At 37.8% G+C, this 288,358-nt stretch overlaps 2 protein-coding genes and 1 long non-coding RNA gene across 9 annotated transcripts; 2 read left to right on the forward strand and 1 right to left on the reverse strand.

Annotated features, from left to right (window-relative positions):
* Positions 1–8,233: 8,233 nt before the first annotated feature.
* On the forward strand, positions 8,234–21,752 carry LOC108634620 (ATP-dependent RNA helicase DDX3X-like). The gene is made up of 17 exons (XM_018044671.1): positions 8,234–8,450; positions 11,264–11,324; positions 13,143–13,190; positions 13,760–13,889; positions 14,675–14,833; positions 14,908–15,007; positions 15,378–15,513; positions 16,490–16,575; positions 16,814–16,912; positions 16,997–17,157; positions 17,415–17,559; positions 17,667–17,811; positions 18,040–18,221; positions 18,319–18,436; positions 18,604–18,757; positions 19,018–19,151; positions 19,353–21,752. Exons 1-17 carry the CDS (start codon positions 8,406–8,408, stop codon positions 19,430–19,432), a joined length of 1,983 nt encoding a protein of 660 aa, XP_017900160.1. The 5' UTR covers positions 8,234–8,405; the 3' UTR covers positions 19,433–21,752.
* A 27,316-nt stretch (positions 21,753–49,068) lies between these two features.
* LOC108634619 (lysine-specific demethylase 6A-like) lies at positions 49,069–231,456 on the forward strand. Of its 7 annotated transcripts, none has more exons than XM_018044664.1 (29): positions 49,069–49,567; positions 49,761–49,824; positions 83,182–83,290; positions 102,236–102,285; positions 129,922–129,980; positions 136,953–137,073; positions 145,973–146,027; positions 148,553–148,587; positions 162,752–162,845; positions 164,614–164,740; positions 168,560–168,658; positions 168,783–169,002; positions 169,501–169,635; positions 170,089–170,244; positions 171,809–171,904; positions 172,519–172,902; positions 181,676–182,436; positions 186,096–186,225; positions 187,545–187,650; positions 188,186–188,391; positions 196,409–196,473; positions 196,549–196,623; positions 197,369–197,517; positions 201,839–201,953; positions 203,344–203,531; positions 211,686–211,827; positions 220,936–221,062; positions 229,095–229,282; positions 230,258–231,456. In XM_018044664.1, exons 1-29 carry the CDS (start codon positions 49,416–49,418, stop codon positions 230,298–230,300), a joined length of 4,251 nt encoding a protein of 1,416 aa, XP_017900153.1. In that variant the 5' UTR covers positions 49,069–49,415; the 3' UTR covers positions 230,301–231,456. The 7 variants fall into 7 exon arrangements, with proteins under 7 accessions (XP_017900153.1, XP_017900154.1, XP_017900156.1 ...); XM_018044665.1 differs by having other exon boundaries at positions 49,070–49,567; positions 229,095–229,265; XM_018044667.1 differs by having other exon boundaries at positions 49,070–49,567; positions 172,813–172,902.
* A 42,279-nt stretch (positions 231,457–273,735) lies between these two features.
* Positions 273,736–275,357, reverse strand: LOC108634622. Its single transcript, XR_001917662.1, has 3 exons — positions 275,340–275,357; positions 274,384–274,609; positions 273,736–273,866 (listed from the first exon to the last, which is right to left on the reverse strand). It is a non-coding gene; the product is annotated as an uncharacterized LOC108634622 (long non-coding RNA).
* Positions 275,358–288,358: the final 13,001 nt, after the last annotated feature.

A 288,358-nucleotide genomic window follows, 5' to 3' on the forward strand; every position in this document is an offset into this window, starting at 1 on the left:
TAGATAACAGGTGATTTAGGATGCCTTTGAGGCTTCAGTTAAGTTCAGTCGCACAGTCGTATCCTACTCTGCAAACACATAGACTGAAGCAAGCCAAGCTTTCTTGGTCATCATCTTGTCCTGTAGCTTGCTCAAACACATGTCCATCAAGTTGGGGATGCCATCCAACCATCTCACCCTCTGTCAGCCCCTTCTCCTCCTGCCTTCAATCTTTCTCAGAATCAGTCTTTTCCAATGAGTCATTTGTTACCATCAGGTGGCCAAAGTATTGGAGCTTTAGCTTTAGCAGCAGTCCTTCCAATGAATATTCAGGACTGATTTCATTTAGGATTGACTGATTTGACCTCCCTGCAGTCCAAGGGACTCTGAAGAATCTTCTCCAACACTACAGTTCAAAAGCCTCAATTCTTCAGTGCTCAGCTTTCTTTATGGTCTGGCTCTCACATCCATACATGACTACTGGAAAAACCCTAGCCTTGACAGACCTTTGTCAGCAGAGTGTCTCTGCCATTTAACATGCTGTCTGGTTGGTCATAGCTTTTATTCCAAGGAGCTTTTCTTCCTTTGATTTCATGGCTTCAGTCACCATCTACAGTGATTTGGGATCCCCAGAAAATAAAGTATGTCACTGTTTCCATTGTTCCCCCATCTATCTCCCATGAAGTGATGGGACCTGAGGCCATAATCTTAGTTTTTGAATATTGAGTTTTAAGCCAGCTTTTCCAGCTTTCCCTTTCATCAAGAGGCTTTTTAGTTTTTCCCTTTCTTCCGTAAGGGTAGTGTTATCGTTGAGATTATATTTGTTATATAGTGTCATAGATTTGTCATATAGTGTCAATAGATTATATTTGTCATAATAGTGTCTTATTTGAGATTATTGATATTTGTCCTAGCAACCTTGATTTCAGCTTGTGCTTCATCCAGCCCAGACTTTTTAATGATGTATTCTGCACTCCAGGATGTCTGGCTCTAGGTGAGTGATCATACCATAGTGGTTATCTGGGTCATAAAGATGTTTTTTGTATAGTTCTTCTGTGTAGTCTTGCCACCTCTTCTTAGTATCTTCCACTTCTTTTAGGTCCATACGTTTTCTATCCTTTATTGTGCCCATTTTTGCATGAAGTATTCCCTTGGTATCTCTAATTTTTTGAATCGATCTCCAGACTTTGTTATTTCTACTTGTTCTGTTTTACAAAAATTTTGTGTATTTTATTAAAAAGTGTGTGACTGAGCCTGATAAAATGATAATATGTTGTTCCAAATAAGATCAATAGTGTAACTGTAGAGATGAGAAGAAACAATAGAACAGAATATTTTTCTGGACCATAAGAGGCTAGTGAGGCAAGTGGTCCAGAGCCTTTAGGCACTATTAAAGAGGCAATAGCCTACCAGTGAAATCTTCCCCAGACCTGGGAATAAGCATTTTTAGCACTGTTGGACAAAATGGACATGAAGTGCCCCCAAAGCATGGTCAAAGGTATTGCTGTGAAGGGGCCCTGTCATCTGGAAATTGGCACTTGCCATCTACCTCTACAAAGATTAAATTATGGGCACTGCAGCAGCTGACCTTTATTATCTGCTGGGAGGTGTTCGAGGTGGAGATCAGGAATGAGGCAATCTGTACCCTAGAAAAAAATGGCAGAACAAGCCTTCAGAGAGTTAGATATTTTCAGGAGAAGATTTGAAGAATGAGTCCAATTCTTACATCTTCTCATACCTAGAGAAACACTAACATCATTAATGGTGACATCTGCTTTGGCTATTAAAGAGAAAATTACAATTAAATGTCAAAACGCGGTAACTATAGTTCAAATGTTTAAGGAAACACATAGGTGACACTATGTGCTTGACTTCAAACAAGTCCTGTATCGCTATGAACCTAAGTTTTCTGAGCTGTGTCAGACTTGGATGGCACTGGACATTCTCAAAACGATGTCTGATGGCAGCCTTTTAAAATGGCTCCTCTTATAACTATTGTCATGGCAGTTTTAGCACAGGTTGGAGAAAAGTTTCCAGACACAGAGCATTTCAGAAGGGAGTGAGTTTGTTAATAACAAAGTTCAGAGATACTGTGGCTCTGCAAGCGCACTGGGTCAACCTCCTGACAGACCAGGGAGAGCCAACAGGACACTGTTAGACTAGCAGGCTGCCTCATGGGAGCCAACATATTTCATGGGTTAGTAGCCAATTTTTATAGCCTTAAGACAAAGAAAATGCCTGTTAGAAAGGTGGCATTAGCTGATTAGTTAGAGCAGTATAGGGTGAGTTCCAGAATGGGCATTTTTACCTAATATGAGGCCAAGGAGCTGACTAGTACTGATCAGGGAGACTCCTGGCAACAGTTACTATAGGTCTGACAGTTCTAGAGAGATCTTAGATCTGGGCTTTGTTCTGTGGCCTCAGTACAAAACCTTGCACCTGTGACCTTTATGGCACTCCACAATTAGTACATTTTTAGATGGAATTGCATTAGATCATACTTTAACAAAAAGAAGAGACATCTATGATTACCAATAGCACCTGCTGTCCATATGTTAATACTACATTAAATGTGAAAAACTACTTAGGTAAAATTAGACTACTGGATACCTGGCTACAGATTTCCCCAAAGTGCAAGATCTAGACTCGGTTTCCAGCTTATTCTTCTGAAAATAAGTGATTTGTCTATTGAAAGTCTAGTTGTCCCTCATCTGACTACTCCTAACTGGGTCTGTTACACCAAAATGGCAGAACAAGCGATTGAGGTTTTAATCATACAACTCAGTTCCAGGACTTGGAACTCAAATACTGCCAATTCAGTGTCTATTATGCAAATTGAGGCAGCAGTCTGTCTCATTTTGACTGGAAGTGGCCAGAGTTGTCCATTTCCCTAAATTAAACTGAGCAAGAAACTTCAGGGTCTTGAGGTCTTTCTGTGTCCCCTAGTTCTCCTTTGTAGGATACAGGGTTCATTCAGGCTCCTTGACTGTCCTTAATTCTAAATGTCAGAGTAAAAGAATTGTTAATCAGGGAACGGAGGGGATACAGAAACAGAGGAGGAGCAGTCAAGTGGTGGTATAGATTTGGAGTAAGGTCCTGGTTCCTACTCTGTTCAATTCAGTTCAGTCGCTCAGTCATGGCTGACTCTTTGTGACCCCATGAACTGCAGCACGCCAGGCCTCCCTGTCCGTCACCAGCTCCTGGAGTCTGCCCAAACCCATGTTCATCAAGTTGGTGATGCCATTTAACCGTCTCATCCTCTGTCGTCCCCTTCTCCTGCTGCCTTCAACTTTCCCAGCATCAGGGTTTTTTCCAATGAGTCACATCTTTGCATCAGGTGGCCAAAAGTACTGGAGCTTCAGCTTCAACATCAGTCCTTCCAGTGAGCACCCAGGACTGATCTCCTTTAGGATGGACTGGTTGGATCTCCTTGCAGTCCAAGACTCTCAAGAATCTTCTCCAGCACTACAGTTCAAAAGCATAAATTCTTTCGATCCTCAGGTTTCTTTATAGTCGAACTCTCACATCCATACCCATGACCACTGTAAGAACTATAGCCTTGACTAGACGGACCTTTTTGGGCAAAGTAATGTCTCTGCTTTTTAATATGCTGTCTAGGTTGGTCATAACTTTCCTTCCAAGGAGTCTTTTAATTTCATGGCTGCAGTCACCATCTGCAGTGACTTTGGTACCAGAAAAATAAAGTCACCCATCTATTTCCCATGAAGTGATGGGACCAGATACCATGATCTTAGTTTTCTGAATGTTGAGCTTTTAAGCCAACTTTTTCACTCTTTCACTTTCATCAAGAGGCTCTTTAGTTCTTCACTTTCTCTCGTAAGGGTGGTGTCATCTGCATATCTGAGGTTATTGATATTTCTCCTGTCAATCTTGATTCCAGCTTGTGCTTCTTCCAGCCCAGCGTTTCTCATGATGTCCTCTGCATGCAAGTTAAATAAGCAGGGTGACAATAGACAGCCTTGACGTACTCCTTTTCCTATTTGGAACCAGTCTGTTGTTCCATGTCCAGTTCTAACTGTTGCTTCCTGACCTGCAGATAGGTTTCTCAAGAGGCAGGTCAGGTGGTCTGGTATTTCCATCTCTTTCAGAATTTTCCACAGTTTATTGTGATCCACACAGTCAAAGGCTTTGGGGTAGTCAATGAAGCAGAAATAGATGTTTTTCTGGAACTCTCTGCTTTTTTCATGATCCAGTGGATGTTGGCAATTTGATCTCTGGTTCCTCTGCCTTTTCTAAAACCAGCTTGAACACCTGGAACTAACACCCAAAAAAGATGTCCTTTTCATCTGGGGACTGGAATGCAAAAGTAGGAAGTCAAGAAATACCTGGAGTAACAGGTAAATTTGGCCTTGGAGTACAGAATGAATCAGGGCAAAGGCTAATAGAATTCTGCCAAGCGAATGCACTGGTCATACCAAACACCTTTTTCCAACAACACAAGAGAAGCCTCTACACATAGACATTGTCAGATGGTTGACACCGAAATCAGATTGACTATATTCTTTGCAGCCAAAGATGGAGAAGCTCTATGCAGTCAGCATAAACAAGATTGGAAGCTGACTGTGGCTCAGATCATGAACTCCTTATTGCCAAATTCAGACTGAAATTGAAAAAAGTAGAGGAAACCACTAGACCATTCAGTTATGACCGAAATCAAACCCCTTATGACTATACAGTGAAAGTGAGAAATAGATTTAAGGGACTAGATCTGTGCCTGATGAACTATGGACGGAGGTCTGTGACATTGTATAGGAAACAGGAAGCAAGACCATCCCCAAGAAAAAGAAATGCAAGAAAGCAAAATGGCTGTCTGTGGAGGCCTTACAAATAGCTGTTAAAGGAAGGGAAGTGAAAAGCAAAGGGGAAAAGAAAAGATATACCCATTCGAATGCAGAGTTCCAACGAACAGCAAGGAGTGATAAGAAATCCTTCGTCAGCGATCAATGCAAAAAAAAAATAGAGGAAAACAATAGAATGGGAAAAACCAGAGATTTCTTCAAGAAAATTAGAGATACCAAGGGAACATTTTATGCAAAGATGGGCTCAATAAAGGACAGAAATAGTAGGGACCTAACAGAAGCAGAAGATATTAAGAAGAGGTGGCAAGAATACACAAAAGAACTGTACAAAAAAAGATTTTCAGGACCCAGATAACCACAATGGTGTGGTCACTCACCTAGAGGTAATCATCCTGTAATATGAAGTCATATGGGCATTAACAAGCATCACTATGAACAAAGCTAGTGGAGGTGACAGAATTCCAGTTGAGCTATTTCAAATCCTGAAAGATGACGCTGTGAAAGTGCTGCACTCAATATGCCAGCAAATTTGGAAAACTCAGAAGTGGCCACAGGACTGGAAAAGGTCAGTTTTCATGCCAATCCCAAAGAAAGTCAATGCCAAATAATGCTCAAACTACCACACAATTGCACTCATCTCACGCTAGTAAAGTTATACGTAAACTTCTCCAAGCCAGGTTCCTACTCAAGGAATATGCATATCAATATCTTTGTGTTCTGCAAAATTGGGGTTCTCATCCAGGTGAAAGATAATAACTTCAGGCAGAGCAGAAGATTTCTGGAGCAGCACACTGTCATCTCAACCTCACCACCAGCCAATCAGAAGAAAGTCATAAATCCTACCTACTTCATCACAAATTTCCCTTCCTTTTCTGGACCTGGTGAACACCATCTTGTTTGGCTTCCTTTTTGGTCCCTGTCCATTTTGTTTGTGACAGGGTCCAACAGTTTCAGGCCAAAATCCTTGTTATAGGTTTCAGGTTTCAGATTTGCTGGTTTCAAGCACAGAGTAACTTGACTGATGTCAGGTAGAGGGAGATTTCTGTTCAGTTAGCCAGGACTATGCCTACACTCAACAGGAAGAGACCTCTGTCCCAGTTCCCAAGAAGTATCTTGAGTATGAAGTCCTTCAGGGTTTAGCTGTCAGGGGTGACACACTAAAACTGCCCACCCTGGCCAGGCACCATTGTATCCATTTGCATGAGTTATTTTAAAATAGGAGGTCCTTGTAAGGACCATGGAACTAATAAGCCACCACCAAGTAGAAGAATTCAGGAAAGGTCAAGAGGAGATACCATGTGTCCTGCCACCTCCTGGAATCCTTCTCACTATGCTCCATCTTGATGGATGACGCACATACCAGTAGGAAGGCCCTGAAGTCTCAATGATTGGCCAGAGAAAACCCAGAAACTAACCCATCACCATAAAACCCAAGATTGTATGCCACTCATTAGAGCAGTTCTCCTGGATTCCCTTACCTTGCTAACTCATTACTGGGGTGCCTCTTATCACTTAAGCATGTTGCCTTGTCAAGACATGTGTCTCCTCAAACAACTCATAATGAAGTGTTACACAAGAACCCAGGCTTGAGTCCTGAAAGGGATCCCCCTTCTTGCAACACTGTCACAAAATACTTGCTATAAAGAAGGCTGATTTAGCTTATACCTACAAATTGAAAAAGTGATAAAGCAAATTATTTCAACAACCTTGAATATTTCCATTTTGAAACAGAAAATCCAGAAAAGTGTTTTGTGTGACAAATATTTTTTCTACCTAGTGTTTTGAACACTACTAGTAGCAGACCTACCAAACGTTTAACTTTTTGTCACACAGAGGAATGGAAAATTGTTTTTAGGAAGGAGGTGAGTTGGACTGTAAGAAGGCTGAGCGCGGAAGAATTGATGCTTTTGAACTGTGGTGTTGGAGAAGACTCTTGAGAGTCCCTTGGACTGCAAGGAGATCCAACCAGTCCATTTTAAAGGAGATCAGCCCTGGGATTTCTTTGGAAGGAATGATGCTAAAGCTGAAACTCTGGTACTTTGGCCACCTCATGCGAAGAATTTCATTGGAAAAGACTCTGATGCTGGGAGGGATTAGGGGCAGGAGAAGAAGGGGACGACAGAGGATGAGATGGCTGGATGGCATCACTGACTCGATGGCCTGAATCTGAGTGAACTCTGGGAGTTGGTGATGGACAGGGAGGCCTGGCATGCTGCGATTCAGGGGGTCGCAGAGTCGGACACGACTGAGCGACTGAATTTAACTGAACTGAACTGAAAGGTATCGTGAACTCATTCAAGATGTTTTCTTCCATATAAAGGCCCTATAGCCCTGCAACTTCTAGGGAACTGGAAGAGGGCCACAAGAAGCGTTTCCTTCCATGGCAGGAACACATTTCTTTACGTTTCACACCCATTGCAGAAGCCTGACGTCACAGCGAGCCTAGATCCAACCACTTAGCTGTTCAGCAGGCTGATTTGGTGCCTCAAACAGACTAAGTCGATTGGGTCTCCACAGTATAGATATCAACGCCCCCAGGGCACTGTGGTTTTGGAGTAGTGCACTACTAGTTGGCACCAGGCCTACATCCAGTGAAACCTAGACCAGTAAAATAAAATACTTAAAATCAGAATCTGCGCGGTGAGGCAGGGGGTAAACCAGCAACCCGCAAAGGTGCGTTATCAACAGGTCATTCAACGTATAAGTGTTCAATTGTTACGTCACTGCATGACGCGTGAACATTAGAAACTTGAAGGGCACAGTCGTTGCCAGTAAACTGGACGGGCCTTGGGTTTCTGGCCAAGTCCCCGCAGCCTGGCAGTCTGGACCCCAACACGTGCTGCGGTCTCCCTATCCGTTTCCCTCCTCTCCCCACCCCTGCTTTCCCCCACTATCTATCCAGCCTCCTTTGAGGCCATCTGCCCGCCTCCTATTTTTCCCGCCTATTCGTTATCGTTGACCAGTGTACGAAATGACCAACACGCTGGACACCTGCGGTCAAGTGTTCCTCAACCTTCTTGGATTCAGGGATTTTTGATTGTTTCGACATTGTGAAGCTTCCTAAAGGTGGGCGAGGGTATTTGAAACAGAGACATTTTACAGAAATTCAGATTCGTTGAACTAAAAGAGAAGGGCATCGCAGACCTTTAGAAGCAGCTGGGAAACTACGAGGGCGGGGCGAGGGTAAGCAGGATTGAGGTGTACTCGTGTTATGTTAACATCCACCCCCAAGTGGCTGAAAGAGGGAGACTGTTTGGCAAAATTCCAACACCCCAGGAGGCGGGGCGGAACAGAAGCTCTCGCGAGTTTTGAGGGCGTTTGACGGACGGGATTGACTAAAAGATCCCGCGAGATTATGACTTGGCTAACGCGACTTGGCCAGAAAGAAATAACGGTCGATTTAAAGGAATGGGGGCGGGGGCGGCGGTGGGGGTGGGGTTCCTCCGATCGGAGAGGCAGACGCACGGTTACGTATTGGCGTAAAGCCGTTCAAGAGAGTTTATTTCCGGCAGGCGAAGCTGTGAGCCGGTTCCCGCGGGAGTCGTTTCAAATACGGATACGCTAGACAGGCCGTTTGAGACTGAGAGTTCGCGCTTTTCTTCAGGCATGAGTCATGAGGCGGTGAAAAACGTGCAGGAGGTGGATCAGCAGGTGAGTCAGAATGTTCCTATCTCGGCCTTTCTCCGTGGGCATTTTTCTCAGGATTAATTTGACTTGTGGAGCAGTGTTGACTTGCCACCTTCCTCTTCCCTTTGCTGGCCTTTATCTGGCTGTGGTTGGACAGTGAGCAAACCATGGGAAAAACCGACTTAAGGCATTGGTAGGGGGCGGGTGAGGCGGCGTGGAGAAAGAAACTAGTTGGTAGCGTTCTGACTTCGTTTACGTAGTGTATCATGGCCACACACAATGGCGGATTTTGTTTGTGTTTGCGCGATCTGGGAGCGGCGTGTTTGTGCTAGTACCGACTGATAGGTGATGACGGAGGTACGCGGTAGTGGCCCACTTATTTTCTGTTGAGATTTTTGGCTTTGGCTGTACGGCACTAATATCAGGCACAGAGGTGTCGTTGGTATACAGGCGTACGGAACTAAGTGGGAAGGGGGTTGGGCCCTGGACCTTATTCCGGAGCAATGGCGGCGGCCTTTGTTGTTTTACAGCGCTGCGCTCCGCTCACTGAAGCCTTACGCTTGCATGGTTTGTGGTTGTGGGACCCTGGGGGACGATTTTATTTTTAGAAAATAAAACGGCAGTTTTGTTCTTATTTCCCTCCCGGATTTCTTTCCGCTGTACTTTGACTGAGTAACCCAGGTGATGAGGTCCTGTTTCCGGAATAGAAAGCTTTGTGACGCAGCGGACGCGGAAGGGGAGTACTGGGAAGGGGAGGAGGAAACGGTCGCCGCTTGCTTACGTTCACTGGTGGATCGGGAAGCTGGTGGGAGGTTAGAGATTTACGGTATTCCCTTTACTTAAAAAGCTACTGAATGGCCGTTAACCAGAGGGTGTTAACTTTTGAGTCGTCGTACTGTGTTGAACGTATCCTAAGGTTAAGCGTTTGTCTTTGAGTTTCATCTGTGAGAAAATAACTAGAAAAGAGGCGATTAGCAAGAAAACTACATATTATTGCTTTTCTGTTGCTAACGTGGAAAACATTCAAATATGTCAGTCAAGACGTGTTCTCAGTCTGTTGCTTTACTTTGAGATGTTCGGAATTCGGAAGAGAATAGGTATCTAAGAAGAGTGATTTTACAGACTTGTTTTGCATTTCTGAGAAATCTATTTCATCCTCGCTTTGTTGCCTGCAGAAAAACTCCAGGGTTTTTAACTCTTTAAGTGTGCAGCTTGTCTGTACTTTTGTTTTGCTCGTTTAGTGATGGATAGGACATAAATCTTTCAAAAGATATCTGTCTTGTAAGTCGTTAAACAGAGCCTCGTGACACTACTTGCTCCCAAATTTTATTTCTAAGTAGTATATAATTGGTGGGATTTGATTGGTGCTTCTTTGAGAGTATTTTCTCTCTAATGTTACGATTGTATCCACTCATGCAGTATGCTGAGCTATAATTTAATGGGTTAAAGAGATTGCAGAGGTTGAAAATCTGATACACAAACATTTGTAGCGTTTCCTGTGTACATGGGAAACTTTTACATTTAACTTTAACTTTTAAAATAAACCGTTTAACTGTTCATAAACATCCCTTGGGTTATTATAATTTAGTAGTAACGAGATTCGGTGTGGAGAAGTAATGTCTTTGTTGATGATTCGTGTTTGTTGGTAATATTATTCTTAAACTTTTAATGTGTGTGTATAAACATTATATAGCCCATTTCCTTTAGCAGATAGGTGTCAGTATTGCTCCTTGATCGTTTGTGCTTTTTAAATTTTATCTGACATGTATGATTTTCCATTATTTTTACTTCTTGGTTAGTTTTTATGAAACTCAGTAAAGTGAAACTTCTACAGTATTGAAATCCATCAGTATAAAGGGACAGGTAATGAGATCCAACCAGTCCATTCTGAAGGAGATCAGCTCTGGGTGTTATTTGGAAGGAATGATGCTAAAGCTGAAACTCCAGTGCTTTGGCCACCTCATGAGAAAAGTTGACTCACTGGAAAAAGACTCTGATGCTGGGAGGGATTGGGGGCAGGAGGAGAAGGGGGTGACAGAGGATGAAATGGCTGGATGGCATCACAGACTCGATGAACGTGAGTCTGAGTGAACTCCAGGAAATGGTGATGGACAGGGAGGCCTGGTGTGCTGCAATTCATGGGGTTGCAAAGAGTCACACAACTGAGTGACTGAACTGAACTGAACTGAATGAAGTGAAATTAAAGGTGCCTCTCTTGTATAAACTTTTAATGTTATTTAGCCAGTCTCTTTGCATTTATTATAAAATGACAGATAATAAATACTGCAATAAATGTCACATTGAGCACCAGGTGGTGCTGCTGCTACTTATGAATTTATTTGAACTAAAAAGTTGCACACTGCTGCAATATAAACTTTAATAAAACATTTTTTAAGGTGCTGTTGCTGATTACAAATTTCTTTGAATTGAAAACTTATACACCACACTCCAATATAAATTTTTCTTTAATTGTTTTTAAGTGATATAGTATTTAGGGAATAAAGAAGTTAAGGAATCTTCAGCTTGCCCAGAAAACAAGTGACTTTGAGACTATAACTTTTAGTGACTGAGGAGATTTTACTATGCAGAATTACTTGGGAAAACGTGTTTTGGATAAATGTATTTGAACTATCTGTACTTGTGTATTCTTGGCATGCAAGTCCTACCTTTTGTCTTTGGCATAATATGTAGACTTCTACACGGTGTTAAAAATAAGAGCTTGAATGATACTGGGTATGACTGGAATTTAGGACTTCTAATTTGTCTTTTATAGTGCTGGCTGTGCTTGATTTTTCCTTTTTTCAGCATGTGAACTATTAATATCTCTGTTCTCCTAGTTGGCTGATCTAAACCTGAACTCTGATAATAATCAGAGTGGAGGAGGAAGTACAGCTAGCAGTAAGTAAAATTTTTGTTTGTTTAGTATCTGTTGATATCTCATTATACTTACTAATTTTAAATTTAAAAACCATTCTGTGACCATAAAAGTTTATAAAGTAATTTGGCATGTTTGGATAATAAAAGACTAATTGGTTCTTTTCCAGTGTAAACTCTTAGTCATTCCAAAGAAAGTTAACATACACACTTTTAGAAAACCTCTTATACCCAGTATGAATCCTTATCAGACATGGAGGTGAGGATATGTTGATCTCTCTTTTGAACTGACCTGAACTTGAACTATGTTAAACCTAATAGTGGGAACCTGTACAATTGTGTGTTATGGCTGTTGCTCATTTCCCGTGAAGAAACTGAGCCTTTCCGATGGAACCTGGCTTTGCTAATTCTTAGGTGGTAATTCGGAGAAGGTAATGGCAACCCACTCCAGTACTCTCGCCTGGAAAACCCCATGGATGGAGGAGCCTGGTAGGCTGCAGTCTGTGGGGTCCTGAAGAGTTGGACACAACTGAGTGACTTCACTTTCACTTTTCACTTTCATGCATTGGGCAAGGAAATGGCAACCCACTCCAGTGCTCTTGCCTCGAGAATTCCAGTGACAGCGGAACCTGGTGGGCTGCCATCTATGCAGTCACAGAGTCAGACATGACTGAAGTGACTTAGCAGCAGCAGGTGGTAATTAGAACTTGAAATATTAACCGTGTTATTAAAAGTTTATTTGAAAAGTTAAATCTTGGGAAAAGAGTAGTGTTTCTGCTATGTTTTTATTTGCTACTGGTTAAGTTAAGTTAATGTCACTGCTAAGCGAATAGGGACAGGAATAAGTGGATAGGGACAGAAAGTTTGTGACAGCATATCTCAGCTTGTACCTTGATTTCCAAGAGAGCAGTTGGTGCACTCTGAAAAGCCTATTCAAGTCTGGTTAGTTGATATGTTGTTTGTCACTATGTGAATTTTAAGAAGATTTAATTACATCACCAGTTTTGAAGTACTTAATCTCAATTAAAGTTAGAGGTTTAGTTTTAATTTGGGTTTCCTATCAGTTCCTCCTTAAAATCATCTTTTCTTTCCATCTCATTGTTTAAATTGTTTAGTGTTTGTTTTGCCAAAACAGAAACAGCTGAGTTGAAATTGGTTAACAGACTTAGGGCATATAAACCATCTTTCCTAGTAGCCTGTTTTATTGTATATAGTAATGGTTATATTTGTTAAAGCTTACATTTCATGGGACAATATTCTGAAAGACCAGTGTCTTTCAAAATAATTATGTACTAGTAGCTGTTAAGGAGAAGGCAATGGCACCCCACTCCAGTACTCTTGCCTGGAAAATCCCATGGATAGAGGAGCCTGGTGGGCTACAATCCATGGGGTCGCTAAGACTGAGCGACATCACTTTCCCTTTTCACTCTCATGCATTGGAGAAGAAATGGCAACCCACTCCAGTGTTCTTGCCTTGAGAATCCCAGGGACAGAGGAGACTGGTGGGCTGCAGTCTATTGGGTCGCACAGAGTTGGACACGACTGAAGTGACTTAGCAAGTAGCTGGTAAAATATGTTTAGTTTTAGGAGGTTTTTCCTTAATTAAATTCCAAGAATAGCTGTTTTAAAAGTGTTTTCTAGGATGAGTTGTTTTTTGTTTTGTTTTTTGTTTGATTTGGGATGCCACAAGGCATGTGAGATCTTGGTTTCCTGACCAGGAAGCTAACCTATGTACGATCTACAGTGGGAACACAGAATCTTTCTTGATCAACAGGAAAATCCCTAGGACCAGCTATATCTAGGGGATCTGATCAGTTTTTAATTTTACATTTTCTCTTATAGAAGGGCGCTATATACCTCCTCACTTAAGAAATAGGGAAGCATCTAAAGGTACGTGGTTATTCAACTTTTTCTGCTTTGAAAATTAAAGCTGCAAGAATGAGGTCACTTTGGGAATGTGTACACATTTTTTTTTTTTAAGTTTTTTATTTTTTAAATTTTAAAATCTTAAATTCTTACATGCGTTCCCAAACATGAACCCCCCGTGCTTTCTGTTTTCAAAAATAAGTACTTCTTAACTTCAGAAACATTCATGTAATTTTATATCATGTGAATTTCTTATTCCTATTAACCAGCTTTGAGCCCAAACTTTCACTGGCATACTTTCACAGCTATTATCTTCTCAGAGGTGGTATTCATTCAGTGATTGTTGTTATTCTGTGAGGTTTTTTTTTTTTTGCTTATTACGGTAGTTTTTTAATGGAAAAGAGGATTTAAGATAGGAAAATTCTGTTTGCTAGTGAAAACACTTCTCAACCTTGATTTTCTTTTTCAGTGTTTTGATAGTAATTTCATTGCCCTTTGGTGTAAGTCACAAGGATAAGACAAAGAAAAACTCTGTCTTTTAAAAGACAGGAAACTTGTAAGTCACCTTTTCTAACTCTTACCTTTTTTGGAAGGATTTTATGGTAAAGACAGTTCAGGGTGGAGCTGTAGTAAAGAAAAGGATGCCTACAGCAGTTTTGGATCTCGAGATTCAAGAGGAAGACCCAGTTACTTCAGTGATCGAGGAAGTGGATCAAGGGGAAGGTAAATTATTGTCATCTTGTACGTGTGTATAACATAGCATTTCAGGAATCAACTCTTAATTTGATGTGTTCTCATTCTTTGTACTTTCCATGACATTTAATTATGTTGTTTTTCATTAGCAGACTATTCTTACATTATAGATTAGTAGGTTTCCCTCGCCTCTGTGCTTTGCCATGCTGCATATTGAGATCTTATCAGGGATCAAACGCATGTCCCCTGCAATGGAAACAGAATATTAATCTCTGAACCACCAGGGAGGTCATCCTATAGATTAGATTTTAAGCAAAATATTGGTTATTCATTTTTAACTCTAAAAGGTCTTTACTAAAAGGTTTTAGTCTGTTTAACAGGAATTAAAATTAGTAAGAGTATGCTGTTTGATGTATATATGTCCAAATATTTCTTGACATTCATGTTATGCCTTTGTTTTTCAATTAAATATGTATAAATTAGATAAGCACAGCTAAATTAGCTCTCATTTCACAAATGAGTCATCCAGTATTGAGTTACTGGCATCTTTGAAGGTTACTTGGAGAAGGAAATGGCAACCCACTCCAATACTTTTGCCTGGAGAATCCCACGGAGGGAGGAGCCTGGTAGGTTGCAGTCCATGGGGTCGCAAAGAGTCGGACACAACTGAGCGACTTCACTTTCACTTTCACTCACTTGAAGGTTACTTGTGATGAATAATTGAATTACTAATATATAGCTATGTTTTTGGAGAGGTGATAATATGGTATGGGTTAAATGACATACTCTGTAATCTGTTTGCTTGTGCTGTTTAGGTTTGATGATCGTGGGCGGAATGACTGTGAAGGTATTGGCAGTCGTGGTGACAGAACTGGCTTTGGCAGATATGAGCGTAGTGGACACAGTCGTTGGTGTGACAAGTCAGATGATGATGATTGGTCAAAACCACTTCCACCAAGTGAACGCTTGGAGCAGTAAGTTTTTGATATTTATGTTGATAGGAAACTTGCCATCTAGTGTCGTACATATAACAATCATTTCATTTCAGGGAGCTCTTTTCTGGAGGAAACACTGGGATTAACTTTGAGAAATATGATGATATACCAGTAGAGGTAACTGGCAATAACTGTCCTCCACACATTGAAAGTGTAAGTATTTTATTTGACTTTTTAACTGTTGTTTACAATTACTGCTGAAAATTTCATTGGGTTTTGAGAAAGGAGAGACTGGTGACTAATGTCACCATTTTGAGGAATGCTAAAATAGGAAACATGTCAAATATACAGAAAAGCTCAGAACTTCTTTGTTGTAGATTAGACTTTCAGAAGTCTATTTTCTTACAAATAACTGGATACTTCCACCTAAAATCCAAAGCAGCTGTACATTTAATCACAAACAGACATTTAGCTAGTTATTTCCATTCTAACATTAATATAAAACAAATTGCAGCAGAACATTAAGGCATTTCTATCTAGTTTGTATATTTATTTGATCAATCTGGTTAAATTTTATTAACAGTTCAGCGATGTTGCAATGGGAGAAATTATTATGGGAAACATTGAGCTTACTCGTTACACACGTCCTACTCCAGTGCAAAAACATGCCATTCCCATTATTAAAGAAAAAAGAGACCTGATGGCTTGTGCCCAAACAGGTAAGTTCATTAATGAAGATTAGCTGAACTAGCTTTGTAAAAACAGTACATTAGATAGAGAGGCCTGTGTCCTATATTTAAGTTGATTTTATAGTTAGGTAAATATTAGCTGAGCATAACTCTTAAGTCTTTCAATACTTTGATAAAACTAGTGTTTATCAGGGCAAGAGAAGGCTATAGCAATATTGTCAGCTAGTTGATAATGCTGACTTTCCACTGAGTATACAGCAGGGGAAAATTATGGAGTCGCTGGAGGGAAAGTTAGCAATATAATTGGGATAGGAAATGTATAGTCAGGGAAGAGCCTGTGATCTTGAGAAAGGAAAAGGTGCTTGTCATCCTTTAGTGTTTTACGAGTTGGGGACTGAGAGGGCTGTAGTACTGTTTTGTCCTGTATTAGAATTTGGCTTAGGTAAAAAAGTGCAAATCTTAACTTTGGTTATGTACTGAACTTTTTGTATGGGTATGTGTATGTAAATATTATAAATTTAAATCATTTGTCATTTTTTATACTTTTCTTTAAAGTAGTAGATCACTTCTTTTATATGTAACTGGGCTTTGGGACAAGACCAACACTTGTTTTTTAAAATAATGCTTTCTTGCAGCAGTTAGTACCCATGGCTTTTATTTTGCAAAGTGAGAGAATGATCTACATCGTCCTTTGCTAGTAGTGTCTACATCTTCAGAAAGTTTGCTGACATTCTACCAATTACGGAATAACAAAAAAATTTTGAAGTAGAAGTTGATGCCAGTTTAAAAGAAAAAATAGTTGTGTTCTTCTATATATTATTGCAAAGAAGTATATGTTGATTTGTTAAAAATGGATCACAAATTATCCAGCATAATTCACTTAGTTGTATAAATACATTTGTCACATAATTAGGCATTAAGTAAGAAAAAATTTTTCTCACTAAATGGGCATTTAGAACACTTTTTTTTATTATGCAAACTTAATAAGCCATTATTTTTTTAACAGGGTCTGGGAAAACTGCAGCATTCCTTTTGCCCATCTTGAGTCAGATTTATACAGATGGTCCAGGCGAGGCTTTGAAAGCTGTGAAGGTAGAGATTCACTTATAAAACAAAAAGCTTTTGCTTAGAACAATTTTTGTAATCATCTGTTGGAACTTTTCTTTCAAGTAAATATACTTACTTTCTTTAGTCTGTTAACTCAATAAAAGTTCATTTTCAAAGGTAGTTCTTAAATTATAGAGGGGATTTTATTGTCACAGACTCTAGAATTGAATAGAAAAAGATTTTAATCTTTGAGCTTAATTTATAAATTGTACTTAATTCTTAGGAAAATGGAAGGCATGGACGCCGTAAACAGTATCCAATCTCCTTGGTTTTAGCCCCAACAAGAGAGCTGGCTGTACAGATCTATGAGGAAGCCAGGAAAGTAAGTATGCAATTTGCTGATAATTGACTTTTTAATAGATTCTAGTGTAATTTTTATGATCATCTAATAAATTATTGCTTGTAGTTTTCATACCGGTCTCGAGTTCTTCCTTGTGTGGTATACGGTGGTGCTGATATTGGGCAACAGATTCGAGAGTTAGAACGTGGATGTCACTTGTTAGTTGCTACTCCAGGACGCCTGGTGGATATGATGGAAAGAGGAAAGATTGGGTTAGATTTCTGCAAGTAAGTTGATTTTTATATATGAGGTGTGATTACTTTGTATATTAGCAGTCATCAGTTTTGTAGTATTTTGTTAAGTATAGCTAATTTGCTTGGTTCATTTTAACAAATAACAGCTAATTTGGCTGTGTGATCTGTATGTGGTTTACATAGTGAAATTTGAAACTCAAATATTATGATGAATATATTAGCATAATTCAATATAGACACAACAGTAATTAAGTTTCTCATCAAATTCTAAACTGTCTTTTTAATAACAGATACTTGGTGTTGGATGAAGCTGATAGGATGCTGGATATGGGATTTGAACCTCAAATTCGTCGTATAGTTGAACAAGACACTATGCCACCAAAGGGTGTTCGCCATACCATGATGTTTAGTGCTACTTTTCCTAAGGAAATTCAGGTAGTTTCTTTTTTTTTTTTTTTTTTAAAGAACATTTGTATAGATGTTATCTTCAGTTAATGTTAGTTAAAAGTAGGAAAAAAAATAGACTTTCTTCCCTCTTTCAGATGCTTGCTCGTGACTTCTTGGATGAATATATCTTCCTGGCCGTAGGTAGAGTTGGTTCTACCTCTGAGAACATCACACAAAAAGTAGTTTGGGTGGAAGAGGCAGACAAACGGTCATTTCTGCTTGATCTCTTAAATGCAACAGGTAAAATTTTGAGTAATTACATTGCTAGGAATAAAGAGTCTATTAAAATACTTTCAGCCTGTACCCTGTGTTCACTCACCCTTCTGACCATGAAGTAATACAGGTGCTTTTTTCATTAACTTCATGTGCATTCTTTTTGAGTGCAAAGAGAATTAAGAAACTAATATTTAGATCAAGCAATGATGCAGTTACTATTAATAAAAAAAAACCTCATCAATAATTTTTCAGGGACGGATTCTCTGACTTTAGTTTTTGTGGAGACCAAAAAAGGGGCTGATTCTTTGGAGGATTTCTTATACCATGAAGGATATGCTTGTACAAGTATCCATGGAGACCGATCACAGAGAGATAGAGAGGAAGCTCTTCATCAGTTCCGCTCAGGAAAAAGCCCAATTCTAGTGGCTACTGCTGTGTGTATATTTTCTGCTTTTTTTTGTTTTTTGTTTTTCATTTTTCAATTACACGTCTTTGAATATTGCCTTAATTTAACAAAAATTGCTGTTTTAGGTGGCAGCAAGAGGACTAGACATTTCGAATGTGAAACATGTCATCAATTTTGATTTGCCAAGTGATATTGAGGAATATGTACATCGGATTGGCCGTACAGGACGTGTAGGAAACCTTGGTAAAGTGGCTTAAAGTGATGGTTTGACACAGAATTTAAAATCCTAGAACCTATTTTCAAGGGAAAGTTGACATCGGATGTCAGACAGTTTAATATTGCATATTGTTTATGTTTTTGTTTTCTGATTAATGTTCTAGACCTCATTTACTGTTTTTGAATTCTTGTAGGACTTGCCACCTCATTTTTCAATGAAAGAAATATAAATATCGCAAAAGATTTGTTGGATCTTCTTGTTGAAGCCAAACAAGAAGTGCCATCTTGGTTGGAAAACATGGCCTATGAACACCACTATAAGAGTAGCAGTCGTGGCCGTTCTAAGAGGTACGGATTGTTTTAAACCTTTGTTGTTAATATCATTTGGGAAAGGAATTTTGTCCAGGGTAACTAAAAACACTGCTATTACTGTACAAGTGACATTTTCAGAAAGGCTAATGTGGAGTAAATGTTAAAGGATAATGTGGAGGAAGAAGCCACATGAAAATGAGTTGAAGTTGAGGATTGGGAAGTTTACACATGGAAATTGTTGTCTTATTTCAATTATGTTCTTAAAAAACCGTCATAACGTTTTCCTTGTACTATAGATTCAGTGGAGGCTTTGGTGCCCGTGATTATCGACAAAGTAGCAGTTCTGGCAGCTCCAGCTATAGTAGTGGTCGTGCAAGCAGCAGCCGCAGTGGTGGAGGTGGTCATGGCAGCAGCAGAGGATTTGGTGGAGGTAGTATAATTTTCCCCCTTTTATATTTTTGCAAGGGCATCCCCCCTTTTTCAAAGCATAATTTGAGAAATTTTATTTGTGAAGAACACAACCTAATATAATGTTTCTTATTAGGCTTATATATTAGGCTTTATGCTAGAAAAACCAGAAAAAGAAAATAAGGCTGACCTAACTTTTTTTTTTTCTAACATTTCTTGATAGGTGGCTATGGAGGCTTCTACAGTAGTGAAGGATATGGAGGAAATTACAGCTCTCAGGGGGTTGACTGGTGGGGCAACTGAATCTGCTTTGCAGCCAAGTCACTTAAAAAAAAGCTACAATGGAAACCACATGTAACTTTGCCAGATTGTTTTTTGTATAAAGGTCTTGTAGTGCATTACCCACAGTGATTCTGAAAATTCAGGGGAGCTTAAAGCCAAAAGAAGGAAAAAGAACAATCAACAACTCCATTGGTTTGAAAACTTAATTGTTGTAGTTTGGATTAACTCCTCTTCTGCTTGTTTCCACCCCAAACTGCATTTATAATTTTGTGATTGAGGACCATTTGTTTGTTAATGTACTATGACTTTAAGTTTATAGACAGCTTATTATTTTGATGTCCTGTTGGCTCAGTAATGCTCAAGTTTTCAATTGTGTTCATGGAATAAATTCAGTAAATTTGGGCTAAGATCACACCTTGGCACACAGGTGTAATAACTTCTTTAATAAGAATTGTTAATTCATAAGTATTAAAAAGTAAGAAAACTTGAGCAGTAACTTGGATTGGACTTAATGTTTGGAGATTGGGGAGAAAAATATCTTACAGCCGAATTACCTCTGATGTGGCAAGCTGTACTAATTTAAATTTGTACTTGCTCATTCTATCTGGATAGGCATTTATAGTCTATAAATAAGCCATTCCGGTCATGATAAGATTGCATGTATGAATACATCCATATATTTTCAAAGCACTCTTGAAGGTTAATGCAAGTAAATATAACAGTTCCTCTTAATTCTAAGCTAGGCAAGTCTTGGGTATATGTTACTACAGGAAAAGTTTGATTTTTAAAAAATGTTTAGTGGAAGTTTCATCTAATTAGATATTTTCATGCCTGCCATAAGTAAAATTGAAACAGAAGGATGGCTGACCATGCCAGTAACCAGTCCTTTTATGAATCTGCTTGGATTTTGGTCTTAAATTCAAGCTAGTGTTGACGTTTTTTGGTCAAGAGGATACGAGCAGGAGGGATTATGCAGCAGGCTTTTATTTTATTGCAGATTTTCTGTACTCTCTTTACGCTGGATTGAAATGTTAAAATGGCTTACATTTGTGGACTTTGTCAATTGGAATAACAACAAGCAGAAATCCTTGAGATTGCACCGGTTAGAAATATGTATTAAGTTGCTCATAGTGATTTTTCTGTATAATGCAGTTATATTTTAGTTACATAGGTTTCCATTGTACTTTACAGTTGTTTTCTGCTAAATTTGGCCAAAGATGATTATTCACCAACTGAAATTGTCTCCTCCACGTGGAATTGGTACTGATTCTCTGGTTGGAAAATGGTGATCTTCATAATCTTAACAATAGCATAAAAAGGCAAAAATTTCTTAGAAGTGCAATAATAGATTTTCAGGTGTATTGTGCCTTGTTCTAAAACTATTAAGTAGGTGCACTTGACAGTATTGAGGTCATTTGTTATGGTGCTATTTCAATTAGTATAGGTTTAGACTCTTGTACCTTTTGCTCATAAATTTTTTACAAAGTACTTATTTTATTTAACATTAAGATAATTTTATATATATATATATATGTCTTGTGCGCATGTTCTTAAACTTCAAATCTTATTTTGTCTCTTGGAGATTGTTGAACACATTTTTTTAGAAGTATATTCTAAAATTCTATTTGGGACCATAGGATGATAGTTGGGAAGAAAACTGTTTGCACATGACAGATTTTATATACTTTGCTGCTACTGCTTGTCTGCATAGTATTTATTGAAACATTTTGACAAATATTTATTTTTGTAAGCCTTAAAGTTATTCTTTGAAAGTTTAAAGAAACTTGACCAAAAGACAGTACAAACACACTGGCACTTGAATGTTGAATGTCATCGTATATTACATAATAAATTTCAGGTTAGTGTGAGCTTTTATGTTGTCTTACTACACTTTTAGTCAAGCTAAGCAAACCCAGCATTGACATTGTAGGTAGCTTTGACTTTCTAACAAAATGTAAGACAAAATTCGTAACTTGAAACTATAACATGCCAAGGTTTTGATATGTTATCTTAAAACACTTCTAAACACTTATGAAGTGTCCACATTTTCAGAAATTCTATAGCGTACTATTTAGTTACATATGTTGTTTGTTTTTCAGTGTCTGGCCTATTTCTCAAACATGTGGTTATCTTTGTATATTGCCAAAATCAGTGACTTACCTTAAGTTTTGTCAGCCAGCAATATTTTCAGTAAATAAGAATGGATTTTAATTTGCCAAATTTAGACATTGAATCTCAAGTCACTTTAAGTTTGGTAATTGCTTCAAGTATTAGTTTTAGATTCTAGCACTGCATGTGCTGTATTTATTCTGATTTTACTAAAATAAAGAGTTGAACACAATCTTTGCTGTCACTTCTGATTTAATGAGAGGTAGAAATGAATTTGTGCTTTCCCCATGAAGAGTTTGAAAGTGAGATTTCTTGGTTATCTGCAGAACTAATTTGTGAAAGACCTCTTTTAGTTTTGAGTATTTGAATAAATGACAAAGATGGTGTAAGGTAGGTATATGGAGAAACAGAATTTTTATTTTAAATCACAGAAATCTAAATGACCTATATAGCATATATTTGCTTTTATCTATTTAAGAATCAAGAATTGGAATAGGTAACCTATGGCAGAAGTGCCCAGTTTCCAACTTGGTCCTTTCTGATGTCTGATAAATCAGTATTATCTCTCTTATCACACACTGATGCTAGCAGCTGCACCAAATAATGCATTTTGTTAAAAGAACCAAATCAGTTTAACTTGTTAACATTACAATAGTTCTTTGACACATGGTTGTGGTTTTATCTTTAGAGTCAATTTCAGTGTCTTTGTGTCCCCTTGTTAGAATTAACCTCCCTTGTTTCCTAACTTATTTTACCGTAGATTGGCATTCATCTGTAGATCAGTTTGTGTCATGTACAGTGTCTTACAGTCAGCATTCTGTGAGATAAAATATCATCTGTAGTTTCAGTCTAACTGCTGTGTTGAATTCTGTCATATGTATGCTGAACTTGCCTGAGTTGTTTCCAGGTTGTGGTTATATTATTTATGACATCTATTAAAGAGAAGGAAGAAAATGACTTTATTCAAGATGGTCTATATGGGCTCTTGCAGTATGGGAGAAAGACTAGATTCAGCTGCTCTGAATGCATCATGGGCAAATTGAAATGTACAGCCAAGGAGCAAGGTGGAAAGTGGGTGTGAGTGGTTAGAAAAATAGAGGAGAAAACCAAGGTTGGGGGTGGGGGGTGTATTTTGCTTAACCAATATAACCAGTCTCTTTGCTGAAGGTAGATTAGGGTAATAGGTAGCACCTGGTGGGTGTTGGGGAGCTAAGAACTCTGTTGCCATTGAGAATACTAAAATATTGAATGTAGCCTAACTGACCTAGGATTCTTATTAAAATTAGTACAAACAGTAGATGTCAAAAATTTGAGTCCTAGTTGGAAAATACTCAGAGGAGCACAAGTTTGCTCTAGGATAGAACCTCAGCTTTCCTGAGAGACATGTTCATATCTAGTGGATACATTCTAAAGTAGAATTGGATTACATATTCTATATCTTTCCATTAGATACTCCCTGTTTTTTAAAGCATTTATTTAATGTTTTACATTTCTTTCCACAATTTACCCTCACCATTTTTGACTTATTTTAAATTTTCAGATATTAAAGTACGTGTATATTGAAAATTATTTTAATTAGTGTTTTGCTCTTGACTAGTGATTTACATTTGAGCCATTTTGTTGAGGTTAATATAGGAAAAAGTAACATGACCATACCGGTTTAAGAACATACTAACAGGAAAAATAAAATCTGGAATATGTTTTTTCCCACGAAAAGATAAGTGAAGTTGGATTAGCAAGATATTGATAATCGTTAAGATTGGGTAATTGGGAACATAGGTGTTCAATTATACGTTTGTGTTTTGATGTAAAGAAAGATTCTTTTTCATGTTAAAAATTAGTAAATAATAAACTATGGGGAGATGGGTAAAATACATAAGTAGTCTCTGTTTTTCATGTTAAAAATTAGTAATAAGTTGTAGAGAGATGGGTAAAATACATACATGGTCCTAACCCTAACCATCACATGAACGCATATTGCAGGCCAAGGAATAAAAAAACTCCGGGGAGGAAGCAAGAAAGCCCAACATGTTAAGAACTATAATGATTCTTGTGTATCAATAGCTAAGTCTCAATTTTTCACATAGATCCAGCCCAAAAAGCAAAAATTGAAATTATTGTACACTGACACCTTTCCTAGATTTTGTCTTATCAGGATGTGTATGTTCAGGGTGGCCCTGCTTCCTCACTGAAGGGGATTTAGTAACAAGGCCAGAAAAAGGAAAAGCTGTATGTCTGACCCACCTTGCAAGTAATCCAAAGGGGTAAATGGCCATACCATAAAAATTGTGTAGGTTGGTATACACAAAGCTGAAGGAAATAGGATACAATACTGATCAGAAAAAACAGAATCAAAAACACTTTTTAAAAAAAAAATTTAATTGGCGGCTAATTACTTTACAATATTGTACTGTTTTTTGCCATACATTGACATGAATCAGTCATGGGTGTACATGTGTTCCCCATCCTGAACCCCCTTCCCACCTCCCTCCCCATCTTATCGCTCAGGGTTATCCCATTGCACCAACCTTGAGCACCCTGTCTTGTGCATTGAACCTGTACTGGCAATGTGTTTCACATATGATAATATACATGTTTAAATGCTGTTCTTTCAGATCGTCCCACCCTCACCTTTTCCCACAGAGTCCAATAGGTGGCTGTTTACATGTGTCTCTTTTGCTGTCTCACATAGAAGGTTATTGTTACCATCTTTCTAAATTACATATATATGTGTTAGCATACTGTATTGGTGTTTTTCTTTTTGGCTTATTTCACTCTGTTATAATACACTCCAGTTTTATCCAGCTTGTTGTAACTGATTCAAATATATTCTGTTTAATGGCTGAGTAGTATTCTGTTGTGTACGTGTACCACAGCTTCCTTATCCATTCATCTGCTGATGGACATCTAGGTTGCTTGCATGTCCTGGGTATTATAAACAGTGCTGTGATGAACACTGGGGTACACGTGTCTCTTTCACTTCTGGTTTCCTTGGTGTGCATGCCCAGCAGTGGGATTGCTGGGTCATATGGCAGTTCTCTTTCCAGTTTTATAAGGGATCTCCACACTGTTCTCCGTAGTGGCTGTCCTAGGTTGCATTCCCGCCAACAGTGTAAGAAGGTTCCCTTTTCTCCACACCCTTTCCAGTATGCATTGTTTGTAGAATTCTGGATAGCAGCCATTCTGACCAACATGAGATGGTACCTCATTGTGGTTTTGGTTAGCATTTCTCTGATAATGAGTGATGTTGAGCATCTTTTCATGTGTGTGTGAGCCATCTGTATGTCGTCTTTGCAGAAATGTCTGTTTAGTTCTTTGGCCCATTTTTTGACTGGGTTGTTTATTTTTCCAGAATTGAGCTGCAGGAGTTGCTTGTATATTTCTGAAATTAACTCTTTGTCAGTTGCTTCATTTGCTATTCTCTCTCTGCTGCTAAATCACTTCAGCTGTGTCCGACTCTGCGACCCCATAGATGGCAGCCCACTAGGCTCCCCCGTCCCTGGGGTTCTCCAGACAAGAACACTGGAGTGGGTTGCCATTTCCTTCTGCAATGCAAGAAAGTGAAAAGTGAAAGTGAAGTCACTCAGTTGTGTCCAACACCCAGCAACCCCATGGACTGCAGCCTTCCAGGCTCCTCCGTCCATGGGATTTTCCAGGCAAGAGTACTGGAGTGGGGTGCCATTGCCTTCTCCATTTCCTCCCATTCTGAAGACTGTCTTTTCACAGGCTTATAGTTTCCTTCATTGTGCAAAAGCTTTTAAGTTTAATTAGGTCCCATTTGTTCATTTTTGCTTTTATTTCCATGATTCTGGGAGGTGGGTCATAGAGGATCCTGCTGTGATTTACATCGGAGAGTGTTTTGCCCGTTTTCCTCTAGGAGTTTTATAGGTTCTGGTCTTAGTTTAGATCTTTAATCTATTTTGTGTTTATTTTTGTGTATGGTCTTAGAATGTGTTCTAGTTTCATTCTTTCACAAGTGGTTGACCAGTTTTCCCAGCACCACTTTTAAAGAGATTGTCTTTCTCCATTGTATATTCTTGTCTCCTTTGTCAAAGATAAAGGTGTCCATAGGTGCATGGATTTACCTCTGGGCTTTCTGTTTTGTTCCATTGATATTTATTTCCGTCTTTGTGCCAGTACCATACTGTCTTGATGACTAGCTTTGTAGAATAGCCTTTAAGTCAGGCAGGTTGATTCCTCCAGTTCCAATCTTCTTTCTCAAGATCGCTTTGGCTATTCAAGGTTTTTTGTATTTCCGTACAAATTGTGAAATTATTTGTTCTAGTCTTGTGAAAAATACTGTTGGTAGCTTGATAGGGACTGCATTGAATCTATAGATTGCTTTGGGTAGTATACTCATTTTCACTATATGAACATGATATATTTCTCCATCTATGTGTATTCTCTTTGATTTCTTTCCTCAGTGTTTTATAATTTTCTAAATATAGGTCTTTTGTTTGTTTAGGTAGATTTATGACTTTTATTCTTTTTGTTAGCAATGGTGAATGGGATTTTTTCCTTAATTTCTCTTAATTTTCTCATTGTTAGTGTATAGGAATGCAAGCAATTTCTGCGTGTTAATTTTATATCCTGCAACTTTACTGTATTCACTGATTACCTCTAGTAATTTTCTGGTGGAGTCTTAAGGGTTTTCTATGTAGAGGATCATGTCATCTACAAACAGTGAGAGTTTTCCTTTTCCAAACTGGATTGCTTTTATTTGTTTTTCTGCTCTGATTACTGTGGCCAAAACTTAAAAAACTATGCTTAATAGTAGTGGTTACAGTGGGTACCCTTGTTCCCATTCACCATTGGAAATGCTTTCAGTTTTTTACCATTGAGGATAATGCTTGCTGTGGGTTTGTCATAAATGGTTTTTATTATCTTGAGATATCTTCCTTCTATTCCTGCTTTCTGAAGGGTTTTTATCATAAATGGATGTTAAATTTTATCAAAGGCTTTCTTTGCATCTATTGAGATAATCATATGGTTTAACCTTTAATTTGTTAATGTGGTGTATTATATTGATTTGCGGATATTGAATCTTTGCATTCCTGGGATAAAGCCCACTCGGTCATGATGTATGATCTGTTAATATGTTGTTGGATACTGTTTGTTAGAATTTTGTTAAGGATTTCTGCATTTATGTTAATCAGTGATACTCACTTCAGTTCATTCGCTCAGTCGTGTCCTACTCTTTGCAACCCCATGAATTGCAGCACCCAGGCCTCCTTGTCCATCACCAACTCCCGGAGTTCACTCAAACTCAAGTCCGTGTAGTCGGTGATGCCATCCACCATCTCATTCTCTGTCGTCCCCTTCTCCTGCCTCCAATCCCTCCCAGCATCAGAGTCAACTCTTCGCATGCGGTGGCCAAAGTACTGGAATTTCAGCTTTAGCATCATTCCTTCCAAAGAACACCCAGGACTGATCTCCTCTAGAATGGACTGTTTGGCTCTCCTTGCAGTCCAGGGGACTCTCAAGAGTCTTCTCCAACACCACAGTTCAAAAGCATCAGTTCTTCGGCGCATAGCTTTCTTCACAGTCCCAACTCTCACATCCGTACATGGCTACTGGAAAAACATATCCTTGACTAGACAGACCTTTTTTGGCAAAGTAATGTCTCTGCTTTTGAATATGCTATCTATGTTGGTCATAACTTTCCTTCCAAGGAGTAAAAGTGTCTTTTAATTTCATGGCTGCAATCACCATGTGAAGTGATTTTGGAGCCCAGAAAAATAAACTGACACTTCGTCCACTGTATCCCCATCTATTTCCCATGAAGTGATGGGACCAGATGCCATGATATTCTTTTTCTGAATGTTGAAAGCCAACCTTTTCACTCTCCTCTTTGGCTTTCATCAAGAGGCTTTTTAGTTCCTCTTCACTTCTGCCATAAGGGTAGTGTCATCTGCACATCTGAGGTTACTGATATTTCTCCTGGCAGTCTTTATTCCAGCTTGTGTGTTTTCCAGTCCAGCATTTCTCATGATGTACTCTGCATATAAGTTAAATATGCAGGGTGACAATATACATCCTTGACATACTTCTTTTCCTATTTAGAACCAGTCTGTTGTTCCATGTCCAGTTCTAACTGTTGCTTCCTGACCTGCAGATAGGTTTCTCAAGAGGCAGGTCAGGTGGTCTGATACTCCTATCTCTTGCAGAATTTTCCAGTTTATTGTGATCCACACAGTCAAAAGCTTTGGCATAGTCAAAAGCAGAAATAGATGTTTTTCTAGAACTCTCTTGCTTTTTTGATGATCCAGTGGATGTTGGCAATTTGAGCTCTGGTTTCTCTGCCTTTTCTAAAACCAGCTTGAACATCTGGAAATTCATGGTTCACGTATTGCTGAATCCTGGCTTGGAGAATTTTGAGCATTACTTTACCAGCGTGTGAGATGAGTGCAATTGTGCAGTAGTTTGAGCATTCTTTGGCATTGCCTTCCTTTAGGATTGGAATGAAAACTTTTCCAGTCCTGTGGCCAGTGCTGAGTTTTCCAAATTTGCTGGCATCTTGAGTGCAGCACTTTCACAGCATCATCTTTCAGGATTTGAAATAGCAACTGGAATTCCACTCCACTAGCTTTGTTTGTAGTGATGCTTTCTAAGGCCCACTTGACTTCACATTCCAGGATGTCCGGCTCTAGATGAGGGATCACACCATCGTTTTGTACTTTTTCTTTTTTGTACAGTTCTGTGTTTTCTTGCCACCTCTTAATATCTTCTGCTTCTGTTAGGTCCATACCATTTCTGTCCTTTATCAAGCCCATCTTTGCATGAAATGTTCCCTTGGTATCTCTAATTTTCTTGAAGAGATCTCTAGTCTTTCCCATTTTATCGGTTTTCCTCTATTTCTTTGCATTGATCCCTGAAGAAGGCTTTCTTATCTCTTCTTGCTATTCTCTGGAACTCTGCATTCAGATGCTTATATCTTTCCTTTTCTCCTTTGCTTGTCGCTTCTCTTCTTTTCACAGCTATTTGTAAGGCCTCCTCAGACAGCCATTTTGCTTTTTTGCATTTCTTTGTCTTGGGGACGGTTGATCCCTCTCTCCTGTACAATGTCATCAACCTCTGCCCATAGTTCATCAGATCTAGTCCCTTAAATCTACTTCTCACTTCCACTGTATAATCAGAAGGGATTTGATTTAGGTCATACCTGAATGGTCTAGTGGTCTTCCTTACTTTCTTGAGCTTAAGTCTGAATTAGGCAATAAGGATTTCATGATCTGAGCCACAGTCAGTTCCCGGTCTTGTTTTTGCTAACTGTATAGAACTTCTCCAACTTTGGCTGCAAAGAATATAATCAATCTGATTTCAGTGTTGACCATCTGGTGATGTCCATGTGTAGAGTCTTCTCTTGTATTGTTGGAAGAGGATGTTTGCTATGATCAGTGCGTTCTCCTGGCAAAGCTCTATTACCGTTTGCCCTTCTTTATTCTGTATTCCAAGGCTAAATTTGCCTGTTACTCCAGGTGTTTCTTGACTTCCTACTTTTGCATTCCAGTCCCCTGTAATGAAAAGAACATCTTTTTTCGGTGTTAGTTCTAAAAGGTCTTATAGGTCTTTATAGAACCATTCAACTTCAGCTTCTTCAGTGTTACTGGTTGTGGCATAGACTCAGATTACTGTGATATTGAATGGGTTGCCTTGGAAACGAACAAAGATAATTGTGTCGTTTTTGAGATTGCATCCAAGTACTGCATTTCGGACTCTTGTTGACCATGATGGCTACTCCATTTCTTCTGAGGGATTCCTGCCCGCAGTAGTAGATATAACGGTCATCTGAGTTAAACTCACCCATTCCAGTCCATTTTCGTTTGCTGATTCTTACAATGTCTACATTCACTCTTTCCATCTCCTGTTTGACCACTTGCAATTTGCCTTGATTCATGGACGTAACATTCCAGGTTCGTATGCAATATTGCTCTTTACAACATCAGACCTTGCTTCTATCACCAGTTGCATCCACAATTGGGTATTGTTTTAGCTTTGGATCCATCCCTTCATTCTTTCTGGACCACTGATCTCTAGTAGCATATCGGGCACCTAATGACCTGGGGAGTTCCTCTTTTGATATCCTATCATTTTGCCTTTTCATGCTGTTCATTGGGTTCTCAAGGCAAGAATACTAAAGTGGTTTACCATTCCCTTCTCCAGTGGACCACATTCTGTCAGACCTCTCCACCATGACCCGCCCGTTATAGGTGGCCCCAGACAGCATGGCTTAGTTTCATAGAGTTGGACAAGGTTGTGGTCCTTGTGATTAGACTGACTAGTTTTCTGTGATTATAGTTTCAGTGTGTCTGCCCTCAGATGTCCTCTTGCAACACCTACCGTCTTACTTGGGTTTCTCTATATTGGCCTGTAGTTTTCTTTTTTTGTGGTATCTTTGTCTGGTTTTGGTATTACGGTGATGGTGGCCTTGTAGAAGTTTGGAAGTTTACTTTCCTTTGCAATTTTCTGGAAGAGTTTTAGTAAGGTTTAGTAAGAGTTTAAGTTAGTGCTTCTCTAAATTTTGTAGAATTCAGCTGTGAAGGCATCTGGTCCTGGGTTTTGTTTGCTGAAAGCCTTCTGATTACAGTTTCAATTTACGTGCTTGTGATGGGTCTGTTAAGACTTGTATTTCTTCCTTGTTCAGTTTTGGAAAGTTATACTTTTCTAAGAATTTGTCCATTTCTTCCAAGTTGTCCATTTTATTGGCATACGGTTACTGATAGTAGTCTCTTATGATCCTTTGTATTTCTGTGTTGTCTGTTGTGATCTCCATTTTCATTTCTAATTTTGTTGATTTGATTCTTCACCGTTTGTTTCTTGATGAGTCTGGTTAATGGTTTGTCAATTTTACCTTCTCAAAGAACCAGCTTTGGGCTTTGTTGATTTTTGCTATGGTCTCTCATTTGTTTTACATTTATTTCTGCCCTAATTTTTAAGATTTCCTTCCTTCTACTAACCCTTGGGTGATTCATTTCTTTTTCTAGTTGCTTTAGGTGAAGAGTTAGGTTGGTTGTTTGACTCTTTTCTTGTTTCTTGAGGGAAGCCTGTATTGCTATGAACCTTTCCCTTAGCCCTGCTTTTACAGTGTTCCATAGGTTTTGGGTTGTTGTGTTTTCATTTTCATTCATTTCTATACATATTTTGATTTCTTGTTTTATTTCTTCTGTGACTTGGTTATTCAGAAGCGTGTTGTTCAGCCTCCATATGTTGGAATTTTTATTAGTTTTTTTTCCTGTAATTGACATCTAATCTTATTGCACTGTGGTCAGAAAAGATGCTTGGAATGATTTCAGTTTTTTTGAATTTACCAAGGCTAGATTTATGGCCCAGGATGTGATCTATCCTGGGGAATGTTCCATGTGCGCTTGAGAAAAAGGTGAAATTCATTGTTTTGGGTGGAATGTCCATATCAGTTAAGCCGTTTTAACTGATCTGTTATATAATTTAAACTTTGTGTTTCCTTGCTAATTTTCTGCTTAGTTGACCTGTCCATAGGTGTCAATAGGTTATTAAAATCTCCCACTATTATTGTGTTATTGTTAATCTCCCCTTTCATACTTGTTAGTATTTGTCTTACATATTGCGGTGCTCTTATGTTGGGTGCATATATATTTATAATTGTTATACCTTCTTGAATTGCTCCTTTGGTCATTATGTAGTGTCCTTTTTTGTCTCTTTACACAGCCTTTATTTTAAAATCTATTTTATCTGATATGAATATTGCTATTTCTGCTTGCTTTTGATCTTTAGTTGCGTGGAATATCTTTTTCCAGTCTGTATGTGGATTATCTTCACTTTCAGTCTGTAGGTGTCCCTTGTTTCGAGGTAGGTCTCTTACAGACAGCATATATAGGGGACTTGTTTTTGTATCCATTCAGCCAGTCATTGTCTTTTGGTTGGGGCATTCACCCCATTACATTTAAGCTAATTATTGTTAAGTATGATCCCGTTGCCATTTACTCTGTTGTTTTGGGTTTGAGTTTATACAGCCTTTCTGTGTTTTCTGTCTAAAGAAGATCCTTTAGAATTTGTTGGAGAGCTGGTTTGGTGGTGCTGAATTCTCTCAGCTTTTGCTTGTCTGTAAAGCTTTTGAATTCTCCTTCATAATTTGAATGAGATCCTTGCTGGGTACAGTAATCTGGGCTGTAGGTTTTTCTCTTTCATCACTTTAAGTATGTTCTGCCATTCCCTCCTGGCCTGAAGAGTTTCTGTTGAAAGATCAGCTGTTATCATTACGGGAATCCCCTTGTGTATTATTTGTTGTTTTTCCCTTGTTGCTTTTAATATTTGTTCTTTGTGCTTGATCTTTGTTAATTTGATTAATATGTGTCTTGGGGTGTTTTTTAAAGAGAGCTCTAGTCTTTCCCATTCTGTTGTCTTCCTCTATTTCTTTGCATCGATCGCTGAAGAAGGCTTGCTTATCTCTTTTTGCTATTCCTTGGAACTCTGCATTCAGATGCTTATATCTTTCCTTTTCTCCTTTGCTTTTCGCCTCTCTTCTTGTCACAGCTATTTGTAAGGCCTCTCCAGACAGCCATTTTGCTTTTTAGCATTTCTTTTCCATGGGAATGGTCTTGATCCCTGTCTCCCGTAAGAAAATTAGAGATACCAAGGGAATATTTCATGCAAAGGTGGGCTCGATAAAGGACAGAAATGGTCTGAACCTAACAGAAGCAGAAGATATTAAGAAGAGGTGGCAAGAATACACAGAAGAACTGTACAAAAGATCTTCATGACCCAGATAATCACGATGGTGTGATCATTCACCTAGAGCCAGACATCCTGGAATGTGAAGTCAAGTGGGCCTTAGGAAGCATCAAAGCTAGTGGAGGTGATGAAATTCCAGTTGAGCTGTTTCAAATCCTGAAAGATGATGCTTGGAAAGTGCTGCACTCAACATGCCAGCAAGTTTGGAAAACTCAGCAGTGGCCACAGGACTGGAAAAGGTCAGTTTTCATTCCAATTCCAAAGAAAGACAATGCCAAAGAATGCTCAAACTACCACACAATTGCACTCATCTCACACGCTAGTAAAGTAATACTCAAAATTCTCCAAGCCAGGCTTCAGCAATACGTGAACCGTGAACTCCCAGATGTTCAAGCTGGTTTTAGAGAAGGCAGAGAAACCAGAAATCAAATTGCCAACATTGGCTGTATCATAGAAATGATTTTGCATTGCCTTTCTTTGGATTTGTAATGAAAGCTGACCTTTACCAGTCCTGTGGCCACTGCTGAGTTTTCCAAACTTGCTGGCATATTGAGTGCAGCACTTTCACAGCATCATCTTTCAGGATTTGAAACAGCTCAACTGGAATTCAATCACCTCCACTAGCTTTGTTTGTAGTGATGCTTTCTAAGGCCCACTTGACTTCACATTCCAAGATGTCTGGCTCTAGGTTAGTGATCACATCATCGTGATTATCTGGGTCATGAAGATCTTTTTTGTACAGTTCTGTGTATTCTTGCCACCTCTTCTTAATGTCTTCTGCTTCTGTTAAGTCCATACCATTTCTGTCCTTTATTGAGCCCATCTTTGCATGAAATGTTCCCTTGCTATCCCTAATTTTCTTGAAGAGATCTCTAGTCTTTCCCATTCTGTTGTTTTCCTCTATTTCTTTGCATTGATTGCTGAAGAAGGCTGAGTTCAAGGTGGGGTAAATTAGCAGGCTTTTTTGGAAGGTCTGAAAATATAAAGCCGTGAGTAAAGGCTAGACCCAGGGTGCATCTCCCTATCCAACCAGGGGGAAGCCATGCCCATTGGTAAGAACCACATATCCAGTAAGTCCCGTTTGGAGCCAGTCAGCTGACTGAGATATCCAGTTCCAGTTAGTGCCTGGCCACACAAAGGGAGGACCTGAACTGGGGTTGGAAAACACGGGAATGATTACGTTGCATATTTCCTGAGGCAAAAATCCAAAGTGTTTCCAATCATTGTAATTAAGCTGTTGGCTAACTTTTGGGGATGGTTCTGTTTGTTCCCAGCATATAGGGGCAGTATATATTAAATGTCCTTTTTTAGGAGTTAGCCATATAACTTCATCCCATATTTGGTAAACATCAGGTAAAAAACCATTAGATCTAGACCTGTTTGTCTTATGTGTAACAAAATAGTCTTTAAAACAAGTTAAAATTAAAAGTCACACTATGTCTATAGTTAAAGTGCAACGCATTGTACCAGTCTATTTTAGGGTTGTCATCAGATGAAGAAGAGTCATCATATGATTGTTGTTGAAGCTATTTGCAGACTTGGAGAAAGTCTTTTCCTTGAACTGGAGATGTCCATTACAGGAAGCCTTCCACTGATGAAGAGGGGAGTATTCCACAGACCCAGCAGTTAGACCGATTTTGGAATGTAGCATAGGAGTGAGCCCAGGACAGGAAGTCATTGTCTTGAGGATCAAATGGCAGACTCAGAATATTTGGAGTCAGCAGAAGTAAGCTCACATAGGTTATCAGGCCCGCCTGAAAAGTACAAAGTCAGAGCGTAGAAAGTAAAGACATAAAATGATGTCACTTAGTTTTGGTCGGGTGTCACCTCTTAACTCAAGTGTGATGTGCCCACGAATCAATTTCTGGCACTTTGATAGATGTGGGAGAAGAAAGAAGAACCTGGTAAGGGCCTTCCCAGAGGGGCTCGAGGGATGGGCCCCCAGATCTCAATGTTTTTATGAGGACTTGGTTTCTGGCTCAAATAGAGGCTTGTTTGGCTCAGAGGTGGGGTCAGGAGTTGTCTCCCAGAGTTCTGTTAATGTCTGTTGAAAAGCTGAGAGCTGATTACATAACTAATCAATTTTAAGGATTCAGGGTCTATAACAGTGTCTATGCGTAAGAAAGGCCTTCCATAAATACATTCAAAGGGGGACAGTTCGAGCCACTTTAAAGCTATCGGTAGGACTTTAATTGTCCTGAGTCTCGAGTTAATTTGCGCAGATGTCTTTTAATAATGTCATTAGCTTTTTTAACCTTTCCTGAGGATTGGGGTTTCCAGGAACAGTGTAAGTGAGCTTTAGACATCCCCTGAGTTACAGCAGCTTTACATGTGGAGCCATTGTCACTCTGAAGTCTCTGTGGCAGTCCAAACCGGGTGATGATTTAATGGATTAAAATCTTTATAACCTTTTTAGCCTGTTCACTATGACAGGGGTAAGCCTCAATCTGTCTAGTAAAAGTATCTACCCAAACTTGTAAGCAAGAACATCCATTAGCTTTTGGCATATGCTAAGTCACTTCAGTTGTGCCCGACTCTGTGTGACCCCATAGACGGCAGCCCACCAGGCTCCCCCATCCCTGGGATTCTCCAGGCAAGAACACTGGAGTGGGTTGCCATTCCCTTCTCCAATGCATGAAAATGAAAAGTGAAAGGGAAGTTGCTCAGTGGTGTCCGACCCTCATCAACCGCCTGGACTGCAGCCTTCCAGGTTCCTCCATCCATGGGATTTTCCAGACAAGAGTGCTGGAGTGAGGTGCCATTGCTTTCTCCTTTGGCATTTGAGTAAAATCAATTTCCCAGTCCTCTCCAGGATACTTCCCACTTCGTTGTAATCCAGATTTTGTTAGCTTTTCAGTCTTTGGGTTATTTTTCTGACAAACTTCACACCTTTTGATAATATTTTTTAAAGTTTTTATTAGATTTTTATCTTTAAACAAATGAGAAGCCATTTGGTAAGTACTCTCTGTTCCCAAGTGAAATCTCTGATCTAAAGCCTTAAGAATTTTTCATTGAGCATTTTCAGGAATTATTAATTGTCCATTTTTGGACTATAACCATCTTTTATCAGTAATCTTTGTTCCTCGATTTTTATATCTTTTAAATTTTTTCTCAGTATCTTGTGGTTTTTCCTGTTTCACTGGACCTGTGTAGATCAAAGGCGTCTGTAGTGAAGGGGTTTTGTAAAGTGCCACTTTTTTGGCTTGACAGTCTGCCAACTGATTACCTTTGGCTACTTTACTCCCATCTCTCTTGTGCCCTTTGCAATGCATAACAGCTACTTCTTTAGGACAATATATAGCAGTTAAAAGTCTCTGGATCTCTCTGAAATGTTTAATAGGTTCTCCTGTTGCTGTTTTAAACTGTCTGTCTTTCCATATTGCAGCATGAGCATGTAAAGTCAAATAAGCATACTTAGAATCAGTGTATATATTTACCCGCTGCCCTTTGTTTAACTCTAGAGCTCGGGTCAGAGCCACAAGTTCTACTAACTGAGCACTGGTTCCCTGGGGGAGAGATTTTGTTTCTAAAACCTGTTCGGCAGTCACCACGGCATAACCTGCTTTACGCTTTCCATCCCAAACAAAAGAACTGCCATCTGTAAATATTTCCATGTCAGGACTGTCTAATGGAGTATCTATTAGATCTTCCGGAGCTGCATAGTTTAAAGTTAGGAATTGGGAACAATCGTGATCAGGTGTTTTATTTTCCTTCTCAGGAAGGAAAGTGGCAGGATTTAAATTTCCACAAACTTTAAACTTAGTTACAGGTCTTTTTAACAACAATGACTGATATTTAAGAAGCCTACTGTCTGTCATCTAAATATTAACCTTAGAATTTAAGATTCTGCTCACATCATGAGAAGTCAGTAAGGTTTTGTCCATTAATTATTTTTAAAGCTTCAGGTGTTAATAAAGCCATTGTCCCAATTACTCTTAGGCACTGGGGCCACCCATGTGAAATTATGCCTTTTTTTCTTTTTCTCGTATTCCCTATCATAATAGACTGTTTGAGCCAGTTGTAACAGAGTATCTAAAGACTGATTTGGTCCATATGCCCATTTTAATAGCTTACAGCAGATATCTGGAGCTGACTGAGTGAGAAATACATCTTTTAAGATCACTTTTCCCTTGTTCCTTACAGAACCGGTCTAATTGTAAAATAGTATTATACTTAAGAGGCCCTCCAACTGGCCACTGTTTGCCATCCTCCAGTGGATACCGTGGCCATGTAGTATCACATAGGAAGACCAGGTGTGTCTTCTTTAAGCCCTGGGGATCAAATCTGTCTCAGGTTTTCAGGATAAAGTTCAAAGGAGTGAGGCTGGAATTTTTAGCTCCCATCTATAAGAGAGAAAAAAAGCAATCAGCACCATTTTTCTCCTGGAGGCGTCTCTCTCTGCTCTAGATGGGGGTGTACACAGACTTTACACCAAAAGCTTTTCCTTCCTGGTCGGACTTAGTCTGTCCCTCACCAACACAGGTGCCGTACTCATCCCTCCCGGTTCTACCACCGAGACAGGGTGGGGATGTACCAAGGATAGACTTGATAGCATCCCTACTTGATGTCCAGCTCTTTACCATTAACCTTGTTTGCCTCTGATGCCACCCAGGGTGCAGAGTAACCTTCTGGAATGCCTCCCAAGCTAAGACTGCTAGGGGAAACATTCTTCACCCGACTGCCTGTGCAAGACCCTGAGTATATTCCTGACCACAGTAAGACCGATACGAACATAAAATTGAGATGTTCCTTCCAAGCATCACCACACCAGTATAAGAGCCTCCTCTGGTCCACTAAGAGCCAGCGTTACCAAACGAAAAAACCCATCGTGGTCCCAATCTGAGTAACCTTTAACTTCAGAGATGTACTTGGAGCTAGAGCTCCACGTAGCTTCCAAATTTTTGATTCCTGGCGAGGCTAGGTGCTTTCTTGACTACCAATCCAAGTTTGGGACCTAAGGCACAGTACACAGTAACAGTATAGATCACAACTCCCTTGAAAGTCTATGATCCAATAAATTAGGTTAGTACTTATAATTCCCAAGGAGTTATGAAATGGTCAAAGAGACCGAAAAGTCTGACCAAGAAAGGAGAGTTCGGTCCACATGCTTTGCCCATTTCTGGTCGGTTCCCGAAGGAGACATTGGATGCCTCTTGGCACTGGCAGGTTGGTATAAACCCCCGACAGGTTTACGCCATAAGCCATATGAGGTCAACGTAGAACTGCAGAGCAGGGCTCCTCACTTGCTTTGCACAGGGCCTGTCATTCTTTCACACAGGCACCATAGAGTTAGTAAAGCATAGCAGAAAACGTTTTCACTAAGAGAACAAAGAACTAGATGCTCCAAGCATCCTTACCTTGTACTGAAGGATCCCAGACAAGCCCCCAAGATGAAAGGTTGTTGTTGAATCACGCAAAAACGCCGGGACTCTTGGCCCCCAGAGGAGATTAATTCAATCCAGGGCCAGAGATGAGGCTTGAGTGCTCAGAGCTTTTGTGTAATAAAGTTTTATTAAAGTGTAAGTGAGATAGAGAAAGCTTCTGACATAGTCATCAGAAGGGGGCACCTTCAGGGGGTATCCCCTTTCTAGTCTTTAGCTGGATGTTATAAAGTCACCAGCAGTCTTAATGAAAGAAAGGAATGTCTTAAAGCTCAGAATGGCACCAGGCCCCTCACCCATAAGATGCATTTTGGGATAATCTTGGCACCAAATTGTTCATTCTGGGCCATAAAATGATTAACTTGAATCTTGAAAAGGGCAGATCAGCATACAAATAGTTTCATTTACATAGATTAGGGGAACAATATCTGAATATAACATACTGGTTTGTCAAGTAGGTCCTGAGCCAAGAGGCGGAACCAACTTGAAGACAGAGTTTGGGGTAAGTACATAATACATTAGTTCCCTGGTGGCTCAGACAGTAAAGCATCTGCCTGCAGTGCGGGAGACTTTGATTCCTAGGGTCAGGAAGATCCCCTGGAGGAGGAAATGGCAATCCACTCCAGCACTCTTCCCTGGAAAATCCCATGGACAGAGGAGCCTGATAGGCTACAGTCCATGGGGTCGCAAAGAGTCAAGCACGACTGAGCGACTTCACTTTCACTTTTCACTTTCACATAGTATATTAGCATACCTTAAGATAAACATTTCCATAAGAGAAATGCATTGGTTATCTCTAGGTTTGACAATAGTTAACTTCAGGTGAAACCAGGTGTCATTATGGCAACACAGTATTTCAAGAGAAAACTTTTAAATTTGTATAGAGAAGGAAAAAATACGGCTAGTTTGTTATGGCTACTTTGTTTCCTCCTGCTGCTTAAGAGAGATAAAAATGTCTGACACCTGCAGGCTATTTCCTCTGTTTGGAGACTCCCTGGCCTTCCTGCTTGTTACCATCTCAGGGACATGGGATGTTCTAAATTCATCATTTGTATCAGGTTAATCAGGAGCCTTCCTTCTGGTCCCTTGAAGGAAGACGAACCAGGGCACTCACTCACACATATTCAGAGTTTTATCACAGTCCCTCCCCTTTCTGTGAAGGTTCCTAATTGGTGGTCTTCAGTCCACAGGAGGTGATCAAGCTGCTCTTAATTCAGGCTATGGGACCTGACTGGTTCTGTGTCCCGAGGCCTTACCTAATACTGGCTGTTACTGGTGAGTTGATCCATCCAGAGTTACTGGTTGAATGACTGGTGAGCTTGGTTGTGCAGAGAGTCAGAAAGCCAGTCCAAAAGAGTACCCAGAAAACCATCAGGTGGCATGCCTCCTTGTTAGTCTCAGAGTTCCTCCACTCCAGCCTGGCAAAGCCATCCATCTGGTGGCTCAAAGGGCCTGTGTGGTTGGAATCTCTTCTGGGGCCTCCAGAAATGTTGCAGAAAAACCAAGCACCATGCTCTAGAGAGCTAGAGAATTCAGTTTTATTACACTGGTGGGCCCAGAAGAGTTAACATTTCCAGCTTTGATCCTTGAACAAGGATTACATACTTTTCATAGGTAGTGCATGATCTCAGACTATAATGGGCAGTGCTGACTGTTAATAGGCTAGTTGAAACTAGGGGACTGGTTAGTACACAGCACGGGGGATGCCTGACCTGCACTCAAACAAACTTGGTTAAACATGATTACAGTGGTTGAGTATTGCAAAAGTAGGACAAGGGTGAGTGAGGTAAATTTCAACTCAGCATTAAATTTCCATTTTCCTGAAACTATGTAACTTATGTTACTTTGCCAGGATCAATTTGAGTTGCAAGGAGCAAGCTGAGTTTGGAAAGCAGAACCAGCATGAAGTTATTTCTAGCTGGGTGTAACTTTTAATTTTTCTCTTCAGCACTAATAGCTTAAGGTGAACAGTGCTGCTGGATTCCTAGTCTCTGAAGGAAAAGATTTAACTTTGGGACCAAAGACAATCTCAGTCACTCAGAGTTTTGTGCACATTTTTATTTAAAGTAAAGTGATAGAAAAAGCTTCTGACATAGACATCAGAAGGGGATAGGGGAGTATCTATCTCACTAGTGTAAGTAGGGCCTTATATACTTCTCAACCTGTTGTTGAGAATAGATAAAAAGAATGCCTCTCTTTTGTAAAGTTTCCAGTAGAACTTTCCCGAGGCATACATTCTGAGATAACTTTGGCATAAATTTAGCCAGGGAGACTGGGTTTCAGGCAAGCTTTCTGGGCAAGATATACTATTGCTATGTAATTAGGGGTACAAGTCTTGAGAAGCAGGTTCCCAGGCAAGGCTTGTTACAATTACAAATCATTAACATAGAGCCTAAGAAAAGCATATTCATAAGTAAGACATTGTGCTGTGTTGTCCTTAGTTCAGGTACTAAAGAAAAGCCAGTTCTCAGACAAGATACATTGTTGCATAAGGTTTAAGGAAAGCTAGAGCAGAGAGTGTTCACCAGTTCTTTAACTGCCTGCTAAAACTTTAACTCTTTTAGTATGCATAGGTTTTGTTTGTGCCAGCTAAGTCTCTACCCAGTCCTATTGGATTCTGTAAATATATCCTGCTGCTGCTGCTGCTGCTAATTCCCTTATGTCCAACTCTGTGTGACCTCATGGAGAGTAGCCCACCAGGCTCCCCTGCCTCTCAGATTCTCCAGGCAAGAACACTGGAGTGGGTTGCCATTTCCTTCTCCAGTGCATGAAAGTGAAAAGTGAAAGTGAAGTCACTTACTCGTGTCCAACCCCTAGCAACCCCATGGACTACAGCTTTCCAGACTCCTCGGTCCTATGTTGTTCAGATTCTCTGGGGTTTCTCAGTACCTTTGCTGGACCCCCAGGTTGGGAAATCTGTTGTGGGGCCTAGAACTTTTGCCACAGTGTGATAACCTCTTTGCTATAATTGTTCTCTGGTTGTGGGTCATCTGCTTGATGGCTCTCTGATGGTGCTATTGACAGCCTCTTTCAGGAGGACCACACACCATGCTTCCCAGGATTGCTGCTGCAGAACCCTTATCCCCATGGCCACTGCTGACCCATGAGTTTGCAGGAAACACTCAAACACTCAAAGGCAGGTCTGACTCAGTTTCTTGTGGAGGTCGCTGCTCCCTTCCCTGGGTCCTAATGCACACAAGGTTTTGTTTGTACCCTCTGAGCATGTTTGGTGTGTATGAGATTTCATTTTAAAATATGATTGCTCCTCTCTTCCTACAGTCTTGTGGTGGCTTCACCTTTGCCCTTGGACATGGGGTATCTTTTTTTTTTTGGTGGGTTCCAATATTCTCCTATTGATGGTTGCTCTAGGTGGTTGTCTGAGGAGGCCTTAACACTGAGAAAAGAAGAGAAGTGAAAGGCAAAGAAGAAATGGAAAGATACACCCATCTGATTGGCCTTCCAAAGAATAGCAGGAAGAGGAAAGAAAGGCTTTTAAGTGAACAATGCAAAAATATAGAGGAAAACAATAGAATGGGAAAGACTAAAGACGTCTTCAAGAAAATTAGAGCTATCAAGGGAATGTTTCATGCAAAGATGGGCACAATAAAGGCCAGAAATTGTTTGGACCTAACAGAAGAAGAATAAAAAGAGGTGGCAAGAATACACAGAAGCACTACACAAAAAAGACCATAATGACCCAGATAACTGTGATTGTGTGATCACTAACCTACAGCCAGACAATCTGGAGTATGAAGTCAAGTGGGCCTTAGAAAGCATCACTATGAACAAAGCTAGTGGAGGTGATGGAATTCCAGTTAAGCTATTTCAAATCCTATAAGATGGTGTTATAGTGCTGTACTCAATATGCCAGCAAATTTGGAAAACTCAGCAGAGGCCACAGGACTGGAAAAGGTCAGTTTTCCTTCCAATCCCAAAGAAGTGCAGTGCTGAAGACTGTTCAAATTATCACACCATTGCAGTCATTTCATATGCTAGCAAGGTAATGTCCAAAATCCTTCATACTAGGCTTCAACAGTGCATGAACCAGGAACTTCCAGGTGTACAAGATGGATTTAGAAAAGGTAAAGGAACATTTTTTATAGAAAAAGCAAGAGAGTTCCAGAAAAACATCTATATCTGCTTCATTGACTATGCTAAAGTCTTTGACCGTGTGGATCAACAAACTATGGAGAATTCTTAAAGAGATGGGAATACCAGACCACCTTACCTGCCTCCTGCAAAACCTGTATGCCGGTCAAGAAGCACCAGTTAGAACTGGACATGAAACAATGGACTTCTTTAAAACTGAGAAAGGAGTAGGTCAAGGCTGTGTATTTTCATCCTGCTTATTCAACTTACATGCAATGCTGGGCTGGATGTGGCACAAGCTGGAATCAAGATTGCTGGGAGATATATTAACAATCTGAGATACATAGATGACATGACCATAATAGCAGAAAGTGAAGAGGAACTAAAGATCCTCTTTGTATAAATAAAAGAGAAGAGTGAAAAAATCCGGTTTAAAAGTCAACATTCAAAAAACTAAGATCATGGCATCCAGCCCCATCGTTTCATGGGAATCAGATGGGCAAACAACAGAAACAGTACCTGACTTTATTTTCTTGGGCTCCAAAATCATCAGATGGTAACTGTGGCCATTAAATTAAAAGATGCTTGCTCCTTGGAAGAAAAGCTATGACAAACCTAAATAGGGTATTAAAAAGCTCAGACATTACTTTGCTGACATAGGTCAGTATAGTCAAGCTATGGTTTTCCTAGTAGTCATCTATGATATGGGTCATAAAGAGGGTTGGGTCATAAAGAAGGCTGAATGTCAATTTTGATGCTTTCCAATTGTAGTGTTGAAGACTTGAGAGTCCCTTGGACTACAAGGAGATCCAACCAATCATAAAGGAAATCAGTCCTGAATATTCATTGGAGGAACTGATGCTGAAGCTGAAGCTCCAGTACTTTGGCTGCCTCTTTGGAAGTTCTGACTTACTGGAAAAGACTCTGGTCCTGGGAAAGATTGAGGGCAGGAGGAGAAGGGGATGACAGAGGATGAGATGGTTGGAGCCATCACTGAGTTGATTGACATGGGTTTGAACAAACTCTGAGAGATGTTGAAGGACAGGGAAGCCTGGCATGCTGCAGTCCATGTGGTTTGTAAAGAGTTGGATATGACTGAGTGACTGAATAACGACTGCCTGCAATACATACCCACTCCCACATCTATTGCCTCTCCATTTCTGCCTTTGCCAAAGCCTTCCCAGGTTCTTTTAGGCACCTAGGAAAGGTGCCACAGAGACCTCTTCTGCAAGCTCTGTAGAAGTTTCAGCATATTCCGCAGCAGTCATCACTCTGTACTATAGAATTTTGGGGGACAGAGTGGTCTTTCAGTAAATGTTAATTATATCATGGAATTTAACAGTAAAATTTTTGTAAACCACCTTTTAATTTATTATCTATTTATCCTTAACATTTCCTCTTTTACTGCTTCTGTATGTGGTGTGTATGTGTGTGGGTGTGTGTGCATGCGTGCATGAGAGCATGTTGTGCCCAACTCTTTGCAACTCCATGGACTGTAGCTCATCAGACTCCTCTGTCCATGGGATTCTCTAGGCAAGAACACTGGAGTGTCCATAAACCCACACCTCAGAAGATTCTAGCTTAGGAGAAAAAGCAAATTGTTTTTACAACTGAAGATTTCAAACTGAAAATCTGCTCACTCTGGTTTCTTATCAATTGTCAATGACAAATCAGTATTCAGTTCCCTCATCAATGTTTATTGATGCCAGTTGTACAATGTTCATGACACCAGTAAGAACGGATTAAAATTAGGTTGGCTGGTAAGAGGTTTTGGTGCTAATATAAGGAACAACCTTAAGATCTACTTATACAAATAGATAAATCATGTTTTGCTATATAATTTTAAATATCTGTATAAATTATGACCTATAAATTCCTTGATACCTATATTTCTGCTTATGGATGTGTATACAAATATCAAAAATATCTCTGTCTTAAAGATCATCTTTTTAATTTACTTTATGTTTATAAAGTAATATATATATACTTAGTTTACTATAGGTGTTTTATGTTTATTGCTATAGGTATTTTAGTTTATAAAATAATATATATATTTAATTTATTCTAGGTATTTATTTGCACCTGCTAGTAAGGGAATGGCACCCCACTCCAGTACTCCTGCCTGGAAAATCCCGTGGATGGAGGAGCCTGGAAGGCTGCAGTCCATGGAGTCGCTGAGGGTCGGACACAACTGAGCGACTTCACTTTCACTTTTCACTTTAATGCACTGGAGAAGGAAATGGCAACCCACTCCTGATATTGCCTGGAGAATCCCAGGGACGCGGGAGCCTGGTGGGCTGCAGTCTATGGGGTCACACAGAGTCGGACATGACTGAAGTAACTTAGCAGCAGCTAGTAAAGTCAGACACGACTGAAGCGACTTAGCAGCAGCAGCAACAGTAAGGTTATACTCAAAATTGTTCAACATAGGCTTCAGCAGTATGTCAACCAAGATTTTCCAGAGGTACACATTAGGGTTAGAGAAGGCAGAGAAACCAGGAATCAAATTTCCAACATCACTGGGTCATAGAGAAAGCAAGGGGATTCCAGAAAAACATCTACTTGTGCTTCATTTACTATGCTAAAGCCTTTGACTATTGTGAATCACAACCAACAGTAGAAAATTCTTAAAACAGATGGGAATACCAGACCAATTTACCTGTCTCCTGAGAAATCTCTAAGGAGGTCAAGAAGCAAAGCTAGAAGCTTACATGGAACAAATGACTGGTTCAGTATTGGGAAAGGAGTATGTCAAGGCTGTATATTGTCACACTGCTTATTTAACTTATATGCAGGGTTCAGTTCAGTTGCTCAGTCCTGTCTGACTCTTCGTGACACCATGAACCACAGCACACCAAGCCTCCCTATCCATCACCAACGGCCAGAGTCTACCCAAACCCATGTCCATTGATTCAGTGATGCCATCCAAACATCTCATCCTCTGTTGTCCCCTTCTCTTCCTGCCCTCAATCTTTCCCAGCATTAGGGTCTTTCCAAATGAGTCAGCTCTTCCCTTCAGGTGGCCAAAGTATTGGAGTTACAGCTTCAATATCAGTCCAAGCAATGAACACCCAGGACTGATCTCCTTTAAAATGGACTGGTTGGATCTCTTTGCAGTCCAAGGGACTCTCAAGAGTCTTCTCCAACACCACGGTTCAAAAGCATTAATTCTTTGGTGCTCAGCTTTCTTCACAATCCAACACTCATATCCATACGTGACTACTGGAAAAACCATAGCCTTGACTAGATGGACCTTTGTTGACGAAGTAATGTCTCTGCTTTTTAATATGCTGTTTAGGTTAGTCATAACTTTCCTTCCAAGGAGTAAGCATCTTGTAATTTCATGCTGCAGTCACTATCTGCAGTGATTTTGGAGCCCAGAAAATTAAAGTCAGCCACTGTTTCCATTGTTTTCCCATCTCTACTTCTCATGAAGTGATGGGACTGGATGCCATGATCTTAGTTTTCTGAAAGTTGAGCTTTAAGCCAAATTTTTCACTGTCCTCTTTCACTTTCATCAAGAGGTTCTTTAGTTCTTCACTTTCCGTCATAAGGGTGGTGTCATCTACATATCTGAGGTTATTGACATTTCTCCCAGCAATCTTGATTCTAGCTTATGCTTCCTCCAGCCCAGCATTTCTCATGATGTACTCTGCATATAAGTTAAATAAGCAGGGTGACAATATATAGCCTTGATGTACTCCTTATCTTTTTTGGAACCAGTCTGTTTTTCCATGTCCAGTTCTAACTGTTGTTTCCTGACCTGCATATAGGTTTCTCAAGAGGCAGGTCAGGTGGTCTGGTATTCCACTTCTCTTTCAGAATTTTCCACAGTTTATTGTGATCTACACAGTCAAAGGCTTTGGCATAGTCCATGAAGCAGAAATAGATGTTTTTCTAGAACTCTCTTGCTTTTTATGACCCAGCAGATGTTGGCAAGTTGATATCTTGTTCCTGTGCCTTTTCTAAATCCAGCTTGAGCATCTGGAAGTTCTCGGTTCACATATTGCTGAAGCCTACATCATGTGAAATACCCAGCTGGATGACTCAACAAGTGGATTCAAGATTGCTGGCGAAAATATCAACAATCTCAGATATGCAAATGGTCCCATTCTACTGACAGAAATGAAGAGAAATATACAGTCTCTTAGCTGAAAGAGGAAAGTGAAAAAATTGGCTTATTAAGTCACTAATCAAAAAATGAAGATCATGGTGTGCAGTAGCACCAGTTCATGTCAAGGAGAGGGGAAGAAATGGAAGCAATGACAGATTTTGTTTTCTTAGGCTCAAAAATCACTGAAGGTGGTAACTGCAGCCACAAAATTAAGACAGGTGCTCCTTTGAAGGAAAGCTATGATAAACCTATATAGGGTGTTATAAAGCAACTTTCCCAAAACAGATCCATGTAGTCAAGGTTTTGTTCTTTCGAGTAGTTTTTTACGAATATAAGTTGGACGCTGAATGCTGAAGAACTGATGCTTTTGAATTGTGGTAGTGGAGAAGAACCTTGAGAGTCCTGTGGGGTCCAAGGAAATCAAACAAGTCCTAAAGGAAATCAACCCTGAATATTTACTGGAAGGACTGATGGTGAAGCTGAAACTCCAGTTCTTTGGCAACCTGGTGGGAAGAACTGATTCATTGGAAGACCCTGATATTGAGAAAGAATGAAGGCAAAGGGAGAAGGGGGTGGCAGAGGATGACATAGATAACATCACTGACTCAATGAACATGAATCTGAACAAACTCTGGGAGACCATGAAGGACAGGGAACCTGGTGCGCTGCACCCCATGGCATTGCAAAGAATCAGACATGACTTAGCAACTGAAGAACAAAACCAACAATGATAAAGGTATTAAAAATTCTGAGGAATATATAATCATTCAAGTAAAGCAGAGTAAGGGAAATTCAGTAGAAATATATCAGAGAAAGTAACTAAACACCTACTGTAAACTATAGAGTTAGTATAGTCAGTACTTGTCAAATAATAATGAGTATGCAGGCATATGTGCAAAACTGATGTTTTTGAATTGTGGTAGTGGAGAAGAATCGAGAGTCCTGTGGGGTCCAAGGAAATCAAACAAGTCCTAAAGGAAATCAACCCTGAATATTTACTGGAAGGACTGATGGTGAAGCTGAAACTCCAGTTCTTTGGCGACCTGATGGGAAGAACTGATTCATTGGAAGACCCTTGAGAAAGAATGAAGGCAAAGGGAGAAGGGTTTCCAGAGTTCCTCACTAAATGTATTATAATGTATTGATTGGGCTACCTGGAACTTGTCCTAAAATGCTAAGCAAAAAATTAAATATATGTTGTCTCAGTTCAGTTCAGTCGCTTGCCATGTCAGACTCCCAGAGACCCCATGAACTACAGCACGCTAAGACTCCCTGTCCATTACCAGCTGCTGGAGTCTACCCAAACCCATGTCCATTCCATTGAATCGGTGATGCTATCCAACCATCTCATCCTCTGTCGCCCCCTACTTCTACTCTCAATCTTTCCCAGCATCAGGGTCTTTCCAAATGAGTCAGCTCTTCACATCAGGTGGCCAAAGTATCAGAGTTTCAGCTTCAAAATCAGTCCTTCCAAAGAACACCCAAGACTGATCTCCTTTAGGATGGACTAGTTGGATCTCCTTGCAGTCCAAGGGACTCTCAAGAGTCTTCTCCAACACCACAGTTCAAAAGCATCAATTCTTTGGTGCTTAGCCTTCTTCACAGTCCAACTCTCACATCCATACATGACCACTGGAAAAACCATAGCCTTGACTAGACAGACCTTTGTTGGCAAAGTAATGTCTCTGCTTTTCAGTATGCTGTCTACTTTATGATTTTTAAAAATTATTTAATTTTGGTTGTGCTGTGTCTTCATTGCTGCATCATGCTTTGTTTAGTCACACTACTACTCTTCCTTGTGGTACATGTACTTCTCATTGGGTAGCTCTCTTGTTGCTGACTACAGGCTCTAGGTGCATAGGCTTCAGTAGTTGTGGCATGCCAGGTCAGTAGCAGCGCCTCATGGGCTCAAAAGCATTTAGGCTCAATAGTTGTGACACACTGGCTTTAGTTGCTCAGAGGTCTGTGGAATCATCCCCAGCCAAGGATGGAACCATTTCCCCAGCACTGGCAGGCAGACTCATATCTTCCAGTGTGCCACAAGAGAAGTTGTAGCTTATCTATTTTAGACCAAGAGGTATTTATTACCTTAAACAAAACCAGGTTTCTTAAATGAGTGAAGTCGCTCAGACGTGTCCAACTCTTTGCGACCCCATGGACTGTAGCCTGCCAGGCTCCTTCGGCCGTGGGATATTCCAGGCAAAAGTACCGGAGTGGGTTGCCCTTTCCTTTTCCAGGGGATCTTTCCAACCCAGGGATTGAACCCAGATCTCCTGCCTTACAGGGAGACTCTTTCCCATCTGAGCCCCAATGGAAGCCCCGGGTTTCTTAAGATGCTTGTTAAAAATCAGCATTTTCGTACCATTCATGAGTGGATTCATTCATGAGTGTACAGCTGTAAAAAAAATGTCACATGAAACACTATGAAACTAGGCTTAAGAGTAGTTTTAGAAGTAGTTTTTCTTATAATTTCTCACTGATTTACTCACAACGAAGAGAAAATAAGAATAAAATTCTGTTATATTTTGTTTTTAAAGGCTGACATCTTGAAACTATAAAGACCATAACCATTCTTTTGCATAAGGCTGGTCATAAGCAGCTCTTATTACTGCTCCACTTGGAGATTCTTGCAGCACACTAAGTAATGTGTGTGGAGTTTCACCTGGTCAGTGAAGCAGACCGCAGGTAAGACTATTCACTCAGTCTGAGTTTAAGTCTTAGGGTCCTTATTTCTTTCTCTTAGCACGCGGCTGAGAGGCAATAGGGTAGGGAGAGTTCAGGGCGCAGCGTCATGATTTTCCAGAAATCCTAAAAGTCGTAAGTTCAGTGCCCTGTAGTTGTTACAGATAATATCCACCAGCGAGTTCCGAGAACACAAAACCTCGCGTTTCGGAGCAGGTAAAGGAGTTGTATATACCCTTTAGGCGTACCAACGTCGTCCGCAGTATTTTCCTGATCTTATCTTTCCCCCCATTGCCTCCTTTGGTTATTATGTGTGCTCCCAAAGTAATGAGACCGCACCTTCCTTTTGCTATAAGGGTGTATGCAATTCGCACAACCAAACTTTTTTGCTGTATCTGGTGTCTTCCCTTTCCCCGACTGACGCGTCCATTAACCAATTACTGGCGGGATTTTCCGCTCTTTCCTGTCCCGGCTTGGGGTCGGCCTCGGGTATCCAGCAAGTTCAGTAGAGCCGCGACTGACGTAAGTCAACAAAGGTCACGTGAGAAGAATACTTCGCTTCAATTGGCGGCTCCCAGCTGAGAGGGTGCGGGCGTCACGGCGACTTGGGGTTCGCCCTGTGACACGATTACAACAACTTTGTGCTGGTGGCTGGTGAAGTTTGTGATTCTACGAAATTCTTCCATTACAGCGAAGTTCCGCTTTATCTGTTGGTTTCCGCCAACCCGGTGATGTGATTCTGGTAGCCGAACTCCATACCCGCATGTCCTCTGCTTTTGCTAACCTTGGGGTTTTTCGTCGCTTTGGAGAAGGCAGCGGCGATAAAGTTGGTTTGCCAGTTTCTCGCCGCTAGTGCGTCTTTTCCAGCTCTGGACTGCGAGTTGGTAGGTTTCAGTTTTGGGAGTTTTGCGTTGGTTGTATTTACATGAAATCCTGCGGAGTGTCGCTCGCAGCAGCAGCCCCTGCTTTCAGTGATGAGGAAAAGAAAATGGCGGCGGGAAAACCGAGAGGCAAGACTAAGGAAGGGACCTTAAGCTTGACAGCCGAGGAGAGGGAGGAGCTCAGCGGATTGGACAGGTAAGGACCGTCGTCATTCTCCTAACTGCCTCGGCACGGAGTGGAGCCGGCCCTTGAGGACAGCCGACCTCAGGGTGCCTGCGGTGGCGGCCCCCTGGAAGCGGTGGCTACTACGGAAGCCTCGGGATCTGGAAGGGACGGACCGGGTAGATTTACCCCAGCGTTAACAAATGTCCTGTATTTCTTCCCATAGCCTCCTCTTTGGGTTCCTAAACCTTCACGAAAATGGCGCCAAGACTGAGACCCTGTTGCTCAAGGTAAGGCAATCATGAGTGAACTTGACCGTCACTAGATCGTTAATATGTACAGTTTTTAACTTCTCAGACATATATCACTTGGACTTTTTTTTTTTTTGGCAGTTATTTCTCTGGCGTCTAATTTTAACTTCGTTTTAAGCTTTCTTATATCCTGTTCTCGGAAAGTGATACTTGCAGTACCTGACAGCAGTGAAGAGTTGAAACTAGGTATTTCATTGGTATATAGATCTTTATGTGTTTGATAAGTGATGTGTGTACTTCTTTGGGTCTAGCCATTAAGAAATATTACCGTAAATGCAATTTTACTATCGTGTTGTTTCTGGAGCCTCTTTTCTTGTGTGAAGGAGACCAGGGAGCTTTGGCTGTTGGGGTGAAAAGTTGTTGGCACTGTCATTTAGTTAATGGCTGCCCCTGTCGGCCAAGATGGCGGGAAATGGTGCAGAAATGACTTTGCGAGCTTCGAGAGAGGCTGTATATATAAACAGGGAAATACTAGCAAGGAGTATGCCTTTGTCTCAGCTCCTGTAGCTTGATAGTACTGAACAAAAATTAAACATTATTATCTAAAAGTATAGTTATTTTATTGTTACCAAGCTTCACAGCAGCACTCATAAACACTGAATATACTTATCAACCTTAAGCACATTAAATGAACCTTATTCATCTAATTTTGTGATTGTACAAAGGCCCTGTAGTTTTTAAGCCTGTTGTTTTCTGTCTCCTGAGCAAAATCTGGTTAAAAAATATTCTCCTGTCTGAAAGCTGGACATTTTGGACAAATTTTGCCTCCACTAGTGTTTTTTTTTTTTTAGATGAGATTGGTCATTGTGAATTTCTCTGTAATGCAGTTGGGAAGGAAATGTTATGTGATTTTTATTTTTAAAGTGTTTTTCCTGATATGATTCTCATCTTTAGTTTGAAGTTTGTGTAGTTGAGTTTCTTTTCCCCATAATCTCCCTTTTATCATTGTCTCCTCGGCAAAGAGTGACTACCAACTGAACTATAATAATTTTTTCATTAAATCCAGTTGATTTGCTAGAACTTTAACTTTTATCATGTACGTGAAAATTGCTGCATTAAAATTATCACTGGCAAAATAGTGACTAGATCTAATAAGATATGTGACCAAGATTGTTGTTCTTAGTTTAAAGAAATTGAATACTTTTAAACTTACCCCAATAAACTGAAAAAATTTTACTTTAAGGGGATGTTATATTGTAGAGTTGATCTTTTAACTTGGGTCAGTGAGATTGAGGATGTGCTATGCTGTGCTGAAGTTGAGCATACTTATGGTAATTTGAAAAAGAATGTTATTCCAGTTATGATTATTAAAAAGATACTGTGACTTTTGATTTCTTATTTGTTTACTTTAAATATCCAAATACATGAATTCAGATAAATTATCAGTTGATAGTATTCTGTGTTGGGGATTTGATATTAACTGTTTGCAATCTGACAGTATTGGGTTTAAATTTTAAGGAAATCTCTTCAATTGGGACTTCCTTGGTGACTCAGACAGTAAAAGTGTCTGCCTACAATGCAGGAGACCCAGTTCCTTTCCTGAATTGGGAAGATCCTCTGGAGAAGGAAATGGCAGCCCACTCCAGTACTATTGCCTGGAAAATCCCATGGACAGAGGCGCCTGGAAGGCTACAGTCCATGGGGTCACAAAGAGCCAGACAGGACTGAGTAACTTCACTTTCACTTCCTTCAATTATTAATTATGAAGGTGAGCTTGTCTCTCTAATTACAGTAATTTTCTAATAATGAGAAGGCTTGAATTGTAAAACATGGAATGATGTTATTTTATTAACAGTTATAAATGTTTTCAGTGGAATGGAAATAAATAAACTCGATTAACATTTAGCTTTGAGACTTCTGAATTCCTCTCTCCTAGGTCAAGACTCATTAACCTTAATATTAGTCACTTAAGTGCAGTGAAATGTTCTGGGTTGTGTCAGCAATCTCATGGATTCACCTCTCCCTACTTTTCTAAGCTGTATTGAATTATATTTGGCATAAAGTAAAACTGCTAGGATTTAATGTGCACAAATTGGACATCATATTTCCTTCAAGCCTGTGTTTGAAGTCTCTTCTCATCAGGGGTGCTTTCTCTCAATGGTTAGTTTCTCTGTCTCTGAAAAAAAAATTTTCAAGTATAATGTTGCTTATGTTCCATTAGAATTGTTATAATCATAGACTCAAAGCTAATAAAAGAACTTTTGAAGGATTGCCATATAATATGCAGTGTTGGAAATTTTAGATTTAAAGTGAAGTGAAGTGGCTCAGTCTTGTCTAATTCTGCAACTCTATGGCCTGTAGACTGCCAGCTCCTCTGTCCATGGAATTCTCCAGGCAAGAAAACTTGGAATGGAATGCCATTTCTTTCTCCAGAGGATCTTTCTGGCCCAGGGATCAAACTGGGGTCTAGAGCATTAAAGTCAGACTTTGTACCATCTGAGTTAGATTAAAAATTAGCTGTAAACAGCTAGATGTTGCCAAATCAAAGTTTTTGAACTGTCACATGACCTTAACTAGGTTACAGGTTTAAAAAAAATAATTAATTCATTAGGCTTCTCAGGGTCTTAGTTGCAGTATGTGGGATCTAGTTTCCTGACAAGGGAGGGAACCCTGGCCCAGTGCCTTGTTGAGTTCTGAGTCTTAACCACTGAACCACCGGGGAAGTCCCTCAACTTTTTAAAAATTAGAGTGTATTTAACTGATTAAAGAGGCCTTTTAACAGAAATTATCAGTGGTGATTTTCCTTGCAGTTTAGAAAATGTTTTGGATTGATGTTTTTGTTAGGTAAGAATAGAACTAAAATAGAATTGTTCGCTGAAATAAAAAAAGCAGAACATAAGATCTGTGAGTTTCAGGTTTGTTTGGGGAGTTACTGAGGGACTGCAGCCTGGGAGACAGCCTCTCAGATTGTTCTGAGGAACTCCTCTGCCTAGGTCAGAGGCAAGTCAGTATATAAACTTGGTAGAAGATTTACTGCTCTTCACCAGCATTCTGGATTGTTTCAGTCCTATCTGACTCTTTGCCACCCTATGGACTGTAGCCCACCAGACTCCTCTGTCCATGAGATTCTCCAGACAGGAGTACTGGAATGAGTTGCCATTCTGTTTTCTAGGGAATGGTTATCTTAATGATTTTAGTGCTTTTTAAAGTATGGGAATGTGCAGGAACTTGCATCTTTATAAAAATTTTCTCCCAAAGGTATAACTGTCTGAAAAAGTGATCAGTCAGTTATTCCCAAGCAGAGTACCTCCCTCTTTTTCTCCACCCTGAGCTTCTTTCAGTATGTGTTAAAGTCGGTAGCTGCCATGCCTAGTGACTCAGTCTTTGTAGAGCCAGATGACAAGTGATATTTTTAGTTTATAGACTACTACTAATGTGGTACTCCTTTAAAGTAATGCTGGAGGTCTGGGAATGTATTGCTACTGTTTATTTAGAGGTATCCTTATAACTATTTAGTCATATGTAAAATATTATCAAAATTTTGGGTCTGGGTTTTTTTGGGGGTCAAGAAGATCCCCTGGAGAAGGAAATGGCAACCCACTCCATTATTCTGGCTGTGAAATCCCAGCAAGAGAGAGGAGCCTGGTAGGCTATAGTCCATAGGGTCGCAAAGAGCTGGACCCGACTTAGCAGCTAAACAACAACATTAATCATTAAAGAGGTTAGGGAAGTTGTAGTTTGTCTACTGTTCAATGATGTGTACTTTTTTGCCTTGAGGGATATTTTTAGAATAGTTGTTATTTAAATGTTTCTGAGAAATGGAAATAATTTAGAATTGATTAAAACATACATTTTTCTAGATTTGATCTGCTTACATGTAGTTGATGATGGACAGGGAAGCCTGGCACATTGCAGTCCATGGGGTCACAAAGAGTTGGGACTCGATTGAATGACTGAACTGAACTGATATGGAGAAAAATTTATTAATATGTTTTCAGTAATGGTGTTTTTGTACTGTAATCTTTCAGTGATTTTCGGTGATATTTAGAGTATCCTTATATATATTTTCTATTTGCTGACATTTAAGCAAAGCCTTTGATTGTGTGGATCACAATAAACTGTGGAAAATTCTGAAAGAGATGGGAATACCAGACCACCTGACCTGCCTCTTGAGAAACCTATATGCAGGTCAGGAAGCAACAGTTAGAACTGGACATGGAACAGCAGACTGGTTCCAGATAGGAAAAGGAGTACGTCAAGCCTGAATATTGTCACCCTGCTTATTTAACTTATATGCAGAGTACATCATGAGAAACACTGGGCTGGAAGAAGCACAAGCTGGAATCAAGACTGCCAGGAGAAACATCAATAACCTCAGATATGCAGATGACACCACCCTTATGGCAGAAAGTAAAGAGGAACTAAAAAGCCTCCTGATGAAAGTGAAAGAGGACAGTGAAAAAGTTGGCTTAAAGCTCAACATTCAGAAAACGACAATCATGGCACTGGTCCCATCACTTCATGGGAAATAGATGGGGAAACAGTGGCTGACTTTATTTTTGGGGAGCTCCAAAATCACTGCAGGTGGTGATTGCAGCTATGAAATTAAAAGACACTTATTCCCTGGAAAAAAAGTTATGAGCAACCTAGATAGCATATTAAAAAGCAGAGACGTTACTTTGCCAACAAAGGTCTGTCTGGTGAAGGCTATGGTTTTTCCAGTTGTCATGTATGGATGTGAGAGTTGGACTGTGAAGAAGGCTGAGCGCTGAGGAATTGATGCTTTTGAATTGTGGTGTTGGAGGAGACTCTTGAGAGTCCCTTAAATTGCAAGGAGATCCAACCAGTCCATTCTAAAGGAGATTAGTCCTGGGTGTTCTTTGGAAGGAATGATGCTAAAGCTGAAACTCCATTACTTTGCCACCTCACAAGAAGAGCTGACTCACTGGAAAAGCCTCTGATGCTGAGAGGGATTGGGGAAAGGAGGAAAAGTGGATGACAGAAGAAGAGATGGCTAGGTGGCATCACCGACTCGATGGACATGAGTTTGAGTGAACTCTGGGAGTTGGTGATGGACAGGCAGGCCTGGCATGCTGCAGTTCATGGGGTCACAAAGAGTTGAACATGACTGAGCTACTGAACTGAACTGAACTGAATTGAAATGGAAACTTTCTTAGATTTAAAAGACATCCTTTTTAAAAAGTGAAATAGATATTTTAAAAATCTAACTAAGTGGGAAACATTTGATAATCATTATTAAGGTATGAATAAAACTTGTTTGATACGAATTGTGACTTGGGTGATAAAACTTAGGAGGCATCAGTCAGTAAGTCAGAATGAGGTTTTAGCAGTTGGCCAATTATGGAGTCTTTTCCTATTTGGAACCAGTCTGTTGTTCTATGTCCAGTTCTAACTGTCATGAAATTAAAAAACACTTCCTCATGGGAAAGAAAGTTATGACCAAACTAGACAGCATATTAAAAAGTAGAGACATTACTTTGCCAACAAAGGTCCATCTAGTCAAGGCTGTTTTTTCCAGTAATAATGTGTGGATGTGAGAGTTGGAGTGTAAATAAAGCTGAGCACTGAAGAATTGATGCTTTTGAACCATGGTGTTGTAGAAGACTCTTGAGAAACCCTTGAACTGCACGGGGATACAACCAGTCTGTTGTAAAGGAGATCAGCCCTGAGTGTTCATTGAAAGGACTGATGTTGAAGCTGAAACTCCAGTACTTTGATCACCTGATGCAAAGAGCTGAGTCATTTAAAAAGACCCTAATGCTGGGAAAGCTTGAGGGCAGGAAGAGAAGGGGACAACAGAGGATGAGATTGTTGGATGGCATTACCAAATCAATGGACATGGGTTTGGATAGACTCCAGCAGTTGGTGATGGACAGGGAGGCCTGGCGTGCTGTGGTGGTTCATGGTGTCGCAAAGAGTCAGACACGACTGAGTGACTGAACTGAACTGAATTGTGGAATCAATGTACACTTTTTTATATCTGTTAGACATAATTTTATTATTTTTTTAAATTTATTTTTGGCTGCACTTGGTCTTTGTTGTTGCTTAAAAGCTTTCTTTAGTTCAGAAAGCAGAGGCTACTCTCTAGTTGTGGTACTCAGGCCTCTCATTGCAGTGGCTTCGTGTTATGAAGCCTACACTCTAGGCTTATGGGCTTTAGTAGTTGTAGCATACAGGCTGAGTAGTTGTGGTATAGGAGTTTAGTTGCTTGGCAGCATGTGGAATCTAATGGACCAGCAATCAGACCCATGTTTCCTGCACTGGCAGGGTGGATTCTTCTTCACAATACCACTGGGAAGTCCCTGTTACATGATCTTTTAGTTTTTTAATTGCAGCTCATGATGCTTTGAGCTGTCTGAACTCATGCTAAAATGATCCTAATATTTTTGAAATCAGATAACCAGAAGCTAATTTATCTTAAGAAAACCATTAACATTGAGTTGAAATTAACACCTATCTGCCCAAGTTTTTAGATGGTGTTTCTGTTTGTTTTTTTTGAAAATTCTCTGGGCTTTCAGGATCTCAGTTTCCCCAAACAGGGATTGAACTCAGGCCAAGGTAGTTCTAACCACTGGACCACCACGAAATTCTCTGTAGATTGTTGTTAAGGTAGGCTAATGATTGCTGTTTGAATGTGCACTGAATTTTCAAAGGATTGGCTTATAAATTGAGATAATAAATCAGAGCGATAAAAATTAACTGTGATAAGTGCAAGATTTTTTTTAATGTGTAGAAATAGCACAGGTTTCTGCCTGCTATATACGAGGAAAAATTCATTGCTGCTCTCCCCTTCTAGTTTCTTGGCTGAAACCCCTCTGTAGTAAAGTAAATTTGCAGGAGAGAAATAGAATTTAATAACATGTATATCTGTTGTCTCTGATCTTAGAGGGGCAACAGTGCGTGGTGGTAAGATCTTAATCCTCTGCCCAGGAATTGAACCTGGGTAGCTTGGATAATTGTGCGGTAGTTGTGCGGTAGCTTGAGCATTCTTTGGCATTGCCTTTCTTTGGGATTGGAATGGAAACTGACCTTTTCCAGTCCTGTGGCCACTGCTGAGTTTCCCAGATTTGCTGGCATATTGAGTGCAGCACTTTCACAGCATCATCTTTCAGGATTTGAAATAGCTCAACTGGAATTCCGTCACCTCCACTAGCCTTGTTCGTAGTGATGCTTTCTAAGGCCCACTTGATTTCACATTCCAGGATGTCTGGGTCTAGATGAGTGATCACACCATTGTGATTGTCTTGGTCGTGAAGATCTTTTTTGTACAGTGCTTCTGTGTATTCATTATTTTGGGGGGCTCCAAAATCACTACAGATGGTGACTGCAGCCATGAAATTGAAAGACGCTTACTCCTTGGAAGAAAAGTTATGACCAACCTAGATAGTATATTCAAAAGCAGAGATATTACTTTGCCGACTAAGGTCCGTCTAGTCAAGGCTGTGGTTTTTCCTGTGGTCATGTATGGATGTGAGAGTTGGACTGTGAAGAAGGCTGAGCACTGAAAAATTGATGCTTTTGAACTGTGGTGTTGGAGAAGACTCTTGAGAGTCCCTTGGACTGCAAGGAGATCCAACCAGTCCATTCTGAAGGAGATCAGTCCTGGGATTTCTTTGGAAGGACTGATGCTAAAGCTGAAACTCCAGTACTTTGGCCACCTCATGCGAAGAGCTGACTCATTGGAAAAGACTCAGATGCTGGGAGGGATTGGGGGCAGGAGGAGAAGGGGACGACCGAGGATGAGATGGCTGGATGGCATCATGGACTCGATGGACGAGAGTCTGAGTGAACTCCGGGAGATGGTGATGGACAGGGAGGCCTGGTGTGCTGTGATGCATGGGGTCACGAAGGGTCAGACACGACTGAACGACTGATCTGAACTGAGCTTGGATAAAATCTAGGAATCCTAGTCACCAAGGGGCTAGAGGCCAGAAGCTAATTTTCCCTGTTCTTTGCCCCCAGTGAAAAGTGCATTTATCATGGAGGCGGAAACTGTAAAGGTAGGTACAAAGTTTATTATTAGAGATAGCACAGCAACAAGTGGGAGATCATGTAGAGAAATTGTTTAGTTGAGAGCAAGGCTGAGATGTACAACCTAAGGGAAAGGATGTGGGCGTCCCCCTTGGTGACGGGATGCACACTGAAGGGACATTAAGTTATTTATATAAGGCAGTTCTGCTGGGTCTTTGTCTGCCTTCAAGCCAGTTACCTGGTTTCTTTTTCCACATCTGACTTACCATGGAACCCTCCCCTGGGGTGTGCCTGCATCCTTGAACCAAGATGGGATTTCCCAAGATGGAATCACCCAAGATGGGAAGAGCAAGACCCTTTGTGGCCTGGAGTTATTCCTTGACTTTTCTGCACATGTGTAATGTCTCCCTTATCTTGTACTTTGAAGGGCCTTTGCTTCTCTTTGTGGTTGCCATACTTATTCTCTTGAAGTGTTAAAAAAAGAGAAAGACTTGCTGTCTATCCTGTTTGTTCTGTTATTGCTATTTCCAAGAGCAAATATGGATCTGGTTGTAAATTCCTCAGTTACAACCTACCTGTCTCTTATCTCAGGAAATGCAAAGAGGGGCTGGCTGATTTTGAATGTCCAATCTGGAGTCTCTCCATCTCCTGACTATAGCCATGAGACATAGCTTGGAAAGTTGAATTCAGTTCAGTTCAGTCGCTCAGTCGTGTCTGACTCTTTGCGACCCCATGAATCGCAGCATACCAGGCCTCCCTGTCCATCACCATCTCCCGGAGTTCACTCAAACTCATGTCCATCGAGTCGGTGGTGCCATCCTGTCATCTCGTCCTCTGTCGTCCCTTTTTCCTCCTGCCCCGAATCTGTCCCAGCATCAGAGTCTTTTCCAATGAGTCAACTCTTCACTTCAGTCAATTCTCACTTCAGTATTGGAGTTTCAGCTTTACCACCAGTCCTTCCAAAGAACACCCAGGACTAATCTCCTATAAAATGGGCTGGTTGGATCTCCGTTCAGTTCAGGGGACTCTCAAGAGTCTCCTCCAACACCACAGTTCAAAAGCATCAATTCTTCAGCACTCAGCTTTCTTCATAGTCCAACTCTCACATCCGTACGTGACCACTGGAAAACCCATAGCCTTGACTAGACAGACCTTTGTTGGCAAAGTAATGTCTCTGCTTTTCAATATGCTATCTAGGTTGCTCATAACTTGCCTTCCAAGTATTATGCTCTGAGCCCGTATCTCCGAACCGACCGAGAGAGAGAGCAAGTCCACCACGGTAATGCAAGGGCAAGAAGGGAGTTTATCTCTAGCGCGCTAGGGCCCAAGTCTCATCCCACACAAGGGAATCCGACAAGAGCCCCGAACAAAGGAGTATGGCTGCTTATATACAGGCAGTTCTTTGTCTCAGTTACAGGAGTAGCTGGCGTTACATGATTGGCCAGGCAGGATGAGCTCATATCCTGTCTCTTTCTGGTAAACATGACTCAGGTCCTAGAGCCCATCGTTTGGTCCCTAACACCAAGGAGTAAGCATCTTTTAATTTCATGGCTGTAATCACCATCTGCAGTGATTTTGGAGCCCCCCCAAATAAAGTCAGCCACTGTTTCCACTGTTTCCCCATCTATTTCCCCTGAAGTGATGGGACCAGATGCCATCTTGGATTTCTGAATGTTGAGCTTTAAGCCAACTTTTTCACTCTCCTCCTTGACTTTCATCAAGAGTTCCTTTTCAAAATGCTGCTGCTGCTAAGTCGCTTTAGTTGAGTCCGACTCTCTGTGACCCCATGGACAACAGCCCACCAAGCTCCCCCGTCCCTGGGATTCTCCAGGCAAGAACACTGGAGTGGGTTGCCATTTCCTTCTCCAATGCATGAAAGTGAAAAGGGAAGGTGAAGTCGCTCAGTCGTATCTGACTCTTAGCGACCCCATGGACTGCAGCCTTCCAGACTCCTCCGTCCATGGTATTTTCCAGGCAAGAGTACTAGAGTGGGGTGTCTTTGCCTTCTCCGTCTTCAAAATGGGCCAAGCATTTGGCCCATTTACTATTTAAGGCATGTGAGATGTTGGGGGTGGGAGGCAAATTAAACAGTTAAAAGGGGTAACTGAGGTTAAGGTTGTTATGCATATTTAATTCTGGGTTTCTTTCCATTTTGTGATTGAGAGTCCTCTATTTTTTCTAATACCAAAAGGGTGATCTTCTAAGAATGCTGTTTTCCTGTATAAGTATCCCTTACATTTACAACTGACAAGTTATATCCCATTTTCAGAAATACTCCTATCTATGACTTGTCTAGAGTTTCATTTCAGAATAATCCTGTCTATGCCAAAGTGCCATTTTCTGCTACCTTGGAGAAGGTAATGGCAACTCACTTCAGTATTCTTGCCAGGACAATCCTGTGGATGGAAGAGCCGGGTGGGTTGCAGTCTGTGGGGGAGCGCAAAGAGTTGGGCATGACTGAGCGACTGAGTGCGCATGTTCTGCTCCGTTTCATTAATTTGAGCTTGTCCCCAGAATGTCAGTGAAGAAGGAAACTAAAGTGCTTTTAAAGTTTACAGTAAAGTTCAGCTTAACAAATTAAAAGTTTGGGTAGTTTTTTCTTAGTAAGATAGTGTTTCTTGGGGATTGTTTTCTTGATTTAGAGCATCTTGATGCAGTGTTTAATACTAATTTAGAAAGCATGATTTAAAATTAAGATATAAGCTCTTAGAAACATAAAAGATACTTTATTCTAGACTCTGTTCCTCTTTGATCTTATTTGGTAGTAATATTTACCATACTTTCTTACCTTGCACTTTTTAAATGTGTACTCATTGGTCAGTTTAAGAAATTCTCTGACAAGAGTTTTGGAAAAGACACTTAGGAATATTTATTAATGGTCATCTTGGACTTATACGAAAAACTATGGGCTGTTTTATGATCCTGTATCTGTACCCCATTTTATTCTTAACAAGGGCATATATAACTTTAAAAATGCACCTTAAATACTGTGTTGGTGGGTGTGCAGGAATACAGATTTTATACGTAAAAATGGCTCTTCTGAGTTTAAATCTTGAGGAATTATTTCCCATCTCCTTCCCACCCTTACCCCTTTTAAGACTGTTAAAAAAAAAAAGTCAGCTTTGGTCCAGTTTAATTCTTTAAGATATCCTTAACAAGTTTTGGTATATTCTGTCGGTGAAATTGAAATTTTGGGAATTTTTACTGTTTCTTATTTAAAATTTTCCCTTGAGTTCTTTTAGCTTTGACATCACATATTTTAGGACTTGTGTATGCGTTCAGAACAGTTAGATTTTTGTGAGTATTGATCAGTTTATTGTGAAAGCTACCTCTTTGTCTTTAAATTTATTTATTTTGCCTGTAATTAATATAGTCACTTGACTCTTATATAGTTTCTGTTTGCATAGCTTTGCCCTTCCCAACCATTTGCTTGGATTCAATGTGTGTCTTTTAAAAGACAGCCTATAGTTGGCCTTTTAGCAAATCCAGCCTAGCATCTGTGACATTTATTTGGAATATATGTACTGTTCGCATTTACTCCCAACTTAAGAATGCCTACTCCTTTATTTGCTGTCTGTGTTTCATTTTTAATATGTCTTCTTTGACTCTCTCTTACTATAAAGTTCCTGTATGCTTACTTACTGTATGCTGTTTAATTCCTGTTTTTTTTTTTTAAGCTATATCTAAAAAATTATTGAGGTAAAATTCACATACTATAAAATTTGCTGCTTTAATATTTTAAAACTGTATGGTTCAGTGCTATTTGTACATTCAAAATATGTGATTATACTATTATCTGATTTTGGGCATTTTCATCATCTCTAACCTAAAAAAACCCCAAGAATTAACTAACCAGGACCATTCTCTGTCTGTTGCTTAAAAAACATTAAACAGGTCTTTTGTATCTGATTTCTTTCAGTTATTATAAGGTTTTCAAAGTTAATTCATGTTGTATCAAATGTCTGTATTTTATTCCTATCTATGGCTGAGTCATTATTCGACCTCCTGTGAAAAGCCAGGGTATACCCACATTTGGTATATTTTGGTTATTCATTCATTCTTCGATGGATATTCAGTTATTTCCAAGTTTTTGCCTGTTACAAATCGTTGGTCTCTCTTATCCTTGGTTTTGCTTCTCTGGTCCCAGTTATCCCCCTCTCCCTATCAGTTAAGTCATGTGCTATTTTAAGTAGCATGATCAAATCTCTCACCCTTCTGCTACCGCCTGCCCAGAATGTGAACACCCTTGTCCATTGTGTCCATGCTGTATATTTCTACCTGTGCCTTAGTCCTTAGTGATGTTCTCAGCAGATTGACTGTCTCAGTAATTTTGTTCCAGTTTCCCTTGTTTTACTAAATAATGGCCAAAAAGTAGAAGAGTAGTGATGTCATCAGTTTATAAGTCAGGCATATTAAGAAAATATCTAAACTGAAGGGAATGTTTTGTACGTGTTGAAAAAAGGTGAAACAGCTAGATAAAGCGAAAGATCATCATACAGTCCTGTTTTTAAACATGATTGCTTGCCGGGGTCCAGCCCCCGCAGGATCCAGGGAAACCCAAAGGAGGAATGGCGTCTGCGATTGCGATTGATTTAGAGAGAGAGATAGATAAGGAAAGAATGTTGTATATAAGAAAATAGAGGAGAGAAGAAAAGAGGCTGATGTTTCCTTGGTTTATACAGAAAATCAATAGTCTCAAGACAAGAGACTTGCACCATCTACGTAAGGCCACAGGTGCCCTCACGGTCTCCTGAGGGAGTGAAGACGCAGGGCGTCTTCCCATTCAGGTCTTACAAACCCAGCCAAATAAGTAGACACAGCGGACCTTGGTACTCCAGATGGGAACTAGCCTGGCAGAGAGAGTAAGAGGAGGAAAATGATTGACATGAGGAGACCAAGCTGCTTCAATGAGCGGGATCCATAGCTTCATTTTCAAAAGGTACTTATATACCTTTTTTGTACATAGAGGGAAATGAAAGATGCAAGGTCATACAGAGTCAGCCCAACATTCCAGCAGTTTTACCCTAATCAAAACCAGGATTTTTCTGCATACCTTTTCCACAAATGATGTTGTATACAGTATCTTCTGGCCTTGGAGGCCTGTGAACATTTTATGACCCTCTTTTGATAAAGGCTGCTCAACCAGAAAACTTATTTTCCCTCAAAGTTTTTTTTCATTATATTTCTAATCTATGTCAGCCTCAGAAAATGCCAAACAGAGTTACATTTCACAGAGTAAAGGTGCAGTGAGTTACAAGAAAGAACCAATTAGCTTAAAAGTCTGATGCGGTTAATTTGAAGGCTACACTTGTTTTTCGTACATTCTCACTATGTTAACTAATGCATTCCCAGGTGCACAGTGGATAAGAGATATGGGAACTTAGCAACAAGCATTGGCCCAATAATGAAATCTTACACCAGCACTACTCTAATAACTTTTAACTCTTTCAAAGGCTCTATGTTTTAGGTTTTCCTTGCCTCTCACAGTTGGGAGGCTGTAAATAATCACATGCGTAGCTATAAGAGTCTGGATATACCTGCCAAGCAAGCTAGAATGCTAACAGAGAGGGCTTGATTTGAAATATTCCTCTCATGTCTGGGAGATTTATTAGCTATAGCCCTAAGTTGATTTTCTCCAGAGAAAGGTGGTTAGGGTTAGCCCCCTGTTAATGTCAGAGGAGTTGGTGAAAGTCATGAAATAGTAAAACAGACAGATTCTGGTTTTGGTGTAGATGCTCAAGAAAGCCTAGGGAGCCCCTTGAGTTCTGAAGCCTTGCTTAACAGTTCTCTTCCACATGACCTTGTCATGGGTGGGATCTCCTGTAGCGGCTCCCAGCAATTGCTCATTAGAAACACATTTGGAGCTTTGGATGAAAAACACATCTGGAGCTTTTGGATGGAAAAAAAGCAATGCCTGGACATTTGCATTTTTGAAATATTCTAAAATAATTCTGATAGGCATCTGGATTTTGAAAAGGCATTAGAGGCTTTTGATTACATGGACTCCTGTAAATAGAATGTTAGCACATTTAATGTTGTCCCAGAGGTCTCTGAGACTAATTCTTACCATTAATTTTTCTTTATTCTGCCCCTTGGCAGTTATTTCTGTCCTTCTGTCTTATCCATTCTTCTACCTCAGTTTTTCTGCTATTGATTTTTTCCTAGAGTATTTTTAATTTTAATGACTGTTTATTGATTATTTCTTCACATCTTGTTAAATGTATTAGATGTTTCTTATATTTTTCCATTCTATTTTTGACCTATTGAAACTTCTTTATTACCATTATTCTAAATTCTTTTTCAAATACATTGCCTATTTCCTCTTCATTTATTTGGTCTTGTAGTTTTTTGTCTTGCTCTTTCATTTGTAACTTTATTTTTTCAGATGGGTGGTACTGTGTTCCTGTCTCACTAGTTGTTTGGCCTGAGGTTTCCAGCAGTGAAGTTTGTGGACCACTGGTTAGAGTTGGGTCAAATGTGTAGCTGTGGAAGATGTCACTGTGATTAATATTCTTGGGGGCTGAGGTTCTGTTATCCCAACATTTCAGACTCAACGCTCGTGACTCAGAGGCTCAGATCTGGTCTCTGGTCTGTGAAGCTGGATTCTACAAAGCTGTAGGATGCAGAAAATGAAAAAAAAAAAAAAAAAGAGAGAGAGATAGAAAAAATAAACAGGAAAAAGAAAAAGCAGAATAACTTCCAAAGAATAAAAGATAACTCCTGAAGGGTAAAGCCAGACTCAATAGCAAGAGAGAGAAGGGCGGGGGCGGGGAATATATATATATATATACATATATATATATATATATATGAGGGAGCAGAATAATATTGAGGATGAAAAAATAATAGAATAATTCTAGAAAATTAACAAATTGTAGAAAAAAATAAGAATGCATGAAACAACTACTGGAAGGTAAAATTGAACTCCACTAGTAGTAAATAGTAAAAACACTGAAAAAAACCCCAAACACCAAAAGGCAAACAAAACTTAGGCTGTGAAGAGAGGCTTGGGTGAGGAACAGCTTAGATGGTGCCAGTGTTCAGTTGGGAGTGGGGTTCTGACCCAGTACCCAAGCCTTCAGAGAGGACCCTGTTTGGGGTAGGGGCTCAGGCCCCACGCACCAAGAGGGCCTGTACAGTGCCTCCAGCTTTGGGGTATGAGAATAAGGCCAGGCCCCCAGGAGGCTCCCCAGGTCCTGGATGGGGGAACACCAGTAGGATTCTTCTCTCCTTCACACGTGGAGGAACCGCTCCCTGGGCAGCCTTGCTCTGTCTCCACTCCCTTCTGCACCTGCAGGACCTCTGTGGGCTGAAGATGCCTTCAGAAGTGACTCTGGGGGACAGAGTAAGGTGCGGAGGTTGCTGAAGGGTGAAGGGGATCCCTGGAAGGAGGAAAAGTAGAGGGGGCTCCTGAGTAGCAGAGAGCCAAGTCCAGAGATCAGACAGAGCCCATGGATGTGGGCACATGTAGACCAGGGTCTCTGGAGGGAAGAGGAAATGAGAGAGTGGAGGGGGACCCTGGAGGGTAGAAGGGGGCTCCAGGATGGCAGAGGCCTCAACAAGGAGAGAGGAGTGCTGGAGGACCCCTGGAGAGGGTCCTGGAAGGGGGCGTTAGAGGGTGGAGGGGGCCCCAAAGGTGGAAGTGATCCTGAAGGTGAAGGACAGAGGGCTTAGCCTGAGTACTTTACGAGATTCCCCAGGGCTGAGTGAGGATAGGAAGGGGACAGTAGGCAGTGCTTTGTTCTCAGAAGCCTGCAGGTGCCTCCCAAAGCCCAGCCATCCTTTTCCTTTTCCATCAGGAGCCTTCCTTCTCTCTCTCATTCACAGGATCTACTCAGATGGTGGGATTACTGAAGAGTGTAGGGTGCCCCAGAGGGAAGAGGGCTCCATCAGAGGGAGGAGAGGCCCTAGAAGGCAGAGATCTAGGCCCTTGGGGCCCAGAATGCTCCCCAGGATCAAGTGAAGGCAGAACCCCAGGTTCCCCCCTGGATCTTTCTATCTCCTCAGAGATCCCTACCCTTCCTGATGGAGCAAGGACTGCTACTCCCAGCACAAAGACTCTCCTCCTCTAGCAGACCCTCAGTTGATGGTCCCCAGGCCTTGAGCTTTCTCCACAACCCTCTGTCTGTTACCTGGTTTCCTCTGGGGCTCCTCCCATTAGCCTGTCCTCAGGAGGTCCCTGACCAGCAACTGGAAGGCATCCTAGACATGGGGAGACATGGACTCTTTGTTTTCCTTTGCTGTGGCTATGCTCTCCAACAGTAATCTTTTGATGTTCAGACTACCTTCATCTTGCTGCAGACTTCTGTGTAAACTGTTTCCTCCTCCTGCTTCTTGGTAACAGTACCCTCAGGGTTACTTGAGATGCTTTTTAAAAATTCCTACCAAATATAACTCAACTTTTAGTTTGTGGCTGTTTTCTTTAGGTTGACAGTTTTGGCAGCCATCATGAAGGGACCCAGAGCAGATTTCTATCCTCTGTGTGAACTCTATGAAAAACTAGAGTCTTGGTACCAGTATATCCCCCTTGTGCCCATCTACCTCCTCAGGGAGTCTAGATGGATTTGAGTGAGTCTTTCCTGGTTCTCAGATCTCCCGTATTGGTAGAAAATCCTAAGTTTTATTTGGTGGAGCAAAAATGTTACCTTGAAACGTGTTTCAAGAAGACATACCTAGGTTGCTCACTTTTAATACTCAGTGGATTAATCTCTGTCAAAGGACGGGCAACGCAGAACGTTCTGCTTCAGTCCCCTCAGTGTAAAGGCACTGGGATGTCTGAGTTTGGATACTAAGTGGTTAGCTTCATAGAGACAGGGAAGACTTTGCTTACTACAATACTGAGTAAAATGGTACTGAATTGTTAACCCTAACCTACTGTTTTCCCTTGAATTGGCTGCCTTACTCAGTCCAGTTCAGTGCAGTTCAGTTCAGTTGCTCAGTCGTGTCCGACTCTTTGTGACCCCATGAGTCGCAGCACGCCAGGCCTCCCTGTCCATCCCAACTCCTGGAGTTCACTCAAACTCACGTCCGTTGAGTCAGCGATGCCATCCAGCCATCTCGTCCTCTGTCGTCCCCTTTTCCTCCTACCCCCAATCCCTCCCAGCATCAGAGTCTTTTCCAGTGAGTCAGCTCTTCTCATGAGATGGCCAAAGTACTGGAGTTTCAGCTTTAGCATCAGTCCTTCCAAAGAACACCCAGGACTAGAATGGACTGGTTGGATCTCCTTGCAGTCCAAGGGACTCTCAAGAGTCTTTTCCAACACCACAGTTAACAAGCATCAATTCCTCGCCGCTCAGCTTTCTTCACAGTCCAACTCTCACATCCATACATGACCACTGGAAAAACCATAGCCTTGACTAGATGGACCTTTGTTGGCAAAGTAATGTCTCTGTTTTTCAGTATGCTATCTAGGTTGCTCATAACTTTTCTTCCAAGGAGTAAGCGTCTTTTAATTTCATGGCTGCAGTCACCACCTGCAGTGATTTTGGAGCCCCTCAAAATAAAGTCTGACACTGTTTCCCCATCTATTTCCTATGAAGTGATGGGACCAGATGCCATGATTGTCGTTTTCTGAATGTTGAGCTTTAAGCCAACTTTTTCACTCTCCTCTTTGACTTTGATCAAGAGGCTTTTTAGTTCCTCTTTACTTTCTGCCATAAGGGTGGTGTCATCTGCCTATCTGTGGTTATTGATATTTCTCCCGGCAATCTTGATTCCAGCTTGTGCTTCATCCAGCCCAGCATTTCTCATGATGTACTCTACATGTAAGTGAAATAAGCAGGGTGACAATATACAGCCTTGACATACTCCTTTTCCTATTTGGAACCAGTCTGTTGTTCCATGTCCAGTTCAAAACTGTTGCATCCTAACCTGCATATAGGTTTCTCAAGAGGCGGGTCAGGTGGTCTGGTATTCCCATCTCTTTCAGAATTTTCCACAGTTTATTGTGATCCGTACAGAGGCTTTGGCATTCAGTTGCTCAGTTGTGTGTGACTCTTTGCGACCCCATGGACCACAGCACACCAGGCCTCCCTGTCCATCACCAACTCCCAGAGTTAACCCAAACTCATGTCCATTGAGTCAGTGATGCTGTTCAACCATCTCATCCTCTGTTGTCCCCTTCTCTTCTCGCCTTCAGTCTTTCCCAGCATCAGGGTCCTTTCAGAAGAGACATTCTTTGCATCAGGTGGCCAAAGGACTGGAGTTGCAGCTTCAGCATTGGTCCTTCATCTTCATCATCAGTTAGTAAGCCTTAGTTATTTCAGCAATCAACTTTAATGTATTCCAGCTGTTTGTAAACTAAGTTTATTTTGCAATACCTGGTTCATATCTAATTTTTCAGTAAAGCCATGGGATCTTTAGTTTGCCTGGGTATGTCTGAGTGCACTTTATACATCTGAGGTAACTCTAAAAGAAGGGGTTGGCTACACACTCCAGTATTCTTGGACTTCCTGATAGCTCAGTTGGTAAAGAATCCACCTGCAGTGCAGGAGATCTGGGTTTGATCCCAAGTTTGGGAACATTGCCTAGAGAAGGGAAGGGCTACCCACTTCAGTATTCTGGCCTTTAGAATTCAGAGTTGGACATGACTGAGTAACTTTCAATTTCGCTTTCTGCTTCTTTAAGAAGTACTGTCTAAATTTATAAGAAGTTCTATTTAATGTTACTAAAAATTACTTAACATTTAAAATAGACCTTTCAAGATGACTTTCAGGCTCATATGAACTGGGAAAGTCAATATTAAGTTGATTCCTGATATTAATCAGAAATTAATTTTCTTTAAGTTTTTTTAACTCTGTTGATGTAATTAATATAATATTTTAAGTTTAATGTTGCTGCTGCTGCTATGTCGCTTCAGTTGTGTCCGACCCTGTGTGACCCAGAGATGGCAGCCCACCAGGTTCCACCGTCCCTGGGATTCTCCAGGCAAGAACACTGGAGAGGGTTGCCATTTCCTTCTCCAATGCATGAAAGTGAAAAGTGAAAGAAGTCACTTAGTCGTGTCTGACTCTTTGCAGCCCCATGGACTGCAGCCTACCAGGCTCCTCCGTCCGTGGGATTTTCTAGGCAAGAGTACTGGAGTAGGGTGCCATTGCCTTCTCCAAGTTTAATGTACCTACATTTAATTAATAGGACCTTCTAAGTATCTTGCAAGAAAGATAACTCAACATGATGAAACTTTAGATGCAAATGAAATAAGAACTTTGAGATAAAATCTTTAGTTATATTTTAGAAATGTCTGCTTAAAATGGTATTTCCAGATATTTGGTAACTTAAAGTTCTAGAGCTGTATTACTGTAAGTGATGGAAAGTTTGTTAATTAGATGAAAGAGACTGAGACATATTAATCCAAAAAAACCTAGAAGTGTTTATTGTTATGCTCTGAGCCCGTATCTACGAACCAACCAAGAGAGAGAGCAAGTCCACTACGGTAATGCAAAAGTAAGAAGGGAGTTTTATTTCTAGCGCGCTAGGGCCCAAGTCTCATCCGGCACAGCAGAATCCGACAAGAGCCCTGAACAAAGGAGTATGGCGGCTTATATACAGGCAGTTCTTTGTCTCAGTTACAGGAGTAGCTGGCGTTACATGATTGGCCAGGCAGGATGAGCGCATATCCTGTCTCTTTTTGGTAAACATGACTCAGGTCCTAGAGACCGTCGTTTGGTCCCTAACATTCCCCCTGTCCTTAGATCATATAGAGGAATCTTCCTCTCGGTCCTGAGACACAGTTTGATATTGTTGCTGAAGCACAAACAGCTGCACTGTATTTATGTGTTTCTTTACAAGGCTGTAAGTCTATTGATAATACATGGGCCAAAGGTAAGCATCAGTAGAAGTATTAGCAGGGGTCCCAGCAAGGTGGAGATTAGGGTGGTCAACCAAGAGGATTGTTGAAACCAAGACTCAAACCATCCTTGTTGAGCCTCACGTTCTCATTTACGTTGGGCTAGTCCCTCTCTTACTTTGGCCATAGATTTTTTTAACTATTTTTGTGTGACCAGCATAAAAACAACACTCTTTTTTTAGGGCAGCACAGAGTCCCCCCTGTATCTCCCCACAGATCTTTTAGTTATGCCTGGGTGCACCTGGACATGCCCAGAATGCATGATTTGGGAGCTTGCCCCTCTTCCAGGGTACATTTACCACCGGCTTAAGGTCAAAATATAAGTCTGGCCACCAAGTATTTAGTGGGTGTATTGCGGTGGTGGAGTTAAGCATCTCACGTGTTAGTCCATTTTGCAGCTTCCAGGTGATTTTGACAGGTCGGTGCGGGTTCACGCTGGCAGCTTCGGAGCAGAGTAACGTGGTCATCCATAAGATAGTCCAGACGAGTTGCCTTGGTCCTGTCGACGACGCCAGAGCTTCAGCCTCATGGGGTTGGACGGATGCAGAGACGCTTCCCATTCTTTTTTAGCGTCTTCCTGCTCTGCTGAAGTAGCTGGGCGTACGTGGTTGCAATGCACCCAAGGCCCGATACCGTCGACCTTTAGGGCAGTTGGGGTGGTAAGAAGAACAACATAAGGACCCTTCCATTTGGGTTCTAGTGCCTTGGTTTGGTGCCTTTTGACCCATATCCAATCTCCTGGGGCAATGTCATGGGAGGGAATAGTTCCCTTATTTTGACCCTCATGTATTTCCCGGAGCAGTTTCCAGACATGAGAGTGCACCTTGCTTAAGGCCATCAAGGCCCCTTGGAATTGTCCCAACGTGGGAGGCGGTAGTTTTTTTCCTTTAAATATTGGACATACAGGGGGAGGTCTCCCATACAGAATTTCAAATGGGGTCAGATTAAGTTGATAAGGAGTATTACGCGCATGGAAGAGGGCGAAGGGAAGGAGAGTCACCCAGTCCCCGCCAGTCTCTATAGCCAATTTAGTTAAGTTAGTTAAGTTTTAGTTAGTTTAGTTAAGTTAGTTAAGTTTTTTTAGGGTCTGATTAATTTTTTTTTACTTGCCCTGAGCTCTGTGAGCTGTATTTACAATGTAACTTTCATTTAGTCCCCAAGGCTAGAGCAAGGCTCTTAACTATTTGACTCACAAAAGCAGGTCCATTATCAGAGCCGATGGTCACCAGCAGGCCAAACCTGGGAACTATTTTTTCTAAAATCTTTTTCTCCACTATCATCGCGGTTTCTCCCTTTGTAGGAAAAGCTTCTACCCACCCTGAGAAGGTATCCACCAACACTAACAAGTACCAGTAACCATACTTGCCTGGCCTTACCTCAGTGAAATCTATTTTCCAGTGTTGCCCTGGTCCTTTTCCCCGATACCTCAGTCCTGCATGTTGTCTTTTTTCTGGCCTCATCTGTTGACACGCCTTTCAAGCATGTACTATGTTCTTTACAGTTGTCTGGTGCCGGGGAAATCACAGGAGCGCAGTTGGAAAGAGCATCAGAGTCTTTTTTTTCCAGATGAGTAGACAAGTGTAAATGCTCACATAGTTGCCGTCCCAACTGAGCAGGGAGTATCAAGTAGCTGTCTGAGTCTCGGTACCATCCATCTTTACCTTTTTGAAGGTTGGTGTGTTCTTGGATCCAAGCAAGGTCTGTGGATGAATACTCAGGGGTTGGGGGCAGAGTTCCCATACCTGGAGGTGGAAGTCAGATTGCCAACACAGGGGTGATGAAATCTTTATCAGCTACTTTTCGAGCTGCCAGGTCTGCGGCACGATTCCCTCATGCCGTGGGGCTGTCACCCTTCTGATGTCCAGGTACGTGTACTATTGACACAGCCCGAGGCATCTGTACAGCCTCTAAAAGTCTACGGATTTCAGGGAAATTTTTAATTTCTTTTTCTTCAGCTGTCAAAAACCCCCGTTCCCGATATATCGGGCCCTGGATGTGTACCGTGCCAAAAGCATAGCAACTGTCAGTGAAAATAGTTTGGTTTTTTTTTTTTTTTTTTTTTTGGTCTCTTTCTAATGCTTGAATCAGGGCAATTAACTCTGCCTTTTGTGCTGAGGTATTCGGGAGAAGGGCCTCTGCCCATATCGTCTGTCCAGAGTCATCTACTACTGCGGCTCCCGCCTGTCTCTGTCCATTTTTTATATAACTGCTGCCATCTGTGAACCATTTTAGCTCACTGTTATCCAGTGGAGTATCGGTTAAGTCCTTTCGTATTGCTGTTACCCCGGCCAGTATCTTATCACAATCATGGAGAGGGCTATTTTTATCCGGATTGGGCAAAAGAGTGGCCGGATTTAGAGTGCAGGGCGTTTGGAAATGAATCCGTGGGGTGTCAAGTAGCAAGGCCTGGTAGTGCGTCAAGCGGGCATTAGAAATCCATTTACCTGGGGGTTGCTTTAAAACTCTCTCTATGGCATGAGGAGTGTAGACCAAGAGTCTCTGTCCATAAGTCAGTTTATCAGCATCGTGGACTAACAGCGCGGTGGCCGCGATGATACAGAGGCAAGGTGGCCATCCGGCTGCCACTGGGTCCAGTCTCTTGGAAAGGTAAGCTACAGGTCGCTTCCATGGTCCCCATCTCTGTGTTAGTACCCCTTTTCCTATCCCTTGCCTTTCATCTACAAATAATTGGAAAGGCTTAGATGGATTAGGGAGGGCAGTGGCAGGAGCTTTTAGCAAGGCTCGCCTGAGCTCTTGGAAGGCCTCTTTTATTGGCTCAGTCCATTTCCAGTCCTTGTTTTTTTTTTTTTTTGGTCCCTTTATATAGGGGCGTGGCCTTTTCTGCAAACCCCAAGATCCATAACCGGCAATATCCCACACTTCCAGAAATTTTGTCACTTGTCTAGGGTTAGCTGGCTCAGGGATCTGGAGGATGGTTTCTTTCATAGCCTGTGTTAGCCACCTCTGGCCCTGTTTTATCTTATAACCGAGTTATGTAACCTCTTGCTTGGCAATCTGGGCCTTTTTGGCACTGGCCCTGTAACCTAAAGTCCCCAAGGTTTGGAGAAGGTCACCTGTTGCCTCTTGGCACTTTCTGTGTAGCCGCTGCCAGCATAAGGTCATCAACATATTGTACTAAAACAACGGTAGGGTGCTCAACCCGATACTCACGGAGGTCTTCGTCCAGGGCCTCATTAAATAACGTGGGCGAGTTTTTGAAACCCTGTGGTAAGTGAGTCCATGTCAGCTGCACAGGAGTCTGACCACCGTCTTCCTGCCATTCAAAGGCAAAGATCTCTTGGCTTGCGGGGGCAAGAGGCAAACTGAAAAAGGCATCTTTTAAATCTAAAACAGTATACCAAATGTAGTTTGGAGGCAAGTTGCTTAGCAAGGTATAAGGGTTAGGAACCGTAGGATGAATATCACTCATCCGTTTGTTGACTTCTCGTAGATCTTGAACCGGTCTAAAATCAGTTTCCTCAGGCTTTTTTACAGGCAACAGGGGAGTGTTCCATGGGGACCGGCACCTTTTCAGGACCCCAGCTTCCAAGAGGCGTTGTATATGAGGAGTAATTCCTTGTCGAGCCTCTTGACTCATGGGATACTGTCGTACCCTCATCGGGGAAGCACTGGCTTTCAGTTCCACAATGATAGGGGGCCTCTGTTTGGCCAGTCCCATTTCTGCTGTTTCAGCCCAGGCCTGAGGGTATCTTTGAACCCATGGTTGTACTTCAGGGCTGGGGCCTCTGGCAAGTAGAGTCTGTATTCATCTTAATGCCAGAGACAAGACCTGAAGAGGATGCCCGTTCCCATCTAAAACCAACACTTGTCCATGGTCGAAATGAATTTGGGCATTTACTTTAGACAGTAAATCTCTTTCCCACAAGGGCGCTGGACACTCAGGTATCACCAGAAAAGAATGGGTCACCTGGTGGGCCCCCAAGTTCACATGCTGTTTTGTAGTCCATCCATATCGTTTAGTCCCGGTTGCTCCCTGTACCCAGCTACTTTTCTTAGACATGGGTCCATCTTTTTGGTTTAAGACTGAGTATTGGGTTCCCGTGTCCACCATGAAGCCAACCAGTTTTCCCTCCACATTTATAGTTACCCAGGACTCGGGGAATGGCTTTGAGCCCTGACCCCCCCCCCAGCTGCTATCTTCACCCACGTAGAGGATATGACTGTCTGGAGAGGGAGTCTCGTTCTTGGGGTTCTTGGGCCCCTCTTTTAGATTTTTCTTGGGGCATTTATCTTTTCACTGTCCAAACTCTTTACAAAACGCACATTGGTTTTTCTCAAGGTTACGCCTTGTCGTTTTTTCTTCAGTTTTTGAGTCCAGTTTTTTCCCTTTCTGGAACCTGGTTTTGTTTTCAACCCCAGCAAAAAATATCTGGGACAGCTCTTTTTGAATTTTACGGTTTTTTTTTTAGCTCTAAATTTTCTTTTTTTTCTTCTAATGCGGTCCTCTCTTCTGGGGTCTCTCTATGATTAAAAACTCTCTCGGCTGCCCTCACTAGATCTTGCAAGGATTGTTCATTTAACCTCTCTATCTTGTGTAACTTTTTCCTAATAGCGGGGGCTGCTTGATTTACAAATGCTAACGTAACTGCCGCTCATGACTCATCTGCCTGTGGGTCCATAGGGGTATACTGTCTAAAAGCTTCCATTATCTTTTCAAGGAAGGCTGCTGGGCTCTCATTTGGTTCCTGCCTCACTGAATTTATTTTGGCCAAATTAGTTGGCTTCCTGGCGGCCACTCTAACGCCGGCCATGAGAGTCCGGCGGTACACTCCAAGAGGCCCCCACCGGAAAGAGACCCCGGCGCCCTTGCCCGTTGCGGGGCGGGGGGAAGCGCTGGGAGCGGGGAGAGTGCGGTGATGAGGGCTGGCTCCCTCAGCCCGGAGTCAGCGAGCACTGCTGCCAGGAGGCTGTAACACTCAGGGAGGGTGGACCCGCCGCCGCCCGCCCCCCCCCCCCCTCCGCCCGCCCCCCCCCCCCTCCGCCCCCAAGCCACCTTTTTTGCCAGGCCTTTTCAGCCGTCCCAGAGCCGGTGCATACCGCTGCGGTGGAAATGCGCCCGGTGGTGCCCGGTCGCTGGCCAGGGGGCAGTCCCCTGTCGACCCCACCCTTGGCCCCGCCCACCTACCCCCGCGATCTCCCCCTCGTTTTTCTTCCCTCCTTGCCCCGAGGCGGAGGGAAGAGTGGCAAGGGGTCGGGAGGAAGGGGGAGCACAAAAGATCCGCCGGGCCGCCAGGACAGCCGGCACGCCGCAGGTTTAAATCCTCTAGGCGGACTGCGCTGACCGCACCCGTTTACCTCTTAATGGTTTTACACCCTCTTGAACTCTCTCTTTAACTGCCTGGATAATTTGGGGATTGAAGGTTCCCTGTTGTGGCCATCTGACGTCAAAGGTAGGCCACTCGGCGGAACAGAAAGTCACCAGTTTGCTCTTCTTCACCAGTAATGGAAGATTCTGAGCTCTAGACTTGAAATCAGAGAAGTGGTTAATCATAAGACATAAAGGAGTAGAAGTTGTTTGTCCCATGATCACAGAAAAGTACACTGGGAGCCAACAGAGCACACAAAGAGCACCTCAGACACCACAAATAGACAAACAGATAACAAACACAAGGTGGCCGCCGACAATGCACTCAATCTTACCTGCAGGATGTTCACAGAGCCAGCTGTCTCCCCAGCACGAAACCCGGCCCCGGCCTTACGCTGGACTTAATCCAGTAACCAGAGCCAGCCGCCTCCCCAGCACGAAACCGGGCCGCGGCCTTACGCTGGACTTGCTTCTGCACTTTACACCCAGATGCCTCCCCAGTACGATACTGGGCCCTGGACTTAATCTGGGCTTCTGCAACGTTAGCACCGGTGCTCAGAGCTCTTATCTCCTAACGAGGTTACTCCTTTCTACCAGGAGAGTTGTCCTCCCCGGCGGGACGGAGATCCCGAACGAGCCCCCAAATATTATGCTCCGAGCCCGTATCTCCGAACCAACTGAGAGAGAGAGCAAGTCCACCACAGTAATGCAAAGGCAAGAAGGGAGTTTTACTTATAGCGCGCTAGGGCCCAAGTCTCATCCCACACAAGGGAATCTGACAAGAGCCCCGAACAAAGGAGTATGGCGGCTTATATACAGGCAGTTCTTTGTCTCAGTTACAAGAGTAGCTGGCGTTACATGATTGGCCAGGCAGGATGAGCGCATATCCTGTCTCTTTCTGGTAAACATGACTCAGATCCTAGAGCCTGTCGTTTGGTCCCTAACATTTATGACTGTTAGTGAAAATGTTTGATGTTGTCCTGAGCTGTTTTCTATAAGAAATCAAATGATTTTAGAGATTATCACTGGTGTTTATTTTTACCAGTCTATAGAATGCCATTGTAAAGATAGTTCATAATTGCTTACTTCTTAGCTTTGCTAAAAATTAAGGTTTTAAGAGTTGAGGATTCTAATTTAAAGATTTAATTAAAGCTGTTGGGAATAGTACAGTAATGTTGCAGTACACAGTAAGAAATAGAATGTGTGTTTTCAGTAAAGAAGGTATGAGAAATGGAATTACATTTTATTGGGGAAGAAAGAAAAAAAAATGAGCTGGTTGATTTTATTTGGAAGGAAAATGAGAGGCAGGATGGATACAGAAAGTGATAAGAAATTGTGGAAAGAAATCCTGAGGAAAAGGTTTTTTGCATAGTCAGGATTAACTAAATTTACATTCAGGTTAACTAAATTGATTTTGTAATGTGAGCTACTGCAGGACTGAAATTTGATTTTTCTCATTAGAAGTGCTCCTATTTCATAATGAATTGTGTGTTTTGGGCCATTAAATGATGTATATTTGTTTTCTTTTTTTTTTTCTGACTTTGGTTAATAAGTGTTTCAGTTGCCTGTGATCCTGTTATGTTTTAAACTCTTTTGCTATTTCTAACAGACTTCTCCAAAACCAGAATCTAACCAAAGCTAAGAACAATACTGCATAGGAACCTGAAATGTTGGGTCCATGATACAGGGTAAATTGGAAATGGTCAAACAGATGGCAAAAGTGAATAGCGACATTTTAGTTATCAGTGAACTAAAATGGGCTGGAATGGGCAAATTTAATTCTGATGACCACCTGTATCTACTTCTGTGGGCAAGAATCCCTTAGAAGAAATGGAGTAGCCCTCATAGTCAACAGAAGAGTCCAAAATGCAGTTCTTGGGTGCACTTTCAAAAACAGCAGAATGATCTCTGTTTATTTCCAAGGCAAATCGTTCAGTATCAAAGTAATACAAGTCTGTGCCCCAACCACTGATGCTGAAGAAACATTGAAAAGTTCTATAAAGACCTGCAAGCCCTTCCAGAACTAACACCAAAACGGATGTCCTTTTCATCATAAGGGACTGGAATGCAAAAGTAGGAACTCGGGAGATACCAGGAGTAACAGGGAAGTTTGGCCATGGGGTACAAAATGAAGCAGGGAAGAGGGTACTAGAGTTTTGCCAAAAGAACTCTCTGGTAATAGCAAATACCCTGTACAACGCAAGAAGTGACTCTGCACATGGACATTACCAGTTGGTCAATACTGAATCAGATTGATTATGTTCTTTACAGCTGAAGATGGAGAAACTGTATATAGTCAGGAGAAACAAAACCAGGAGCATACCATGGTTCAGATCATGAACTTCTTATTGCTAAACTCAGATTTAAATTGAAAAAAGTATGGAAAACCACTAGATCATTCAGGTATGACATAAATCAAATCCCTAATGATTATACAGTGGAAGTGACAAATAGATTTAAGGGATTAGGTATGATAGACAGATGCCTGAAGAACTATGGACCAAAGTTCGTGACGCTGTACAGGAGGCAGTGATCAAGACCATCCTCAAGAAAAAGAAATGCAAAAAGGCAAAATGGTTGTCCTAGGAGGACTTACAAATAGCTGAGCAAAGAGAAACTAAAGGCAAAGGAGAGAAAGAAAGATATACCCACTTGAATACAGAGTTCCAAAGAATAGCAAGGAGAGATAAGAAAGGCTTCCTCAGTGTTCAAGGCAAAGAAATAGAGGAAAACAATAGAATAAGAAAGGCTAGAGAAAGTTTAAAGAAAATCAGAGATAGCAAGGGAACATTTCATGCAAAGTTAGGCACAATGAAGGACAGAAACGGTATGGACCTAACAGAAGCAGAAGATATTAAGAAGAGGTGGCAAGAGTACACAGAATACGAAAAAGATTTTCATACCTAGATAATCACGATGGTGTGATCATTCACCTAGACCCAGACATCCTGGAATGCAAAGTCAAATGGGCCTTAGGAAGCATCACTGTGAACAGAAGTTAGTGGAGGTGATGGAATTCCAGTTGAACTATTTCAAATCCTGAAAAATGATACTGTGAAAGTGCTGCACTCAAATGCCAGCAAATATGGATAACTCAGCAGTGCCCACAGGACTGGAAAAGGTCAGTTTTCATCCACTCTCTAAGAAAGATAATGCCAAAGAATGCTCCAACTATTGCACAATTGCACTCATCTCACATGCTAGCAAAGAAATGCTCGAAATTCTCCAAGCTGGTCTTCAACAGTTCTCAACGAAACTCCAAGCCAGTTCTTCAGGTGAGAATTTCCAGCTTTTCAAGCTGGATTTAGAAAAGGCACAGGAAACAGGGATCAAATTGCCCATCTCCATTAGATCAAAAAAGTAAGAGAGTTCCAGGAAAAATCTAATTCTGATTTATTGACTATGCCAAAGCCTTTGACTTTGTGGATCACAACAAACTGGAAAATTCTTCAAGAAATGGGGATACCAGACCACCTGTCCTGCCTCCTGAGAAATCTATATGCAGATCGAGAAGCAACAGTAAGAACCAGACATGGAACTGGTTCAAAATTGGGAAAGGAGTATGTTAAGGATGTATATTGATACCCTGTTTATTTAACTTATGCAAGGTACATCATGTGAAATTCTGACCTGGATGAAGCACAGGCTAGAATCAAGATTGCCAGGAGAAATATCAATAACCTCAGATGTGCAGATGACACCACCCTTATGGCAGAAGGCAAAGAAGACCTAAAGAGCCTTTTGATGAAGGTGAAAGAGGAGAGAGTGAAAAAGTTGGCTTAAACTAAGCATTCAGAAAACTAAGATCATGGTATCCGGTCCCATCACTTCATGGCAAACCAATGGGGAAACAAGGGAGACAGTGACAGCCTTTATCTTTTGGACTCCGAAATCACTGTATGTGGTGACTGCAGCAATGAAATTAAAACCACTTGCTCCTTGGGAGAAATGTTATAACGAACCTAGACAGCAGTGTCCATCTAGTCAAAGCTATGGTTTTTCCAGTAGTCATGTATGGGTGTGAGATTTGGACTATAAAGAAAGCTGAGTGCCAAAGAATTGATACTTTCAAACTATGGTGTTGGAGAAGATTGTTGACAGTTTCTTGGACTGCAAGGAGATCCAGCCAGTCAGTTCTAAAGGAAATCAGTCCTGAATATTTATTGGAAGCACTAATGCTGAACCTGAAACCTCGATACTTTGGCCGCCAGATGGAAACACCTGACTCCTTGGAAAAGATCCTGATGCTGAGAAAGATTGAAGGGAGGAGGTGAAGGGGATGTTAGAGAATGAGATGGTTTGATGGCATCACTGATTGGATGGACATGAGTTTGAGCAAACTATGGGGATTGGTGGTTTCCATGAGAAACTGAAATGAAATCTGGTATGGATGCTTCAAAGAAACATTTGTGAGACATCTGAGATACATTAAGCTATGTTTTTGGTGTTTTAAATTTGCAACATTGTCAGGATTAGAGAGGTAAACTTTAGATTGTTTATGGATATGTATCATTAATATGTATTCAGTTCAGTTCAGTCGCTCAATCGTGTCCGACTCTTTGCGATCCCATGAATTGCAGCACGCCAGGCCTCCCTGTCCATCACCATCTCTTGGAGTTCACTCAGACTCACGTCCATCGAGTCCATGATGTCATCCAGCCATCTCATCCTGGGTCGTCCCCTTCTTCTCCTGCCCCCAATCTCTCCCAGCATCAGAGTCTTTTCCAATGAGTCAGCTCTTCACATGAGGTGGCCAAAGTACTGGAGCTTCAGCTTTAGCATCATTCCTTCCAAAGAAATCCCAGGGTTGATCTCCTTCAGAATGGACTGGTTGGATCTCCTTGCAGTCCACGGGACTCTCAAGAGTCTTCTCCAACACCACAGTTCAAAAGCATCAATTTTTCAGTGCTCAGCCTTCTTCACAGTCCGACTCTCACACCCATACATGACCACAGGAAAAACCATAGCCTTGGCTAGATGGACCTTAGTTGGCAATTAATGTGTATGGACAAGCATTAATGTATTAATGATAACCCAAAATTTTACATGAAATCCATAATATATGATATCTCATGAAATAATCTTATAAAGTTATCAGTCATAACTTTATCAATCATCTGATAAAGTTATCATAATTCAAGTTATCATGTTGAAATTTTATGTTATAGAAACAGTTTCCTAATTGCATTGTCCTCAAATCTTTAGCCTATAATTTTAAATTTTGTCCTTTATAGATTATCATAAATTTACATTGCCTTTACAAAATTATTTTCAAAAAGACTATTAAAAGAATTTTCAAATGTGTTTCTGATAGCCTTTAGGTAATACCACTGAATTCAGTAACAGTGACTATCTGTTAATGAAAAGTCCTGATTACTTCATCTGGGTCAACAGGAATCCGTTACATGGGACTGAATGAACTGATAAATATGACATAACTTTTGACTTTTGAAAACCAACAGTTAAAGCTACTTTTCAGTTAAGTTTTTTTCTGTTATGCTGTGACCTATAATAAGTTGATAAAGTCTACCTCTGTAAACAAAGATGAAACATTGCCCTATTTTTCTGCCTGATCCTGCCAAAATTTGACTTATCCAGCTAACTTTGCTTTGGACTTGATGGTTTACTAGACTTGGATTCCAACTAGTTATACTAATTTTAATTTGTTTTCCTAGTTTTCTTTGTATACCAGTTTATTTATAATCTAGTTTTAGTTTGTTCTCTTTTTCAAATTGTTTTTGTCTTTTTCTCTCTGATGCTTTATAAGTTTGTCAGTGTTATAAGCTAATTCATCTTATAAGATTGTGTCTCTTGTCTCTTAAGATTGTTGGAGGTGTCACCCTGCCTCCAGCAAATGTGTTGGTGACCAGGCAACTTAAAGTTATTTATCAAAGATATGGTTCTGTATACAATTGATAATTATATAGTTGATTCCATGTATGGGAAGAAGCAAAATAGAAAATATCTCCTGGATCTTAATAGATTAGAAGGTGTAGGATACAGAGAATCTTTGAATACTTACCAATGGGCCTAATCCAGAAGTTAACACCTGGAGTGACATAGCAATAGAACTTCTTATTTGTCTGATCTGGGAAAAACCTCCCAGCACCATGGAACAAAAAATGGTCATGAAATGTCTCCCAAATTGGCTGAAGTTTTTATCACAGGGAGGGACTATGGTAAGGAGTATTTCCTTCCAAATCAGTACACATGGATATCACAACTATTAGGGATTCCACCCTCCAAATGTTAATTTCTAAGCCCAGAAAGAACAATGCGTGCTATTCAGCAGCCAGCCGTGGGCTGCCATTACTCCCTGCATGAAAAAGGAACTAATAATCAAATCAAAGGATGCTAGTCAGTGATTGATTTCTATAAGCCCAGGTTCTTGGGTTTTCCCATACATAGAAAAGGGCTAAATTCCTTAACTTGAGACAGCTGATTTTCCTTAGTTGAGAATAATCTTTTGATGTTCAGACTACCTGCCCCTTGTTGCAAACTTCTGTTTAATCTGACTCCTCTCCCTAAAACGGAACTCTCATATTCTAGGTTTTGACAATTTTTTAAGTTGACAGAGGCTTGAAATTTTTTATTTTCAGTTTCTAGTGATTTCTGGAACCTAAGAAAAGATTCAGATTTTTAATTGTTTTCAGTGATTTGAGGTCCTGAAAGCCAAGTGGTATGGCCAAAAAGAAAAAGGAAAAAAAGATGGTGGGTAGCCATTCTGGTTTATACATAGTTTGGCCTAAACTTTATGTAAATAGGGTATCTTGTCTTGCAAGTGTTACCGTGAACACTGGAGGAAGGGAGTTATTTATTTCTATCTTTAAATAAAGCAGATGTGGTATGTGTGTTTGGTAGTCATAGGTCAGACTATTTAATTCCCAACTAGGGATTGACCCTGAGTAATGGCAGTGAAAGTGTGGAAACCTAACCTCTGGATCATTATGCAACTGCCACCCCATCCCCCATATCTTAATGTATGAATAAATTTTCCCACAATTTGTGACAACTCTGCAGAACATTGTTCTTTATGCAGATACTCCAGAATACTGTTCTTTCTGATATTTTAATAAAATCTTAATTTCTTCTATCTGCAGACTTCTGACAGTTTTTTTTTTTAAGAGATTCTATAAGTATTATCTTTTTCTCTAATAAAAGCATGAAAGATGTCTGTGGTAGGGGTGAGATAATATTTGAGTTAGTATGTTTGAAATATGTGAGAAGCATTAGTAAGGAAATATATGATGTATTTGCCTGAAAAACTACACTACGTCATGTATGGTACTCTAAAATGTAACATTTCTTTGCAGAGATACCTGAGATAGTAGCTATTGTTGAGCAGCTTTATCCAATAGAAATGTAGTAAAGCACAGAATTTTAATTCCTCATATGATTTTTAAATTTGGTAACTGTATTAACTAGTAAAGAGGAACATGAAATTGAATAATATATTTAACTTAATGGTCAACATAAAATTGTTAGTAAATGTATCAGTCTTTTGTATGCTGTCTTTGTAATTTGTTGTGCAATTCACAGTTACAGCACATCTCAATTTGGACTTGCCACATTTCAATGTAGTTAATGGCTCCTGAAATTTTAGTAAAGTTCTTTCTGCTTGTGTTCATTTGAGTGTAGTTCAGTTACGTGCATAAGGATTGAAGTTATAATTTAGATTGGAAACTAACAGTCATTAAAGGAACTTCTTAATTATTTGGCAGGTCTTATTCTCCCTTTTTTCATATGGGACAGCTTTGAATCATAATAAAAACTTGAATCATAAGTGATGACTCTGCTAAGTAATTAGAAAGCTAGTTCTTCTAATTTCTTTTTCTACAATATTTATTTATTATTTATTTATTTGGCTGCATTGAGTCTTAGTTGTGGCATGAAGAAGCTTTTGTTGAGAAGCGCGTGCTTCTCTCTAGTTGTGGCACACAGACTCAGTAGTTGCAGAGCTTGGTGTTAGTTGCTGCGCAGCATGTGGAATCTTCGTTTTCCTACTAGGGATTGAATCCTATATCTGAGAATTTGCAGGTGGATTTTTAACCACTGGGACCATCAGGGAAGTCCCACTTTCTTCTAATTTCTGAAATATTTGAATTCTCATTCTTGGTGGAAATAGCACTGTTTGATTTCTTGAGTACTCCCACAAAGTATCTATCTGTTCTCTCAGAAGGCATGCAGTTAGGATTTTGCTTTTTTCTTAATATTTATAATTTCTTTTTTCTAGGCTGTTTGCTGCTACGAATCTCTAATCTTAAAAGCTGAAGGAAAAGTGGAGTCTGAATTCTTTTGTCAGTTAGGTCACTTCAACCTCTTATTGGAAGATTATCCAAAAGGTAATCTTTTTCATTTTTACAATTTCTGCTTCATTTGCAACATAGAAAAATGGAATTGCTTTTACTTTTTATCAATGTACTTAAAACTGTACTGTAGTTTCTTCTAAGCTCATTAAGGGGCTTCCCAGGTGGTGCTATTGGTAAACAACCTGCTTGCCAATGCACATCTCCTGGATGTGAGAGAGAGATGCAAGTGTGATCCCTGGGTAGGGAATCTAACCTTGACCCTCTAGAGAAGGAAATGGCAATCTACTCCTGTATTTTTGCCTGGATAGTCCCGTGGACAGAGGAGCTTGGTAGACTGTAGTCCATAGGGTTGCAAGGAGTCAGATAAGACTAAAGTGACTTAGCTTGCACACATGCAAGCTCTTAAACAAAACAAACACTGAGAAAAAAAAGTAGAGTGGATAGAAATGTCAAGATTTTATGTAATTTCATGTAAACATTAAATGAATTTGATCACTCTGCAAAACCTGTAACATACATGTGCATTGCTGCTTTCCTTGCCCTTGTGAAAATGTGATGTTTAAAACCTCATCACATTAGAAAAAGATGCTGTTTGGTATTTTCGTCTATACATGCAAATGGGAAACTTTATGAAAGAGTTACCCTGAAGTGCTTTCAAACACCATCAAATAGTTTTCCAGTTCTCAGTATTGTTCTATAAATTTTACTCAAATTTTAACACTGTTTACTTAGAAATAGCTTAGATCCCACAAGGAAAAAGATTTAGTTCCCCAAGACTGCTCTTCTCAGAAGTGAGTTGTATTTAGGTTGTCATGTATCTTCCTGATCATCCAGCTATAAGACAGTTTCCCAAACCCCCTTCTTGAGTTTGGGTAATTTTTAGAATGACTCACAAGCTCAGGGAAACATTAATTAATTTACTATAAGGAATGTTGTAAAGGATGCAAATGAAAAGGAAAATGAAGGGGTACAGAGATGAGATCTGAAAGTTTTCTAAGCTTAGGACCTTCTATCCCTAAGGAATTGGGTTGAAATAATCAAATCTCACTTTTCAGGAATTTATTGTAGCACTTATTCTGCATCCTTTCTCCTCCCTACCTAGCATCATACTGAGAATTGCTAAGGTTTCCTTATAAGTCCTCTCTTTAGCATTAAGTGAACCTAAGGGAGCACTTAAGAAAAATAAAAACACTTCATTCAGGGCTTTCCAAATATTTTCGGAGCTCTCTTTCACAAACAGAGCTTACGTGAAATATATTTGTTATTTTACAAACAAAAATAGCATTTCTCATTTTTGCTCTTGATTTGTAAAGTTTTCTACTTAAGTTAGAAAATATTTGAAAATCTGACATTATCCATGACATTGTATGGTAATAATAGATCCCTTATCCCTGGATAAGGGATAAAACCCTCTCCAGTTTTCTTGGGCTTCCCTTGTGTCTTAGCTGGTAAATAATTGCCTGCAGTGCAGGAGAATGATAATCTCTTAAGTTCTGACTGGGACCGAAAAAAATATACAACCTGAAAATGTAGAGTTGTGTTTTATTTGGTGAACAAAACTGAGGACTTGGGCTCAGGACACAGCACCGCAGATAATTCTGAGGGATTGTTCCACAGAGATAAGACAGGGCCTGGTTATATAGAAATTTTTACAACAAAGACCAGATGTTCAGAGTATCAAAAAAAAAGACCAGGTGTTCAGAGTATCAAAAAAAAAAGACCAGGTGTTCAGAGTATCAAAAGATTAATGGTATGAAATTAGTTTCTCTTTCTGATTTATTTTGTTCAGTATGGTAGTCTGTTGGTCCATGCATATTGCTACGAATGGCATTTCATTCTTTTTTATGGCTAGATAATATTCCATTCTGCATATATATGTATATACACACCACATCTTTATTTATCTGTCAGTGGATAGTTAGGGTACTTCCACATCCTGGGTATTGTAAATAGTGTTGCATTGAACATTGTGTTACATGTGTCTTTTTGGCCTGTAGTTTTTGTCTTCTGAATATATATGCCTAGGATTGGTATTGCTGGATCATATGATGACTCTGGTTTACTAGGGAAACACCATACTGTTTTGTATAGTGGCTGCACCATCTTACATTCCCACTAACAGTGTAGAAGGGTTCCCTTTTCTTTACATCCTCTCCATCATTTATTGTTTGTAAACTTTTGATGATGGCCACTGTGACTGATGTGAGGTTATATCTCACTGTAGTTTTGATTTTATGTCTATGAAACGCTCATCAGTGATGATCATCTTTTTATGTGTTTTTTGACCAAAATGATTACTGTTAGTTAAAGAAATCCAAAAATCTCAAAGAATTCAGCATTCTTCTGTTTGGAAAGATGCAAAGTCTGGGCTCATTGAAATCATATGCACTTTTCATATGCCCTTGCACTATCGAGAGCCAATTACAGTGCTTGTCATCATTGGTCCCTTCAGTGTGCCCTGTGGGGAGAGGAGTGGCCATAGTAGTTGACTAGTTAATACCATCTGTTGACTGGTTAAACCCTGCCTTATCAAAAGTTCTCTCAGGGCTCAGCATCAAGGCAGCTTTATTGTGATGACTTGACGACAGCAACATCCTTTGTTTACTGCTTTGGTAAGTTGCATTTTTAGCTTGCAGCACCTTAAGTAAAACAGGATTTTCACTGATTTGTAATATTTTTCTTCTCAGAAATAGGTGAAGATAAATAACCTGAGGGAATGTTTTATATTTAAGATGAGTGCCATCTTCTAAGATGTGTGCATACTTCTCTGTTGCTCAAAACAGTTATTTACTTAGTAAGTTAAAAGCACCTTGAAAAATGCTTTGCCCTTCCTAAAAGCAACAACAGCAGATGCCTGTACCAAATAAGAACTGTCTTAAGCAAGGATATGTTAACCTTTTGATAGTCATAAACACCTTGATATATAGAGAAGATAGACATTTTTTGATTGTCAGCAGATGTGTTTAGTGGAAATAATAATTGGCTAAAGTAAGTTGTTAGTGCTATGAGGCATCAATGCTTTCAGTTCAGTTCAGTTCAGATGGTCAGTCATGTCCAACTGTGCGACCCCACAGACTGCTCCATGGCAGGCTTCCCTGTCCATCACCATCTTCTGGAGCTTGCTCAAACACATGTCCATCAAGTTGGTGGTGCCATCCAACCATCTCATCCTCTGTTGTCCCCTTCTCCTCCTGCCTTCAATCTTTCCCAGCATCAAGGTCTGTTCCAGTGAGTTAGTTCTTCCCATCATGTAGCCAGAGTATTGGAGTTTCACCTTTAGTATCAGTCCTTCCAGTGATTATTTAGGACTGATCTCCTTTAGGCTGGACTGGTTGGATCTTCTTACAGTCTAAGGGAATCTCAATAGTCCTTTCCAACACCACAGTTCAAAAGCGTCAGTTCTTTGGCACTCAGCTTTCTTTATAATAAAGTCCAGCTCTCACATTCATACATGGCTACTGGAAAAACCATAGCTTTGACTAGATAGACCTTTGTTGGCAACATAATGTCTCTGCTTTTTAATATGCTGTCTATGTTTTTTAAGCTTTTCTTCTAAGGAACAAGTGGTTTTTTAATTTCATTGCTGCAATCACCATCTGCAGTGATTTTGGAACCCAAGAAAATAAAGCCTGTCACTGTTTCCATTGTTACCCCATCTATTTGCCATGAAGTGATGGAACTGGATGCCATCATCATAGTTATTTGAATGTTGAGTTTAAGCCAGCTTTTTCACTCTGCTCTTTCACATTCATTAGAGACCCTTTAGTTCTTCGCTTTCTGCCATAAGGAGGGTGTCATCTGTGTATTGACATTTCTCCCAGCAGTCTTGATTCCAGCTTCTGCTTCATCTAGCTGTGAATTTTGCGTGATGTACTCTGCATAAAAGTTAAGTAAGCAGGGTGACAATATACATTCTTGACCTACTCCTTTCCTAGTTTTCAACCAGTCCATTGTTCCATGCCTGGTTCTAATTGTTGCTTCCTGACCTGCATACAGATTTCTCAGGAAGCATGTCAGGTGGTCTACAGTTTATTGTGATCCACACAGTCAAAGGCTTTGGCAGAGTCAATAAAACAGAAGTAGATGTTTTTCTGGAACTCTCTTGCTTTTTCAATGATCCAGTGGAGATTGGCAATTTGATCCCTGGTTCCTTTGCCTTTTCTAAATCCAGCTTGAAAAGCTGGAATTTCCCAGTTGAAGAACTGGCTTGGAGTTCTATTGAGAACTGTTGAAGCCTGGCTTGGAGAATTTCGAGCATTTCTTTGGTAGTGTGTGAGGTGAGTGGAATTGTGTGGTAGTTTGAGCATTCTTTGGCATTGCCTTTCTTTGGGATTGGAGTGGAAACTGACCTTTTCCAGTCTTGTGGCCACTGCTAAATTTTTCAAATTCGCTGGCATATTGAGTGCAGCACTTTCACAGCATCATCTTTCAGGATTTGAAATAGCTCATCTGGAATTCCATCATCTCCACTAGCTTTGTTCATAGTGAAGCTTCCTAAGGCCCACTTGACTTCGCATTCCAGGATATCGGGGTCTAGGTGAATGATCACACCATTGTGGTTATCTGGGTATGAAAATCTTTTTGGTATAGCTCTTCTGTGTATTCTTGCCACCTTTTCTTAATATCCTCTGCTTCTTTTAGGTCCATACCATTTCTGTTCTTCCTTTTGCCTATCTTTACATGAAATGTTCCCTTAGTTTCTCTGATTTTCTTAAAGAGATCTCTAGTCTTTCCCATTCTATTGATTTCCTCTATACTGTATAAGGCTTTCTTATCTCTCCTTCCTGTTCTTTGAAACTCTGCATTCAGATGGGTATATCTTTCTTTTTCTCCTTTGCCTTTAGTTTCTCTTCTTTTCTCAGCTATTTGTAAGGCCTCCCCAGACAGCCATTTTGCTTTTTTGCATTTCTTTTCCATGGGGATGGTCTTGATCCCTGTCTCCTGTACAATGTCACGAACCTCCATCCATAGTTCTTCAGGTACTCTTATCATATCTAATTCCTTAAATCTATTTGTCACTTCTACTGTATAATCATAAGGTATTTGATTTATGTCATACCTGAATGGCATAGTGGTTATCCCTACTTTCTTCAATTTAAGTCTGAGTTTGGCAATAAGGAGTTCATAATCTTAGCCCCAGTCAGCTCCCGATCTTGTTTTTGCTGACTGTGTAGAGATTCTCCATGTTTGGCTGCAAAGAATATAATCAGTCTGATTTCAGTGTTGATCATCTGGTGATGTCCATGTGTAGAGTCTTCTCTGTGTTGCTGGAAGAAGGTGTTTGCTATGACCAGTGCGTTCTTTGGCAAAACTCTGTTAGCCTCTGCTCTGCTTCATTTTTAACTCCATGGCCAAACTTGGCCTGTTACTCCAGGTATCTCTTGTTTTCTACGTATGCATTCCAGTCCCATGTAGTGAAAAGGGCATCTTTTTTGGTGTTACTTCTAGAAGGTCTTGTAGCATAAAATTAATTTGTTTAATCAGTGATTTAGCCACAAATTTTAATTGTGTGCTATGGTTTTTGTCATATGTAGGGAGGAAAAATATTTTCCCTTCTATCTGTCTGAGTTCCTGCTTCTGATCTTTCAGTAAAAGACAGAATAAGAGCAGAAGAATAAACAGAAGTTTTAAAACATGTGTTTTGCATGTTACATCAAAGAAACTGAGCAAACTGAATAACTCTCAGATATAGACTACATCATGAGTGATGCTAGTATAAGAAATCTACCTGCCAGAGTAGGAGACAGAAGAAATGCAAGTTTGAACCCTAGGTCAGAAAGATTCCCTGGAGGAGAAGTGACAGCCCACTCCAGTATTCTTCCAATGGAATGAGAAGCCTGGCAGGCCAGACTCCTCAAGTTCACAGTCGAACACTTAGTCACTAAACAAGGAGGACGCTCCAGCTGCAGGGTCTCATACTTGTTGAACTGAGCTGTGAGAGTCAAGTTAGGAATCCTCAAGGATTCATCTTTTCAGACCATTTGGCCCATCATCTTCCTTGAATCTTTGTTGTGAGATTGCATAAAAGTGACACAAATGGAATTTGACATACAGGATATGATTTCTATATGTTTTAAAATTTTGGTTTCTTGTGAACATGTGCTTACCATCTTTTTTTCTCTAGGACCCTTTATAATTTCTTCCCTAAAAATTCCCTGCATTTTCCCTTCTCCCCTCACTTCTCTATGGGATTTTCTAGGTAAGAAAACTGGAACTGGTTGCCATTTCTTCTTCCAGGGGAACTTCCTAACCCAGGGATCAAACCCACATCTTTTATGTTTCCTGTATTGGCAGGAGGGTTCTTTACCATTGTCACCAACTGGGAAGCCCCAAAATTAAGCCTCTACTTCACTAAAAGGTCAGTTTTCATTCTGGTCCCAAAGAAAGGCAGTGCCAAAGAATTTCAAACTACCATACATGTGTATGTGCTGAGTCGCTTCAGTCATGTTGAACTCTTTGCAACCCTGTGGGCTGTAGCCCACTAGGCTCCTCTGTCCATGGAATTCTCCAGGCAGGAATACTGTAGTGGGTTGCCATGCCCTTCTCCAACAAATTACAGAACAGTTGTCCTCATTTCACATGCTAGCCAGGTAATGCTCAAAATCCTTCAAGCTAGGCCCAGCAGTATGTGAACCAAAACATCCAAATATACATGCTGGGTTTAGAAAAGGTAGAGAAAGCAAAGATCAAATTGAAGGTTTCCTTGGATCAAAGAGAAACTAAGGGAGTTCCAGAGGAACATCTACTTCTGCTTCACTGACTACGCTAAATCCTTTAACTCTGTGAATCACAAGAAACTGTGGGAAATTCTTAGATGGGATACTAGATCACCTTACCTGTATCCTGATAAACTTGTATGGAAGACAAGAAGCAACAGAACTGGATGTGTAGCAAAAGACTGGTTGGAATATTGGAAAAGAAATATTTCAAGTCTATATATTGTCACTCTCAACTGCTATGCACAGTAGAAGAATTGATGCTTTTGAACTGTGGTGTTGGAAAAGGCTCTTGAGAGTCCCTTGGACTATAAGGAGCTCAAACCAGTCAGTCCTAAAGGAGATCAGTCCTCAATATTTATCAGAAGGATTGATGCTGAAGCTGAAGCTCTAATACTTTGACTACCTGATGTGAAGAGATGTCTCATTAGGAAAGACTCTGATGCTGGGAGGGATTCAGGGCAGGAGGAGAAGGAGACGACAGAGGATGAGATGGCTGGATGGCATCACTGGCTCAACAGACATGAGTTTGAGCAAGCTGTTAGCAGTGGTAGAGGACAAAGGAGCTTGATGTGCTATAGCCCGTGGGGTTGCTAAGAGTTGGACACAACTTGGCCAACTTGAACAGCAAATCTATATGTGAGTTTTCATGATTGCCTTCTTTCACTCAACTGTATGTTTGCAAGGATAATTCATGTTGCCCCAGAACTGGTACTTTATTATTTCTAAGTTAATAATATCCCATTGTAGGCATGTAGCTGTTTTGATTTACATATTCAGGTGGGTGGATAATTGATTTGTTTCTACTTTTTGTTACTGTGAGTATATTGTGAACACTGGTGTACAGATGTCTGTTTGAATTCCTGATTTTAATCCTGTTTGATTTATACCTTGGAGTAGAATTGCTAGGTCATCTATTGATTGTGTTTTATTTATTTGCGATGCCACCAAATTGTTTTTTACAGTGGTTGCAACATTGTCCTGTCTCACCAACAGTAGGTAAAGGTTAAAGTTTTTGCATGCCTTCGCCAATACTCTCTCTCCACCCTGTTCTTGTAGCTGTCGTACTAAATGCGAAGTGTTGTCTCATGGTTTTAATTTTGGATTTCTTTGGTGACTGAATGTAAACATCTTCTCATGGATATAGTCCTTTTCTTTATATTTACTGAAATATCTTTTTAAGTCCTTTGTACGTTTTTTTCTTTTGTACTTCATATTTTGTATTGGAGTATAGCCAGATAACAATATTGTGATAGTTTCAGGTGGGCAGCAAAGGGACTCACCCATACATATACATGTGTCCATTTGCCCCCCAAACTCCACCCCCACCTCATCCAGGCTGCCACATTTTTTTTGTTTGTTTCAGCTGTATTTCCATTCCTTTCAGGTTGTAGAACACAAATTTTATATTCTTGTTACTTCCTGTAAGTCCTTAAGGGTTTTTTACATTTTTATGTTTTTTTTTTTCCTCTTGTTTTGATTCAGTAATTTCTCATGTTCTGTGCATTAGTTGAGTGATTCTTAATTATACTAGTATTATACCTTTGAAGACATCAGCTGAGTTCTTTACTTTGGTAATTGTGTATATCAGTTTTAGACTTTACAATTTGTTGTGCTGTTGCTAAGTATTGTCCACTGACTCTTTGTAATCCCATGTACTGCAGCACACCAGGCTTCCCTGTCCTTCAGTATCTCCTGGAGTTTGTTCAAATTCATGACTATTAATGGTTAGATAGGTGATGCTATCTAACCATCTCATCTTCTGTGACCCCCTTTTCCTGCCCTCAGTCTTTGCCAGCGTCAGAATTTTTCCCAACAAGTCAGTTCTGCACATCAGGTAGAGAAAGTATATTGGTGCTTCAGTTTGAGCATCAGTCCTTACAGTGAATATTCAGGGTTGATTTCCTTTAGGATGGAGTAGTTTGATCTGTTTGCTCTGCAAAGGACTCTACAGAGTCTCTGCCAGCACCACGGTTCAAAGACATCAGTTTTTCAGCGCTCAGTCTTCTTTGTGGTCCAGTTGTCACATCTGTACATGACTAGTCGAAAAACCGTAGCTTTGACTACAGTTTGGCTAGACGCACTGCTATTGGCAGGGTGATGTCTCTGCTGTTTAATATGCTGTCTAGATTTGTCATAGCTGTTATTCCAAGGAGCAAGCATTTTTTAATTTCATGGCTGCTATCACTATCGTCTGTGATTTTCTAGCCCAAGAAAATATAATCTATCCTGCTTACTTTTCCCCCTGTACTTGTCATGAAGTAATGGGACTGTGATCTTAGTGTTTTTAATGTTGAGTTTCAGGCCAGCTTTTTCACACTTATTCTTTCACCCTCATTAGGAGGCTGGCTGTTTTGCTTTTCTTTGCTTTCTGCCATTAGACTAATATTGTCTGCATAGGTGAGGTTACTGATATTTCTCCCTGCAGTCTTGATTCCAACTTAGGATTCATCCATCCTGTTTTAGGAAGTCTGTACTTTGCCTTCACTGTTTCTGTAAGGGTTATTTAAGGCAACACTTTTTCTTTGGAGTTTCATTGCAGTTCAGCAGTTTTTATGTAAACGTTTCTGTCTTGCTTTTTCCTTTTTATGTTAGTCCTTTATTTAGGGGAGAATGTCTTTTGGGAGTGCATCAAGTGGTGCAAGTGGTAAAGAATACACCTGCAATGCAGGAGACCCGAGTTCAGTCCCTGCATTGGCAAGATCCCCTGGAGGAGGAAACAGCAACCTGCTGCAGTATTCTTTCCTGGGAAATCCCATGGACAGAGGAGCATGGAAGCCTAACAGTCCATGGACTGTTTAAGTCCACAAAGGGTTGAACATGACTGAGCTACTTCATTAGTGGGTGTGTGTGTCTGTGTGTGTGTTCCTCCCTGCCTGTTGGCCTTTCCATGTTGCTGCCTTCTTCTGCTCTAAATCTGGGCTATATGAAGTAAAGAGAATACACTAAACACATTGCAGTATTATTCCTCAGGGTTTTATGCTTTTGTCTGTTCTGTTCTTCTTATATTGTATGTATATGCATTCTACTGCTGCTAAGTCACTTTAGTCATGTCTGACTTTTTGCTACCCATGGAATGTATCCCATCCAGCTCCTCTGTCCATGGAATTCTCCAGGCAAGAATACTAGAATGGATTGACATTTCCTTCTCCAGAGGATCTTTCCAATGCAGAGATTGAGCTCACGTCTGTTAACTCTCCTGCATTGGCAGGCAGATTCTTTACTACTTGCACCACTTGCTAAGCCCCTGAATCCACAAAGCTATCTACAAAAGCAGACTCCTGCCCAGGACACTCATAACTGCAGAACCAGACGATGTCCAGGCATGCCAGCTCTGCATACATATCCAAGGCCATACGTGTGCCGGTGCATGATCCTGGTTCTGTGGGCGACTGGCTTGACCAGCCCTCATGGGCAGACCTGGAGAACATTTCAGGAGGGGTTTCTCCTAGGGAGAACGTGTAGATCTAAGCTCCCAGAGCTGCCTCCCCAAAGCTGGGGGTCACTTTGAGTACCCATCTGGTACGTCCATCTGCTCCCTCAGCAGACACAGGAGCTGTGTCTCCAGTAAGTCTTGATATAAACAGCCAGTTGGGATGATGAGATGGGAACCCTCCTGCAGTTGGTCATGCATATTTGTGTACTTAATAGTATGCCGCATTTCTTTTATGCTCTACTTATTTTTCTTTTTTCTTCATCATTTTGATGACATCATTTCTTATAATGCCTTTTTTACTTTTGTCAGTTCAGATTTACTGTTGCAGTGTGTTTCTGCCTCCCTCATGTTGTTCTTTGATACTAAAATTTTCTTTTTTCAAAATTTTTCCCTCGCAAAATGAATGATCAGACATTGTTTTCTTAATTTTTTCCCCTTTGAAATGATGATTTCCTTCTTATTTTGGATATTATCTGTTTTGAAGTCCTTCATTTGTCACTCCAGTGTCTTTCCATGATAGTTCTCATTTTTTGGTTTTGGATTTTCACTTTATTTTGTCTTCCGTTTTATGGGAGACAGTTTCCCATGGAAATCTCTACATGTTAGGTATATTTTATACCAACTACAATGTATTGCCTTTCTATAAGTTTCCCTAACCATACCACCCTCCCCATACAGCTTTTTGTTTGCTTGTTTTTATTTATTAATGGAATTTTCAGTACTGTGAGATATTTCTTGTTGTGCGCAATCTCATTGTTTCTCAGAGGGTGCATTCTTTGCTAATGAAGTCTTCTGGTTTTAACAGTGTTCCCTTAGTGTTTGATTTACTAATGTTTTTATTACATTTATAGAATGTCTGCCTGTATTTCTTGGCATTCAAATATTAACATTGACTTTGTTGGCTTACGGTTGTATGTTTTGTTTTTTAACTTTGTCTTTAATTGTTCTTGTCTGACTAGATTAATTCTTATTTTATTCCCACACTGTGCTCTTTGGACATGCCATTTTGTTTTTGTGTGTGGGGGGGTTTTGTTTTTTTTTGGTGATCTTGCAGGATTGTTCACGCTTTTGGATGTTCTTTCATGTGTGTATCTTTTCCTAGCTCTCTGAATTAAATTTATGGTCAGTTTATAGGTTACATATTTGCTTTCTGAGAACTATCAACCTCCATCTTAATTACCTAATTATTATAGTCTCCATTGTTTTCAGCGATAGTATCAATTTTCAACTTCTAATGTCTTTTACATATAAAATCATTTACTTAGGGACTATAACTGAGAACCTCTGCATCAGTTTTCCAGGGCTGGAGTGTGGGATAGTGACCTTCTTCTCTTGGAGTGATCTCTGATTTACTAGCAGGTGTTAGGTATCTCATCTCTTCTGACATGGTCTCATTCTGAATATGATGTAGGTAAGAGCAATTGGAGGCCAGCGTTTTTCTCTTCTGTTTGTTCTCCCATATGCCATGAATGTGAGCTGGTAGAGCACATTAACCTGAGCTGTCATTTGCACTTGATTGGAATAAAGCTTCGCAACATGCTGTTAACTTGGGAAAAGAAAGATTGTCAGCCTTTTCTCTCCTGAAGAGAGAGATCTAAAATTTAAAATCAGAACTTAGGCTGGTTTTTAAGGCAACATGAAGTTTTTAACCCCCTTGCGTAAAAAGTATGATTGTTGGATCATATGATAAGAGTATGTGTAAGGTATGTAAGAAACTAGTGAACTGTTTTCTTTGGTTTTACCTTGTTACATTCTCTAGGAATGAGTGACAATCCTGTTCTACATCCTCATTAGTATATGGTATTGTCAGTGGTTTTGATTTTGATTTTTCTAAATAAGTGTATAGTTTTAGTTTGTCTTTCCCTGATGACGTGTTATGTGATCCATCTTTTCATATGATTTATTTATCATCAGTATATTTTCTTTGGTGAAGTGTTAAACTCTGTGGTCCATTTTTAGTCAGATGTTCTTACCATGGCTGGGTTTTAAGAGTTCTTTGTATAGTTTTAAAAGAAGATACATTTATTATTTTTCTGATGAAGGTGCATTGATTTTTTAAATCTTCTTAAGCAGCTATGAAAAAAATATTCAAGGAAATAAAATAAATATGGCAAATTAAACTGTTAGGTTTCTCTTATATTGTTGTTGTTTAGTTCCCAAGTTGTATCCAACTCTTTGCAACCCTGTGAACTGCAGCACACCAGAATTTCCTGTTCTACACTATCTTCCTAAGTGTGCTCAAACTTATGTCTGCTGAGTCACTGATGTCATGCAACCGTCTCATCCTCTGTTGTCCCATTTTCCTCCTTCCCTCAGTCTTTCCCAGCATCAGGGTCTTTTCCAGTGAGTCAACTCTTGGCATCATGTGGCCAGAGTATTAGAGCTTCAGCTTCAGCATTAGTCCTTTCAATAAATAGTCACAGTTGATTTCCTTTAGGATGGACTGGTTGGATCTCCTTGTTGTCCACAGGACTCTCAAGAGTCTTTTCCAGCACCACAATTTCAAAAGCATCAATTCTTTGGCAGTCAGCATTCTTTATGGTCCAACTCTCACTTCTGCTTTGTATTAAACCTATGCTTAGTATAGAATATAAACAAACAGAAAAACTGAAGTATTACTAATAATGCTAACTGAAAAATTTTACCATAAATCTGAATACAGGCATTTCAAAGTTTCACTGCTAGGAATTTTGTTAAGATCAGTTTAATCACTGATAAAAACTGATCATTGATTATATATTCATAGTCTATGAGCCATTGACTATGTATTTGGTTGAACAAAGGTTTGGTGTTTTCCGTAGGATGGGATCTATCTGCACTTACTGTCTTTAACTTTATTTGAAACCATTTTATTGAATTGGACTGGACAGCTGTCATATCAGCGTGCACTGAAAAAAAATACACAAAAATTGGTAAGTTTTTGTGTAGCCATTCTATTGAAGATGGAAGGAAAAAAGTAACACTTTCAGCACATTAGACTTTATAATTTTAGGAAAGAAGAAAGTGCACTGAAACACAAGGTTCATGCAACATGTGGGGAAGGTGCTATTAATAATCAAACTTCTGCAAAGTGGTTTTTGATGTTTCTTACTGGAGATTTCTCATTGGACCGTTCTCCACATTTGGGTAGGCCAGTTGAAATTGCTAGTGGTCAAATCCAAGACATTAATTGAGGATAGTCAGCAATATATCCCACAGGAGATAGCCAGCATACTCAGTGTATCATAATCAGCTGTCGAAAATCATTGGCACAGGCTTGCTTATGTGAATTGCTTTGATGTTTGGGTTCCACATAAGTTAAGTGAAAAAACCCTCTTGACTGTATTTCCACCTGCAATTTTGTACTGAAATGTCACAAAAACATGAACCATGATCAATCACACCAAATGTTGGTCTTCAGGTAAAGAAGATGATGTTGTGTATATGATGAAATTGGAAGGGAGTCCTTTATTATGAACCTATTTTGGAAGATCAAATGATTAATTCCAACAAGTGGTGTTCCCAGTCAGATCATCTGAAAGCAGCACTTGATGAAAAGCATCCAGAATTAGTCAACAGATTGCATTAGCTTCCATCAGGATAGCAGGAAGACTGCATGCTTGTTGGATGACCAGACAGAAACATAGCTTGCCTGGAAAGTTCTGATTCATCCACCATGTTCATCAGACATTGTACCTTCAGATTTCCACTTATTAATGTTTTTACAAGTTTCTCTTAATGAAGAAAATTAGAATTCCCTTTTGTATGTAAAAAGCCCCTGAAACAGTCCCTTGATCAGAAGATGGAACTATGAAGTTGCCTGAAAGACTGAAGATAGTGGAACGAAACAGTGAATACATTCTTCTATAAAGTTCTTTGTGAACATGAGAAATGGATTTTTTATTTTTACTTAATCAGAGAAACTTTTTTGGCCAACCCCATGTAATCTGATATAATCTGGAAAATACTGGGTAATCAACTTTTAAATAAATTTGTGTCAGGATAAGGGTGAGAGTTCTGCCAGGCTGTGAACGCCAGAGCTCCCATACTAATTCCTAGAAGCAAAGACAACTGTGTCACACCACTTCGTGGTAAAACACATGCTAAGTTTTCATACTTTTCTGTAAGAAATGGTCAGTTATAAATACTGAAACAGCTGTAGAAATTCGTGTTTACCAAATCAGTGTAGGAACTGACTACACAAAAAGTTCCTGTGTAATTTTCCCACAAATTCACAAACTTATAGGAGAACAGATATAAGGAATTCCTAATCCAAACATTTTGTAGATACTAAAGGGATATACACACATACTAAAAAGTTTTGCTTACAGAATGTATGTAGTATAAAAGGGATATTCTTTTTGAATAAAAGCAAGAAGTGCCTAGTACCTTCTTTGTTTTATGAACACCATAACTAACATGAAGTTAGACTAAAATTCACTGTCTACTTCTGTGACATCCACCCCCCTGCAAAAAAAAGATTAAAAATTTGATTTGTCTTATTACATACTTGAAAGAAAGGAAATGTAAAAGTGTTAGTCTTTCAGTCATCACCAACTCTTTATGACCCCATGATACTGGAGAGGGATGCCATGTCCTCCTTTAGGGGATCTTCCCAACTTAGGGACTGAACCTGCATCTCCTACATGGCAGGTGGGTTCTTGTTTTTTTTTTTTTTTTTTTTTTTAATTAATATTAGAGGCTGATTAATTTACAGTATTGTGGTGGTTTTGGCATACATCAACATGAATCTGCCATGGGTGCACATGGGTCACCCCATCCTGAACCCTCTCTCCTACCTCCCTCCCCACCCCATTCCTCTGGGTTGTCCCAGAGCACCAGCTTTGAGTGCCCTGCTTCATGCATCAAACTTGCACTCGTCAACTATTTCACATATGGTAGTAGACGTGTTTCAGTGCTATTCTCTCCAACCATCCCACCTTCACCTTCTCCCACTGAGTCCAAAAGTCTGTTTTTACATCTGTGTCTCTTTTGGGCAGGTGGGTTCTTTACCATTTGAGACACTAGGAAAGCAAGGCTGACCTGGACCTCACTCAATATTTGTCAGCTATCCGTTGAGATGTAATCATGAAAGATTAAGATTGCCTTAAAAGGGGTTGTGATATCAGTTATCAGAGCACTATGATTTCAAGGATCCTTTCAGTATTAGAGTTAGCTTTTTCTGTCATAAATCTTTCTAATATCATCAAAAACCTCATCAACAGTTTCTAAAGCATCTTGTTTTCTTGGCTTTCCCTTTTCTTTATGTGTTTCAGTAATTGTCTTTGGTGACTGAAGATAAGTTTGATTACCTTTTCCTGAGTGTTTCTGTTGTCATCATTCCTGTTGCTACTCTTTCCTCTCTCAAGACATCAGTCAATACAGTTACTGTTATTACAGTAAAAGATCAGAACAAAAGATACATCAGCCTTCTTATCCATGTTTTATTTAATCTTAAAGCTTTCATTTTCTGCAGTTTGAAAATAATATACCTCAGTGTAGTTTGTTGCTGTGGACATTTTACATGCTTGATATTCATCATGCTTCCTGGATATATGGCTTATTGCCTTATATTAATTTTGGGGAAATTCTCATTCATTGTTCCAAATAATTCCTGTGCTCTCTTTATCATTTGATAGTATCATATTTATTTATCTTTTGTTAGTAACACAGTTATACCTTTTTAAATTGTCCCACAACCCTGTGTATTTTTTTCTTTTTTTCTCCCTAGTGTTCCCTGTTTCTTGTTTTTTGATAAGTCCTCTATGTCAGATATTGTTTCTTCAGCAGTATACAACCACGTACTAATCTCATATCTTTTTTAAAAGTGTTTCTGATCTTTAACATTTCTCCTTGAAAGTGTTGTCCTTCCTGTTCTCTACTTACATTGTTTCAGCATTCTAGTATACTGTCCACTTTATATATTGTTTAAATATTCTTCGCATATTAGTTGTAGTCACTTTAAATTCCCTGATCTGGTCATTTCAGCATCATTGTTACATCTTGTTCTGATGTTTGCTGTGCCTCTTTCTGCTCCTCCTCCCTCTCCTTCCTTCTATTCCTCTTTCATGTGGGTTGTGTGTGATTTGTAATATTTTCTTGATATCTGACCTTGGTATTCCAGGTATAAAGAAGCTCTGTAAATAGGCCTTCACTAATGGTATATAGGATGTTGGCATAGAGGAAAGTGTCCTCAGTCTTAGTCTTTTTAGTTAGTCTACGCCTTTGGAAAGTGAACTGCATAAAAATTTCTTGGTTGTTTTCCTCTCTCTAGAATAGATAGGATAATTGGAGTGGGCTGGAGTTGAATATCTACTTTAAATTTCCCGGTTGTTAAGAAGAACAGAATGCTCTTGGCTATTCAAAAATTGTTTGTTTTCATAATCAGCAAAGACCTATGATATAGCACAGAGAATTAACTCTGCACAGTGAACTCTGCTCAATACTCTAATAACCTTATCGTTACCAGGGGGAAGGATTGGGGAAGGGATAGTTAGGGAGTCTGGGATGGACATTGACACACTGCTGCATTTAACACGGAGAAGCAGCAAGGACCTGCTGGACAGCACAGGGAACTCTGCTCAATACTCTGTAATAACCTTATGGTTCCCAGGGGGAAGGATGGGGAAAGGGATAGTTAGGGAGTTTGGGATGGACATGGACACACTGCTGTATTTAACATGGAGAACCAACAAGGACCTGCTGTACAGCACAGGGAACTCTGCTCAATACTCTCTAATATCCTTATGGTTCCCAGGAGGAAGGAATAGTCAGGGAGTTTGGGATGGACATGGACACAGGGTTGTATTTAACAAGGAGAACCAACAAGGACCTGCTGGGCAGCACAGGGAACTCTGCTCAATACTCTGTAATAACCTTGTGGTTCCCCCAGGGAAAGGATGGGGGAAGGGATAGTCAGGGAGTTTGGGATGGACACGGACACACTACGATGTTTAGAATGGTGAACCAGCAAGGACCTGCTGTACAGAACAGGGACATCTGCTAAATATCATATGCAGCCTGAATGGAAGGAGAGACTGGGGGTGAATGGAAACCTGTGTATGATGGTGAGTCCCTTCACTGTTCACCTGAAAGGAACACATCATTTTGTAAATCAGGTATACCCCAATACAAAGGAAAGAGTTTTTAAAAATTGTTCTTTTTACCATTATTTTCTCAGAAGCTTGTGGAGATTTTTCTCAGACAGACATTATGGGCCCCTATAAGTCTCACAGTGTTTTGCGGCACAATGTTGTGGGGCTACTCCTCTGTCTGGGAGCCCAGGGATGTTTTCAGATTTCAAGCATACTACAGTGAACTTTTGTAGCGTGACCCTTGTTTCTAGGGTAATTTTTCTCAGTTAATGACTGCTCTCGTACCCTGTGTTAGCTTTAGCCTTTTAAATTCTTGTTGTAAAAACAAATATTATAAGTCATTTTGTTCTTAGACTTAAAATGGGAATGTGGTGTATGAGATCATTGTCATAAATATTATTGTCTTTTAAACGTACATTTGGTTGTTTTGAAATTCCAATTATTGTAACTTTATGATAGTATTTGAAAAAGCAAGTTTCCCTTATTAAACTTTTTCCCCCTTAACTCTGTGTAGTTATTTTCATGAAAGGATACTCAATAATGTTTATGAGACTGGAAGGAAGATATCTGAAATTCATAAAAATGTTTGTCCAAAATATGGAAGTTCTCAATGGTACCAAACCCATATAAAATCTGTTCTTCCCTTTGTTACTTCAGTATGTTCATTTTACTTTGATTTTAAGGCAGTTTTCATTCCTAAATGTTCTCCCTTTGGAACTTTAACAAATGAATTAAAGACATTTTTATTTCCCTGGAGTGATATGGAGTTTCCTATTTTTAGTTTTTAAAAATTGTCCCCCCTAACTCCAGTACACTTATGTGACTTCATATTGACCTTTTTACCTTATATAAGCCCTTTTTTAGGCAGACAAGAGCCTTTTTATGTCATTTTAGCCTTTTAATGCCTTCAGATGATTTAGAGAGCATGGGAATGGCCATCTTGGAATGAAATTGAAGCTAGTAGCTCAAGATAATGTTGATTCTTTGAAGGGAAGCACCAGAAACAAGCGTTTGTTAGAGCTGTGGTTTTATTTTTCTGGAAATTGATGCATTTTGAGAAAATTCATTATATATGTAATAACAGTTTTAGAAACATTCTATGAGACTTGATTGAGGAAGGAAATCAAGTGAATTAAATTGTCAAAATTTTATATTTGTTTGGGCTTCCTTGGTGACTCAGTGATAAAGAATACCCTGCCAATGCAAGGCACACAGGTTCAGTAGCTAATCTGGACAGATCTCACATGCCTTGGGGCAGTTAAGGCCCTGTGCTACGTCTGTTGAGCCTGTTCAGTGCAGCCTGGGAACTGCATCTAATGAAGCCCATGAGCTGTATAGCCTGTACTCCACAGTAAGAGAAGCCACTGGAACAGCAACTAGAGAGTAGCCCCTGCCTTTGAAACTAGAGAAAAGCCTATGCAAAAATGAAGAGCCAGCACAGCAATAAATAAATGAATATGTAAATAATTTTTTTTTAAGAGGTGGAGCTTCAAAAAGGAGATTTTTACATGTAAGTGCAAGGATCTGGTTTGATGATTGTTTATATACCTGATCTCCTGTAGATAATTTTTTCTATCATAATTTATTTCTGTAGATGAGTAAGTTGGTAGGGCATAAACTTTAAAGATTTACTGTATTTAATAGTCCCTGTTTTGCTGAGAGGCAGGACTGATGGGCAGTTTATATTAAAATATTAATATCTGTGTTATGAATTTTTGAATAGGATATAATTTGACTATTTTTCCTTTTTCAGCATTATCTGCATATCAGAGATACTACAGTTTGCAATCTGACTACTGGAAGGTTCGTACACATTTGAATGCCAATGTTGTTTTCTTATTTTGGGGCAAATCATTAACTATACTAATTTTAAGTAGGAAATGTGGTAAAAGAGAAAGGTATTATTTTGTGCCACCTGTTTTGTGTGAAGGTAATGTTCTTAGTAAGTACATTTCTGACATTAAAAAGACATTCTACCTGATATTTTAATAAAATTCGAAGTATCAAGCTTAAAAAAACCTTTTTAAGTTTGTAACTGGAAATAATTGAAGGGTTGATGGTGGTGATTCTGAAGATTGCTGGATTAGGCTGTGAAAGCTAAGAATGATTTGTTTGTACAGTTTGTCTATGATTAGATCTCTGAGCAAAATTAAAGCCATCCATTTTAGAAAGTCTAAGTGAGAATTATGTGTAAGAATGAAATATCTACTATGTTATCTTAAACAGTAAAGTCGAACTAGTTAGCAGATTAATCTTTGAATGCATGTACTTTCCAGTGTGACACTGATAGCTGATAGGTTGCTTTTCAGCAATATGTGTCATTATTCTGAGTCACAAAGCAAATGTATCTTGTAATGGGATATAACCTATAATATCATATAATTACTATAGGGATTAGTTATAAACAGTGTTTTGTTGCCTGGAAGGGAAATTTTAGATTACCCAAAGACTTTGAAAACTCATATGTTGATCCTAATTGTAAGTAAAAGTGTTGCTGCCTTTTAGGAAGTACTTGGAGTAGAAGGAAACAGTTAAATATGAAGGTTTATTTAATCTGAAAATATTTGCATAAGTTTATTTAGATTCTTAGAGTAGCAGAATCTATTACTATTAGTATACTATTAGTATATATTCATGGAGAAGGAAATGGCAACCCACTCCAGTGTTCTTGCCTCGAGAATCCCAGGAATGGTGGAGCCTGATGGCCTGCCATCTATGGGGTTGCACAAGAGTTGACACAACTGAAGCGACTTAGCAGCAGCAGCAGCAGCAGCAGCAGTAGCAGCAGTAGTATATATTCACAGTTTGTGTATTCTTTACCACAGTGAATTTTAGGATGTTTAATATATTTTTAGCATACAAAAATGAGACCACTTATTCTGTCTCCCAAACCCCACTATCGCTGACCAAAGAAATTGTCCATTTGTTTTGTATTATATATGTTTGTCTAGTCTGGAATGACTTTTAAAAAAAGATGTTTTCAAGGTTTATCTCCGTGGTTGCACATGTTGTTACTATTTCATTCTTTTTTAGGACTGTAACTTACAGTTTATCGATGATCATTTTGTTTATTCCATTATCTGTTGATGGCTATCTGCTATCTTTCCTCCTAGGTTATAAAGAATCACACTGCTGTGACCATTCATATCCATTTCTTTGTTTGAAGACATATTTTCATTCTTTTCAGAAATATACCTCAGAATTGAATTAGCTGTGCTTTTAACTTTTTGATGATATGTTGACTTAGAGTGATTATACTGTATTCCATTCCCATGTATTATTTTTCTTCATTTGTTTCTCCAACATGCTTAATACCATGCAAGTCACAAAGATTTGTCTTCATTTTTTCTTTCAAAGCTAAATCCATAAAGATTTTCTCTCCTACTTTTAGCTTCTTGATCATTTTTAATTAATTTATTTTTGTATAATATGAAGTAAGGTTTCAACTTAATTAATTGCTGGTTGTGCTAACAGCAGTGTTTTTTAGAAAGAAAATGGTTTCCTTAACGGTGGTCTTGATACCATTATCAAGTTTCTTGCCTGCAAATGTTTGGTTTATTTCTAGACTTTCACTTCTGTTTAAGACTGTTCCTGTGTTGGCACCATACTTTACTCCAGTATTCTTGGGCTTCCTTGCTGGCTCAGACAGTAAAGAATCTGCTTTCTGTACAGGAGATCTAGGTTTGATCCCTGAGTTGGGAAGATACCCTGGAAGAGGGCATTCTTGCCTGGGAAATCCCATGAACAGAAGAGCCTGATATGATATGCTACTGTCCATGGGGTTGCAAAAAGAGCCTGATATGATATGCTACTGTCCATGGGGTTGCAAAGAGTTGGATAGGACTGAGTGACTAAGTATACACCATACTTTACATACTATTTCTTTTAATCATAGTTTGATTTCTTAATTATTTAGGAATATATTGTTTGACTTCTACATTTTCTCTTAATATTTAAAAAACATCAAAGATGTGTTTTATATTATTTCAACTCTTTTACTTGGATTTTGTTTGCAGCATACTATTTATTCTATCTTGGGGAATGTTTAATGTGCATGAGAGGAATATGTATATCTTTTTTCATTTGAAGTAGTCTTTAAATATTTGTTAAGTTTGGTGGGTTATAAGTTTTGAGTTATCTATTTTATCTTCTTTCTCATTGTACTGTCTGTATTGAATGAGATTGAAGACTCCAGGTATTGATGATTTGCTTATTTTGGGGTCATTTTTATAGGTTTTGTGTCATATTTTGTTCAGCACAAGTGTCTTTAGAGTTGCTGTATGTTTGGAGATATAACTGATGTAAAATTTTTTGAGATAAAATTGACAAAATTTTTGAGCTGTGAAGTACATGTAATGCTGTTTGTCTAAGATATATGGTGCGTTAGTGTGATGCCTTTGTAGCAAAGCATTTAACACTGTAGCATTAACCAGCATCTCCATCATGTAACATGATTACCATTTCTTTTTGTCTTGAGAATGTAAGATTTACCATCTTAACAACTTTTGGATTAAAATACAGAGATTAATTCTTTTATGTCCTCCTTTATTTCTATTAACATTTTTTTCATTTTGAAGAATTTTGTTTAATACTAGTATAGCCATTCCGTAACTTTTATAATTATTGTTTTCATGGTGTTTTGTTTTTCATCTTTTCTGTTTATAGAGTCTATATTTTTGAATCTAAAGAATGCCTCCTAAAGAGAGTATATGGTTGGATCTTTTAATCTTATAAAGTCTGATAATTTGTGTGTTCTGACTATTTAGTCCAGTTTTGTTTCATGTTCCTATTTTATACATCTGCCACTGTACTTTAAAAAAACTAATTTTTAAAGTAATTTACTATTACTTTAAAATTTTTTTAAAATAATTTAAAAATTTATTTTGACTGTGCTGAGTATTTTTTTTTTTATAGGTTTTCCCTAGCTGCAGCAAGCAGGAGCTGCTCTTTTCTGTGGTACATAGGCTTCTTATTGTGGTGGCTTTTCTTGCTGTGAAGTACAGGCTCTAGGGCTCATGTACTTAGTAGCTGCAGCTCCAGGGCTCTAGAGCACAGGCTCAGTAGTTGTGATGCATACTTAATCACTTATGGGATCTTTCCGGATCAGTGATTAAACCTGCATGTCCTGCACTGGCTGGTGGATTCTTTATCATTGAGCCATGAACCATTGTCTTTTTCTTCTATTTTTACTTTACTGCATAAAGCAGATTTTTTAAATATAGCCTAATTTATTTTTATTTTTCATTAGTGTGTTACTTTCTCAGTGTTTGCCCTGTTACTTGAAGTGTGCTCATTAATGAATTTATTTGAATTTATATTACTGTAGTTCCTGTGAGATAAAGAAACAGTAATCTTATAGAGCTTTATGTACCCTGTTCTTTTATTTGTTGCAGCTTCAACAATTATTTGTGTTGTGAGAAAGTTATGTAATAGTATATCAGTTCAGTTCAGTTGCTCAGCAGGAGTATGGCCAGGTACCCCGTGCACACAGCATGGTACCCAGGGGAGGTAGCATGTCCCAACCAGAACCCTCAGTTCATAGTCTTGTCCGACTCTGTGACCACATGAATTGTAGCATGCCAGGCCTCCGTGTCCATCACCAACTCCCGGAATTCACCCAAACTCATGTCCATCAAGTCGGTGATACCATCCAACCATCTCATCCTCTGTCGTCCCCTTCTCCTCCTGCCTTCAGTCTTTCCCAGCATCAGAGTCTTTTCCAATGAGTCAGCTCTTCGCATCAAGTGGCCTAAGTATTGGAGTTTCAGCTTCAACATCAGTCCTTCCAGTGAACACCCAGGACTGATCTCCTTTAGGATGGACTGGTTGGATCTCCTTGCAGTCCAAATACATAGTTATAATATTAATTTATGTAATTTGTTGAGCTGTAAAAATGTGTGTTCAGCTTTTGTATTTTAGCCTTTTAAGTTCTCATTTTTGTTTCTTGATTTTTTTCTTGCATATTTGACTTATCATCTGGAGTCTTATCTGTAGTCCACTTAATTGATTTGTTCTGTCATTAAGAATAATTTGTTACTATATCTTTTTGACTTAATACAGTTATATGGAGAATGCTTAAACAGTTTTTAAATCAGGAGGACATAATGAAGGGGGAAAAAATGCAATCTTCATGTACCATGCCTGTATAATTATAGGTAATTACATCCTTTTTTGTCTTTGAAAAACTGATAAGTATACTTTGTTGTTTAGTCGCTCAGTTGTGTCAGACTCTTTCCAGCTCCGTGGACTACAGCACACCAAGCTCCCTTTCCTTCACAGCTTCTTGGAGCTTGCTCAAACTAATGTCCATTGAACCGTGATGCCATCCAACCACCTTGTCCTCTTCTGACTTCAATCTTCCCCAGCATCAGGGTCTTTTCTAATGAGTTGGCTCTTCCTATTAGGTGGCCAGAGTGTTGGGGCTTTAGCATCAGTCCTTGCAGTGAATATTCAGAGTTGATTTTCTTTAGGATTGACTGGTTTGATCTCCTTGCTGTTCAAGGGACTCTGTAGTGGTTTCTCCAGCACCACAGTTTAGAAGCATCCTTTCTTCCAGAAATAAGACATTTCTGGTCCAACTCTCACATCTGTACGTGAGCACTGAAAGAACCATAGCTTTGACTAGCTGGAACTTTGTCGGCAAAGTAATGTCTCTGCTTTTTAATATACTTCTAGTAGTGACATAACTTTTCTTCTAAGGAGCAAGCATCTTTTAATTTCATAGCTGCAGCCATTGGTCACCATCTGCACCATTTTGGAGCTCAAGACAATAGAGTCTATCACTCTTTACATTGTTTCCCTATCTGTTTGCTGTGAAGTGACGGGACCAGATGCCATGATCTTTGTTTCACTGTTCAGTTTTAAGCCAGCCTTGTCACTCTCCTCTTTCACTTTCATCAAGAGGCTATTTAGTTCCTTTTTCACTTTCTGCCATAAGGGTGATGTCATCTGCATATCTGAGATTATTGATAATCTTGATTCCAGCTTGTGCTTCACCCAGCTTGGCATTTTGTATGGTGTACACTGCATAGAATTTAAATGAGCAGGCTGACAGTATACAACCTTGACATACTAGTTTCCCAATTTCAAACCAGTCCATTGTTCCATGTCTGGTTCTTCACTTGCATACAGGTTTTGCAGGAGGCAAGTAAGGTGGCCTGTTAGTCCCATTTCTTTAAGAATTTTCCACAGTTTGTTGTAATTGACACAGTCAAAGGTTTTAACATAGTTGCTTACTGTAAGCCTAAAAAATTTCTGTAGAACCATTTGTAATATTTGTTGTAAGATGAGTGTGTTTACAGTGAATTCTTTCTCTCTCTTATATTTATTTAGTCTGCATAGTTACAAGCTCTGTAAGGATTCCCTAATGGTTCAGATGTTAAAGGATCTACCTTCAGTGCAGGAGACTAAGCTTTGTTCCCTGGGTTGGAAAGATCTCCTGAAGAAGGAAATGGCAGTTGCTCTAATATTCTTGCCTGGGGAATCCCATGAACATAGGGGCCTGGTGGGCTACAGGCCCTAGGGTCACAAAGAGTAGGACACAACTAGGTGACTAACAGTAATCAAGCCTTCATAGTTAAAAGCTCTGCTGAGGTGGAAGATTCTTGATTGACATCTTGTATTCTTTGAGCATTGCCTTTGTCCATCATGGTATGTGAGGACAAACCAATTTTTAATCTAACAATTAGGTTTTTGTTTTATTTTGTAGGATTTTTTTTTTCTTACTGCTTTTAGAATTTCCTCCTTGTCCTTGACTTCAGCATTTTCTATTACAATCTGTCTTTGAATCTCTCTTCCTTTATTCTGATTAGTTTTAGTTGAACTTACGGACTCACTGGTTAAAGTTTTGTGTGAAATTTCAGAAGTTTTTAGCTGTTAGTTATTGAATTTTTTTTTTTTTTTTTGTCTTTTCTCTCTTTTGGCATTCTCTACTATACATCCATTGGTATTCTTAATGAAAAGGGTGTTAGCAGAGACTCTTCCCTACCACATCCGTCATTGTTCAACAGGGCTCATGAGAGATTTATTAGAGGCAGAGACAAAGTTCTGCATGGGATTAGCACCATGGGCTTTCATCCATGAATTCCCAGTGCCTAGTGTACCAGGTATGGTACCATTCTGTGACATATTCATGCAGCTACTCAGTGCCAGATTTATTACAGTGGACTGCTTCCATTATCAAAGTGTCAGCATTTTGTCCACATTAAGATAGAAATGTACCAGGATATTGGTTTGCACTGGGGAGTCTAAAGTGACATCTGTGGAGTTACAGAATGCCTTTAATTTCATGGTAATCTACCTAGTGTTGTGTTAAAGTGAGGAATTTCACTGGAAAAGAAGTAGAGCAAGGGACCCCAGAGGTTGTAAATTTCAGTGACAAGCTCTTCATGATCCTGACAGAACAGTGAAAATGCCTTTTGCATGCTCAATTCCTTGAGAAAAGATTTTTTTCTCTCTTTTTCTCACAGTTCAGTGGTTGGCCACTCCAAAGACCTTCTCCTGTCAATACAGTAACAATTTACAGTGATCTCCGAGCACCACCATTTCCTTCACCAGGAGATTTATAATGCTCTGAATTGGTGGTGGTTTTTATGATAGGTATGTTGGTCCAGCAGGCAAAGTGGAAATGGCAGTGGCACCACTGACTGTTAGTGTAGTGACCCAGTTGCAACATTTTTCTTTTTTGTACCCACAACTTCATTCTGGAATGTGTTAGAGGTAGTTTTTCTAGAGGAGGAATTCTTCCATAGGAGATAAAAAATAATGATTCCTTTGAAGGGGACATCAGAATGATCAAATCGCCTTTTTCATTTTCATGCTTGTGTATCATCGATCAAGGAAGGGAATTACTTTGCTGTCTGTTTTTGTTGTTTTTTGACAAAGGAGGATAGGAATTAAAGAGGGAATACTATTAAATGCTACTGCTATTGGGGAAAAGCTACTCAATGAAAAATTAAGCTCAATTCTAATTACAGCTGAAAAAGTAACAATTTATAGCCAAGGAGCCCTGTGAAGATCAGCATATGAAAAACTACTTAAGGAAATAATAAGTCTCTTTAGGCTAAGCCATCCTTATTAAAGATTGATTAGGTTATCACCTGGTAAATAGTGGAAGATGAGAAACCTCAATTAGGTATTATAGGCATTCACATACACAGGATGAGGCACTTTTGCTATACCCAGTTAGCGTTTTTGTTAAGGATGTTAGAAGGAATTAGGCAGATGTTCCTAGGAACAGTTTGAGGAATTTGAGTAAACTTTGTTTCCACTGTTGTTTAATGGTCTGAAGAGACATCTTTCTTAGAAAAATAGGTAATTTCATTTCTTGTTCTATAGTCTTTTGTACATTTAGGACAAGCTGAATCATCTGTTGAGTCAGATGGTAGAAACAACATTGTATAGTGCGAGGCAGTAAGCATTTAAGGAGGGGTACTTTATGTGAGCATAACATAAACACAAAGAGTAAGTGTTAAAAATCTAGATGCTAATGCCAGAGGACAGTTAATCAAGATTTACAGATGCTAGACTCAAAGATTGAGTATTGACAACAGGAAAATTACATAGAACTACTAGTTGGAGTTGTGATGATACAGTTTATGACAGAGTCCGCAGTAAGCACAAAGCTATTTCATTTATAATGTTATGGTAGTTTCTTTGAAATTTAGTTAATGTTACCTAGCTCTCAGAGATCTGGGTAAAACGCAGTTTTAGTTCTGCATTATTCCACATCAGAATGGAGAAAATTTGGAAACATTTAGGCATTGGTCCTATCACTTCATGGCAAATAGATGGCAAAAAAGTAGAAGCAGTGGCTGATTTTATTTTCTTGGGTTCTATAATCACTGTGGATGGTGACTGGAGTCAGTAAATTAAAAAGATACTTACTCCTTGGAAGAAAATCTGTGACAAATTTAGTGTATTACAAAGCAGAGAATCACCTTGCTGACAAAAGTTCATATAGTGAAAGCTGTGGTTTTTCCAGTAGTCATGTATGGATGTGAGAGTTGGACCATAAAGAAAGCTGAGTGCCAAATAATTGATGCTTTCAAACTATGGTGTTGGAGAAGACCGTAGAGTCTCTTTAACAGCAAGGAGATCAAACCAGTCAATCTTAAAAGAAATCAACCCTGAATACTCATTGAAAGGACTGATGGTAAAGCTGAAGTTTCAGTGTATTTGGCCACCTGATGTGAAGAGCCAGCTCACAAGAAAAGAACCTAATACTCGGAAAGATTGGAAGCAAAAGGAGAAAGGGTAACAGAGAAGGAAGTGCTTGGATAACATCACCAATTCTATGAACATGAGTTTGTTGCAAATGCTTGGAGATAGTGGAGGACAGAGGAGCCTAGTGTGTTGTAGTCTGTGGGGTTACAAAAAGTCAAACGTGACTTAGAGACAGAATAGAAACAGTGTGCCAGTTATTGGAGGAATTCGTTATATGTCATGGAGTAGCAAACATGCAAGGCTGAATCCAAAATGATAGCTTTATAGTTTTCCATTGTAAACGTTTTTTTCCGCCATCTACTTTATGAGGAATCAAAGTCAGTACACTTTGTTTATAAAATCAGTAGTTTCATTGAATATTGCTTGATACATAGGGGTGGTACAAGTAGTTTATTGGTCACAAATATGTTTTGAATTTGTTTCCTGGAACTTTTCATAAGAAATCTCAGATTAGAGAATGGCATTGAAACATGTATAATATCATATAAGAAATGAATTGCCAGTCTAGGTTCGATACAAGATACAGGATGCTTGGGCCTGGTGTACTGGGATGACCGAGAGGGATGGTATGGGGAGGGAGATGGGGGGGGGCGGTTCAGGATTGGGAATATGTGTACACCCGTGGCGGATTCATGTTGATATATGGCAAAACCAATACAATATTGAGAAGTTAAAAAAAAAAAGAAATCTCAGATTAGATTTTTAAAAGTCTGTCATATTCAAGGAAATCAAGCTAGAAACGCAACGCAGCATTTTGCCTGCAGTGTAGAGATTTGATTGAATTCTTTTTTCTAGTGTTCTCAAAATATCCTAAGGTTTCTGAGCTCTCCAGTAAGTGACCTACGCTGGTAAGCTCCGCAACCTGATTAGCCAGGGTTCAGGCCATTTTTTCACAGGGAAGCAGTGGCTTCATAGTTCCAGTCTCTTGGATTATGTAATTTCAGTGCACATGTCATTCACAAACGTTCAAGTCAAAAGTTTGGTATTATAATCGTTGTTTTCAATAGTATCACTTTCAAGGAAGAGAGGGTTTTTTTGTTTGTTTTGTTTTTTAGTTTTTATTGAATTTGTTACATTTTGCTTCTGTTTTAAGTTTTGGTTTTTTGGCTATGATCTTAGCTCCCTGATCAGGGATCAGACCCACACCCTCTGCTGCTGCTGCTGCTAAGTCACCAGTCATGTCAGACTGTGAGACCCCATAGATGGCAGCCCACTAGGCTCCTCTGTCCCTGGGATTCTCCAGGCAAGAATACTGGAGTGAGTTGCCATTTCCTTCTCTAATGCGTGAAAGTGAAAAGTGAACACCCTCTGCATTTGAAGGTAAAGTTTCAACCAGTAGACTGCCCCACACCACTAGACTGGAGTTTGGGAAGTCCCAAACAGATTCTTTTTAAAACTATGCAAGTAATTCACTTCAGTTCAATTTAGTTCAGTTGCTCAGTCATGTCCGACTCTTTGTGAACCCATGCAAGTAATTAAGTTCTCATTAAAAATAAGAATACTGGGACTGTGATGCCACCACAAAGCATTCCTGCCTTTAGCTGACTTCCAGAGAAGAATCAAAGTGTAACAGTAACTGTTATTTAAAAAGATCATGGCTAAAATTCTGTTTAGACTTTATTTGAAAAGGAAAGTTATTTGCATATATCTTGATATAGTAACTGGACAATGATGGCATAGACCTCTGTGAAGGTTTTGTTATTCATGGAATACTTCTATAATAATCCTTCCAGTGTAGCTGACTGTGCACTTTCCTTGGAAGGAGTAACAGTCAGTTGTATAATTATATACTGATTCGTTATGTGTCCAGTAGTTTTGATTAGATGGTCAGGGACATGGAAGGAATGAGACTGAAAATTGGTCAGATTGGGGGAAGAGAAGACATATTTTAACTTCTCTGAATGAAGGAAAAAAACATGGTATCTATATTTCATGTAAAGTACTCACCAAAGGTTCACCTCAACTGAGAATCATTTCAATAATGGATATAATGACTGACGATATAAATAGCAGTCAGGCTCTTGTCCTGGTCAACTGTGTCATCACCCATTGGGCTAATGAGTAATTTGCCCAAGGGCAGGGTTTGCACAGTGGCAAGGTTATAGGCTATATACTGGTCTCAGCAACATGGATTTCATTCATCAAAACTGTTCTGCCTATGGCCACTGAATGTCCAGCTTGTGAACAGCAGGAATCAAGAGTGAATTCCCCACGTGGCACCATTTTCCAAGACATCAGCAAGTTATCTGATGATAAATTGATGACATTGAACAGTCTCCACCATGGAAGGAGAGCACTTTGTTATTAATAGAAGAGATGCATAACATTGTATAAAATGTATGGTGTACATCATAATGACTGAATTGCATATATATACAAATATGTGCATATGTATTTATTTGTACAGTATAATGATAACCAAAATAAATTTGGCTAACATCCATCACCTCATATAGCTAAAATTTTTTCCTGTGAGAATATTAAAAATACAGTTTCTTGGTGATACTCAAGTATATGGCACAGTATTGATTACAGGCGTTACATCCCCATGATTTATTTATTACTAGAATTTTTAACTTTTTGTTTACCTTCATTCAGTTACTTTCACTCTTCTGTTGCAAACACCAATTTGTTCTGTGAGTTTGTTTTTTTAAGAATTCCACATGTAAGTGAGATAACATATTATGTGTTTATTTCTGAATGGTTTTGCTTACCATAATACCCTCAAGATCATTCATGTTGTAGCAAATTGGAGAGTTTTCTTCTTTTCTGTAGCCAAGTAGTATTCTGTTTATCTGTGTGTATGTATCACATTTTCTTCATCCATCCATGGACACTTAAGTTGTTTCTATATCTTGGCTATTATAAATAATGGTATGTAATGAAACCTTGTGAGGTAGATATTTTCTCAGCTAATAACTAAGGTTTTTATTTAACTATTTACCCCAAATGAAATGCTATTCATGTAGTAATTGTATTTTTAATTTTTTGAGGATCCTCCATGCTATTTACCATAATGATTATACAAATTTATATTCTCAGTAGCAGTGTATAGTTCAGTTCAGTCATTCAGTCATGTCTGACTCTCTGTGATCCCATGGACGGCCACATGCCAGGCCTCCCTGTCCATCACCAACTTCCAGAGCTTACTCAAACTCATGTCCATTGAATCAATGATGCCATCCAACCACAAAGTCCTCTGTCATCCCCTTCTGCCAGCCTTAATATTTCCCAGCATCAGGCTCTTTTCCCATGAGTCAACTCTTCACATCAGGTGACCAGAGTATTGGAGCTTCAGCTTCATCAGTCCTTCCAATGAATTTCAGGACTGATTTCCTTTAGGATGGACTGATTGGATCTGCTTTCAGTCCAGGGTACTCTCAAGAATCTTCTCCAACACTATAGTTCAAAAGCATAAATTCTTTGGTGCTCAGCTTCCTTCATAGTCCAAGACTCACATCCATACATGACTCTTGGAAAAACTGTAGCTTTGACTGGATGGACTTTTGTTGGCAAAGGAAAGTCTCTACTTTTTAATATGCCGTCTAGGTTGGTCATAGCTTTTCTTCCAAGGAGCAGGTGTCTTTTAATTTCATGACTGCAGACACCATCTGCAGTGCTTTTGGAGCCCCCCAAAATAAAGTCTCTCACTGCTTCCATTGTTTCCCCATCTGTTTACCATGAAATGATGGGACTGGATGCCATGATCTTAGTTTTCTGAATGTTGAGCTTTAAGCCAAGTTTTTCACTCTCCTCTTTCACTTTCGTCAGGAGGCTCTTTAGTTTTTCTTCGCTTTCTTTCATAAGGGTGGTGTTATTTCACCCAGCAATCTTGATTACAGTTTGTGCTTCATCCAGCTGGGAATTTCACATGATATACTCTGCACAAAAGTTAAGTAAACAAGGTAACAATATACAGGCTTGATGTACTCCTTTCCAGCTTCAGAACCAGTCTGTCCTTCCATGTTCAGTTTTCACTGTTGCTTCTTAACCTGCTACAGATTTCTCAGGAGGCAGGTCAGGTGATATGGTATTCCCATCTGAAGAATTTTCCACAGTTTGTTGTGATCCATACAGTCCAAGGTTTTGGCATAGTCAATAAAAAAGAAGTACATGTTTTTCTGGAACTCTTTTGCTTTTTCTATGATCCAGTGGAAGCTGGCAGTTTGATCTCTGGTTCCTCTGCCTTTTCTAAATCCAGCTTGAACATCTGGAAGTTCATGGTTCATGTGTTGTTGAAGCCTGGCTAGGAGAATTTTGAGCGTTACTTGGTTATTGTGTGCGATAAGTGCAGTTGTGTGGTGGTTTGAACATTCTTTGGCTTTGACTTTCTTTGGGATTGGAATGAAAACTGACCTTTTCCAGTCTTCTGGCCACTGCTGAGTTTTCTAAGCTGGCATATTGAGTGCAGCACTTTCACAGCATCATCTTTCAGGATTTGAAATAGTTCAGCTGGAATTCCATCACCTCCACTAACTTTTTTCACAGTGATGCTTCCTAAAGCCCACCTGCACTTATTGCAGATGAGAAGTGTTATCTCAAGTCCTCTCAATTGGAAGATGGATTCTTTAACTGCTGGACCAACAGGGGAGTTCTTGGGAGTAGTATTTCTGGTTTTTTTCAGTGTTCTGTTTGTATTATCCCATTCTTTTCTTATCTGCCAAGGTTTTGATGGTACATCTGCTTATAGTCTTGTGTAAGATAACATCACTTTTCTCATGGTGCTTTAGAAATTCTTCTTATCTTTAACAGTTATAACATGTGTTGGTGTGATTCCCTTGAGGTAACCTACTTAAAGTACTTTATCCCTGTCTCAGTTCTGTCTGTCTCTTTGTGACCACGGAATTCTCCAGGCAAGAATACGGGGGTAGGTAGCCATTGCTTTCTCTAGGATATCTTCTTAAACCAGGTCTCCTGTATTGCAGGTGGTTTCTTTATCATCTAAACCTCCAGGGAAGCCTTTTAGGACTTAGCAATTTGATATTCATTTTTCTCCCAAGATATGGAAGGTTTTTTCTTTTACAGGTACTTTTCTCTCCCTTTGTCTTCCATTTCTGGGATTCATAAAAATGTGTATATAGTTTCCTTTGATGATGGGTGTTAAATCCTATTGGTTTTTTTTAATTTACCTTTTGTTTTTGCTCCTCCAGCCTAATAATTTCAAATTCCTCTCTTCTGGTTGCTGATTCTCTCTTCTGCTTGGTTGTATTTGATCTTGAAATTCTCTATTTAACTCTTCAGTTCATTTATTGACTTCTTCACTAAAAGACCCTTAAAATAATTCATATGTTTTTTGAAGAATTATACATGTATTGTACAAATTGTGAACAGCATTTATGTCATATCTGAAACTAATCAAAATGGATTATTAAAGGAAAAGAGTCATTTAACAATATGTTAATTACACTCTTTTTTGAATTTTCAGATTACCTGTGAAAGCTTGAAATTAATTCTTTCTGTGCTTGTATGATCCTTTATTATTATTTTCAAAAATTTATATTTTCAAGTAGAGTATAATTGCTTTACAATATTGTGTTGGTTTCTGCCATTGCTCAACATGAATCAGCCATAAGTATACATACATCTGTTTCTTTGTTGAGTTTTTCATTTTGTTCTTTTTTGTTTTTTGTGTTTCATTTTGTGGTCTTACTATGTGTTATTCCAGTTTAATAAAAATTTCTTCTATAAGAAACTTCTGATCTTTGTCATACAGTTGACAGTCTGTTTTTCTGTGGTCAATTATTGAAGTTTAAGTAGTCTTTGGTGATGTGAGTTTTATCTGATTCTTCATAATTGCTATACCTTGCTAGTGGTATTTGCATATTTAAATTGTGATCTCCTCTTTTGTACTTCTCAGGTTTTCTTGGGCAGAGACAGCCCTTCACGTATTACCTCAACTTGAGTTTAATTCAGTTCAGTTTATAGTCTTCTTAGGCAAGTGAGGCTTGCAATGAGGCAGTGAGGGTTGATTTTTTTTTTTTCTTGTTCAGCTATTATGTACTTCTGAGATCAGGAGGTCAGTCCCTGTCTGAATAGGAATTGGTTAGGAGTGTGCTCACTTTGTTTTCTGTATATGATTGGCTTTAGAATTGCCACCTTAGTTGCATTGATTCTCTTGCAGGCTTACTGATAGCATGGGACATGTTCCTATACTCAGTTTTTGGATGACTGTGCAGTTTGCTTCCTTGCCTGATCAGGGTTGTGGAATGGTTTCCTTGGCTGTTAGATCTTGATACTTGGGCTCTCTTAACATGACAGGGTTGCTCACCAGCTTCTTGGCCAGATATGACTGCTGTGTAGGTTACCTTGATGGACTTTGCTGGGGGCTGTGTGCTCAGGTGCCATTGTAAGTGGGCCTGTAGGACCCTAGATATTGTGTTTAGACTTTGTGATTAGATGACACTAGAGCTGTACAGAACAGTACCTGGCACTTATGAGTCTGCTTCTTAGCTCAGACTGGGCTTATATGCCTCATATAACTGATAGTACTTGGCACTAGATTCCCTGGTCGGTTGGGGCCAACAGCTACTCTTTCTAGTATTGCTCAATCTTTGCTCAGATGCTGTTGTAAGTACTGTTGTTGGATGGACTGTGCAGCTTCCCAGATTCTGTGATTGGGTTTGCTGATTGGTTTGTGCTTCAGGATGGAGAAGCCATTCAGTGAACTAACCATGGGTTGCCAGTGTAGAAAATAAAAAGGCTTCAAAGCTGGTAATGCTAATTGTTTGGGGTCCAGTATCAGGCAGAATTGTGCACTGAGTTAACTCTTCAGATGTGCCTTTGCAGTGGCTCTGTAGAATCATAGAGTCACTGTCTGGGCTCTCTACTTGTCATTTCTGCAAGGAAAACTTGGTCTCCCATGATAGGAGTGCTAGTAGATCTCACTTACATTATAATCCCAAGTGGTTAAGCAGTGCATCTTCTTCCTGCAGTCCCCATAAAACTTCACTGGGTTGTTCTGAGTGTCATTCACAAGGCTGGAGAAGCTGAATATCCATCTTGGATTCTCCTTTGCTCACTGTAGAAACTGTAGACCTAGTAGAGCCTTCTTGGTATGTTGGTGTGCTCACTTGGGAGACAGACAGTATCAGTTCAGTTCAGTTCAGTCACTCAGTTGTGTCCAACTCTGACCCTATGAATTGCAGCACACAGGCCTTCCTGTCCATCACCAACTCCCGGGATTCATTCAGACTCACGTCCATCAAGTCGGTGATGCCATCCAGCCATCTCATCCTCTGTCGTCCCCTTCTCCTCCTACCCCCTGTCCCTCCCAGTATCAGAGTCTTTTCCAGTGAGTCAATTCTTCCCATCAGGTGGCCAAAGTACTGGAGTTTCAGCATTAGCATCAGTCCTTCCAAGGACTCATCTCCTTTAGAATGGACTGGTTGGATCTCCTTGCAGTCCAAGGGACTCTCAAGAGTCTTCTCCAACACCATAGTTCAAAAGCATCAATTCTATGGCACTCAGCTTTCTTCACAGTCCAACTCTCATATCCATACGTGACTGCTGGAAAAACCGTAAGTCTTGACTAGATAGACCTTTGTTGACAAAGTAATGTCTCTGCTTTTTAATATGCTGTCTAGGTTGGTCATAACTTTCCTTCCAAGGAGTAAGCATCTTTTAATTTCATGCTGTAGTCACCATCTGCAGTGACTTTGGAGCCCAGAAAAATAAAGTCAGCCACTGTTTCCACTGTTGCCCCATCTGTTTCCCATGAAGTGATCGGACTCGATGCCATCATCTTCGTTTTCTGAATGTTGAGCTTTAAGCCAACTTTCTCACTCTCCTCTTTGACTTTCATCAAGAGGCTTTTTAGTTCCTCTTTACTTTCTGCCATAAGGGTGGTATCATCTGCATATCTGAGGTTATTGATGTTTCTCCCGGCAATCTAGATTCCAGCTTGTGTTTCTTCCAGCCCAGCATTTCTCATGATGTACTCTGCACAGAAGTTAAATAAGCAGGGTGACAATACACAGCCTTGATGTGGTCCTTTTCCTATTTGGAACCAGTCTGTTTTTCCATGTCCAATTCTAACTGTTGCTTATCATCTGAATAAAAATGTCCCTCTTACCCTCCTTAGGCATTCTCTTCTGTTTCAGTTCCAAGAATCCTCTTCAGTCTTAGCCCCATATTCTGGGGTTTTTACAGTGTTGTCTTGTCTGGGTTATTTACTAGTTGGGACTGAAGTTGAGAAAAACTTGTGTTGACATCATGATGGTATCTTGTCAGCACCATTTACTATTACTCTGAATGACCGGCTACCAGTTTTAGCTTCCTTTCCCCATGACTTTATGCTTTCCTTGGAAAGAGATGAGGTGTTAGTTTCAGAAGGAGGATTGCTTTCACTTGTAGACATATCACTAGTGATTACATTAAACTGAAAGTTAAGAGTGCTTCCTTATAAATTGGACATGTTATATACATTACAGTGAATCAGCAGACAAAGGAGTTTCTCTTCTGGCTTTGCTGATTCATTCTGACAGGCAGGAAGGGGAACTTGAAATACTGTTTCATAATGGCCAGAAAGTAGAGCATTGCATAATGTCCATACAGGAAATTCCTGAGGACATCTCTTAGTACAGCGTGCCTTGTAATTTTAGGATACTGGAAAATTGAAACAACCCAATCCAGACAAAAGTATACTAGTAATGGCCCAGATCGTTATGGACTGAAGCTTTGTATCACTAGGTAAAGAAATATGACCTGTTGAAATACTCGCTGATGAATTAGTTTACAATCCCTCACCCTAACCCTACTGAGAAAGACTGAAGGCAAAAGAAGGGGTGGTGTAGGATAAGATGGTTGGATGACATCACTGACTTGATGAACAAAAATTTGAGGAGATAGGACAGGGAAGCCTGTGGTGCTGCAGACCATGGGGTTGCAAAGAATCATGCCTGAGTGACTGAACAACGACCTCTAGCCCCTACCCCTGGAGTTCTGCTTAGACCTTGAACATACTGTATGAGGTTCTGTTTTTCTGGAGATCCTTTAACTGTAACATTATGTTACCCTTGCAAATGAAGTGTGCAAATCTTATTACAATATATATTATTTTAGTCTTTTAAAACATTGTAACTAGATTTCAGCAGACGTTTGATAAGATTCACTTGCCACCATTATATATATTTTAAAGAATTCAAGTTCAGGAGTTGTTGATTATGGAGTTTGGCCAAGGTTTTTTTGTGGACTTGATAATAAACTTTAACTTTAATTGGCGATACTTGTTTCTGCCATGGACTTCTGTTTTTTTTTTTATAAATAAGCTTGTATAACTATTGTTAGTCCTGTAGTCATATATACAAAATCTACAACTATGTTTACAAAGTACAGTTTGCATACTGCAGCATCCAGTATATCTATTCACAAATGCATGATTGTTTTTCCTTTTCTTTGAGAAGTTAACAAATAACCTTGGCATTGTTCTCTTTTTCTTTAAGAAATATGTTGCTTGATCTTCTTTTTTTTTACATTTAACTTCATATTGAGTATAGTTGATTAACAATGTTGTGGTGGTTTTAGATGTGAGACAAAATGGTATACCTTTATCCATTCTTTTTCAGATTTTTTTTCCCCATTTAGGTTATTATTAAATATTGAGTGGTGTTCCATGTTCTGTACAGTATGACCTTGTTGGTTATTCCTTTTATTTTTTTCTTTTACCAACTAAAAAAGTAGTTTTTTTACCAGCTTAAAAAAAGTAACTAGTTTTATTGATTCATTTACTTTTTTTTAAATTTTTTTAATTTTTATTTTTTTTATTTTTTAAATTTTAAAATCTTTAATTCTTACATGCGTTCCCAAACATGAACCCCCCTCCCACCTCCCTCCCCACAACATCTCTCTGGGTCATCCCCATGCACCAGCCCCAAGCATGCTGCACCCTACGTCAGACATGGACTGGCGATTCAATTCTTACATGACAGTATACATGTTAGAATTCCCATTCTCCCAAATCATCCCACCCTCTCCCTCTCCCTCTGAGTCCAAAAGTCCGTTATACACATCTGTGTCTTTTTTCCTGTCTTGCATACAGGGTCGTCATTGCCATCTTCCTAAATTCCATGTATATGTGTTAGTATACTGTATTGGTGTTTTTCTTTCTGGCTTACTTCACTCTGCATAATTGGCTCCAGTTTCATCCATCTCATCAGAACTGATTCAAATGAATTCTTTTTAACGGCTGAGTAATACTCCATTGTGTATATGTACCACAGCTTTCTTATCCATTCATCTGCTGATGGACATCTAGGTTGTTTCCATGTCCTGGCTATTATAAACAGTGCTGTGATGAACACTGGGGGTACATGTGTCTCTTTCAATTCTGGTTTCCTCGGTGTGTATGCCCAGCAGTGGGATTGCTGGGTCATACGGTAGTTCTATTTGCAATTTTTTAAGGAATCTCCACACTGTTCTCCATAGTGGCTGTACTAGTTTGCATTCCCACCTACCGTGTAGGAGGGTTCCCTTTTCTCCACACCCTCTCCAGCATTTATTTTTTAATTTATTAATTAAGTGGGCTGCCTTGGGTCTTAGTTGGGGTATGCGGAATCATTCTCACATTGTTTAGATCTATCACTGTGACATGTGGGCTTAGTTGCAAGTGGTGCTCAGGCTTAAGTCCTGTCTATTTTAAATACAGCAGTGTGTCCATGTCAATTCCAAACTCCCCACCGTTCCTTCATGGTAAGGATCAGTTCTTTCTCTGTCTGTGAGACTGTTTGTGTCTTGTAAATAAGTTCATTTGTATCATTCCTCTCCCCACCCTCCCCCACCCCCAAATTCCCTACGTAAGCCATATTACATGGTGTTTCTTTTTCTGAGTGTTCAGTTTGACTTACTTCACTCAGTGTGACACTCGCTAGGTCCATCTATGTTGTTGCAAATGACATTATTTTGTCCTTTTTTATGACTGATATTTATACCACATATCCTTTATACATTCCTCTATTGGTGGACATTTAGGTTGTTTGCATATTTTAACTATTGGTTTGGATAATGTTATTCTCTGGATAAACTCCAGAAGTGGGATTGCAGGGTCATATGGTGGCTCTATTTTTAGTTTTTAAGGAACTGCCATACTGTCCCCCATAGAGGCTTTGCCAGTTAACATTCCCATCAGTAGTGTAGAAGGATTCCATTTTTTTCCACACACTCTCCACCATTTGTTATTTTTGATGCTGTCCATTTGACTAATGTGAAATGATATCTCCTTGTACTTTTGATTTGCATTTTTCTAATGACAGCAATGGCAAGGACCTAACAGAAGCAGAAGAAGTTAAGAAGATGTGTCAAGAATATGCAGAAGAAGTATTTAAAAAGGTCTTAATGATCTGGAGAATGATGATGTTGTAGTCACTCATCTAGAGCCAGACATCCTGGAGTGTGAAGTCAGTTGGGCCTTAGAAAGTCACGTGGGCCTTTGGAGGAAAATAGGGCAAGAGAGGGTGAGATGGTTGGGTGGCATCAATGCCTGAATGGACCTGAGGTTGAGCAAACTCTGAGAAATAGTAAAAGACAGGGAAGCCTAGCATGGTGCAGTTCATGGGGTCACAAAGAGTTGGACATAACTTAGCAACCAGATGACAACAACAACGTAGTTAGTGATGTTAACTAATTGGGTTTTCATGTGTTTCTTAGTCTTCCGTGTGACTTCTTTGGAGGTCTATTTAGATCTTCCAATTTTTTGATTGGGTTGTTTGTTTTGATAATATTAAGACATGAGATGTTTTTAAATTTTGGAGATCAGTCGCTTGTTGGTCACAAGTGTTTACAAATATTTTCTTCTGTTCTGTGGGTTATGTTTTCATTTTTTTTTTCCTGTGCAAAAGCATTTAATTTGATTCCATTTGCTTGTTTTTGTTTTAAATTCCATTACTCTGGGAGACAGATTGAAAAGGGTTTGCTGTGATTTTTGTCAGAGCATTCTGCCTGTGTTTTTCTATAAGAATAATTTTGAGTATCCAGTTTCACATTTAGGTCTTTAATCTGTTTTGAGTTGTTTTCGTGAATGGTGTTAAAGAATATTCTAATTTCATTTTCATTTTAATCTAAGGGGAAGTCCTGGATTTTTGTGCTTTCATTTTCAGTTATCCTCAGGTAATTTTTTAGTAATCCATTTGTTGTTTAGTATCATGTGATGTAGCCTACATGTATTGTGTTTTGTTGTTGTTCTTTTTTTAAGATTTTTTTCTAATGTTAAAGAGTTGTGGTTGAAAAAGATGTATGATATGAATTGGGTTTTCTTAAATTTATTGAAGATTGCTTTGTGTCCCAGTATCTGGTCAATCCTGGAGAATATGCCATGTGCACGTGAAAAGACTGTTGAATTTTGGATGGGATACTGTATAAGTGACAATCAGGTCCATCTATCAAATGGGTCTTTTCAGGATTGTATTTCCTTATTTATTTGCTGTCTCAGTGGTCTATTGATTAATAAAAGTGGATGTTAAAGTCCTTCTCATGTTGTTTTTTTTTTCCTTTTTTTCTTTTAATATTTAGCTTGTATATTGAGGTGCTTTTATGCTGACTGCATATATATTTACAGTGGTTCTATCTTCTTGGATTGAGAAGATCCCTTGATAATTATGTAATGTCATTTTTTGTCTCCTGTAACAGTCTTTAAGTTCTTTTTTGTCTGATATGAGTATTGCTGCTCCTGCTTTCTTTTGATTTCATTTGTATAGACTACTTTCTCCCACCATCTCATTTTCAGTCTGTATGTGTCCTTAAGTCTGTAGTGGATTTCATTAAGGCAGCATATATAGAGATTTGTTTCTGCAGCCATTCAGGTAGTGTTTGTGTTTTGGCTGGAGAATTTAATACAGGACATTTAAGAAAATTATTGACATGGATGTTCTATTACCATTTTCTTACTTGCTTTGTTTTTGTTGGTCTTTTTCTTTTGTTCTCTTACCTTTTGATAACCATATTTATTTTTGTGTTTGTGTTGCTTTTTCGTTTGTGTGTGTGTGTAAATATGGTGGTTTTGGGGTTTGCTGTTTCTGTAAGATTTTGGTAAAGTGGTGTGTATATGGTTGTTTTAAGTTGCTGGTCTCTTTTGCCAACAGGAGTATTTTTAACATTTGTTTTTAGGCTGGTCTTGTAGTGCTGTATTCTCATAGCTTGTCTTTGAAGCTTTTATTTTTTTCATCAAATCTGGATGAGAGCCTTGCTTGGTAAAATATCCTTGGTTGTAGCTTCTTCATTTTCATCTCTTTAAATATATTGTGCCATTCCCTTTTGGGCTGAGAAATCAACTGATAACCTATGGGAGTTCCCTTGTATGTTATTTGTTGTTGTTCCTTTGTTAATTTTAATATTTTTTCCTTTGTCTTTAAGCATTGATTTGATTACTGTGTGTCTTGGGGTATTTATCCTTAGGTTTATCCTGCCTAGGACTCTGCACTTCCTGGACTTGGGTCACTGTTACCTTTCTCTTCTTGTTCTGGAACCCATATCATGTGAATGTTGGTACTTCTTAATGTTGTCTTAGAAGTTTCTTAGAATACTGTTATGTATTTCCATTCTTTTTTCTTTATTCTGTTTCATGGCACCGATTTCAACTATTGTCTCCCAGGTCACTTTTGTGTTCTACCTAAGTTATTCTGCTTCTAACTTCTGCTACTGTTTTTTTCATTTCTTTAAACATTTCTTACTTCTTCTCAACCCTTGCCTCAAAGCTTTTTTTGAGATCCTGTTATTTCTGAATTCGCTCTGATCAGGGCTGTGCTCAGTGTAACTTTAAAATCCACTTATCTGCTGATAGGTGGGGCTGGGACTCTGTCCCCTCCTCCTTGGTTATTTGGCTTGAAGTAATCCAGCACTGGATCCTTCCAGAGTTTGCTCAAACTCATGTCCACTGAGTCAGTGATGCCATCCAAACATCCCCGTATCTTCTTGCCCTCAACTTTCCCAGCCTTAGGGCCTTTTCTAATGAGTTGCCCCTTTGTATCCAGTGCTCAAAATATTGGAACTTCAGCTTTAGCATCAGTCCCTCCAATGAATATTCAGCACTGATTTCTTCTAGGATTGACTGGTTTGATTTCCTTGCAGTCCATGGGACTTTGAAGAGTTCTTTATCATCACAGTCCATAAACATCAATTCTTTGGCTTTCAGCCTTCTTTTTGGTCCAGCTCTCACATACATACATGACTATGGGAAAAACCATAGCTTTGACTAGCTTTGTCAGCAAAATAATGTCTTTCCTTCTTAATACACTGTCTAGGTCTATCATTGTTTTTCTTCCAAGGAGCAAGCATCTTTTAATTTCATGGCTGCAGTTACCATCTGCAGTGATGCTGGGGCCCAAAGATAGTCTGTCACTGTTTCCATTGTTGCCTGTCTATTTGCCATGAAGTGATGGGACTGGATGCCATAGTCTTAGCTTTTGAATGTTGTTTTAAGCCAGCTTTTTCACTCTCCTCTTTCACCTTCATCAAGACACTCTTTATTTCCTCTTCAATTTCTGCCATAAGGGTGGTATCATCTGCATATCTGAGGTTATTGATATTTTTCCTCGCAGTCTTCATTCCAGCTTGTGCTTCATCCAGCTGGGGGTTTCTGATGATGTACTGCACATATAAGTTAAATAAGCAGGGTGACAATGTACACACTTGACATACTCCTTTCCCAGTTTGGAACTAGTCCGTTCTTCCATGTTCAATTCTAACTGTGGCTTTTAACCTGCATACAGGTTTCTTGAGAGACTGGTAAGGTGGTCTGGTATTTCCATCTCTTTAAAAATTTTCCACAGTTTGTTGCAATCCACATAGTCAAAGGCTTTAGCATAGTTAGTTAAAGCAGAAATAAGTGTTTTTCTGAAACTCTCTTTGTCCCTATGATCCCACCTGATATTGGCAATTGGATCTCTGGTTCTTCTGCCGTTTGTTAAGTCCAGCTTGAACATCTGGAAGTTTTCAGTTCACCTACTGTAGATGCCTAGCTTGGAGAATTTGAGCATTACTTTGCTAGCATGTTAAATGAGTGCAATATTGTGGTAGTTTGAACATTCTTTGGCATCGCCTTTCTTTGTGACTGGAATGAAAACTGACCTTTTCCAGTCCTGTGGCCACTGCTGAGTTTTCCAGATTTGCTGGCATATTGAGTGTAGCACTTTCACAGAGTCATCTTTTAGGATTTGACATAGCTCAACTGGAATTCCATCACCTCTGCTATCTTTGTTCATAGTGATGCTTCCTAAAGCCCGCTTGACTTCACACTCCAAGATGTCTGGCTTTAGGTGAATGATCACACCATCGTGGTATTCTTGCCACCTCTTCTTAATATCTTCTGCTTCTGTTTGGTCATACCCTTTCTGTCCTTTATTGAGCCCATGTTTGCATGAAATTTTCCCTTGGTATCTCCGATTCTCTTGAAGAGATCTCTTAGTCTTTCCCAATCTGTTGCTTTTCTCTATCTCTTTCCATTGACTGCTGAGGAAGGCATCTTATCTCTCCTTGCTATTCTTTGGAACTCTGCATTCAATAGATATATCTGCCCTTTTCTCCTTTGCCTTTCATTTCTCTTGTTTTCTCAGCTATTTGTAAGGTCTCTTTAGACAACCGTTTTACCTTTTTTTGCATTTCTTTTTCTTAGGGATGGTTTTGATCATTGCTTCCTGTGTACAGTGTTATGACTCTCTGTCCATAGTTCTTCAGGTACAGTGTCTATCACATCTCATCCCTTGGATCTATTTGTCACTTCCACTATGTAATCATGAGGGATTTTAGGTCATACCTGAGTGGCCTGGTGGTTTTCACTACATTTTTTCAAGTCTGAATTTTGCAATAAGGAGTTCATGATATGAGCCCCAGTCAGCTCCTGCTTTTGTTTTTCTTTTTTTCTGACTGTATAGAACTTCTGCATCTTTGGCTGTGAAGAAAATAATCAAACTGATTTCGGTATTGGCCATCTGGTGATGTTGATGTGTAGAGTTGTCTCTTGTGTTGTTGAAAGAGGGTGTTTGCTGTGACTGTGTTCTCTTGGCAAAACTGTTAGCATTTTACCTGCTTCATTTTGTACTCCTAGTCCTAACTTGCCTGTTACTCCAAGTATCTCCTGAGTTCCTGCTTCTGCATTCAGTCCCCTGTGATGATAAGGATATCTTTTTTTTTGGTGTGAGTTCTAGAAGGTCTTGTAGGTCATTATAGGACTGTTTAGCTTTTTTGGCATCAGTGGTTGGGCAAAGACTTAGATTGCTGCAATATTGATGGTTTGTCTTACAAATGAACTGAGAGCATTCTGTCATCTTTGAGATTGCACCGAAGTACTGCATTTCGGACTCTTGTTTACTATGAAGGCTGCTCCATTTCTTATAAGGGATTGTTGCTCATAGTAGTAGACATAATGGTCATTTGAATTAAACTCACCCATCCCAGTCCATTTTAGTTCACTGATTCCTAAAATGTCAATGTTCACTCTTGCCATCTCCTGTTTGACAACTTCCAGTTTACCTTGATTCATGGACCTAATATTCCAGGTTCCTATGCAGTATTGTTCTTTACAGTATTGGACTTTATTTTCACCACTAGGCACATCCACAACTGGCCATTGTTTTTGCTGTGGCTCAGCCTCTTCATTCCTTCTGAAGATATTTCTCAACTCTTCTCCAGGAATATATTGGTCACCTACCCACCTGGAAAGTTCATCTTTCAGTGTCATATCTTTTTGCCATTTCGTACTGATTCTGAAGTTCACAAGACAAAAATGGTGAAGTAGTTTGCCATTTCTTTCTGCAGTGGACCACATTTTGTCAGATCTCTCCACTGTGACCCGTCCATCGTGGATGGCCCTACACAGCATGGCTCGGTTTTGTTGAGTTATACAAGGCTGTTATCCAAGTAATGAGTTTGGTTAGTTTTCTGTGATTCTGGTTTTCATTATGCCTGCTCTGTTATAGATGAGGATAAAAACCAGACCACTACAGTCAATCAGATATTGCACTAAAGTGAATGATACTAGTTTTCTTTTATTTTTTAGTGCTTAAAAAAAGTTATATTTACGCTGTACTGTAGTTTTATTGAGTGTGCAGTAACATGTCTTGAAAAAAAAATGTACAAGGATGCCCCTGGAGGTGCAGTGATTAAAAGTCTGCCTACCAATGCAGGGAACATGCATTTGATTCCTGGTCCAGGAAGATCCCACATGTGGAGGGTCAGCTAAGCTTGTGTGCAAAACTGTTGGGTCTCTGCTCTCTAGAGCCCATGTTCTGCAGCAAGAGAAGCCATAGCAATGAGAAGCCCTCCCACTATACCAGAAGTAGTCCCGACTCACCACAACTGGAGAAAGCCCAGGTAGCAAGAGAATTAGTGCATTCAAAAATAAATTAAGAAAAAGTACACACATTTATTTTAAAATACTTATATTGTAAATCAAGCATGCTGCTGATGCTGCTAAGTCACTTCAGTCATGTCTGACTCTGTGCAACCCCATAGACAGCAGTCCACCAGGCTCCACCACCCTTGGGATTCTCCAGGCAAGAACACTGGAGTGGGTAGCCATTTCCTTCTCCAGTGCCATGAAAGTGAAACGTGAAAGTGAAGTCGCTCAGTTGTGTCTGACTCTTTACTTCAACAAAATTTTTAAAAACAAGTAAATTCTACAACATAGCAAAAAATAAGTCAAGTAAAAGTTAAAAAAATAAGATATAAATATTTAGTTGCTAAAAAATGTTATATTTTGAGCCTTCAGTGTCTGATAATCTTTTTTTGGTGGAGTGTGTTTTCTTGATGTTGATGTCTCCTAACTGATCATTATGATGTTTGCTGAAGATTAGGATTGGTGTGGCTGTTTCTTAGTTCCACAGTGAAATTTGCAACATTGACTGACTCATTTCACAAGTAGTCTTTCAGTAGTACAAATGTTGCTTGTTAGCATTGTTTTACCCACACTAGAATTTTCAAAATTGTAGTCATTTTGCTACTCAGAATGATTCTGCTTTTGCTTTAACAGCTAAGTTTATGTAATATTCTAAATCCTTTTTTTAAATTTCAGTAGTCTTCTCAGCATTTTCATCAGGAGTGTATTCCATTTCAAGAAAGAGTTTCCTTTGTTCATCTGTAAAGAGGAACCTCTCATCTGTTAAAGTTTTTTCATCAGTTAAAATGATTCAGTATCTCTTCAGGCTCTACTTCTGATTCTATTTCTCTTGCTGTTTCCTTCTTATTGGCATTATTTCCTGAACTGAAGCCTTGAACTTCTCAAAGTCATCTGTAAAGGTTGACATCAGTTTACTGTAATTTTTATATTTTAAGCTCTTTCCATGAATCTTGAATGTTACAACATTTGGAAAATTTCTTCCAATCTGTAGAATTTTTTGTTTTTAATTATTTCTTTTGGTAGAAGTTTTCATGTTTTATCTAATTCTATTTGTTGATATTTTATTTTGCTGTTGTGCTATGTACAAGAATTTGATTAGACCCAAGTTGGGGAGCTTCTTCCCTATATTTTCTTCAAGGAAGGTTTATGGTATAAACCTTTGTGTGTTAGGTCGTAATCCATTTTAAGTTACTTTTTGTGAGTAGTGTTAGCCTCTCAACTGTGTCCAACTGTTTGCAATGCCTCGGACCGTAGCTCACCTGGGTCTTCTGTCCATGGGATTCTGCAGCAAGAATACTGGATTGAATTGCTGTTCCCTTCACCAAGTATAAGAAAAGAGTCCAATTTTAGCAGTTTGCATGGGTTTGTCCATTTTCCCTACCATCATTTTTAAAGAGCTAAAGAGTCTACCCTTTTGCAGTTAGGTATTTTTTGCTCCCCTGTGAAAAATTAGTCGACCATAATATGTGGATTTCATTCTGTATTCTTGATTTTGTTCTTTCAGTCTCTGTGCTATTATTTTTATAGTGCCTATTACCATACTGTTGTTAATTGGTAAAGTATCATAGTGTGGTTTGAAATCAGGAAATGTGATTCCTTCAACTTCATCCTCATTCTCTGGATTGCTGTGACTGTTTGGAACAAATTTCTGGTTTCACAGGTGATTTTAGGCGTTGAAAAAATTGTTTTCAACATAATGAGCTTAATGAAAAGAAACAAAATATTTCTTCAGGGTTTTTGGCTTCTGCATTACCTGTTGGTTCATAAATTCAGTGTTTCTACTTATTATTCTGTAATATAGAATTTTTAGAACTGATGAGCATCTTATGTTCTATATTTCTTCTTAATAACATGAACAATAAACATAAAAGCTTTTAAATGATTTTTTTCAACAGAATGCTGCATTTTTATATGGCCTTGGTTTGGTTTACTTCTATTACAATGCATTTCACTGGTAAGTTGACTTACATCAGATCTTTTCCCTCTGTGTGTGTATGTAAGCACATATAAATGACGAGCACATTAAATATTTTAGTGTCAGTAAATTCTCATCTTATTAGTAGCATATTTTCCTTTGTAGATTCAAATCAGGTTTAGCTATCATTCCCTTCAGTCAGCATATTTGCTGACTGGATTTATCCATCTTTCTCAGTAGGAATAATGATACCTCTTCAGTATTGAGGATTAACTGTGATAGTAATATGTAAGATTTTATAAACTGCAAACAATAGGATACTTTTTTGGTTTTGTCCTTTTAAAATTTTCATTTAAGTACTAAAAGAATTCAAAGAAAGGTAAATGAGTATACAACTAGTGTTTACAACCATGTCCTGTAGGTCATTCTGAATATTTAATATAGAGTTGTTTAATATACATTGACCAGTATTTGTTATGGTTTCACAAAGGTGAAGAAACATTCAGCTTTTAGTTGTATGACTTGGCTACATAATATTTACCTTCTTGGCTTTTTGGTGAATTAATTTTTTCATGTTCTGAAGTTTGCTGCATAAACCTCTGGATAATCTATAGATGTTACAGCACTTTTTAAAATGAACTATATTTCTTACCTAAGAATATGTCTCTTAAAAAAGATCTCTTAACATAAGAGATAACATAAACATATGTTTAACAGGTGTTAAACATAATCCACTTATCTTTTATTTTGAATCCTATTTGAAATTGATTGTGAGTTGGGACAATTTTAAGGTCTGTAAATTGCCTGAAAATCCTTTTTACACGACTTAAAAATCTGAACTTTAGAAGTAGAAAAGATCCTAGAGATCATTTAAATTTTAAAATTTTGTTGAGAAGGAAAATAAAATTTGTTCATTTTTATTTAGTTTTTCTTAATCATTTATTTAGTATTGGAAGGAGGCTTCATGTTCAAGATGATAATAATTTAAAACATATTCCATACTTTAAAAAAAAGGATTTTCTTTTTTTTCTCCCTCCTCTTTCCTTTCTGCCTCCCTCCCTTTCTTCTTTTCTTTTAACAAAACTGTTATTGGCATTGGATTCGTGAACTTACTTATGGTCAGTTACAAATGGGAAGAGGATAGATGGTTATGGAAGCTAGCAGTAGGACTTACAAGGTTTTTAGTGAGATGTTTAGAAGTAAGCTACACCAAATGGAATAATTTACTGTATTTTGTCCTATAAAGATGGAAAAATGGATATTTAAAAATCATCCCTTGCAGTTTGGCACATACAGTCATTTTAGCTAATCAGAACAAATGTAGGTAAAATCCAGTGTAAGACTTAGAACAAAGAACTATAAGTTTTCAAAATAGAGAAGTGTGACTTACAGTGAAAAGTTTTCAGATACGTATGATAACTCATGAACTCTGTTAGAGTGAAGATAAGAATGTAAAATCATGAGCGATAAATCTGTAGATTCAAAATGCTCATTACTTGATAAATGTATGACAGAGTTAAATTAGTGTGAAAGATGATTATTGATTATAACAACTTATCTTTATATGATGTCGTGTATTTCCCAGAGAAAATCTTCTTTTTGAAATACTTGTTTTTGCAGTAAATGTATATATAACCACAGAATTTGAGAAGTAGAATTTTGACTGTAACAAAGCTTACTAAATTGTGATATGACTGCTATAGACATTATTTTATAATATAAAGAGGACTGACTTTGGAAATAGTTACAGTCCTAATAGTGATTTTAGAGGTTTTGAGAGAATAGAATAACTGAGATTCAAAATAGACTCTTTGTCTCTCCTGTCATACTTATTTTTGGAGAAGTAATAATTCACATATTCCAAGTACTTATAAGACGCTTACTCCTTGGAAGAAAAGTTATGGGCAACCTAGGTAGCATATTGAAAAGCAGAGACTTTACTTTGCCGACAAAGGTCCATCTAGTCAGGGCTATGGTTTTTCCAGTGGTCATGTATGGATGTGAGAGTTGGACTGTGAAGAAGGCTTAGCACTGAAGAGTTGATGCTTTTGAACTGTGGTGTTGGAGAAGACTCTGAGAGTCCCTTGGACTGCAAGGAGATCCAACCAGTCCATTCTGAAGGAAATCAGCCCTGGGATTTCTTTGGAGGGAATGATGCTAAAGCTGAAGCTCCAGTACTTTGGCTACCTCATGTGAAGAGTTGACTCATTGGAAAAGACTCTGATGCTGGGAGGGATTGGGGGCAGAAGGAGAAGGGGACAACTGAGGATGAGATGGCTGGATGGCATCACGGACTCGATGGACGTGAGTCTGAGTAAACTCCGGGAGATGGTGATGGACAGAGAGGCCTGGTGTGCTGCTGTTCATGGGGTTGCAAAGAGTAGGACACGACTGAGCGACTGAACTGAACTGAACTGAAGTACTTAACAAAAATATTTCCAACTTATCTGGATTTTTCTGCATTAATAGTAAAGACCTGTTAATATGACAGAGTAGTCAAGGTAGAATAGAAATAGAGCATGATAGACAAAAGAAGATTGAAGTTGATTAGGAAATTAGAAACACTTCCATAAACATGGATCCTTGACTTATGATAGTGGTAGCACTCAATTGCCATGAGGGCAAGAGTATTTTTTCCACAGATCATTCGGTACACTAGTAATCCCATACTGCAAAAAAAATTACTAGTCCTTTTCTGAGTTATACTGTATTTAAAATAGATTCCAAGCAGAATGTAAAGTGTGATAGGTAAAAGTAAGCCTTATAAATCATATCAAATCCTAAATCACATCCCTTTCGATTATACAGTGGAAATGAGAAATAGATTCAAGGGATTAGATATGATAGAGTACCTGAAGAACTGTGGGCAGAGGTTTGGGACATTGTACAGCAGGCAGTGATCAAGACCATCCCCAAGAAAAAGAAATGCAAAAAGGCAAAATGGTTGTCTGAGGTGGGCTTACTATGTATATACACCCACAGTATATAGCAGAGAAAAGAAGTGAAAGGGAAAGCAGAAAAGGAAAGATATATCCATTTGAATGCAGGGTTCCAGAGAGTAGCAAGGAGAGATAAGAAAGCCTTATTCAGTGATACATGCAGAGAAATAGAGGAAAACAATAAGTTGAGAAAGACTAGAAATCTCTTCAAGAAAATTAGAGATACCAAGGGAACATTTCATGCAAAGATGGGCACAATAAAGGACAGAAATGGTATGGACCTAACAGAAGCAGAGGATATTAAGAAGAAGTGGCAAGAATACACAGAAGAACTGTGCAAGAAAGATCTTCATGATCCATATAATCACGGTGGTGCAATTGCTCACCTAGAACCAGACATCCTGGAATGTGATGTCAAGTGGGCCTTAGGAAGCATCATTACAAATAAAGCTAGTGGAGGTGATGAATTTCCAGTTGAGCTATTTCAAATCCTGAAAGATGATGCTGTGAAAGTGCTGCACTCAGTATGTCAGCAAATTTGGAAAACTCAGCAGTGGCCACGAGACTGGGAAAGGTCAGATTTCATTCCAGTCCCAAGGCGGGGCAATGCCAAAGAATGCTCAAACTGCTACACAACTAAAGTCATCTCACATGATAACAAAGTGAAGTGAATATCAAGCTACCAGCCACATTTTTCACAAAACTAGAACAAATAATTTCAAGATTTATATGGAAATACAAAAAACGTCGAATAACCAAAGCAATCTTGAGAAAGAAGAATGGAACTGGAGGAATCAACTTGCCTGACTTCAGGCTCTACTACAAAGCCACAGTCATCAAGACAGTATGGTAATGGCACAAAGACAGACATATAGATCAATGGAACAAAATAGAAAGCCCAGAGATAAATCCACACACATATGGACACCTTATCTTTGACAAAGGAGGCAAGAATATACAATGGAGTAAAGACGATCTCTTTAACAAGTGGTGCTGGGAAAACTGGTCAACCACTTGTAAAAGAATGAAACTAGATCACTTTCTAACACCACACACAAAAATAAACTCAAAATGGATTAAAGATCTAAATGTAAGACCAGAAACTATAAAACTCCTAGAGGAGAACATAGGCAAAACACTCTCAGACATAAATCACAGCAGGATCCTCTATGATCCACCTCCCAGAATTCTGGAAATAAAAGCAAAAATAAACAAATGGGATCTAATTAAAATTAAAAGCTTCTGCACAACAAAGGAAAATATAATTAAGGTGAAAAGACAGCCTTCTGAATGGGAGAAAATAATAGCAAATGAAGCAACTGACAAACAACTAATCTCAAAAATATACAAGCAACTTATGCAGCTCAATTCCAGAAAAATAAACGACCCAATCAAAAAATGGGCCAAAGAACTAAATAGAATTTCTCCAAAGAAGACATACGGATGGCTAACAAACACATGAAAAGATGCTCAACATCACTCATTATTAGAGAAATGCAAATCAGAACCACAATGAGGTACCACTTCACACCAGTCAGAATGGCTGCAATCCAAAACTCTGCAAGCAATAAATGCTGGAGAGGGTGTGGAGAAAAGGGAACCCTCCTACACTGTTGGTGGGAATGCAAACTAGTACAGCCACTATGGAGAACAGTGTGGAGATTCCTTAAAAAATTGCAAATAGAACTACCTTATGACCCAGCAATCCCACTGCTGGGCATACACACCGAGGAAACCAGAGTTGAAAGAGACACATGTACCCCAGTGTTCATCACAGCACTGTTTATAATAGCCAGGACATGGAAACAACCTAGATGTCCATCAGCAGATGAATGGATAAGAAAGCTGTGGTACATATACACAATGGAGTATTACTCAGCCGTTAAAAAGAATTCATTTGAATCAGTTCTGATGAGATGGATGAAACTGGAGCCAATTATGCAGAGTGAAGTAAGCCAGAAAGAAAAACACCAATACAGTATACTAACACATATATATGGAATTTAGGAAGATGGCAATGACGACCTTGTACGCAAGACAGGAAAAAGGACACAGATGTGTATAACGGACTTTTGGACTCAGAGGGAGAGGGAGAGGGTGGGATGATTTGGGAGAATGGCATTCTAACATGTATACTATCATGTAAGAATTGAATCGCCAGTCTATGTCTGACGCAGGGTGCAGCATGCTTGGGGCTGGTGCATGGGGATGACCCAGAGAGATGTTGTGGGGAGGGAGGTGGGAGGGGGGTTCATGTTTGGGAACGCATGTAAGAATTAAAGATTTTAAAATTTTAAAAATAAAAAAAATAAAAATAAAAAAATAAAATCTCTCCAAGAAGAAAAGCAAAAAAACAAAAAACAAAAAAAAACCAAAGTGAAGTGAAGTCACTCAGTCGTTTCCGGCTCTGTGACCCCATGGACTGTATCCTACCAGGCTCCTCTGTTCATGGGATTTTCCAGGCAATAGTACTGGAGTGGATTGTCATTTCCTTCTCCAATGATAACAAAGTAATGCTTAAAATTCTTCGAGCCAGTCTTCAATGGTATGTGAACTAAGAACTTCCAGATGTCCAAGCTGGATTTAGAAAAAGCAGAGGAACCAGAGATCCAATTGCCAACATCCATTGGATCATAGAAAAGGCAAGAGAGTTCCAGAAGAACATACTTCTTTTTTATTGACTGTGCCAAAGCCTTTGACTATGTGGATCACAACAAACTGGAAAATTTTGAAAGAGATGGGAATACCAGACGACCTGACCTGCCTCTTGAGAAATCTGTGTTCAGGTAAGGAGGCAATAGTTAGAACTAGCCAGTGAAACAACAGACTGGTTCCAAATAGGAAAAGGAGTACATCCAGGCTGTATATTGTCACCTGCTTATTTAACTTCTGTGCAGAGTACATCATAAGAAACACTGGGCTAGAGAGAGCAGAAGCTGGAATCAAGACTGCCAGGAGAAATATCAATAATGTCAAATATGCAGATGCCACCACCCTTATGGCAGAAAGTGAAGAAGAACTAAAGAGCCTCTTGATGAATGTTAAACAGGAGAGTGAAAAAGTTGGCTTAAAGCTCAGCATTCAGAAAACTAAGATCATGGCATCTGGTCCCATCACTTCATGGCAAATAGATAGATAGAGAAATAATGGAAATATGAGAGACTATTTTCGGGGGGGGGGGTGCTCTATAAGCGCTGCAGATGGTGACTGCAGCCATTAAAAGCCACTTACTCCTTGGAAGAAAAGTTATGACCAGCCTAGACAACATACTAAAAAGCAGAGACATTACTTTGCCAACTAAGGTCTGTCTGTTCAAAGTTATGGCTTTTCCAGTAGTCATATATAGATGTGAGAGTTGGACTATAAAGACAGCTTAGCACTGAAGAATTAATACTTTCGAACTATCGTATTGGAGAACTCGAGAGTCCCTTGGTTAGCGAGGAGATCCAACCGGTCCATCCTAAAGGAAATAAATCCTGACTATTCATTGGAAGGACTGATACTGAAGCTGAAGCTCCAGTACTTTGACCACCTGATGCAAAGAACTGACTCATTTGAAACGACCCATATGCTGGGAAGGATGGAAGGCCAGAGGAGGAGGGGACAACAGAGGATGAGATGGTTGGATATTATCACCGACTCAATGGACATGAGTTTGAGTAAACTCTGAGAGTTGCTGATGGTTAGGGAGGCCTGGCATACTGCAGTCCATGGGGTCTCAAAGAGTAGGACGCTACTGAGTAATTGAACTGAACTGAAGCCTTCTAAAAGTAGACTTATATGGAGTAGTGTAGAAGAAGATTAATCTTTTTACGTTCATGTCATTCTCATATTGTCTTCTCTGAGTTGTTTCAGAGAGTTTTAATTGATTATTTACATAGAAAAGTTAATGAATTTATTTTACAGTTTCGCCAAATGATGTGAGGAGTTTTCTAATATATTGTACTATTTGTTTACAGTGTTTTAAACTTGGCATTTGTTTTTAAATTGTATAATCATTGTATTTTCTGTACTTCCTAGGCAAATATAGTTAATATTAATCTTATACTTTCTTCCATTTGTATTCTTCAAGGGCAATTAAAGCATTTCAAGAGGTGCTTTATGTCGAGCCCAGCTTTTGTCGAGCAAAGGAGATTCATTTACGACTTGGGCTTATGTTCAAAGTGAACACAGACTATGAATCTAGTTTAAAGGTAGGTGGTTGGGGCTTTTCCTATATATGCACTGCTTCATATTTATGTGTGTGTGTTTGTTTTAAATGTTACAAAGTGTTGAGAAGTATTAGAATTTATATTACTATTATTAGAAAATGAGAGTTTAGAATGTGAACTTAAAGGAAATAAAGAGTTGGATTTCAAGGTACAAATTAGACAGAGTGCTGATATTTACAGGAAAACTTTAGTGCTTTAGATTTTTGTATACTTTAACAAAATGTAAATACTGATGTTTTTGATTAGTTGATATTGATCTTTATTTATTTCATCGGAGTATATGTAAAACAGTTTCCAGTATGTGACTAGCCACTATAGACATAGAGAGTTGGTTAGTGATGCTGTCTTGGGTTTGAAGTATTAACTATTATTTTGTGTGTCTGATTAGAAATCTGCCTGCTTTTAATAGCATATGTCATCACAAAAGTATTTAATAGATGTATTTATCTTTTAACAGTTCTGGACTTTTACTTGGTAAATATGAACATCATTTGAAAAAACAACATAATTCTTAAATGTTTTTTATGTTATTAGGAATTTGTCACTTTAATTTTTTTTTTTTTTTAAATCTCTGGGTTTGTGCTGTCATTTTATGCTTTCCAAGGTTTAAATGGGAATGAGACTTCCCTATGTGTCAGCATTGCTCTTTGAAAAAATTCAGCTTTCTGGAGAAAAGCATGTAGTTTTGAGAATTTATGATTTTCTATAATGTTTGGTCTTCCCCCCATAGCGATGTATTCCAGACTACCTTAATTACAAAGGTGGTGTGCATATGTGCATCTGACATAAAGCTGAACTCAATAACAAGGAAAATGTGAAAAAAGGTTACCTAGATAGCATATTCAAAAGCAGAGACATTACTTTGCCAACAGAGGCTTTGCCATCTAGTCACAGCTGTGGTTTTTCCAGTGGTCATGTATGGATGTGAAAGTTGGACTATGAAGAAAGCTGAGCGCTGAAGAGTTGATGCTTTTGAATCGTGGTGTTGGAGAACACTCATGAGAATCCCTTGGACTGCAAGGAGATCCAACCAGTCCATTCTAAAGCAGATCAGTCCTGGGTGTTCTTTGGAAGGACTGATGCTAAAGCTGAAACTCCAGTACTTTGGCCACCTCATGAGAAGAGTTGACTCATTGGAAAAGACTCTGATGCTGGGAGGGATTGGGAGCAGGAGGAAAAGGGGACGACAGAGGATGAGATGGCTGGATGGCATCACCAACTCGATGGATGTGAGTCTGAGTGAACTCTGGGAGTTGGTGATGGACAGGGAAGCCTGGCGTGCTGTAATTCATGGGGTCGCAAAGAGTCAGACAGGTCTGAGCGACTAAACTGAACTAAATAACTAATGGGATTGAAGGTTTTCCTTACTACTAACCTCAAGGTTAGTGGTTTGGCAGAGCTTGATGAAGTCAGAAAATAGTTTATAGTTTAGATTTATTACAGTGAAAATACAAATAAAAAATTTCAAAGGAAAAAGATGACAAAGACAGTCAAGAGTGCCAAAGTCCACTGTCATAAGTCATTACAGTCATGTAGATAGCACTTTATTCTCCCTGAAATGATGTTTAGTTTCATACCAGGAGTATTGCCAGCCAGAGAAGTTCACCAAGCATTTCCAGGGTTTTGCTCTTTTCGACTCAGTGTATATATGTGTATAATATTGAACTTTGGTATAGATAGAGCCATCTGACTGGCCTTAGTTTTAGTGACATTGAACTGACCATAGTAGTTCTCCATAATGTATAATATTGTTAGAATAAACTATTTGGATCACTCAAGGCCCTATGTATTCAAAGGTATACTTGTAAGGCAGGATATTCTAAAGGCTTAACAAAGTCTCAGAAGTTTCTTAATGCTAGAGCTTTCTTTTGTATGTGCAAGTGCAGACCAGCTGAGTAAATTCCTTTCTGCATTCGTACTCATTTGATTCCTTAATTCTTTCAGGTTTTAAAATACTAAATTCCTCAGCCTTTGTTGGCAGTTTATGGGTTTATATAGGAGTGATCCTGAGGGCATACAGAAATTCAGCCAAGAACATTGCAAGTAGACTGTAAAGAATTTAGATCAAATACAGGTCAGATATAAATGTAGCTGAGGAATAAGTCCAGGGTTAAACACAGTTGGTTCAGAGAATGAGATTGGGTTTATCAGTTATTTTCTATTAAGATTAGAATATAGTTTATCAAACTGTATCCTGTAGGGGTCAGTGGATTTAAAATGTAACTACAACTATCACACCTTCTATACTTTAACTCCTTTTATTTATACACTCAAAGTGTTTACATTAACCTATCAAAAATGCTTATGTTTCACAGGAGAAAATAAGTTAAATATGGTGTAATTTTTCATAACATGTTATCATACAGCCTTTTATGTGCTTTCTGAAAAGATATTGGACAGCAAAAGAAAATTGGCAATATGTGAACTGTCCTTTACTTGGGCAGAGTAAAGTTAGATAATGTTCACTGCCTTATAGAAAGTGTTTTTGCTTTCTCATGTATAGCAGAACTAGTTTTATATGCACTTTTTAAATTATGTTAGTTGTTCACTCATGTCCAACTCTGCCATGCCATGGACTCCTCTGTCTATGGCAACTATACTGTAGTGGGTTGCCATTCCTGTCTCCAGTGGATGTTTTTGACACCGGGATATAACCTGGGTCTTCTGAATTGCAGGTGGATTGTTTTACCTTGTGAGCCACCAGGGAAGCTCATTTAGGTCAAGAGTAAGAGACCTTCAAAGGATGCCAATTTAAGCAAAAAAATTTTAGGGGTATGCATTTCTTCCTGCCTGTGCCAATTTTGCCCTATTTTAAACTTCTGACAACTTTCTAAAAGTCATTTCTATGAGAACAGAATGTTAGGATGCTTTTATTAGTTTTAGGTGTATACCATAGTGTTAGAGTATTTTTATAGATTATACCCCATTAGAAGTTAAGATAATGTCTGTAAATATATCCTTGTTGCTTATCTCTTCAAAGCATCCCTCTGATGTGCTCAAGTCCACCTATCCTTCTCCCCTTTGGCAACCACTAGTTTGTTTCCTATAAAAATGAGTCTTCTTTCATTTTACGATATATTTGCTTATGAAAAGTGAAGTTGCTCAGTTGTGTCTGACTCTTTGAGACCCCATGGACTATAGCCTACCAGGCTCCTCCATCCATGGAGTTGTCCAGCCAAGAGTACTGGAGTGGGTTACCATTTCTTTCTCCAGGGATCTTCTCAACCCAGAGGTTGAACCCAAATCTCCCACACTGCAGGTGGTCACTTTGCCTTCTGAGCCACCTGGAATGCCTATATTTGTTTATAATATTTTTAAAATTACACTATATAAGTGACACTATACAGTGTTTGTCTTTCTCGAGCTTATTTCACTAAGTACAGTATTCTCTAGATCTGTCCATATTGTTGGAAATGGCATTACTTTATTCCTTTTTTGGCTAACTAGCGTATATATGTATTATTATTGTTCATTCGCTTTGATGTAGCCCCATGTGCTTATTTTTCACTTTTGTTGCTTTTGCTTTTGGTATCAGGAATTGTCAAGATTTGCAACAGTACTGTTGTTATAAAATATTTAACATTTTATGTTGTTTGAGATTTGTTTTAGAATAGTAATGAATTTTCCTGCTGCTTTGAAAGTTTGTGGAAATTTTTTTTTTGCCTTTAGGATTGTGAATACAATTTAATTGTGAGATTAAATGTAGATAGGGATTTCAAATTATACAAATCTCTTAACTTTTTGGAGTTTTACTGTAATAATAATTAAATACTGTCATCTTAGAAATGTATTTCTTTTAAGGGCAGTTTACTTCTTTAGATTGCTTTGTTATCTCAGATTACTGTTAGTATGTTTTCAAGATCAATTAGACTTAAAAATGTACTATGGTATGTAGTGGAACTGTTATACTTGTCTTTCTGTTAGAGGAAAGCAGTTACTAAGTATATATTTTTAATAAAATATATATTTTAAAATAGATTTGACTTGCCTCTGGTAGCACAGTAAGGATATGTATTTAGTTCTGCAGAATGGATGAAAATGAAAGCAGTATTCAAAGTTTAAATATTGGTTATTCCTAAGTAAGAAATGTTTTTCTGTTTTGGATTTCATTATTAACTTTAAAAGTTCAGAACATAGTAAATAATCATGCAATTGGAAAACAAACAAGTAGAGTCACAGAAGTAGATGACAAAACTATGGTTTCAGGCAAGGGATGGGAATTTACTTTTGGAGGTTGGGGTTGACATTTACATGCTACTGTGTATAAAATGTGCTACATGAAGCACAAGCTGGAATGAAGATTGCCCGGAGAAATATCAGTAACCTCAGGTATGCAGATGACACCACCCTTATGGCAGAAAGTGAAGAGGAGCTAAAAAGCCTCTTGATGAAAGTGAAAGAGGAGAGTGAAAAAGTTGGCTTAAAGCTCAACATTCAGAAAATGAAGATCATGGCAGCTGGTTCCATCACTTCATGGGAAATAGATGGGGAAACAGTGGAAACAGTGTCAGACTTCAATTTTTGGGGCTCCAAAATCACTGCAGATGGTGATTGCAGCCATGAAATTAAAAAGATGCTTGCTCCTTGGAAGGAAAGTTATGACCAACCTAGATAGCATATTCAAAAGCAGAGACATTACTTTGCCAACTAAGGTCCGTCTAGTCAAAGCTACGGTTTTTCCAGTAGCCACATACGGATGTGAGAGTTGGACTGTGAAGAAGGCTGAGCACCGAAGAATTGATGCTTTTGAACTGTGGTGTTGGAGAAGACTCTTGCGAGTCCCTTGGACAGCAAGGAGATCCAACCAGTCCATTATAAAAGAAATCAGTCCTGGGTGTTCGTTGTAAGGACTGATGTTGAAGGTGAAGTAGCAATACTTTGGACACCGGATGCGAAGAACTGACTGAAAAGACCCTGATGCTAGGAAAGCTTGAAGGCAGGAGGAGAAGGGAACGACAGAAGATGAGATAGTTGGATGGCATCACTGACTCAATAGACATGAGTTTGAGTAAACTCCAGTAGTTGGTGATGGACAGGTAGGCCTGGCATGCTGCAGTCCATCGGGTTGCAAAGAGCTGGCACAACTGAATGACTGAACTGAACTGAAATATAAAATAGGTAATTAACAAGGATAGTTAACAAGGAAACTGTGCTCAGTACTTTGTAATGACATATATAAAAAGGAATCTAAAAAAGAATGGATGTGTGTATAGACGTAAGTGAGTCACTTTGCTACACTCGTAAAACTAAACATTGTAAAGCATCTACCATAAAAATATTTGAATTTGAAAAATGGTAGAGAGCTGACATATACCCATCAAATGATTTTACTGAGAGATTATATCTTACATAACTATATCTTACCACAACCAAGATTGGGCATTGATTAAGGTCAAAACTTTCTTTTTTGTTTTTTTTTTTGTAGTGTTGTATACTCTGCATTGTTTTGTACACTTTTGACTATGTTTATAGAAGAAATATGGAGAAGGAAATGAAAGACCACTCCAGTGTTCCTGCCTGGAGAGTCCCACAGACTGATGAGCTTGGCAGGCTATAGTCCATGGGGTCTCAAAGAGTCAGACACAATTGAGCAACTGAGCATAGAAGAAATAATGCATTTACTGTGTAAGGGCCACATGCATCTTAATAAATTAATACATTTCAGTGTATGTTTTAAATAAGTTTTAAAAATGGTCTAATGCTGGCCTAAATTTTCTGCAGTATTGTTTTTAAATTATTTTATTGTGCTTAAATATTTTATGTGTTTAAAAATACATTGAACTATATTGTTTTATTAATATACTTCTGGCTGTGCTGGGTCTTTGTTGCTACATAGGCTTTTCTCTAGTTGCATTGAGCAGTGGCCTCTCTCTGTTGTTGTTGCATGAGATTTTCACTGTGGCAGCTTGTCTTGTGGCGCTCAGGGTGTAAAGCACACAAGCTTCAGTAGCTGCAGTTCTTGGGCTGTAGAGCAAAGGCTCTAGTTGTGGTGCATGAGTTTAGTTACTTCATGGCACATGCAGTTTTCCAGAGAGAGAACCTCCATCTCCTCCATTGGCATACAGGTGCTTTACCCAGGAAGCCGTCAACTTCATTTCAAATGTACAATTCAGTGACACTAATTATGTTTACAGTGATGTATAACCATCATCAGTATTCATTTCCCACAATTATTAGTGTCCTTTATAGAAACTTCTATACATGTTAAATAATAATTTCCTGTCCCCTCAGCTTCTGATTCTCTTCTAGTCTACTTTCTAACTCTATGAACTTAACAGTTTTGGTTACCTGATGTAAGTGGAATCAGACAGTATTATGTCTAGTTCTTTTAGGTAAGCTTAATGTTGCTAGGGTTCATTTTTGTTCTTGAATGTATAGAATTTCTTTTTTATGGCAAATAATGTTCTATTTCATGTGTGTTACAGGGCTTTCATCCATTCATCTGTTGATGAACTTTTCGGTTTTTCCATTTTTTGGAAAGTTGTGAATAATGTTACTGTGACTGTTGACGTAAAAGTGTTTGTTTGACTCTTTTTTCAGTTCTTTTAAAAATGTAATTAGGAGTCTGATTTCTGAATTGTATATTTAACTTTGTTATATTTATAGTTTTCACACTGAGTGCACATTTTACATTCTCATCAGCAGTGCACTGGGGTCATAGAATCTCTCTACATCTTGCTGAAGCCTCTTTTCCATTATTTATAAAGATAATAACCATCCTAATGGAAATGAATTGATCTTATCTTTATTTTTTTTAATTTGGACCTTGCCTTCTGCAGTTGACCATTTGCCTTCTTTTAAGAAGTGTACACCAAAGTCCTTTGCCCAGGTTTGAATTGCATTCTTTGATTTTTCTTGCTGAGTTGGTATCTTTCTGTAATCTGGGTATTAATCCGTTATGAAAGCTATGATTTCAGATGTTTTCTCCCAGTAATAGTTTTCTTTGATATACAAAAGTTTTTAATTTTTAAGAATCTTAGTCTGTTTTTCGGAGAAGGCAATGGCACCCCACTCCAGTACTCTTGCCTGGAAAATCCCATGGATGGAGAAGCCTGGTGGGCTGCAGTCCATGAGGTGGCAAAGAGTCGGACATGACTGAGTGACTTCACTTTCAGTTTTCACTTTCATGCATTAGAGAAGGAAATGGCAGCCCACTGCAGTGTTCTTGCCTGGAGAATCCCAGGGACGGGGGAGTGTGGTGGGCTGCCATCTATGGGGTGGCACAGAGTCGGACACGACTGAAGTGACTTAGCAGTCTGTTTTTATTGTTGCCTGTGCCTTTGGGATCCACCAGCACCATTTTCACACTTCTCAGAGCTTTATAGTTTTAGTACTTCATGTTTACCTGTAAGATATCAGTCTGCCTTCATTCTTTTCCATGTAACTATTTCAGAACTACCATGTTGAAAAAGTTGTGCTATTAAAGGTGTATGAGCATAACAGGCTGCTTGTACCACCTACAGTGTTCTTCCAAATGATTCTTTTTATAACCAATTTTTTGACACAGTATCAGGTAACAGACAATTTAGTTGTTAATTATAGCTTGCTGAAGAAGTTTAGCTATGTCCTTTGGATGATTCCACCTTGATACTCTGAAGAAATGTGGTCCTAAAACTTCCTGATGAAGAATGCTTTTCACAAACAAGATAGTTTTTAGATTACATGTTCATCTTGGTGTTTAAAATTTTAGTATGGCTATCACAATTTTAGATTTACAAATTATATAAAGGAAAGGCATTTTATGTTGACTTTTAAAATAATTTATTCTTTGGTTATTTAATCTTATTACAGTTGATTATTGAAAAATTAATGAAGGCTCTGAAAATTGTGTATTTCTGAGAATAATTTGTAGAATGGTTGGTAGGAGTCTCTTCTTTCTCATTTAACTTAAAAAAATTCAGTTGCCTGTGGTATCTTAAGTAGTTAGTATAACCCTGACATTTATATTGATAATTAATACAGATATTAGTTACTCAGTGTTTTAATCACAGCTAGTATTTTCATGTTTTAATGTTATTTATGTTTTAAGTCAAAACTCTGTAGACAAATACTTGTGAGTTGTATATATGTATTTGACATATAAAGTATTAAAGTATTAAAATGTTTTACATTTACTATTGTATTAATTAATTCATACTAGTTAGTAATTAATTTTTAAGTAATGTTTCTTTTATGTACCTGTTCTGCTTTACACATATTAGTATACATCTAACATGATTCTCTAGATATATATTTATTTGCACTGTACATAGCCTTTTTCAATAAGAAGTAGAGTATTTTAATGTTTCATGAATGATCCTATATGCTTTACACTGTTTACGTACCTTTATAAAGGACAACTATATTTTCCAGATTAATTTCAGTGTGGATTATAGCTTTCTAATGTCTTGAAATACAGTGATAGTGAAGAATGAATAAAAACCTATATGACTTATTCTTTAAGAGATTTCTGAGAGTATTTTTTCATTTCAAAAGTCCACAGTTCATTTTAAGGTAACCATTGATGTTTTAAAAGATACCAGTGGATTTCATAGTTTTTTAATACACTGACCTGAAACAAATCTCACTTAAATATTTCTGTAACTGACTTTTTATCATTACTCTATACTGAAATTTCTTTCTTTTTTATAATAAACATAGATATAAGATACATTGGTAAAGACAGTTTTCCCCCCAGAAAAGCTTCCCATAGAAACAACTTGAAAACACTTCATTTCCACGATAGATTGTGAGGAATAGTTGTTTTTTGTTAGCTATTATAGTTTAATTATATAAATAACATGATTTCATGCCACATGTCACAATGATAAAGTCTAAATATAAATGTTGACTTTATGCATTTCTAAATTTAGTTCACTAATATCTTTACTTTTTCTTACAGCATTTTCAGTTAGCTTTGATTGACTCTAATCCCTGTACTTTATCCAGTGTTGAAAGTAAGTATATTGGTTTTTTTGTCTTTTTGAGGAATAGCATATCCATGAGTCATTTCATATTATGAATTTGAATACCTTTTCAAATATCCTTTGTTTGTTTTGGTTATTGAAAACAAGAATGGGAGAGCACAAACCTGATTCAGACAATTTAACATAGTTGATCAGCATAATTTTTGATAAGTATGAAAATGTTCTGTGAGTATTAAAAGTCACTGTTCTGTTTTCATACTCAGAATAAAAATACTCACAGAACAGTAACATATGATGAGTATTTACTTCGTGCTCACTATAATGACTGATATTATTTAAATGCTCAGTATAATTAAGCATTATTATCTTGTCGTGTCTGTTTTTAACCTGTAAATTATTTCTTTTTTCTTTTAATTTCTTTGAGACTTTATGTATTCCACAGACCATTATTATTCTTTGACTCTCTTAGCCTGTGCTTATGAAATTAGGATGATCAAAGCATTCAAAGTAAAGTTTTAAAGAAAAAACAAACTGGCAATTGTGTTTTTGTTTATGAATAAAGTACAGATTTATAATTTTTTTAACATTAATTCATTTTGTTTTCAAACTGGAAAGATGCATGTTCCAGTCAATATTTTTGAGAACAATTAGGTGATATAAAACTTTCATTAGATTATTATCCTTCAGGATAGTATTTATTCTTAACATTCTGAAAATAATTCTTGTAATAAAGTTTAAATTTTAAGACTTTTGGCAGTGTTATCATTGTTTTAGTATATGTATTAGAAAATTTTCATGTCATGTATTTTCCTGGTTAAGTATTTATACTCCTTTTCCAAATTATGTTTAAGAATGAAGTGAGAGATTTTTCCCTTTATGAGATATGACACTAGCACCTCATGGGATTATGAGGCCAGATACATGGGACCTGAGACTCCATTGGTAGTATGTTCATAAGGGTTTACTGTGCCAGTTGGATGATCTTTTCTTTTTTGTTATCTTATTAGATAGATACAAAGATGAGGAAAATGGCATATAGGTTACCTTTCTCCTTATTTTTACCTATTTTACATTCCCTTAAATAATGGAGTGGGATGAAATTTTTATTAGCTGAATTTGACCTTATGTTGGAAAATGACAATGAGGACAAAGAAAATTACTTAACCTGTTATATAAAGAGATTATTTTTTACGTGAATATTCTAAAATTTTATAAATTGTATTTGGTTGTTTAGTTATTGTGATAGTATTTTTTCTCTAAACATATTTTCATTCTCTCCTATGGATGTTTTGTTAGCTTATAATAACATGTAACCACTAACATAGATCAGCAACTTTGTATCCATAAGTTATTTGATTTTAGAGTTAATTAGAATATTTTAAGATAATTTTTCAGTTCTATATAGGAAATTATGTACATTGAATGTAGTATTGAATAATCGGGATATCGAGAAGTTTTTTGCAAGCTAGGGAATTTATTAAAGAGACAGTTTTCCTTCATACCCGAGTCTCACTGAATCAGAATTTTTAAGTGCTGAACTTAAGAATCGGTGGTTTTTCTTTTTAATGCTTCCTAAAGGGAATATACTCTCCCTGCTGTTTACTGAAAGTGATAGAGAAAGTTGGGGTGAGAAGAGAGGGAAGAACAAAAGAAACATTTTGTTACTTAATGAGAATTTCATGATTGCTGTAAGCTTTTTCTTGAAAGTAATCCATATTTATGTTCTCTAAAATTATGAAAGTTTCTTCTACTTATAGCATAACAAGAAAGATTTGTTATTGACAAAACTTTTAATATTCAAATTATTGGAATTTAGCTGTAATTCTAATTTTGTTTTGTTGATACTTTTGATTTTCATTGAATCCATTATGTTCTGGTAATTGCAAACAGAGCATCAGAAAGAGCTTAAAACAAAAAAAAGCAGATGTGTTCTATCATAAAATTTTTTCAGACCTGCATACTGTATAATTTTGCTTTTTAGGTGGTAAGGCTTTTTTTCCCTTCTTTAAATAAAAACTCAATGTAAATCTGAAGATACAAAAAAAAGGAATTTATTGTATGTTTTTCTCTGCTAATACTATGCTAATCTTAAAAAAAAGGTTTAAATATAGGGACGAAAACTATAAAGGAAAAAACTATAAAGGAAGAAAATGAGTATGTTAAAAAAGTGTCTATTAAATAATAACTTTACTATGTTTTAAGGTGAACATTTTTTAATATGTTTTAGGATATATATATTTTAAAGGTTTTTTTTGCAAAAGTTATATCTACTTACTATTGCTGATTTAATTTTAGTATACTTATTAACTGTTGATGGTCTTTGTATATTTTGATATTTTCATAGAATTAAAAATAAATTAATTTTTTATTTAATGACAATTATATTTTCTTAGCACGCTCATGATTTTTTGTACATTAAAAACAAAAGTTACTCTTCTAAGTTGCAGTCTATTTTTTTAACATTTTTAATATTTCAAATTTTATAATATCTGTTTTCATTCATTATTGTAAATTCAGTTGTATTGTAATTAATCCTTTTCCATGATCCTTTGTAGTTCAGTTTCATATTGCCCACTTGTATGAAACCCAGGTAAGTGTTTTAATTTATCAAAACCAAAAATAAAATCCTCATCTATGCTTTAAGTGACATGAGTTATATAAAACAATTTTGTGTTTTATGCTTTCTTCTTTAAATGAAATAAATAGTTAATTTAATTCAGTTTGGGGTATATGCTCCTGAATATATTTAATATTTTAAATATATTCATATACTCATTAAATGTGTTTGAAATTTTGCTTAGTGATAAAACCAAACAAGAAGCATGAAGGAATTAAAGTTGTATTCAATATGTTTCTAGGTTTTGTAACAACTTTCAACTTACTGTGATTTTAAAAAATTTCCAGAACACTCTTTTGCTTTCACTGCAAACTGTCATTTAATGTGATTTGCCTCTATACTTCAGTCGTCTGCATAATTTGAAATGACTTAAGAAGTGTTCTACTATCCTGATGTTAATATGTATATTTTTCTAGAATATTTTTTAATATTTGAAATAAGTTTCTGTCTTAGAATAATTGCTTCTGGTTTTCTGTAATACTGAAATGTCTTTGAAACATTGTACTTTGTAACACAAAGTATGGAAGAAATGAAAGTTTTAGTTACTCAGTTGTGTCTAACTGTTTGTGACTCCATGAACTGTCACCTGCCAGGCTCCCCTGTCCATGGGGTTTTCCAGGCAGAATTTTGGAATGCATGGCCATTTCCTTCTCCAGGGGATTTTCTCCACCCAAGGGTCGATCCCAGCTCTATTCATTGCAGGCAGATTCTTTACCACTGAGCCACTGGGGAAGCCCAACACAGAGTATGCTGCTGCTACGTCGCTTCAGTTGTGTCCAACTCTGTACGACCCCATAGACAGCAGCCCACCAGGCTCCTCCATCCATGGGATTTTCCAGGCAAGAGTAATGGAGTGGGGTGCCATTGCCTTCTCCAATACAAAGTATAGTCACCCTTAATGTTAGTATCATTTCTTCTCTATAGGCTTTAAAAATTGTTTCAGTTTAACTTTATAATATTTTGTATGTGACATATTTTGTTAGGTTGCTCAGTTAATAACTATACTATCATATAAATTTATAGTCTATGATCTGAAAGCAGAAAGTTGCTAGCACACTACTACTACATAGTATATATAGTAAAACATTTAGATTTGATTTCAGATGTGAGTTTCAGTGTAAAGTTAACAGCTTTTCTAGGAGGGAAAACACTTGATACATTGTGAACATTTGTGAGGTCTAATCTTTTGTTTCTAGTGCAAATGTAAAATAATGGGGTAAGAGTATGTACTGTGCAAATTTATACCAAACAAGGAAAGCTGCTTACATCTTTTTTTATGCATATTATAAATGAACATAGTAAGATAGTTTGAGATCATTTTAAAGTGTCATGTTCCCAGACCCTGCTTATAGTAGCCTTTATGGGAATCTTAAAAAAAATTGACATCGGATTTCTGTACCCTGTACATATTACCTTACCCCTTAAAAGCATACCCTAAGTTTCCATATTTTCTGAATTAGAATTGGTAAACCCTAAAGGTTAGATAACCTTCTAATCTGTAACTTCTATTTTATAATATATATATTAAGGAAAGACAGCCTTCTATTATCTGTTTCTGATGAATCTGCCAATCTTAAGTGTTTGTTTACTTTATAGTTGTTTATTATTATTATTATTTCTTTTTTTTCCCCCTTAACTCTTTGAAGTAGGGGAAGTGATTTTAGTTATATTCAGTCTATGGTTGACCCAACAAATCTGCAGGTTTCTTACCACAGGACCTGAGTGTACTCATGGCCAACTCTACTACACTTACATAAGGTATCTTGAGCATTGTGCATTTTGGTGTCTTCCACAAAACCATAGTATTATGACTGTTTGACACTTCTAGATGTTAAATTTACCTTAGTTGCATTGCAATTTTTGGTGAAGGGGGAAGCTTTAAGCCCCAGCAATCACTGAACTTATTAAACTTCCCATTTGAGTCTTTTTTTAAAGATTAATTAGTCAGAATTAATTAAATTGAAGGTTAATTAGTCACTGTTCTTTGGAAATTTTAGCATATTTTTTTATTCTCTGAAGAGTTTGTGTTAAAGAGTGTTATTATGTTTCTTAATATTTGGAAAATTTTAATGGCTAAGTCACTTGGGACTGGATTTTTCATGGTTAAAAGCTTTGGTTATGGATACTTTTGAAAAGTATTTGTGATTACTTTTGGCAAGAGTTCTAGATTTTTATTTTGATTCAGCTGTATTTTGGGCAAGAAAATTTTTTCTGTTTCATCTGAAGACTATTGGCTTAAATTGGCCCGTAATATTTCCTTACAAGCTGTCAAGATCTGTGGTGAACAGCTGCTCTTTTTTACTGATCAGTCTTGGCAAGGTCTTTCAAATGTAATAACTTTTATATGCATTTATTATATGATTGCTTTATGTTTTGTTAATTACTGTTCTTTTCTTATTCCTTACTTTGGAGTTAATTTAGTCAGTGTTGTCTTTTATTAATTTTTAACATACATATGTGATTGATTTCTAGTTTGAAAAACCATGTGAATTTTTTTGTTTTTCTAAAAGTTTACAGTGTTATTCACTTGTTATTTCAGAATATTTTCTAATTTCATTTGTGATTTGTTGATTTCTTTGACCTATAGTTATATAATATGTTGACTAATGTAGACAATAGTGGGTTTTCAAATTATACTTTCTATATTGATCTCCATCTTAAGTTTGTTGTTTACACCTTTATTATTTATTTCAGTTGGAATTTTTTTAGTTTGCTTTTAGACCATCATATCATCAGTCTTGGTTAATGATCCATGTTTTAATTAGAAATATGTCTTTTGTTTTTGGGCATACTATGAAAAGTTAAGAAGACTTTAGATTTTCCTATATTTATTTTAAAATTTTAATTTAGAAAGTTCATTAAACCAATTCTTAAAGAAGTATGAATAATAGTATGAGATGGGATTTTGTATGTTTGTGTGCCTGATTTTCAGTGATGAATCTTTTTTATCTTTTGATGAATGTTTTCAATGAGTATAGAATTATTTTCTTTCCTACTTTGAAATTTATGTTCCATTGTTGTCAGCCTTTATTTTTTCTTCAGGTCTTGTGATTACATTGTTGATTCTTAAAAGGTTATGTGCACTTTTACCTTGGTTTTTAGTTGTTGTTTTTTTTCTTTCTTTCTTCTTCTTCTTCTTTTTTTTTTTTTTTTGCTGATTACTTAAAATTTTTCTTTGTTTCCTGCAATTTTGGTACCATGATCATCTAATGCTTTATCATTTTCACGTAGGTGAAAATTATCATTTTTGTGAATTTTTGTATTTCTTGAATCTGTACTTTGTTGTCCTTTAATGTTATACTTGGAGATCACTTCTTCTAAAACTACTTTTATTCAGTTGTCTTTCATTCTTTAAGCACCTCGTGTTTACATTGTATGAATTTCATTGCCTTCTCTGTTTTTCTCTGTATTTTCTACCTTTTTGTCCTCTCCCTTTATCTATGTTTTCTTCTGATTTATTTTTCAGATCATTAATCTCATTTTCTGTATCAGATCTGTAGTTAAGTCACCATTAAGTTCTTAATTTTTATTATTCCCTTTTTTCCTTAAAATTTCTGATGGATTTTCACATGGTTACTAATTGTAGGCTGCAGTTATCCATCATTTATTTTCTTGAACATATTAAATACTCATTATGTCAAAGTCAGTGTTTGCTATTTCTGATATCTGAAATTTATGTTGCTTTTGTTTTTGCTTAATTTTTCTCTCCGTTATCTTTACTTAATTATTTCCAATTTGTTTTGAATTATTTACTGAATGCCAGATTACATGTATGAAAATTTGCATAGATCATTTTAACTTCTGAGCTTATTACAGCGTCTTATCGCTGGCACATTCTTAGATTGAGAACAGATCATCATAAATGAGGCAGTGGTGTGATCTATAGGCTTCCCTAGTAGATCAGCTGTTAAAAGAATGTGCCTGCAATGCAGGAGAGCCGTTCTATTCCTGGGTTTGGAAGATCCCCTGGAGAGAGGCTAGGCTACCTACTCCAGTATCCAGGCTTCCCTGGTGGCTCAGACGGTGAAGAATCCACATGAAATGCAGAAGATGTGGGTTCAGTTTCTGGGTTGGGAAGATCTTCTGGAGCGGGACACAGCTACCTATTCCTGAGGAATCAGTATGGACAGAGGCATCTGGAGGTTAAAGTCCAAGGGATTGAAAAGAGTTGGACATGACTGTGCACAGCACAGAACAGTATGATCTATAAATGGCTTCTTGTGTTACAAGGCCTTGTTTGGTTTTGTTGTTGTTTAGTCACTAAGTTGTGTGCTGCTCTTTAAGATACCCTGAACTGTAGTCCACTAGGCTCCTCTGGCCGTGGGATTATTACCCAGGCAAGAAGGCTGGAGTGGGTTGCTGTTTTCTTCTTCAGGGGATCTTCCCCACCCATGGATTGAACCCTCAACTACTACATTCACAGGTGGATTCTTTACCACTGAGCTACCTGGGAATCTCATTTCACCCTTTATCAATATTACAGTAATTTTTGTGATTTACCCACGTACTTGGGATGTATTTGATGAGATACATGTTTCCATGACAGTAGTAATGTGTGCTTCCCCATGCACTAAAGGGAAAGGTGGGTACTTTGTTATACTCTTCTTTGTTGTGTTTCTCTCTCCCTTTATTTAATAAGTAGCCCTCCATGAGGAAGCTGGAGTACCTTTCTTTAAATTTATGGTTAAATTTTAGGATATATTAGTATTTTTTAAAGGGGTAAATTTTTTAAATTCTTGGTTTTTGTTCTTAACTGTGTATTCATTAATTTATCTAATTTGTCACTTTTGATATGTCAGTAGTTCTAGGCCACCTATAAAAACAGAAACTTATTTTCTTATGGGAAAGGTGACAATAAACATGCAATGTGATGTATATTATGCAGAAAATAAAACCAGTCAATGAAATCAAGTACTTTACTGAGAGATATCAAAATAACTGAGGTGTCTAGCACCTAGAAAGAAGTTGAATAAAATATGGTACATTTTGTACTAACTAGTATAACCCATTTGTATATTAATGGAATGAAGAATATTTCTGGGTATCCTTTGGGAAAATATCATACATACTCTTAAGTGAATAGAGGAAGATGAAGCAATTTATACACTGTGCTGTAGTTTATTTGAGTATATGTCTGTTCTCACATGAAAAAAACTCAAAACAAATCGTTAGACATCTTGACAAATGTTTATTTACATGAACATGATGGAAGTAGCATGTTTAAATAGAAATTAATACAGTCATGCTGGACTGAGTTTATCAGTAGCAACTCTTGTGGTTGGACTTAACCTTCTTGTGCTTCCTATGATCACTAATTTCTCCTTAGGCACACAGTGAGATGATAAGAAGATAGAAAAAACCTGAGTACTACTTCTATTGGAATTGATGAAAAATTTTAAAAATTCAGTTTGTTTTGGTACATTTAAAACTGTACCACCAGAAAATTAAAGCTCGGGAAGAGAAAAACAAGTGGCGCAAAAGATAAATTGTCTAAGTCAACTATAATCTCTACTACAGTAGTTGGGAGTGGGACACAGCATACAGTCTTGTTCTTTATCTAGTCACATAATTGGCAATGTATTTTTTCAGATTAGCTAGTTATACTCTGGGTATTTCACGTTAGTTGAAGCTCACATCAGGCATGTGTATTGTAAGAAAGAAAAATCAGTTGTAAGACCTTATAGTTGTGCAGATTTTAGAACCCATGGTTTTATTTTAACATCTGTTAAGAGAAGGAAGTTTTTAAAAATGTAAAAGTTAGTAGTAAAGTTACAGAAACACCATTCGTGGTTATTTCTAATGAAAAAGGAAACTGAAGTCAGCTGTTTATTTCTATGAACTGGTTTAAGAAGAGGGAACAACAGAGAAATCTTCAAATGATTGTTCAGTAGTTTATTAAGACTTTAAGTGGGGGAAGGGGGTTGAAGGGAAACAGGCAGTTCTGTAAATTAGAAGATATTTAAGAGACATAACCAGTTTCACTTTTGATATGATATGTAGCTTGAAACTTCAAAGATTAAAAGAAAGCCAAGATATATACAGTGTTGGACACCCTTCTCAATTTTGTGAAATTTATTTCCTGTTGATGGTTATTAGTCTTGGTAACAAATTTTTTTGTTATTTGTAAAATTGACTCAAGGTTATATACAGTCATACCTCCTAATAATTATAGTACTGTTTTTTTTTCTTGCCTATCTAAGATTCACATCAACGCCTTTTTTTATCATTTTAAAGATGTTAGCAGAATATTTGGTATTACCTCTTTTGGTTTTGATTACATTGTCTCTTATAAATAAGAAGATCTCATTATTCCTCTTTCACATAGTCCTATTATATTTTTCTTTTTATGTTCTACCATTAATGAGCTTGATAATTCTTTAATTATCGGCTAATGAAACAAAACCTTGATTCTTCAAAAAATTAAATTTCTTTGTGGTCCAGTGGTCTACTTCGGCTGCAGTTTTGAGGTCACAGTTTTGATGCACGGGCGAGTAAGATACCACAGTGATGTAGTGCTGCCAAAAAATTGGAAAAATTATTAAATTTTTTTCATATGCATGTTAAGAGGGAGAAGTGCAAAAGTATACAAAAGTAGGATAATATATATACTGTTTAAAAAGTATTTTAGCAAAATAAATGACAATCATTGCATAAAGTTATACCAAAGGAAGTTTTTGTGTACAGATGATATAATTTCCTTTAAAATAATAAGTTACCCTAGTTTTATTCAAAAAGTTAACACTTGATGAGATGAGTTACTATCCCAGTATTGGTCATGGAGATCAAAATTTAAGAAATATAAAACATTTTATGAAAGCTGCATGGACTAAGAGGTCACATTACTGGATGATTCTAAGTAGCCTCTAAACAGTTTAAGAAACAAAAATTTTTGAATTTTTTACATTTCTGCAATACCTTTCCTTTTTGATTAGTTTTACTGTAGAATAAAATGACATGAACATGTACATTGTAAAGTTCCTTTCTTGTGTCCTAAGCAACCAGTTCATCTTGCAGTCAGATACCAGTGCATATAATTCTGAATATTCTTGCAGGAAGAATACTCTTCAGCTGTTGTTATTGACAGCAGTCGCTGTCTGTGTCTGACTCTTTGTGACCTCATAGACTTAGCACACCAGACTTCCCTGTCCTTTACCATTTCTTGGAACTTGCTCAAACTTGGATCCATTGAGTCAGGGATACCAACCATCTAACCATTTCATCCTCTGTGGTTCCCTTCTCCTGCATTCAGGATCTCCTAGCATCAGGGTCTGTGTCTGTGTCTAGCCTGTATCTTTTGTGAACAGTGTACTGGAATTGGCTATTCTGCATTTTGCCAACTGACATTGATTGCATAATTAATATATTTAAGGTAATTACTCTGATAATGGATAGCTTACCTCTATCCTTTTGTTGTTTGTTTTCTCATATTATATAGAGCAGTATTTCCTAACCTTTTTGGCACAAGAAGTTTCATGGAAGATAGGTTTCCACAGACAGATGGCTTGTGGGTGCAATGGGGTTTCAGGATGATTCAAATGTGTTACGTGTGTTGAGTTCTTCAAGCAGGAGGCAGATGGGAGTGATGGAAAACAGCTGTAAATGTAGTTGGAGCTTAGCTTGCTTGTCCACTACTCAGCCTGGATCTTAACAGATTGTGAACCAAAACAGATCTGGGTGTTGAGGATACTCGTCTTCGAGTTCTTACATCCCTCGTTTCCTTAGGCTATATTTAACATTCTGAATTTTTAGCAGTCTAGTTAAAGTAACAAAACCATGGCTTCAGTAGCAAATATTTTTCTTCCCTATTGATTTATTCTCTACTCTCACTCATTGTTGTTACTGTCACAAATTACATATTTAGACTCCATACCTGTGAAGACTCAGCACGGAGAAAAAGCAAAACAAAGAAAACATTAAAGGATACCTGATTTCTTTACTCCAGGATTTGGTGATGGACAGGGACACCTGCCATGCTGCGGTTCATGGGGTTGCAAAGAATGGGACACAACTGAGCAACTGAACTGAACTGAACTGATTTCTTTTAGAGGGGGCTTCCCAGCTTGGACTATTGCTCAAGAACCTGCCTGCTAATGCAGGAGACAAAAAGAGATGTGGGTTTCCTCCCTGCTTTGGGAAGATCCCCTGGAGGAGGTCATGGCAACCCACTCCAGTATTCTTGCCTGGAGAATCTCCTGAGCAGGGGAGCCTGGTGAGCTACATAACAGTCCATGGGGTTGCAAAGACTTGCCACAATGGAGATGGCTTAACATGCATCCAGCATGCATGCACACACCCATTGACAAACATGTATTCTTTTTTTGTTGGTACTTTATGTAGAAACCAGAAGATTACTTGTAAATCAAAAATACAGTACTGACTCTTTTAAGTGTACTGGGTAGGTTAATTATATCAGTTTGCTTTATTTCTTGATATGAGATTACAGTCTTTTTCTTTCAGTCTGAGTGACTCCTTTTATCAGTTTTTTTATAGGGCAGCTCTTTCACTGGATATTTTCTTAAGCAATTCTGGTTATTTTTCTTAATATTAACATTTTGAGTAAGCTTACAGAGTTTGAAGTAGACTACTGAAAACAAAAATCTTTCTAGTCAGGCTCATCTTTTAGTTCTCAAGCCAGTAACCTCAAAAGAACACTCATATTAATATCCCTAAATCTTTTCAAAATTCCTTGATTTGCATGTTGAAGATAAGAATATATCCATACATTTAAAACTTGTCTCTGGAAAGAATCATATTATATTAGCTGTAAGTCTTGGTGAAATAGTCATACTTCTGTACATTACTTCTTAAGTGTAGAGTTTGCTGTATTTGCACTGTGTATAGATCAGTGTTGCATTATTTGGAATCTTTCATCACTCTTAGTGGAAAATGTTTCACCATTAAGCAGTAACCACTCAGTCTCCTCTAACCCAATCCCTGGTAGCCTCTGTTCTGCTCTCTGTCTCTGTATATGCGTCTTGTGGATACGTCATATGAATAGATTGGTATAGCTTTTATCTGTTTGAATTACTTATTTCACTTAGCATAGTATCATCTAGGTTCTTCTGTGTTGTAACATGTATCAGATTTTATTTGAAAGCTGATTAACCTTGCCCTGTTTGTGCAGTCATCCCTCAGTGCTTGTGTGTTTTGCATATTTGTATTCAGCCAACTTCAGATCAAAAATACATTAGAAAAATAATTCCAAAAAGTTTGGAAAAACAAAACTTGAACTTGTTACATTCTTGGTACTATTTTTGAGCATTGAACTAGGTATTAGGTATTATGAATAATTTAGAGATGAATAAACCAAGTGGCAAGATGTTCATAGGTTATATGCAATAATAGCTCCATTTTATATAAGGGACTTGAAATCCAGAAAGGGTCTTTGAGCTAATTCTTGTAGATACCAGAAATAAGTATTATGTTCAGTTCAGTCGTTCAGTCATGTCCGACTCCTTGTGACCCCATGAACCACAGCACACCAGGCCTCCCTGTCCATCACCAACTCCCAGAGTCCACCCAAACCTATGTCCATTGAGTCAGTGATGCCATCCAACTATCTCATCCTCTTCTCCTCCTGCCTTCAATCTTTCCCAGCATCAGGGTCTTTTCAGATGAGTCAGCTGTTCGCATCAGGTGACCAAAGTATTGAAGTTTCAGCTTCAATATCAGTCCAACCGATGAACACCCAGGACTGATCTCCTTTAGGATGGACTGGTTGGATCTCGTTGTAGTCCAGGGGGCTCTCAAGAATCTTCTCCAACACCACAGTCCAAAAGCATCAATTCTTCAGTGCTCAGCTTTCTTTATATTCCCAACTGTCACATCCATACATGACCACTGGAGAAACCATAGCCTTGGCTAGACGGAGCTTTGTCGGCGAAGTAATGTCTCTGCTTTTGAATATGCTGTCTAGGTTGGTCATAACTTTCCTTCCAAGGAGTGAGTGTCTTTTAATTTCATGGCTGCAATCACCATCTGCAGTGATTTTGGAGCCCAAAAAAATAAAGTCTGACATTGTTTCCCCATCTGTTTCCCGTGAAGTGATGGGACCAGATGCCATGATCTTAGTTTTCTGAATGTTGAGCTTTAAGCCAACTTTTTCACTCTCCTCTTTGACTTTCATCAAGAGGCTTTTTAGTTCCTCTTCACTTTCTGCCATAAGGGTGGTATCATCTACATATCTGAAGTTATTGATATTTCCCCCAGCAGTCTTGATTCTAGCTTGTGCTTCTTCCAGGCCAGCATTTCTCATGATGTATTCTGCATATAAGTTAAATAAGCAAGGTGACAATATGCAGTCTTGACTTAGTCCTTTTCCATTTGGAACCAGTCTGTTGTTGTATGTCCAGTTCTAACTGTTGCTTCCTGACCTGCACACAGGTTTCTCAAGAGGCAGGTCAGGTGGTATTCCCATCTCTTTCAGAATTCTCCACAATTTATTGCGATCCACAGAGTCAGAGGCTTTGGCATAGTCAATAAAGCAGAAATTTGAAGCATCCCTATACTAGCATGTGAGATGAGTGCAGTTATGTGGTAGTTTGAGCATTCTTCGGCATTATCGTTCTTTGGGATTGGAATGAAAACTGACCTTTTCCAGTCCTGTGGCCACTGCTGAGTTTTCCAAATTTGCTGGCATATTGAGTGCAGCACTTTCATAGCATCATCTTTCAGGATTTGAAACAGCTCAACTGAAATTCCATTACCTCCACTAGCTTTGTTCGTAGTGATGCTTCCTAAGTATTAGGTTAATTATATGTATTATATTAATATATGTATGCCACATTTTGTTTCTCTTATTTGTGAGAAAATATTTGAATTATTTCTGAAATTTTGTAATGATGAATGAAAAAGACATAGTCTATGATGAAGAAGACTGTAGATTTTAATCCAAGATACATTAAGTTTTTAAATTTTTGTTCATTTTTATTTTGCTAATTGTTTGAGGTCTTTTGAAATTCCCTGCGTATGAACTTTAGGATCACTTTTAAAATATCTGCAAATTACAGCAGGGTTTTAATAGAGAGATTGAATCCTTAAATTGCCTTAGGAAGTGTTGTTATCTTAATATAGAAACACCTTAGAAATACTTTCATTTCAATTTCTAAGCAGTGCAAAGAAGCAAGTATTGCACCAAAGCAAGTGCATGGGTTTTTTGGTTTCCCAGTGCATATGAAGGTTATGTTTACCCTATATTATCATCTATTAAAAGTGCATTATGTCTTTAAAAATGTTTTATACTTTATATAAGACACATCTGCTTTTATCAAAAAACATAAGAAAGCAAGTATTGTTAAGAAAATGAAATTACTTTGCATACTATTGGTGGGAAGGCAGAGTGGTACAGCATGTACAGAAAATCAGTATGAAGAGGCCTCAAAAATTAAAAATAGTATAGAATCCAATTTTTTTTTTTCAGGTATCATAGGAGCCATTATTCAGACTTCTGAGTGTTTATTCAAAACAAGTTTAAATTCAAGATTTCAGAGATATTAGTTTTCCTATATTCACTGCAGCACTACTAACAATAGCTAGTATGTGAAAACAGTCATAATGGATGAATGGATAAAGAAAATTAAGTCTTTTACATATTTGGCACATTTTAAGTTGATTTTCTTCTTAGTGGTACAGTAAGTTGACTTGTTACCTTAATTTCCTTTTTGAATTATCCTCTGTTAATATATCAAAATACAGTTGATCTTTTTCTCCAGTTTATTTGTATATAATTGGTAAATAACGTACTAGTTTAAGGTATATAACATAATTAGTATATATTGTGGAATCATTTCCATGTGTAATTAGCATCAGTTGTTTGTTAAACTTTTTATTCCTGTTACTTAACATTTCAAAAATATATCACAAACGTTTTTATTACATACATCAAAAAACTTTTTCAGGCACTCACTAAAGTCTTTCTCAAAATTGCTTCTATTTTTCAGTTGGCACGGATGGATGTTTCCATGTGTAACAGTAACATCAAATAAAACTATTATTGCAAGAATGGAACTTTTAAAAAAATTAAACACTGATGAATTAAATGATTTTTCTTGAAGTAAAAGATGAATGTCCTATTTAGTGTTTTTGGAGAGGGAAATGGCAACCCACTCCAGTATTCATGCCTGTAGAATACCCATGGATAGAGGAGCATGGCAGGCTATACCCCTTGGGGTCGCAAGAGTTGGACATGACTTAGTGACTAAACCACTACCTCCACCTGTTAAGTTTATTAAGTTTCAGAATTTAAAAAAATCAGTGTTTGTGATATTTGTGAGTGAAAGATCTGCTACAGATGTATATGTTTGTGTTGCATTGGTAACAACAATTCCTACATATTGTTATACTTACATTTCCATAGGAAGTATGCAATGCTTTTCCTGCTGTGTTTTAATACTTTCATGTTCTCCTATAATTACACACTCCACAAGGCTAACATAATAGTGTCCTCCTCTGATTGCTATCAGCTTGGTTCAACTGATTTTTGCTTGTTAATTTTGTATCCTGCTTAATTTATTAACTGTATGTTTATGCTTGGCAACTGTGTATCCTTGTTTGTGGGCTGCTTTCTGAATGTTGGTTTGCTGTCTGTTAAAACTATGGCATTCTTATGTGTATGTGTGTATGTAAGAGATAAAAAGTGTAGAGTTTTCTTTTCTTCCTTCTTCGCTTGTCTCATTTAGTTTAGAGTAAAAACTGTTTTTAGCCCCAATTTATACATTTAATTGTTTTGTTTACTTAATACAGTGTCCTTGGGACTTCCCTGGTGGGCCAGTGATTAAGAATCCACCTTGCAATGCAAGAGACACTGGTTATATTTGGTCAGGGAACAGGAGACTGAGGTTCCCTATGGGGAACCTCCCTATGCCATGGAGTAACCAAGTCTTTGTGCCACAACTAGTGAATCCCATGAACAGCAAAAGATCTTGTATGATGCAACAAAGATTCCATGGGCCACAACTAATACTTAGCGCAGCCAAATACACAAATACTTGAAAAATAGAAATGTTATTTAATAAAATATGTCTTTGAAATGACTTCACCATCTTTTTCTTTTTTGTTTAAGATTGTAAAAATGTCTATCGGGCTTTTCCACATATGTTTTAAGGACACCATACTTTGGATTTTCTTTTATTATCATTTTCTGTTGTTTTGGAAGGGTTGAGTTAACATCACAGTGGCAATAAAAGATTTTAGTCTTACAGTGATTCTTGAAGGAGAACAGTGGCCAGTGGTCTCATTTGTAAATTTTCTTGTACCTTCAATATGAATATTGTTTATCATGTCTGTGGAAAGTTATGTCGTGAATACCTCATTGCTTATAAATATTTTCCAAGGACATTTTCTATTAAAGCAGTATATTTTAAAATGCAAATTAAATCTACTACTTTTCCTCTTAGACTTTGTAAAGGATAGTAGTAGCACTAATTGTATTTGCTTAATAAAATGTGCATATCATTGAAACTCTTTCCAGGTTAATTATCCATCTGCTTGTAGGATAGTTCTACAGCTTTGTGAATGTTATTAAGTAATGTCTAAAGGTGATTTTTTTTCTCCCCGTAAGTTGTGGGAAACAGTAAATGTTATAATTACCATATTTTACTGATACTATATTAGATTGAAGTGTAGTTTTACTAGCTGTTATTTTGAAAGTTGGTGATACAGAGTTAAATATTCAGTTAATGAATTAGAACTCTTATTTTCATAATGGAAACTTTAAAAATATTATTGTCTGAATCATATACTGCTTAATTTTATGATGTATATAACATATATATGAGTGTTTATTCCAGTTTATTAGTTGAAACATTAATTCTATGCTTAAAGGCTTTTTTAGGTGAAGTATAGTTGATGTTATATATGGAATATATACAACATAGATATTCCAGTTTTTAAAGATTTCATTGCATTTTAATCTGTTGTAAAATATCAACTAAATTTCCTATGTGTATAATACATCCTTGTGCTTACCCCTTTTATACACAATAGTTTGTCCCTCCTAACCCGTTTAATTCATCTATTTTGCCCCTCCTCCATTCCCTCTCCCAAGTAGTAACCACTAGTTTGTTTTCTATATCTGTGTTAACTTTTTTTTGTTGCAGTAATGATGTATCTTTTTTTCTGAATATCTTCTGCTCTTTAGAGAATGTATCATTCTGCGAAGGAAGCTTATGAACAGCTTTTACAGACAGAAAACCTACCTGCACAAGTAAAAGCAACTGTTTTACAACAGTTAGGTACATAAAAGTTTACATCTTATTACATATTGCATTATTATTAAAATTTTGGTGGGTGTGGGTAGGAACAGTTTTAATTCTTCTGCTTAAAAATAACTTTTCACTAAACTCCTGTGTTTTAGAATTAATTGTGTTTTAGAATTAATTGTGATGTGTATTGAGATTGTATTTTAAGTGAGTATTTTATATTGTAAATATTCCTGTTGTAAATGTACTTCTCTCCTTTTTTTTTCTTTTGGTCAAGAGTTAATGTATTTATTCCTTATTTGCTAGTATAGTCATTCAGTTGTGTCTGACTCAATGACCCCATAGTTTTTGGTCGAGTTAATGTATTTATTCCTTATTTGCTTGTTTTAATCATTCAATTGTGTCTGACTCAGTGACCCTGTAGTTTGTAGTTGTAGCCTGCCAGACTTCTTTGTCCATGGGATTTCCCAGGCAAAATTCTGGAGTGGGTTGCCATTTCCTCCACGGAATCTTGCTGACCCATCTAGCATATTTCATCTCATAATTTACATTCAGTGGTCCAGTCCACTCCTTTTAAGTTCTCAACATTCTTCTTTAGTAATTAGCCTCTAGAAGAGGTTTGAACATTCCTCTGTGCTTATTATAAGCACTCTGTGAAGTTAAATGAGTTAAAATAATTCAAATGGTAGTTATGTGCTGTGAGCTTGTTTTCATAGGGGGTTTTATTATGTGATGTAATAGAACTATGTCACCTAAAAATGAAAGAATATTTTATTTATTTTCTGTAGCTACTTGTTACATTCTTATATTTAAAAAGCAAAAGTTTGGTGCTTAGAAATAATGTAATATATTACTACTACTTTATTGATAGTAAGAATACTCTGCAGTAATTCATTTTGTTAGTTATTTATCATATATATATTAAATGTTTAGATTTGGTTTTTAAAATTTGCTTTTTGTTTCAGTATTTGGTTTTGAGCAAATAGTTTCTAAATTTTAATGAACTTGTGATAATGTATTTTTGAAATGGCAGTATTTTGCCTATAATGTCAAGAGCAGTTAGTCATACTTTTGCCTAGATTATATATACTTTTGCAAAGGTAATATTATAACTTGACTGACAGTTAAAGCACTATATTTCCATTTGTGTTAAGTGTTTAACATTTTTTTCATGGTCCAATCTTTCCATTGCCTTTGCTGCTATAACACTTCTACTTTTTCATTATTCAAATGCTGTATTGCTTTTATCTGTTTTGGAACCAGTTTTTTATTTACATATTCATATAGCTTTGGAAATATTTTGGTTTTGATGATATGTTTGGGATTTTTTGAAAATAATTAATGCAAGTAAACTTAATGCAAGTAGGATCTTGGTAAGGTTTTCTTTTTAATAATTTATCTTTGAATATTTTTAGTTTCATTTATTCCTGAGAGATGAACATGAACTTACTAGATTGTTTTCAAAATATTTCAGCCTTTGAAGAATAAGCAGATTAATCCTCTTTATACTTTTTGGCTTATAAATCAATATTTTATTTTCCAAATTAAATTTAGAAAAGGAGTATCTGTGTATGACTTCTGTGTAGTGCCCTAGATGTTTTAAGTTTCCTTCTGTTGATTATATCCCTTTTAGTAAAATGGATTTTCCTGTAGCTACCTTTGATAGTTCAAAATTTAGGAAAGTTTGATTCAAGATAAGTAAATAAATATACAAGAAGGGTATTTGTGTGCTTCATGATTTTCTTGAGGCTAGAAGAGTGGTTGAATCATGGGTAAATGGCTTCCACTTGATTAATTATAGGATGGATGCATCATAACGTGGATCTATTAGGAGACCAAGCCACCAAGGAAAGCTGTGCTATTCAGTATCTCCAAAAGTCATTGGAGGCAGATCCTAATTCTGGCCAGTCTTGGTATTTCCTTGGCAGGTGAGACCAGACTCTTGGGTTGTGCTATGTAGAGGTGGTTTATAATCTACAATGTTAATGTAATCTATAATATCCTTAGTGGCAGTTTATTTTAAAAACATTGTGACAGATTTTTGGGTGGTAAATTTGATCATTTCAGATCATTCTGAATTAGGTGCTTTTACTGAAGAATTCTTATTCTGCTTATTAGATTTCATTTCATTTTGTCTTGTGACTTGAATTACTTAGGAGTTTTAAAGAATTTTATTATATGCTAATTGGGGTATTGTTTTTCTGTTCAGTATTTAAAGTGTTTATCATTTTTATCACTTTTAAAATGTATTTATTTAACAGAGAATTCATTTTTTTTCCATGTGATGATTGTGTCTAGCATATTAAAAAGTCTAAACCATTTGAAGTTGGAATTTTCCACTGATTAATGAATGGATTGTATTAGATATATCAGTACCTTTTTTCAGTGTTATAAATTTAACTTTAATTGTCTTACTTGGTTTGACTGTAAATTTTGTCCCTTTCTTATTGACATTGAGTTTGTTTATTTATGTAAAGGTTAATTCACATTTAGGTTTTGTGTTAATATTAGCTTTTAGTGGCTTTTTCTTTTAAAAAGGAAGTATACTTATATTTAGATTATTATTAAAATTTCTTTTTTAAAAATTTCATTTTTGACTAATTTTGTTTAATAAAGCTAGCTACTTTTCTTATAGAGTTTTTCTGATATCCTCTAGGTTTGTAAAAATCTAGTTTGAATTCCTTTTAGTGTTTTCTCCTCTGCTAAACATCCTACGGGATAAGCTGAATCTTTCTTATCTTCCATTTCCATTTGTTGTTACCAACCAAGCATTTAGTAAATGAAATAAATGAACTAAGTAGTTTTTCTTTTGGAGCTAATAAGATTTTTACCTTTGTACAAAATTTATCTTAATGGGGTGATTTTAAAAGAGGTTTATCTTTAGAAAGAAGAGAGTGTGACACATAATATTAGGTTTTTTTATTAGCACTCCTACTAATTTAGATTTTTAAAAGAATATGACAAAGGATATTTTTTTCCTTTTGATCCAAGACAAAAATCTGTAGCATAATGTCATTTACATTGTATGTGACTCTTAAGTGTAACAGATCCTTTTGTTGTTTCTGTTTAATCACAGCCATGTACAATACATGTAAAAAAATATGTTTAAAATCTTCATTTTAGTAAAGATATACTTTCCCATCTCTTTGGGAAAAGCAGGATACTACAGAGGAATTAATTGAGGTTATCTGAATTTAAAACAATATATGTTCTGCTTTTTAATATTTTTTCTACCAATATGGACCCCAGTCTAGATTTCTCAATTACATAATAGTTCTTCTGGGCCAAAGATGATCATTTTATACAGCATTTATTTACTTTTAAAAGAATATTTATTTATTTGGTTGTCAAGGGTCTTAGTTGCAGCATGTGGGATCTATTTCTCTGATTTGAGGCCAAACCCAGACCTCCTGCATTGGCAGCACAGGATGTTGTTCGCCCCTGAAGCACCAGGAAAGTCCCTGCTGCTGCTGCTGCTAAGTTGCTTCAGTCGTGTCCAACTCTGTGCAGCCCCATAGATGGCAGCCCCCCAGGCTGCCTCGTCCTTGGGATTCTCCAGGCAAGAACACTGGAGTGGATTGCCATTTCCTTTGCCAGTGCATGAAAGTGAAAAGTGAAAGGGAAGTTGCTCAGTCGTGTCCGACTCTTAGCGACCCCAGATGGCAGCCCACCAGGCTCCTCCATCCATGGAATTTGCCAGGCAGGAGTACTGAAGTGGAGTGCCATTGCCTTCTCCAAGGAAAGTCCCTAGACAGCATTTATTTTTAATGCTAGTTTTTCCCCATAATTTTGTTTCTTTTCCCTGATGCCTTTTGATATGCTGCCTCTAATTGACTTTACTAATAGAAAACAGAATCACATTTCTGCCAAATGATATTTTAAAGCTTATTGAAGGACTTCCTGGTGCTCCAGTAGTAATCTGCTTGCCAGTACAGGGTACATGGTTTTGATCCCTGGTCTGGGATAATCTCACATACCATGGAACAACTAAACTAAGCCTATACACTGCAGCTAGTGAACTCACTCACCCTGGAGCCCAGATACCACAACTAGAGAGTGACCATCAGTTCAGTTCACTTCAGTTGCTCAGTCGTGTCCAACTCTTTGCAACCCCATGAACCGCAGCACACCAGGCCTCCCTGTCAATCACCAGCTCTCGGAGTTCAGAGAGTGACCATGCTGCTGCTGCTGCTAAGTCGCTTCAGTCGTGTCCGACTCTGTGCGACCCCATAGACGGCAGCCCACCACGCTCCCCTGTCCCTGGGATTCTCCAGGCAAAAACACTGCAGTAGGTTGCCATTTCCTTCTCCAGTGCATAAAACTGAAAAGTGAAAGTGAAGTCACTGAGTTGGGTCCAACTCTCAGCGACCCAATGGACTGCAGCCCACTAGGCTCCTCCATCCATGGGATTTTCCCAGCAAGAGTACCGGAGTGGGGTGCCATCGCCTTCTCTGAGAGAGTAACCATAGGCAGAAGGAAACCGAGTGTAACCATGGTTAGTTAGATGAAAAAAACTTACTGAAGCTCTGAATGAGGATCTCAATGTCTGTAAAATTTATAGAGATTTGATGATCCTAGTATTTAAAAAAAGGTGTTACCTCTGTGTCCAAGGCTTTATTTTATATTATTACTGTTTCTTGAGTGAGATGTGTGTGTTAAATTGAGATAGGGATGTTGCAGTATAGTAGTAACACTGGTAATGAAAGTGTTAGAGTCTGCCACACGCAGAAAACTGAAAAAATTAGGAATGATCAGATAGCAACTTATTTTACCGTTTCATGTTGCAAGTAGGGAACATGAATTCAAGGAAGTAGTTTTCTCAAGGTAACATAATAATTCATGTAGCAGAAAGAGGTAAAACCCAGCTTTACTTAGTGCTTCAGTTCTCTTAACATTAAGTAAAGCAGGAGATACATACAGCATTTGTCTGATCATTAAAATACTTTCATTAAAAATTTTATTCTGTCTGTTAATATTCATACTGTCTCTAATGTTTATACTTGGTTTGCGTTATTGTTCCTGTTTTAATTCTGCCTCAAGACTCTAAGGTTGTATGCATTCTTTGAAATTGCTGTCTCTGTCTCTTTTACTGGCCTTTCTAATGTTTGTCAGCCCACAAATCAGCCGTTCTTTAGGCTTTTTTGTACCCTTTTTTGTGTTTATTTTAATATTAACTGTATCTCAGTTTTATGTTGTTCATAAGTTAAGAAATGTTTGTCATTGTTATCTTTAAGTTCAGAAAGAAAAATTTGGATGTACTGATTGAGGTCACTATCAACATTTAATTTCTCTTTGTTACTTAGCTCTTATATTCTTGGAATGTAAGAAGCTTGAGTTTAAAGTACGTATAAAAGAGCTCTGTATTAAAGTTTCTTCTCTTGCTGCTGCTAAGTCACTTCAGTTGTGTCCAACTCTGTGTGACCCCATAGACAGCAGCCTACCAGGCTCCCCCATCCCTGGGATTCTCCAGGCAAGAACACTGGAGTGGGTTGCCATTTCTGGCTGTAATGGTTTGAAAAGAATACGTTATACAACATTTGCTTGCAATCATAAGACAGAAAGTTAATTTAATAGCAGTTATAATGTACATTAAAATCACTATGTGTAAGCACATATCTTGATTAACAAGTATTTTCCCTTTCCATATACATCATTTTGACAAGGTAATAAAGTTATTTAAGTGTTTGTGGAAATATAAATACATTAAACTGTATATCTATATCTACCGTGTTCCTTCCCTCTTTCAGGTGCTATTCAAGTATCGGAAAGGTTCAGGATGCTTTTATATCTTATAGGCAGTCTATTGATAAATCAGAAGCAAGTGCAGATACCTGGTGTTCAATAGGGTAAGGCTTGTGTGTGTTAAGTTTATAATGCTTTAATTGATGTCCCTGTTTATTGAACTTCATCTGTATGCATGTATTAATGTTACACATAGTCAGTTTTAGTAAACTTTATTTCTCTTTCCAGTGTGCTCTATCAGCAACAAAATCAGCCTATGGATGCATTACAGGCCTATATTTGTGCTGTACAGTTGGACCATGGACATGCAGCAGCATGGATGGACCTGGGCACTCTGTATGAATCCTGTAACCAACCTCAAGATGCCATTAAATGCTACTTAAATGCAACTAGAAGCAAAAGTTGCAGTAATACCTCTATGCTCACAGGAAGGATTAAAGTTTTACAGGTACATTCTTGAAGTAGCATATTTTAAAGACATTTCCATAAATACCTGGCAGAGGAGGGTGGCTGGAAAGTTTGTCTAATTTTGTTTGATATCAATAATTTATTTCCATAGCTTTGATATCTATGATGATACTACTTTTCACTTTAAGATAATACTATATTGAAAGTTTTGCATCCTTACTTTTTCTGATTCATGTTAATTTGCGTGATTTTGTGTGCTATCTACATTTTTAAGTTATAACATTTTAGAGAAAAGAACACAGTTGTTTTCCACTCGTGTGAAATTTCGCAAGGTATCCAAAAGAATTCTGAAAAACAGCTTAGCTTTTTTCCTATTCTTGAAAGTATGTTTTAGTTATCCTCTTTAGCATATATCTGAAACCCCAGATTTATAATCTGCTTTCTTTAAAAAATACCTATAAATTGAGGAAGTTTTAGTGGACTTGCTCTTACTCAAGTAGTCCTGTGTTAAATTTGCTTTTTACATAATTTTTCCTAGGCTCAGTTGTGTAACCTTCCACAAGGTAGTCTACAGAATAAAACTAAATTGCTTCCTAGTATTGAGGAGGCATGGAGCCTACCAATACCCGCAGAGCTTACCTCCAGGCAGGGTGCCATGAACACAGCACAGCAGGTGAGAAGTTGGGTTATCTTCTCTAGGTGCCCAGCTTTAAGGGTTCTGTCCAATGTGTAGTGATCAGATCTAAATTACTAAGTGAAGAATTGGCTTTAAAAAAAAAAAATAAATTCCTTTCAATTTTACTACTAAGGGACTTTAGATCAAAATAAAACTTCCTCTGATATGGGAAGATTCTTGGGGTAGTTTAAAACTTTTGTATAGTTTTGTGATTTCAAAAGGGATTTCTTAAGGGACTTTCATACAGTATTTTATTTAATATTTTAAAAAGTAAGTTTTTAAAAATAAGGTGCACATTCTCCATTGGTGAAACTTGACTTTGATTTTCAATTGCAATCCATGATGTCTACATAGTTTTGGAAAGTAAGCAATTCATCAGATTTTATAATTTTAAGGCATGAATTAAGAATATATAGAACCATATTTTTTTTTTACCTCTGTGATCCTTAGGCTTACAAAGCTCATCATCCAAATACTGAACCTGTATTAGGCCTCAATGAAACACCAATTTCACAGCAGCCCTTGCCAGTACATATGATTACCTATAGTGAAGTAGATGACCTGTCCAGTCCTGCCAAGAGGAAAAGAATATCCAGTCCAGCAAAGGTATATATAAATTTTTCAGAGAAATGGAAGATTTCAATTAGAAATGAAAGTCTGAGTCTTCTGAAGTTGTGCCTATCTTATATTTTAACTATTTGTTCCTCAGAGAGTGAAAAGGGGTTTTTTTTTTTAGCTATTAAAAGCAGTATTTCCTCTCCTGAAATTGTAGCATCATTTAAATATAGGAAGTAGGGATAACTTTATGTTCGTGAAGACATTTTATTCATTTCCCTGCTTTTCTGAATACACTTTTACCACCATTTTGTATGGACATTAAAATAGAGTGTTGAATATAATGGACAGTCTGTTAGATCTTTGAGTCACGGTTCAGATGAACATATATTTTAAGGAGGAGTTAAACAATAAATGACTTTCCAGATGTATAATTTTCCAAATGGGTTATGCATTAATTTTTTTAATGCTTTTAAAACATAAGCCTTGTTTATCTGTAAATATTCCAATTGCTAGTCATTTAGTATCTCATGAGTTGTAACTATTGGTGTATGGATTTAATCAAATTTTTTAATATAAAATAAATTTTCCTGAGAATAGTTCTGAGAACTGACATAGTGGTCAAACTGTATCATATACTTCAGTAGAGGAACAAGTTGATTCATGGTGTTTGACACCACAGAAATTACAGGTATGAAGTACTCTTTGGACAGTTTTAATCACATGTTTTAACATAGTGGAAGTAATAAGCTTTCAGCTTTTGTTGGGTATTAATTCTTAAAATTGAATGGCAGTAAATGAAGTTAATATGTACATAAGTGTAATGAGCCTACATTTTCCAAAGGAATAGAAATCATAATACATTTTTGTTTTCTACTTTTTAACAAAGAAGTAATATATTCATATATTTGAAATTTAAGAATTATGAGGGGATCGGGGTGTATAGGTTTTAAAGGGTCCTTGAAATTCCTGCCTCCAGCTACTTAATTTCTCTTTCCAATAAATAATCAGAATTAGTAATTTCTTTGTTTTTTTTTCTTTTGTTTCTAGAGATACATATACATGTACAAGAAAACGTGCTGATCTCAGTTTTCTTTTTATCCCTTATACTAATATAGCTTGTTGACTGCTATATCTTCTCTCCCTGTTCACCTTCCTCAAAGATCTATCTTTGAGATATTATCATGTATTTTATGGCTACTTTGTTCTTCATGGCTACATGATGCTACATTTTAAAATCTCTTGGAAGCCACATGTTGTTTAACTAGATTTCTGTTGTTAGACTTTTGCATAATTTCTGCCTATTATAAACAAGGCTGCCCTTAAGCATTTTTGTTATGACATATTTTATTGTTAAACAACTTTCTCTTTGAATTATTATTTCCTTTCCATATAATGTATTTAATTCAAAACACAAAAATTATTTTCATCAAGTGAATTCTTGTTTTTTTTAATCTTAGCTTTTTGTAATGACTTCATTTTGGTATTGATTACATTTGGTTAGAAATCACTGTATGTCAAAACACAAAATTGTTTGGTTTGTAAGTTACAGGTTGCTTGCTGGTGACTTATTTATTTCTTTGATTTATCTCTGTGTACTTTAAAATCTTTCTAGTACCTGGAACAGCTACGCACAGATAGAGATCATTTAAATCCGACACAGAAACTGATGCTGCAACAGTTGGAAAGTCAGTTTGTCTTAATGCAGCAAGTATGTATCCCATTTTCATTATAAATACTTATCACTTATGTTAAGTATTTTTCTTGACTACAACATCACTTAAGAATTTATTAATGCTTATTTCTACTTTTTATGTGTAGTCATTAGAATTTATATATCTGAGCTTTAAATACCACTGGTGGACAGTATTATTTTTTAATAGCTATAAATTAATTTGGAAAACAATAGGAAATATATTTTATGTTTTTTGCATATTTCAGGTGTATTCTGTAGGCTTACTTTTTATTACTTTACAATTAAAGAAAATATACTGAAGTGGAGAAGTCTTAAGGATTATTTTCAAGGATTTGGCATAAATGGAATGGCCATCTGAAATCCCTTACTTCATAATGAGAAATAAAGCCTGTAAATGACTAACTCACTGTTTTCAATTGCTTTCTTTTGCCCGCATACCCCTAATAAGCAAAGGCTTCTTTTAAATATATAGTGAAAAAGATTTGGCTTTATCTGTATAAACATGGCATTTCATTTCTAAAATGTATGTTTTTTAACCTGGGGAGATTAAATGTAATGATAAAGTTAGGGATATATTGATAACACATTTTCAAAGTCACACAAGCAGGTTTTCTTTTTTGTTTTTGAAGATGAGACAAACAGGACAAACTACTGGAATTCCTAATGGGCCAATAGCTGATTCATCACTGCCTACAAACTCTCTCTCTAGGCAGCAACCACATTCTGCTCTACCCAGAGTACCTAGTGTCTCTCAGCCTGAAGTGCACTCTGCTTGTTTTGAAAATCCTTTGTCCAGTGGACCTTTTCCTGCACGCTATGTTCTTTCTGGCTCCTCAAAACCACTAGGGTGTACAGACACTAATTTGGTAGGCAATAATTACTTAACACGAAGTGGAAATAATGGAAATGTGCCTTATCTGCAGCAAAACACATTCACTCTACCTCATAACTGCACAAACCTGACCAGCAGAACAGAAGAGCCATGGAGAAAACAACTATCTAACTCCACTCAGGTAAAAGAAAGATTAGCTGCTTTACTTGTTACATAGTAATTTTTCTTTGACTTGTATACCTTTGGAGGAGAAGAAATTACAATTTAAGAAATATTATCTTTTTTTTAAACAATTCACAATTATCTCAGAATTTTGTGTTTCAGTATTAATACAATGTTGTAAGGTCATCTGTGCAGTTACCTATCTGGTAGTTACGTATCTAGTGTAAAGTAATATATATATGAATTATGCTAGACAGTCTGAAGGTAAAGAAAATAACCACAGACATAGTTCTTTCAGATTCCATTGCTTAATGAATGAAAGTATCATGGCCATGATTTTTAATTGCAGTTATTTAATATATGCAGATATATCCTGCATACAATCAATATTCTACTAGCTGTGAAGCATTTATTTTAGTGTGGTAAAAAGCCTAATGAAAAAAGATTCACCTATGATAAATTACAATAAAATCTGATTTGCACTGTGGAGAAAGTAGCTTGCTGCTGCTGCTAAGTCACTTCAGTCGTGCCCGACTCTGTGCGACCCCATAGACGGCAGCCCACCAGGCTCCCCCATCCCTGGGATTCTCCAGGCAAGAACACTGGAGTGGGTTGCCATTTCCTTCTCCAATGCATGAAAGTGAAAAGTGAAAGTGAAGCCACTCAGACCCTCAATGACCCCGTGGACTGCAGCCTTCTAGGCTCCTCTGTCCATGGGATTTTCCAGGCAGGAGTACTGGAGTGGGGTGCCATTAGGAGGGAACTAAGAAGTTACAGTCTCAGAGAACTGAATTTAGAAGAGCAAGTCACAGCAAATGTAGCTACAGTGTAGTTTATAAAGATGAAACACAAAGGATCAGGTTTAATTTGTGAAGGGCTTGATGAATCCTAAGAGGAAATGAGAGACATTCAGTTTTGATACAGAGATAGGGATTTCTTGAACAGCCACCTCCTTAAAAGTTATTAACTACATTTTATATCACTTTAAATGGTTTTAAAAAACTGAGCAGAAATTGTGAAAAGTCTCTAAAACTACTCCCCCTACCAATGTTTCCACTAACCTGAACATCATATACTGGAATATGATAGAGCCCCATAATTTACATTCTGATACATTCTTTCTATTGCACATTATATGATTTTGACAAATGTATATGATATGTGTCTATCTTCATTACAAAATAGATTCGTAAACATACCCTGTGCACAGTTTACTCCTCTAGCCTTCTTTCAATATGTAGAAACAACAGATCTTGTTATTGTCTATATGGTTGCTTTTGAATGTCGTATAATTAAAAGCATACAGGATGTTGCCTGTTTAGAATGATTTTCTCTTACCAATATACATTTAGTTTTCTTTGTGTGTTTCCTTGAGATGATAACTATATTTATTTTTGATCACTTAGTTGTTTGCATTAACTGCACTTTGTTTATGCACTCACTCTGTGTTATTATTTCTTTCTTTCTTTCTTTCTTTTTTTTTTACTATGTCTCCTTTATTTGTTTATGCTGAAACAGACAGGAAAGTCAAATAGTTCAGATATATTTTTCTTGTTATTCATTCAATTCACAATATTGATTATGTACATTAGCTGCGCATAGGATCAGAGAATATTCTAACAAAATACATGGGGCTCTTGTGCAGATTTGTGTGGACTTAGTTTTTAACTCGTTCAGGTAAAGACTGAAGAGCATGATGAATGGATCATACTATAAGAGCACTAATTACTTTTCTAAGAAACTGACAGCTATCTTCTACAAAGACTTTTATGTTCATTGCCTCCCTCAGTGACTGAGGCTTCTGTTTACTCTAGCTTCTCCCACCAACTGAGAGTTGCTGGGTTTAGGCAGACTAAAAGTACCACAGAATGAGTGCTTTATAAACAGCAGAGTTTTTATACTCCTGGAGTCAGAAAAATGCAAGATCAAGTCATCAACAGATTTTTATGTTTTTTTAGAGCTCTCTTATTACTCATAGTTGACTCTCTTCTCATTGTACTTGTAGTTCACAAAATGAATGTCTGTGGTTGGTATTTTATGTATTTGTTTGTTTCAGGCTGTGCTGGGTCTTCGTTGCTGCACAGGATTTTCTCTACCGTGAGTGGGGGCTACTCTCTAGTTGTGATGCTCGGACTTCTCATTTCGGTAGTATCTCTTGTTGCAGAGCACAGGCTCAGTAGTTGTGGTTTCTGGGCTCTAGAGTACAGGCTCAGTAGTCATGGCACACAGGCTTAGTTGCTCCCATAGCATGTGGGGTCTTCTTGACACAAATCAAACCCATGATTCCTGCATTGACAGGCAGATTCCTTAGTATTGAGCAATCAGGGAAGCCCCTTGATGGTGGAAGACACAAATTCCTTTCTTCTAACCTAATCACCTTTGAAGGCCTTGCTTCATATACAGTGAAGACTTAACTTGAGGGTAGCAATTTTGGTGGACACATTCAGTTGATGTGTTTTAAATATTACTGATTCAAATAGGGAGGTAGTGATGTATCATTTTTTTTAAAATCTAATATAACTGATGATTTTTGGAGCATGTTTCAGTTCAGTTCAGTCACTAAATCATGTCCAACTCTTTGCACCACCATGGACTGTAGCATGCTAGGCTTCCCTGTCTGATACCAACTCATGGAGCTTACTCAAACTAATGTACAATGAGTCAGTGATGCCATCTGACATCTTATCCTCTGTCATCCCGTTCTCCTGCCTTCACTTTTTCCCAGCTCATGGGCTTTTCTAATGAGTCAGTTCTTTGCATCAAGTGGCTAAAGTATTGGAGCTTTAGCTTCAACATCAGTCCAACTCTATGGACATAGACTTTGAGCAAACCCCAGAAGATAGTGATAGACAGGGAAGCCTGGTGTGCTTCAGTCCATAGGATTGCAGAGAGTCAGACACGACTGAGTGACTGAACAGCAATGCCTTTTGTAAATATATTTTCCCAGTCTTCATTTACCTTCTCATTATCTTACAGTGTCGTTCACAGAAGTTTTAAATTTTAATGAACTCCAGCTTATCAATTCTTTCTTTTATGATAGTGCCTTAGAAAGTGTATTTAAAACATTGCACCATGCTACATAATTTCACCTATATTACCTTCTAGGAGTTCCATACGTCTGCATTTTATATTTGAGTCTAAGGCTCACTTGGAGTTAATTTTTGTTACTGGTGTAACGTGTAAAAATTTTCCTTTCTCTTCTGCTAAATAATTTTAAAATGTTTATGTATATATGTATTTTCAAGTGTGCCTTGTCTGTATTTCTGTGTCCGGGCTTTCTTTAGTTGAAGAGAACAGAAGCTACTCCAGTTACGGTGCACGAGTTTTTCCTTGTGGTGATGTCCCTTGTTGTGGAGCACAGTCTTTAGTGCACTGGCTTGGTAGTTGTAGCACACAAGCTCAATAATTGTGGCTTGCAGGATCCAGAGCAAACAGATTTCAGTAGTTGTGGGGCACAGGCTGAGTTACTTCATGGCATGTGAGATCTTCTTAGACCAGGGATCATTCCTATGTCCCCTGATCGGCAGGCAAATTCTTAACTGCTCAACCACGAGAGAATTCCCAAAGATTCTTTTTTTCAATATGAATTCTCAGATTTTCCACACCATTCCTTGAAAAGACTGTCTCTGCTTCATTTTATTGCCTGTGCTCTGTTGTCAGAGATTAGTTGACTATATTTCTGTAGGTTTATTTATCAGCTATGTATTTTGTTATGTTGATCATTTATCTGTTACTTTTGTCAGTACCATGCTGCCTTGATTAATTTAGCTTTATATTAAAATCATTAAATAAACCTGTGTGAGTCCTCTAATGTTGTACTTCAACATTATGTTGGATTTTGGGGGTCTTTTGTCTCTTCTTCTTATGTCAGAATCACTTTGTTAAAAATTTGTAAAAATAACATTGAATTTTTATTTGCTTGCATTGAATCTGTGAATCAAGTTTGTAAAAACTGACATCTTAAATAATACTAAGTTTTCCTTCTGAAGAATGTGGAAACTCTCTCTTGTTACTTAGTTATTTTTTAGTCAGTGCTTTGTACTTTTTTCATAAAGGTTTCAGATAACTATTTTATTGAATTTTTCATACATACTTTTTAGGGCAAGTGCTAATGTAGTGGTTGTTGTTTAGTCTAAGCCATGTCTGACTCTTGGGACCCCATGGACTGTAGACTGCAAGTTCCTCTGATCCTGGGATTCTTTAGGGAAGAATACTGAAGTGAGTTGCTATTTCCTTTTCCAAGGGATCTTTGCAACTCAGGGATCAAACTCATTGTCTCCTACGTTAGCAGGCAGATTCCTTAGAAATTACACTTTTTCATTACTATTATAGAAATGTGATTAACTTTTGTATGTTAACTGTATATCTTGCAACATTGCTATATCCTTACTAACCTTTCGAAGTAGGTTTCTTGATTCTTTTAATTTTTAATGGGTAATTATGTCGTTTTGAACAAAGGGCTTCATTTTTTCCTTTTTAATTATAATCTGTATCCATTTTATATCATTTTCTTGTTTTGTTATATCAGTCTACTTTAGTGTGGTAGATGAAAGAGCGGTGAAAGGGGAGCATCATTGCCTTGTTTTATATGCTGTTGGGGAATGTTTTGAGCCCAGCTTAACATGACATTAGCTATAGGTTTTCTATAGATTATCTTATTAAGTGGAGGAAGTTCATCTGTATTCCTAGGTCAGTGACAGTAATATTATCATACACAAGTATTCAGTTTTGTCAGTTCTTTTGCTGCATCAGTTGTCATGATTATGTGGTTTTTCTTTTTTATCTTGTGGATGTGTGATGTATTATAATGATTGATTTTTCTAGTGTTGAATGAACCTTGCATGCATTAGATAAATCCTATTTGGCCATAATACATAAATGTCTTTCTGCATAGTTGGATGTGATCTGCTGATACTTTCTTGAGGTTTTTCCTTTGGTCTATAGTTTTCTCTCAGTGTTTTTAGTGTTAGGGTAGTCATTGTCCTTGACCTCATAGTATAGTATAGTATAGTATAGTATAGTATAGTTGAAAGATTGTGTCTGCCTCTATTTTCTGCAACAGGTTGTTGAGCACTGACATAATTTCTTCCTAAATTTTTGGTGGAACTCTTTTATCAGTGACCTCATCTAGGCACTGTGGTGCTTTTTGTTCTGCGAAGTTACTAAATGATTGATTCAGTTTAAATAGTTATATGCTTACAGATTATCTCTTTCTCCCGGTGTTGTTTTTATTTTCCACTCTTTTGTCCTGCTGATCAATATAGCTTTTATTAATACTTCTTAATTGTCTTGATCACTGTAACTTCAGAATATGTTCTGAGATTTAGATAATACTTGTATAACATTTTCTTTCCTTTTATAGTTGATTTGATTCTGCTGTCTTTTTTTAATCTTCATATAATTTTGGGGTCATTATGTCAGTTTGTATCAAAAGTATCCACTGGCACTTAATAGAAGTGTGTTATGTGTTTAAGTCAAATGACTAATTTTTCAGAACCGTGAATATAGTTTCTCTCCATTTACTTAGTTCTCTTTTAACTTCTCCCAGTCGTCTTTTTCAGTTGTTATGAATAGTTACATTTTTGATTTGTTTTTGAAGTATTGCCTTAAGTTATTTTCTAATTTCTGTTGTGATATCCTAATTTCAAACATTGAGAATTCTGTTGAATATTTTTCAAAGTTTTGGTATTTCTCAGATTATATTTTTGATGATTGGTATTGTTCTGTTTTGTTCAGGGAATATATTTTTTATGATTTTAATTCTGTTGAGACTTGTATTTCTCCTAATCTGTAATGTGAACTCTAAAAAAAAACCTATTCTGTCTGTATTAAGTATCAAGTATTGTTGAATACAGAAAGATGAAGGACCTCACAGAAACAGAAGAGATTAAGAAGTGGCTAGAATACACAGAAAAATTATACAAGAAAGGCCTTTTTTACTGGGGTAACCACAGTGGTGTGATCGCTCACATAGACTCAGACATCCTGGAGTGTAAAGTCAGGTGGGCCTTAGGAAGCCATACTATGAACAATGCTAGTAGAGGTGATTAAATTCCAGAGGAAGAGACAGGGAATCTACCTGATAAAGAATTCCAAGTAATGATAGTGAAAATGATCCAAAATCTTGAAATCAAAATGGAATCACAGATAAACAGCCTGGAGACAAGGATTGAGAAGATGCAAGAAAGGGTTAACAAGGACCTAGAAGAAATAAAAAAGAGTCAGTATATAATGAATAATGCAATAAATGAGATCAGAAACACTCTGGAGGGAACAAATAGTAGAATAACGGAGGCAGAAGATAGGATTCGTGAAGTAGAAGATAGAATGGTAGAGATAAATGAATCAGAGAGGAAAAAAGAAAAATGAATTTAAAGAAATGAGGACAATCTCAGAGACCTCCAGGTCAATATTAAACACCCCAACATTCGAATCATAGGAGTCCTAGAAGAAGAAGATGAAAAGATGACCATGAGAAAATCCTTGAGGAGATAATAGTTGAAAACTTCCCTAAAATGGGGACGGAAATAATCACCCAAGTCCAAGAAACCCAGGGAGTCCCAAACAGGATAAACCCAAGGCAAAACACCCAAGACACATATTAATCAAATTAACAAAGATCAAGCACAAAGAACAAACATTAAAAGCAGCAAGGGAAAAACAACAAATAACACACAAGAGGATTTCCATAAGGATAACAGCTGATCTTTCAATAGAAACTCTTCAGGCCAGGAGGGAATGGTAGGACATACTTAAAGTGATGAAAGAAAATAACCTACAGCCCAGATTACTATACCCAGCAAGGATCTCCTTCAAATATGAAGGAGAATCAAAAGCTTCACAGACAACCAAAAGCTGAGAGAATTCAGCACCACCAAACCAGCTCTCCAGCAAATGCTAAAGGATCATCTCTAGACAGGAAACACAAAAAGGGTGATTAAATTCCAGCGAGCTGTTTCAAATCCTAGAAGATGATGTTCTTAAAGTTCAACACCTATTATACCAGTAAATTTGGAAAACACATCTATAGCCACAGGATTGAAAAAGATTAGTTTGCATTCCTATCCCACAGAAGGGCAATGCCAAAGAATGTTCAATCTACCATACAATTGCACTCATTTCACATGTTAGCAGGGTAATGCTCAAAATCCTCCAAACTAAACTTCAACAGTACATGAACTGAGAACTTCCAGATGTACAAGCTGGATTAGAAAAGGCAGAGGAACCAGAGATCAAATTGCCAACATCCATTGGATCATAGAGGGGTAAGGGAGTACCAGAAAAACATCCTACTTCTCCTTCACAGAGTGCTCTGAAGTCTTTCATGGTGAATCATAAGAAACCGTGGAAAATTCTGAAAGAGATGGAAATACCAGACCACCATACCTGTCTTCTAAGTAACCTGTATGCAGCTCAAGAAGCAACAGTTGGTACTAGGCATGAAACAAGGGACTGGTTCAGAATTGGGGAAGGAGTACATCAAGGCTGTATATTGTTATCCTGCTTATTTAACTTACATGTAGAGTACATCATGAGAAATGCTGGACTGGATGAAGCACAAGCTAGAATCAGGATTGCTGGGAAAAACATCAATAACCTTAGATATGCAGATGACACCACCCTTATGGCAGAAAGTGAAGAAGAACTACAAAGGCTCTTGATGAAAATGAAAGAGGAGAGTGAAAAGTTGACTTAAACCTCAACATTCAGGAAACTAAAATCATGGCATCTGGTCCCATCATTTCATGGCAGGTAGATGGGGAAACAGTGGAAATAGTGAGAGGCTTTATTTTTAGGGGTTCCAAAATCACTGTAGATGGTGACGGCAGCCATGAAATTAAAAGATGCTTGCTCTTTGGAGGAAAAGCTGTGACCAACATAGACAGTATGCTAAAAAGTAGAGACATCACTTTACTGACTAAGATAAAGTGACTTTACTGTCTAGTCAAGGCTATGGTTTTTCCAGTAGTCATGTATGAATGTGAGAGTTGGACCGTAAGGAAAGGTGAGTGCCAAAGAATTGATGCTTTTGTAGTGTGGTGCTTTAGAAAACTCTTTGAGAATCCCTTGGACTGCAATGAGTACAAACCATTCAGTTTTAAAGGAAAGTGGTCCTGAATATTCATTGGCAGGACTGATGCTGAAGCTGCAGCTCTAATACGTTGGCCACCTAATGCGAAGAGCTGACTCATTAGGAAAGACCTTGACTGATGCTGGGAAAGACTGAGATATTCCTTGGAAAAAATTAATAAGATTTCATATGCTTTCTTTAAGGATAACTGTTACTTTTCTATTATAGATTCAATATTAATTTTAAAGGATTAATATATACACTGTTTTCATATAAAACAGTACATTGTTACAGTTGGTAATCTGGTTTAAGATGTGTTCATAGTTTCAATCAGTAATGACTATATGTATGTTTTTCCATATCTAAATTTACTTAGTCATTTCTCTTTTAATGAAAATGTATATATCTGAATTAGACACTAAAATTTCTCAAAGACTTCCATGAAGAATTACGTTGCCACACTAGTAAATGAAATCAGTTACACAGCCCAGAAATATGATTTTCCCTCAAGGTTACTAACCACTTTAATCATAAGATTATGAAACTTTTAAAAATTATTTTTACAATTTTGGTTATATTATGTTACATATTTAGTTGTTTAGCTTTTATTTAACATTTTTAATCCGCAGTGTTGTTCTTTGTATGCATTAGCTGTTTGTTTAATATCTGGCTGGAACTTACAGTATTGAATTTTAAAAGTCTGTTTTTCTCTTTTTTTTAGGGGTTTAACAAAGGTCAGAATTCACATTTGCCAGGATCTAATGATGAACAGCCTTCATTTTCCACTGATCCTGCCCTGTATCTCCAGGCAGCTAGCACTAATATTCAGACTTCACATAGGATGCTGCCTACTAGTTCAGTAACACAGGGAATTGCTTTCAATCACCTCTCTCATACTGCTACCTCAGGTGACCAACAAGGCATTTGTTGTACCAAAGAGAGCACACCTTCAGGAAATAGATCTTTTGTGCCTGAAATAAGCAGTCATACTGAAGATACACCTAATGGCTGTGCTGGTGTCAAGGGACTTTCTAATCGTGTTCAGCAATTGATGGCAGAACCTATTTGCAGTCCAAACAGTACAGATTCTACGTCACCAAATTTAATTTCAGACAATCCTCAGATGTCTTCCTTGTTGATTGGAAAAGCCAATGAGAATATGATGACTGGAGCATGTGACAAAGTCAGTAGTATTCACCCAGAAAGTCATACAAAGACTAATAAATCTGTTGCCTCTTTACACTCTTCAATCATTTCTACAACTGCTCCAAAATCTGCCAACCAGACCACTACCCTTGGTGTTACCAGCATCAGCAGTCCTCACATTAGGTTACAAACAGTTAATGGAAAAGGGCTAGAGAACTCAAACAGCTCTAAAAATACAAGCTTGCCTATGATTAGCCGCAAACCTGATTCTCCGATCATACCATCGATGTCTGTGTCCATATACTCAAATTCTGCAGAAGTTCTGAAGGCATGCAGGTTAGTATGGGAAAGTTTATCACAAATTGAAAATAGTTCACTTTTGACTTGATCAGAAAACAGAGATAATATTTGTATTTTGTAAGAAATATAAAAGGTAATTATGTAGTCAGTTGTCTAAAATAATTATTTCAAAAGGAACTTTGTTATTACTCAGTATCATGCATAAACTATCGGTGTATTACATGTAAAAAGCGTTTTTGTACAACATTGTGAGAAGCACATCTCTAGTATTACTGAGTTCTGTTGATTATCAGGGCTGTTGTCATATTCTCTATGATTGGGGATTGAAACCAGTGAATGGATTAAATTATATTTGATAGAAAATCTGTAAAACCTTATTGATTGCTTTCTTTCTGGGAACATTTTCTGTGATTCTAGAAGAGATTTTAAACAGGCAGGAGTGACAAGAGAAAGGAACAAAGATTTGAGAAGTGTTAATAGACCACCAGTCACTTTGGGAAGTCAAGCTATATTCTATGATTCTTCTTGGAGAAGGCAGTGGCACCCTACTCCAGTACTCTTGCCTGGAAAATCCCATGGATGGAGGAGCCTGGTAGGCTGCAGTCCATGGGGTCACTAAGAGTCGGACACGACTGAGTGACTTCACTTTCACTTTCACTTAGAAGAATGAACCTCAAAAATTTATTTCTTAAATGGGTTTCATTACCTTCAAACAATAAGACACAAAAAGATGAGAAACACTTTCTTTGATATTGTGAAATTGTATACATTTCGATATTCTACACAGTCTTAGTCATTCATGTTTTTTGAAAACACCTTTATTAAGATATAATTGACACACCTTACAATATATCCCTTTAAAACATACAGTACAATGGTTTTTAGTATATTTCCATATAATGCACCAACCACCAGCACAATTTTTCAGCGGTTTTATCATCTCAAAAAGAAAACTGTTGCACACATTTTAAAGTACTGTTTTTATTCTGTTTGTTTAAAATCTAATCTAAAATTATCTTATTTCTCATACTTAGATGCTGTATAGAAGAGTAAAACGTGTGTTAGTTAAAATACTAGGGGTAATACTTCTGTGTAATTTTCTAAAACAAATTTGAATAATAATTCAGTTTGAAATTTGAATAATCAATTTGAAATTTGAATAATTGAGATTATAATGAAATAAAATAGAAGATATGTACCATTAAATATAAATCTGAAGATTAGTTTTTATCTATTTTGACTATTTTAATTCAGGTTTTGAATTTCAAATATGAAAAAAGAATTATTGCTTAATTACTGTAAGTCTTCTGAAACTGGGAGTCTTTACCTCTCTTCTCAGTTGCTGAAACTAAAACATGTTTAGATTTTTCAGACACTTAGATTATCTTAGAAACTATCACTGATCAACCACTGAACATGTGTTATAAAATTCTAAGCTGACATAAGTCTTAAATGTTTATATAGTTTGTACTTGCAGTTAATGGAGATAGAATAATAGAAAAATGGAAATAATTGATATTTTTAAAAATATATGAGTAAGAAATTTTTGCCTTTCATAGTGGATTAAATTTTAATTTTCCCATCTTATTTTACAAAATATATGTGAGCATCATTATGGGGTACATGTTTTAGATTGAATTTTAAGCTCAAAACCACTAAAAGGACTTGTTTTATTGCTAAAAATGTGTAAATTTGTAAGTTGAAAATAACTTACATATGGATGCATGGTTTTTCCAGTAAATTTGGCTGGCAGTTTACTAGTGAAAGGACACCATCACCATATCCAAAAGTTGTAAAGAAAAAAATAAAGAATAGACGAGAAGGGAAGGAGGAAAGAACATGAATGTCAGGCTTTGAACTGAGGATAAAATTACTCCAGTTTAACACAGCCAAATAGATAGCAAATAATAACTGTCATGTGGAGACAATTCCTGTTACCCAATGCTGATGTGTTCTTTACTGGACTGAATTCTGATTAGTTCAACGAATCAACAGTTGAGAGGGTTTAATCTCTGTATGAGAAACTTAATAAGGAAAAAAAAAATCTGTTTATTAGTTTATCTATAGAGCACCTCCCATTCACAATAAGATATTTTTAAGTATGGTATTTTTAAAGTAATTTTTAAGTAATAATACATATTTGCTACAGTGAGATATTCTTTGTCTTTCCCACCTCCATTTTTTTCCCCCAACTTCATTTCTTTCCCATTTGGATTTTTATGGTAACTTTTTCTTAGAATAGCAGTGCAGTCATACCTATTTAGAAATTCATGTGTTTCTGTTGTGCAAACTGTTCATACTTTAAGGTTGATAGGTATTTTACAAAGGAAAAAAAAGGATGGTTCCTTTATTTTCAAAAACATTGGTTCTTTTGGTAAATAACTTTAGATTCTGATTTGACTGGTTCATAGGGACATAGTAATGGATCTTTTGATTTCATTGTACTTTTTGAGCAGCGTGTTCTCTTTTGTTATATTTCATAGAAAAGCTTTAAGGGTTATTAAAATTTTAAACTGCCAGCGTTTGATTTCATTTATAGCATTTTTGCTTCTGTTAAAATTTTAAAATGTAAGTTCCCCATTTAAGTAATTAGGCCAGTTTTGGGTTCCTTGCTCTTGCCTCTTTTCATATATATTTTTACTTTGAATTGCTTGAGTTTTCTGTATACTCTTAATTTAGTGTTATTAGACTATAAAAATCCTACTCATTTTTCATATACAGGATGGTAAATCAGCTTATTTTTTCAAGTACAATTAAATCCTTGATCCATATGTTAGAGTATTCTAAAATATTTATATTATATTGTAGTACATCTCTCACTGGGAAACAAGTCTTTTATAATCAAACTTAAATCATTTTGTGGAAAGCATAGAGTGACAGACATAATTAAAACCAATTCCTTTTTATTATATAGAGATTATAATTGACTCTTAATGCATTGTTCTAAGGAGGATATATTTTTTCCTATATTAGCTTCTGACATATATTTTGGTTGTAAAATCAGTTCTGTGGCGTTTATAAATTAGAATCGTATTTTTAAATTTAGAAGCTTAAGATACAGGCAACTTGAACCACACAAGTCACTATGCTTTGTGGACAGATAATGAAACCTAGAGACTGATTTAACATTTAAACTTAATTGCTAGTTAATTGTAAAATTTTAGTGTAATATACATTTGTAAATTGTTTAAAAATAGAAAAGTCTGCATTTTTTACTTAATCTGTAACTATATAAACCCTATCACAGGCAATCCTCTGGTGGTTCAGTGGTTAGCACTGTGCACGTTCATTGCCAAAATCCCCCTTAGATACCTGTTCAGGTAACTAAGGCCAAAATAGGCTCTACATACTACGAGCTGTTTTTTATGGCATTTCAAAGTTGATAACTACTCCATCTGAAACTTTGGTTTTCATTAGTTCTGCAAAAAAATCCTAAGTTTCAGGCTTTCCTTCCCTTGAGCAAAAATAAAGCCAAACAAGGAACAATGATTTTACTTCAGCTTGTGTAGTTGTATAATTTGAAGTTTTAAATATAATTTGTAATTTGTTCTCCAAAAATACAATTATTTGTTCTGAAGAAACAGTGTATATTATTTTACTTTACTGAACGTAGAACTTAAGATTTTTCTCTTGTTTTAATCTCCTGTTTTTACAGTCATTGCATAACTGATATATTTCTTCTAATTTATTTCTAGGAACTTAGATAAAAATGGCTTGTCTAATAGTCACAATTTGTTGGATAAATGTCCACCTCCAAGACCACCAACTTCTCCATACCCACCTTTGCCAAAGGACAAGTTGAATCCACCCACACCTAGTATTTATGTAAGTCTTCTTGCTAATTAGTAATAACCCAGGTATCTGAACTTGTCTGCCTTTAGATGTATTTTTAAACCAATGCAAATCTTCTTAGAGAAAATTAAATTTTTTCTCTAAAGTTGAAAGCTTTGGAAAACCATGTTTGTGTCCTAGAGGATAGCAAACAACATCTCTCAGACTGAATATGGTACACTACCTCTTTTTTTAAGTAAAGTTCTATTGTTACATAGTCATAGTCATAGTCATAGTCATTTATTTATATGTCATCTGATTGCTTTGCACTTGATTAGCAGCCTTAACTAGTTGTGAAAGAAAATAGTTCATAAAACAAAAAATACTTACCATTTGTCCTTTCTTCGAAAAAGTTTTGCCACTGTACTCTAGAAAGATTTTTTGAAGGGAATATTTAAATTTAAAGTGTCTCTCACTTTTGGAGTGAGATTCTCTGAGAGTAGCAGTAAGTAATTGTTTTTGTCTTAGTTTTTTGTTTACATGATTCTAAATCTACATTCTGCCATCTTACAGAGCTTAATTTTATGCTTTAAGGCAAAAATTTTTGTAAGCAGCAAAGTGGTTATGATTAGTGCATGTTACTAAAAGGGTTAAGAATAAATAATTCAAAAATTTCAATTTGAAGCTAAATGTTTTTACTTTTGGGGAATTTAGGTCTTGGTAAAGAAACCTGATAGAAGTTAATTCAAAACAATTTCTGTGATTTTTTTTTTCTTTACCCTGCAGATGCTATATAAAACCAAATTTTACTCTTAAATTACCACATTAGATTACACTGACTTATTGTGAAAGGAAGGTCTAGTTATAAAAATAAAGCTCAACCCCTGAAGCTGAACTTTTGGGGATTAAATGCAAACTGGAGATTTATCTTTTTTTCCTGTCATTGAATCATTTTTTATTTTAATAATAGTCTTTAAAACACTTTCAATATTTAAGTTTATATTTTACTTTTTCCATACCTCTTTTATAAGAATTCTGGAGGTATGCTTGGTAAGTTCACTTGGGAAATGCTTTTGAACTGCTAACCTCTTTCAATCTTTTTGTGAGTATTGTGATCTAAAAAGTTTATAACACCATTTCAGAATTTATTAAATTTAAAGTGTATCTCTTTTAAAGACAGATGTATATAGTGATTTTCTTCTCATAGAATTTTCCTGAAAGGACTAATGCTAAAACACTGTAGTATGCAGCACTCAGCATTAATGGCTGAAGTATATTGTTGATGTAAAAATGCCTGGACAAACAATGAAAACGTATTTCAGGACCGTACTTGGTCATTTTCTGAAATCTAACAAAACGTTTCAATTTTACAGTTGGAAAGTAAACGTGATGCTTTCTTTCCTCCATTACATCAATTTTGTATAAATCCCAAAAACCCTGTTACAGTAATACGTGGTCTTGCTGGAGCTCTTAAATTGGGTAAGTTTTTTTAAAAAGTTGAAAGTTCTCTTACTGTCATTTTTTTTAAAACTACTAGAAACACACTTTTTTCCTAGATGTTTCCCCGTTTTTATTTTAATGGTAGGAAACCATTAAACCATTTTAATAGTAGGAAACAACCTTCTTTCTGTCTCAGTCACTTTAGCACATTTTTAACATGATGCCTATATTAGCCATTGACAATTTTTGATAGATTTTTACTCCTTTTTAATTTGGTATTATTAAGCATCATGAATGACTAAGGTTAGTTAATTGAAGACGTTTTGCCATTTAAGATGTAGGTAAAATTAGATCCAGAGCCTGCTTATGTCCCTCAGTCCCTTGTTACACCTTGTCACAGTGGTTAAATCTGATGATTCATGGGACTGCTATGTAAGTTTGGCCCTTATATGGCTTGAAGCAGTCTTTAGAGAAATGGATGGAACATCATAAAGAATTTTTTTAAACAACTTTTGAAATGTTCATTATACCAAAAACAGTTTTATTTTTTATTAAAACTTATTTATTCATGTAGATCTAGGGCTTTTCTCTACTAAAACATTGGTAGAAGCTAACAATGAACACACAGTAGAGGTGAGAACACAGTTGTTGCAACCAGCAGATGAAAACTGGGATCCCACTGGAACAAAGAAAATCTGGCGTTGTGAAAGTAATCGATCTCATACTACAATTGCTAAGTATGCACAGTACCAGGCCTCCTCCTTCCAGGAGTCACTGAGAGTAAGTGTTTTTTCCTGGAGATTTGTTTTCTAAATTAAATGTAATTGCTTCTCTAACAGTGTATTCAGTTAATGTAATTAGCTTTTGTAAGTATTACAATAAACAATAGATTAAACTATTGAAGGTTTAAATGAGGTTATATTAGCAGAAGTACATATTGTTAATAGAGAAAATACTGTTTTATAGCATATCCTTATTTTTGAAATGTTTCTACTTAAAATAGGTTAAAATAAGTTTACATAGAATTGCACCCTGATTTCAACGAAGAATATTATCTGGGCAGTGCTCTCGTTTTTAATTGGTTTGTAAAAAAGCATTTCCATTTCATTTTATCTGAAAAATACTCTATAAAGAAGTATTAGTACTCTTTCTTTGTCATTAATAGCCTCTAAATAAAACTGCAAAAGAAGCAGAAATTTACAAAAGCATCTAAAAATATTCTTTGCCTTGTTCACTGGACTGTTGGAGAATGCTTTGAGCCTAACTTCAGATATGATTAAATAAAAAGATGCTTACTCCTTGGAAGAAAAGTTATGACCAACCTAGACACCATATTAAAAACCAGAGACATTACTTTTCCAACCAAGGTCCATCTAGTCAAGGCTGTGGTTTTTCTAGTAGTCACATATGGATGTGAGAGTTGGACAATAAAGAAAGCTGAGTACTGAAGAATTGAAGCTTTTGAACTGTGGTACTGAAGAATTGAAGCTTTTGAACTGTGGTGCTGGAGAAAACTCTTGAGAGTCCCTTAGACTACAAGGAAATCCAGCTAATCCATCCTAGAGGAAATCAGTCCTGAATGTTCATTGGAGGGATTTATGTTGAAGCTTAAACTCTGCTACATTGGCCACCTGATGGGAAGACTCATTTGAAAAGACCCTGATGCTGGGAAAGATTGAAGGCAGAAAGAGAAGGGGACGACAGAGGACGAGATGGTGGGGTGGCATCACCGACTCAATGAACATAGGTTTAGGTGAACTCCAGGAGTTGGCGATGGACAGGGAGACCTGGCGTGCTGTGATTCATGGGGTTGCAAGGAGTCGGACCTGACTGAGCAACTGAACTGAACCAAATAATTTTCTACAGATAATCTTATTAAGTGGAGGAAGTTTCTCTCTATTCCTAGTTCAGTGACTGATTTTATCATGCACAAGTATTCAGTTTTGTCAGTTCTTTTGCTCCATCATTTGTCATGATCATGTGTTGTTTCTTTTTTAACTTGTGGACGTTTGATGTAATATAATGATTGATTTTTGTAGTGTTGAGTGAACCTCGCAAAGAGTTGGACACGACTGAACGACTGAACTGAACTGAACTGAACCTTGCGTGCATTGGATAAATCCCATTTGGCCATAGTGTATAAATGTCTTTCTGCATAGTTGGATGTGATCTGCTGATACTTTGTTGAGGATTTTTCTTGGGTCTGTAGTTTTCTGTCAGTGTTTTTAGTATTAGGGTAGTCATTGTCCTTGACCTCATAGTATAGTTGAAAGATTGTGTCTGCTTCTATTTTCTGGAATAGGTTGCTGAGCACTGGCATAATTTCTTCCTGAATTTTTGGTGGAACTCTTTATCAGTGTCCTCATCTGGGCACTGTGGTGCTTTTTGTTCTGCAAAGTTACTAAATGATTGATTTAGTTTCAGTAGTTATGTACTTTACAGATTATCTCTTCCTCCCAGTGTTGCTTTTGATAGATTATGTCTTTCAAGGAAGTGGTTCATTTTATCTAGGTTATCATATTTGTGGGTAGAGTGATTCATAGCATTCTTTTATTATCCTTTAATGACCATGGGATTTGTAATAATGATCCATATTTTATTTATATTATTAGTAATTTCTGTCTCTTGGATGGCAGCACTGACTCAATGGACATGAGTTCGAGCAAGCTCCAAAAGTTGGTGATGGTCAGGGAAGCCTGGTTTACTCTAGTCCATAGGGTTGCAAAGAGTTGGATATGACTGAGCGACTGACCTGAACTGAACTGTCTTGTATATTTATTTTCCAGCCTAGTTTTATCAATTTTATTGGTCTTTTCAAAGGGCCAAGTTTTGGTTTCATTGATTTTTCTCTTTTGACTTTGTATTTTCAGTTTTCCTGACTTTAATTATTCTTCATATTTCTTTTCTTAGTCCCTTCTATTGGATTTATTTACTCTTGTTTTCCATTTACTTTTCTTGTAGAGTAGAAACTTAGATGATTGATTTCAGATCTTTTCTTTTTCTATTATGTATATTACTTGCGCTGAATTTCCTGCCAGTAACTGGTTTGGGTGCATCTCCAAATTTACTAACATTTCTATTTTCATTATAACTCAGTTCAAAATAATTATTAGGTGTTTTGAGGGTATTTTCGACAATATATTGTATAGTATCAGTGTGTTTTTGGATTTTCTATCTTTGTTTAACTGATTTCTAATTTATTTCCATTGTTATCTAGTAGGATGTATTATGTCTTTACTTTTGAATTGCAAAGGTGTGCGTAGTCACCTGGAATGTGGTCTTACTGAACATTCTGTGTGAATTTCAGAGAAGCATGCAGTTTTTGACATAAGAGTCCTGAAAGGCACAAACAAAACCTTGTAACCATCAGGACCCAGAGGAAAAGAGCAGTTGACCACACAAGAGACTGAGCCAGACCTGCCAGTGACCCCACAAGAGACTGAGACAGACCTCCCTATGGGTCTCCAGTGGAGGTGCTGGTTGAAAGTGGCCTGCCTCAGGGTCAGGGGCACTGGTGGCAGCAGTCTTGGGAAGCGCAGCATGTTGGTATAAGTCGTCTTAGAGGAGGTCACCATTAGCTTTACCATAGAGCCCTACCATAGGGACTGTAGACTTAGAGCACTGGGCTGCCTCAGGCCAAATCAGCAGGGAGGAAGCACATCCCTACCTATTAGCAGAAAATTTGACTACAAATTTACTGAACATCACCCTGCCCACCAGAGCAAGACCTAGTTTTCCCCACAGCCTGTCTGTTCTGTTAGGAAGCATGCACAAGCCTCTTTACTCATCCATCAGAGGGCAGACAGAAGAAGCAAGAAGTGCAGTTCCATGGACTCCAGAACGAAAACCACAGTCACAGAAAGCTAACCAAGTTATGGATCACAACCTTGTGTAACTCAATAAAACTATGAACCATGACGTGGAGGACCACCCAAGATGGATGGGTCACTGAGGTGAGTTCTGACAAAACTAGGTCCACTGGACGAGGAAATGGCAAGCTGCTTGAGTGTTTTTGCTTAGAGGACCCCATAAACAGGCAAATTTTTACCCCATGAAAAGGCAAAAATATATGACACTAGAGGATGAATCCCCCCAGGTCTGTAGGTGTCTGATATGATATGCTACTGGAGAAGAGTGGAGAAATAACTCCATAACAATGAAGAGACTTGGCTAAAGCGGAAATGATGCTGAGGTATGGATGTGTCTTGTGGTGAAAGTAACATCCATTGCTGTAAAGAACAATACTGCACACGAACCTGAAATGTTGGGTCTGTGAATTCAGGTAAATGGGACATGGTCAGGCAGGGTAAGGCAAGAGTGAACATCTATGTCTTAGGAATCAGTGAACTAAAATGAATGGGAATGGGTGAATGGAATTTAGATGACCATTAAATATACTACTATGGGCAAGAATCCCATCGAAGAATTAGAGTAGCCATCATAGTCAACAAAGCACTCCAGAATATATTACATTGGTGCAGTCTCAAAAATGACAGAATGATCTCAGTTAATTTCCAAGGCAATTCAGTATAACAGTCATCCAAGTCTGTGCCTCAACCACTGATTCTGAAGAAGCTGAATTTGAATGGTTCAGTGAAGAACTGGGAAACCTTCTAGAACTAACACCCCCCCAAAAAATGTCTTTTTCATCTTAGAAAATTGCAGTGCAAATGTAGGAATTCAAATACCTTGAGTAATAGCAAATTTGGCCTTGGAATACAAACTGGGCAGGGGGCAAAAGTACAAAATGAAGCTGGGCAAAGCCTAACCAAGTTTTTTCAAGAGAATACAAGTCATAGCAAACACCATCTGGAAACAACCTTAGAGGTGGTTCTACACATGGTCAGTAATGAATTCAAATTGATTATATTCTTTGCAGCCAAGAATGGAGAAGCTCTATAGTCAGCAAAGAGAAGACCTGCAGCTGACTGTGGCTCTCATCCAAGCTGCTTATTGCAAAATTCAGGTTTAAATTTAACAAAGTGGGGAAAATCACTAGACCATTCACGTATTACCTAAATAAATACCGTATGATTATTTAGCAGAAGTGACAAATAGAGTCAAGAGATTATTAGTCCGCTAGACTGAGTGCCTGAAGAATTATGCATGGAGATTGATGTTGTTGAAGAGGAGAAAGTAACCAAAATAATCCTAAAAGGAAACAAATGCAAGAAGGCAAAAATTGCCTGGAGAGGGGAATGGCACTCCACTCCCATATTCTTGCCTGGAGAATTCCTTGGACAGAGTAGTCTGGTAGGTTACAATCCATGGAGTCACAAAGTATTGGACACAATTTAGCAAATAAAGACACACACACAAATATGGTTTAATGTTATGCTATTTATATCCCAATTACAAAAAAGAGGATTAAGAAACTTTTTTTCACTTGTTCTTTTATTTCGATGCTTTTATTTTATATATTAGAAATTCTGACCTGTATTACTTTTATTCTTTAGAAAAATAAATTTTTTTCCAAACCAACACAGTTTTTTTCGAGTAAGTTTCTCTAAATTTTTGTCCATTAGAAAAATCTTTATTTCTCTTTTATCCTTGAAAAATGTCTGAGGGTATAAAATTCTGGTGTGATTTTATTTTTATTTCCACTTCACTGTCGTCTTGCTTGCATTTTGAAGAAGATGTGATTGTTATGTTTAGATGAGTATAAATGAGATATTTTTATTTTCTGTGGCTCCATTCCATATTTTCCCTTATCTTTGATTTTCTGTACTAAAGTATTATATGCCTGACTTTAGGGTTGCACATTTATCCTTCTTGATTTTATTCAGAACCTCTATCTTCGTGTTTTGATACCTCTGTTTCATTGGTAGGGGCTATTTACTTATTTCTAGTTTGTTTATTGGTTTAACATTTTATTTCTTTTTGCATACTACGAGGAATTAGGGATCTTTTGTGACCTGATCAGGAATTGAATCCTGGGCCCCAGCAGTGAGAGTGCTGAGTTCTAAACATTGGACTGCCGGGGAATTTCCTCTTGGTTCATTTATTTCTTCTCTTTCCACATTGCTGGTTTGATACATCCTTTAAACTTGCGCTTCAATTCTTGCTTATTCTTGTTTGGTTTTCTGTGAACTTTTTTTGGTCTGTTTTCCCCTCTTTTTCAGATTTAGGAATTTCTTTTCAAATACCCCCGTGTCAAATTACTTCTTTTTAGAATTCTTTGCATCAGTTCAGTTCAGTCGCTCAGTCGTGTCCTACTCTTTGTGACCCCATGAACCACAGCACACCAGGCCTCCATGTCCATCACGAACTCCTAGAATCCACCCGCACCCATGTCCGTTGAGTCAGTGATGCCATCCAACCATCTCATCCTCTGTCATCCCCTTCTCCTCTGTCCTCAATCTTTCCCAGTTTCAGGGTCTTTTCAAGTGAGTCCTCTCTCCGCATCAGATGGCCAAAGTATTGGAGTTTCAGCTTCAATATCAGTCCTTCAAATGAACACCCAGGACTGATCTCCTTTAGGACTGGTTGGATCTCCCTGAAGTCCAGGGAACTCTCAAGAGTCTTCTCCAACACTACAGTTCAAAAGCATCAATTCTTCGGCACTCAGCTTTCTTCACAGCCCAACTCTCACATCCATACATGACCACTGGAAAAACCATAGCCTTAACTAGACGTACCTTTTTTGGCAAAGTAATGTGTCTGTTTTGTAATATGCTGTCTTGGTTGGTGATAACTTTCCTTCCAAGGAGTAAGCATCTTTTAATTTCACGGCTGCAATCACCATCCACAGTGATTTTGGGGCCTCCAAAAATGAAGTCTAACACTGTTTCGACTGTTTCCCCATCTGTTTCCCCTGAAGTGATGGGAGCGGATGCCGTGATCTTAGTTTTCTGAATGTTGAGCTTTAAGCCAACTTTTCACTCTCCTCTTTCACTTTCATCAAGAGGCCCTTTAGTTCTTCCTCATTTTCTGTCTTAAGGGTGGTGTCATATGCATATCTGGGATTATTGATATTTCTCCCGGCAATCTTGATTCCAGCTTCTGCTCCCTCCATCCCAGTATTCTTTACATACTAAACTATAAAACCTTTTTTCTTAGAGTTCCATCATTTATGTTATGTCAGAGACTGTTCTTGGTTCTTGGTATGGGGTTTAAGCTGTGCATCTGACTTTTCACATACCTTGATGTGCTGGATAAAAGGAACTGCTGTAAGTAGGCTTTTAGTCATGTATTGGTAAAATTATTAAGGAAGGGGGTATTTCGTTATCTTATGATTCGGTCTTAGTCCTTGTGAAGCATGTGCCTCTCCACTGTGAACTTCATTAGTGCTTCATGTTTGTTTTTTTTTCCCCCATTGTTTCAGTAGAATTGAATGTGTAGAGTGGGCTGGAGTTTGGTATTCTCTTCTCTGGAGATATTTTTGTTGTCTAATTGCTCAGTGATGTCCGACTCTTGAAACCCCACAAACGATAGCCCACGAGGCTCCTCTGTCCCAGGAAAGAATACTGGAGTGGGTTACCATTTCCTTCTCCAGGGAATCTTCCTGGCCCACAAATCATACCCATGTCTCCTGCACTGGGTGGCAGATTCTTTACCACTGAGCCACCATGGAAGCCTCTCTGGACATATAGGCCAATAAAAATTCCAGAAAATTAGCCTGATTAAAGAGCTTCTTCTGAATGCAGATTTTGCTGTAAAGAAAAGAATCCTCTGGTATATTTCAGAAAGGGATTTTTTGTGTGTGTGATATTGTCCATGGTTTTTCTTTCCCAGGAGAGTATCCATAGTTTTCTGGTCCCATTAATTTTAGTTTCTATTTTTCACTGCTTTTTCAAAAAAAAAAAAAAAAAACTTTTGGACACAGCAGTTTGACCTGGTTTCTTTTATTAACATGAGACTGCTTAATTGTTTTTAAAAATGAAGTGGCTACTTCGAGATCTCTTACATGTTTTACAGAATCATTAGTAAAGTATTTAATTTGCACATATTTTCCCTATTCTGTAAGTTCTGTTTTCACTTTTTCTTGATGATGTCCTTTGAAGCATGGAAGATTTAGTTTGGGTGAAAATTTTAACTGCTTTACTTTTGGTGTCATAGCTAAGCTAGGTTTGCCTTGTGGTCATGCAGACTTACTCTTTCTTTTGTTGTAAGAGTTTCATAGTTATATGTCTTACATTAGGTCATCAGATCCCTCTTGAGTTAATTTTCCTCTTTAGTAAATGGTTGGTGTCTAACATTTATTCTTTTCAATATGGGTTTCTAGTTTCAGTACCATTTCTTCATTGAATTATTTTGCGATATTTTTCAGGAGAGTAACACATTTTTATTTAGATTTAATTTCCTTCCTAGTGCTCAGTGTTTTATTTATATAGAATGTATTTTGTCAGAAGTTTAGATTATTAAGAACTGTATGTTCTCTTAGTTGTATTACTATACTCCATATAGGCAGGGTTAGGATAAAAAATTTTATAGAAAATCTAACTGTTGTCTTTGTAGGCACATACACTCCTGCCAATTTAAAATGTGTACTTTAGCTTGATTGACATTTATAAGTAACGTTGATAGCAAGACTGTAGAACTTTGCTCTTATTTTCTTTTATTACCACCTTAATTTGTGTCAAGTAGAAGAATATACACATTTCATTCTTACTTAAGAGTTCATATAGGAAAAACGAACTCTGGTCTTTTGGTGCAATGTGCCTATAGGAAATATAATCATATAGGAAATCATAATCAGTAGCATTCATGTAGATAAAATTATTTTATTCAGTTGTGTAATGGGAAGTATAGTCTGTAGCAGGATACTAAAACATGAATGTTTTTGCTTAATTTTTAGGAGGAAAATGAGAAAAGAATGCAACATAGAGAATATTCAGATAATGAATCCACTTCTTCAGATAAGTAAGCAAATTTTAATATGCATTCAATGTTCCTGTCCAAAAGTCATGAATTTACTTTTGTTGTTTTCTTTTTTAGTAGTGGAAGGAGAAGGAAAGGACCTTTTAAAACTATAAAATTTGGAACGAACATTGACCTCTCTGATGACAAAAAGTAAGACCTCCTGTTCTATTACCATGAAGTGCAAACAGAAATATAGAACTGAAAGTTGCCTGCTTTTATATGTTTTATAACCCCATAGGTATCCTGTTTTTGTGTTTTGACAAATAAGTTTTTGCTAGCATTCAGAAATTATTTTTTATTAGATATTGAAATGGTATTTTTGTTAACAGTATCAAAAGTTTTACAGATGTGCAAATGAAAATACAAGATTATCACACTTTTTTTAGTTTTTTAAATATTTCATTTATTTATTATCATTAGACTATGCTGGGTCTTGCTTGCAGCACATGGGCTTTCTATAATTAACTCAATCAGGGTTTACTCTCTAGTTGTGGTTTGCGGGCTTCTCACTGTGGTGGCCTCTTTTATTGCAGAGCACAGGCTCTAGGAGCACAGGCTTCAGTAGTTGCAGCACGTGGGCTCAGCAGTTGTGGCTCACCAGCTCAATTGCTCTGCAGCATGTGGAACCCTACTTTCCCGACCAGGATTTAACCTGTCTCCCCTGCATTTGCAGGTGAATTCTTAACTGCTGGAACCAGGGAAGTCCCATAAAATTTTAAGTTATCTGTTTGTTTTAGGACTTCTTTGAAATAGAAGTTAAAGACTAGTTCTTTTGACCTTAAACTTTTAAAACTTACAGATTTAACTGTTTTCTATTTGGACTGCAAGATTTTGGGGTTAGTTCTCATTAATGTTTGTAAAAATATTATAATTTCAACTTATTATTTTATTTTAGGTGGAAGTTGCAGCTACTTGAACTGACTAAACTTCCTGCTTTTGTGCGTGTTGTATCAGCAGGAAATCTTCTAAGCCATCTTGGTCATACCATCCTGGGCATGAATACAGTTCAGTTATACATGAAAGTTCCAGGGAGTCGAACACCAGGTTATTTTTATGAAATAATTGATTTTGTATAGTTGAAAAAAGAGTTGATCAAATGTGGTAGATGTACCTGTAGTGTTTCCCATTTGTAACTAATGAAGTCAGTAGGATTTAAAAATTCTTTCTAGTAGGCAGAACTACTGTAAATATTCTTATAATTAAAGATGAGAGTATCAATTTGTTCTGTCAGTATGACTTTTATACATTTTATATGTAAACATCAGAAAAATAAGAAAAATTTTAGCCTAGCACAGGGGTGTTAACTCAGGCAGTGAAAGTCTTTGTCTTGACCCCATTGACTATAAACTGTCAGTTTTCTGTGTTTTTTTTTTAATCACAGTTACAGTTCTTACTAATAATGAACTAATATGTGTCCTATATGGTATAAAACTTCACTGAAAATACTTAAAATATATGATGCACTATATTTTTAAAACTATCTCATTATATTTCTTAAAAGTACAATACAGAAACTAATACAGAAGTCAGGTGACTTTCAAAGCTAAACAGTTGAGTAATTCATGTTTTGTTAGCTGAGAGATTAAATTGAGGATATTATGAAGAGACATATGTAAAAACAGGAAAAAATTGATTTCCTTGTGTCTTCATTGATGAAAGTCAAAATACTTAATAGTTGAAAAACACTGAGACAAATAATTGACAAAATGCAAACATTCTGAACAGGGGAAATGACATTTTACCTTACTAGGATTCCAAGTCAGTATTCCCTTTTGTCAGGATAGCTACAAATGTACATCTATTAAAGCTGTTCTATAGAAAAAGTCTATGCTTCATCTTTTTCTGTTGTGGTTTTTTTTTTTTTCCCAACTAGATACTGCCAGACACTCTTTTATCAGTCTATGTATTTCCTTTATTTAGCTTATTTAGTTGGTTGGAAGGCATTTACAGAATTGTCTTAGGGTTTGTTTCTGTTTGTTTGTTTGTTTGTTTTTTTACTTTTACATTTTCTCTGCACTTAGTTGCATTTCAAATGCAGTTTTTTCAGTTGAAGATCAGATACTAGAAGCCTTTTACAGTATAAAAATGTTCTCTGCACTTGCTTTAGTGTTTGAAAATTGTACTACAATTACTGTTTGAACTTATGAAATATATGCTGCAAATGTTTAAAGAAATGTACAGGTAGCATTTGATTTAATTTTTAATACCATAGGAGTATATGAATACCTTGATATTATAACAGTGGCTGTTGTTTGGCCTCATTCAAAAATTGTTAGTCTTGATAAATTAGAGTATCAGTACTGCAAAGCCATAGGGAATATCAGGATTGTCAGCTTCTATTTCTGTCATAAATTCACAGATTATATATTCACTAAGTCTTTCAGAGTAGGAGATAAAAATTTTTCACAAGGAATTTGTCAGTGAATAATACAAAGAAAAACCTCAGTCATTATGTACTTTAACATTTTCACAGACTTTGTCAATTTGTCCTACTATGCTTTTCTCCCAGACATATTTTCCCTGCCATTAGTTGTAATATATATTAGCAGATTCCAATTCAAGAGAACTTAATTTAATATATTTGGAACTTTGAAAATATTCTCACCTAACAGTTAATCCTGTGAAGACCACTTGTAGAGGCAAAACCTTCAGTCACTTCGTATTGGACATTAACTTCTTTGTTGACTTGTTATGGGGCAGGAAGAAATGCTTGAAATTATTTTGTTTTGTAACTGATTATTGATGTTGCCTCCACAATTATTTACTTTTTAAAGCTGATTACTGATACTTCTTCCAGGACCTTCATTTAGTAACTGAAAACATATATGGATAGAGCATAGATCGGTACCATATCTGAGTCCTAAGAATTTTAATCACAAGAACGGGTATTTGATCGTAAAGTTTCATTCAATACAAATATAAAATCATTCTCTTTGCGTTAACATAGCTTATGTCATAGGTGACAGCTGAAGTGCTTAATAATTTTAAGTTCCAGTCTATGGACAGCGAAGTCAGATGGTATGAGAGAAAACCAGCTCAGCTATATGGTGATATGTACAGCCTACAGGTCACTTTGTTTTTCTGATATCTTCTTCAGTACATTCTCACTGTTGAATAACCAGCTAATTTTTAAAAGAATATTTGTTGCTTATTTCATGAGTTTGAGTTGGCAACTTTGGTAACTGAAATCTGCTGAAAAGCTTTCGAAAGAAATAATGAATCATTTTGAGGATGAGGTATCATTATTTAAAAGCTCCTCAGGGATATTGATGTATTACCAGGAATTAAACCCAGTTGTTAGGAATGTTTATTACCAGGATTATTGGAAATTTAGATAGATAGTACTGTTTTGTCAGTATTTGGGTCAAGTGGAAAGAAATATGTATAATTTCAATAGTTGAAAAAGTATTTAATGAATTGGCCTTCTTAGTCATTAATAACATCTTAATACTGGGCAAGAACGTTACTTTTCAAGATTTTTAATGTATGTGATATTAGACTAGATCCATTAAGATTTATTTGTATTTGAAAATTATTTCATTTGATTTAGAATATTTTATAAAAATATGTGAAAGTGAAGTGAATCACAGAAAATGAAAAATCTTTTTTTTTTTTTTTAATTTAAAATCTAGATGCTGAAGCCAGATTTAGTATATTACTCTTTTTCATTTATGCCTAGAAGTCTTGGGATGTTTCATTTGTTTGTCATTACAACAACAGTTTCCTGTGGAACTCAAAAGGAGATCCTTAGAGAAAATGTGTCATGTTTTAGTCAGCTCCTGTAATTCACAGAAAAATTGTTCTAAGTGTTTTTTAGTTGGTAAACATTTTGTCTGTTCTTACATAGAATAAATGATACTTTCTATAACATACTTTACCTACTGACGTGAGCTTTTAAATGTGTTTTTAAAAATTTAGAGGCCATATTCTGAGGCTGTATTGTAAGAGATTATCATGTCTATCTGTGGTGGAAAAGGTATAAGCATTTACAGTATGTATCAATATCAAATTGGAAGGTTTATAGGGCTTATAGGTTGCTAACTCACCCGTTACATTTTGAAAATCATGTCTCATTCATTCATTTCTTTCTTTTAACTTTTTATGTTGTACTGAAGTATATAGCTGATTAACAGTGTTTAAGATGGACAACAAAGTACTCACCCATACATACGCATGTATCCATTTTTCCCCCAAATCCCCTCCTTTCTTGGCTGCCACATTGAGCAGAATTCCCTGTGCTGTACAGTAGGTCCTTGTTGGTTCTCCAGGTTAAATACTGCGGTGTGTACTTGTATTATGTACCTGTCTATCCCAAACTCCCTGACTATCCCTTCTCCTCCATTCCCCCCATGGTAACCATAAGGTTGTTAGAGAGGATTGAGCAGAGTTCCCTTCCTTTGCTTTACAGCAGTCCCTTGTTAATTATCTAGCACTGTGTACATGTCCATCTCGAACTCCCTAACTATCCCTTCCCCCATCCTTCCCCCTGGGAACCGTAAGGTTATTACAGAGTATTGAGCAGAGTTCCCTGTGCTATACAGTAGGTCCTTGTTGGTTCTCCATTTTAAATAGAGCAGTGTGTACATGTAAATCCAAAACTCCCTGACTATCCCTTCCCCCATCCTTTCCCCTGGGAACCATAAAGTTATTTACAGAGTATTGAGCAGAGTTCCCTGTACTGGACAGCACGTCCTTGTTAGTTCTCCATGTTAAATACAGCAGTATGTCCATGTCCATCCCAAGCTCCCTGACTGTCCCTTCCCACATCCTTCCCCGTGGGAACCATAAGATTATTACACAGTATTGAACAGAGTTCCCTTCCTTTGCTGTACAGCAGGTCCTTGTTGGTTCTCCATGTATACATCAGTGTGTCCATGTCCATCCCAAACTCCCTAACTATCCCTTCCCCATCCTTCCCCCCTGGTAACCATAAGATCATTACAGAGTATTGAGCAGAGATCCCTGTGCTGTACAGCAGGTCCTTGTTGGTTATCCATTTTAAATTAAGCAGTGTGTACATGTAAATCCCAACTCCCTGACTGTTCCTTCCCTTTACCCTTCCTTTCAGCAACCACAAGTTTGTTGTCTGTGTCCTCGTTTGTTAATTTTTGGTACTCTTTGTGAGTTGAGATAGTTTACAGATAAGAAAGTAGTAACACCGATAATAGCTAATATTTATTACTTATTCAAATGGCATTCATTAATCTGTAAGGATTTATTTTTCACCCAGTCCTCAAAACAGAGCTGTAATTTAACGGCACATTTCTTTCATTGAGTTTAGGATGGACAGGTACACACTGCTACATGTACACACTGTTCATTGCATTTATAGTGTCATCATGATTTTTTTCCTTTTACATTTTAGGTCACCAAGAAAATAACAACTTCTGTTCTGTTAACATAAATATTGGTCCAGGTGATTGTGAATGGTTTGTTGTTCCTGAAGGTTACTGGGGTGTTCTGAATGACTTCTGTGAAAAGTAGGTTTCTAGACTAAATTTTCTTTGAAAATAATTATGAGAAAACTTATTATAAAGGGCAATTACCTGCTGTTGTTTCAGAGTTGGTAATGATACGGTAATAATAACATGCATGATTAAGACTTGAATGTAATTCTCATATGTGTCATGTATGATTATTTTTAAATTGATACACAAATTTCATATACTAAATTCTGTAACATTTTAGAGGATATTTACTCATAGTTTATTACTAAAAAGTATGTCAGTGGTTAGAAAAAAATGTACTCCAAAATTCTCTCAATTACTGGTCATGTTTGATCAGGTTTTTGTGTCTTATGTATAAGGTTTACTTTTATTATAATGAATTTTTTTAATATAATTTATTTCTTTAAGTTATATCATGTGGTAATTTTTACACATACATTGCAGTGATTAGTTTTAGGAAGAACTGTTGTTGTTGTTGTTTTTTATGGAGAAGGAAATGGCAACCCACTCCAGTACTCTTGCCTGGAGAATTCCATGGACAGAGGAACCTGGCAGGACATAGTCTATAGGGTTGCAAAAAGTCAGACATGACTGGGCAACTAACACACAACTATTTTTAGGGTTCAATTTTCTTCTGTTTCAGATATCTTAGGTCAAATGTACTTGGAAAATACAAGTGCTATCCCCAAAGTTTAAACTGCAGAGTAATAAAAAAATAACAAACTAGAATGATTTATTTTTGTGTCTTCTCAGCTTCTATAGTTTTGTTTTGCAGGAGGATACTGCTTCTGATGTTTATAATTTCAATAGTTTACTTTATGGTTGCAGATAACATGTTATCTTAAAATCACTGCTGTTTTGAATTTTTGAAAAACATGTTTGATCTGTGTGCCATCTTTGGCATCCTTTTTTTATTTTAATGGAAATTTTTCTAGTTACATATTGGTAATACTGGGTGAAATAGTACTAACGTTTATATTGTGCTTGACAAGACTTGAACAGTTGCCCCTGAGACCGTCGGGCCCCAGAGTACCTGACTGTAACGGTTCTTACCTGTTTGTCAACACTCATTAATAGCTGGATTTTACTGTACATGAATTATATCTAAGTAAAATCTACATTAAACTAAAAAACTAATTTATTTTCAGTCTAATTTGAAAATTTAACATTTGTACTTTTAAAAAGTAACTTTAGACATTTGGTACCTAAATAATTAAGTAAGTGTACCTATTCTCTTCTGTTGTTACTTTTCTTCAATTGCTTCTTCTATTCTACAGTCCTGTTCTGAAGTTCTGACAGTACTATTAAGTTTTATTAAACTATATAAAGTGAGAGCATTTTTTAATCTGTTAGAAGTATCTTTTCATCTTTGATGAGACATTTAAAAAAACCTTTGTCCAGTAACATTATTCATTTTTTTCAGAAATAATTTGAATTTTTTGATGAGTTCTTGGTGGCCCAATCTTGAAGATCTTTATGAAGCAAATGTTCCTGTATATAGGTTTATTCAAAGACCTGGAGATTTGGTCTGGATAAATGCAGGCACTGTGCACTGGGTTCAGGCTGTTGGCTGGTGCAACAATATTGCTTGGAATGTTGGCCCACTTACAGGTATTGTAAATAATACAGTAACAGTAATAAGTAATAAGTAGTACATTTTAAAAATTCTCTCTAATGATGAGTTGGCAAATAACTCACTAAAAGTTCAGAAAATTTGTCGTAGGAGAAATACAGTTGTTAGTATCAGTTCAGTTCAGTCACTCAGTCGTGTCCGACTCTTTGAGACCCCATGAATCGCAGCACGCCAGGCCTCCCTGTCCATCACCAACTCCCAGAGTTCACTCAGACTCACGTCCATCAAGTCAGTGATGCCATCCAGCCATCTCATCCTTTGCTGTACCCTTCTCTTCCTGCCCCCAATCTCTCCCAGCATCAGAGTCTTTTCCAGTGAGTCAACTCTTCGCATGAGGTGGCCAAAGTACTGGCACTTCAGCTTCAGCATCATTCCTTCCAAAGAAATCCCAGGGCTGAACTCCTTCAGAATAGACTGGTTGGGTCTCCTTGCAGTCCAAGGGACTCTCAAGAGTCCATTCCAACACCACAGTTGCATCAGTTCTTCAATTCTTCAGCATTCAGCCTTCTTCACAGTCCAACTCTCACAGCCATACATGACCACGGGAAAAACAACAGCCTTGACTAAATGGACCTTAGTCACCAAAGTAATGTCTCTGCTTTTGAATATGCTATGTAGGTTGGTCATAGCTTTTCTTCCAAGGAGTAAGCGTCTTTTAATTTCATGGCTGCAGTCACCATCTGCAGTGATTTTGGAGCCCCCCCCAAGTAAAGTTGTTAGTATACAGAGAGTGAATTCTAGCTAAGACAGGTATATAGAAGAGTAAATTTTAGCAAATAAGAAACATGTGCTTTTGTAGATACAGACTATATACTTTTGGTATTTTAGAGCATATTGAATATTGTTTTTATAAAAGAAAACTTGGGGAAAACATAACAGAATAATTATTTTTTAGACTTTTAATTTTTTCTAATATACCACATGAGATGTTTTGTCAAACTCTGTTTAATATATGCAGGATGAAAAAGTCTGGCATTTGGGACCAGAAAGATCTAAATGAATCCTAGCTTGTTTATCTTTGTTAATTTTGTGACTTTGGATAAGTGTTTTGAACTATTAGATGCTCATTCTTTTAATCTGGAAAATGAGTAATTCTTCTAGTCCAAAAAAGTGAGGGCTTCAGAGATTTTAAAAAAGACAAGCCTAATACCAGGCACTGGAGAAGGCAGTGGCACCCCACTCCAGTACTCTTGCCTGGCAAATCTCATGGACATGGACGCAGGTAGGCTGCAGTCCATGGGGTTGCCAAGAGTCAGACACGACTGAGCAACTTCACTTTCACTTTTCACTTTCATGCATTGGAAAAGGAAATGGCACCGCACTCCAGTGTTCTTGCTTGGAGAATCCCAGGCATGGGGGAGCGTGGTGGGCTGCCATCTGTGGGGTCGCACGAAGTCGTACACAACTGAAGTGACTTAGTGATACCAGGCACATGGTGAAGAGTTCTGACAAGTCATAGTCCACTGGAGAAGGGAGTGCCAAACCACTTTCCCATTCTTGCCTTGAGAACCAAATGAATAGTATGAAAAGTAAAAAACATATGATACCCGAAGATGAGCCCCCACATACCCAACTTAATATAGAGAAAAGGCTCTAGAAGAAATGAAGAGGCTTAGCCAAAGTGAAAACAGCTTGCAGTTGTGGATGTGTCTGGTGGGGAAAGTAAAGTCTGATGATGTAAAAAAAAAATATTGCATAGGATATTTCATATGAATTCATGTTTGTAATTTATTCATATTTCCACAAATAAACACATAATTCTTAGAATGTTAGTTCCATGAATCTAGATAAATTGGATGTGAACAAGCAGAAGATAGCAAGAGTGAACAGGAGTGAACTCTTAGGAATCAGTGAAATAAAAGGAATGAGAATGGGCAAATTTAATTCAGATGACCATTACATCTACTATTTTGGAATAAGAATCCCATGGAAGAAATGGAGTAGGTCGCATAGTCAACAATGCATTATTTGGATGTAATCTCAAAAACAACAGAATGATCTGTTTTGTTTCCAAGGGAAACCATTCAGCATCACAGTAACCCAAGTCTTTGGCTCAATTACCAGTGCTGAAGAAGCTGAAGTCAAACAGTTCTATGGAGAACTAACTGATCTAGAACTAACACCAAAAAAGATGTCCGAGATACCTGACCATGGAATACAAAATGAAGCAAGGCAAAGGCTAACAGAGTTTTTGTCAAGAGCATGTACAGGTCATAGCAAAAACCCACTTCCAACAACACAAGGGATGACTCTACACGTGAACATCTCCAGATAGTCAATACCAAAATCAGATTGATTATATTCTTTGCAGCCAAAGATGGAGACACACTATACAACAGCAGCAACAGGACCTGGAGCTGACTGTAACTGAGATTATGAGCTTTGTAAAGCAAAATTAACCCTTAACTTAAAGAAAGTAGGGAAAACCACTAGACCATTCAGATATGACCTAAATTAAATCCCTTATTATTACACAGTGGAAGTTATAGATAGATTCAAGGGATTTTTAGTCTGATAGAGCACCTAAAGAAATATGGATAGAGGTTTGTAACATTGTACAGGAAGCAGTGATCAAAACCATCCTAAGAAAAAGTAATACTAGAAGGCAAAATGGTTGTCTGAGAGCACCTTCCATATAGCTAAGAAAAGAAAAGTGAAAGGCTAAAGGGAAAGATATACTTATCTGAATACACAGTTCCAGAGGACAGCAAGAAGAGATAAGAAAGCCTTCTTAAGTAAACAAGGCAGAAAGAAAAAAATAGAGGAAAACAATAGAATGGGACAGACTGGTGATCTCTTCAAAAATATTAGAGATACCAAGGGAGCATTTCATATAATGATGGGCACAAGAAAAGGACAGAAATGGTATGGACCTAACAGAAGCAAAAGAGATTTAAGAAGAGGTGGCAAGAATACACAGAAGAACTGTACAAAAAAAGTCTTAATGATCCTGATAGCCACATGTTGTGGTCAGTCACCTAGAGCTGGACATCCTGGATTCTGAACTCAAGTGGGACTTAGGAAGACTTTCCACAAAGATAGTGGAGGTGATGGAATTCCAGCTGAGCTATTTCTAATCCTAGAAGATGATGCTGTTAAACTACTGCCATGAATGTGCCAGCAAATTTGGAGAACTCAGCAATGGCGACAGGACTGGAAAGGGTCAGTTTTCATTCCAGTCCCTAAGAAAAGCAGTGCCAAAGAATGTTCAGACTCCTTTACATTTTCGTGTATTTCATATCCTATCAAGGTAATACTCAAAATACTTCTAGTTTGGCTTTAAGAGTTTGTGAACTGAAAACTTCCAGATATACAAGCTGGATTTAGAAGAGGAACCACAGAGATCAAATTGCAGACATCTCTTGGGCTACAGAGAAACAAGGGAATTCCAGAAAAACCTTTACTTTGACATATAAAGCCTTTCACAGTATAGATCACAAGAAACTGCAAAATTCTTTTTTTTTTTTTTTTCAACTATCATAATTTTTACATTTAATTAGCATGCACTACATTTCTAAGTATTTCCCAAAGCATTAGATCATATTAAATGGGTATGGAAATATTTTGAAAATAACTTAAAAATACAAAACTAATACCTGTTTAATATTGTCTATTATTTTCTGATGTTATTTTAACTCATACTTTAGTTCAGTTCAGTCATTCAGTCATGTCTGACTCTTCGCTACCCCATGGACCACAGCACGCCAGGCCTCCCTGTCCCTCACCAACTCCTGGAGTTTACTCAAACTCATGTCCATTGAGTCGGTGATGCCATCCAACCACCTCATCCTCTGTCATCTCCTTCTTCTCCTGCCTTCAATCTTTCCCAGCATCAGGGTCTTTTCAAATGAGTCAGCTCTTTGCATCAGATGGCCAAAGTATTGGAGTTTCAGCTTCAACATCAGTCCTTCCAATGAACACCCAGGACTGATCTCCTTTAGGATGGACTGGTTGGATCTCCTTGCAGTCCAAGGGACTCTTTAGAGTTTTCTTCAGTACCACAGGTCGAAAGCATCAATTCTTCGGCACTCAGCTTTCTTTATAGTCCAACTCTCACATTCATACATGACTGCTGGAAAAACCATAGCTTTGATTAGATGGACCTTTGTTGGCAACGTAATGTCTCTGCTTTTTAATATGCTGTATAGGTTGGTCATAACTTTTCTTCCAAGGAGCAAGCATCTTTTAATTTCATGGCTGCAGTCACCATCGAAAGTGATTATGGAGCCCAGAAAAATAAAGTCTGACACTGAAGAAACTGCAAAATTCTTAAAGAGATGGAAATACTATACCACCTTACCTGTCTCCTGAGACACCTGCTTTTAACATCAGAAGCAAGAATTGGAACCAGACGTGGAACAACAGAATGGTTCATAATTTGGAAAGGAGTATGTCAAGGCTGTGTATTGTTTCCCTGCTTATTTAACTTCTTTGCAGAATACATCTTGTGAAATGAGAAGTTGATTGACTCACAAGCTAGAATCAAGATTGTGGCAGAAATATCATTGACCTCAGATAGGAAGATGACACCACCCTGATGGCAGAAAGAAGAGGAACTAAAGAGCCTCTTGATGAGGGTGAGAAAAAAGAGTGAAAAAACTGACTTAAAACTCAGCATTCCAAAAACTAAAATCATGCTGTACTGTTGCATCACTTCATGGCAAATAGATTAGGAAAAATTGGAATCATCGGCAGATTTTATTTTCTTGGGCTCCAGAATCACTGTGGACAGTGAGCCCAGCCACAAAATTAAAAAAGGCTTACTACTTGGAGTAAAAGCTATCACAGATACAAACAGCATATTAAAAAGCAGAGACATCACTTTGCCAACAAAGGTTTTTATCGTCAAAAGTATGGTTTTTCTAGTAGTGTCCAAATATGAGAACTGGATCATAAAGAAGGCTGAACACCAAAGAATTAATGCTTTCAAATTGTGATGCTGGAGAAGAATCTTGAGAATCCTTTTGACTGCAAGGAGGTCAGACCACTCAGTGCTAAAGTAAATCAATCCTGAATATTCATGGGAAGAACTGATGCTGAAACTGAAGCTCCAGTGCTTTGATCACCTGATATAAACAGCTGACTCTTGGAAAAGATCTTGATGCTGGGAAAGACTGAGGGCAGGAGGAGAATGGGGTGATGGAGGATGAAATGGTAATAGACCATCAACAACTTGGTGGACATGAATCTGAGCAAACTCTGGGACATAGTGACACAGAAGCGTGGCATGTGGCAGTTCATGGGGCTGCAAAGCATTTAACTCACATGACCATTATATGGGTTGGGGATCCTTCAGAAGAAATGGAGTAGCCATCATGATCAACAGAAGAGTCCGAAATGCAGTACTTGGATGCAATCTCAAAAACGACAGAATGATCTCTATTCGTCTCCAAGGCAAACGATTCAATCTCACAGTAATCCAAGTCTATGCCCCAACCAGTAACGCTGAAGATGCTGAAGTTGAATGGTTCTGAGAAGACCTACAAGACCTTTGAGAACTAACACCCAAAAAAGGTGTACTTTTTATTATAGGAGACTGGAATGCAAAAGTAGGAAGTCATGAAACACCTGGAGTAACAGGCAAACATGGCCGTGGAATGCGGAATGAAGCAGGGCAAAGACTAATAGAGTTTTGCCAAGAAAATGCACTGATCGTAGCAAACACCCTCTTCCAACAACACAAGACTCTACACATGGACAGCACCAGATGGTCAACACCGAAATCAGATATATTATATTCTTTGCAGCCAAAGATGGAGAAGCTCGATATAGTCAACAAAAGCAAGACCAGGAGCTGACTGCGGCTCAGATCATGAACTCCTTATTACCAAATTCAGACTCAAATTGAAGAAAGTAGGGAAAACTGCTAGACCATTCAGGTATGACCTAAATCAAATCCCTTATGATTATACAGTGGAAGTGAGAAATAGATATAAGGGCCTAGATCTGGTAGACAGAGTGCCTGATGAACTATGGAATGAGGTTCGTGACACTGTACAGGAGACAGGGATCAAGACCATCCCCATGGAAAAGAAACGCAAAAAAGCGAAATGGCTGTCTGGGGAGGCCTTACAAATAGCTGTGAAAAGTAGAGAAGCGAAAAGCAAAGGAGAAAAGGAAAGATATAAGCATCTGAATGCAGAGTTCCAAAGAATAGCAAGAAGAGATAAGAAAGCCTTCTTCAGGGATCAATATAAAGAAATAGAGTGAAAGAACAGAATAGGAAAGACTAGAGATCTCTTCAAGAAAATTAGAGATACCAAGAGAACATTTCATGCAAAGTTGGGCTCGATAAAGGACAGAAATGCTATGGACCTAACAGAAGCAGAAGATATTAAGAAGAGGTGGCAAGAATACACAGAAGAACTGTACAGAAAAGATCTTCACACCCAGATAATCACGATGGTGTGATCACTCATCTAGAGCCAGACATCCTAGAATGTGAAGTCTAGTGGGCCTTAGAAAGCATCACTATGAACAAAGCCTAGCGGAGGTGATGGATTTCCAGTTGAGCTATTTCAAATCCTAAAAGATGATGCTATGAAAGTGCTGCACTCAATATGCCAACAAATTTGGAAAACTCAGCAGTGGCCACAGGACTAGAACAGGTCAGTTTTCATTCCAACCCCAAAGAAAGGCAATGCCAATGAATGCTCAAACTACCACACAATTGTACTCATCTCACATGCTAATAAAATAATGCTCAAAATTATCCAAGCCAGGCTTCAGCAATACGTGAACCGTGAACTTGCTAATGTTCAAGCTGGGTTTAGAAAAGGTAGAGGAACCAGAGATCAAATTGCTACCATCCACTGGATCATGGAAAAATCAAGAGAGTTCCAGAAAAACATCTTACTTCTGCTTTCTTAACTATGCCAAAGCCTTTGACTGTGTGGATCACAATAAACTGTGGACAATTCTTCAAGAGATGGGAATACCACACCACCTGACCTGCCTCTTGAGAAATCTGTCTGCAGGTCAGGAAGCAACAGTTAGAACTGGACATGGAACAGCAGACTGGTTCCAAAAAGGAAAAGGAGTGCATCAAGGCTGTATATTGTCACCCTGCTATTTAACTTATATAATGAGTACATCATGAGAAACGCTGGACTGGAAGAAACACAAGCTGGAATCAAGTTTGCCGGGAGAAATATCAGTAACCTCAGATATGCAGATAACACCACCCTTATGGCAGAAAGTGAAGAGGAACTAAAAAGCCTCTTGATGAAAGTGAAAGAGGAGAGTGAAAAAGCTGGCTTAAAGCTCAACATTCAGAAAACGAAGATCATGGCATCCGGTCCCATAACTTCATGGGAAATAGATGGGGAAGCAGTGGAAACAGTGTCAGACTTCATTTTGGGGGGCTCCAAAATCACTGCAGATGGTGACTGCAGCCATGAAATTAAAAGACGCTTATTCCTTGGAAGAAAAGTTATGACCAGCCTAAATAGCATATTCAAAAGCAGAGACTTTACTTTGCCTACTAAGGTCCATCTAGTGAAGGCTATGGTTTTTGCAGTAGTCATGTATGGATGTGAGAGTTGGCCTATGAAGAAGGCTGAGCGCCGAAGAATTGATGCTTTTGAGCTGTGGTGTTGGAGAAGACTCTTGAGAGTCCCTTGGACTGCAAGGAGATCCAACCAGTCCTTTCTGAGGGAAATCAGCCCTGGGATTTCTTTGGAAGGAATGATGCTAAAGCTGAAACTACAGTTCTTTGGCCACCTCATGAGAAGAGTTGACTCATTGGAAAAGAGTCTGATACTGGGAGGGATTGGGGGCAGGAAGAGAAGGGTACAGCAAAGGATGAGATGGCTGGATGGCATCACTGATTCGACAGACATGAATCTGAGTCAACTCCAGGAGTTGGTGATGGACAGGGAGGCCTGGCGTGCTGTGATTCATGGGGTCACAAAGAGTCGGACATGACTGAGCGACTGAACTGAACTAAACTGAAGCAATTGAAGAAGTGCTCTTTAATGGCAATTTTTAACTGTAATTTTTATGAGAACCATATTTTAGTGTTTTTAGTTTTTCAGAATTACCACTAAAATGATGACCTGAGTGGTGATAATGATTATGTTAATATATTTTGTTAGTTTCATTTTTAACTTAAATTTTTTTCTCCATCCTAGCCAGCCAGTACAAATTGGCAGTGGAACGGTATGAGTGGAACAAATTGCAAAGTGTAAAATCATTAGTACCCATGGTTCATCTCTCCTGGAATATGGCACGAAACATCAAAGTTTCAGATCCCAAGCTTTTTGAAATGATTAAGTAAGTCCTTTCCAAAGTTGCTGTAGTTTTTTGGATGCTTGTGGTAGAAAATAGAGGACAGGGAGTATGATAAAGTTATCTAATGAATGTTTTTCTCCTGAAGATTTATATGTTGATAACAGATGATAAAGTTGCCCCAGGATCTTAATGCTCACATGTTAAAAAATACTTCACATCTTTTGAAATATGCCAGTTATTGTGGCATAGAGAATAATGAAGGCATACATGATTCTTTACTAGGAAACGCATACAGGTGTCCTTTTTCTTAACCTTTGGCCAAACTGATGTCCTAGGACCCCTTTAGTTTTAATACTGGAAGGCTGTCTGAAGCACAGAGAGTGAGATTATTATAAATATCTCATAAAGAAATTATCATTTTAAACAGTCTTAACTAATTAAGTTTCCTACTATAATCAAATTATCCCCTTCTTGATCCATTTGTAAATTTAATAGATTAACATCTACGTATATATGTATGTATATATAGTCTACTAATTGCTCATTTGTTATCTTAAGTTTCTGTTCCCTTTGTTTTGTAGGTGCATTTAGAATATAGGCATACATCATCTTATTGCTGTTTACCTGACTGCAGTTTGCAAATTCTGTGTGTTTTACAAATTGATTTGTGGCAAATCAGTATTGAACAAGTGTCAGCACCATTTCTTTCCTGCCCACTTTCTTTTCATGTATAATTTTGCTAATTCTCACAGTATTTCAGATTTTTCTTTATTGGTATATTTCTGGTAGTGAACTATGATTAGTGATCCTTTATGTTACTGTTGTAAGAAGCTTTTGACTTGCTGAAGGTTGAGGTGATGGCTTGAAATTGTTTTCTTTTTTGCAATAGGTCATTTTTAATTAATGTATATGCATTGTTTTTTTAGACCTAATGCTTTTGCCCACTTAACAAACGAGTATATATTATAAACATAAGTTAACAAAATCAGAGAATTGACATGCACAACAAAAACCTTACAAAAGCAGAAAATTTACTTGGTTTATTGTGTTAGTATAGAATGGAATCATGTTTTTAGAGTCCTTTGGTACATTTTTTCAGAACAAGCCAGTTACCACTGTTTCTCCAAACTTCAGTTTATGTGTTTTTCTTTCACTTCCTCTCCCCTCATGCCATCAGCAAATGAATATTGGAAATTATAGGCTAAATATGTAAATTACTATTTTCTGTTGTTCTTTTCAAGTCCTTTCACTACTTCTGTGTGTTTGTGAATGGTAGACAAAGATTTAGTGTACTAAATCTTAGACTAGATAGTCTAATTAGATTAGTCTAGTTAGTCTCACAAACTAGTATCTTGAGATGTAATGCTAATTTTTAATTTATTTTCAAAATTTTCTTTAACAAATATACCCAAACAAAATTGTTCAGTAAGGGTATGCAATATTTTACTTATTGACTCATTCCATTTTCTTTATGTTTGAGATTTAAAATTAGAAATGTTTGAAAGACCATCCATCATTCAAATTTGGAACTAAGGCAGTAATTCATATTATAGATCCACAATTATGGATGGTCATTTGGTAACTTCATTATGACCATTAACTCTAATTCATGAAAATAAGTATAGGCTGATCCAGATGTTCCATTTGACTCTTTTTGGCCTATGTTTTCTTTAGGTTTTAGGCAGAATGAATCCCATTCATCAAATATTTGAGAACCACAAACTCTATTCTTCACCATATTCTTGGCAATAAAGTAGATACTGTGGAATGTAAAAAACAGCCTCTTTCTTTTGTGATTTAACCTAGTTCAGTTCAGTTCGGTTCAGTCACTCAATCATGTCCAGTTCTTTGTGACCCCTGAATCAGCACACCAGGCCTCCCTGTCCATCACCAACTCCCGGAGTTCACTCAAACTCACGTCCATCAACGGTGATGCCATCCAGTCATCTCATCCTCTGTTGTACCCTTCTCCTCCTGCCCTCAATCCCTCCCAGCATCAGAGTCTTTTCCAATGAGTCAACTCTTCTCATGAGGTGGCCAAAGTACTGGAGTTTCAGCTTAAACATCATTCCTTCCAAAGAAATCCCAGGACTGATCTCCTTCAGAATGGACTGGTTGAATCTCCTTGCAGTCCAAGGGACTCTCAAGAGTCTTCTCCCACACCACAGTTCAGAAGCATCAATTCTTCAGCGCTCAGCTTTCTTCACAGTCCAACTCTCACATCCATACATGACCACAGGAAAAACCATAGCCTTGACTAGACAGACCTTAGAAGGCAAAGTAAAGTCTCTGCTTTTGAATATGCTATGTAGGTTGGTCATAACTTTTCTTCCAAGGAATAAGCGTCTTTTAATTTCATGGCTGCAGTCACCATCTGCAGTGATTTGGGAGCCCAAAAAATAAAGTCTGACACTGTTTCCCCGTCTATTTCCCATGAAGTGATGGGACCAGATGCCATGATCTTCATTTTCTGAATGTTGAGCTTCAAGCCAACTTATTTACTCTCTTTCACTTTCATCAAGAGGCTTTTTAGTTCCTCTTCACTTCTGCCATAAGGGTGGTGTCGTTATTGATATTTCTCCCAGGAATCTTGATTCCAGCTTGTGTTTCTTCCAGCCCAGCATTTCTCATGATGTACTCTGCATATAAGTGAAACAAGTGGGGTGACCTAGATAAATAAATTCTCAAACAGATAAATAAGTTATAATTAAGTAATATATGTAAAGTACATTTTTACAAATTTGTTTTTTGGTTAAGGTCATGGAGAATGCTACCTTTGTTCAAGTCGTGTATGACAGCATGGTTTCTATAATGAACAAGAGTCATAAAAAAGAGAACTAGAAGAAAAGCGAGGGGTAAAAACCTTTCAGGTCCTGAAAACAAGTGAAAGCCTCAAAAAAAACAACTGATGTGTGCCGGGGTCCAGCCCTGGTGGATCCACAGTAATTCAAAGCGGGGATGGAGTTGGCGATTAAAGAGAGATTAATTAGAGATTTAAAGAGAGATTTGGGAAGAATTATATATTGAAAAAATAGAGGAGAAAAAAGTCTGGTATTCTTTGGTTGACATGGAAAGCTAATAAAGTCTCAAGAAAGTTGCACCGGCTACATAGGCCACAGGCACCCGCTTGAATAGCGGAGGGTGCCCTACCTTTGCCTCCCTCTCGTGTGGGTCTTAGAAGCCCAGGCAAATAAGTAGACAGAGTGAGCCTGTGTGTTCCAAGGGATCAGCCTGAAAAGAGAAGGAGGGAGAGGGAGAAAAAGAGTTGACATGGGGGAGGCCAAGCTTGTGCAAAAACCCCGTAACTTTATTTTCAAAAAGTGCTTATATAACCCTAAGTTTTGCATAATGGAAGATGCAGAGTCATGTAGGGGCAGCAGTCCTGACCCTTATGAATAGCAGGCTTTCTTTCTCCATATCTTTCCGTATACAAAAGCTCTCAGGTGATTTACATTATCTTCTGGCCAAGAGGCCTGTTAACACTTTATGGCTCTCTTCCTTAATGAATGTTAATCTCATTTCCCCTGAAGTGTTTTTCTTTAATCTGCATCACCCTCAAAGCACTAAAGTTAAATCCCTATAGAACAAAGTTGCAGTGGGTTATAACAGAGAAAGTACTTAACTCAAAGATCTAATGTTGCTAATGCCAGGGCTACTATCTGTTTTTTCTACATATCAGCTATATCAACAAATAAAAGATATGAAAACTTGGCAGCAAGTATTGGCTCAACAATGAAACCCTTAATCAGTTCTATTCTAGAGATTTTTACTTCTCGGAAACCCCTACATTCCTAGGATGTTTTAAGCTTCCTATGCCTCTCCAGGTTGGGAGGCTGTAAACAATCACATGCGTAGCTGTAAGAGTCCAGATAAACCTGTCAGGCAGGCTAGAAAGCCATCAGAGGGGTTTTTGGATTGAAACGCTCTTTTTATGCCCAGGAGAGTTATTAACTAGAGCTCTAAGTTAATTTTCTTTAGAGAAAGTTGGTCGGGGATAGCCCCCCATTAACGTCAGAAGAGTATAGTATAGCTAACAGTAAACAGACAGAATTTGGTTTTGGGGTAGATGCCCGGGCAGAGGACCCCTTCCTCATGACCTTTGTCATGGGCGGGATTCCCTGTGCTGGCTCCCGGCAGATGTGCTCATGGGACAGAAATGGCTGTAGCAGTACAGAGGAAAGGAATTATCTGTGGCAATGAACTCAGAAAAATGCTAAGGTACAGAATTATAGATGTATTTGTTGTTTAGTTGCTCAGTCACGTCTGATTCTTTGCCACCCTATGAACGTTAGCCCACCAGGCTCCTCTGTCCATGGGATTCTCCAGGCAAGAATACTGGAATGGATTGCTATTTCTATCTCCAGGTCTTCCAGACCCAGGAATAGAACCAATGTCTCCTGCACTGACAGGAATCTTTATTGCTGAGCCACTAAGGAAGCCTACAAGGGTTCTTGTAGGCAATGTTAAGTAGTTTAGATAGTAATTCCATGTGTTATAGAAGAAGGGAAAGAGATTTTTTTTGTTTTACAGCTTTGAAGTGTGAATCTGTTCATTACTTTGGGTGTAAAGATTGGGAATGGAAGATGAAAATAAAGAAAACAGACAGTTGAAGAAATCCAGCTAGCTAACTTGGATTGTGATTATAGCAATGGAAGTAGAAAAAGATTATACAACATACTGTTGTGAAGATTGAACTCAAGAGTTTACATACAAATTGAATAGTGAGATAAGAGAGAAAAAGTAATGAAGAAAAGCTGGTTATCATCTTGTAGTTTTCTTACTTCTTGGTCATAAACTTAAAACATCTCTCATTTGGTCATAAACTTAAAACCTCTCTCACTTTTAACATTTTCATTCTCTACCTTCATTATTCTCAATGTTGTCTAGACTCCTCCAGTTTGTCAGGTTTTCTCTCAATATTTGAAATGCAAACACCACAATTTTTCTTCCATGAGGAGGAATTTTCTCATTTTTCGGTTGTGGTCTCAGTCTCAGTTCAGTCTCACAGTCGTGTCTGACTTACTGATTTCCCATGAACCACATCATGCCAGGCCTCTCTATCCATCTCCAACTCCCAGAGTCCACCCAAAGCCATGTCCATAGTGATGCCATCCAACCATCATGTCCATGTTGATGCCATCCAACCATCTTATCCTCTTGAGTCTATTTCTCCTCCTGCCTTCAGTCTTTCCCAGCATCAAGGTCTTTTCATATGAGTCAGCTTTTCACATCAGGTGCCCAAAGTATTGGAGTTTCAGCTTCAACGTCAGTCCTTCCAATGAACACCCGGGACTGATCTTTAGGATGGACTGGAGGGATCTCCTTGCAGTCCAAGGGACTCTCAAGAGTCTTCTCCAACACCACAGTTCAAAAGCATCAATTCTTCATCACTCAGCTTTCTTTATAGTCCAATTCTAACATGAGTACATGACCACTGGAAAACCTTGACTAGACGGACCTTTGTTGACAAAGTAATGTCACTGCTTTTTAATATGCTGTCTAGGTTGGTCGTAACTTTCTTTCCAAGGAGTAAGCATCTTTTAATTTGATGGGTGCAAAAACAATCTGCAGTGATTTTGGAACCCTGAATAATAAAGCCAGCCACCATTTCCACTGTTTTCCCATCTATTTGCCATGAAGTGATGGGACTGGATGCCATGATCTTAGTATTCTGAATGTTGAGCTTTAAGGTAACATTTTCACTCTTCTCTTTCACTTTCATTCGGAAGCTCTTTACTTCTTCACTTTCTGCCATAAGGGTGGTGTCATCTGCATATCTGAGCTTAGTCATATTTCTCCTGGCAATCTTGATTCCACTTTATGCTTCTTCTAGCCCAGCATTTCTCATGATGTACTCTACATACAAGTTAAATACGCAGGGTGACGATATACAACCTTGATGTACTTATTTTCATATTTGGAACCAATCTGTTCTTCGATGTCCAGTTCTAACTGTTGCTTCCTGACTTGCATACAGGTATCTCAAGAGACAGATCAGGTGGTCTGGTATTCCCATCCCTTGAAGAATTTTCCAGTTTATTGTGATCCATACATCAAAGGCTTTGGCATAGTCAGTAAAGCAGAAATAGATGTTTTTCTGGAACTCTCTTGCTTTTTTCATGATCCAGCGGATGTTGGCAATTTGACCTCTGGTTCCTCTGCCTTTTCTAAAATCAGCTTGAACATCTGGAAGTTCACATTTCCTCTATTACTAAAGCCTGGCTTGGACAATTTTGAGCATCACTTTACTAGCGTGTGAGATGAGTGCAATTGTGTGGTAGTTTGAGCATTCTTTAACATTGCCTTTCTTTGGGATTGGAATGAAAACTGACCTTTTCTAGTCCTGTGGCTGCTGCTGAGGTTTCCAAATTTGCTGGCATATTGAGTGCAGCACTTTCATAGCATCATCTTTTAGGATTTGAAATAGCTGAACTGGAAATCCATCACCTCCACTAGCTTTATTTCTAGTGATGCTTCCTAAGGCCCACTTGACTTCACATTCCAGGATGTCTGGCTCTAGGTGAGTGATCACTCCATCATGATTATCTGGGTCATGAACATCTTTTTTGTACAGTTCTACTGTGTATTTTTGTCACCTCTTCTTAATATCTTCTGCTTCTGTTAGGTCCATAGCATTTCTGTCCTTTATTGAGCCCATCTTTGCATGAGATGTTCCCTTGATATCTCTGATTTTCTTGAAGCAATCTCTGGTCTTTCCCATTGTATTGTTTTCCTCTATTTCTTTGCACTGGTCACTGAGGAAGGCTTTCTCATCTCTTCTTAACTGTTTGGAACTCTGCATTCAAATGGGTATATCTTTCCTTTTCCCCTTGGCTTTTCGCCTCTCTTCTTTTCACAGCTATTTGTAAGGCCTCCTCAGACAACCATTTTGCTTTTTTGCATTTCTTTTTCTTGGAAATGGTCTTGATCACTGTCTCCAGTACAGTGTCACGAACCTCTGTCCATAGTTCATCAGGCACTCTATCTGTCAGATCTAGTCCCTTAAATCTATTTCTCTATTTCCACTGTATGCTGCTGCTGCTAAGTCACTTCAGTTGTGTCTGATTCGGTGCGATCCCATAGATGGCAGCCCACCAGGCTCCCCCGTGTCTGGGATTTTCCAGGCAGGAACACTGGAGTGGGGTGCCATTTCCTTCTCCAGTGCATGAAAGTGAAAAGTGAAAGTGAAGTCGCTCAGTTGCATCCAACTGTTAGCAACTCCATGGACTGCAGCCTTCTAGGCTCCTCCACCCATGGAATTTTCCAGGCAAGAGTACTGGAGTGGGGTGCCGTTGTCTTCTCCACTGTATAGTCAGAGGGATTTGATTTAGGTCATACCTGAATGGTCTAGTGGTTTTCTCCACTTTCTTCAGTTTCAGTCTAAATTTGGCAATAAGGAGTTCATGATCTGAGCCAGAGTCAGTTCCCGGTCTTGTTTTTGCTAATTGTATATAGCTTCTTCATCTTTGGCTGCAAAGAATATAATCAGTCTGATTTCAGTGTTGACCATCTGGTGAAGTCCATGTGTAGAGTCTTCTCTCATGTTGTTGTAAGAGGGTGTTTGCTGTGACCAGTGCGTTCTCTTGGCAGAACTGTATTAGCCTTTGCCCTGCTTCATTCTCTACTCCAATGCCACATTTGCCTGTTACTCTAGGTGTTTCTTGACTTCCTACTTCTGCATTTCAGTTCCCTATAATGAAAAGAACATCGTTTCGGGGTGTTAGTTCCAGAAGGTCTTGTAGGTCTCCAAAGAACTGTTCAACTTTTTTGGCACTACTATTTCCTTCCTTCCTTCTAATTTTCTTCATTGGTGTATCATAAGAAGATAATACATTTGTACATTTTAGCTTAAAGTAGAGGTAATGAGGGCTGTGTTTATTCTTGATTTTTCCATGTATTTTTCACAGTAAGCTGTATTATTTTTTTAATTTAAAAATAATTTGGTTGAAGTGTAAGGGAAAACTTCACTCTTCAGTTCATAATTAACATTTGAAGATAGTTGAAATTTATTATGTTTATTATAGTGGTTGACTTTTTATACAGCTTATATACTCATAAAAATTAGAATATTCCTTTTAATAAAATCCTTAAGAAAAGAAAAGATAATGTATTAGATTCAGCTTTGTAATATATATACAAAGTGTTCTTTGAATAGTTAACAAAGCCAGCTAGAAGGATTTGTAGGCTGTCCATGGTGTTATCACCCTTTTAGGCTCAGTTTTATGTGTAGCTCTGTCAGTAAGGAATCTGGGAAAGAGAAATCATCTCCTACTTAAGATTCAAGTATTTATTATGTGCTTATTCTATGCCAGGTATAGTCTTATTTAAGTAACTAGGAAATAAAGCCTTTGCTATCAGTAACTATACGTTTGGATATGAAATAAAGACTAAAAGCAGTAAATATAAGGAGGATAGTAGATACATTTAATGTTTTATCTTTTCTTTGAAATAATAGTTTATATATAATAATATGATAATATCTTCCAGACTCAGATCCAGTAGCAGTTCAGTATATCAGAGAGCTCTAAATTAGTTTGATACTGATCAAACGAATACTCTTAGGGGGTTATACTGTTCACAAACATTGTTGTGACATCACATTGCTAAACCAGTTCTGTGCTTTTTAAAGTTAAATTATCCTTCCCAGATTGCATCATCCACTTCTGTATTCAGAGGAGAGCTTTGATACACAGTTGTGGGTGCTGTAGGACACAATTTTGAGTAGTAACAGCGAATTATGGAAAAACTAGCACAATTTGTGAAGATTCACTATATTAATATCAGAAGCATGAATGTATGGAAAAAATACATATTACCAAAAATTTTAATATAAATTAAAGATACCATTAGATTACCTTCAAATTAAAATTTGAAACAAGAATTTTAGTACTTTTATCTTTAGTACTGTAATTAAACTAACTGTAAAATATAACCCATAAGTAATATTTTACAGTATCTGGAATTTTAAAGTCAGTCATATATAAATGATTGTTTTGACTATCTAAGAGTAAATATATACTTTATTACCTTATTATAATCAAAAGTATTCAGCCTCCAGTTTAGACTTGGAAACATGATTCTTAAAGTTATTTGTTATTTGTGCTAAGAGTACTCAGTATTCAGTTGTCACAATAATTCTCTCTACACTAGGTATTGCCTTATGAAAATTCTGAAGCAATGTCTGACACTGAGGGAAGCTCTTATTACAGCAGGAAAAGAGATTACATGGCATGGCCGGACAAATGATGAACCAGCACATTACTGTAGCATTTGTGAGGTAACTGTTCTTATTGACAGTTTTTTTGTGGTTTTTCTAGGGTTTGGTTTCTTTTGTCTTTTAATTATAAACTTACGTATACTTTTCATGTGATGCATTTTGTTGAAATTGAATATCATAGCTATTATATTAAATTTTCATTTGATGGTATAATATTTTTTTAGCTTTTTATTTTGTATTGGAGCATGACTGATTAACAATGTTGTGATAGTTTCAGGTAGACAACAAAAGGACTCAGCTACCCATACACATGTATCCATTCTCCCTCAAGCTCCCCTCTTAATGGTATAATATTCTGTTAACTCTGTGTTTACTCAGAAGTATCTCCTAACAGTAGCAATTATGTAAGACTTTCTTTATCAGATGATATAATCTCATATTTTGAAGTTGGAACTATTTATCATAAGTACACAGTTGCCAACAATCTATTTCGGTATATATATATATGCCATGCACTACTAAGTCTTTTCTGCTTAATTTCATAAACATTTGTTAATTTTTTTTCTTGTAGCAAAGATTTAAAAGTGAAGACATAAAAATGTGGTAAGCTGTTCTACGTGAGATTATATTCTACTTACAGGATACAAATTATAAACATATGAATGTAATATGTGTAAAAACTATAATGTCTGTGGGCGTATATACAGATTATTATTCAATGACTTATGAAATAGTAAAGTTACAGGACGAAAATCAGTACACAGAAATTGCTTGGATTCTTCTATACTCACAATGAAAAATCAGAAAGAGAAATTAGGGAATCAATGTCATTTACCATTGCACACACACAAAAAATATCTAGGATAAACCTGTCTAAGCAGACAAAAAAATCTATATACACACAATTAAAGACACTGGTTAAAGATATCAAAGATGACATAAACAGATGGAGGGATATTCCATACTTCTTGGTTGAATCAATATTGTGAAAATGACTGCAGTATCAAAACAAGCTACAGATTCAGTGTAGTCCCTTATTGAATTACTAATGGCATTTTTCAGACTAGAACAAAAATTTTTCACAGTTTGTATGGAAACATAAAAGATCCCCAATAGCCAGAGTAATCTTGAAGATTGAAGCTGAAGGAATGAACTTAACCTGATTTCAGACTATACTACAAAGCTACAGTCATCAAAACAATATGATACAGGACAAAAAAGTACAGACCAATGGAATAAGATAGAAAGCCCAGAGATAAAGCCATACACAAATGTACACCTTATATTTGACAAAGGAGACAAGACTATACAATGGGGAAAAGATAGTCTCTTCAGTAAGTGGTGCTGGAAGAACTAGACAACCACATGCCAAAAAAAAAAAAAAAAAAATTTAGGACACTTCCTAAGACCGTACACAAAGATAAGCTCAAAACGAATTAAAAACCTAAGTGTAAGACCAGAAACTATTAAACTCCTAGGAAAAAGCAGGCAAAACACTGTATGACATAAATTTAGCAAGATCCTTTATGACCTAAACCCTAGAATAGTGGACATAAAAACAAAAATAAGCGGGACCTAATTAAACTTAAAAATGTTTCACAGCAAAGGAAACTGTAAACAATGTGAAAAGACAACCTTAAGACTGTGGAAAATAATAGCAAATTAAACAACTGACAAGATTAATTTTCAAATACAAGCAGCTCATACAGCTCAATACCAGGAAGACAAACAACCACCAGTCAAAAAGTGGGCAAAAGACCTAAACATACATTTCTCCAAAGAAAACATACAGATGGCTCTTAGACACATGAAAAGATACTGAACATCACACATTATTAGAGAAATGCAAATCAAAACCACAATGAGGTATCACCTCATACCAGAGAGACAAGAGAGAATGGCCATAATGAAAAAATCCACAAACAGTGAGTGCTGGAGAGTGTGGAGACAAGGAAACCCTCCTACACTGCTGGAGGGAATGTAAATTGATACAGCCAGTATCAAAGATGATAATCAAGATTTCTTAAAAAGCTAGGAATAAAACCACCATATGACCCAGCAATCCCATTCCTAGGCATATCTGCTGAGGAAACCCAAATTGAAGAAGACACATGTATCCCCGTGTTCATTGCAGCACTGTTTACAATAGCCTAGACATGGAAGCAGCTTCGTTGTCCATTGACTGACAAATGGATAAAGAAGCTGTGGTATACAGTGGAATACTACTCAGCTATAAAAAGAATGCATTAAAAAAAAAAGAATGCATTTGAGTCAGTTATAATGAGGTGGTTGAACCTAGAGCCTATAATAGAGTGTAGTAAGTAAAAAAGAAAACTATATTAACTCCTGTATTTGGAATCTAGAACGATGGTACTGATGACTCTGTTCACAGAACAGCAGTGAAGATGCAGGCATAGAGAACAGATTTATGGACAAGAGTGCAGGAGAAGAGGGAGGGAGAGAGTGAGATGAATGGAGAAAATAGCATGGATGTATATACACTAACATATATAAATAGATAGCCAATGGGAATTTACTTTCTGACTCAGGGAACTCAAACTAGGGCTCTGTAATAACCTAGGAGTTGGGAAAGGGCAGGAGGTGGGAGGGAGATTCAAGAACAAGGAAAAATATGTACACCTGCGGTCAATTCATGTTGGTGTGTGACAGAAATTAAACCAATATTGTAAAGCAACATCAGTCCATTAAAAAGAAAGAAATAGTTCTTTAAAAAAGTAGGTAAAGTTATTTTCTAATATTGCCGTAGGGGCCCATTCAAAGGTGAATTATTTTATTTCAGCAGGGAAAAAATGGCTTGAATCAGAGAATAAAAACATCATTGTGTTTTATGGAGGACAAAACAAGTATTAGTTGATGCAGGAGTAATTTCAGTTTTGCATTGGTGAATGTTGCCATTTGATACTAGAATACATTCTTAAATAAATGTGGTTCTGTTATACACCATTTTAATGTGCATATCTTGTTTTATGTTTTTTGCCAATGAATTATTACTGGCTATTTATATACATGTATTTTAGACTATGGAAATGATTTTAGACAAATAGCAAATTCAAGCAATTTTCTTATTCAAGTTCAAAATGGGTCATAAAATGGTGTACACAACTGTCAACATCAGCAATACATTTGGCCCAGGAACTGCCTATGAACATACAGTGCAGTAGTGTTTGAAGAAGTTTTGTAGTGGAGACTAGAGCCCTGAAGATGAGGAGCACAGCCATTAGAAGTTGACAGCAACCAACTGAGAATATCATCTAAGCTGATCCTCTTAGAACTACACAAGAAGTTGGCCAAGAACTCAGCTTTGTTCATTCTGTGGTCATTTGGCATTTGAAGCAAATTAAAAAGGTGAAAACCTGGATAAGTGGGTGCCTCATGAGCTGACCACAAATCAAAAAAAATAGTCATTTTGAAGTGTTGTCATCTTTTATTCCACACAACAACACAGACTATTTCTCACTCAGATTGTTACATCTGGTGAGAAGTGGATTTTATTCACTGTGACAGTCAGCTCCATGGTTGAACTGAGAAGTCCAAAGCACATTCCAAAGGCAAACTTGCATGTATAAGAGGTCGTGGTCACTGTAGGTGTCTGCTGCTGGTCTGATTCACTCAACTTTCTGAATCCCAACTTAACCATTACATCAGAGAAGTATACTCTACAAATCAATGAGATGCACTGAAAATTGGAATGCCTGCAGTCAACATTAGTCAACAGAAAAGGCCCATTTATTCACAGCAATGACCAATGCTTCAAAAGTTGAACAAATGGGGCTACAATTTGCCTCATCTCCAATATTCAAGCATCTTGACAACTTCAGTCAGCAGAAAATCCTTTCCAAGAATTCAATGAATGCTGAAGCACAGATGTTTATGCTTCACCAATAAACTTATTTCTTGTTGGCAAAAATGGGTTGACTAAATTGGTCCCCATTTTGATTAATAAAGAGCTAGTTGTAATGATTTAAAGTATAGGGTCTGAAGGCATAGTTACTTTTGCACAAGTCTAATAGTACAGTAATAAAAAGGCTAGGTAGTTTAGTGTGGTTGGAAAATGTATTTCATATTTTTAAAAATCTGTAAGATGCTTATAGTTAGTGGTATCTAGCTATAAGCTAGCTATAGCTAGTGGTATCTAGCTATATCTAGCTAGACATAATATCTAGCAATAAGCATCTTGAATTTAAGAAATCTGATGTTTATTCTAAGATAATTAAAAGTTCTGCAGCAAGGGACACAAGTCAAGGTACGTGTTTCATCAAGTGGTAGTTGATAAAGAAAATGAAGAAGGTAAAGAGACTAGTTTTGAGCATTTTTGTCTGTTGTTCGGGGTCTTGGGAGTGTACATATTGCATAGGATGTGAGATGTTAGTTCCCATATATGTTTTGATCCCAAGCCCCCAACAGGGCAAGCTTGAGTCTTAATCACTGGACTGCTAGGGATTAAGTCTGTAGAATGGTGTTTAAAAAAAATTACTAAGGGCTGAGATTCATTAGTAGGACATTAAAAAAAGAGAGAGAAGCTGAAAAGTATTTAGAAAGTAAAATCAATATGATAGTTGAAGAAATAGAGAATGATGACAAGCTGAAGAACCAAGATGTTTTAACTGGGATTACTAAACTATGTTGCTGCCTATTTAGAATAAAGGAAAACTTTATGAACTCTGATCTTTTACTAGTGTGGTTCAAAGACGACTTAAGGTGATGAGTTTCTAATCACTGAAGTCAAACAAAAGTCAGAAGATCGCTTGCCTAAGAAATTGAATATCCGAAGGAAATCTTGAAATTACATTTTAATTCTGAGATATACTGATTAAATCTTTTGGCTGTTTTAACATTGCATAACCTCATTGAAGTACATTTTTATAAGACCAAACAGACTCTGGTTAGCGTTTATATCTCAGATAAATGATTTTTTCTGTATATGAAAACAAGTATTCTAGGTATTATCCATTTTCCATCCTGAAACATTACAAGTCAACATTTGTAAAAGAAGTACACTGTCTTTTGGTACAGTACAGTTCATAAATACACCCTGTACTTATTTTCCTTAATGTAATAGGATAATAAATAAACACCCTTTATTAGTCATCAGTGAGTTTCTTGCTCTTGAAAGTAAACTAATCATAATGGCAGTCCAGAAAGGAATAATGTGGGTTAGTCAAAACGTTAGTGGCCTCTTCATGGATCATAGCCTTCTCATGGCAGAGGGGCTTGGGTCACTCAGTGAAGCTATGAGACACGTCTAGCAGAGCTATCCAAGAGAGACAGGTTATAGTGAAGAGTTCTAACAAAACGTGGTCCAGTGGAGGAGAAAATGCCCATTCAAGTATTCTTCCTGTGAGAACTCTTGGATAGTATGAAAGGCCAAAAGATGTGAGACAGAAGATGAGCCCTCAGGTCAGACGGTACCAGTATGCTACTGGGGAAGAGTGGAGGCCAATCACTAGTAGCCCCAGAAGGAAAGAAGTAGCTGAGCCAAAGTGGAAATGACACCCAGTTGTGATAGTGTCTAGTGGTGAGAGTAAAGTCCCATGCTGTAAAGAACATTATTGCACAGGAACCTGGAATGTTTGGGCCATGATCAAGGAAAATTGGATAAGGTCAAACAGGAGATGGCAAGAGTGAACACAGGTGTTTTAGAAATCAGTGATCTAACATGATGGGAATGGCTGTCCAAGAAGCGACAGTTAGAACCAGACATGGAACAACTGATTGGTTCAGAATTGGGAAAGGAGTACAGCAAAGTTTTAATTGTCACCCTACTTACTTAACTTATATGCAGAGTACATCATGCCAAATGCCAGGCTGGATGAATCACAAGCTGGAATCGAGAATTAGCAGCCTCAGATATGGAGTTGATACTACTCTGATGGCAGAAAATGAAAAGGACCTAAAGAGCCTCTTGAGAGTAAAAGAGGAGAGTGAAAAAGCTGACTTAAAACTCAACATTCAAATAACTTAGGTCATGGTATCCTGTCTCATCACTTCATGGCAAATAGATGGGGAAACAATGGAAACAGAGGCAAATTTTATTTTCTTGGCTCCAAAATCACTGCAGGTGGTGACTGCAGGCATGAAATAAAAAGATGCTTGCTCCTTGAAAGGAAATTTGTGACAGCCATAGCCCTAGAGTTAAAATGCAGAGACATCACTTAGCTGACAAAGATCCATATAGGCAAAACTGTGGTTTTTACAGTAGTCATGTATAGATGTGAGAGTTGGACCATATAGAAGGTTAAGCACCAAAGAATTGATACTCTCAAATTGTGGGACTGGAGAGTACTCTTGAGATCTCCGTGAACTTTGAGATCAAACCAGTCAACCCTAAAGAAAATCAGCCCTGAATATTCTTCAGAAAGACTGATCCTGATGCTGAAGCTCCAGTAGTTTGTCCACCTGATGTGAAGAGCAAGCTCATTGGAAAAGAGCCAGCTCAAGGGAAATCTTTCCCTTGTGCTGGGAAAGAGTAAAGACAAAAGGAGAAGTAAGCACCAGAGAATTAGATGTTTAGGTAGCATCACCAACTATGATGTGTGAGCAGACTCCAGGAGATACTGAAAGAGGGGACCATGGCGTGCTGGGGTTCACTGGACCACAAAGAGTTGTGACTATATTTGTAGAGGTCAGACAGATGTGTCTTTCCTCCCCTGCAGGGAAAGACAACTAAAACCAAAGCATTATCAATAGACTGGTTCCAAATAGGAAAAGGAGAACATCAAGGCTATATTGTCACCCTGCTCATTTAACTTATATGCAGAGTACATCGTGAGAAATGCTGAGCTGGAGGAAGCACAGGCTGGAATCAAGATTGCCAGGGGAAATATCAATAACCTCAGATATGCAGATGACACCACACTTAATGATGCAGTGAAGAAGAACTAAAGAGCCTTTTGATGAAAGTGAAAGAGGAGAGTGAAAAAGTTACCTTAAAGCTCAACATTCAGAAAACTAAGATGATGGCATCCAGTCCCATCAGTTCATGGCAAATAGATGGGAAAACAGTGGAAATAATGGCTGGCTTTATTATTCTGGGTTTCAAAATCACTGCAGATGGTGATTGCATCCAAATTAAAAGATGCTTACTCCTTGAAAGAAAAGTTATGACTAACCTAGACAGCATATTAAAAAGCACAGACATTACTTTGCCAACAAAGATACATGTAGTCAAGGCTGTGATTTTCCCAGTGGTCATGTGTGGATGTGAGAGTTGAACTATAGAGAACGCTGAGCACCAAAGAAATGATGCTTTCAACTGTGGTGCTGGAGAAGGCTCTTGAGTGTCCCTTGGACTGCAAGGAGATCCCACCAGTCCACTCTAAAGGAGATCAGTCCTGGGTGTTCACTGGAAGGACTGATGTTGAAGCTGGAATTCCAATACTTTGGCCATCTGATGCGAAGAGCTGACTCATTTGAAAAGGTCCTGATGCTGGGAAAATTGAGGGCAGGAGAAGAAGGGGACACCAGACGATGAGATGGTTGGATGGCATCACCAACTCTATGGACGTGGGTTTGGGTGGACTCTGGGAGTTGGAGATGGACAGGGAGGCCTGATGTGCTGTGGTTCATGGGGTCACAGAGTCGGTCACGACTGAGCGACTGAACTGAACTGATGAATACGATTTTTGTACTGATAATTATGTGGAAAATTGAAACATGCTGATCCATGGTTACAATGATTGCATTAGGTTATTTTCGAAATACCTAACACTGTCCTTGTCTTTGGATGTCCTAGAAAATAAACCTGACATCTTAAACACTACTATGGGGCCTAGGTGTTTTTTAAGGTTATTACTGTATTTTTTATTTATTCATTTATTCTTTGAGCCACTCAGCATGCAAGATCTTAGCTTCCCAATGAAAAATTGATCCCATACCCCTTGCTGTGGAAGAGAAGAGTTTAACCACTGGCCCACCAGCGAATTCCCCTATGGAGCCTTTTATCAAAGTCCCAGCATTTAGTCCAAAATGATCATCCACGTTTTCATGTAAAGTAGAATTCTATAGTTTTATAATAGTGGTACAGATAATTTCAGCTATGTCTGCTCAGTGCTTTCTCTCTTGTATAAAATAGGTGGAAGTTTTTGATCTTCTTTTTGTCACTAATGAAAGCAATTCTCAAAAGACATACATAGTACATTGCCAAGACTGTGCACGAAAAGCAAGTGGGAATCTGGACAATTTCGTGGTGCTAGAAGAATACAAAATTGAGGACCTGATGCAAGTATATGACCAGTTTACATTAGTAAGTGAATTCATTATGTGAGTACATATTTAGGTATGTTTTGAAGCATCAGTGTTTGTTTTCACTTCCAAATTTATAAGAATTAATAAGACATTCACATTTTCTGTTGGTTCAGTAACAGTGCATACGAAAAATATTCCTCTTTATATGCTTGGAAAACCTTTTATCTTTATCAAGTCATTGTGTATTCCTGTTATTCCTTTTCAGTTAGAGTGGCCTAATTAATAACATTAATTACATTAAAAACTTTAGTGTACTTTGTTAATATTATCATAATATTATGCTACTTAATTGATAGAGCCAAATTTTGGTTACTTAATTGTGTAGGTATGATCCCCCAGAAAATTGATATGTTTTTAATACTCCTCTGTTATAAATTAATTGTGTTTATTTAAAATGTATTTCTTGTTACAAGTAATAGTGTTTTGCTAATGGTATATAACATGCATGAAACCAAATCCACAAATGTGTATGGTCTGCAACTTTTCATTTCAAAGGCAAGTACATTTTCTTCTGACTTGAAATGGCTTTGTGAATGGAAACATTCCTGGCTTGTTAGTATTGTTTAAATGTCTTTTGTTTTAAATGTTGAAATTTAGTTGTGATATTTTCAATTGAATGGTGCATTAGATTTCTTAAAAGAGAAAAAAGTTTTGAGAAATAGGTGCCCTTGCTGAGAAAAGTTCACAGACAATTCACTAGTGAAATTTTAATTGAATTTTTACAGTATTTTCCACAATTATTTTTTTGTTTTAATATGTCCTATAAATTCTTGTGATTAAATGATTAAGTAAGAAAAATGAGGGTAATAATTTACAGGTCTTAAGAAATATGGCCCTAAAGGTCACAATAGCAGATTATTGAACTTCAAGACTTTCTTTCTAACTCACTTTCTAAGTATACTGTAGATTGGTTATAGCCATGAGATAGAGAACACTTTTGAGGAGTAATAATATACTGAAACAATTAACATACCTTACTTTTAATTTTAGGCTCCTTCAGTATCATCCTCCTCTTCTTGATACTGGTCCGTGAATATTAAATGACACCTTTTCTCATCTTCAGGAAAGTTCTGCACCAGTGGTATTATAGCTGCTTAATAAGAGTGCTGACTGAAAGCTATGTCTATGCAACCTTCCAAGAATATTGTCAATCAACTGGATATAGGAGAGCATTTCTCTGCTCCAGGATAGATCCAGCTTTTCTTAATTATCATATGTTTTATGTTTATGTGACAGAACTGGCACTGCCCAGTAGACTACTGCTTTGAAGATATCTTTTTTTTTTTTTTTTAATGTTTCTGGACTTGACAAATTAGCTTTCATTTTTATTTTATCATTTCAGAACTTTCTTTGGGAAGATACACTGCCCTCACTGGTCATATTTTTGCTAAGATGGTTAAATTTAAATCTTTGCTTAAGTGTTTTAATGTGAAAAATTAGAGAAGAAAGGTTAGGGTTTTTTTGTTGATTTTTTTTTAATCACTTTTAAGTTTTTCTATATTGTTTGGTGCCCATAATGGTTCCAAATTGAAAGTTTTAAAAATGTTTAATAGCTTAATAGTAAAGGTGCAAAGATAATAGTTTGCACATAGACTAAGAAATAAACTTCAGTTTTGTGATTTTTGTTTCTAATCTTGATAGAGATTTACACTATTTATGAATACATATTTATTGCTTGAAATTATTTGTGACTGGTATGTTATTTTTTCAAGATTTACCTGCCATTAAGTATATGGAGTTCTGTAATTTTAAGCATTACTCCTTTTACATTTCATATGTGTAAATAAAACTTTAAAATTGTACAGAAATTTTACTAAAGTTGTTTCATGTTTAAAGCATTTTCCACTGTTTTAGTTTTAGAGTTTCTGTAAAAACCCAGATTTTGTTCCTTTTCAAATCTTATTATATATATTTTATATGTACATATATGTCACATACATGTATAACATGTATTTATAATACAGTATAGAATTATAAAAAGATAAAACAAATTTTTAATTTTTCACCTCTAAGGTAGTTTCTGAGATGCCTTCCTTAAAGCGTTACTTACAAAAGTATGTGTATTTTTAAAGTAAATGTCTTTTATTCTGGTTGGTGAGGTTGCAGTTATTACAATGATTGCCAATAAATAAGTGCTGGAAAAATGTATAGTAGAAAATGAAATAATGAAGTTACAGTTTTAAAGGAAACATGTAAGCTTGATAAATTTTATTTATTGTGTGGAAGAGATTCATAATGATGGCCTCCACTCTAATAATAAATATATTAAGTGACATATTTTCTGGAGTTAGGTGACCTAAAATTCCATGATTTTCTGCTTATACAACATGGTTCAGTGAGGAGAGAGGGAGAATATATACAAATCCTTTATCATTAGTAAATTTTAACAAGCTCTGTGAAATTTTCTATTTCATATAAACAAACTACTCAATCTGTAACCATTTTATAACAGTTCCTGGTTTTCTGCCTATATCTTACTGAAACATTTGGGCTTTATTCTCATTTTATCACATTTTCTAGATTTCCAGAGAACTTTGGTAAAAGTTCTGTAAATGAAGTGAGAATATGTAATCCTATCTGATGAAATGCCTTGATGTATTTTTTTTCAAATAACTTTATAGAAATAATTTAAAGATGAAAGTTGTCTATATGTTACTACATTTAGGTAATAGTTTTTCAACAATTGAAATCTTAACAGTAATCATTTTATATATATAGATATACATACACATATAGATACACATATATATAATTTCAAAAGAAAATAATCTGTTTTACTTAAGAAAAATAGTTGACTTATTATTTTAATTGCTCCATTTTGTGATTCTCTTGTAAATGTTTTTATGCAAAGGTCTTTGGTACTAAAACTCAAGACAAATGTTTTTTCAAACAAAGATTAAAATTTAGTCATCAGGACACTTACAAAGTTAGTATATTTATAATATATTTGTACTCCATCTGAGTTTTCTTAACTTTGTATTCCTTACAAGACATCTTATTGTTTCATCTCATTTTGAGATGGTTTATTGCCAAGGTTCATATAAATTAAATTTACTGAGTTTACTTCAGTTAGTTTAGTTGCTCAGTCGTGTCCGACTCTTTGCAACCTCATGAATCGCAGGACGCCAGGCCTCCCTGTCCATCACAAACTCCCGGAGTTCACTCAGACTCACGTCCATCAAGTCAGTGATGCCATCCAGCCATCTCATCCTCTGTCATCCCCTTCTCCTCCTGCCCCCAATCCCTCCCAGCATCAGAGTCTTTTCCAATGAGTCAGCTGTTTGCATGAGGTGGCCAAAGTACTGGAGTTTCAGCTTTAGCATCATTCCCTCCGAAGAAATCCCAGGGCTGATATCCTTCAGAATAGATTGGTTGGATCTCCTTGCAGTCCAAGGGACTCTCAAGAGTCTTCTCCAACACCACAGTTCAAAAGCATCAATTTTTTGGCACTCAGCCTTCCTCACAGTCCAACTCTCACATCCATACATGACCACAGGAAAAGCCGTAGCCTTGACTAGATGGACCTTTCTTGGCTAAGTAATGTCTCTGCTTTTCAATATTCTATCTAGGTTGGTTATAACTTTTCTTCCAGGGAGTAAGCATCTTTTAATTTCATGGCTGCAGTCACCATCTGCAGTGATTTTGGAGCCCAAATATAATGTCTGACACTGTTTCCACTGCTTCACCATCTATTTCCCATGAAGTGATGGGACCAGATGCCATGATCTTTGTTTTCTGAATGTTGAGCTTTAAGTCAACTTTTTCACTCTCCACTTTAACTTTCATCAAGAGGCTTTTTAGCTCCTCTTCACTTTCTGCCTACACATAAAAAATGATTTGGTTTTCTTCGGATCATCTGTCAAGAATTAGATTTCTCAGAATTTTAAACAGATACAAAAGTGAAATCACATGTACCAGCATCACTCAGAAGTATTCATTTAGATTTAAAAAGTCCTCCATTACCTATTCTCTTTCATGAATTTTGTTCTCTCCTTTTAAATTGGATTTGGAGACTTCTCTGGTATCTCAGTGGTTAAGAATCCACCTGCCAGTGCAGGGGATACAGGTTTAATCCTGGTGCAGTGGGATCCCACATGCCTCAGAGCGAGTAATAAGGCTGCGTGCCACAACTAATGAGTCCCTGCTCTAGAGCCTACATACTGCTGCTGAAGCCTATTTACTCTAAAGTCCATGCTCCACAACAAGGGAAGCCACTGCAGTGAGAAGCCTGCACACTGCAACTGGAGAATAGACCTGACTCGCCACCACTAGAAGAAGCACTCAAAGCAACAAAGACACAGCACAGCCTAAAATAAATTTTTTTTTTTTTTAATTTGGAGGTTGTTTTTGTTTTACTGCAGGAGGTAGAATACCTATATATAAACTCTACCCAGGTACTTTTTTTATTCAGTAAAAAGTTGACATACAAAATTTAAGTAAGTTTCAAGTGTTCAACATAGCAGTTTACAATTTTAAAGGTACTATACCATTTATAGCTACTGTAAAACACTGGCTGTGCCTTTTAGTTGTAAGAATTCTTAGGTTTTTTTGTGTGTGTTAATCCCTTATAATTTGCAAGTATTTGCTCCCACTTATTAATTAGGTTATCTTGTCATTTTGTTGATGGTTATCTTTGTTTTATAAATGTTTTTCTTTTAAATTAGGTTATATAATGGCTTTTTGCTTTTATTTCTTTTAGTTAGGAGACATATCCAAAATATTGTGTGATTTATGTCAAGAGTGTTCCACCTATGTTTTCTCCTAGGAGTTTTACAGTTTCCAGCTTGTTCTGTGGTCTAGCATGTGATGTAATCTGGAGAATGTTCCAGTTAAAAAGAAAGAGTATATAAGTAGGTAAAGAGTCTCCTGCAATACAGGAGACACAGGAGATGCAGGTTGAATCCATGGGTTGGGAAGATCCATCCCATTTAGGAGGAAAATGGCAACTCACTCCAGCATTCTTTCCTGAAAACTCCCAAGGACAGAGGAGCCTGGCAATCTACAGGATCCTGGCAATCTCCAAGGATCAAAAAGCATCTGACACAACTGAGCAACTATGCATGTATGATAGATACATATATAATAAGTCCACATGGCTTAATGTGTTACATAGGGGCAGTGTTTCCTTACTAGCTTGCTTTCTGGATATAGTGTCCACTGATCTAAGTGAAGTATTAAAATCTGCTAATCTCACAGTGTTACTGTTAATTTCCCCTTTCAGGTCTGTTAGTATTTGCTTTATGTATTGAGGTGCTCCTATGTATGTTCATATATATGCACGCATATATATTTGTTGTTTCTTGGATTAATCCCTTGACCATGTATGATATAATGAATATCCTCATTTATCTCATATAACAATCTGTGTTTTAAAATCTACTTTGTCTTATATAAGTATTGCTACCCTAGCTTTCCTTTGATTTCTATTTGTGTAGAATACCATTTCCATCCCCTCAGTTTTCCATATATAGATGTCTTTAAATTTGAAATCAGTCTGTTGTAGGCAGTCTATAGATAGGCCCTATTTTTATGTCAGTTCAGCTACACTTCTCTTTTATATGGAGGATTTGACCCATTTACATTTTAAGTAATCAGTTCCAGTTCAGTTCAGTCACTCAGTTGTGTCCGACTCCTTGCAACCCCATGAACCACACCATTCCAGGCCTCCCTGTCCATCACCAACTCCCAGAGTCCACCCAAACCTATAGCATTGTGTCAGTAATACCATCCAAGCATCTCCTCCTCCTCCTCCTCCATATCATCCCCTTCTCCTCCTGCCCTCAATCTTTCCAAGCATCAGGGTCTTTGCCAGTGAATCAGCTCTTCGCATCAGATGGCCATAGTATTGGAGTTTCATCTTCAACATCAGTCCTTCCAATGAACACCAAGGACTGATCTCCTTTAGGATGGACTGGTTGCATCTCCTTGCAGTCCAAGGGACTCTCAAGAGTCTTCTCCAACACCACAGTTCAAACCATCAATTCTTTGATGCTCAGCTTTCTTTATAGTCCAACTTTCACATCCAACAAGACTGCTGGAAAAACCATAGCCTTGACTAGACAGACCTTGGTTGGGAAAGTAATTTCTCTGCTTTTGAATATGCAACGTATGGTGGTCATAACTTTCCTTCCAAGGAGCAAGCATCTTTTAATTTCATGGGTACAGTGACCATCCACAGTGGTTTTGGAACCTAGAAAAATAAAGTTGGCCACTGTTTCCATGTTGCCCATCTATTTGACATGAAGTGATGGGACCAGATGCCATGATCTTAGTTTTCTGAATGTTGAGCTTTAAGCCAACTTTTTCACTCTCCTCTTTCACTTTCATCAAAAGGCTCTTTAGTTCTTTTTCACTTTCTGCGATAAGGGTGGTGTCATCTTTATATCTGAGCTTATTCATATTTATCTGGGCAATCTTGATTCTATCTTGTACTACTTCAGCCCAGCGTTTCTCATGATGTATTCTGTATAGAAGTTAAATAACAGGGTGACAATCTACAGCCTTGACATACTCCTTTTCCTATTTGGAACCAGTCTGTTGTTCCATGTCCAGTTGTAACTGTTGCTTCCTGACCTGCATACAGGTATCTCAAGAGGCAGATCAGGTGATCTGGTATTCCCATCCCTTGAAGAATTTTCCACAGTTTATTGTGATCCACACATCAAAGGCTGTGGCATAGTCAATAAAGCAGAAAAAGATGATTTTCTGGAACATTCTTGCTTTTTCGATGATCCAGCAGATGTTGGCAGTTTGATCTCTGGTTCCTCTGCCTTTTCTAAAAGGCTTGAACATCTGAAAATTCACAGTTCACATATTGCTGAAGCCTGGCTTTGAGGATTTTGAGCATCACTTTACTAGCGTGTGAGATGAGTGCAATTGTGTGGTAATATGAGCATTCTTTGGCATTGTCTTTCTTTGGAATTGGAATGAAAACTGACCTTTTCCAGTCCTGTGGCCACTGCTGAGTTTTCCAGATTTGCTGCCATATTGAGTGCACTTTCACAGTATCATCTTTTAGGGTTTGAAGTAGCTCCACTGGAATTCCGTCACCTCCACTGGTTTCCTAAGGCCCACTTGACTTCACATTCCAGGATATCCGGCTCTAGATGAGTGTGATTGATCACACCTTCATGGTTATCTGGGTCGTGAAGATCTTTTTATACAGTTGTTCTGTGTATTTTTGCCACCTCATAATACCTTCTGCTGCTGTCAGGTACCTTTACTGAGCCTATCTTTGCATGACATATTCCCTTGGTATCTCTTATTTTCTTGACGAGATCGCCAGTCTTTCGCATTCTATTGTTATCCTTTATTTCTTTGCATTGATCTCTGAGAAAGGCTTTTTTCTCTCTCCTTGCTATTCTTTGGAACTCTGCATTCAAATGAGTATATCTTTCCTTTTTCCCTTTGCTTTTCACTTCCCTTCTTTTCACAGCTATTTGTAAGACCTCCTCAGACAGTCATTTTGCTCTCTTGTATTTCTTTTTCTCGGGGATGGCCTTGATCCTGTCTCCTGTACTGTGTCACGAACCTCCGTCCATAGATCATCAGGCACTCTGTCTATCAGATCTAGTCCCCTAAATCTATTTCTCACTTCCACTGTATAGTCATAAGGGATTTGATTTAGGTCATAACTGAATGGCCTAGTGGTTTTCCCCACTTCTTCACTTTCAGTCTGAATTTGGCAATAAGGAGTTCATGATCTGAGCCACAGTCAGTTCCCGATCTTGTTTTTGCTGACTATATAGACCTCCATCTTTGGCTGCAAAGGATATAATCAGTCTGATTTCAGTGTTGACCATCTGGGGGTGTCCATGTGTAGAGTGTGTAATAATCCCACTGATTCCTGCTGCTCTGGTCTATTCATCCTTGTTCAGGTTCGGATTATCGTCAGAATCTGCCTTTGTTCATTTAATTTTTCTTATCTCTTACAGTTTGTTACTGGGCCAATATGTTTCTTATTTTGATTCATTTTTCAATTCTATAATTTACATTTAGCCTTTCTGTTGTTGAAATTTTCTGTTATTTGAAAAGATTTGTAAGTGCTTTTGAAATACTTATATGGTAGCTTATTTAAATTTTGGTACATCAAGCATTTAATTCATCTTGGTATTAATATCCATTGACTAAAATTTCATCCATATTCTGACATATTAGCATATTTGTAAGAGAAGCTTTTTCTATTACATGCTAGAATTTGGATATTGTATTATGAGATTCTGCATCCTCTTTAATCTTTTTTAGACCATCAGTCTATTGAGCTGAAGCCTGAGTTTTCTCACCTATCTCTACCTCTATCATTTTTGATAATTATTTTTGCCTTAAAGTATGCCTTTCTTTCATTGATTGTTTAAATGTTTCCTTATTTTCTGGCATCATAAGATGTTCCAGTTTCATCTTATATTTTCCTTACAAATATTCTCCTACTCCTGATCAGCCATTTCTCCAGTGAATTCTGTAAGCCTCATTACAGAATGACATTTAGAAACCAGGATATTTCTTTCCCCTTCCACCAGACCCCTATCCACTCAGTGGGCTTGTTATTCATTTAGCTTCTTGTGTTATTATTTGTCTTCTGTTTGGGGCTCCTCTAACAGCATAGTGTACTGTAATTTTACAGTAGGAATATGTTATATATAGGAAACATACTTCTAAGAATCTGCATGACAGGGTCAGAAAAGTGTCACTCTATTCACCAATTTTTTCACTTTTCTTCTTCTCAGTTGTTCCTTGAAATAAGCAGATCCCTTTGGTCTTTATTCTTGCTACATTTTCCTTTGCACAATTGAGCAGACAGATGTACTTTCTTTCATCTTCTTCCTTATATATAATGTAGCCTTGCTCATGTAACACTATATATAAAGTGTATAATGGAAATCACACTCCAAGTCAGCTATTTGGGGGTTTTATTATTTTTTAAAAACTGGACATTACTCCATTGTGTGGAAGTAACTTTTTTTGTTTTTCTTTTTTTTTATTGGCTGCAGTAGGTCTTAGTTGTGGCAAGGAGGGATATTTAGTTACAGCATGCAGGTTCTTACTCATATAGAATCTAAATCACGCAGCAGTGAATGAACTTGTCAGGGGCAGGATCTGCAATGGGAATATGAGTCTTAGCCACTGGTGAAACAAGCATGTTCCAAGACTCTAGGCTTTAGACTATTTTAAATTTGTATTTGCATAAAGTATCCCTGGAAACTTTCAATTTGGTGAATACATAGGATTTTAGGTACAGTTTTATACCCAGAGAACATGGTGTCTCCAAGCCTCTTTCCATAGGCTTTATGCATCTCCTCCATCCAGCTATTCCTACATTCCTATATAGAGCTATAGTCTATATAGTAATTGCAAACACTCTTGGCATTGCAACCCAAGCAAAGATGTCTTACCTTTTAGTGCAGGAAAATTACAGGCCACCCATCTGGTGGAAACACTTTAACCCAAACCAAGAAATTTCGATGAGGCAGGTTTTGCTAATGCAAATAATACTGCCAACTGAAAGTCAGTTTATTGAGTAAAGGTAAAAATAGCATTAGAAAGCAGCAGCCTTCTTTCCAATGAAAATGTGGAAAAGATGGATCTTCAGCTAATTAAGAAACCTGAGATGCTGGATGAGGAATTGCAGGCCAGGTTAAATGGTTTGTCCAAAATACAGATGAGAACAGAGAAAGCTGCAAGTACTAAGAAAACTGTGAACTTGTGGAAATTACCACTTTTGAGAAGAGAAAAAATGCACCCACCCCCTCAATTTCACACATGGTCCATAGTACAGTTTTACTAGATTTTCTGAAACATCTCTGACACGTACATGACAGAACTTGTTCTAAATTGTACCATCATTGAAGAGCTTGCACCCACTGCGGACCAAATCTCATACTGCCTTCACCAACCCTTCACAGAGAGTGATAGCAAGTTGCATCTGGATACTGTGCTGCCCAAAACGGCACCAAGCATGGCTTTAGATATTAGTGGTTGTTCAGTCATCCAGTAACTTTTGGCCACCCTATGGACTGCACCATGCCAGGTTTCCCTGTCCTTCACTTCTTCCTGGAATTTACTGAAACTCATGTCAATTGTATTGATGATGCTGTTCAACCATTTTATCCTCTGTCATCTCCCTCTCCTCCTGCCCTCAGAGTTTCCCAGCGTCAGGGTCTTTTCAAATGAGTCAGTTCTTTGCATCAGGCGGCCAGAGTATTGGAGTTTCAGCTTCAACATCAGTCCTTCCAGTGAACACCCAGGTCTGATCTCCTTTAGGATGGACTAGTTGGATCTCCTTGCGGTCCAACAGACACTCAAGAGCCTTCTGCAGCACCACAGTTCGAAAGTATAAATTCTTTGGTTGTCAGCTTTCTTAAAACATTTCTTGTATCTTCTCCATTCTTTTTGGGGGATCCTAGATCATCTTCACTATCATCATTTTGAATTCTTTTTCTGGAACATTGCCTATCTCCATCCAGTTGTCTTTCTGGGGTTTTAACTTGTTGCTTCATCTGGAGTATAACCCTCTGCTTTTCCATCCTGTGTAACTTTTTGTAATAGGGTTTTTGTTCTAGAACTGTGGTATTGTGGTCGTTCATCCTCCTCTCTGCCCTCAGGTGGATAAAGCTAAGAGGCTTTTGTAAGTTTTCTGGTGAGAGGAACTGGCAGTGGGAAAAAAACTGAATCTTCCTCTGAGCATAGGCCTGTGCTCAGTAGAACTTTAGTCCAATAATTTGTGATGGATGATGTGCCCCTTCCCTGTTAGTCCTTTGGCCTGAGGTGACCCAACACTGAGGTCTGCAGGCTCTGTGGTAGGGTTAAAGGCAAGTTCCAAGAGGGCTTATGCCAAGATGCATCTTCCAGGACTACTGTAGCCAGTGCTCTTACCCCTGTGGTGATGCCCAGCCAATTCATGCCTCCAAAGGAGATCCTCAGATACTAACAGGTAAGTCTGGTTTAGACTCCTGTGAGGTCATTGATCTTTTCTCTGGGTCTTGGTCCACACAGGATTCTGTTTGTGCCCTCCAAGAGTGAGCCTTGGTTTCTTCAATCCTGTGGAAGCCCTTGAATCAAACCCCAGATTTTATGGGAATCAAAGTTAGATTTTATGGGAATTCCTAGTCTCTGTCAGATCCTCAGACTGGGAAGCCTGACATTAGACTCAGAACTTTAACAACAGTGGGAGAACTTGTTTGGTTTTATTGTTCTCTAGTACTCTTGCCTGGAAAATCCCATGGACGGAGGAGCCTGGAGGGCTGCAGTCTATGGGGTCACTGAGGGTCGGACACGACTGAGCGACTTCAATTTCAATTTTCACTTTCATGCATTGGAGAAGGAAATGGCAACCCACTCCAGTACTCTTTCCTGGAGAATCCCAGGGACGGGGGAGCCTGGTGGGCTGCCATCTATGGGATCGCACAGAGTTGGAAACAACTGAAGTGACTTAGCAGTAGCAGGGTGTAGGTCATCCACCCAACAGGTATGTGATTTGATTTTATAGTGATTGCACCCCATTCTACTATCTTGTTACAGCATTTTTTTTTTTTTTTTTTTTGGTCTTTGAAATGTGTGTATCTTTTTTCATTGGGTGCCAGCATCCTATTGTAGGTGGTGGTTCAAAGCTAGTTGCAGTTTTGGACAATGATCAGTTTTAAAAGTGTATCACATAAAAGTCAAATACCAGAAATATAGGAGCGAAATGATCAAAAGCAATACTGGAAGTTGTTCATTCACTAAGTCATGTCCAACCCCAGGTGCTGCATTATGCCTCACTTCCCTGTTGTTCACTATCTCCTGGGGTTTGCTGAGATTCCTGTCCATTGAGTCAGTGGTGCCATTCAACCATCTTATCTTCTGTCTTCCCTATCATCTTCCCTCAGTCTTTCCCAGCATCAGGGTTTTTTCCAAGAGTCAGCTCTTTACATCATGCCTATCCTTGTATAAAATGTTGCCTTGATATCTTCAGTTTTTCTTGAAGAGATCTGTACTCTTTCATATTCTATTATTTTTCTTTCTTTTTCTTTTCTTTTCCTTTTTTTTTTTTTTTTTTTTTTTTTGGCCTTTTTTACTTTAGAAGGCTTTTTTGTCTCTCCTAGCTATTTACATTCAACACTTCATTCAGTTGGGATATAGTTCCCTTTCTCTTTTGCTTTTCGCGGCTCTTCTTTTCTCAGCTATTTTTACTCAGCTATCTCAGTAAGCCCTCCTCAGACAATAATTTTGCATTCTTGTGTTTCTTTTTGTTTGAAATTTTTTTTTGGTAACTGCCTCCTGTACAGTGTTATGAACCTCTGTCCACAGTTCTCCAGGCAGTCTGTCTACCTGATCTAATCCCTTTAGTCTATTAGTCACCTCCACTGTGTAAACATAAAGGGTTTGATTTAGGTGATATCTGAATGGCCTACTGATTTTTCCTCCTTACTTGAATTTAAGCCTGAATTTTGCAATAAGGATCTGATGATCTGAACCACAGACAACTCCAGGACTTGTTTTTGCTGACTGTTTAGAGCTTCTCTGTCTTCAACTGCAAAGAAAATAATCAATCTGATTTCAGTATTGGCCATCTGGTGATGTCCATGTATAGGCATACATAGATTACTGTGATGTTGAGTAGTTTGCCTTGGAAATGAGCCAAGATCATTCTGTCTTTTACCAGATTGCACCCAAGTACTGCATTTTGGACTCTCATTCACTATGTGAGCTATTCCCTTTATTTCAAGGGATTCTTGCCCAAAATAATAGACATAATGGTCATCTGAATTAAATTCACCTGTTCATTTTATGTCCCTGATGTTGATGTTCACTCTTGCCATCTCCTGCGGAACCATGACCTATTTACCTTGATTCATTGATCTAACGTTCCAGATTCCTATGTAATACTGTTCTTTACAATATAATACTTTCACTACCAGAAACATCCACAACTGAGCATAGTTTCTGTTTGGCCTAGGCACGTCATTTTTTCTGGAGCTGTTTCTCCAGTCTTCCTCAGTAGCATCTTGGACACTTACCGACTTGGGGGGCTCATGTTCTAGTGTCATATCTTTTTGCCTTGTCATACTGTTCATGTTCATGTGGTTCTTTTGGCAAGAATACTGGAGTGGTTTGTAATTTCCTTCTCCAATGGATGATATTTTGTTAGAACTCTCGACTGTGACATGTTGATCTTGTACAACGTGGCTCATACCTTCACTGAGTCATTCTACTAAATTTTAAATGAGTTAAAAGATATGTGTTCAAAGAGAAAAACATGCACTGAAACTAACACAACATTGTAAATCAACTCTACGCTAATAATAATTCTTAAATTTCCACCAAACCAGGATAACATTATAAATGAACAGTGTTCAAACAACTTTTCAAAACCTGCAAATGAATGTTGATAGCACCATTATTCATAATTGCTCAAAATTAGGAGTAATGAAATAACCTTCAATGGGGACATAGATACACTTACTGGTATGGAACATCCATTCAATGGAGTATTGTTCAGTGATTGGAAGAAATGAGCTACAAAGACACAAAAAGACATGTTCCAACTATAAATTAGATGATTAAGTTAAGTCAATATGAAAGGTCTATAGACTATATGATTCCAACTCTTAAGATAGTCTTTAAAAAAGCAAAAATATGAGAATAAAAGATCATATGTTGTGAAAATAAAATGGAGAAGGAATGAATAGGTAAACTACAGATAGTCAGATTTCTGAATAATATTGTAATAGTAAATGCGTGTTGCACATATTTTCCTTTAATTGAAGTTACTTACAAAAATAACCAGGCTTGAATGGTTTTTTCTTGAAGTTTCATGAGCGTTTTCAGGCTTATGTTGCCAATGTGATTTTCAGTAAGATAAGGGGAGAGTTCTCTACAACAAGCCCTCTACTGCATACAGACATGTTAAGAAAAAAAAAGAAGGCACACTCCTTGAAGATGTTAAATTACAGGTCCATATACCCTCCTGAGCATGCTCCTAAGAAAATAGTACAGGCGGCCCCTACTGTGCCAGACAGAGTAAGACTGAAATTCTCTCTATTGGCCTATGGTCAGACTGTTTGTAGAAGATCTTGCCTCTTGTTTTGAGGATCCAGTTGACTGTGATAGAAAAAGCTGAAGGAAATACTGGTTGTGGGGACTTTGTGAGAGTGATGAGGTCTGCAGACATGAAGTTTAAGGGATTTTGGTTGCCAGGATATCACAGAACAGGGTAGCTCAGAATGCATGTGTGTGGAGGGGAGAGCCAGGCTTGAGACATCTGTTCTGATGCCCAACTACCAGAGATATATTCCCTTGGCATCTGTCCAGATTAAAACTGGGACTTTGGCAATCACTACCTCATCCAACCAGTCCATCCTGAAGGAGGTCAGCCCTGGGATTTCTTTGGAAGGAATGATGCTAAAGCTGAAACTCCAGTTCTTTGGCCACCTCATGCGAAGAGTTGACTCATTGGAAAAGACTCTGATGCTGGGAGGGATTGGGGCCAGGAGGAGAAAGGGACGACAGAGGATGAGATGGCTTGATGGCATCACTGACTCGATGAATGTGAGTTTGAGTCAACTCCAGGAGTTGGTGATGGACAGGGAGGCCTGGCGTGCTGCAATTCATGGGGTTGCAGAGTTGGACACAACTGAGTGACTGAACTATTTACAACTCTGTAAAAGTAGAAAAAGAAATTTGGCTAGCTTCTCCCACAAATAAAAGTCCTATGCATATGAGAATAGGACATAGGACTTAAACTTTGTCACTAATTAAGGAAAGTAGAATTAATGAAAGGCTATCATCATAATCCCTATAAATTGAAAATCATCGAAAGTTGAGTTATTTGAGTGTTAAGAGGTTATCTGAGGTATCGTTGAAAGAGAAGACGCCCAATGTCTTCTCCAGACTTTCCAGACATCTTTTTGTCTTTTCTAGACATATTTTTACACATGGATTCTTTTCAACCAAGGACACAGAATACTTTGTGTATTCTGCAAAGATAGTTTAATCTTTTTTTTTCTTAGTTTTTATGCCATTAGAAAATAAAATATAAACACAAACCATGAGGAGAAACTACTTCACAGCTGATCCACAATGTCATGTTGTCCTAAAGGACACTCCCACTGAAGCTAGAAGCGAAATGAAAGAAGTCATCACAGCCAACAAAAGACAGATGAGAGGGGAATGCAAAGCTTGGAAAATCCACGTTTCCAACCAACTGCACCACAACCAGGCCTCCGTCTGTCACCAACTCCCAGAGCTTACCCAAATTCATGTCCATTGAGTTGATGATGGCATCCAACCATCTCATCCTCTGTCCTCCCCTTCTCCTCCCACCTTCAATCTTCCCAGCATCAGGGTTTTTTCCAATGAGTCAGTTCTTCGCATCAGTTGGCCAAAGTATTGGAGTTTCAGCTTCATCAGTCCTTCCAATGAATATTCAGAACTGATTTCCTTTAGGATGGACTGGTTGGATCTTGCAGTCCAAGGGACTCTCTCAAGAGAGTCTTGTCCAACACCACAATCCAAAAGCATCAGTTATTCAGTGCTCAGGTTTCTTTTTAGTCCAACTCTCGCACCCATACATGACTACTGGAAAAACCATAGCCTTGACTATGTAGACCTTGGTTGGAAAAATAATGTTTCTGCTTTTTAATACGTTGTCTAGGTAGGTCGTAACTTTCCTTCCAAGGAGTAAACGTCTTTTAATTTCATGGCTGCAGTCACCATCTGCAATGCTTTTGTAGCACCCAAAATAAAGTCAGCCACTGTTTCCCCAACTATTTGCCATGAAGTGAGGGGACTGGATACCATGATGTTTGTTTGTTTGTTTTCTTTTTAAAGTTTTTATTTTAATTGGAGGCTAATTACTTTTACAGTATTGTGGTGAGTTTTGCTATATATTCACATGAATCAGCCATGGCTGTACATGTGTTCCCCATCCTGAGCCACCCTCCCACCTCCCTACCCATCCCATCCCTCAGGATCATCCCAGTGCACTAGCCCTGATCACACTGCCTCATGCATTGAACCTGGACTGGCGATCTATTTCATATATGATAATATACATGTTTTGCTGCTATTGTCTCAAATCATCCCACCCTCACCTCCCACAGAGTCCAAAGTCTGTTTTTTACATGTGTCTCTTTTGCTGTCTCACATACAGGGTTATCATTAGCATCTTTATAAATTCCATATAATTGTGATAATGTATTGGTGTTTTTCTTTCTGACTTACTTCGCTCTCTGTAATAGGCTCCAGTTTCTGATTCAAATGCATTCTTTTTAATAGCTGAGTAATAGTCCATCCTAGAGGAGATCAGTCCTGGGTGTGCATTGGAAGGACTGATGTTGAAGCTGAAACTCCAATACCTTGGCCACCTGCTGCAAAGAGCTGACTCATTTGAAAAGACCCTGATGCTGGGAAAGATTGAGGGCAGGAGGAGAAGGGGATGACAGAGGATGAGATGGTTGGATGGCATCACCGACTAGATTGACATGGGTTTGGGTGGACTCTGGGAGTTGGTGATGGACAGGGAGGCCTGGCATGCTGCAATTCATGGGGTCGCAAAGAGTCAGACATGACTGAGTGACTGAAAGAATAAAGTCAAAAAGGAAGAAGAGTATACAAAAGCAAATTGACCCAGAGAGATTATATGGGGAGGGTGGTGGGAGGGGGGTTCAGGATTGGGAACTCATGTCCACCCATGGCAGATTCATGTCAATGTATGGCAAAACCAATACAGTATTGTAAAGTTAAAAAAATTTTTTAAACGGTCTAGATAACTGGATTAATAAAAGGTAATAAATTTGCCTTACTCCTCTGGAATGACTTTTCTGTGTACCTTAAATTCTTTGAAAATGAATTAGTACATTCTAATGTCACAGGAGTAGATGGGTAATACATTTAAAGTCAATGTAGGCATTTGTTACTCTTTTCTTCAAAATATTAATTCTAAGTTTACTGTTTTCAGAAACAAATGTACTTTTACATATATGCTTATTTCATCCATCAGTCTCTCAGTGATTGTCACTTGCTTAGCAGTAGATCTTGACATTTTTAGAGTTTAAAGAGACTACAAGGGTCAGTTGGCTAGAAGTAGAACAGCTCAGGAAATATGACCACCAGTTGTATTCAGGTCTCACATTGTCTTCATTCTTTCTCTACTTCTTTTTCTCTTAATTTTAAATCTCATAAATATGACTTTTATTTTTCAGCTTTCTAATTGAAATATAATGTCTTTACAATGCTGTTATAATTTCCTCTGTACAGTGAGGTGAATCAACCACATGTTATATATACACCTACTCCATCTATGAGTCTCCCTCCTTTCCCATACCACTCCTGTGGGTCATCACATAACACCAAGTTGAGCTCCTTGTGTTATACAGCAGCTTCCCAGCAGTTATCTGTTTTACACATGGTAGTATGTATATGTCAATGCTACTCTCCCAATTTGTCCCAACTTCTTTCCTTCTCCACTGTCTCCACAAGTCCATTCTCAATGTTTGTGTCTCTATTCCTATCCTGCAAATAGGTTCATCAGTGCCATTTTTCTAGATTCTGTATATATGTGTTAATATACAATTTTTATTTTTCTCTTCTGACTTCACTCTACAACAGGCTCTAGGTTCATCCATCTGACTATAAATAACTCAGTTTTATTCCATTTCATAGCTGAGTAATACTCCATTGTATATACGTACCACATCTTTACCCATTCACCTGTTGATGGACATCTAGGTTGCTTCCATGTCCTGGTTATTGTAAATAATTATACAATGAATATTGGGGTCCATGTGTACTTTTTAAATTATGGTTTCCTCAGGGTATATGCCCATTTTGAGATTGCTGGGTCATATGGAAGTTTGTAGTTTTTTAAGGAATATCCATACTGTTCTCCACAGTGGCTGTGTCAGTTTACTTTCCCACCCACAGCAAAAGAGGGTTACCTCTTCACATCCTCCCCAGCATTTATTATTCGTAGATTTTCTGATGATGGCCAATCTATTAGATTTGAATTTCTCTAATAATGAGTAATCTTGAGCCTCTCTTCATGTGCCTCTTGGCCATCTGTATGTCTTCTTTGGAGAGATATACATTAGTCTTCTGCCCATTGTTTGACTTTTTTTTAATATTGAGCTTCTTGAGCTGTGTGTTTATTTTTGAGATTAATCATTTGCCTATTGCTTTATTTGGAAATATTTTCTCCGATTCTGATGGTTTTCTTTTAGCCTTATTTATGGTTTCTTTTGCTATGCAAAAGCTGTTAAGTTTAAACAGGTCTCATTAAAAAATTTTTTTTATTTTCATTACTCTTATCAGGTGTGGTGATCTATGTCAAAGAGTGTTTTTGTATGTTCCTTGCTGTGAGCTATGTCAAAGAATGTTTATCTTGTTATACTGTATGAAGTTTTACAGTGTCCAGTTAGGTCTTCAGTTCATTTTGAGTTTGGGTATGGTGTTAGGTAGTGTTCTAATTTCATTATTTTACATGAAGTTGTCCAGATTTCCCAGCACCATTTATTGAAGAAGCTGTCTTTTCTCCACTGTATATTCTTGCCTCTTTTGTCCAAGATAAGGTGCCCATAGGTATGTGGTTTTATCTCTGGGCTTTCTGTCTTGTTCCATGGGTCTGTATTTCTGTTTTTGAGGAAGTACTGTACTGTCTTGATGATTGTAGCATTTTAGTATAGTCTGAAGTCAGGAATCCTGGTTTCTCTAGTTCCATGATTTACTTTTTCATGATCACTTTGGTTATTTGAGATATTTTGGATTTCCAGAAAACCTGTATAATTTTTTGTTCTAGTTCTGTGAAAACTATCTCTGGTCATTTGGTAGGAATTACCTTGAATCTGAAGATTGCTTTGGGTAGTATATCCATTTTCACTGTATGGATTCTTCCAACCCAAGAACATGATATATTTCTCCATCTCTTTGTGTCCTCTTTGATTTCTTTCATCAATGCTTTATCATTTTCTGATTATAGGTATTTTGCTTCATTAAGTAGGTTTATTCACAGATAACTTATTCTATTTGTTGTGATAATAAAGTTTAATTTACCAAGTTAAGTTTTTAAATTTCTTTTTGTTTTGTTGTTAATTTATTAAAATGTAAGAGATTTCTGTGCATTAATTTTGTATCCTACAACTTTACTAACTTCATTGATTAAGTTCAATAGTTTTCTGGTGGCCTTTTTTGGATTTTCTACATATAGTAATGTATAATCTGCAAACAGTGACACTTAAACTTTTCAAATTTGTGTTCCTTTTCGTACTTTTTCTTCTCTGATTTCTGTGGCTAGGACTTCCAAAACAAAGTTGAATGATAGTGGTGAGAGTGGACATCCTTTTGTCTTGTTCCTGATCTTAGAGGAAATGCTTTCAGTTTATCACCATTAAGAAAAATATTTGCTGTGGGTTTGTCATATATGGACTTTATTATGTTGAGGTATGTTTCTTCTATGCCCATTTTCTGAAGATGTTTTCATCATAAATTGCTGTTAAACTTTGTCAAAGGCTTTTTCTTCATCTGTTGAGATGATCATGTGGTTTTTATTCTTTGTTAATATGAGATATTACATTGATTGACTAACCTCAATTGAGGACTTCCTTTTTAGCTCAGCTGGTAAAGAATCTGCCTGCGGGAGACCTAGGTTTGATCCCTGGGTTGGGAAGATCCCCTGGAGAAGGGAACGGCTACCCACTCCAGTATTCTGGCCTGGAGAATTCCATGGATTGAGTCCACGGGGTCGCAAAGAATCGGACAGGACTGACCCCAACTTTCATTTTCATTTTCACCTATTTTGAAGAATCCTTGCATCCCTGGGATATATCCCTTGATTGTGATTTCTTTTAATTGTTATTGGACTCTGTTTGCTAGTATTTTGTTGAGGATTTTTGTTTCTGTGTTCATCAGAGTTATTGGTCTGAGATGTTGTATGTGTGTGATGTCTTTGTCTCATTTTGACATCAAGGTTATCGTGATGTCATTGAACAAATTTGGGAGTATTCCTCTCTGCAGGTTTTTGGAAGAGTTTGAGAAGTGTAAGTGTTAACTCTTCTGTAAATGATAGAATTCACCTGTAAAGGCATCTGGTCCTGGACTTTTGTATGTTGAAATATTTTTAATCAAAGTTTCAATTTCAGTACTTGTGATTTGTCTGTTTATACTTTCTAATCCTTCCTGTTTCATCTTCCTGTGTAAGCTTGCACTTTTCTAAGAATTTGTCCAATTCTTCCGTATTGTCTCATTTTACTAGCATATAGTTGTTTTTAGTAGTTTCTTGTCTTCCTTTATATTTCTACTGTATCAGTTCTGATTTATCATTTTTTGTTTCTAATTTTGTTTATTAGAATTATATTCCTTTTTTTTTTGAGGAGTCTGGCTAAAGGTTTATGAATTGTGTTTCTCTTCTCCAAGAACCACTATTTACTTCTATTGATCTTAGCTATAGTTTCCTTTATTTTTATTTCATTAGTTTCTTCTCTCGGAGAAGGCAATGGCACCCCACTCCAGTACTCTTGCCTGGAAAATCCCATGGATGGAGGAGCCTGGTAGGCTGCAGTCCATGGGGTCGCTAAGAGTCGGGCATGACTGAGTGACTTCACTTTCGCTTTTCACTTTCATGCACTGGAGAAGGAAATGGCAACCCACTCCAGTGTTCTTGCCTGGAGAATCCCAGAGACAGTGGGCCGCCGTCTGTGGGGTTGCACAGAGTCAGCCATGACTGAAGTGACTTAGCAGCAGCAGCAGTTTCTTCTCTGATTTTATTATTTCATTCTACTGCTTTTGGATTTTCTTTATTCTTCCTTCTCTGGCTGCTTTAGATGTAAGATTAGACTTGTTTATTTGAGATTTTCTTGTTTCTTGAGACAAGACTGAATTGCTATAAACTTCCCTCTTAGAACTACTACTGCTGTGTACCATAGGTTTTGAGTCATTGTGGGGTTTGTTTTTGTTTTTTACATTCCTTCTTAGTTATTTTTAATAGCATTTTGTCACATAATTTACAGTGGCATAGGTTTATAAAAGTTATTTACTACTGATTGGTAACTTAGTCTCATCTTGGATATTCTTTTAAAGTTGGAAGTAAGGGAATTAGTTACCACTTCAAGGCGATTTCAAGATACACTACTATAAAGGTACACTGATACCAGGTCTATAAACAGCAAATATGAATGTGACTTTAGCCTATTGGCTCACATTTTTAAAAAGCATCCTCATTTGTTTAAAGTTAAGTACTTTAGATGGTTCTTTTTTTTTAATCGAGCAAGTATCTATTAACAGTTTTATTATTTTTGTGTCTTTAAATGGTTCTTTTTTTTTCTCTTTATTTTACTTTACAATACTGTATTCATTTTGCCATACATCAACATGAATCTGCCACAGGTGTACACGTGTTCCCAATCCTGAACCCCTCTCCCACCTCTCTCCCCATTCCATCTCTCTGGATCATCCCCGTGCACCAGCCCCAAGGATCCTGTATCCTGCATCAAACCTAGACTGGCCGTTCATTTCTTATATGATATTATACATGTTTCAATGCCATTCTCCCAGATCATCCCACCATTTCCCTCTCCCACAGAGTCAAAAAGACTGTTCGGTACATCTGTGTCTCTTTTGCTGTCTTGCATACAGGGTTATTGTTACCATCTTTCTAAATTCCATATATTTGTGTTAGTATACTGTATTGGTGTTTTTCTTTCTGGCTTACTTCATGCTGTATAATTGGCTCCAGTTTCATCCATCTCATTAGAACTGATTCAAATATATTCTTTTTAATGGCTAATAGTCCATTGCATATATGTACCACAGCATTTTTATCCATTCATCTGCTCATGGACATCTAGGTTGCTTCCATGTCCTGGCTAATAGAAACTGCTGTGATGAACATGGGGGTACACGTGTCTCCTTCAGTTCTGGTTTCCTCGCTGTGTATGCCCAGTAGTGGGATTGCTGGGTCATAAGGCAGATAGATCTATTTACAGTTTTTTAAGGAATCTCCACACCCTTCTCCATAGTGGCTGTACTAGTTTGCATTCCCACCAACAGTATAAGAGGGTTCTCTTTTCTCCACACCCTCTCCAGCATTTATTGCTTGTAGTCTTGGATCACAGCCATTCTGACGTTTGAAATGGTACCTCTTTGTGGTTTTGATTTGCATTTCTCTGATAATGAGTGATGTTGAGCATCTTTTCATGTGTTTATTAGCCCTCTGTATGTCTTCTTTAGAGAAATGTTAAGTGGTTCTTGAGACAATCCAGAGGGATGGTACAGGGAGGGAGGGGGCTTGAGGAACATGTGTATACCTGTGGCAGATTCATGTTGATGTATGGCAAAACAAATACAATATTGTAATTAACCTCCAATTAAATTTATATTAAAGAAAGTCTATTTTAGACATGGTATATTCAGTCTATTTGGACTGTTCGGAGTTGGGTTTATATGACCACATCCAATTCAGAGTCTGATTCAGAATTAAAAATCAAACTGCATTACACAAAGGTTTCAGTCATGAGTTGCATAATCAGTTCCTCAGGTAATACAACTTCAAGAACTCTCATCATCCTGGTTACCCTCCTTTTTGGCTTTCACTTACACATATCTTCCTTTTAAAGAAATAAAATATGTAAAAGTCCACCAAAATTCTGAAAGTTACAGTTTGTATCACATGGAGTGATATTATCTTTGGCATTTTATACTACAAATTCATTTTTATTACAAATATTTTCTTCTTTCTTGGTCAAGGCAAGGTAAAGTAGGAAGACTGAGATTCCCAAATGCAGAATTTGAATTATGAGGTATCCAGATGAATATGCACTGTATGCTCAAACCCACCTTCAGCTGGGCTGTGATATGCTGCTGTTCAAGGTAGCCACAGAAGTCTTTGTTGAGAGCAGGCCTTGAGAGTTCAGGATGATTTGTTGAAGATTGGTTCCACGTTAGTAATTTTCTTTTCTCTTTGTCCAGTTGTGCTGAGATTGAAATCCTGAAGGGTTCGCTGCCATATACCTGTTTTGTTTCAACTATGTTCAGGGCTAATTGGCCAGCACTTTACAATCACCATGAAGCAGGTGAATGCAGACCACTTTTGCATCAGATCTGATTGTCCAAGGGAACACAAGAACTTAAATACCTGCAAATTGAGCTCTACATGCAGTTCTACAACTTTCCATTGCTGAGTCATTGTGTTTTCATTATAATTTCTAAGTACTTTTTTATTTCTTCTTTAATTTCTGCCATGATCTGTTGGCTATTTGCCAGCACTCAGTTTAGGCTTCATGTGATTGTGGTTTTTACAGGCATCTTTTTTCCTGTAATTGTGATAGCATTGTGTTTGGAAAAGATGCTTGACACAATTTCAGTTTTCTTATGAGCCTTGATTTGTGACCCAAGATTTGATCTGTCATGGAATATGTTCCACATACCCTTGAGAGGAAAGGGCATTCTGGCATCTTCAAGTGGAACATCCTATAAATATCAGTTAAGTCTATCTGCTGATTTATTATGTCATTTAAGGCTTCTGTTTCCTTCTTTTCTATCTGGATATTTTGTCTATTGATGTAACAGAAAGTTAAAGTCCCCAGCCATTATTTTCTTACTGTCAATTTCCTGTTGTATACCTGTGAACATTTGTCTTACGTATTAAGGTGCATATGTATTTATAGGAGCATACATATTTATATATAGGAGCATATATATTTATAATTTTTATATCCCTTTCTTGGATTGATCCTTTGATAATTATGTAGTGTCCTTGTCTCTTGCAGTGATCTTTATTTTAAAGTTTATCTTATAAGGGTATTTCTACTCTTGCTTTCTTTTGATTTACTTTTGCATGTAATACCTATTTCCATCCTTTCACTTTCAATCTGTGTGTGTCCTAGTTCTGAAGTGTGCTTCTGATAGAAAGCATATATAGGGACCTTGATTTCATATCCATTTGGCCAGTCTGTGTCTTTTGTTTGGAGCATTGATTTTATTTATATTCAAAGTAATTATCAGTATTTATGTCTTTATTATTATTTTCTTAATTGTTTTGGATTCATTTTTATCAGTCTTTTTCTTCTCTTGTGTTTCCTACCTAGAGAATTTCCTTTAGCATTTGTTTGTAAAGCTGAATTCTCTTAGCTTTTGCTTGTCTGTAAAACTTTTGGTTTCCTCCATCAAATCTGAATGATATCCTTGATGGGTAGAGCAGTTTGTAAAGTTCTACCCTTTCATCACTTTAAGTATATCCTGCCATTCCCTTTTCTCCTGCAGAATTTCTGCTGAAAAATCAGCTGTTGTCCTTAGGGTGATCCACTTCTATATTTTCGATGATTTTCCATTGCTGCTTTTAATACTTTCTTCTTTGTGTATAATATTTGTAAGTTTTATTAAGATGTGTCTTGTTGTGTTCATCCTTGGGTTTATCTATATGGGACTCTCCATGCTTCTTGCACTTCATTGACTATTTCCGTTCCCATGTTAAGGAAGTTTTCAACTGTAATCTCTTCAAATATTTACTCAGACTCATATTTTTGTCTTCTTACTCTGTGAACCTTATAATTCAAATGTTGGTGCATTTAATGTTGTCCCAGAATCTCTGAAACCATCCTCAATTCTTTTCTTATTGTGCTCTTCAGTCGTATTTCCATTATTCTACCTTCCCAATCACTTATTCAGTTATTCTTCCTCATTATTCTGTTATTGATTCCTTCTGGTGTATTTTTCATTTCAGTTATTTTGTTTGTTGTCTGTTTGTTCTTTAGTTCACCCAGGTCCTTGTTAGATATTTCTTGTGAATTTCTCAATCCTTATCTCCATGTATTTCCATTCTATTTAGTATCATCTTCACTATCATTACTCTAAATTCTCTTTCAGGTAGACTGCCTATTTCTTCTTCACTCTTTTCATATTGTAAGTTTTTACTTTGCTCATTCACCTGTAACATATTTTGTTGTCCTCATCTTATGTTTGTTGATGGATGGGACTGTGTCCCTGTTTTGCTGATTATTTGGTCTGCGGAATCCAGCACCAGAGTTTACAAGAAGTTGGGTAGAACTAGGTCTTGGAGCTGAAATGGGGAGCTCTGGGAGACCACATCCCAATTAATATTTCCTGGTGTCTGAAGTTCTCTGTTAGTCCAGTGGTTTGCCATCAGTGATTCCACTACAGGGGCTCAGACTCAGCCCCTGGACTGAAACCAAAACCCCACAAACTGTATAGCCAAGATAAAAAATGACATACTAAAAGGAACAGAATAACAAAGAATAAACATAAAATTAGAAAAAACTTAAAGTGTATTAGAAAAAATGAAACAACACCAAGAAAGAAAACCAAAACCGTAAGGCAAAAACATTAAAAAAAACAGAATTCCAATAAAGGCCCTGGCAAGGGACGGGAGGGCTGGGAATCAGATTCAGGACCTGTGAAGCTGGAAATGGTTTTTGAGGGGAGGTGGGCCTTAGGTTCCTGGATGGAGATTCATCCCAAGAGCAAGCAATCTCTCCAGGGCCCAAGTGGGCATGGAGATCTCTGACACATTTCCCTCGTCTCCTGATCCCCAAATCTTCTCACCAACCCAGCTAATCCCTGTTCCATGGGTGTGCTCTCCAAGCATGGGAACACCTCTTCTCCACTCCATCCTGTATATTCTACCTCCTCACCCCAGGGTTCCTTTCATTCCTTTAGGTGCCAAAGATCCTCCACCAATGCCTGATAGGTGTCATAGTTGTTAGAAAACACGATATCCATACCCTCTTTTTTCCACCTCCCTCCTGGGAAGTTTTGTTAACAATTTGCTTCTTCCACTGTTCTGTGAGTAAGCAACTGTGTTCATACTCTCCGTAAGCTAAGTTTAGGTTTTTCTATTGTCCTCTTGTTACTCTCACTGGTTTTCTTTCTTCCAGTATCAGACACCAGAGCTGGGTGCATAATACAGGCTTAAATAGGATACTCCCTTTAGAGGGTTCTCCTCCTATTCGGAATGTCTTTCCAAGGGCACAGTTCCCAACCTAACTGTTTCTCTTTCTTTTCCCAATTTTATGTAGACCTTTCTTCCAGTCTTGGTTGCAATAAGCTTTCTAACAGTCTGCAAGTAGTTATCATTGAGAATTGCTGCAAAGGTAGATGTATTTTTGATGTTTCATAAGAAGTGGTGAGTTCCACATCCTTGTGCTCTGCCATCATGATCACGATCCTAGGGGGTTCTTTTTGACATAAAGGTTGTATTTTTTTTTAATGGATTTACCATTTTTTTTTTTTTTTTTTGAGTGCAGCATTTTATTTATTTATTTTGTTTCTTTGTTTTAACTTTTTATTTTTACTTTATTTTACTTTATAATACTGTATTGGTTTTGCCATACATTGACATGAATCCACCATGGGTGTACATGCGATCCCAAACATGAACCCCCCCTCCCACCTCCCTCCCCACAACATCCCTCCGGGTCCTCCCCATGCACCAGCCCCAGGCATGCTGTATCCTGCATCAGACATAGACTGGTGATTCGATTCTTACGTGATAGTATACATGTTTCAATGCCATTCTCCCAAATCATCCCACCCTCTCCCTCTCCCTCTGAGTCCAAAAGTCTGCTATACACATCTGTGTCTTTTTTGCTGTCTTGCATACAGGGTCATCATTGCCATCTTTCTAAATTCCATATATATGTGTTAGTATACTATATTGGTGTTTTTCTTTCTGGCTTACTTCACTCTGTATAGTTGGCTCCAGTTTCATCCATCTCATCAGAACTGATTCAAATGTATTCTTTTTAATGGCAGCTTCTGCACAACAAAGGGAAATATAAGCAAGGTGAAAAGACAGCCTTCTGAATGGGAGAAAATAATAGCAAACGAAATGACTGACAAACAACTAATCTCAAAAATATACAAGCAACTTATGCAACTCAATTCCAGAAAAATAAATGACCCAATCAAAAAATGGGCCAAAGAACTAAATAGAATTTCTCCAAAGAAGACATACGGATGGCTAACAAACACATGAAAAGATGCTCAACATCACTCATTATCAGAGAAATGCAAATCAAAACCACAATGAGGTACCACTTCACACCAGTCAGAATGTCTGCGATCCAAAAATCTGCAAGCAATAAATGCTGGAGAGGGTGTGGAGAAAAGGGAACCCTCCTACACTGTTGGTGGGAATGCAAACTAGTACAACCACTATGGAAAACAGTGTGGAGATTCCTTAAAAAATTGCAAATAGAACTACCTTATGACCCAGCAATCCCACTGCTGGGCATACACACTGAGGAAACCAGAATTGAAAGAGACACATGTACCCCAATGTTCATCGCAGCATTGTTTATAATAGCCAGGACATGGAAATAACCTAGATGTCCATCAGCAGATGAATGGATAAGAAAGCTGTGGTACATATACACAATGGAGTATTACTCAGCCGTTAAAGTTTGTATTTTTTGCACTTAGATCTTACTCTTTTTATCTTTTCTCCCTGACTTATCCTGAAATGGTTGTTCCTCATTCCAAAAATAACAAAGTGGCAACATTTTATCTGCCATTTTTTTTATATGTTTCATACCTATTTCTCGTAAGCAGTTGCATTTTATCATTGCAGTCATAGGACTGTCCTCTGTGGATTTCATCTAGTAAGGAATTAAGTACTGATTCTTATTATAACCAACTGGATGCTGAGTTCCAGAGAATAGCAAGAAGACAGATAAGAAGCCATTTTAAAATGAACATTTCAAAGAAATAGAAGGACAGGGAAGACTGGCCTGCTGCAATCCATGGGGTCATAGTGACTGAACATGTAATCTATTATAATTTTTTTCATCACTCCATTTGATCCTGTTGTGTACAAATGAAAAATAATCAATTGATTGACTAGTCCAGTCATATATTTTCTCATTCTGGCATATATTTTCACTTTCATTACAGTAAATTGGTTTTTTTTTTTCAATTTGTCTAAGTTTTCAAATAAACTAGTCAGTCCCACTGGCACAAATAACAGAACTATATAGAAGAAATGTAAATTTCAAATTACCTCTGGGTCTCTAAGCCCTGGGAATAAAATTGACAACAGTGCAGACACACTTGGTTAAGACTTGACCTCTTCATGGGAAAACATTTGTCTCACAGGACTGCTGTGGGGAAGAAATGAGGTGACTGAGCTGTGCTTGGTGGGCTTTTGTTCCCGCATAAGCATACAGAACCCCAACACACTGCAGAACATCAGTTTGCAGGGAGGGACCTGGTGTCACTCAACCTGTGCTTAGAAACAAGTCCAATAAGCAGGGAGATGGGGCTTCCATACCAAGGCTCTGCTGTTGAGCCCCACCTCTGGCTACCTTGGGTCCTGCCATTCCTGTGGGGCACTGCTAACTTTTCTGCTGGGCCTTTTGCTCTCTGCTGGCCCTGCTGCTGGAGGTGTACTGGAGTTCTCCAGCCCCAAAACCCCACTGACTTTCCTGGAGTCCCCAGTGGGGGCCACAGTAGAGGTCCTGAAGACTCCTCTGTCTTCTAGAGCTGCTTCTCTGCTTTGTAGTGATGCTTAATATAATGGGGACTGCATGGGCCACAATGTAAAAGTCCCTTCCATTTTCAATCACAGGACACCTCATACATAGGAGTCAGACATGTGTCCATTTTGGGGTTTGGACCGTGGTTCAAATTTGAGCAAAAGATGTCATGCTATATCCAGAGTTTCTGCTCTTGAGCACTGAAGTTTTGTCTTCTTTCTCTTAAGGGATGATCTCACCTTGAAGGTCTGGCAGGCCTGCCCTACTGGTTCAGAAGACTCTCAGGGCATATGTGTAAACTTAAAAAGTGATGCAGAAAATAGATCCAGGGAATAATCCCCTTCTCACTATCCCTTTAAATCCTGAAACATATGTAAGAATTCTTTGGAAGACTAGTATATACATAACACATATATAGAAATATATTCATTTGTACCTTTTAGTGTATTAATGTACTTGTGTTGTTTTACATATATTTAGTGTATCAGAGAAGGCAATGGCACCCCACTCCAGTACTCTTGCCTGGAAAATCCCATGGATGAAGGAGCTTGGTAGGCTGCAGTCCATGGGTTGCTAAGAGTCAGACACGACTGAGCGACTTCACTTTCACTTTTCACTTTCATGCATTGGAGAAGGAAATGGCAACCCACTCCAGTGTTCTTGCCTGGAGAATCCCAGGGATGGGGGAGCCTCGTGGGCTGCTGTCTATGGGGTCGCACAGAGTCGGACACGACTGAAGTGACGCAGCAGCAGTATATATATGGGTTTCCCAGGTGGCACTAGTGGTAAAGAACTTGCCTGCCAATGCAAGAGACGTAAGAGATGAAGGTTCAGTCCCTGGGTTGGAAAGGTCCCCTGGAGGAGGGCATAGAAATCCAGTCCAGTATTCTTACCTGGAGAATTCCATGGACTGAGGAACCTGGCAAGCTACACTCCATGGGGGTCTCAAAGAGGACATGATTGAAGCGACTCAGCGCGTACACATTGGTCAAACACCATGGCAGTATCTTAAAAGTTTCAGTGTTTTGCTTTTCTCCAGAGTTGGGCTACCATCTACCAAACACTGTCCTTTTGATTTGTCCCAGAAATACTACAATGTCACTGCTGTTCTTTATTTTTGACTTATCTTTTCTTGAAAACACAAATACTTCAAAGATGGTAACAAAAAAAAAAAAAAAAGGTAACATTTACTGAGCACTTCCTTTGTACCCAGCACAGCTTCTAACTTTGTAGGTATTAACTCATGGGAGTGTTGCACAAGAGTTCATTCAGCCCCTAACACAGGCAGGACTGGTCTGCTCTGTCTTTCTACTAAAACCCTAGAGATTTCTTTCCCTTTACATATTTAATCTGGACTCAGTTTTTTCTGCTGGGGAAGCTTGTTTGGCCATAGTAAATATGCGAGAAGATTTGGGAGTGTTTTTTATTCCTGGAGCCTCTAAGAAATTTTCCACTTAAGTATACCTTTGAAAATAATGGCAAGCAATGTTGTTCAGGCATTCATTATTAGCCCATCATGCACTGAGCCATATGGCCACCAGACATTGGGCATCTTCTCTTTCAACAATACCTCAGGTAACCTCTTAACACTCAAATAACTCAATTTTCCATGATTTTCAATTTACAGGGATTATTATGATAGCCTCTCATTAATTCTACTTTCCTTAATTAGTGGCAAAGTGTAAGTCCTATGTCCTATTCTCATATGCATAGGACTTTCATTTGTGGGAATTTTTTTTTTCTACTTTTACAGAGTTGTAAATAGTTCAGTCTCTCAGTCGTGTCTGACTCTGTGACCCCATGAATCGCAGCACACCAGGCCACCCTGTCCAGCACCAACTCCTGGAGTTCACTCAGACTCACGTCCATCGAGTCAGTGATGCCATCCAGGCATCTCATCCTCGGTCGTCCCCTTCTCCTGCCCTCAATCCCTCGCAGCATCAGAGTCTTTTCCAATGAGTCAACTCTTCGCATGAGGTGGCCAAAGTACTGGAGTTTCAGCTTAAGCATCATTCCTTCCAAGAAATCCCAGGGCGGATCTCCTTCAGAATGGATTTGTTGGATCTCCTTGCAGTCCAAGGGACTCTCAAGAGTCTTCTCCAACACCACGGTTCAAATGCATCAATTCTTCGCCACTCAGCCTTCTTCACAGTCCAACTCTCACATCCATACATGACCACAGGAAAAACCATAGCCTTGACTAGACAGACCTTAGTCAGCAAAGTAATGTCTCTGCTTTTGAATATGCTATCTAGGTTGGCCATAACTTTTCTTCCAAGGAGTAAGTGTCTTTTAATTTCATGGTTGCAGTCACCATGTGCAGTGATTTTGGAACCCAAAAAAATAAAGTCTGATACTGTTTCCAATGTTTCTCCATCTATTTCCCATGAAGTGATGGGACTGGATGCCATGATCTTCATTTTCTGAATGTTGAGCTTTAAGCCAGGTTTTACACTCTCTCTTTCACTTTCATCAAGAGGCTATTAGTTCCTCTTCAGTTTCTTCCATAAAGGTGGTATCATCTGCATATCTGAGGTTATTGATGTTTCTCCCAGAAATCTTGATTCAAGCTTGTGTTTCTTCCAGTCCAGCATTTCTCATGATGTACTCTGCATAGAAGTTAAATAAGCAGGGTGACAATATACAGCCTTGGAGGCCTGGCGTGCTGTGATTTATGGGCTTCACAAAGAGTGGGACACAACTGAGCGACTGAACTGAACTGAACTGAAAATGCTATTAGTATATAAGTAAGATACAGCCTGGTGGATTATAATATTTTATGAAACCTGATTATACATACTATTTTAAAGTGATACCATAGTAAAGACAAAGAATGATAGCATTTAGGTGTAGTGAAAAGATGAATGAAAGTGTAATTTTCTTTTATTATGCTTAGAACATCTACAACTATCATCACTTAAATAGATCTTTAAAATAAGTATATACAAGTATTGAATATTATATATAAATGTTTATTGTAACACTTGAAAAGCACTAAAGGAAGACCTTGACATGAAGAGAAAACATTCACTGTATGTATAAAAATTTATACATAGAAAAATGTAGTGCTTTTTATATAAAGAATTTTAGACACTTAAAACTTTCAAAAATCCCTGGTATGAGCTACCAGAATTATAAAGGTACAACTAGGCTTTAGACAATGCCTTTTCTAGAACACTGGATTTAAACAGCACCTCCACTGCAGGAAAAATACTTGTCTGCCTTGCAACAGAAAAACAAAACAACCTTTTATACACAGAAGAGACTATCTCCCAATGTAAAAAATTAGGCAATTTTAGGCATTAATTAAAAAAAGAAATAAAATAATGGAAATGCCATACTCGAGAAACATTCCATGTTAATAGGCTTTTGATAAAAGTAATCATGTTGGACTGTGAAGAAGGCTGAGCACCGAAGAATTGATGCATTTGAACTGTGGTGTTGGAGAAGACTCTTGAGAGTCCCTTGGACTGCAAGGAGATCCAACAAATCCATTCTGAAGGAGATCAACCCTGGGATTTCTTTGGAAGGAATGATGCTAAAGCTGAAACTCCAGTACTTTGGCCAGCTCATGCGAAGAGCTGACTCATTGGAAAAGACTCTGATGCTGGGAGGTATTGGGGGCAGGAGGAGAAGGGGACGACCGAGGATGAGATGGCTGGATGGCATCACGGACTCGATGGATGTGAGTCTGAGTGAACTCCGGGAGGTGGTGCTAGACAGGGAGGCCTGGCGTGCTGTGATTCATGAGGTTGCAAAGAGTCAGACATGACTGAGCGACTGAACTGAACTGAACTGAATTGAACTGAAGCTTTTTAAAATTTCAATATAATCTACATGTTTATGTTTTAAATTTAGAAATAACCAAACCACAAGTTAATTCTTTTTTTGTTTGTTTTGGCTGCGTTGGGTCTTTGTTCCTGCGTGCTGGCTTTCTTGAGATACAGAAAGCAGGGGTTATTGTCTAGTTGTGGTGCTTGGGCTTCTTGTTGCAGTGGCTTCTCTTGTTGCAAAACACAGGCTCTAAGTTGCTCAGGCTCAGTCATTGTGGTACATGGGCTTAGTTGCTCAATGGCATGTGGGATCTTCCTGGATCAAGAATCAAAGTTACGTCCCCTGCATTATCAGGTGGATTCTTTACTGGGCCATCAGAGAAGTCTTGGGATTTTATTCCTAACATCAATAGATATAGTTAACACTATATCATTTAGCTCTTTTTTATAAGCACTGATGCACCAACAGTAAAATGTATCATTTAATAAAAGAGTAACGCAAAGCTTACCATCATTAATACCCAAATCCTATAGTCACTTACTATTCTGAAAAACAATGATTTAGAAAACAAGTTTGTTTTGAATATGGCCTTAACTCAGAATTCTTACTGAAAATTAGACTTTAATATTAGAAAAAACTAAGGCTTATATAAGTAAAAGTGAAATAAATACCCAAGTGACTTAAGCATTGTTAGTCTGTCTGTGATCTCCAGTTATGTTTCAGATAGTGGATATGAAACTGTAAACTCACTATCCAGATCAGTTAAGAATGCTTTAGGATAGCAGTCATTTTAAGGCTGTACTTTTTAATTAACAAAAATATTTATGGAACAAAATTTGTATAGGCTTTTAAATTATCTTCTTACAATATAGACACTCACAAATTTAAGGCAAATATTCATTAAAGCAGAGCTGAGAGTTCAATTTACCAAGAAGAATGATTAGAAATAAGTCATTAGCCTTTCATTCAAGTGAAATTATTGTACAATTAATTAGAACCCTCCTTAATGTGTGAGACTCCAGCTCCACTAGTAGCAGAATTATTAATGGATTATTTTAGCATTATTGAAAAACAGATTCTGGTTGGCTCAGGAAATTAATGTCTCCTGGATTTTGGAGTAATGTAGTCAACTAAATGACTTTTAAGTTAATGATTAGAATCACATTAGAAGTCAAAGTTTAGTAAGTGTCAACTCTCAGAATTCCATGTAGATATATTTACTTGAGAACAAATGGAAGAAGTGAGTTTACATCACTCTCCCTGCTGCTGGTATGGCATGGTCCCTATCAAGAGGTATGAAGTATTCTCACACTGTGTCTTGGCAGGACTGTGAACATCACAAATTTCAAAAGGACATACAATCATTTTGTTTAAATGTTGCTGTTTAAAATGGCTCCCATGAAACCTCCAGTATCTGTTTTAAAGAAAAAGAGTTACCTACTGGAAGATTTTCCTAGAAACGCATCCGAGCAGCTTGAGTTAGGCAGTAAAGTGTGGTGGAGCACACATCTATACTGCAGAGCAGCTGACTGATGATTCATCAGAGCTGTAAATTCACTGACTGAGACCCTCTGGCCAATATTTATGTGTCAGAATTGAGTTGTTCTTTTGACTAGGACTGGATATCTTGGAGTTCCTATTTTTCCTTTGCTTTGATATCCTGAAAAGCCTGCATTTTGCTTGTGTCCTTTAAGTGAACATGATGGGTAGTGACCATGTGAGAAGGCAAAGCAAGCTGCAAGTCATATTAGATTTTCTGTGCTGTAAAAATGAAGAGGGTTATTCCAGATTAACACTCATTTTGCTGTCAGAGTTGAGCACAAACTCTGCTAGGTTGCTTCATATTAACAGGGTGAAGAAAATTTAGTACATGGACATAATGAACTTGGAGAAGATGACCCAAGTTACTGTTAAGAAAAGGTAAAAATGGAATCCAACAGGGTGCTATTTACCATTTCAAGAGATGTATGGCAAAACCAATACAATATTGTAAAGTAATTAGCCTCCAATTAAAATAAGTGAATTTATGTTAAAAAAATAATAAAATGCTGGAAAAAAACCACAAGAGCAAAAGTTCAGAAACACGTTGTATGGTTATTTTAGAATCATTGTTGTGGAAAGAGCTTTTCTGTTTATAGTTAAAAATCAGCTCCCCAAAGGCTTGAAAGTGTGAACAATGTGGACTACATATTTAATGTAAAAAAAATGTAAAACTAAAGCATACCTTCTGCATTATCACATTTTTAGAGTGAAACTATATTTTTAATTTCATAACTGCCATTTCAATTTATAACATATAAACATCCTTACTGTCATTCTTTATAGTTGATACGGCAACAATTATTTTCTATATATTGTCTTGAAAAATAAATCTGTATTTCAAGTACCTTATATTTCATGGTCACTTCTCAATATTTGGGGGGCTTCAGATCAAGGTATAATTTGCCCCCCTCCGTTAAAAATTTGCTTGCAGTTTGAAAATTGACTACTGAGGAATCAACTCAGTCAGTTCAGTTCAGTTGCTCAGTCATGTCCGACTCTTTGCAACCCCATGAATTGCAGCACGCCAGGCCTCCCTGTCCATCTCCAACTCCCAGAGTTCACTCAAACTCACGTCCATCGAATCAGTAATGCCATCCAGCCATCTCATCCTCAGTCGTCCCCTTCTTCTCCTGCCCCCAATCTCTCCCAGCGTCAGACTTTTCCAATGAATCAACTCTTCGCATGAGGTGGCCAAAGTATTGGAGTTTCAGCTTCAGCATCACTCCTTCCAAAGAACACCCAGGACTGATCTCCTTTAAGATGGACTGGTTGGGTCTCCTTGCAGTCCAAGGGACTCTCAAGAGTCTTCTCCAACACCACAGTTCAAAAGCATCAGTTCTTCGGCGCTCAGCTTTCTTCACAGTCCAACTCTCACATCAGTTGTTTTCACTAAATACAACAATATAAGATTATCAATTTGCAGGACTCCATAAGGAAACATAATAGTGTGCCCAAACAATAACATACATATTTGTTTATTAAAAAACACATATAAGTGAATTTTCTTTTTTTCTTCTTCAAGTTTTCATCAGTGTCCCTCCCTTCCCATAACACAATGGAACAAGTGAGCCTAAATAAATGACCACCTTCTCCTTATTGTGTCAGGGCAGAAATTAGATACTAAAGAGAAATCTGTATGCAGGCCAGGAAGCAACACTTAGAACTGGACATGGAACAACAGACTGGTTGCAAATAGGAAAAGGACCAAGTCAAGGCTGTATATTGTCACCCTGCTTATTTAACTTCTATGCAGAGTACATCTTGAGAAACACTGGACTGGAAGAAACACAAGCTGGAATCAAGATTGCTGGGAGAAATATCAATAACCTCAGATATGCAGATGACACCAACCACCCTTATGGCAGAAAGTGAAGAGGAACTAAAAAGCCTCTTGATGAAAGTAAAAGAGGAGAGTGGAAAAGTTGGCTTAAAGCTAAACATTCAGAAAACGAAGATCATGGCATCTGGTCCCATCACTCTATGGGAAATAGATGGAGAAACAGTGGAGAAACAGTGTCAGACTTAATTTTTTTGGGCTCCAAAATCACTGCAGATAGTGATTGCAGCCATGAAATTAAAAGACACTTACTCCTTGGAAGGAAAGTTATGACCTACCTAGATAGCATATTCAAAAGCAGAGACATTACTTTGCTGACTAAAGTCCTTCTAGTCAAGGCTATGGTTTTTCCTGTGGTCATGTATGGATGTGAGAGTTGGACTGTGAAGAAGCTGAGCGCTGAAGAATTGATGCATTTGAACTGTGGTGTTGGAGAAGACTCTTGAGAGTCCCTTGGACTGCAAGGAGATCCAACAAGTCCATTCTGAATATCAACCCTTGGATTTCTTTGGAAGGAATGATGCTAAAGCTGAAACTCCAGTACTTTGGCCACCTCATGTGAAGAGTTGACTCCTTGGAAAAGACTCTGATGCTGGGAGGGATTGGGGGCAGGAGAAGAAGGGGACGACTGAGGATGAGATGGCTGGATGGCATCACTGACTCGATGGACGCAAGTCTGAGTGAACTCCAGGAGCTGGTGCTGGACAGGGAGGCCTGGCATGCTGCGATTCATGGGGTCGCAAAGAGTCAGACACACCTGAGCGACTGAATTGAACTGAACTGAACTGGAAGAGACTTGCAAACAGAGGAAGGCAAAATAAAAAAAGAAGAGGGAACCATTCTGGAAATGACAGGTAAAAACCTGTCACTTTTTATTTTTACCTGTCACCTGACAGGTTAAAAACCAACAGATAAAAACAGTTAACATTGACTAAGCATTGGAAAGGGGATATAGAACTTCAGCAGAAGTACAAGCTGGAACAAGGAACTATCTGAAACAGAGCTGACCCCACACTGCCCACAACAGCTTCAAATAAATTCTTAGATATATTTTTACTATTATTATTTTTAAATAAGTTCTTTATTACTCCTTTATTTTCATTTTTATAACCTACTATTACCTTTTAAAGCAAATTTCATATATATATTTTATATTTTTTGTGATTGGTTTTTTGTTTAATATTGTATTTTTGAGAGTCTAACTCTAGATTTTTAATCTTTGCTTTTTTTCTATTTGTTATCCATTTAGTACCTTTAAGAATCTAATTTTCATTTAAAACAAAAAGAAAAGAATCTAATTTTCAATATCCATTTTCACATCGGGGTGTTATTACTGGCTTGAATGCTCTCTCCCCTTCTGACTCTCCCTTTCTCCCCTAGGTCACCTTCATCTCCTCCCTCCCCTTTCTCTTCTCTACTTAAACCTGTGAATCTCTCTGGGTGTTCCAGACTGTGGAGAGCACATGGGGAATTGATTACTGGCTAGCTTGCTCTCTCCCTCTTTGACTCCCCATCTTCTCCTGATCACCTCTATCTCCCTCCTCCATCTTCTCTTCTCCATGTAACTCTGTGAACTTCTTTGGGAATCCCTCATTGTGAAGAATCTTTTCACCCTTTTATCATCTGTGCTGTATGGATGGAGAAGTCTTGAGGCTACTGCAAGAATATGAGTGAAAGCCAGAGGCAGAAGACTTAACTCCAAAACTTGAGAGCTTCAGAGAAGTCCTGACTTCAGGGAGCATTAATAGACAAGAGTTCATCCCAAAGCCTCCATACCTACACTGAAACCAAGCCCTACCCATGAGCAAACAGGCTCAACAGCAAGACATATCATGCTAATTCTCCAGCAATGCATGAACACAGCATCGAACATTAAAATACAGGCTGTCCAAAGCCAAGCCAAAACCATAAACACCCCAAAACATTGCCCTCCAGAGAGAACAGATCCAGCTCCACCCACCAGAACACAGACACAAGGTCCTATAATAAAAAAATCATGACAAGTCACTAGACCAAAGCCACCCACAGGGAGCAGTCTTCACAATGAAGAGGAACCACAAAGTTCAAGCCTACAGAAAGAGCACCCTTAACACAGCAATATAAACCAGATGAAAAGGCAGAGAAATATTCAGCAGGTAAAGAAATATGATAAATGCCCACCAAACCAAACAAAAGCGAAGGAGATAGGGAGTCTACCTGAAAAAGAATTCAGAATAATGACAGTAAAAAATGATTCAAAATCTTGAAACAAAATGGAGTTACAGATAAATAGACTAGAGACAAGGACTGAGAAGATGCAAGACATGTTTATCAAGGATATAGAAGAAATTTTAAAAAGAGTCCATCAATCATGAATAATGCAATAACTGAGATCAAAAGCACTCCAGAGGGAACCAACAGTAGAATAACTGAGGCAGAAGATAGGATAAGTGAGGTGGAAGATAGAATGATGGAAATAAAGCACAGAGGAAGAAATAAAAAGAATTAAATAAGGACAATCTCAGGGACCTCTGGGACAATGTTAAACACCCCAACATTTGAATCATATGAATCCCAGAAGACAAATAGAAAGGCCATGAGAAAATACTTAAGGAGATAATAGTTGAAAACTTCCCTAAAAGGGAGAAGGAAATGGCCACCCAAGTCTAAAAACCCAGAGAGTCCCAAAAGGAAAAACCCAAGGTGAAATACCCCAACACAGATCAATCAAATTAATGAACATCAAATGTGAAGAGCAAATGTTAAAAACAGGAAGGGAAAAGCAATAAATAACACCAAAGGGGATCCTCATGAGGATAACAGCTGATCTTTCAATAGGAACTCTTCAGGCCAGAAGGAATGGCAGGACATACTTAAAGTGATGAAAGAGAAAAACCTACAACCCAGATTACTGTACCCAGCAAGGATCTCATTCAAATATGAAGGAGAAATCAAAAGCTTTACAGAAAAGCAAATGCTGAGAGAATTCAGCACCATCTAACCAGCTCTTCAACAAATGCTAAAGGATCTTCTCTAGACAAAAAACACAAAAAAGGTTTATAAACTTGAACCCAAAACAACAAGGTAAATGGCAATGGGATCATGCTTATTATTAATTATCTTAAATGTAAATGGTTTGAATGCCCCAACCAAAAGACAAAGACTGGCTGAATGGACTCAAAAACAAGGCTCCTATATATGATGTCTACAAGTGACCCACCTCAAAACAAGGGACACATATGAACTGAAAGTGAAGGGCTGGAAAAAGAGATTTCATGCCAATGGAAACCAAAAGAAAGCAGGAGTAGCAATACTCATATCTGACAGTTTGAAATAAAGGCAGTGAAAAGAGACAAAGAAGGACACTATATAATGATCAAAGGATCAATCCAAGAAGAAGATATAACTGATAAATGTATATGCACCCAACATAGGAGCATCTCTATATGTAAGGCAATGTTAGCAAGTATGGAAAGGACAGTGACACTATAATAGTGGGAGATTTTAATATCCCGCTCACCCTATCGATAGATCAATCAAACAGAAAATTAGCAAGGAAACACAAACTTTTAATGATACAATGGATCAGTTAGAGCCAATTGCTATCTATAGGATATTTCATCGCAAAACAATGAATTTCACCTTTTTCTCAAGTGCACACGAAACATTCTCCAGGATAGATCCCATCCTGGGCCATAAATCTAGCCTTGCTAAATTAAAAAAAGAAAGTCATTTCAACCAACTTTTCTGATCAAAATGCATTAAGATTAGATGTCATTTACAGGGGGGAAAACTATTAAAAATACAAACATATTCACACTAAACAACACACTTCTGAAAAACCACAAATCACAGAAGAAATCATAAAAGAAATCAAAATATGCATGGACACAAATGAAAATAAAACACAACAACCCCAAACCTGTGGTAATCAGTAAAAGCAGTGCTAAGGGAAAGGTTCATACCAATACAAGCTTACCTCAAGAAACAAGAGGAAAATCAAATAAATAACCTAACTTCACACCTAAAGCAACTAGAAAAAGAAGAAATTAGGAACACCAAAGTTCGGAGAAGGGAAGAAATCATAAAAATTACAGCAGAAATAAATGAAAAAAGAAACAAAGGAGACTATTGCAAAAAATCAAAAAACTAAAGTCTAGCTCTTTCTGAAGATAAATCAAATACACAAATATTAGCCAGACTCATCAAGAAAAAAAGGAAGAAGAGTCAAATCAACAAAATTAGAAATGAGAATTGAGAAATCAGAACAGACAACACAGAAATACAAAGGATCATAAGAGACCACTATTAGCAACTATATGACAATAAAATGGACAACTTGGAAGAAATGGACAAATTCTTAGAAAAGTACAACCTTCCAAAACTGAGCCATAAAGCAATAGAAAATCTTAACAGATGCATCACAAGCATGGAAATCAAAAGTATAATAAAAAATCTTCCAACTAACAAAGCCCAGGACAAGAGGGTGTCACAGATTAATTCTACAAAACTTTATAGAGAAGAGCTAACACCTATCCTACTCAAACAGTTCCAGAAAATTGCAGCTAAAGGTAAACTGCCAAACTCATTCTATGAGGCCACCATCACCCTAATACCAAAACCAGAGACAAAGATACCACACAAAAAAGAATTCTACAGGCCAATGTCACTGATGAATATAGATGCAAAAATCATCAACAAAACTCTAGCAAACATAATCCAACAACATATTAAAAACATCATACATCATGACCATGTGAGCTTTATCCCGGGTATGCAAAGATTCTTCAACAGTCACAATCAATCAATGTGATATATGACATTAACAAATTGAAAGATAAAAATCATATGATTATCTCTCATATAGATGCAGAGAAAGCCTTTGACAAAATCCAACATCCATTTCTGATGAAAACCCTCCAGAAAGCATGCATACCTCTACATAATAAAAGCCATATATGATAAACCCACAGCAAAGATTCTCCTAAATGGTGAAAAATTGAAAGCATTTTCCTTAAAGTCAGGGACAAGACAAGGGTGCCCACTCTCATCACTACTCTTCAACATAGTTTTAGAAGTTTTAGCCACAGCAATCAGAGAAGAAAAAGAAATAAAAGCAATCCAGATTGGAAAAGAAGAAGTAAAACTCTCACTGTTTGCAGAAAACATGATATTCTACAGAGAAAACCCTAAAGACACCATCAGAAAATTACTAGAGCTAACCAATGAATATAATGAAGCTGTAGGATATAAAATTAACACACAGAAATCCCTTGCATTCCATACAGTAACAATAAGAAAACAGAAACAGAAGTTAAGGAAACAATTCCATTCACCATTGCAATGAATATGATAAAATGCTTAAGAATTATCTACCTAAAGAAACAAAAGACCTATATATAGAAAACTATAAAACACTGAAGAAATCAGAGAGGACACAAATAGATGGAGAAATATATCGTGTTCATGGATTCAAGAATCAATATAGTGAAAATGAGTATACAACACTAAGCAATCTATAGATTCAATGCAATCCCTATCAAGCTACCAACAGTGTTTTTCACAGAATTAGAACAAATAATTTCACAATTTGTATGGAAATACAAAAAACTTCGAATAGGCAAAGCAATCTTGAGAAAGAAGAATGGAACTGGAGGAATCAACCTGCCTGACTTCAGTCTCTACTACAAAGCCACAGTCATCAAGACAGTATAGTACTGGCACAAAGACAGAAATATAGATCAATGGAACAAAATAGAAAGCCCAGAGATCAATCCACATACCTATGGACACCTTATCTTTGACAAAGGAGGCAAGAATATACAATGGAGAAAAGACAATCTCTTGAACAAGTGATGCTGGGTAAACTGGTCAACCACTTGTAAAAGGATGAAACTAAAACACTTTTTAACACCAACAACAAGAATAAACGCAAATGGATTAAAGATCTAACATAAGACCAGAAACTAAAAACTCCTAGAGGAAAACATAGGCAAAACACTCTCCGACATAAACCACAGCAGGATCCTCTATGACCTACCTTCCAGAATATTGGAAATAAAAGCAAAAATAAACTAATGGGACCTAATTAAACGTAAAAGCTTACTCAAAACAAAGGAAACTATAAGCAAGGTGAAAAGACAGCCTTCAGAATGGGTGAAAATAATAGCAACCGAAGCAAGGAACAAAGAATTAATCTCAAAAACATACAAGCAACTCCTGCAGCTCAATTCCAGAAAAATAAAAGACCCAATCAGAAAGAGGGCCATATAACTAGACAGACGTTTCTCCAAAGAAGACATACAGATGGCTAACAAACACATGAAAAGATGCTCAACATCACTCATTATCAGAGAAATGCAAATCAAAACCACAATGAGGTACTATCTCATGCCAGTCAGAATGGCTGCTATCCAAAAGTCTACAAACAGTAAATGCTGGAGAGGGTGTGGAGAAAAGGGAACCGTCTTACACTGTTGGTGGGAATGCAAACTAGTACAGCCACTATGGAGAATAGTGTGGAGATTCCTTTAAAAACTGGAAATAGAACTGCCATATGACCCAGCAATCCCACTGCGGGGCATACACATGAGGAAACCAGAACTGAAAAAGACACGTGTACCACAATGTTCACTGCAGCGCTATTTCTAATAGCCAGGACATGGAAGCAAACTAGATGTGTTAATTTCTGCTGTGAACAATGTAAATCAGCTGATGTATACCTATATCCTCTCCCTCCCACACTCTTTAGGTAACCACCAAAAATAAGAATTCGTGTTAGGGAAAAAGTTCAGTTCAGTTCAGTTCATTTGCTCAGTCATGTCTGACTCTTTGTGACCCCATGGACTGCAGCATGCCAGGCCTCCCTGTCCATCACCAACTCCCACAGTTTTAGTCAAACTCATGTCCACTGAGTCAGTGATGCCATCCAACCATCTCATCTTCTGTCATTTCCTTCTCCCCCCACTTCAATCTTTCCCAGCCTCAGAGTCTTTTCAAATGAATCTTTGAAAAGTTTTTCTTTCAGTGACCTATCTTTTTGCCATTTCCATACCATTCATAGGATTCTCAAGGCAAGAATACTGCAGTACTTTGGCCATAATTCATAGGATTCTCAAGGCAAGAATACTGCAGTACTTTGGCCACAACACATAGGTGTGGATGTGACTGGTGATAGAAGCAAGGTTCAATGCTGTAAAGAGAAATATTGCATAGGAACCTGGAATGTTAGGTCCATGAATCCAGGCAAATTGGAAGAGATCAAACAGGAGATGGCAAGAGTGAATGTCAACATTTTAGGAATCAGCAAACTAAGATTGACTGGAATGACTGAATTTACCTCAGGTGACCATTGTATCTACAATTGTGGGCAAGAATCCCTTAGAGGAAATGGAGTAGCCATCACAGTCAACAGAAGAGTCCAAAATGCAGTACTAGGATGAAGTCTCAAAAATGACAGATTGATCTTTGTTCATTTCCAAGGCAAACCATTCAATACCACCACTTTCAAAGTCTATGCCTTGACCAGTAATGCTGAAGAAGCTGAAGCTGAATGGTTCTATGAAGACCTACAAGACCTTCTAGAATTAACACCCCCAAAAGATGTCCTTTTCATTATAGGGGACTGGAATGGAAAAGTAGGAAGTCAAGACACACCTGGAGTAACAGGCAAGTTTGGCATTGGGGAGTACAGAATGAAGCAGGGCAAAGGCTAAAAGAGTTCTGCCAAGAGAACGCACTCGTCATAGCAAACACCCTCTTCCAACAACACACGAGAAGATTCTACACATGGACAGCACCAGATAGTCAACACAGAAATCATATTGATTATATTCTTCACAGCCAAAGATGAAGAGGCTCTATACAGTCAGCAAAAACAAGACTGGGAGCTGACTATGGCTCAGATCATGAACTCCTCATTGCCAAATTCAGACTTAAATTGAAGAAAGTAGGGAAAACCACTAGACCGTTCAGGAAAAACGTAGGCTACTCTAAAAAGGATATATTGAAAATGATAGTTACTAACTAGTATTGATTTAAACAGATGAACTTTTAAGTAAACAACTACATACACTGTCATGGACTTCAATTTCTTTTAACCAAAACATGCACAAAAGGCCAATTTCTTTGGGAAATGATTCTTAAACCTGAAAGGTACAACTGCTTGCAATCCTTCAGAAAATACAGATTTCTTTTCCTAGTCCTAGGAATTCTGATTCAGATAGCATGAGATGTGGTTTGGGAATGAGTAGTTTTCTTAAAGCCAGATTTAAGATAAAACATGAACATAATCTATGACCTTAAAGACTACTGAAATAGTCAGTGCATAAATACCTTAGAACACAACCTGAGAAATACCATTAAAAAGTTATACATGGGCTTCCCAGATTGCTCAGTGGTAAAGAGTCCTCCTCGTAATGCAGGAGACACAGGTTCAATTTCTGCTCTGGAAGAATCCCACGTTCCACAGAGCAGCTAAGCCCATACACCACAACTATTGAACCTGTGCTTTAGAGCCCAGGAACTACAACTACTGAGCCCATATGCTGAAACTACTGAAGCCTGTGCACCCTAGATCCCCTGTTCTACAACAACAGAAGCCACCACAATGAGAAGCCTGCATACCACAACTAGATAATAGCCTCTGCTCACAGCAACTAGAGAAAGCCCATGCAGCAAAGAAAACCCAGTACAGCAAAAAATAAAGAACCAAATCTTAAGGAAAAAAAATTATACAAAAAAATCTGCAAAGGATTTCAAGGATAAACCTAGAATACTGCTTGTATTTTAGATAAGATTAGTTCTCAACACTGAAATGAATAATTTCATCATTTACTATGTAAATACAAAATAACGCATTAAAAAGAATCATGAAATTCTTACCTAAATTGGCATACATGACAAACAGATTGAAATATTGCTGTAAATGACGACCATGTTCAGACACTTCCCTTCTCAGGAGATTTAACACTGCTCTTAGTAGATGATCACTCAAACTTAAATTGTCACATGCCTGTGAAGCATAATTTACTGTTTTATCAGCAACAAGATACACAACAGTGTACTTCTATTTGCATTAAAAGGGTATGTTCACAGATGATTAAAAGGGTATGTTTACAGAAGTATCACATACAAACTTATTAAATACATTTGCTTTTTTAGAGAGGAAGAGCTGGAGAGATTTCGTACCAGATGTTTTATATGTTGTTTTAAGTGTTAGAGAATAATAAAATAAAAACCATGTGTAGCTTTATGCTAAAAATGTAGTCAACAAAAAACTCAGCCTTTATAAAATTAACGTTACATGAAAACTTAGTACAGAGCCTCAAATAACTGAATAAAGAAAATTTCCTTATATTTTAAACTGCCCAATAACCATACCTTACTGGGAAACAATTTTAATAAACCCAATAATGTGTATGAACCTTCATATACAGTACATATCACAAACAATGCATGTTTAATTTCAACTGGAAGAAAATATAATTTACACTTAAGTATTTCATAATTAAACCAAACCTTTCAATTACCTGACTAGAAGGTCCTGGAGATGTGAAAGATGAAGGACAAGGCCCATCTTGCAAAGAAAAATGTGCAACAAATACTATAAGTTTTGCAAATACACCCCTCACTTCAGCCCTAGGGCACTCCAGAAGGTATTCAGAGAAACGATTTGAAACACTGAAAAGCACATTATGAGCAAACCAAAAACGTACATTCTTGCTGTGACGGAGTAGAATGCACAATGCATCATACCTGAAAAAGGAAAATAAATGAATTTTCAACATGGGGCCCCATTCTGATTACTACATAAACAGGTTTCGATGAACCAAATAAAGAGGAAAGATCTCTATAATTAATAATCTTAGGGGTTTGGGGGGCTGGGGAGAGGGGGGGGCACACCATGCAGCTTATGGGACTTTAGCTCTCTGACTAGACACTGAATCCTGGCACTTCGCAATGCAAAGTGCACTTCGCAATGCAAACACAGAGTCCTAAACACTGGACTCTCAGGGAATACACAGTCACAGTAGGTTTTAATACAAATACCAGCCCTCTGACTTTTCTACTCCCACAGTCACAAAATGAATTTAATGAGAACTGTGTATGCAGGGGAATACAAATCTATTTGATAATCTCTTTTTGACCTAGTGATATCTCCTTAACATTTTCTAATCTGAGATGCTATGAACAGTTATCATCTCAAGGTATTAGTGTCTTCCATACCTTTATAAATATAAACAATCATTTAAAACTCCTCTATCTATTTAAACATAAGCCAGAATCCATATACTGAAGACTTAACAAGCATTTTAAATACATAGTTTCTCACAACACTGCTACCAAGACTTTTATCTTATATTTAAAATTTGAAATGACTCCCATAGTGAGGAGAAAATAAAGCAATCTAATCAGGAAATAAAGCAATCTTATCATAAACTTTACCAATTGTAAGCACAAAGTAAATTAAATGAAAGCTATGTACCAATCACTGGCAGGGCCATGGACTATTTTCTTTCTGTGAAATCCAGTGGTGAAGAGGAACCTAGCTGCAAGCTCTGAATGCTAATCATAGTAATTTCTTCAGCTTCAGGCAATAAGTGATCTTGTCTTTCAATAAAAAGCACATTAACAATCAAACACAATCTTTGCCTGCTGCTGCTGCTAAGTCGCTCAGTCGTGTCCAACTCTGTGTGATCCCATGAACGGCAGCCCATCAGGGTCCCCAGTCCCTGAGATTCTCCAGGCAAGAACTTCTCCAATGCATGAAAGTGAAAAGTGAAGGTGAAGTTGCTGGAGTACTGGAGTGGGGTGCCATTGCCTTCTCCGAATCTTTGCGTAAAAATGCTTAAATAAATGCTCTTTTTTTTTTTTTTTTTTAGCTAAAAGTAATCTTCAGCACTTATCTCGGCACTTAACCAATCTATGTTTCAAACTAATGCTTAGTCAAAACTCTCCGAAGTTCAAGTTTTTCTGTCTCCAGATACTGACTGCCACTATTAAAAAGTATGGGTAACTTAATTAACTGGCACTGAATATGCTGATGCATTTAAACTAAAATGAGTGTAAATAATTTTGTGAAAAAAACTTACCTGGAGCAGGGCTTAAGTAAATACCATTACATGTAAGCAATTTTTGCACAAACTGAAAATATTCTAAACTGTACTGCATTTGGTTATGCATTAATTGCATTTTGTTTTCTCACACTTCTCTCAATGGCTGATGACATAATCTGATGGGGTTTTGTGATAATTGGCTCTGATATGTATCTTATCATTTCATCTTCTTGGTCTATTGTGTCCATTCATTCATAAAGCAGTATATAAGCATTCCACCATCTTTCCTGCCTTCTGTATGACATGTGTTTCATCATATGATCAAATACTTCTCCCATGTATTCTCCACTAAAACACTGATTTTTCATTTCTTCATCATCATCCATTTTACACTCTGTTACATCTCCATCATCAAATTTATACTAGCTATTTCTCTCACCATCTTTGCCATTCCTCTGAATGAAAAGAAAGTGAAAGTGAAGTAGCTCAGTTGGGTCCAACTCTTTGTGACCCCCATGGACTGTAGCCTACCAGGCTCCTCCATCCATGGGATTTTCCAGGCAAGAACAGTGGAGTGGATTGCCATTTCCTTCTCCAGGAGATCTTCTAAACCCAGGAACTGAACCCAGGTCTCCAACAATGTAGGCAAACGATTTACCATCTGAGCCACCAGGGAAGATACTTAGGAAGAAATCTATCTAAAGAAATAAAAAACTTTTATATAGAAAAGTATAAAACACTGATGAAAGAAATCAAAGATGACACAAATAGATGGAGAAATATATCATGTTAATGGATTGAAAGAATCAATATAATGAAAATGACTGTACTACCCAAAGCATTCTATACATTCAATGCAATCCCTATCAAGCTACCAATGGTTTTTCAGAGAACTAGGACAAATAATTTTACAATTTGTATGGAAATGCAAAAAATCTCAAATACCCAAAGCAATCTTGAGAAAGAAGAATGAACTGGAGGAATCAACCTGCCTGACTTCATGCTCTACTGCAAAGCCACAGTCATCCAGACAGTATGGTACTGGCACAAAGACAGAAACATAGATCAATGGAACAAAATAGGAAGCCTAGAGATAAATCCATGCACATATGGATGCCTTATCTTCAACAAGGGAGGCAAGAATACAATGGAAAAGACAATCTCTTTAACAAGTGGTGCTGGGAAAATGGGTCAACTACCTGTAAATTAAAGGAAACTAGAACACTTTGTAATACCATACACAAAAATAAACTCAAAATGGATTAAAGATCTAAATGAAAGACCAGAAACTAGAAAACTCCTAGAGGAAAACATAGGCAAAACACTCTCTGACATAAATCACAGCAGGATTCTCTATGACCCACCTCCCAGAGTAATGGAAATAAAAGCAAAAATAAACAAATGGGACCTAATTAAACTTAAAAGCTTTTGCACAATAAAGGAAACTATAACAATGTGAAAACAATGTTCAAAATGGGAGAAAGTAGCAAACGAAGCAACTGACAAAGAATTCATCTCCAAATATTCAAGCAGTCCATGCAGCTCAATACCAGGAAAATAAATGACCCAATCAAGTAATGGGTCAAAGAACTAAACAGAGATTTCTCCAAGGTGGACATACAGATGGTTACCAAATATATGAGAAGATGCTAAACATCATTTATCATCAGAGCAATGCAAATCAAAACCACAATGAAGTACCATCTCATGCTGGTCAGAATGGCTGCTATCAAAATGTCTACAGACAATCCTGGAGAGGGTGTGGAGAAAAGGGAACCCTCTTACACTGTTGGTAGGAATGCAACCTAGTATAGCCGCTATGGAGAACAGTGTAGAGATTCTGTAAAAAACTGGAACTAGAACTGCCATATGACCCCCCAGTCCCACTGCTGGGCATACACACCAAGGAAACCAGAATTGAAAGAAACATGTGTGTACCCCAATGTTCATCATGGCACTGTTTACAATAGCTAGGACTTGGAAGCAACCTAGATGTCCACTGGCAGATGAATGGGTAAGAATGCTGTGGTACCTATACATAATGGAATCAATGACCCTATATGTGAGAAAACAAAAGAGACACAGATATAAATAACAGACTTTTGGACTCTGTGAGAGAAGGCAAGGTTGGGATGATTTAACAGAATAGCATTGAAACAGGTATATTATCACATGTGAAATAGATGACCAGTCCAAGTTCAATGCATGAAACAGGGCACTCAAAGGCAGTGCACTGGTATAACCCTGAGGGATGGGATGGGAGGGAGGGAGGAGGGGGATTCAGGATGGGGAACACATGTATACCCATGGCTGATTCATGTCAATGCATGGAAAAAACTTCTATAATATAAAGTAATTAGCCTCCAATTAAAATGTAAATAATTTTTTAAAAGCCTGTGAAATAGTTTCCAGAAATGTTCTGTAAAACAGAACATGCCAGTAAGACACAGACAATGCGGGCCACTTCCCTGACACTTCACACTTGGGTGGGATGGTGCCAGCTCAGAGCCTAGGATGTATCATTTTTCACATTTATAATCACAACAGAAATTAAGGGCTAACTGCAACATGTATTAGCCCTAGTTAATATATATTCCAGTGGTGATATCCTCTTCTTCCCACCAGAATCCAAATCTCATCACCTACCATAGATGCCAAGACCAGCACCTTGCCTTTTCTGGAAGCTAGATATGGGGTAAGTTTACACAAGGGCACCTGAACCAAAGCTGAGTCCCTGGTGTGTTGGCTGGAAGGGAAATCTGTTGGACAGTGCCTGCAGGGAAGTGGGCCAGAACTCACCAGGGCAATGATGGTGGCACCAGTTCCAGCACAGGCCACTATGAACAGGTGATAGGACATGTATAACTAGGAGAGAACTGGGCACCAAGGTGAGCATTCTATGGGGGAGTAATGGCCTCCCCTATTCTGGGAGCACTCCCTTTTCCTCTATACAGCTGATTTCTGAAAACTAGGCACATGCTGGGCTTACCTGGGGAGCTTTCGAAACTTGGCAAAAAGCTGTACCCCATGCCAACACCCCAGACCTGGGGCTGCTCCCCACAATCAGAATTTTATACTGCTCCTGCATGCATGCCACCTGTGGCCAGATCATGGATGTACACACCAAGAGGCAGGTAGGTGGTGGGCCCTGATTATTGCAGTTGCTCCTTGCTTCCAAAACCATATCAGGATCCTCTTAAATGCAAGCTCCCACAAGTGCATTGAGAATCTGCTTTTATAAACAGTCACAAGCCACTGCCTGAAGACTATTTTAGGATAGAGAGATTTTAAGCCATAGTGGATTTATTGCCCATTAGGGTCAGCATTTATTGTCCATTAAGGATGACCAAGCAATACCAGCAACTCAGTCTGGAAACAAAAGATTAAGAGACAGTGCATAAAAATTTGGTTGTACACAAATTGAGGGCAGTCTTCTCTATGAAAATTTACTTTGGTCCTGTGTGACAAACATTCTATTTGAAAAACTATTTGAAGATGAAACAGAAGAATTGAGACATATTCAGACTTGGCATGATTGGAATTACTTTCCAATTATCACCAAAAGAGAAAGCTGTCTCATGGTGCAGGACCTTCACTCAGTGGGTTTAGCTGTGAGACAAGGCCGTTGTCTAGGTGGAAAATGGTGGCTCACAGCACCCTTTGCCTCAGCCTGAAGTGCCCAGTAGTTGTCTAGGACCTACTGGGGGAATGGGGCATACCTCTCTGGTGCTGCAGATGTTTTCCAGCGCTGAGTTACATATTCATCCTGGGAAAACATTCCAAGGGATGATTCCTAAGAAGCGAGTCCCAGTAGAAGGATGATGATTAGCACAAACTCTAGCGCCCCTGTTAGCATCAGGGCCTCCTCTTTCAATGGAAATTACAGCACAATTATATGAAACACTCTTCATCAACAATTGGTATATCCACTCTCTGTAGAAATTTTTTGGAACAATAAAAAGTTTTATTTGAACAACAAGACCAAGTTTGGTCAAGACCAAAGTTAACTATTCCACCAGAAGGGGAAACAAATTGACTTCCTCCCCAACCCAACCTCCACTCCCCCAAAATTTTATGCTTTTTTTCAGTGACTGTAAAAACAGGTTATCAAAGCTAGGTTTTCTCTACACTGAATTTATGGACTATTAATTACAAATAGTTAAATGACTGCAGGATGACCTTCCCCCAGTAAAACTCCTCTTCATATCACCATTATATCATACTGAGTTCAAATACATTTCCACATGAATGTCTTGGTCTGTGATCTTCCAAATCAAAGAGGGGATTTGATGTTTTTATTAGTCCACATGAAATAACTACCAAAATTAAGAATATAAACTCAGAAACTATCATGAAAATTTGATAGCATAATTTATGAATCACAAATTTTTGTATTTGTATTTTGTACCTATTTATTTTTAAATGTAGAAATGCATTTTATTATGTTTAATATTTTAAATACATTAAAAATATAAATATTTTGGATTAAAAGTCCAATTGGAAATCTTTTCAAAAGAAAACCCATGTGAAGTATATAGTTGGTCTCTCAGTGTAATTCATAGTGGCAACTGCCCATTAGGCAGTTAACTAAAAAAGACATGGATAGTCTGCAACCCAAAGATAATTGTATATGTTTCGTGAATAAGTGTGTGCTTAAATATTAAACATAGCTTAAAATTACACTTTTGTCAGGAGATAAGGGAAAAAAGATTAAAACGTACAATCCATAGTCCTTCCCATCTTTTATCAGGGACCAAGAATAACTTTCATTTTTTAGTAAAATGAGAAATGATAAGTCTCCAGACTGTGATTTAGTAAATGGACAAATATGGAAGATTTAAATCAGTTACTGAAGACCAAAAGTTGTAGTGAAAAAAGATTCACTAATATTTAAGAACTAGGAAAATTATAAATGTCTGGAAATTCTTTTATGAAAATTTCAACATTAAAATGTAGAATTTGTTTTTAATCCCTCATAAAGAATAGTGCTGTTGAACCTTGATCTCTATGAGAAGAGACTGATCCAACTTGCAGTTTTCAATAACCTCCCTATTATGCTATAAAATAAGATGATAAAGATAAGCCACCTGGGAAAAACAAGAATCAAAATGAGAACAATCACATCCCTCCAGAAAAACTGTGAAAGAATATTAATTTCCACTTTGGCTTTAATTAAAATCTCTTTCCCCCCTTGTTTCTGACTCAGAAGGAAAGTGGAATCTGCAGTGATGCACAAGAGGTACCCTGGCTCTTTCTGTGTCCTATAAAAATGAATCAACTTTTGTTGCCTATGGTGAGGAGCCCACTCATTAGAAAATATATTTGAAGAGATTTCCAACAGCTGACATTGACTGAGTGCTTTCTGAAGAGTTTAAAATGCAGCTGGATTTTATGTTGTTATATAGTATAAATGAAGTTAAAGCAATTAAAAGACATTTTAAAAGATATGAGTTGAACAGTTTGGATATGCTAATTAAGTGGATTATGCAGTGTGTGCAAAATAGTTTGGGTGGAAAGTTGAATGATATAAAAATGAGAAAGTCAATGGAAAATACAAAGTTCTTTTAGTGACTATCCATGTCTTTTTTAGTTAACTGCATCATAAAGTATTTTTTGTCACAAAATGTTTTTACCAAATACTTTGAAATTTTTAAATATAACATTTTGAATGACATTCTTTAGAAACTAAAAGTCTGATATTTCCATCCAGAAGATAGAGCATATTGAGGGAAAGAGTATAAAATATTCCAATAGAATGAATGCAACAGGTTCAGACACTTAGGTGCTCCTATAATAATTAAGGCCCTAACACACGCACAGAGGATACCAAGGAATCAGGGGATTGCACAAGAATTACCATACTGCCTGATGTTCACACAGATCTGCTCCACCCCTGCTCTCCCATTGGTCTGGGGGGACTTGATGACTTCACAGGTGGACCATATGTTTTAGAACATAAACACTGGCACTACCAAGAAATCAAACACAGCTAGCCAGGCCACCCTCAATACATAGGTGAGGAAGACAAGCTAGGACAAAAAGGAAAAAAAATTGTCACTAACCAGGGCAAAGAACAGCCCCCAGAAGGAATAATAGGACATTTCTCCCAATACTGAAACTGTGGGAAACAATCAGAACACTGATTGGACCACAGTATCTCCAAAGCTGGTGCCAGATAGGGAGAGTAGGAGAATCAAGCCAGTTAAAAGAACTTTTCAAGTTCTTCTCTTAGTTAAGTAGGATATAAGGCCCAAGAGGTTATCTATCTTGTGCAAGGTCACAGAGCTAGTGAAAGTGTCTTCCGTATTGTACTTGCATTTACATTCTCAGAATATATACCCACAGAGTGCATGGGTGAGGCCTTGGGGGTTCAGTTAAGTTTAGCTATTTTTTTTTTAAACTGGAAAGACCCAAAGCTGGCTCATGTGAAGTTCACCTTGCAGCCAGGCTGTTTGCCTCCTTTTGGTCACCTAAGGAAACTGTAGAAACAACTCACTTTGTTTTATTTCAAGAACACAAGTTTTCCTAACTTTGTGAATTTTTTAAAATACCAAAGCAGATTTCAGTAGTTTCTTTTAAAAATAATTTTATTTATTTATTTTGGCTGTGCTGGGTCTTTGGTGCTACACAGCCATTTCTCTAGATGTGGCCTTTTCTTTCTAGGTGTGGTGCTCAAGCTTCTCATCACCATAGCTTTTCTTTTTGCAAAGCATGGGCTCTAGAGCACAGGCTCAATAGTTATGGTGCATGGACTTAGTTGCCTCAAGGCTATGGGATCTTCCTGGATCAGGGATTGAACCTTTGTGTCCTTCATTGCCAGATAGGTTCTTTACCACTGAGACACCAGGGAATCCCAGCTTTCAGCAGTTTCATAGTTTGTTCCTCCTCAGTAATTATAATTGGGCTACTCCAGTGTAGGATTTCTTTTCCTTTCCCTTCAAAACAAAACTACTTTCTTTCTAATAAGACATATACACTTAGAAAGTGTCTGGTAGTTCTTTGGTGGACCTCCCTTCCTGCAGTAATTAGAGCTCCCTAGGGCATGGCAACCCACTCCAGTAATCTTGCCTGGAAAATCCCATGGATGGAGGAGCCTGGTAGGCTGCAGTCCATGGGTTACTAAGAGCCAGACACGACTGAGTGACTTCACTTTCACTTTTCACTTTCATGCATTGGAGAAGGAAATGGCAACCCACTCCAGTGTCCTTGCCTGGAGAATTCCACAGATGTTAGAGTCTCATGGCCTGCCATCTATGGGGTCGCACAGAGCTGGACACAACTAAGGTGACTTAGCATCAGCAGCAGCAGGGCATTCATATCTGCTTCCCCTGGTGAGCAGGGTAGGGGTGGGGACAGTGAGGAATTCTGAAGGGCAGTTATGTTCTCCCTGATGGGCAGAGTTATAGTCTTTCCTAACTCAAACAAGTTATTGAGTTCTCAGCATGTTGCTCCAGCCTCATCAGTCACTTGTCTTCCTACCATGCTGCAATGAAAGCCCATTCAATATCCATTTGATATATCAATGAAAGCACAGTGTTCAAGGCACAGGTAAACAAATGAAGAAATGAGCGAAGATAATACAACTCTTCCCCAAACAACAGTGGCTTTGAAAGTTTCTAGAATAGACCTTTTCTTAAACAGACCATAAAATATAGAAGGGATAAAAGCAGTCTATGTGGAATGGAGGATAGTCTGCCAGCCTGTTTTGTGGTACAGAAGCTCCATATTTGCTCACCACACAATACCCAAAAGAACTGCTCCAAATAGGCCTAAATGGCCTCCCACCTGGCTTAGAGTGAAGCACCCACTGCCTTGGCACTAGCTCCTTGTACTAACTAGGAAACCCTGAATGATAAGGCAAAAGCTCAAATATTTAAGTTTCTAAAATGTTCAACGTCAGGTAGTTTCTGATTTGCATCTATGCCACTGCAGCAACTAATCCCTTTCACTTTTACAACTTCATGAGTAGAAGTTAGCAGGGGTAAACTGTTGTCTAAAAATTTCCAGGAAGATTTTTGTTTTTATTATTATGTACTCTTCACTTTTTTTAGACAAAGCCAGCTCCTCCTTGCCACACACAGAAAAAAAACAGATTCCCTCTAATTGAATAATAGTCTCTCACTTGTCTTTTTTAATAATGGCTAAATTCACAAAGCCTTATATTAATTCATTCCATTGTTCTTTGAACTCAACCTTAAAAACCCAAAGTGAACTCAAGATCCGTTTGTTGTCCTGGAATTGAAAATTCTCAAGTCAGTAAAGAAGTGGTAGAAATGAGGGTGGTATTTCATCTCCATAAATACTTCTAAACAACATACTTTTCTCGAATGACAGTCTCATGAGGACTCTTATTTGTCCTTCGGAAGGTTTTTTGTCCAAGTTTGTATTAGTATATATGTTTATATGTCCTTGCATTTTTCACTTTTTCCCTCCTCAAATACATTGCCTAACCCAGAGACTTAGCATTCTTCCCTTTCTCTCACCTCACACTGAAGTATAGAGCCATTATGAGTCCATCTTTCCCAGTGTCTGGATTTGTGTTCCTCTACCCTCTCCCTGAAGCCTAGTTCAGATCTCCAAAATAGTTTACCACCACTTGTGCCAGAGCTTCTTGAATAAATGTAGCTGTGTGCCAACAACACTTAGATTTACTTTGTATGATTTTCTCATGATTAGACAGTCTTCATCTCCATTACCCCTGTGAAATATTTTCAAATATAAGCACCATTGTTTGTTCATAAACTGCAAAAAAATAAACAAATGGGTACTAGAATAGATTTCATGTAAAGATTATAATTTCTCAGTGCCTGCTTTAGCTCATATACTTGTTGATGACAGAGGTCTAAATTTAAATCCTCACACTGCCACTGATGAAATAAGTGCTAACTGCTTGCTGTAATAGGTGCTTGATAAATACCTCCAGAAGCTTTGTGACAATTTCTCATGGTGTATAGAAGTCTTTATAGCCATAAAAGTCATATTCAAATTTGTCCATACTTAAAATCAAAGGAGAAAAGTGAGAGCTATGAAAGTTATTTTTAATAGGAACTTGACATTTCAAAAAATATTCAATAATTTTATTATCTGTACATTGATAGTTGAAATAATTAAATACTGCCAGTCATTTATTTTAATTTATCCTCAATAATATGCTGAGGCTTTCTTCATGTTCCTGACTTTAAATCAGAATGAACATTACCTGTATCATCGACCTTCCATGCACTGTCAGTGAGGTTTTACCAAATCTTCAATACATAGAAACACACAGAGCTATGGCTTTGGCTGGCTTTCAGTCACTGGGGATCTGTACTCATCATTTCACTGATGCACACAACACAAGCAGTTTTTTAAACTCCCTATACAGTTCTTTCACTGAGCTTATGGTATAGAAGCCTTCTGCCAGCAGAATGATCCCATACAAGAAGAAACAGGATGCACTTCCATAGATGACATAATTGCATCAGTTGTATTGTGTAAAAAGACGATTCCAAGTGGTTACATTCATGGCTTGGTGAACAGATGATTTTGGCCTCTGGAGGGAGGCCATGAGGGTGGGTGACATCCTGTGACAGCAGGAAGGCACCCCTATCCAGACCACCAAAACCTGGGCCCTTCTTCCAAGGTGGGCAACCTTTCCAGACAAGGGAGAAGTTTCCTTTGGGCAGGGCCTTGTTCGACTTTTAGTACTTATTAGATGAGATCCATCTACAGGTAAGGAAATGTAGACGTTGACAAGTCATTTACCCAGAACCCATATTTGATAACATGCAATACTGTCCAATGATAAAACACTCAACAAATAGGATTAGAAGGAAACTACCAAGGATAATAAAACCCTTAATAAAAACCCATATCAGATGCATAATAAATTATAAAAATGAAGTAGTTCTTCTATGATGATAATGCTTGCTTTTAGCATTTCTATTCAGCATTGCAGTGGAAATCCTATACAGACCCATTAGGTAAGAATAAAAAATAAGAAGCATGTAGAATTATCTGTTTTACTTGATATGTTATATGTAAATAAACTTTATGATCTCACACACAAATACACAAGCAAAACTGCCAGAAATTAAATTAGTGAAGAGGCAGGGTACAAAGACATTACCTAAAAATCAGTTGCACTTCTATATGTATCACTGATCAATGTGAAAAAGAAGTTAAAATTCCAATTACAGTGGTATCCAAAAGATAACTTAAAATGTTTAACATTAACTTAACCAAGCATATAAAAGAGTTGTCTGATGAAAACTATAAAACATTTCTGAAAGAAATTGATGAATAAAATAAATGGAAAGACATCATGTTTATGGACTGAAGTTATAATACTATTAGGCTGTCATTTTTACCCAAAGTGATGTAAACATTTAATATTCTCAGTGTGAAAGTCTGAATTTTTTTTGAAATAGAAAAACACCTTCTAAAATTTATTTGGAATCTCAGAGAACCTCCTGAGATAGCAGGCAAACAAATCCTGAAAAAAAAAAAACATGAGCAAAAGCAAAGCATTCATACTTCCTGATTTTAAAACTACTACAAAAATACAGTAGTGAAGACTGTGAAAATTGTTATTGTTCAGTCTGTAAGCTGTGTCTGATTCTTTGTGAAGATTGTTGTTGTTGTTCAGTTTCTAAGCTGTGTCTGATTCTTTGTGACTGCATGAACTGCAGCACACCAGTCTCCCCTGTCCTCCATATCTCCTGGAGTTTGCTCAAACTCATGTCCGTTGAGTCAATGTTCCATCCAACTATCTCATCCTCTGTCGTCCCCCTCTCCTCCTACCCTTCAGTCTTTCCCAGAATCAGGGTCTCTTCCAATGACTCCTTCGCAACAGGTGTCCGAAGTATTGGCACTTGAACATCAATCCTTCCAATGAATATTCAAGTTGGTTTTCCTTAGGATTAACTGGTTTGATTTCTTCACAGTCCAAAGGAGTCTCAAGAGTCTTCTCCAACACCATAGTTCAAAAGCATCAATTCTTCGGCACTCAGCCTTTTCTCTATGGTCCAACTCTCACATCCATACGTGACTACTGGAAACACAATAGCTTTGACTGTACAGACCTTTGTCTGCAAAATAATATCTCTGCTTTAAATATGTTGTCCAGGTTGGTAATAGCTTTTCTTCCAAGGAGCAAGCATCTTTTAAATTTCATGGCTGCAGTCACCATCGATAAAGTCTGTCACCATTTCCATTGTTTACATTTATTTTCCATGAGGTGATGGGACCAGATGCCATGATCTTAGCTTTGATCTTGAATGTTGGGTTTTAAGCCAACTTTTTCACTCTCCTCTTTCACTTTCATCAAAAGGCTGTATAGTTCTGCTTCGCTTTCTGCCACAAGGGTGGTGTCATCTGTATATGTGAGGTTATTGATATTTCTCCCGGCAAGCTTGATTACAGCTTGTGCTTCATCCAGCCTGGCATTTCACTTGATGTACTCTGCATAAAAGTTAAATAAGCAGGGTGACAATATACAACCTTGATGTGCTCCTTTCCTTATTTGAAACCAGTCTGCTATTCCATGTCCAGTTCTAACTGTTGGTTCTTGACCTGCATGCAGATTTCTCAGGAGGCAGGTAAGATGGTCTGGAATTCTAATTGCTTTAAATTTTTTCCACATTTTTTTGTGATCCACACAGTCAAAGGCTTTGGCATAGTCAATAAAGCAGAAGTAAATATTCTTCTGGAACTCTCTTACTTTTTCGATGATCCAACAGATGTTGGCAATTTGATCTCTAGTTCCTCTGCCTTTTCTAAATCCATTTTGAATGTCTGGAAGTTCACAGTTCACATACTGTTTAAGCCTGGCCTGGAGAATATTGAGCATTACTTTGCTAGTGTGTGAGATGAGTGCAATTGTGTGGTAGTTTGAACATTCTTTGGCACTGTCTTTCTTTTGGATTGGAATGAAAATTGACTTTTTCCAGTCCTGTGGCCACTGCTGAAGCCTAGCTTGAAGGATTTTGAGTATTACCTAACTAGCATGTGAAGTGAGTACAATTATATGGTAGTCTGAACATTCTTTAGTGTTTCCCTTCTTTGGAATTGGAATGAAAACACTTTTTCCAATCCTGTGGCCACTGCTGTGTTTTCCAAATTTGCTGGCATACTGAGTGTAGCATTTTAACAGCATCACAACTTAGGATTTGAACCAACATTGAGTGTAGCATTTTAACAGCATCATCACTTAGGATTTGAATCAACTCAGCTGGAATTCCAACACCTCCACTAGCTTTGTGAGAAATAAAGCAAAGAAAAGTTAGAAATAAAGCAAAGAAAACAGGAGCTAAAACATGGTGAAGATAGGCAAAATTAAATAGAAGTATATATTGAAAAAAATCTGTGAATATTAAGGAAAAACTATAAAAACAGAAGAATTGATGCTTTTGAACTGTGGTGCTGAAGAAGATTCTTAGGAGTCCCTCCAACTGCAAGGAGATCCAAC

The sequence above is a fragment of the Capra hircus genome, unplaced genomic scaffold, assembly GCF_001704415.2.
Source record: "Capra hircus breed San Clemente unplaced genomic scaffold, ASM170441v1, whole genome shotgun sequence".
Classification (NCBI taxonomy): domain Eukaryota; kingdom Metazoa; phylum Chordata; class Mammalia; order Artiodactyla; family Bovidae; genus Capra; species Capra hircus.

Coding starts and splice junctions, on each gene's coding strand:
- LOC108634619 (XM_018044664.1), top strand. CDS start 49,416: ATGAAATCCTGCGGAGTGTCGCTCGCAGCAGCAGCCCCTGCTTTCAGT. Junction 49,568..49,760: donor GAGCTCAGCGGATTGGACAG/GTAAGGACCGTC, acceptor TTCTTCCCATAG/CCTCCTCTTTGGGTTCCTAA. Junction 196,624..197,368: donor GACCTCTCTGATGACAAAAA/GTAAGACCTCCT, acceptor ATTTTATTTTAG/GTGGAAGTTGCAGCTACTTG.
- LOC108634620 (XM_018044671.1), top strand. CDS start 8,406: ATGAGTCATGAGGCGGTGAAAAACGTGCAGGAGGTGGATCAGCAG. Junction 18,758..19,017: donor AGTCGTGGCCGTTCTAAGAG/GTACGGATTGTT, acceptor CTTGTACTATAG/ATTCAGTGGAGGCTTTGGTG. Junction 19,152..19,352: donor CAGCAGAGGATTTGGTGGAG/GTAGTATAATTT, acceptor ATTTCTTGATAG/GTGGCTATGGAGGCTTCTAC.